The sequence below is a fragment of the Pipra filicauda genome, unplaced genomic scaffold, assembly GCF_003945595.2.
Source record: "Pipra filicauda isolate LSUMZ 115617 unplaced genomic scaffold, ASM394559v2 scaffold110_size2237424_pilon, whole genome shotgun sequence".
Lineage (NCBI taxonomy): Eukaryota > Metazoa > Chordata > Aves > Passeriformes > Pipridae > Pipra > Pipra filicauda.
The window spans coordinates 1,571,331-1,803,184 of NW_024103552.1; the positions used below are offsets into that span (position 1 = coordinate 1,571,331).

General features: G+C 40.5%; 6 protein-coding genes and 1 non-coding gene across 17 annotated transcripts; 3 read left to right on the forward strand and 4 right to left on the reverse strand.

The window, feature by feature from the left end:
• Positions 1-10,961: 10,961 nt before the first annotated feature.
• POP1 (POP1 homolog, ribonuclease P/MRP subunit) lies at positions 10,962-35,834 on the reverse strand. Of its 2 annotated transcripts, none has more exons than XM_027717524.2 (15): positions 35,599-35,834; positions 32,992-33,174; positions 31,976-32,151; positions 29,356-29,604; positions 28,709-28,796; positions 28,230-28,405; positions 27,362-27,612; positions 27,150-27,243; positions 26,265-26,376; positions 25,195-25,314; positions 18,587-18,696; positions 17,042-17,233; positions 16,016-16,170; positions 14,844-15,185; positions 10,962-14,070 (listed from the first exon to the last, which is right to left on the reverse strand). In XM_027717524.2, exons 1-15 carry the CDS (start codon positions 35,717-35,719, stop codon positions 13,410-13,412), a joined length of 3,030 nt encoding a protein of 1,009 aa, XP_027573325.1. In that variant the 5' UTR covers positions 35,720-35,834; the 3' UTR covers positions 10,962-13,409. The 2 variants fall into 2 exon arrangements, with proteins under 2 accessions (XP_027573325.1, XP_027573327.1); XM_027717526.2 differs by lacking the exon at positions 35,599-35,834 and adding an exon at positions 32,661-32,843 and having other exon boundaries at positions 32,992-33,083.
• Positions 35,835-36,001: 167 nt separating this feature from the next.
• Positions 36,002-54,884, forward strand: RIDA (reactive intermediate imine deaminase A homolog). Of its 2 annotated transcripts, XM_027717527.2 has the most exons (6): positions 36,002-36,105; positions 39,935-40,040; positions 40,623-40,677; positions 41,423-41,491; positions 43,002-43,057; positions 43,471-45,825. In XM_027717527.2, the coding sequence occupies exons 1-6, from the start codon at positions 36,044-36,046 to the stop codon at positions 43,531-43,533; spliced, it is 411 nt and encodes a 136-aa protein (XP_027573328.2). In that variant the 5' UTR covers positions 36,002-36,043; the 3' UTR covers positions 43,534-45,825. The 2 variants fall into 2 exon arrangements, with proteins under 2 accessions (XP_027573328.2, XP_039238341.1); XM_039382407.1 differs by lacking the exons at positions 43,002-43,057; positions 43,471-45,825 and adding an exon at positions 53,623-54,884.
• LOC113986132 lies at positions 53,249-60,047 on the reverse strand. The gene is made up of 2 exons (XM_039382400.1): positions 59,938-60,047; positions 53,249-56,048 (listed from the first exon to the last, which is right to left on the reverse strand). Exons 1-2 carry the CDS (start codon positions 59,993-59,995, stop codon positions 55,441-55,443), a joined length of 666 nt encoding a protein of 221 aa, XP_039238334.1. The 5' UTR covers positions 59,996-60,047; the 3' UTR covers positions 53,249-55,440.
• Positions 60,048-75,140: 15,093 nt separating this feature from the next.
• RPL30 (ribosomal protein L30) lies at positions 75,141-79,064 on the forward strand. Its single transcript, XM_027717523.2, has 5 exons — positions 75,141-75,268; positions 75,354-75,404; positions 76,251-76,396; positions 77,531-77,661; positions 78,898-79,064. The coding sequence occupies exons 2-5, from the start codon at positions 75,384-75,386 to the stop codon at positions 78,945-78,947; spliced, it is 348 nt and encodes a 115-aa protein (XP_027573324.1). The 5' UTR covers positions 75,141-75,268; positions 75,354-75,383; the 3' UTR covers positions 78,948-79,064.
• Positions 78,381-148,667, reverse strand: MATN2 (matrilin 2). Of its 9 annotated transcripts, XM_039382429.1 has the most exons (27): positions 148,054-148,251; positions 139,410-139,571; positions 125,783-126,352; positions 121,918-122,040; positions 117,783-117,905; positions 111,299-111,421; positions 105,986-106,108; positions 101,986-102,108; positions 99,616-99,738; positions 98,617-98,739; positions 98,327-98,449; positions 97,848-97,970; positions 97,635-97,757; positions 97,299-97,421; positions 94,225-94,347; positions 94,017-94,139; positions 93,804-93,926; positions 93,518-93,640; positions 93,191-93,313; positions 92,930-93,052; positions 92,641-92,763; positions 90,470-90,883; positions 87,897-88,049; positions 83,802-83,873; positions 83,162-83,266; positions 82,823-82,918; positions 78,381-80,030 (listed from the first exon to the last, which is right to left on the reverse strand). In XM_039382429.1, exons 2-27 carry the CDS (start codon positions 139,555-139,557, stop codon positions 79,978-79,980), a joined length of 3,825 nt encoding a protein of 1,274 aa, XP_039238363.1. In that variant the 5' UTR covers positions 139,558-139,571; positions 148,054-148,251; the 3' UTR covers positions 78,381-79,977. The 9 variants fall into 9 exon arrangements, with proteins under 9 accessions (XP_039238363.1, XP_039238346.1, XP_027573317.1 ...); XM_039382412.1 differs by lacking the exons at positions 93,191-93,313; positions 148,054-148,251 and adding an exon at positions 148,646-148,667; XM_027717516.2 differs by lacking the exons at positions 93,191-93,313; positions 148,054-148,251 and adding an exon at positions 148,474-148,507.
• On the forward strand, positions 78,518-78,652 carry LOC113986176. The gene has a single exon (XR_003540094.1). It is a non-coding gene; the product is annotated as a small nucleolar RNA SNORA72 (small nucleolar RNA).
• A 13,228-nt stretch (positions 148,668-161,895) lies between the features above and the next one.
• On the reverse strand, positions 161,896-221,409 carry LAPTM4B (lysosomal protein transmembrane 4 beta). The gene is made up of 7 exons (XM_027717561.2): positions 221,002-221,409; positions 204,758-204,869; positions 197,961-198,034; positions 197,248-197,370; positions 189,221-189,319; positions 182,167-182,262; positions 161,896-163,936 (listed from the first exon to the last, which is right to left on the reverse strand). The coding sequence occupies exons 1-7, from the start codon at positions 221,095-221,097 to the stop codon at positions 163,862-163,864; spliced, it is 675 nt and encodes a 224-aa protein (XP_027573362.1). The 5' UTR covers positions 221,098-221,409; the 3' UTR covers positions 161,896-163,861.
• Positions 221,410-231,854: the final 10,445 nt, after the last annotated feature.

The window sequence follows — 231,854 nt, forward strand, 5'->3', positions numbered from 1 at the left end:
ATAAATGTAGCTCCAAGGCAATTTCTTTTTGACCGCAGGCATCATCGAATCTTCCCCTTAAGGTGGGACACCACAGCAGCATGAACAAAAGAATAAATAAGCTTACATGTACCATAAAAATGTGTCTGGAGTTACAAAGTCTCCAGCAAGCTCTTGTAAAAGTAAGCAATGGAACAAGGTTCCAAAAAGCTTTACAGTAGAAACAGTGGGAGCAAGAAACCTAACTAGTCTTAGGGTGGAGTCTGCAAAACGTATGATGTGTTTGTTTGCAACAGCACAGGAGCCTCTGCTGTGAAGGTCACTCCCTGTCCTATGCTCCACAATCTGATATAGCTGTTAAATTCAGTCTTGGCTTCCTGCAACAATAAAGTTGCAATGCTGTGAGGAAGGGAAAAGACCTGCATTTGAATGGAGGCTATGCAGAAGCTGAGATATTCCAGGAGCGATATTTATACTGGAAAGGTCAACCTGGCCTACTGCAACAGTGATAGTAAGGGCTTCGGCAGTATCTGTGGTGGTGTCCAGTAGGCAAAAGGAGTGCAACAAAGTAATATTAACCTGCTGGTTTTATTGTTAGCACTGTTGCACGTAGTATGCTTCATTTGTGAGTATTAAGCACCTGATGGAAGACGGAAGCCTGATGCGGCAATCTGTCATTGACTCTAAAGAGTACAGAGAAGGCATGAAGACTTTGTGTCTTCACAAATAAATGAAATAGTGGACACACTTCTCCAAAGCAGTGGTTCTCCATGCTCCCTAATCCAAAGTTCCACCAATTTTTTTGGAGGATTAAGCTGCAGACTGCTTGATCAGTCTTAATGCAGCAGTCTTCATGAAAATCAACTGAAAATTAGGCTGCCCTTTGAAAGTTGAGGCAGCATGTGTGTGAGGGTTTGAGCAGTTTTGGGGTGAGGGAGACAGTGGGAAGAGTTCCTTTCTTTTAGAATAATCTCAGATACCATTCTCTGAAGTCCTGCAGACAAAGAGTGGCCCCCAGAGCACGGGTTGAGAAATACTCTCCCAGGGACACAATAACATCTGAGCACAGAACTGCATTGTTCCCTAAAGCTGCCAAGTTTGCCAAGGATGGCTTGGAGAGCAGGGGGTGGTTAGACCTCTCCACTGTTATTCACAGCTTTAACTTACAGCAGAACAGAAAATAGCACTAATTGTTGTCATAGTGAAGGAAATGTTTAAACTCAATGCAAATGTAATCCATGCTGTTCTGCTGCAAGCAGGTGTGGAAAGTTGACGATGGAAGATCTGGGTATTCTCATGAAGTAGAGCATGATATCAGAGCTGATACATTCAGCACCTTGTACCTTCTGACTGATGTCTGTGATGATCAGAACACGCAAGAACTGAGAGGGAGTATAGATCTAAAGGAAAGTTGCATCAGCAGCCACAAATGAAGCAACATCCCAAGAAAAAAAGGTGAGTGGGCTCTAGAATACATGGACAGGAAATGTGTGGACCCCTGAAAAGAGGCAGGTTTCCAATGGGTTTCTTTAACTTTCCAGAGTGAGGAGTAGCCTTTTCAGAGCCTGGAAACATTTTCTCAGTGCATAAGAGATGTCTCAGAAACTAGACATAAAAGGATAGTCAGACTAAAAGCAGAACTCCTTTCTCATCAAATTTCCTTTCAAATACTAATAAAATGCAAATATTGAAGTCTTCTCTACTTACAGTGGTCTTGATTTTCTGTTCTTTTTGAGGAGCACTGAAGAAAGGTATCTCCTTTCCCTTATTCTGTAGGAAAACAATAAAGTTACAGTAATCTGAAAAAATACTGGCATTAACTCTGAAAAAGGATAATGCAGAATTATATCAAAGAAAAAAATAAATTTTTGTTACAGTATAAGATATTTGAATTCCTCCAAATGAGTAGCACATTTATTATGAATGTCAGAATTTCCAAAGGTAACCTTCATTAAGTCGCTTAAAAAGTCAACCATCAACACTCATGTGGTTCAGAGTCTGTAGAGCAAAACCAATAATTAAACCAGGAGGCCGTTCCTTTCTCTCCCCATTGCTTTCTTTCTTTAAACAAGAGTACACGTGCATGTGTGTGGGTCTGCGTGTGTGTAAAACAACAGAAATCTAGCAAAGAGCAGGACTTGCTCGTCTCTGCATTTGCTGACTCCAAAATATATAATTCTGAAAAGTTAAAAAGTCTTGCTTTTCCCATATTATCCCCCTACAGGAAGAACGTTTTTCCTGCCTAAATCATCACTTAAAACCTTTTAAGATTAAAACATGACTAAATCTAAACCTTTTCATTTGGAACAAGAATTTTCCAGCAGGTTTGATCATTTCGCTGTGATCATTTCGCTTCTATGAAGTTATTTGCAAAGGAAAAAATAAAGATTGTTATAAGTGATTTCAGTTTTTTTCAAAGATTACTTTCTTGATAATGTTATACAATAAGCCCCTAAAAGCTGCTTTATAGGCCAGCTCCACAAGACAAACAGTGAACAAATTGGTCTGGGCAAGGAAAGCTTTCCTAAGATAATTAAAACAACTTGTGCCGGCACTGTGAGAAAGAAGACAGCTTTCAAAATATTTATTTTCAAGCTAAAATACAAGTCCCAAGCCTGAGTTTGAAAAGCAATTGAAAGATCATTGGCCCTGGCAAGGAGCTGATGCGCAGTGGGAGGTAGGTGGGCCAGGCTGTGAGCATCACGCAGGTGGGACTGGGGCCAGCGGGTCAGCTGAGAGGGTCCTGGGAGGAGGTGGGCAGGGACTTCTTTTCTTTGGCATGTTCCCCCGGTCTCAGAGGTGCATCCTCTGCCAGCTATCTCACAGTCCCTGCTCACACGAAGCTTCCTGTTAACCCGCCACAGCACCTTTAGTCTCTCAGTTTGTTTCTCTCTTTTGGTTCCTCCATCCTGTGGATGATCATGCTGCACAGCTCCTCTGCTTCTCCTGCGTCTTCTGTGGACAACTCCACTGTTGACATATCTGAAATACTCCTTTTTTTTGCCAACGTATCCTTCTCCTGTTGCTTCTCTTCATGTTGGCTTCATGTAAGTTATTTAGGCAATGATTTATATGCAAACCCAGGGTGAGAACAGAGGCCAACGTATTGAAAAGGCTTTGGTCGTAACCTCACTTTCAATCCCTAACTTTAAGATAGTGTTGCCTCCTGGTTCCAGATTTCCCGGTGTTGCAGCTGCCGCAACTCAGTGGTTTTGTTTATTCTTCAACATTTCCTTCACAAGAAGAAAGAAAAGTTCAGCCATTACTGCATGAGTGGGAAGTGAAGAAATAAACCCCTCTCCTCATTAAAACAATATACTCAGACCTTTTCCCTGCCTTCCCCCACCATCCAAGTAGGACTTCAAGCAGAGCGCAATAACAGGCAGTGATTATTTGCTGTGGAAGTATGTTCATGGAGTGCAACACAAGGCTACATCCCAGAAGAAATTTTTGTTGTTGATTGGATAGTTACAAGGATTTGGAAATCACCTAAGGAGCATGGGAAGGAGGGTGTTACTGTCTCACTCACTCATTAAAACTGCACCTGGTGCATTTCTATGCAGCAAACCACCACATGCAGGACTGCATCTCCAGAAGTAAACAGTCTGAGGAAGCCAAGGATCTGGAGAGAAGGACAAACCTCATGCCCAGGGTGAGCTCTTGCAATCACAAAATTGAACAGTAGTGGTGTCCCCTATAAGCCTCAGCCTGGGACATTTGGCTGTCTTCTCATTGCACTTCACCAAAGTTGTGGGTTGTCTCCTGCTCACTGTGTAAGTTCTGCCTGTGTCACCTGCACGGGCTGTTGGGCTACAAAGAATGCAGTGTGCTCCGAAAATGCAAACAAGTTGGACATCTAACTAGAGAACATGGCAAAGTGGACTTAAGGTTTGAAGATCCATTTCTCTGAGAACTAGGGAATAATAGAGCCCAATAAACAACATAAGGGTACAGTAATTACTGGCCATCTCTTCAGAGAAACCTGCAGAGAAAGTGACATCTTTAGACAGAGATTATCTCTTATTTGTGTCTCTTGCTTTCTTTTGGCTAAGAGTGGCATTTTTACTTAGCAGATACCTGATTTGTCCTCAGTGCATTTTGTGCTACTAAATGGCATTATTGCAACCGGAGACAGCACAGAGTAGTTTACCCGAATTGTAAGGGTAAACACGAGGGCAACATATCCATGGTTGCTACTGCTGACAAGTTAATGTTCCATTAAAACCAGATTTAAGCCCTGAACACACTGGACACATGAGTAACCTGTACAGTTCTGAAGTTAAGAGGCTCCCTTGTTTGTTGCATAGTTAACAGCTAAGGCTTAGGCAGAGTTGTTACATCTACAGCTTCTCTGCAGCCCTTGTGGACAGAGCAAAACACAAATATAAAGTATGTTAGAGGTCTGGAGTAATATGGGAAAGGGCCAAAATGGATGGTGGCAAATAGTGGGAGAAAGGTCATGAGAAAAAAAATGAGGTAAGTAAATTTTATTAGCAGAAAAACAGGGCATGACCCTATCATTTGGCAAAGTTACAGAAATGTTAACCTTTGGAAATGCTATTAGTTCACTGCTGTTGGAAAGTTGGCTAGAAAGGCAACATTCAGGACTGACTCAGTTCTAGGGTTTCTGCTGTGCTAAGCACAGTAACACATGAACACACCTCCCTCCCCTCTCGGAGGCGTGCTTGTAAGGAACAGCCACTAAATTGTGTGTTATTCCCAATATTTTGCTACCCTAGGCAACCAACCATCAACTCCAGTCAGCATGACACAGCCTGCAAGAACTAGATAGTCTAGAATCAATTTGCTACTCCAGTTGAGTTTGATTTTATGATCTTAACACTTGTCATTTTGGGAAGGAACAAAACATTCACTGTTCCCAGGGTATGTAATGCTACTGGGAAGCCATAAATTTTAATTCACTGCTTTATTTCCCTCATGAAGAGATGTTGTTCATATGTGCTGTCACAGTTGGGGGTTCCTCTTTTTTCCTTGTCCCTTCATTAAGTTGGAACACACTCAGAAACACGACAGCTTTTGTTTCTGTCAATGATGGAAATTATAGTGAGCGTTTTGGTCTGGTTTCCTTGGACTAGGAATTATTTCGCATGAAATTTTCTGCTGGATGAGCTGGCACTCCTGGCTCCCTCTCCAAGCTCTGCCAATCACTATTTTTTTCCTTTCAGCATTTGCCTTGAATTTGAAGTTGCAGGATATAGAGATTGATGGTTTTATTCTTTAGAGGAAAGGAATCAATTCAGAGTGCATGCTGGTGCCCAAAAGAGTCTTAGGGAAGAGAAATGCTCTGTCAGTTTATCCAAGTGTATTTCAGGGCTTGAAAGTGGAAACAGAAAACTTACTAAAAATATTTGTATTTTTTCTTTAAATTAATATTTTAATTGGAAAACCCATGATAGAGTTTCCTGTAGGATATATTTCTTCATATTTGGGAAAAAATACCCAGATGTCTAAAAGCTCAGAAAAATACTTGGTTTTCATTCTTTCCTCTTGTATTTTCCACTTGAAAAAATTTTACCATGATAAAAAATGAAGGTACATAGAGAAGAAGACCCAGTTAATAGAAGACTGCCTACTGCAGTCCGAAAAAAGATAGGTGTTATACAAAGGGAAAGAAATTTAAATGATAGCAATCAAAGTTCAAAGGAGAATCTTTTAAGGGTTTTCTACTATTTTATTTTATGGGATAAAAGTATATCCTGTCTGTGAGGTCAGAAACCCTATTTAGCGCCTGTTTGAGAAGGAGACTCAGACTTCAGTCAGGAGATTGGCTGAAGCTTTAATATTTTTTAATACTCAGTGGTCTTAGCATTTTGAGGACTGAAAAGGAGGAGACAGATACTGCAACTTGTATGTTTTTTTCCAAGCTAGGTCCCCACAGATTAATTTATGTCCTTGAAAATATGCAAATTAATTTTACAAATGGATCTGGATGAGAATCAATTTTTAGTGGTCATCAGTTTAATGACCTTGCAGATAGGTGACCTCTCTTACTGCTTAATAGACTTTGAAATCCAGCTGACATGTGGAGTTCACTGTTTTCAGTGGTGAAAGGGAAGTTATTATTTTTGGTTAGATTTTCTGTTCTGATCCCTGAAGACCACATGAAACCTGGCTACTGTCCTGGGACTTGTAGTTCAAGTTATTGTCTTTGTAGTCCCTGGAGTTAACCTAATAGCCTGGGATCTTACTGTAGAAAACATTTGGAGAAAAATGAATTTATGTTGTATTTCCTGCATATTTTTGATAGCTGCTTGGCCAGACTAACAACATCCCTCCTTGTACTGTGGGACAGTAATCTTTCAGCTTTTGATGGTCTTTTACAGAAGGAAATCTGGATAAAAAATGCAGTGTTTCAAAATGAAGGCCAAAGTTTACTCAGAATAGGATCAAAGTGGAATTTAAAACACACATACAGCATAGATGTAGCCTTTTCCTCTTCTGTGGTCTTTACTACACTTCTACAGGAAAGTTGTCAAAAACTAAACTGTTCCACACCAAATGGGAGGATACTGAATACGAACTAGTGGGGGGAACCAGGTGTTCCAATCCACTTAGGTGGGGAGAGACGAAGTTTGTCTCGATCCACAAACGTGGAAAAGTATTAGGTTCTAATCCACCCAAAAGCGAGATTAATGCACAAATGAGGCCAGATGTTGGATTCCAAAATGATAATTCAACTTTATTTTCTAAAACAAAAAGAGAGGAGGGAAAGTAGGAAAACAGAAAAGTAGGAAAAGCCAAGAGAAATTACTAGAAGCACAGAAAAGTGGTTACCACCACCATGGGCTCAGCACTGGCTTGTAGATTCAGTCCTCCTGAGTGGAGGAGATCTCCACTGGGCTCTGATCTCTGGTCTTTTGTCTTCTATCCCCAATCTCCTCTCTGTCTTCTGCTGTCTCTCATCCTTGTCGATCTTCTTCTATAGTCTTCTCTTGTGATCTCTTGTCCTGTGCTCTCTCTCTGCAACCTGTTGGGCACTTATATGCCTTTGAAGCAACTGCAGGTCTCACAAGAAGTTAATTTCGATAGAAACACACCACAGTAGGGTCTGGGTGCTCATTGGCTGATTCATTGATATCCAAGAAAAATTCGCCTGGTATACCTTATTTGGTAGAGTATATTTAGTTGAAGTCCTTACCATGTAATAGTTTTTTAATTAAAGAGATGGTTTTTTAATTAAAGCAACTTGCCTTTTACAGTTTTTCAATTAAATCTTTTTGTTTCATGTCTCAGGCAATGGCAAAGCATATATTGTTTTTTACACCAGGTTGGATGGGGCCTTGAGCAGCCTGATCTAGTGGAAGGTGTACTTTCCCATGGAATGGGGGTTGGAACTAGATGATCTTTAAGGACCCTTCCAACACAAATCATTTCATGTTTCTATGATTTTAAAGCTGTATCAAGCCCCTTCCGCTCCTCAGGCAATCAAAGAAAATTATTTACTCCAAGGGAAGTAGAGATTTAAATGTATGTTCCTTAGAAAGCCTCTTACCCTGTGTGCCACGTTTGCCCATGTGCAAACACTTGCACAGCCACATCTTTTAACATCGGTGAGCTCTTGCTTTACACCAGTGAGTTGTACAACAAAAAGAGGTTGATTGCATATGATGTGAGAAACAAGCCTTCAGGCAGGGAATTGCTATTTTGGGATATTTCTGGCTTTGGTGGATAATCCAAAAACGGAGTAAAACTAGTCTTCTACACATCTACTAACCTAAAAAAGGAAAGTTTTTTACCAAAGGACTCCAGAGCTTCACCATCAGCACAGGAAGGACTGGCTTCCACAGCTTTTGACAGAGGGTGTTGTCACATTGCTCCAGGAGCACATTCTACTGAGGTTGTTTTCTCAGGCTCCAGTGCCTGTGTCAGCTGGCTGCTGCCGGACACGTGCAGTATCCTGGAAGCCTCCTCTCTCCCAGTATCAGGTTTGGGGAAACTTCAGGGGACACAGAAATCTGTAGTTTTGGGGTTGCCATTTTAGAAGTTGTGCCACTGTGTGCTACCTATAGGCATAAAAGTAAGTTCTTAAAGATACTAACAGAAACAACACCTAATTTTTTATAAAAATAATTTATTGTAATGAATGCAAGTAATTAACTCCTCAAAATACAGTAGCTCAGTGAAAGTCTTAAAAGACTAATGTAAACTACAATTAATTCTCTTTTAAGACTTTCCTTGGACTACTATGCACTAATGTTTTATTTTCATCTGCTTCTCTTTGAAAAAACCAAAACCAACTGGTTACAGTTCTCAGCCAATTTCATACATTTTTGTGCCTTCATTTGGAACCCGCTTCATATATTTGCCAACTAATTTAAAAGAATTATTGCATTGCAAAAATATTCAGAAAACCTGGATGCAATTGATTTCTGTAAGACATTTTGTTCTACAGGAAAAAAAATTATCCATTGTTAACCCTTTAATCCCTGTTGGTCTGTATCACAATTACTTCCACATGCATCTTTAAAAAAAATTAAAACCCACTGCATTAAGCAACTATCCATCTGCAAAGTCTATTTTTAATTGGAGATTTACAATTTGTTATTCTGTGCATGTACTCTGGATTTTTGGAACCCCAAGGAACAGTAACAGACTTTGATGTGTGTGATCCCTCTTTCTCACCCAACCCAACTCATTCTGAGCAACTGGCCTTGCCCATGGGCAAAGCTGCCTTGGATGACACCTGGTACAACCCAGGTAAGATTTTTCAGAAGTATATGTGTGGTATTTATAAACAATTACAACTGTAGACACAGGATTCATCATTAGAGCCACAGTTAAAACAACTGGAGTGTCTCAAGTGGGGAAGAGGAGGGGGCTTATTCCTGAAGTGGCACTGTAAGTGATAAAACTCTAAATAACTGAGGTTTTGCCTGTCCAAGTTTGCTTTCATTTCATCATTTTGTTAAAGGACAAAAAGAAAGAAAAAAACCACAAACCAAAAAGCCTTTAGTATTGCTCAATGTGAAAAAAACACAAACACAGAAATTAAGAGAAGTGATGTGTGAGAGTGAGCCCTGACAGGTAAATGGGTTTCCAGATGCTTGAGCTCTCCCATTCATCACAACCATTTTATTCTTTAAAAAGCAGCCCCTCCCCCCCCCAAAAAAAAGGAAAAAAAACCAAAAACCAAAACAAACAAACAAACAAAAAAACCCAAACCAATAAACATTTTCTGGGCTAAGAAACAGGATGCTGAGAACAGGATGAGCTGAAAGAGCTTTCTCATCCTGGCTATTTATTTGATCTTGAGATGAAATGAAATATTGAATTGCATCATCCTTTCTAGAAATTACAGCAAATCCTAACATATTTGGATCAAGAAATTTGAGTCACTCTTCCTTTAGACTGCTTTTTCATTCTCTGCTTTACTCTTGCTGTGTCCTGGATGTCTTTTTGGTTCTATTTCTTAAGAATTGGGCTTAGCTGTGCAAGGCTGTCAGAACAGCAGCACTGCCGTAAGCCCATGATGAAAAGACAGTTAAAATGTGTCAAGCAAGCTGATGATGGCAGATGTTAGGCACATCTTGAAGTGTCTAAAAAAGTTTAAAAATAATAAAATCATTCTGTGCAGGCATATTTCCTACTATAGAATAAACTGTATTTCTTTAAGAGACCCAATGCAATAAATGAAAGCTGTATTTTGTCTTTTGTCACTCCACCTACTTTGCAAACTACCTTGAACTCATTAATTTTATTTTGTCCAGCGTTAACCTGGCTCTGACTTTCAAAGCCGAAACAAAATGGTTTCAGCCTATATCCTCTATCCTTTCTGATTTCTCATTATTCACTACAAGTTTACTTGCTCTTGCAGGGATTTGATGAGACTAGTGTTCGCAAAGAACTTTAGTATAGCTGAGCTGAATTTGCAAGAGGTAAACTGTGGGTGCTGTTTATGTTGCTGACCTCTGGGAAGAGCATTTAGAAACATGGGATTTTGGGTGGAAGAGTTCTCTGCATGTTATATCCTTGGAAAATAGAACAATGCTATTGCTGTTCTGCTTTTCTCAGTCTTAGAGTGCTTCAGAAACATGCCTTTTGTAGTTTACTCCTGCAAGCTCTGTTCCTACCACCTACTTCACACGGACATGTGAATGGATCAGGTTTGACATATCTGGCTCTTCCAGATTTAGAGCACTGAAAGAAAACCGTCATGCTGCATTTGACAACTCTTTGGCTGTGTATTCCATGATCCCCTGAGGCTTCTACCTCCATTGAGCAGTCTGTCACCCTGTCAATTATTTTCCCAGATTTGTTTCAACAACCCCAACTGTCCTTCTGCCAGGTAACTTCTTCCATTACCTAGAGGTTGCTAAATAGAGCGTCCTGAACATCTGTAACAAACACACAATCTGGACACAGTCACACCTCACCTCATCCCACAGAGTAATCACCACCCTTCTCTGCAACCTTATTTTCTGGATTTGCAATGGTAAAGAACATGTATCTTGGAGACCCTCATCTTGGTAGGTCCATCAGTCACTGTGCTGTCAACATGGCAGGCAACTACCATGCAAGTCATAGTTCAGGCCAGGAAAAGACCCTGCCCCAGGTGAGTCTGATACAGCCACTCTGAGGGAGCCGTAGAAAGAGCTACAGGAGCAGTGTGTTACCATTCAAGCTCTTCCCAGTGCTACAGAGAATGCCAAAATTGCCTTCTGTACTTCATTTTAGCTTCCAAAATCTCTTGCCAAGCACAGAACGAGAGCTAAGGATTTGTGCTGGCATCTATTTTGAGAAAGTTATCTGGAGGACAGCATGGGAGTCAGAGAGCTTGTGAGAACTGCTTTCACTAGGCAAGAGCTTCCTAGGTTCCCAAAAATGCTCATGTATCACAGCCCACAGGAGCTAGTCCAGATGCTCTGGGGTAGTTAACCAACGTGTAGCAACTGTAGTAAGAGCAGATGTGTGTTGTAAACTACACCTGATTCAACATGATGAGCACAGACGCACAGTACAGCTGATACACAGATAACACAGGTTTAATTATCCACAGTTTGATTATCCGGTGTTGACATGGTTTTTATGACTAAGTTACCCTCGAGACGCTCAGAATCTGGAAATTGCAACCACAGATAAAAATTTCCTTGCAGCTACATAAAGTCATAGTACTTTTCTGACAAATTTTGGCTGGGAGTTTTGAGCATTTTTAACTTATCGAGTTTGCATTGCTTTTTACAAGGAGTGAAGTCTTAAGGCATAAATCATTGACTTAAAGGAAAACAACTGTGTAACAATATTACAAGATATACAGAACAGGATGCGCTTGGATTCCAGTTTCTGTTCACTGGCTCACAAGAGACAAGGATCATAAATCAAAAATAAAGAATGGAAATCAAAGAAAAGTAACAGGAAGTGTCAAAATGAAAACCTGGCAGAAATTACCAATAGGAGGAAAAGAAAAAAGACTCCAGATGTTTTTTTAAAAAAATAAAAACTTGGGAAAGATTCAGAGAACAAAAGATCTACAAGCAGAAAAGAAAAAATGATAGCTTGGGTGGGGGGGCTTCTCCTCTTTCTTTCTCACATACAAGCCAGGTCTACAGTGAGGTAAGAAAATATGTATCTACTAAGATGAGGGAGGCAACGAGGGAAAAAAACATACAGACATCACCTCCCCTCCTTTCTTCCCATGAAGCACAGCTCTGGAAACGTGATCCTACAAATATTTTAATGGGGCTTACAATTCAAAAGGTTCATTAAATTCAGGATTATTACCACAAGAGAACTTGATCAGAGCAGCCAGGCTGTAATGTTTAAGAGGCTCCTTATTCACACATACCTACAGGCTGCAGCACTCACACGGCCAGAAGCATGTGAATCCCAGCCCTGCCAGAACCAAGCTTTTTCCTTTGGGGCCATCTGCTGGCTCTCCTGCAGATGCTTCTCAGGACCTTTCTGGGAGGGTGATTGGTTTATCAGGTGCATCAAAGGTGCGTGGTGCTGGAGCCATTTGGTATGATTTCTCATGGAGCTGTGGTCCAAGCTGTGCTGGAGGTTCCATCTCTCTGTCCCATATGCCACTCTAATTCCCACGGATGGTGCACATTCTACAATCCATATTCTGAAGACTTAAAAAAAACCAAATCCAGCCCCACTTCCAATACTTCCCTTGTGACAGAGATGGTTTCGCCCCTTCCCCATGTATGTGCTATATTTAATCAAAAAATGGTCCTAAATTTTAATAATTTTGAGGGTAAAGCATGCTAAATCCTTTCTCCAACAACTCCAGCCAACATTAATCTATTCGCCTAAGACTTTCAAACAGAACTGTGAGAGAATTAATTTGCAGACTGATACTTAGAAAGAGAAGGTTGTTACTTATCCATGTTTAATTTTTCTAAGAATCAAGCTTAGTCAATAGACTCCCAACTCAAGAATAGATTACATTTTTATTTGTACATGATAATTTCAGAGTAATTTTACCAACTGGCATATATTTGTATCATGCTGCTACTAACTACAGCGTACTGTTGTAAATTCCTTTTCAAGCTGCTTAATTCAAGAATGGCTAAATGCTTAAGGCTATCATAAAACAACCCAACAGAACACCAAAACCCAATAACCTACACACACTGCCCCAGTGAATTCAAACACCTTTCTCCCTTCATCCCCCAGCATGCTTTACAAATTTTGACTGTTTGAACAACATTCATGAACCATACTGTAACATGAAGAAACTTTCAATCCTAGCACATTCCATACAAAAATAATCTCATGTTATAAGGAAGAAAAATATCCCCTATTATTAACAGAAAATGTATGCTGACCCACTACCAGCAATTTGCATCTGAAAAGCTTATTACCTTTCAGACTAGAGAGAGAGACTGATATGCTTTCCATTTTAAAAACTCCAGTTCCTATAATTCAAAATTATATAGCTGGGCTACATATTATTTGCATTTCATTTAAGCATTAAACTTTGTTCAAAGTTTCTCTACTCGGCTCCTTTGCACTGCAGCCACATCTATTCAAGTACGAGGAATTAGGAAAGCCACTTGCTATATATACTGGATCAGATTGCATGCAGTTACATGTGAAAGTGCACTGTGAAGCTACAGTCCATCTGACCAAAGGTTTCTAAAATGAAAATGATGAGTTTCTGTATATTGTTACAGCATCCACTGCTTTGAGGAGAAAAATGAAGAATATGCTTCTTTAGAGATAAAGAAGATCGTGATAATGACCCGTTAGAAATCCTTAGCAATGCAGACATCAAAAGTAATACTAGGTCTGTTTATGCATTAGTTATTTTCTTGAATAATGCTAAAAAGCCTTTTAATTATTTTAGAATCTTAGAGATGTTGGGGCTCAGAATAACCTCAAATTTGAGACAAATTAGAAAGGCCACAGAGTACAAAACAGGCATTCTTTGGTATTTTTGGCATTCTACTGCGTTGCCATTATACTTAAACCTCAATGGTAAGTCTTGCAAATCTGTACTGTAAAGATGCTGGAGTCCTTAACAAAACGAGCCCTTTCTTATCTGCTGGCTGGTTGTATAACATATAAATTAACCCTGTCAAGCTAACAAAACCCAGAGCTTCTCCACACCCTGCAGCCAATGAAAAATCCCCTCGAGTGACATATCCCAAGACAGTCCTGGAGCAGTGGGAAGTAACATCTGGGAGAGCATCTGACCAAAGACCAAGAATGAGGTCTTCGTGGTCTTCAGTTGTGTCTTTATCTGGAACGCTCAGAGGGTCACCTTCTAAAGCCTTCGTGCCACCCTTTTTCTTCTTCTTCTTCTCTTCTTTTTGTCTCTGTACCTTGTCCTTGAATATGTCACGATGTTTGGGTTCTTGAGGACCACAGAAGAGTTTGTCTTTGCTTAGATGCAGCAAGTCGTCTTCTGTTGGGATGCAAATCATGGCATGTAATTCAGGGTTCCCCTTTCTCAAGAGTGACAAGTTGACCCAGACAAGAGCCCTTGGATAGCTCATCAGGATTGGCAAAAAAACATCTTCAGTCATTTCTTTCTGTCGCAGTCGAGAAATAAGACGGATTCGCCGATCTTTTCCAGCAGTGGGATAGCACCAGGCTGATAACTGCATTAGTAGTTTCTCACTCCTATTAAAAATTTTCAAAAATAAATATCATGGATAGTTATTAACAAGCAGTACGACAGAAATCCAGCACCCCACATATTTGCAAGAGAATGATTAATAAAAACCCTGGGGTTTTCAGATCACTCTGAGCACAAAAAGAACATGGGAAATGGAATTCATGTGTCTTCTTCAGAAGAAAGGTGACACTACTTGTTAAAACCCTCAAAACCTGTTGAATCACAAATACTCTGAAACCTTCAGTGACATAATGCAGTCTAGAACTTCCAATGTTTTCTTCTCTGGTAACTACACAAAACTACACTAAGTCTTGCATTCAGGCACTTTCCAAACACTGTTGCTGCCCTCATGTGTTGCACTGGAATGCAGGGGATTCTCTATTTTCTTTGGAGTGCAAGAACCACCTGTGATGATGTATTACAGAAGAGAATGCAAGATGATTTTCACAGCAACAGTTTTAAAATCAAAAACATGAACCTCTAAAAGCTCCATCCACCTGGAAGCAGCCAGAATACGCCAACTCTAAGAACACAGTAAACTCCAGAGTGTTATATGTAAAATAATTTCAGGAACTTACTTCATCTAGTCACTAAGTTTGCTGGGGAAAAGCAAAGGACTTCCACTCAATGGGAAATTCTGATCCATGCAAAACTATTTAATCTCACTGTATTTGGATCAAATAATTCCCTTATCTTAATATTCAAGGCTGGGTTCTTCTTTTCCTCAATTCAATAATTCCCAATAAAGAAATAACATGTGTGTATCATTTTGACATACCTGAGAACAATAAAGTCACTTGTCTTAGTTTCATCTCTCTCACCAAGGTCATGGGTGCTTGTAACATCCTCTGGTTTTAGGGCACCTTCAGAACTTGTTATTTCCATGGTCTCCTCTACCTCACCAGTTTCAGGGGAAGTTTCTCTGACCACTTCTGCTTTGGGGTCACAGTAATTATGCCCTTCAGTTGTGCAGCACTCAGGGTGTGGGGAAGAAGGACGTACAAATCCTCCTGAAGCTTTCATTCTTCCTTCCCAGTTCTTTGTCAGCTGCCCCCAAGGACAGATGAAAGGAGACAGAGTGCCCAGCTTGACATAATTTGCCCTTTTTGCAGGTGGACGTCTAAATGATAAACCAAGTAAGTAGGTAAGAATATTTGTTTCCTGGGCCTTTACTCAGTGCTTAGCACTTCAAAAGGCTGTCTACTTTTTCCTGCTAGTCTAATAATGTTTTCTGTTTTCAAAATCAAGTATTTAGAGCAGAAAGCTAACTGTGCATTCCCTTTGTTATCTCATTGAACAAGAATTTTAAAGTTACAATCTAGAAAACACTGCTGTATGTTTGACGACCATATCCTTTCAGCCAGCTGGAAATGTCTATGTGCTGTGATTGACACCACCACCTTTTCCTCTGACCTTCTCCTACGTTCCCCTCCTGGCTTGAAGGGGAACCAACACCAGTTGGTGCAGAGGACACTTCCAGCTACTCCACACTCATGGTTAAGAGTTTTGTGTTTGTTGCAGTGAAAATGAAGGAAAACTTCAGAATACCTGATATTTTAAAAGTACACATTGAGATGTACTTCTTAATTCACTTTATTCTTTAACACTTGGTACGCACTTTGGTATTCTGCCTCTGCATTCTCTTACCTCCTCCCTCATTTTCTGCCTAGGGAACTTGGAATAGCTTTGTTTATTTTATTGTTTTGCAGCCTTGTTACTGTCCTATAACTGAGCATGTCTCTGGGAACAGAATGTTTTAATTCGTATGCCCTGTTTAGCAGAGTTAAATATATTTAGGATTCTTTTTTAAAATATAAGATTTAAAGCATTAGTGAAAGATGTCAATATTAAGTTCAAGTTTAAATGAACACAATGACAGATAATTAAGGGAATATTTTAAGCAGTATTCCTTTTTGTCATTCTTGTAATTAATTTTTAAGTTAATATTACCGTTTGAATTGTTCAAGAAGACTGGTTTCCAGTTCTTTGGCAAACTGCCTTCCTGCCTGGCAGTCTGGGAAATCATTTGGAATGTGAGGTGTTCTTTGATATTCAGAATGCTTTAATGCTTCTTGCAAGCCACCGACACGTACACCTTGATATATCTGTTATAAAAACCAAACACCCAAAAAGCAATGTTTGTACTGATTCCAGCTTCCTAACTGAAACAAAAACATTAATGCTCCAGAAGGTACTGCCTTAGAAAATTGAAAGTCTAACACTTTAGCTTTCAAAAAATAAACTTAAGTATGGTTTCTACAGTTCTACATGCCTATTTCAACAAAAATGTTAGCAATGCTTTTAAATTTAATTCTGAAAAACTATCAATGAAATTGAAAAGAATTTCACAGGTTCTAATCCTGTACATTGCCGGGAATGTTGTAATACTTCAACAGTCACTGCCCAATCTATACCACACAACAGGTATCACTGCAATTAATGCCCCTGCACATTCAAAAGCATAAATTTAACTGCAGAAAGATATTAAAACTGCCACCTAAACATTCAAAGCAGGATGCTCCAAACAGCATCAGAGAAGTATTCAAGGTTAACTCAAATTTTGTGTTTCAAGATCTCTCCCAAATCAGAGGCAACCAGTTTGTTGACAGAGGTGGAGATAGCCAAGCTGAAAATAGATTAGCAGCAGGCACTAAATGATTTCTCTTTAGAGACATATCCCTGCAGAAACACAAAACCAGAGTGCTATAGCTTCAGCTTCCCCTCCTGACTCCCCACTGACTGGCTGCTTTTAGATGCTGCTATGTGGACATAGTTATACCCAACAGAAGATATTGTTTAAAGTTTCAAGGTCAAGCTTCAGTCATCAAATCGGTTCATACGCGCTCTTTTCAAGTGGGATTTTGATCCTGTAATTGTGAATTGGTTATACAATGTGAAGTATACTCTCTAAAATTGATTAATTTAAACCAAATTATTTGTCATATTTACTTGCAATTTGGCATCAAAGTCACTTACAAAAGGAATCCAGAAAGCCATGCCCCAGCCCTTTGGGAGATAGATATCCCAGCCACTCCCCCATCCTGGTCGATCTTCTCCAGCCATTTTCCCTGGCTGCTGCACCAACAGTATGGGAATCTTAGATTCACAAGGACCCAAATCAAGGTGTGATCCAGGTACCAGTAACTGAGCTCTCATATGGTTTAAATCCTGAGAAGGAGGAGACATTTCCCAGAAGTTAGTAACCATTCTTCTTCCCTCTTCCAGATACCCTTCCAAGATACAAAGAAGAACTGAGCTTACAGTTAGAAAAAATATTCTAGGAATATACTATATATTTTAACAGAATTTTATCAGGGTATGAAAAATTATTTTAGAAGAGTATCAAGCACCCTCTTATCATTCTTCTTACTTCTGTAGTCCTTGATGGAGAGCAGGTACTGAAACTCAGGGAAAAAAAATGTACAACACAAATGAAGGAGGAAAAACAAACATTGCAACATCGTATTATAGATTTGTGCACAAGACTAGACTGAACAGGTGCTTTCAGACAGTTTGTCAATACATAGAGCAAATCTGAACTACATCCAAGGAGATGGGAAGAACATTTGGTCATGAAACAGTTTCACATAAAGCATGCTGGCACCAAGGCTTTGTCAATCACCAGTTGTTATATTCCATTGTACCACATTAAGAATACATTTATAAAAAAATAGACCATCAGACTCCCTCTGTTTTATAAGGTAAACATTAAATTTCATGATAGCATGAAAAACACTGTCATCTACAAAAAGATTGTGCTGACAACTGTCATGTGCTAGCGCAATATTTTCCAAGTACTCTCCTTTTTTAACACTCTGTCAGTCAGTTTGAAAGAGCACAAAACTAATTTTCATAAAGAGAATATTTATAAAGATCTTTCTGCCATGCAAGTGTTTACTCTTTCTGATTACAATGGTGCTGAAAGTTTATCACCTGTTTTGACTAAACCACCACATAAAGCACAATTCACCCACGAACCCTATGGGCTGCTCCTCCATTGTGAATGAAAATGTCAAGATAGATTTCAAACCTGCAACAGCAAATTTAAAGTTCTCTACAAATCACAAGTTATTGCCCAGAATGCCCACAGCATAGTGTGCTGCAGTTCAGAACCAGAGGATTTATTTCCTTCCAACTTCCGCGGTTCTTTTATCAGGAGAATAATCCTGGCTATGAGTGAAAGGCCAGAGCCTCTCTCTGCCACTTATCCCTCTTATCTGCTGCACTTGAGTCAAGGTGATGTAGGAAAATCTAATTCCAAACTCTTCTGATAAATAAACCTACAACTATTTAGTTCTGTAGACAATGCAATAAAGCTTTCTTTTAACTGAGTCATGAAAAATGGTTGTGCGAGAACATTATACAAAGGCTACAAAAAATCACTTCAAGTCAGCAACTGGATACTATGACATTAGGAAACTACTGATCGACCTTGGATTTATAGAAGTCTCAAGAGCCTCTTTCTATGGACTCTAAGGACCACTAGCCATTTTCTCTGTGGCAATCCACCTACTTAGTTACCTGCTCTGAGATTTTATTTTCAGTGACGTTCTTACAGATGTCCTGGTCCCAGATAAAGCTGTGAGCACAGTCTAGGGGTACACCCTCCAGGTACAGCTGCCTAACTTTATCTAGAAAAGAAAAGAACCTTTAAACAAAATTCAAACAAATTTGTGGTTTAAATATCAAATTTCCAAAATCACTCCACTATCATAAGTACTATGGGTAGACAACCAAGGAAAGACTATTAAAAGCTTAACAAGCATCACTGCTTCTGGAGTAGGTTCCTATCATGTTTTTCCAAATACCAAATACGAAACAAACTGTTAGAAGAACTAACCTGGCATTTTTTTACCAGCATTTCTTATTAGAAATGACAACACCTTTGGCAACCTAAATTAGATCTTTACATGCCAACTTTAATGTTCTGGAATTTGACCTTTCAGGCAGAGTGTGAAATTCAACAGGTTTGCAGAAAATCAGGAAGAGTAACATTACAAATCCTGAAATAAGTCTGCCTAAGTAAACTTGTAAGAAAAGTATTACCTTTAAGAAATGTACATACAGGAAATATTTGTATGGAAATGACTAGCACGCAACTACTTATTTAGCACTAGCTTTCCATTCTGGATCTTTTCAGAGTCTGCACTTCAAGGAAGGGACTATTCTTCCTTATGTCTGCACAAATCAACAGCTGTGTATGTTACTGACGATAAATAACACTTCTAGCTTTAAAACTTATGTTGAAGTATTAAATACCCTCTCTCTTCTGTTTTGCGATCTAAGCAAAACAAAGAAAGTATATACCTACCTTTAGTGATCTGTGGATTAAAAGCCTTCAGTGTACAGTATGTAATGTATGCTGATCCATATTTTAAGTAAAATAATTCTTATCCATAAATAATTCAATGAACCTATTAATAGTTCTGTGATTAAAACTTAGAGTGACTGCTCCTCATTTTGTCATCTACAAGGTCTTACACATTAAAGGAACAGAACATGTCAGGGTTTGTTTTGTTTTTTAAAATTACTTAAGTCTTTTAAAAATGATTCCACTAATTTTTCCAGATAATGTTGACAAAGACTTGAAGCACAGAAGACAGGGACTATTCAGTAGTAATAACAATACAATAGGTACTGTCAAACATAACTGCAGTAACTGTTTATTTAAAATCCATACTCTTTAAGATGTCCCCATTACTAAAATTTGCAAAATCCTTTGCAAAAAATATTACCTATGGCACCGTTTGTGACAGTTTCATAGTGTTATCAAGTTGATACTTGCTATGCATTTGTGCTAATGAGTTAGATTTATGTGAGAATAAATGCTAAAGAAGTTATCAGATTAGGGTGACATTTCTCCAAATTAAGAACAATACAACTAAAAAGAAATTCTTGCCAATTAAGCCAGAAGAATTCCTTCTCAGACCAAAAATTAAGGACAGGAACTTGATTAAGAACCTAAGAGAGCTCAACACTCCTAGAGACAAAGCACATTTTATCTGAAGATACAGCAAATATCAATGCCCCAAAGGAAGGAGAAAAGACAGCAATAAAACTATAGGTAGTGCTGGTGGGGAATTCCTTTCTGACTCTTATTATGTGACTTAGGGCACATAATTACAAGCAAACATAAGGTAAGGAATGAACCTTTTCTATCTTCTGTACAGAAAGCATTTGCGAACACCAGAATCTCTTTATGTTAAATCATTTAAACGTGTTCTAGTTCCTTCACTGTAAATTATTCACTGTAACTTTTTGCGGTTTTTTTTAACATTTCTTTTTATTACCACAGTTCAGGCAGTCTATCCTTGTCATATTCTTGGAGTTCTTTACAATTCCTGTATACTATAATGGCATGAATGTTTTTTCCCACTACAGAAAGCCCTTTTAAGTCATTCTCTTTCCATCACCACCATGCATCCAATATCTTCCTCACTACCTTAAAATACTCTTCTCTAATTTGGTGCTTTCTTTTCTTTGATCCCCACTACCTTGGAGAATTTATTCTTTCTACTAAGCATACTGTAATTCAAACCATAATCCCAAACTCTCACACCAGTTCTTATTTCTTACCTCTCTCCCATTTTCTTCAGTCCACATTTTAAGATTGCTGGGGAAATAACCCTACTGATGAATAAGTTGCTGATGACAGTGAAAGATGTTAGGGCTAGTACAGGAAACAAGAAGTTGCATTACTAAGCACAGAAAGCTCAGTGACAGGCTACTTCTGCTGGTGTCAATAGTTGGTGCTTAGACAACACAAACAGATAGAGGGAGGTTTTGTTCCATTTCAAGCTGTTGATCTGATTTGCATAGCTGATTATCTGAACAGTCTTAGAAGACAGGCCTAAGAGTTGAAAATTCTCTTTCCTCCCTTTTGCAAAAAAAAAAAAAAGCCAAAAAAAAAAGCCAAAAAAAAAGCAGTTTCAGAGTCCTATGTACATAGGGGTTTGTGTATCAGGACAACTGAGGACAGATACCTGAAATTCTGCAAGAGACGTGTTTACACGCAAGGACCCAGGCTCTGTGTCTGCAGAAGGAACTTCAGCTCATATATCTTTCATGGTGTATTTTCCTTCTATGCATCTCATTCATCCATCTATATGCATCATTTAAAAGCTTCACCATACTCCACACTGACTGGGTTTTAAGGTCGTGGAATGTGCTTTCTCCCACAGAAGACAGTAAATACATATCAAAATGTCAGAAGTGTACTTTAAACTGGAGAAAAGAACAGCACTAATGTGCAGTCATGTGAGAACTGACTGCTTACGGGGAAGCCTTGACTTCCAGAAGGCATAAAGCTGCTGAGAAGGCAGTGAAAAATGATTTATCCTCCAGCCTGAAGAAATGAGGACAGTTTTTTGATTAAATCCCATCAGCACGTGTCCATAACACAGCTTTCACACATGCATATGCATTCAAGAGTGTGAGTAACTGGGAAAGACTGGAATTACACTTGATTTGTTAGCATGTCACTCACAGGGAAAAACTACTCAGGCATACCTTAGAACAGCATTTCGGAAAAAAAATCAATCTGGAGAGATGTGTATCAATTTCACAGAGTGCATGTATGACAATCCACAAGCAAAGATGATGGCTGTAACTTACCTAAACTATTCACTCATTTGACAAACAAATGCAAATTAGTAAAGATTGTCTAAGAAAATCAGTTAGCTTTTATATGACACTGAAGAAAAAGAAAGGCTAAAGTACATATAGAATCTGCTACCATAAGCAGTGGCATTTCAATCTTACTAATACCAATCCTAATAGCATTTGAGTGTCTGGGAAGAAAAATGGGGGAAAAGTGTGGAATACAGAAATGATTCCTTTTTATTGCTTAACCAACATGATGTCATTAAGGTAAATGAATGACTATTAATATTTTTTAAATTGAGATCAGCTGAAAATACTACCACATCTGAGTAAGGCTACAACACAAACAAGGTTCAGAAAGTTTATGTAGTTCTAAGGCTTATAAAAAGATTTTTTTTTTTTCTTACAGAAGGGGAAAACTAATACCATTGAAATGGAATTACAGATCTTAGAGAAGTCTAACTTTTTTTGGGTGGGTGTTACTGTGGAAGTGTTGATAATGCTACTGCTGTAGTGATGTATGCTATGTGCCATGATTAAATTCCTTCCTTTTCTGGTTGAACAAATTGCCCTTCAAAAAAAAGTGAAGAGGAGGGCAGTCTCCATTCCCGGGAGACTCCATTCCATTACTCCTGGCAAAAGAACCAGTAGAATGAGGGGATAGAACTGATTGGAAAAATACTAGTGAAAATGCTAAGTCAAACTAGAATAATCTTTAGGAATACATTGCTTTTGATGAAATTCTTGCTGGATGTTTCACTCATCTGATTCCAAGTCTGGCCAATAATAGGGTCCTAGGGAAGAGTACAACACTAGAATCAGTACATTGTGTTGCATTTCTTCACTCTGCCAGTTCCTTGCCTCTTGTGGCTTACAAACTTCTTCAGTTAGAGGTGATTCTTTTGCACTGAGTAGCTTGCAATAGGTTCTTCTTCATATATTTAACTGATTTTAACTTCTGCAAACCTGTCAGGCAACCAAGGAGGCTTACAGGAAAAAAGAATAAATCAAAGTGATAGACTTAGCAATGCTGGGTTAATGGTTGGACTTCATCTTAGAGGTCTTTTCCAACCTAAATGATTCTATGATTCTAACTGATGTATAAAGGCAGTGAAATAGGCAGCAAGACCCCGTGCTCTGAAGAGATTATAAACTAGTCTGAATTCAGAATGACCTTATAATGGGTCCTGAAACAGTGAATTACGGCAACAAAGTGTAATGATTGCACAGAGAACAGATTAGACATAAAATGGATTCTGCACAGTTATGTCTAGGTTTCCTTTTATTAATACATATGCAATTTTACTTTTTCTTTCAAAACCAACAAGAACCAAATGCACTGGAATGCTTTCTCCTGATTAGAAAATTATCTAAGTATCTGAGTTAAATATTTAACGTAGATTAATTTTCTAGAAGGATTTAAAAAGAAAATGTAAGTTCTCTGCTTTTAACTACTTTAACGAGGAGGCTCATTAAGGCAGAAATAAATCACAGGTAGTAGCTGACACAAAGTCAACTACAAAATTAGGTTAAGAACAAAAGTCTTTAGAGAGTAACAATAGCCTCTCTTTCCAACTAATGTGGAAGAATATTCTGAGGGAAACAGGAAAGTGGCAGTTAGACCCCAGTCTTGAGATGTGAACTACAGCACCATAGGATTCCCCCACTGCACGTGTAATACGCATGCAGGAGCTTGTGAATGATTTTTCCCACGCAGCATGAGGAAGTCAAACTTAGGTGGGAAATGTAGAAAACAGCTGCCACTTTCCCTGCTAAACCATCAGTTCCTCCTATTCTCTCCCTAATTACAGGAACGTAGGAGGGCTGTCCTCTCCTCTTCTCCTCTCTTACCGTGACATCCTTTTGATTTGCTACTGGAAGACAGCTGTATTGTCTGTCTTCTTTCATTTTTCTGCCTCCTCAACTTTTTTAGTCATGTGTAACAATAAGTCATTTAGCAGAATCTAAATTGGAAGGTATTAGGCAGTTTACTTTCTCTTGCTAGCTGAACAAGGACCTTCTCCCTCTCCTGAATAAAAGTCAGAGAGGACAGACGCAGCTTTGACTTCATGATGAAACAAAAAAAAAGACTCAGAAAGAAACCAGAAAGCAACACCAAGTTTTCTGAGTACTTGTGGTTTGGAAGATTTTTTGTAAGGATAACCCCAAGTAGAAAGATCTTGAAGATGGACATTTCTAGCTAGCCACAGGAAAAACACAAAGGTCCTCTTGACTTCCTATCTTACATCATTACCTCTTTACCATGACCATACTTCCTGAGGGACAAACAGCTCTGTCAGTGAGAGAGAAACTACTTTTAGACATTTCCAATACCTAGATGCCTTCTCTTGATCTTGCCTTCCTGAACACATCTTCAGACATGGCAAGCAGAATGAAGGGAGCCAAATTACTTTTTGCAGTTGCTAACTCCTCTATCAGCTCAAACCAGTATCCTTAAACAAGTGCTACATTGCTCACCTTACTTCTCAACAGGAAGGAACCAAAGTAGAGGTCATGTATGCTGCAGCATTTCCAACAGGAACACTAATGATGAGAAACTTAGCTGAGCAGAAATCATTAACAGAAAGGCTGTTCTAGGATGTAGAAGCAGAGGATGTAAGAAAATAAAAATAACAGAATTGTGCAGAGAGCTAAAAGATACTAACTGAAGTAGGTATTCAACCTGATTTAAGTGAAAGGTAAGACTATATTATTCTAGTGTCTTTCACTAGACGCATCTTCAAGGAAATTAAGTATTTTTAAGTCTCTGGAACTTTCAACTTATCCTATGTGCTACTGCTTGCTAGCTGGCAAGGATGTTTTGTATATTAAGTCAGTCAACCTGTGTCCATTCAACCTAATTGGGAATGCCTACACAGCACTGTGCACAAACCCCACGGTATAAACTCTTGCACATTTTTCAAGAACGTTCACAACCAGTTGAATTTGAATTTTGCACTGAAATCCTGTGTAAGTCAGCACTGAAATGAAAATTTCAGAAGTCATGCTTCCATCTTTCATTTTTTAGCATAACCACATCCTGGCCATCTGAAATACTAATCCTGCAATGTTATTATTTTTTCCCAATGAAATTGGAACTTTCATCACTGTAAGACTATAAATCAGAAATAGCAGATATCTTCTTGTAGAGATAGACAGCATCAGGAAGACTAAACAGCAAACAAAAACTTACTAAGCAGCTTTTAGCACCTGGTTGGCCTTGCCAGGATTCGAACCTGGATCATCTGTATGGTCAGACAGAGGCTTCCACTGAGCACAAGACCAGCTTTGGTGCATGTCCCTCCCTCACAACTGCTGTTCTAAAACCTATGCAACTTTCAAGCTGTTTCTGTTTGGCCAGGGGCTGTGGAAAGGGGAAGGAAGCATTCTGAAAATCAAAAGCTAAAGGAAAACAGCAAGAGACAACCCATAGGAGATGACAGTAAATGAAAAGAAGTGTAGAGAGAAACTGAAACTCCTCCCTTTGTCAGTTCCACAAGAAGCATAATATAAGCCAGGCATTTTACCTTGGTATTTTTCAAAGTCAGGCATGGCTTTTGTCTTCTTTTTTGGCAAATTGATTCGAGGATCTCCAACAGTTAGGCCAAGAATTGTACCTGGTGGCATTTCTGATGGTGAACTCATCCCTTTAAAAACACACAGATGAACAATGCCATGAAAGCACCAATTAAGTTGTGATCTTTTTCTGGACTGGTATTTTATGCATTTTTTGCCTGCAGGGATGTGACACCACCTAAGCCAGCAAAGCAATCCAGAATACTCTATTTAATGCTCTGAAAACTCTCCAATGCTTGTTAAATGTCCAAGACCAAGGAAGTCAACAACAGCAAGGCAAGACTTGGTTTGCATTTAATTTTAAGCATAAAAGTGAGGCCATGCTCAATTCATCCTTTGCATTTGGCAATTATCAAAGAACCAACAACCTTTGTTTTATACTTGTCTTCCAGAGAAAGGAAATTTAGAAATGTTTTGTAAAAGATTTACCTCATCTCTGCTTAACTGCCTCACATTGGATAGACAGCTTGAGTACAGTGTGAGATCTACCAAAGCCAGTTCCTTACCTGCTTCAGTGCTAGAAAGTGAGGAGATGTTGTTAACTTTATGATACTTTAAAATTCAGCCAAATATACAACTGTTAATTAGAAGCAAACATTTATAAAGCAAGTTATAATACTTTCACTTTGGGTAGAAGACTACCATTTTATCTGGGGAGGTATTGTACAACTTATTGTCTTAATTTGAGTGTATGAGGGGAGGGAGTAAGAGCATACATCAGACTATGTATCCCATCAGCAATCTCAAATCTAAGTTTACAAAGATAAACAAGATTCAGTTTATCTATTAACAGTTTGGACTACACAGATGATTTAAATTCCCTTAAAAACTCTGATGTAACATTTCTTAATTCTTTGCCATGCCATGGTAATTACCTAAGCACATTCTCAAAGGCATCACTTTCTGGATCATGCAAAAAATAAGCATGTCCACACTGAAGTCAACTCAATAACATGCCAATTCTGACCACTAGATTTTAAGAGTTTCCCCTTCCTCCCATAGCACCCACATGCCCAAATACCTTCTAGTAGCTCAAAGATAGCACTTTGACATTGATGAAGAGATACTTTTTCAGAGTCCTTGCAGTTTTCTACCCACCAGTTATTCAGTTCCGTCTCTGAGTCTGCCATCTCCTGGAAAACAACACATCTAATTAAACTCAAATGGTTATTTATTACTTTCTATCAGTGTGAATTCACTCTTAGTTTGCCTCAACCACTATAGTCATTTTCTCTCCCTTCATGTTTTAAACCAAAATAATTTTTTCATGATTCAATGTAGTCCTATACTTTACAGTAATCCCTAATAAACTGTTCAATTTAGCCCATGTTCCAAAAATAAAAAAGCAATGCACAATACTTCCTAATTCTGTCATTATTTCTTACAGAAAGCCAGAAATTTCATGTCCCCCATCATGTTTGCTGCAAGAGACAAAAAAAACTCCCCACCATTAAAACCACAGTGATACCATGTGCCAAGAGGCACACAAAACCCCCACATCCTGGAGGAACTGAATATTTGATTGAAAACACAAAAGTTTGCCCTTTAGTTCTAGTGCTCTAGCTCATTGCTTGAGAAAACGGTCTAGGGTTTGTCAAATAGAACACAAATTATTCTGGACCTCTCAGCAGAAAACATCACTACAGCAGAAACTACACAGCCTGCTCAACAGCACCATTATTTTTATTTTCTTCCTACTGCCACTTAAAATCCAGATAGGAGTTCTTCCTGAGATCAGCATTGATCAAGAGACCCAATACAGAGAAGATAACAAGAGTAATACACAGGTTAGCCTTTATAATAAGTAAGGCTAGATAATTTATGGTTATTTCTAGCCAAAACAAGCTTGCACATGCTAGGAACATTACTGAAATTACACTAACATCCAAACTGCCAATTTCCTTACTGTTTGGACAGAAGCAGCTTTCAGGGTCTCTGTAAGGACTGAATGTGATAACGGGCCAATCAGCCGGTATCTGAGGATCTCCATGCTTCTGTCACTGAAAGAGAAAAATTTCAAGTGAATGTACAACATACATTTTTTTTCCCCAGTACACTATTAAACCAGCTATGTTATGTAGTTATAGGCCACAGTTTCTGACTCTACTATGAACAAACCTGATTCCAATACCAGTAGTCTGTGAGATCCAAGAGTAGGACTGAAATGGATCTCTAGTGCCGTCACCAATTATTTTTTTAACTGGCACAACTTTTTCTCCTTCTTTATCCTCCTTCTTTCTTTTCTTGCCAGGGCTCATAACAACCTCCATTTGTTTTTCCTCTTGAATTGATGTTGTAACAGGCTCAGTAATACAGATTTCTTCAGGCTCCGAACACTGAAAAATTGCTTTTAACTCCCTCAGTATGTCCTTAAGAAAAACAAAGTTTGTATTAGGACGATATGCAGTGCCCTGCAAAACTTAAGTACACTTCGAAAAAATTACACTATATTATTTAATTTTCCTATTTGGATTTAAAGGAATAAACTTAATTCTGCTGAATTTAAGGGCTTGCTAACAAAAGCTGAAAGTAATATTGAACGTTACTAAGAATTTGTTCTCATGTAAATTAATATAAGAAAAATTGTTTGCGCACATTTTACTTTTTAATTTTTTTTTAAAGCTGATAGCTAAGTATCGGATTATGATTACCTGTGATGATATTAAACTTAGCCTGTTGGGGGTGCCAATGGAAAGGATGTGAATCAAGTAACATCATACTGCACATGTATCCTGAAGCAAGTGACACTACAAAACTTTTAACAAGCAAAAACAGTAAATGCCTCAGCAGCATCCACCTTCTGTACCACCTTTATAAAAACAAGCTGCAGAACATGAATATTGCTACAGCAGAAACAGTTTTCCAACTTTTAATTCCTAAAGTCATGTATTATATCCAACTCTTCCATACTTTTCAGATGACATCTTCAGCATTAATATGTACAATGCATAAAAAGATAAGAGTTCAACTATATAAAAAAACCCACCTGCTTTAGAGCTGGATGAACCCATATCCACAACTGTCTGTGTTCAGACCCATCCCTGGGTCTCCAAATAAATGTAACAGGACCAAGCATCTCCTCAGGATAGCAATCTGCTCGGTAGAGATTCAGGGAACCCTCGAATCTTCCAGACAGACAACAAGCTTCTTGAAATGTTAATCCTAAAAGAGACCACACTTACTGAAAAACAAAATAATCTCTTGTTTAATAAACAAAATAAAATTGAAATTCAGTCTGGCTGATGGGTTGCTAATGTTGTACCATAAAAAGCTTATTAATAAGCAACTTAATAAGAAAATAAGAATGTCTAGTCCTAGTATGACACATTTTAATTATGTTTTCCACCCAAAAACACAACTCAGTATCAACTTTGTTACTGAGACTGGTACATTATTAAAAAAGGAAAATGATGGATCATCCTTTAGTCTACTCAGAATCTTTCTTTTGAACTACATAAATTTTACCTGTGTCAATGCTACATATTCGACCAAGTTGCTTCAGAAGTTCATTCTCTTTACCAGTCAATTCCAGGCAACAATAATATGATAAGTCCTGAAACAACAGGATAGTGGTAAAGTAAGAATAACTCTTGAAAGTGAGCCTGCTAAGAAAGGACCAGACAAGGCTTCACAATTTACACTGAAGTATTACTTTTTCATTCTCTAAAATTTGTCAAAGAGGAAGGAAAAATTACTTTTCTTTTCTAACTCAAAACTGTTAGTTATAGGAAGGTTGACAAGTATTTCTCATTTGAGGGCCAACTTCCTCTCAAACCAACAGACCAAAAAGGACATGGAACAAAGTGTCTCTTTTCAATAGCATTCTGCTTAAGAAGATGATACAGGGTTTTGCTTAATCTCTTGGCTCTTGAGAAGACTGAAAATGTAGTATTTCAGTCATAGTTACCATAAGTCTTTTAAAGATTCATCTTGTTCTCTCTGATACTCGCCACCTTTAATTACAATTATAAAATCTTTTATTTCATACTTAGCAGGTTTTTTAACAGCTGACACAACAATACTTCAAAGAGACAGAAATATTCATTATAACTGAAGAGTTGATTACTTCGCCTTGGCAAAATAACAAAGAAAACAGATGTAAAACGCGGTACCTGAAGAAGGCAGTGTTTTGTCATGGCTCGGTAACAAGCCCTGTAGCTCTTCTCTGTAGGGTTGTTTCCTAAACAGTATCCCCATTTCTTTACCATGTGAAATCTCTTTGCATGCCAAATATGCGTTTCCAGCCAAATATTCTTTCTTTGCCTACGATTAAACTCTGCTACCAAGTTTATGTGGCGCCTTCTGGCTTTGCGGCATTTAGTCTTTGACTGTTCTTTTTTCTGATGTACAGCTTTCTCTGCCTGTTTTTTAAAAGAGAGGATATGGAAGTAAATCTCGAGAACAAACTTCTGAAAAGAAAAAGGCTGAAACATAATGATACAGGAAGCACTAACATTGAGTTATACTTTATTCTGACGTTGGATAATTCGTGAGGGTAACTAACACTTTGAACCATTCTACACGAGCGACATCCATGGAAGCGCGTCAAGGTTTGGGTGAAACCCACACATAAAACAAAATCCCCACACATTCAGAAACTTAACAGTGAACAGTAAGATCTGCTACTTCCTGTCTGAGTTTTTGCCACACATCAGTATATTCACATGAACAAATCCATGTGACATTAAAAACACCAGTTGATTTGAGCTCCTACAGAAGCAGTACAGACTCTCAGATTGCCAGGTAGGGCCCTAAGGGTTCTACAATATGTAAAAGCGGGTAAGAGAGGACTATGGTGATATCTTGACCAAATTTTTGATAACCAGACCCAGTCAAGGTCTGAATTATTATGGGTGAATGCATGGCTGGAGAGGAAGGCTTGATTCAATCAACATTTGATTTGTCTTTTTGTGAAGAGAAGTGGTAGAAAGAAATAGGGACTATAAGATACAAAAAAATTCTTAGGATATCCTTTGCAAGCTCACCAATAAACAGTTGACAACAGACCACTGGTTATAAGAACAGCAAAGGAAAGACAATCCTAGAAGATTGGTGCCAAGAACACAGAAAACACTGAAGTAACCCATGAAAATTGAAAAACAAAGAAGATATCTTCCCATCAGACCCACAATTCCACCTCAGAGGAGGCAATACAAGCCACTGGATCAATGGTAGGGGACTGGCTTAGAAAGGCAATTAGAGAAAAAGGGATGTGGTATTGTAGGTGAAAAATATACATATTTAAGCTTTCTGAAGAGATAAGAGATGGTTTGGGTAAATGTTTTGATGAAAATGGTCATGATAAAGGATTTTAGACAAATGAAGAAAATGCAGCAGAAGTGAAACAGGTAACTTTGAAGATGCAGACCTCAAACACTGCAAAGTAATAGACAGAAGCTTTACAAAAGCAAATAATGGAGATATGACAAGCTGTAGGAAAGCATGAAACAAAAGAGACTGTGCAAACACACAGACTACACCAAAAGACCTGAAGACAAAAAATACAGAAGAAGAAATACAGCTGTACCAGGGCCAGTTAAGTAATGTCAAATATCCAGGAGTCGTACATGGATGTGAGAGTGTGAGCATGTACACAGAAGTCAGACAAGCTGTCACATGGAAGGAGTTAAAAAAGCAGGACACAAAAGAACATAGACACTAAAGAAATCTAGATTTAACAAGGATAGAGTAAATAATTAACTATGCAAAACAGCCCACACCTTCTTCCTTCAGTTCTCAGAAAACAGGCCAAACTGCATCTCTTGTCATGACTGACAAAGCAAAAAGAATGCTAACCAACATAGTAAAATAAGAGTTATGGGTTATGAAGATCCAATAACATGTAGTTATTGGATCCTAAGAAACATGTAGTTGGTGTGCAGCAAGGAAGTACCCAAAGCAATTTCTGAACTACTAACAATTATCTTCAGGAACTGAGGATGGAGGCAGTAAAGTCTCAAAGAACTTAAGAAAGACAATGCAATGGAAAAAAAGAATGCAATAAATACATTTATCAGTCAACCTTAATACATAGAAAATTTACCAAGCAAACTCAGTCACTTTAAGGAGTCTCTAAAGATGATAAAGTGATCAGTGCCAAACATCAGAAAGATAATTTCCAATACAATCCTGCCAAAACAATTTTTTAATTTTTTTTTAAACACACATGAAAGCCACAGGGGGTAAGGAGCAAGTGCATAGGCATATTCTGACTAAATGCTGAAATACTGACACAAAATCAGTTTCATAAGCTACTAGGAATAGTCAATAAGTAAGTCTTAAGCTGCATGCAGTCTGCCAATAACCCCAGTGTACCTGCCACATTAGAGCTATAACATGTGAACTGTCCATCAGCCATGCTGGTTTGAGCCAGCAGGGTCACACCCTAAAACTGTGGTGGTGCAAGGCAGATAGGTCTTACTGTGGACTCTTGGACCACCTGAGACCAGTGCACGACCTGAACAAACCCTCCTGCAGTGGACCCTTTTAACACTACTCTAATAACTTTTCAAGATGTCCAGCAATCGCAAAGCCAAGTGGTTAATGAGACCTACTTGAGCAAACACCTAAAACTGAGGTGTTCCTGCACTTTGCATCCAAATGTCTCTCAAACTTTAGGGTACCCAGGGAAGTTTTGCAGACAATTTCAGGTCTTAATATTAATAAATGTGCAGCTGAACACTGTGCATTAGCTATGCCCAGTATATCAAAGGCTGTAAAATGCACTTATACCTCTTTCCTGGCCATCTCTTGGAGCCGCCTGGGTAGGCGTTTAATATTGTGACTCATTGCTCGCCGTCGCATGTGTCTGGGTAGAGTCTGGAAAACCAGAGAGTTTGAAGACTTCTGCGAAACCGCTTTCAACATGGCACTGATTTCAGCAGCACGAGCTTGAGCAAAGGTGGACACTGGAATGAAAAGGACTGCATCAGAGCATGACAAATACCAAAAAACAAAGAGGATACTGTACGTAAATTATGGAATTACTCCTAGTATATCAGTTCAATACTTTCTTGACATAAAAGTAAGTACTGCACACTATTACTGAGGAAATTTCAATTCTTCAGATATCCTGAAGCTTACAGATATGTTCAAGCAAATATTTATATGTGAATGAATCTGAAAGCCGTGGTATAACCAACAAGTCCTATTTGCATTAAACAGTTCTTTGTTAAATTAAAACAGCAATCTTTTCAGATGATATTCAGAGAGATGAAAAGAATTTCAGCATGGAGAAAAAAAGGAAGCAGTAATCACATTATAGACTGTTTTAAAATGATCAAATAAAAATCCAGAACTTGGTCTTGTTTTATGCTTATGGAGGTCTATCCACTATCAGAGCACTGCCACATTTTGCAAAGCTAATCTGCTCTCCTAAATAAACGTTCTGTTAGATAAAAAGCTTTCTTTAACTTACATCATGGGTAAAATCAGTTTCACTGGCTACATTAAAAGCAGATGACTGTCGGTACTCATTTTGCTGGCAAACAGAAACCAAAATGCATATCCCTCACTACAAGCAGGTGCAAATTTTCAACTCAGAAGTCCGAAAGGACCCATTGAACGAGAGTTGGTCATTCATTCCAGTTCACAACTACTTCTGTGTTTTGGAGAAAATCAGGAAAAACAGAAGAACATAGCATCAGTTCTAATTTTTGCTCTTGCACAAAAACAAAGACAGACAGCAAACTTAATCGCCAGCAAAATTGTCCTGAACATGAAATTATGACCTTTTCATAGATACGAACCCGTTATGTATTTTGGCATTTCCTCAGAAACACTCTGGCATCCTCCTTGCCATCCTCCTCTTCCTCTGGCTCTCTCTCCTCTACTTTGCCCTTTTGGAAAATATTGGTCTTTCCTGTAAGAAGGCCCAGCTGACTGATTTGAAAATTTCTGCTGCTGATGCTGCTGCTCAGAACGAACATCTCCTGGAAGGTTTAGAGATGAAAAGAGGTTAGAGAAATGCAAAGCAGTCTGAGTAACTAATAACTCTACAGTCTTTCCTCATGAAACTGCATTGCAGATTCCTCCTATTATACTTAATATATGTAACTGAAAAAGCCATAAGAAATCAGAAGAATTAAGTTCTTTCTTACAGGAATAAATAAGAATTTTACACTGTCCTGCAGCAAGCCTACAGTAGATTAAGTAACTTCTGCACATTCTGAAAATGGTACCCAATCCAGACTTTGTCTCCAAGAGCCTGACTGAAATCAGTCCATGCAACATCAGTAGTGATTTTTATTATTGTCTAGTCAGGATTTACTATCAAACCAGCAGTTATTTTTTCCTCTTCCCCCTTTTTTTCCTATAAGCAAATGTATTCTTGTCGGGCACTATAGAACAAGACCACTTAGCAGTACTTAAAGTTGAAGAGGGTCATGAAGTCCATATTCAATGATTATTGTATATTCACCCTAACTAACATTATATATTACTTTAGATTACTTTATATTCAGTTAAGTCTTGGTTAGGATTTCTAGTATAGCTTGAGATATGGTTCTCAGGCTGTTCAAGCTGGAAACCCAACTAAAAAGGGCCCAGAGAGCCATTCCCACCACCCCACCCACTTCATCAAGATGAGTGCTTGAGAGAACATGGGGCCATACAGTTCAGGGACTTCTCTAGTGAAAAATCAATCTGTATGTGCAGAGAAATGGGGTGAGACAAGCCTGTCCTTTCATCTCAAAAATGCTACCACTGGCACGAAGAACAGCCAGGAGCAGATTCACCTCCAGCAGCATCAGTTTATGTGAACTAAAAATGGTAAAGAACCTTTTTTTTCCATTTCAAATAAGCAAGAAGTTGAAGTTTTATGTTCAGTAGCAATGCTGTTACAGCCTGCTGCAACCACACATCATGCAGAACCGCAGTACTACAGCTAAAAAAGTAATTTGGTGTGGAAAACAGAAATCAGCTTTTAAGTAGAACAAGTCCTTGACTTGGGTTTTCCATGTGGCTGAGAGCAGCACTGTCCAGGCACTGAGGTGAAGGTGAGAAGGAAATAGTTGGGAAAGAGGAATGGAAGCTGCCTCAGTCAGCAAATCTGTGTAGCCTTACAGCCCAAAATTAACTAATATCACAAGCACACCCTCTCAATGGAGGAACTAAAAATTTTATCAGAAGATGGAAGAGTGTTTCAAAAAGCAGTGAATGACTTAACACCTAAAAAAAATTTAAATTATTCCAGCTTCTACGGATATCCATAGTTTTATAACTCCTATCAGAATTTTTCTTTCCTGTTTCTACAAAATAGCCCTGTAAAACTGAGATACTAACACTATAGAAGAATGTTACATGGATGAAAATCCACTCTATTTAATAGAACAGAAAAGCATAACCATGTAATCTTAGAAGTTCCCTGCTACAAATAAAGTTAGAAAAATGTGTTTAATCTGGCAGTACTGCTGTAACGATATTCCAAAATCTTCAGACATGACTGAGCATAATTTGCTATGTCATTCTGTCTGCTTAGGAACTCTTCAGTCACCTAAATACACTGTGACACTTTAGCATTTTTTTCTCCAACCACAAAGACGCAATTTGTCATCTTTTGAAGGCCTCACAGTAACAAGCCCTTTCATGTGTGGTGTTTTTAGGTAACAATATATCTAAATGGGAGGGTGTGTGAGGTCCAACTGAAGCAGTCAACAGACAGGATGCAGGTCAACAGACAGATGAAAAAAGCATGTGGCATACAAGCTGGCAGGATCCTTCAGTCTTCAGCTGCAAAGGTTACCTGTGTACAGAATTTTCCAGCAATGACCCAGTGACACTGCCATTTTAGGGACACGTCCCTCTGCCTCCTGCCAATACCCTTGCATAGATAAAGGAGCCACAAGCCCCAAGAGGCAAACTGGTCGGGCGTGCTGATCTGAGGGAAAATCAGTGCATTTATTCACAGCGCCAGAAGGCTAAACCAGCCCCTCCTGCAGCTCCGAGGTCTGACAGAAAAAGAGGGGGGCCGCTGGATGAAATATAACATCCAAATTCATTTCAAGACTAGGAACCACAGGGATTTGTTGTGTAATCGAATGGATGATACAAAGAAGCGCATATTCCCAGAATTGTCAGGGTCGGAAGGGACCTCTGGAGATCATCCGATCCAACCTCCCACCTCTGTCAAGGCAGGATCACCTAGAGCAGGATACACAGGAACGCGCCCAAGTGGATTTGGAATTACTCCGGAGATGGAGACTCCACGATTCTCCCATATTAACGAGAATCCTGTACTAACGGGATTTATGGCAGCACCAGGACTAAAGGAGTCTACAGCAGGGGACGAAGCCTTGGGTACTCCCATGGCGGGCACACCGGGGGCTGAGGGGACGGGGACACCCGGCCGGCCGTACCTGGGGGCGGGCAGGCTCTGCTCCCGCCGCCGGCGAAGGGCCCCGGTTCTGCCGGAAGCGTCACGCTGGCCGGCTGGTTCCTCATCTTCTTGGCCCGTTTCTTCTCCCGCGCCCCAGACATCTCCGGCGGGGGCTGCCGAGCCTCTGGGTAGCGGGGGGAGGCGGGAGGGGCTGGCGGGCGGTGCAGCCGCGGGCGGAGCGGGCACAGGCACCGCCACAGACCCAGCGCTCGCTCGCGGAGCGACCTCCACCAGCACACGCGGCTGCTTGCGCCCCGTGCGGCGCATGCGCACCATGCCCACCCACCCAGCTCCGGGGACTACACTTCCCATGAACCCCTGCGGGCGGCGGCGGGCGGGTAGTGCGCCGGCGGGATCCTGAGGGAGGCGGGGAGGGGCGGGCACTGACGGCAGCACGGGCACCGACGGCAGCACCGGCGCCAGCTATGGCTTCGCTCGTGAAGAAAATAATCAGCACTACCAAGGCCCCTGCACTGGGTCCCTACAGGTAATGCCTTAGCTGAGAACGACCTGGGAGTCTTGGTGGATGACAGGTTGACCATGAGCTGGCAATGTCCCTGCGGCCAGGAGGGTCCATGGTATCCTGGGGTGCATGGGAAGAGTGCGGCCAGCAGGTTGAGGGAGGTGATCCTGCCCCTCTGCTTGGCCCCAGTGAGGCCACATCTGGAGTACTTTGTCTAGTTCTGGGCTCCTCAGTTCAAGAAAGACAAGGAGCTACTGGAAAGGGTCCAGCAGAGGACTACAAAGATGATGAAGGGTCTGGAGCATCTCTCTTGTGAGGAGAGACTGCAGGAGCTGGACCTGTTTAGTCTAGAGAAGAGAAGACAGAGGGGGTCTCATCAGTACATATAAGTATCTCAAAGGCAGGTGCCAAGAGGATGGTGCCAGACTCTTTTTGGTGATGCCCAGCAACAGGACAAGAAACAATGGCCATAAACTAAAACACAAGAAGTTTCACTTCAACATGAGGAAGAAATTCTTTACATTGAGGGCGGCAGAGCACTAAACAGGCTGCCCAGGGAGGTCATGGAGTCTCCCTCTCTAGAGACATTCAGAACGCACCCGGACATGTTCCTGTGTATCCTGCTCTAGGTGACCCAGCCTTAGCAAGGGGTTGGACTGGATGATCTCCAGAGGTCCCTTCCAACCCTAACAATTCTGTGATTCTGTGAGGGAGAGGTCTCTTGGGAGAAGCAGAAGCATGTTTTGCTGGTGGAGTTTCGGCAGATCCGGGTAGGGTCTGTCAGGCAGCCCAGGGGCTGAGGTGAGGGCAGGACCCCTGAACAGGGGCTGGTCCCCTCCCTGGTAACCCCTGGAACACCTGGAGTCCTGCAGTAGGAGCAGTGCTGCAGTGCCATGCAGGGGGATGTCTCCTAATCGTTTTAAAATGCCCCTCCAGAAGTCAGTTTGGGAAAATAATTCTGAAATTAGTGGCAAGAAGTGAATGAAAAATAAACTGCAAGAGGAAGAATGATTCTTCTCCAGGAAAATGTGTTTGCCTAGAGACGAGCGTGTTGTGCAGGGAAGTTACAGAGAATGCTGACTATGGATGCTGAGCCTGATCCAGGGTGAGCTTGGGCAGATGGAGAGTTCAGTGCCTCAGAATTGCGGATCCTTCCTTATTTTGAATGTTTGTAAATGCTTTTCAGTCTAAAAACTAACTGCTGTAAAAATATGTAAGATGTTGTTCAATGTTTTCACAAGTTTGTTGTTGCAGCAGATCTGCATGCAATTTAAAAAAAAGAAAAATCCCACTTTTATTTGCAGAAGGGTTTCTCTTTAGTATAGGGACAAGAAAAAAAAGTTCAATCAGTATAGCATACTCTTATAGCTAAGGTACGGAGGGCTTTTTACTAGGGCATTTTATACGAAATTTTAATTCTGCATTCAGTCTTTGTATTCCCAATAGTACCTTATTGCCTTCCAGGTGCATTTTTGTCTCCATTACTTTGTGTCCTGAGTTTTCTGAGCTTCAAACTGTGTGTTCCTTATAGACATTTTAAAGATGGAAAAATACAAAGTTTGGAAGCCGAGAGACATGACGTGAAGGTTAACTTCTGTAAACAATAAACTGTTATTGTACTGCAGCCAGGGGCTCGGCACTGCTTGGCGTTAGGAGAACATCTAAGACATGGAAAGGTGATGATTCTTCTGCTGCATACGCACACACCACACTGGCCTGGTCTTTAATATAGTTCTCCACTTCTGTTTTGGATTAACTGCACTCCAACATTTTGTGCTTATTGATAGTGCTTGATGAAATACTTCTTATTATGCTACCTGTTAATTGTACAACAGGTCTAACTAACATCAGTAAGTTTATCACTAACTTAGTTTATCAGATTTCGCTAAACTTGTCAAAGTCCAGTGAGCAGAAAAGTTGCACAAGAAATAACTGCCACTGGGGTTTGTGTGGTTGAAGTTTCTCTGAGCTTCACTCGTGCATTTGACTGCAGTAGAACTGTACCCCTTGGCTGGTAAATTGTTACTAGTCTCAGGAAATGGAGGAGTCCATCAGTAAGCATACCAAGAGAAGGAAGCTGAGGAGGAGCAGAGAAGGAGACTCAATAAGGCTGTTGCAGATGTTGGTCTGGCAGTGGTATCAGAAGGCTTCAGCTTGTTTTTTGTGATTTAGGATTTTCCTAAGGCCTCTGTTGAGATAAACATCTTGTCATGTCATTTATTTTATAATAAGCAGTACAAGACAATGTCTTTTTTTCTAGAGGGCTCATACCTTCCTGTTGCATGGTTCTCTGTGCTTCAAACAGAACAGAAGTTTATGCGTTGAGGGCCTGTGCCTCAAACAAAGCAGGACATGGTAGGAAAGAAAATTAAAGAAGCGTGTGTGTACAGGCACATATTTTCTATGAAAAAGACTGTCAGCTGGAAAACTATTTTATTCACTAGTTTCTCATCTTTAAATGGTGTTGTTCCATGATTTACTCCAGTTTTGTTAGTTGATGACAGAAAAAATAGTTGTAACATAAGATATTTTACCTCATCCAATAAGTTACTGACTGTTTTTTCCCCTTATGAAATTACAGGAGAATGTAGGACAGGGATAAAAGGAAAGATGGGAATGATGGCCCTGTTTGAACTGCCTGACCCTAATCATTTTACTGAGTCCCTAAGTCAGGTGTGTCACCTGTGAGGTTGGATTGAGACAATCCAACTGAGTCAATCTCAATTGAGAGAAGAGATGTCATAAAAATGTACTCTGAAAGTGTCCATTTCTATTTCTACTGACATTTAAGGGAAGCTAAACTCCTTCAGATACTTAAGGGAGGTGCTCGAGTAGTTTATGTAGCTTGAGAGACTTGTTGAATGGTTAAAACAATGCATTTTCTTGTGGAATGGAAGAGGTAAGAAAAACGGTATTGACACGCCACAAACACTTTCAAAAAATCTTTCTCTAGTTCCTTTGCAAAATATTTTTAATTACTAGCTGAAGAGAATTAAATTATGTTTCTTGCATAATGTTTGCTAGGTAGTTTAAATCTTTGTTTTAATCTTTTAATCTCTTTGTGATAACTAAAGACGTTAATAATTGCTAATTCTACTTCAGCAAAAACACACCTGACATTTATATAAAAATGTTTTGCAACTAGCTTTAATTCTGCATTCCTCTGAATTAACCCAGCCAACAGGTCACTCAGGTTATTTGGTGAGAGGAGAGTGATTGTTCTGGGGATGGAGCGATCAAGGTGTTTTGCTGACTGCCCAAATTCATGACTAGGGAGGAATACTGCCAAAAAACTAGTGGGCAGGGTGTCACCTCACAGCTGTGACTCGTTACCGTGGTGCCTGTTTGAGAGGAAAACTCTTAAATTTTCTAATGATCCCTCTTTTGATTTTTCTTTCTTCTGTGTTTTTTTTTCCCTTCATTCCGCTCATCGCTCTGCAGCTGAGATGTAGATAAAAGGTATTGTCTGCTTCCCAAACTAGGATGGAATATTTATCTAGACGTGTGCAAAAAATGTCTATTTACTCTGCCTTGCATCTGTGCTATCTGCAGCGTGGAATCTATAGGTCACTTTAGTGTTGTGTTGCTGCATTCATACTCTGAACCTTTGCAAGAAAGGGAGTTTATTTCCTCAAAAACAGGTCTATGCAATTCCATAGATGGCCTAACCTTGGCACTTCCAAAAGCATACACCTGTTGAGTGTATGACCGTGTGTACAAACTTGTGTGTGCATAACCTCGGTCTCCTTTCTGAGATATTGTAAACTGCTGTAGAAAATTTGACATATGCTTTCAGACACTTGGATGTTTTCATGGGGAAACATTAAACCTACAATGTGACTTGTGTTTTCAGCCAAGCTGTGCTGGTGGACCGGACAATGTACATTGCGGGACAGATAGGCTTAGAACCTTCCACCGGGCAGCTTGTCTCTGGAGGGGCAAAGGAGGAAGCTAAGCAGGTAAGAAGTCTTCTAGCAATGAACTTGTACTGGGATTGGCATGTGTTTAGTTAAATGTGGACTTGTGAGAAATTGAGAAGACTAGAAAGTGCATTTTGCATCCTCCAGATGAGGAAAAAGCAAGAAAAAGTCATTCCATCCTAACCCTGTCTTTTTTCTGCTTGGACAACTTGGAGGTCAGGGGAGGAATCTATGTTTTTATACCATAAAAACATAGATTTGGGAAGTGTTTTTATATAGGAAAGTAAGAAAGAATCAATGTTTGTAACAAAGGTTCACACCCCAGTAAAAACCCTGACTTGAGTTGGGGAAAGATTTATTCCCCCAAAAGCAAAGAGGTGGAATAGGATGAGATGGAGCTGCATCATAAATTTACATCTAATGAATAGATGATTTAATATTTATGGTTTATTAGAGGCTCGCTTTTATTAGTTTTTATTTTGGTCAGTTTTGACAGTTGAGGTTTTGCTGGGTGAACTTACAATATAACATGGATGCAGCCAAGTTACAAGTCGTATTTGCATACTTACATAGATATAACCCAGCTGATAGTTAACAGATTTTTGTTTCATTTTTCATTAGGCTCTAAAAAACATGGGAGAAATCCTGAAAGCTGCAGGCTGTGACTATGGCAATGGTAAGTGGTGCTATGATGGTGGCAAACAAGTAGTTGTTTTCACCTGAATTAAAATACAAAAAAAATCAAGTGACCTCTAAAGTGATCTTTGCAGTGGGTATCAATGGAACACTACTCTTCACTGAAAGTTTCTGCCAGTGGTACTAATACTTTAACTCCAGCTGGGAAAGCTTAGGTATAGACAGAGCTGCGCCTGACTACAGGCATTTTAAGCATCCTAGGCTTTGCTCCAGGTAAAAGAAGGCTTGTGTCTATGGCGTTAATATTCTAGACACTTTCAGTACTTTTTTTGGGGGGACTCTAATAGTCAGCCAGAGCAGGATTAATGCTGCCTTAGACAGTCATGGGCAAAAAATTCTAGCGTAGACTGTATTTTCAGGCATTTTTATGGATTTTTTTTTCACAACAGATATTATATATAAGTTATTGCCAACAGTTGGTTTACAACAGCTTTTTTAATTGACTTGCTTGTCAGTTCTGTGCCTCTTGGAAGATTTTGGCTTTTTCAGAGCTGGTCAGGAATACCTCAAGTCCTTAAAGTTTTCTTACATACGAGGTACTCAGATTTTTTGGGTGGTTCTTTAGGTTGTAGCTCTAATGGTCAATATCTGTTTGGAAAACTTATCAAAATGTATTAGACTACTCAAGAGAACTTTATGAAATAAAAGCAAGAAATGCATTAAAGTTTTTCAACTTTTATATGCAAGGCCAAGGTCTAAAATAACTGCAGTTATATAATTTCCAGTTGTGAAGACTACGGTTTTGATGGCAGACATGAAGGACTACAATGATATTAATGATGTTTATAAGCAATGTAAGTAGATGTTTTGTTTCTGTTTTACCAGTATGGCTTGTGTAACAAATTATATTCATGGTATTCAAAGTGTTTGAATGACTCAGATGATGCAGTTCCATGTTGTTTGAAATTCCAGTAGAAATTTTACAAAAATTCATTTGCAAGCATCAGATCAAGGACAGCCTAATTTCTTGTAAATTTGTGACCTATCATCTCACTCACTCACTGTCCTGTGAAGATGAACTCCTGCTACCCCTCCAGGTTGATCTTCCATGCCTCTATCTCTATAGATGCTCAGTTGTCCCTAATATAATTCTACTGTAGGCAGCCTTCAAATGCTTAATTTTAGATTTTGTATCTCCATTTCTTTAAAGTCTATTTATATCTTTGAACAATTTGTGGGTTATTGGTATGGGACAGGGCTCATTTTTTATACAAAGATGCTCCACTTGAGGACAAAAAACAAACAATGCTTGGTTAACAAAACTGAATGTCAACTGAAATAGGTGATGCCAATGACCCATATTGTGCAGAAGAATTTGAGAGAATATGCACAGGAGTTCCTTATGTTCCTTTGGCTTTAATTGGGTAGCAGCATCTGATCTTGAATGAAGTCTTTCATTGATGAGCAATCGACACAGTCTTCTGCATGTCAAAATGGAATGGTGTGTGTGTTTAAGCAGGGTAAAAACAGGCCAACTAGACACTTAGTTATGTGTTGCCTCCTACCTGTAGTTCAAGAAAGCAGTTGCTGTTCTTTCATTGTGAGTTATTATCTCAGTGATTAACAGCTTTCAGTAAAGTTTCGTTTAATTACACAAACTCCTTGGAAACGATTGAAGTCAGGTTGGACGGGGCTTTGAGCAACCTGATCTGATGAAAGATGTCCTTGGCCATGGCAGGGAGGTGGATATGACTATGTGAGCATTAAATGTTCCCTCCAACCTAATTCTATGATTCTACAAATTCAGCTCTTATATCTTTACCAGTACCCTTCCCTCTGCTTCACCCCCTGTTCTAACACCTGTGACCGCCAGGTCTAAGCGGGCACAGAGGAATAGGCCAAGGGCCTATTTTTTTCTCTGCTTTCCTTTGAGATGAGTAAGTTTGGACTGCTGTTGACTTTGCATAAATCTGGGGTCTTTGCTCATGACTCTTCTGGCAGGGTCCTGTTTCTCTCTCTTGCTCTTTCTATGAAAGAGCCATCTCCTACTCCTTGGTGTAGGATCACCATTCTGATTTAATCTTTCAGCCGAGCTGGTGTTAAGACCCTGCAGTATCAGCAGAGTGCAAGTATCACTGGTCACTGCGTCACAACTGCATCTGGCTTCTTAGTGATGAATGATGGCTTGCTGAGATGTGAGAGCAGTCAGTGACCAAAACAAACCAAAAAGGGAAAAATGATAGCTGGCACAGGAGACTTGTAGCCTTGAACTGTTCAAATTGACTGCATTTTATACGATTACTTTGAACTGTGTTTTATCAAGCAGAGTTCAGTGATTAGTGGATATTTCTGTTTAAATTGCAGTTTTCAAGGCAAACTTTCCAGCCAGGGCAGCCTATCAAGTTGCTGCTTTGCCCAAAGTAAGTGTCACTTTTCTGCCTACAAAAAAACCCCCTTCTGAAATACCTTACTTCTGAAGCATTCTGACAGCTTTTCTTATTCTGAAATAGCTTCGATCGCAATTATTTTAATGGAGACTCCTAATAAGCTTTTTTCTAAGTATACCAGTCTTATTCCCACACATTATCAGAGATCTGAATATGAGATATAAATTTCTTTATTGTGGAAGATAGCTACAACACTAGAAGTAAGGGCTTATGATACTTGAGTAAGTGTAAAGTGAATTGTCAATATTACTTAACCTTGCTAAATCTGTCAGAAGTGTAATCTCTCTCAAATATCACTGTTCTTTCAAGGTTGTGTTGTACATCCACTTGCTTCATAAAACAGGTACATTAAATTCCTAATATGTTCCTTCATTGTTTTGTCACAGGGTGCCCGAGTTGAGATTGAAGCTATTGCCATTCAGGGACCCCTCCAAGATGCTTCAGCCTGACTATAAATAGAGACTGGATATCCTACAGCAGCAGTTTTGGATTTGATTAATACATCCCTTACATCCCATTCCTAGAGTTGACTAACAGCAGTTACATGCAGTTGAAAGTAGTAAATTTACCAAGGAAAGGTGCCCTCTTCTGGATTGGGGCCTTGGATTCTCTAAAATATGAGCTTACAGTGAGTTCTCTGCCGGCAAACCCTGAAACCTGTGGGAGTCCTGCTAAAATCAGCTGATCTTGATTGCAGGACAGGGCCCACTTTGTGATGGTCACTGGATATTCAGGTATTAAGGTACATATTTGGGTGAACTTATAACAGTTATACTGTCATAAGTTATACTATGTGTGATCTGGACATAGAAAACTATAATGATTTGTAAGTAACAATTTTAAATAAGAAAAAATGACAGAAATGAGAAAACAGAACACTTGAATTGCGTAGGACATATTTTCACTTTGGGGGAATTTTACTCCATTTGTTTCTGAATTGTCTTAACCTCTTTCTTTACATAATAGATTACTGTTGGGAGTCACTTTTTTTCACATGTAAGCAACTGTTTAAGAAAGTTAATATTAATTTCAGAAATAAGAAAATTATGGTTCTCTGAAGTGAAGTGCTAACTTTATAAATCAACTGTAAATTAATATCTACCTGAACTTTTTTCATAATTTTTTCATAGCAATTCAACTTTGACTGTGTTTTGATTTTAAAAAAAACAAGCAAAATCCACAAAAAAAAAGTTTAATGAGAATAAAATATAATTGCAACTGCAAAAACGTGCTTGTCTATTCTGGGGACAAAATTCTTTTCCTGATTGTGCTTTGATTATCCATTACAAAAAAAAAATCCGCATTTTGCTTACTCAATAAGAAATAATTTGAACCAGAAGAATAGGCTTATTACGTCTCTCCTAATAGCTAAGGATGAAATTCTCCAAGACAGGACGATTTCAGCAATTGTGGCATTACAGTTCTTGGCTCTTTTTTTGCTGCCATTAAGGTCAGAAGCATCAGTTTGATGGGGTGATTAAGCCATATTGAGAAGTCTGACTGGTGTTGCTAGTAAGTTATCCCATCCCTACTGATCTTCTAACCAAGTAGCAATAGATATTGTGTTTTTAAGTATCTGTTTGAAAGTCAGCTGCCTCATGGCAGAGTTGATTCCATCTTCCCCACAGCCACATGACTAAGCACAGTTGGTTTATTCGGGGGAAATGAGCAGAAATTCTTTCCTGCTATAGTCTGTCCACCTCAACATCTTTTTTTTGCTCTCTTCTGTGAAGATGGCCATCGGATTGCGTATGGATGCTGCTGTCACTGTGTCTTCACTGTCTTTGTGTAGAAAGTAAAAATAGCTATAAACAGCGTCTTGGAGAAAGTACTGTTTTAATGGTGGAGATGTGTACCTGCTTTATCCAATGTACTGCAAGAGGGAATCTCGTAGGCTGCTCCTTCCAGAGGCAGTCGTTTGTATGCCAGAGTGCCGTGACTGAGCGTATCAGAAGCTATTTCTAGTCCCATCTTGTGTTATCACACTCACTTAATATTGGTAAGCACAAAAGCAGTAATATAGTGAGGAGAAGGCATAACGGTGGTTTGCCACATGGCGAGTCCCAATACTGTCTGTTCAGCTCTCCGACCCCAAACTTCAGTTCTGTGTGTGCGTTTCTGTGCATAACGCCTGCTGATGCTCCTCTTGCATACTTTTACCTGGCTAATGGTTTTCATATGGTAAGCACACAAGAAGAGTCCAATCTGGCAGCACCATGTTGCTGTCAATCTTGCCATGGCACATGCAGATGTTGCCTTGTGTGAATCATCTTCCATCCCTGGATAAACTGTAGGTGTCCCACTCGTGGTTTCTTACCTTCCTGCTCACCAGCTATGCTTTCCAGATCTTGTTACTTCAGTTGCAGTAAGAATATTTTGTATTTTTCATGCATTCCTGGTATCACTTTAGCATACACCAGATGGGCTGTTGGAAAATTGTGAGGAAGTCAGCCCTATTTAACCCTCCTGGATGTGATGGGAAGTGGCCGTTTCTGCTTTTCACTGAGGTTATAAATTGTATCTTTATAGAAAAAACATTCATAATGAGGTTGTCACAGTAAGCATATACTTGTGATGTGTGATATTTTACAGTATTATCTTGCTTTCCCTTGAAAAAATGGGAGATACTTATTTTTATTAGAAGCGAAACAATGCTTTCAGTATTTCAACAGCGAACTTCCAAACAACTTTTTAAAAGTACCTAACTTTTCTGCAAATAAACTTCCTACACATAAACTTTATTAGTTTTGGCTTCTGCTTTTGTTCTGTCTCCTTGGCTATACTATTAATGTCTTTATGCTCTACAACTCTGACTCAATAAGCAATCCCTCCTAAGAAAACACATGGTCAGACTTGTTAGGAAGGAGTTAGTATACTAATACGGATATGACTTTCTAGGAAACAAAGAGCAGATATTGCTTCACTTTATCAATTAATAAGAATAATATAATTGAATGAAGTTACATTTGAACTCCATTTAAATGGAGTTTAATTTCTAATTTATATTTGGGGTTCTCTGTAACAGCTTTGTTCACATATAATTGTGTTGTTTGAATTTATTTCACTTATTTGTACAAATAGTTCAAGTTCCCGTAAATCAGCTGATTTCAATAGTCTTGAACATCAGCTAAGTTCAGCCTTGTATAATCGCTGTGGTTATCCCTTCTTACCTCTCTGCCTTACCTGTGCCGTGCTGCCTCTTTGCCAACCTTGAACATAACACTAGATGGCAGCTTTGATATTTTTTTGGAGTGCTGACGTGTGCTTTGGCTGATGTAAGCCCTTTATAGAACTCCTTTGGGAGACTTCCCTGGTAGGAATAATGTTAATACACCATTGCTTTACATAGTAAGGGTCAGTCTGAGACTGAAATGTAAGTGAAACACCTGGAAAAAAATGCATTCTGGGTGCAGCTAACAAGGCAGAACACATTGATTCCATTAAAAACATTATTATCAGTGCAAAAAGTCAGGAACTAAAATTCACTTTTAGCTTTACGATTTTTTAGGTGGAGACCAGTTGTAGTTTTTAGACTACATATTTAGATCAGAGCCTTTTCTTGAATGGCTCTGATCTAAATATGTATTCTTCTGGTACAGGAAGTCTAGAATAACTGAAAAAACCTCTTATTTACAGCTATAACAGTTCTCAACATAAACAATCAGCCTTCCATAGAGGTGTATAAAACATTTATTTTTTTAAGCAGACTTTTATTATTTGATTCTATTCTTTAAAACAAAAAGGCTAAGCTCTGTAATTCTCTAATACAAGAAGCAAGTATCGTGACTGTCTCTTAGGTCTTAGCATACAAACTACTTAGTACATGGATATTTAATAAAACCTGGTTTAGGTAGAGGCAAGTTAAACATAGCTTTTTTTGTTTGCTAGACTGAGCCGCTAGCATGCCAAAATATGAAGTTGCAATTCAGCTGGTGGAATCCCATTTTCACCATTTAGAATTTGTTTCCATCACATGTAACTGAAAAACCACAACAGAATAGGTCCTCTCTTTCTGTGAAAGTAAAGAAATACCAAAACATGCATGTTCTACCAGGTGTTTCTTTTAGTAGAACTTTTTCTTCTTCAAATGATTATATACTCTACAGATTAAACAATGCAAAAATAAACTTCAGTGCCAAGTTTAACTTTGCTCTCTTAAAGCACTTAACCTGCCCTAATTTGCTACAAGCACTTGCATTTGCTGCAGTGTTTACCTGAAAGCAGCTCCTCACTGAGTGAAAGAGCCAATCCCAGCCAGTCAGATGGCCAAGTATCTTCTGAGATCTTACAGGGTGCATATGTGCCTGCACGGAGCTGACACAGGGTGCAAATTTAACCTCTTCTAGGACTGTGTTTATTGGTAATTAAAAAAAAAAATTCTATCAGAACTTCCTTGTTTGCTTGGAAATCCAGTTTGTTCCATCAAGTGTCCTGCCCAGCTCTCCCTGCAGCATGAAGTAATTAATTCTACCTTGGATGAAGCTGAGGGATGAAGATTGTCCAGCTTTTGATAAAATACAAAGCAATTTTCAAAAATGCTTGCCTGTGTTAAAAAACATAGACATTGGAGCATATCCTTTTCCCAGCCTTTAACATGAAAAAGCTCTTCGATACACAGACCAGTTTCTATCCTTGGGAACCTCTGTGATGTCCCAGGTTTGCAGAGGCAAATAACTGCATTTTGGTCCTTTATCCATAGTACATGCTTTGGTAGCTTACAGATCATGAATAGTAGACCCCAATGAAATTTTCAAGGTAGGAATGTTTTATTTCTCAAGGCAGAGATGTTCAGCATCTATCTAGCAGCTGCATTGTAAGAATTTAGGTGATTTAAATTTTCACGTTTAACAAAGTATCAAGCATATTTCATCTTTTAGAAAGGAAAAATAGGTTTCATCGGTTGTAGTTATAGAATATGTAAGGATGAAGATGATTGACAAAGGTTGATACTGTTGAGTCATTGACTGGTTTATATTCATCTTTTTTCTATTGCATTGCTTAATGACCTGAAAAAGTTGAACAGTGAGGTAGGAACATATATTGTCACCCATCTTCCTTGTTACAACAGTGGTAGAAAAGAGTGACTGAGGTGAGCAGGTCATTTTGACTCCTGTGTATCTTCACATTTTGCTTCCAAGTGCAGCCTCCTCTATTGCTGTGAATACTACTGATCTCTGTCAGAACTCTTCTTGGTTTATGCTTTAAAATTGTTTAATATAGCTGGTCAAACTGCAACTCGTGGTCTTACAAGTAGTCAGCGTGGCTCCTCCACCAATTTAATCTCCTGTGTTTGGGAGTGAGGTTATGCTGGCACAGGTGCTGGTGGCTGACCTGAATTCCCAGCTCACAGGAGGAAATCAGCCCTGAGATGCAGCTGAAGGGGAGTCCTGGACCCTGGATGTACACCCAGCCTAGTCCTGTATCACCCAGGGCTGTCCTCATCCTGCTCAGTACCTGCTCCCCCCCTCCTCAGCTCTCCAAAGTGCATAGTATGCTTCTCATGGATTTTTGTCATGTTTTGACTACCTCTCTTTGGATTTTTAACTCTCACTTTTTTAATAGATCTCGCAAATTTTTAATAGAATTAGCTGCTCATTTTAGCTTCTCTATTATAGAAAGCTAGTAAAAATAAAATAAAAGCAACTTCCACCTAGCAAAAAATCCCTAAAAAAATAGTAAATATGCATTTGGGTTCTAAAAGCGTATGGTGTTGCCTATATGATGCTGACATTAAATGAAGCTGACAAGTTCAAAAGAGTGCTGCAAAGCAGAAAACCTTAGATTTAGTGATACAGCCAAGTTATATCAGCTTACACAAAAGGCTGATAGCCCAAGGATATCAACTAGGTTATTTGATACAAACCAGAGTCAGCTGGAGTCAGATGTGCGCATGCAGCACAAAATTTTGTTAAGTCCTTTTGTACAATAAAGCTAATAAAACAGACGTGCTTGCTCTTTTTAAGTAATTGACTTTTTTTCCGTGTTCTACTTCCTTATGCTAGAGCATCCTGTTAACACAGTCCTCAACAATATACAATATATAGTCCCTTTGCAACATTCACTATCAGAACATATTTCTACTTTCTGTCTGATCCATAACACTAATCATATTTAGGACCCATTTTCACAGGAAATTTGTTTGAAAGCTTTGCTATTCAGCTTCAGCTCCAAAATGATTATTTAGCATTTTGGAAAATAACCCATACAGTCCCTGATGGTGTACTTCTCCGGGAGGACAGCTCTACAGGGAAATATAATAGATGCCATCTCCTTTGAGAACAGGCTTACAGTTGTCTCTTGTTAGAAATCTATTTTGGAAGCCACAAATGCATATGAAGAGACCTACACAGCTAAAGACAGGTTGTTAATCACCATGAATGCTAATAGCTGTGAAATTATCTTCTAGGATTTATATTACTAAAACATCCTACCCAGTTAAATATGCCCTCTTCTCCCTGTTTTTGCAGAAGTCATCACATATACTATTCATCACATACTACTATTCTTTCAATAAATTTATGTTTAAAAATGGGGAGTGAGCAGCACGTACTACTTGGGTCCTGGACAATGCACCCTGTTATCTTCTATCTTCTGGAAAACTAACCTCTGCATTTAGTTACAGCCTGGTAAATAGGCACTTTCATCTCCCAGTCCTCTGAGTCCTCTAAGCTATACACTTGAGCAGCTCCGTACACTGGTAGTCCAGGCACTCAGAGAAATTGCCTGCATACAGTCACTTAAAAAAAACAAAACACTGCACTGTATTCTTTATCCTATATAAGGCTGATTGAAGGTATAAACGGCTTGAAGTTAGTTATCTGAACCTGGAAAAAAATCCTAATTGAAAACTGAATGGTTATACCGCTGTTAGAAAATTATCCCACTGTGTACAGAAGGCACTCTGTGGCAGGGTGGTGAAAGTTTAGGTATTTCAAACACTTGAGATCTTGGCAGCTTGAACTAAAGAATATTTACATTATGTAAAACTTTTTCTGATGCCTTTTATTCATGTGTCTGTAGCTAGTGGTTCAATCCATAAAAGCTTTTCTATCTTCCCAACCCAGTAAAATTTTAAAATGTTCATGTGGACAGAAGAGCAGGCCCAAGAAGAGGATGTTCATAGAGACATAACTTCTATTCCTTGTTATTAGCTGTCTCTGAAACACATGGAAAAATTAATTTAGCGATTAATTGAAGGTACAACTTGATATTCACAACATCTCACAGAATTCAAAGTGAAAGTTCCCTGGAAGCATCACAGGATGAAGGGGGTATCTGTTCTTCTCCCAGATCTGTAAGAATGTTCTGTGTCGACCTGAAATGACCACAAGCAGCCACTGGCTCTGCTTCCTCTTGCCCCATCATGTTCATACAGTCTTCCTCTCACAGACATTAACATCACCTCTGTATTATGCTGCAACAGTCTCGTGCTCCTCCCCACCCTGCTGCCTTTTCTCTCAACAACTTTTGAAATCACTAGATCCTTTCAGTCATATCTGACATAGAGGCAGGCATCTCATGGACATTAAATCTTAAATAAGGACAAGAGACATAGGGCATAAATTCAAGTAACTGAGTATTAAATATAAGAAAATATTTTCTTTTTTTTTCTCTAAGGACAACTGACTGATGAGAATTTACTGCCCACAATTTATGGAATCTCCATCCTTGGGGATTCAAAACCCAACAGGACAACCTGTTCCAGCTGACCCTGCTTTGAGCAGGACTAGACAAGCTTCAGAGGCACCTTTCTACCTTAGCCATTCCGTGACAAAGTATGGTTGGGGAACCAGCCCCTGAAACTACTGATGTTAACCATCAGCAGCTGAGAAGTTCTGAGGCTCACTGGCTTCCTTGATAGCTAAAAAAAAAGTGGCCAAGGGGATGATTGGCTGAAATCACAGTGTCAGACCACCCAAGCTCAAAGTACTTCTTTCCCAGCCAGAAGATGCTGCAAGGATAGATTGGGAACATGAGAACATGGCACTTCCTCATAGTGAATAATGGTGTTCCATGAGGGTGGGAAGGTGGGAAATTTGCATGGGAATCAAGTTGAGTGACAGACATCCAACTGCAGTGACTGACTGTGACAAAGACAGTTAATTAGCATGAAGATGGCTAATGTAGCATGAAAAATAACCAACTACCTTTAATGGTTTTGAATTTTTTTAATTCAACACACTTAGCATATCACTGAGCATTCGTTCAGAGATGGATTGCGGCTACCTTTAGAGCAATATTTTTTTTGCACTAGGAAAAGCTCATATCCTCTTAGTTGTACCCTCTCAGAGGCAAGGCTCTGAATGGTTTTGATGTCTCTCAAAGTAAGAATTTTTTCATTCCCTTAAGCCATTCTGTTTCCCTGCCCAGAATCTTGTTTTAGTTCTTCAATATCCTTTCAAGATGAAAGAATTGCTCCCTTACACAACAGCATCCCAGGTTTAAATGGTTGCTATTCCATTCTTAACATAGTTTTCTCCTCTTGCCCGAAGCCATTCTCTGAGCTGTGTGCATCAATGCATTCCTATCATCTGAAATGCATTACAGACACAGAAGCAGGGCTGCTTTTTCTGCTTCCCTACAAAACTGTTGAGGAGAATATTGTCAAAGCGGGAAAATGCAGAAAGTATTTCAATAAAGCTGTAATTATCACATGATGAAATTTCTGGATTCTGGAAGTATTCAAGGCCAGGTTGGAAGGTGCCCTGAGCAAGCTGATCTAATGGCAGGAGGGCTGGAACTAGATGATCTTTAAGGTCCCTTCCAATACAAGCCTTTCTATGATTCTCTTACTCTTCAGGAGCAGGAAGCTGTTCTTTAAACTGTTCTTTGATTCTCCCAGAATCAAGTGCTTTGCTGAACTCAGCACAGAGAGATAATTCTTTGCAAAAGCATATGGGCAAGACATTAAAAACAAGTTGATTGAATAGAATTGTTTTGACTTCATAAACAAAGCTATATGGCATAAATCTAAAAATTCTGCAAAAGCACACTTGTCAGTGGCCAACATCTGCTTGTCCTCACAGGCTAGCTTAATAAGTAGCAGTATAAAGGGGAGCAACTGCCAAACATGAAAATTAAAGGGAGGTGAGTAATTTTTTTTGTTTTATCGCTGTTGATCTAATTTTACTTGAGTAATCACAAAGTCATAAAGGCACTTATGCCTTGACCAAACTGCTGGACCATCACCCTACTGGTTTTCCAGGCTGCAGTGCTTGTGCTGAAAAACATTTTCCTTAGTCTTGTAGCACAAGCTGGCTTGCTGCTGGGAGCTCAAAGCTGACATATACTAGCATATACTGGTGTATGCTAGCATTGGGAAGGAACCAAAAATTTCTCATCCCAGGTGCAAGAGGTTCATTTGGAAGTCATGAAAGGCACTGGTGTAAGGTATCTACTACTCTTTCTGCTAAAGCTGTCCTCAATTACAGAAATACTCACTATCCTGGAGAGATTTTGAGCACAGCTACAAATGGTGGTTAGGAGAGAGGGGAGAGGGGAAAGATGGTTTCATCATGCAATAAGTTCAACAGGGGAAGAGAGGAGGTGCCTGTGTTGCCTGCTCATCCCTTTTCACATTTCAGCAATACCACAGGGTAATCTGTGGTGGTGGAATCACCATGCCTGAAAGTGTTTAAAAAACATGTGGATGTAGAACTTAAGGACGTGGTTTACTGGTGGACCTGGCAGTGATGGGTCAACAGTTGGACTCAATGATCTTAGAAGTATTTTCCAACTTAAATAATTCTATTATTCTAATTCTGTCTTCTGGGGCATGTAATCACCTTATGTGATGGACTTGAGTGTGGGATTCTTAGTGAACGTGGAGGAAGAAAAAGAAATAACTTTTGCAGAAAGACTGTGTTGACAGAATTGTGACCATAATTTCAAAGTCTGCCAGAGGGATAATCCCATCTCCTCGAATTTTTCTCTTCACTGGTGTGATGAATTTTCAAAGGCACTTTATTTGGCCTCTGACTTTTTCTTCCCACCATTTGACTACATTTGTTGTGCAATGTGCTTTCACCGCAGCACCACACTGCTGATTCCAACTGATATGAAGAACGAGGGGATCTAAAATGACTGACATAGAATGGAAATCATAAAGCAGCTTTAAGGCTTAGCTCACAAAAAGAAGCCTGCAAATAATAATGAGCAGAGTCATGATTTTAACACAGGTTTTTATTTTCCAAGACTGCATGTCACAGTCTAGCATACTCTCCAAAGCTGGATAATTTATCTCTGGTAAGGCTCATGTATTGTATAAAGACGACCCATGTAAAAAGCATGACTTCCAATTGATTGCTTTCAAAAATATCTCTTAAAGTAAACAAAAGTATTTATGATGCTCTCGTGTTAAAATGCGGAAAGCAGCTGCCTGCCGGTAGGGGAATGACAAGAAGTGCTCATTAAGGACAGCACAGTATTTTCTGTCTCCTAAACAATAACCCATGTGGTCCTTCCCTCCTCTGTCAACGTACCCATCTCTGTCGCTGCTGCACTATCCACAGCTTCTCCTGTTTCTTCTTTTGTTTCAGGCCCTCCACTTACTGTCTCACTGAGCAGCTCAGTTTCCACCTGTTCTCCCGTCTCACCTGGGAATGGTAACCATGGAGATCAAATTAGCATCCACTGAGAAAAGCACCAAGCACCCCAGCTCCCTTCTGTAAACCTAATTTTGCTTTGTCAGTTCTCCAATGCCCCTTACAAAGGTACCCCCTGAATGAATCCATAGACAACAAACAGGATGACCCCATCCAGCTATATGCATGCCTCATGCCCATGAAGTTCTCCTTATGCTTTCACAAAATCCCCTTGATGCTATATCCAAAAGACATCATGAGTACTATTTCTGTTCAAATTATTTTTCCTGGATTTTATTTTATATATGTGCAGTTTTATTTGCAATTGGAACAAAACGGAAATAGAAAACATGGTAATGTGCCAGTCTGGCTGAATTTGTGCTTTCCCTGACAAGTTGCTCCCTGATTCATTTCCTCACAAAGCTATGGAAGCATAAAGGAAAGTGAAACAAATGCTAAGTATCCTATGCACCGTAGCATAAAAATGTAAAGACTCATGGAAAGAGAATGCACACAAGTTAAGATATTTACATCTAGCTTGGAAGTAATAGGAGAAAAATCTTTTTCCTAAAGTCTTCACACATCATTTGGTGCTCAAAGCCCCACGACTCATCTTCAGCCAGTCAACTGTAAATGCGTTTGCACAGACATGAGGTGGCAGAGCAATGTTCAGTGTGTGCTGCTCTGCCTTCAGCATTCTGCCCTGAGGCTTAGAAATGGTGATTAATGAGTTTGCAACTGGGCAAGACTGTGTGTTTAACAGGTGAGCATCCTGTCATTTACTCATTACATAAAATGAGGCTGTATGCCTAAGGATAGATGCCCATGTTATGTAGAGGAAACTTCAAAATTCTTTTGTGGAGAGACACAGGAGAGGACAAAGTTAGTCAACCACCCTGCTCAGCTACCGGAATGCAAAGAGTGAGATTTATACAGCCAGTTCAGAGACATGCAGAGCAAAGCCACAGGATTAGTGGTAGCATGTGTAAGCGGTTCTGGACTTCACACAGACCAGTCCTTCTGCATCTTGCATTTCTTCAAGGCAAATGTGGAGTGAGGAAGGCTGCTGATACCATGTTTCCCTGCAGAGAAATATTCCTCTTTGTGCTTCGCTTGCTTGTTCCCTGAAAAAAAGCTCCCCCAGGATGTATCTGATTCCTTACCAAGCTACTTTGTACAATTCAAGAGAAATTCGACTCCTCCTGTGAAGTGTTCACCTTTTGCATGTGCAGTCCATTTGTGCATTTGTGCATTTGTGCATTTGTGCATTTGGGCACCAACCCAAAGACGAGCATAGCCTACAATTTTCAGGAACAAGCACATCTCCCACTAAAGGTCCCTATCACTGCACATGGAAATATCTGCCATCTCAGACACCACTGCCTCCTCATGCAGCCTTCCTCCACCGCTAGTCATCTCCAGACATTTTTTGAAAGCCCAGTCCAATGTCCCTCTGCTACTACTTCTATTTAGCTTGTCTAGTAGCCAAGGCTCTAGGACAGACTGGATATGCCAGGCATACATCAGAGATGCTTTTTCTTACACATCCAGGCAGCCTCCAACTTTATGTGCCCAGGGAGAGTTGCTTTATAATTAATACATGTGACTAAGTAATGGAGCCTTTGGGCTCTGCAAATATTAAGGAATGTGTCTGAGCTATACAAAGACACAATGTTTTAAATGAGGGTACGGTGGGGCATTTTACCTGCTAAGAACAAAAAGGACATGAAATGAAGTAGCAGAAATAATGACTGGAAATGCTGATTAAATTTATTACAGCTTGGACTTGTAAATCTGAGGCTTCCTCACCCACATTCTTCTACGCTCCACATAGTACAGGCTTCCAGGACCAAATTCTGACTCCAGAAGCTCTTGTGAGGCTCTTAGTAAAGTCAAAAGTACCCACACAGATGTCTCTGGAGGCAAAATTCGGTCTCCTGAATTTATGAAAGTACAAATATTACCCTCAATGAGGTGGTCCTCTTCAGTAATATGTACTTTATCCATGACTTCCACTACAGAGCTGTCACTGCCCTCTACCAGCCCACTGTCCTCAGCTGGTCCTGGTGATGGTGCCCCAACATCTTCTGGTGCTGCAGGTGAAGGCCCACTGCCCTCCTCTCTCCATACAGAAGGCAGCTCAGAGCTTTCCTCTGTTCCTGCAGGCAGGGGCTCGGTGCCCTCCGGCTCCTCCCTTTTACTGACTGAATCGGTCTTCTCCTCAGCATCCAGAATCATGGCTGCAGCCTCCTCTCCTGGCAGATGCTCTCCTAGGTTTGTCTCCTCAGAGGCAAGGCTCACATCCTCTTCTGGGTCCAACTGTGTTTGGTCAGCTATGGTTTCATGATTGTCTGCAGTCAAGGTGTTTGCACCTGGTGATGCTTTTAGTTGCAGAAGGGCAAAGAAAGAAAAAAGAGAATTGGTGAGTAGTAAGCTCAATGAAAATTAAACCCACAGTGAACCGCATAAGCACTACCTGTCAAAGAGCTCCCTCCTGGCTAGGAACATACCCTCTCACAGATGTGCTGCACATATCCACAAATATCCCATAGAAGATGGTGCTGCTCTTACACTAAAAGGAAGTTTTCATTTGAAGCATATCATATATTTTTATATGAAGAGAGCCAACCTGTTTACAGGTCACTGTCCTATTACATTTTGCCTTATGTATCTGAAGTGTGCAGGTGGTTTGCAGGTGATGGGACACTATGCAAGGAAGCACCTTATCCTGCCCCAAACCAAGCACAGGATCAATGTGATGAGTGTGAGGGAGCTGCTGGTCTGGGCTGCACGTGGGAAAATTCTAGTGGTGCCTCCAGGTGGGCTCAATGAAAAACCCTGAGAATGTTCTCATTCTGAAGGACAAGCAGTGCCCACTTCTTAAAACAAAAACTGATTTGTCTGTCTTTTTCAATACCAAACTACCATTCATAGTATGCTCTGTCTAATAAAAAAATCAATAACAGGAAGCCTAAACAAATTAACTTCCACTTCTTTCATCTTTCATCAACTTATTGGCTAGTAAAGCAATGGGTTTTGGCAGAAAAAATTATGAATAAAGAACTGACAAAATTACTCTGACAGGTATTTAAGTATGAAGGTTGAAGACTCAAAATGAGTTATACCTACCTATCAGACTGATTTAATAATCTTCTGATTAAATTCAATTTGACAAGAGCTTGCAGTTAACCTTCTTCAAAGGAATGCCAGGATGAAAACCCTAGTAATTCATGTATGAAATGTTTATATAATAGTTACACAACTGGAAAAATGTTATTTTCTGAGAAAATTATGATTGTGTTGTCAAAGCCAGTAAGCAGAATCATATGACACTGTTCACAGATGAACACATCTATGCGTGATCATACAGACATAGATGAACAGCAAAAAAATGTAATACCTCCTGCTCTTAAAACAGCTGCTTGAATACTGCTGCTTTAAAGTAACTTCACAGTTCTTTTGAGGCATTCAAGCAAAACACCTTGCCAGCAAGCGTCACCTAGTCAGCATGTGCCTAGAGAAACAGGGAAGGATAGCTAAGCAGGAAGAAGAGCAAGAACTGGGAATCTGGACTGTCAAGATGGACAGAAAGCAACTTTGACTACAACATAGATAAAATCTCATTTGTCCCAAGATCTGTAAACCCATCCAAGTTCCAACCATGCCCTCCAAATCCACATAGACATGGCTATTTATAACACAACTCGAACAACAGGAGATAAGTTCAGCTACGCATGTTAGACCACAGAGCCCTCAAAGGGCAGCACCAGCCTCTGACAGCTGGTGGACAGGGAAAGGACAGATGGTCCCAACCCACGGGGCTGAGCTTCAGTCCATCAGTGGACATTCCTCTGTCAACCTGCCCAAGCCCCTTTTCAATCCATTTACTCTCAGCCTCCCCCATGACCAGTGGCAATGAGAGCTGCAGCCCACTTATACCCCCTGCAAAACACATTCTGGTTGGTTTTAAGCCTGATGCAAGTCATTTCATTGAGTGACGGTTCTTGTGTTACAAGAAACAGCAAATATATTTCCCCTGATTACCTTCTCTTGATCTCTATCACACCTCGTCTTCCAGGCACTCATTTTCCTAACATGAAGCTCAAGGTGAAACAGATACCCAATTGGAATAACAGCAAGTAAATCTTAACCTAAAGCTACTCTAAGCAGTGATTAAAAAAAAGCAATGTATGCTCACAGACCAGAGACTTAATCTTTTCACATTCTTATTTTTCATCTCTTTGGACACTTCTAAATGCCTTCACCTTGCTTGGTGTCAGGAGCATTTAAAACTTATGGACAGAAATAAATGAGCCATTCAAATCAGAATGTTTTCAATTGTTGTTAGCAGTAAAAAAAACAAACCTCAGACCTATTATTACTGGGAATCTCCTGCAGCTTCTATAAATATCAGCCTTGTAACTTCCAGCTAGCCTTCTCTTCATCAAGATGTTTTATATAAATTGGATTTATAAAATACTGCCATGCAACATGAGATCTGCACTGTTGGAAACCCTGGAAGCATTCCTCTGCTCTCATCTGAAATGCAAAGAATTCCCTAATATGGAGAAAAAAAATCCTCACAGTAATCTATTCAATACCTTTATCCCCCAGAAGAATGAACATCATGTGGCAATCAACATTCCTAGGATTCTGGCTAGTTTTGTTTTATTTTTAAATTTATAATTTTTATTTTCCCTGCTGTAGATAATTTCGGCTGGAAAAACAATGACAAACACAGTGAATTTAAGTGGGCCATGGCAACAGTATTTTTCCCTTTGCCTTCTTTCTTTCCTTTTGGAAAAGCCTCAGATTTTTGTTTTTATTAAATACATTTAATAAAATTAATTTTATTTTAAATACATTTATGCATTAAATGTACATTTCCCCACATTAACACCTTTGGATAAGTTGTTTTTTCAAATTGTCCTTTCTTATTAAACTAGATTTAAAATTATTAATATATCTGGCTGGTAACTGCCCAATTAATGGAGATCTTTCATCTGTAACTACAAACTGCACTTCATCCTTACCATGACATTAATTTACATATTTATTACATTTCATAACCTATCCTGACATGAACAGGTGCCTAGACAGAATTCTTAAAATACTCATAATAAATTAGTTCAGTTATTTCCCTGAGCCCTTCAGTGTTCCTGTGCAAACATCTTTCAGTGGAGGACGGAAAGGCAGAGGAATTGGTACATTGACCAGGTGAACAAGACAGCAGGCACAGGATAAAGAGATTTCTGCCGGGTACTTTCAGCTGGGCTCCTCAGTTTGCAAATGTATGTTGGCTCTGTAGTGGCACCGAGAACACTCACCCCATACAACCTGCTATTGTCTCTGCAGTAACAAGCCACAGCATTGCCAGACAACACATGGAAAATAAACCCATATAGAAAACATGGATGCTGCAGCCAAAATAACAGCAAGTACTTATAACGCGAGAATATAAGAAAGAAATGCAGCAAAATTAAGTGCAAACAACATTTATGTATATGCCTTCAGAAGTGTGTTTCTCGAGAAGCCAATATCTGTAACTGTAGCATGCAGGTTCATATGAAAGTGTTTTCAAACCATCCTTGGAGCAAATAGCTAAGTGTGATGAATATGGAAATAAAGTTTTATTTTATTTCCACTGAATAGCAAGGATATTCTTATGCAACATTCTACAAATACACCTTGCACACAAAATTAGTCTGCTGTGACTTGAGCCAGTCAAAACCACAGGAGTATTGCCGGTGCTGCAAACGGTGTCAGGGGTGGATTTTGTCAAAAAACAGGAAGGATAGTGGGGTCAGGTATTGCTAGTTCGCTATTCTTTTAAAGGGGGGGGGGGGGGAAGGCACTGGGTTGAATAGGTACTACACGAAACGGCCAACAGCAGGACCTGTCTGGAAATTAAAAAACAAACAAACAAACAAGCTGGCGGAAAGGAGCGGAAGGGGACTTAGGCATTCATTCACAAGAAACAGCAGTTTCGAAGCATCGCTCACGGAGCGCAGTTCCATCCACAGCTCAGGCAGAATTGAAAGCCGGGAGAAGCCCGACGGGCTCCTGCCCCACGAGGTTTCTGCGGGTCGCGCACCCGCGGCTGGACGGGACGGGACGGGACGGGACCACCCCGCGGCTGAGAGCACCGTGGCCTCCCACCCTCAGCACCCGCCTGCACCCCCCGGCCCGGCTCTCCCCGGCCCGGCTCTCCCCGGCCCGGCTCTCCCCGGCCCGGCTCACCCCGGCCCGGCTCTCCCCGGCCCGGCTCACCCCGCGGCGGCGGCGGCGGCTCCTGGGGGCGGCTGCGGGCGCTGCTGGAGCAGCCCATGGCGGGGCGGGCGGCGCTGCAGCCGCTCCCGACGGGACCGGGGCGAGTGAGGAGCGGCTGGAGGGGAGTCGGGCATCATCGACCGACGGAGCCGGGGGGCGGCCCCGGCGACGGAGCCTTAAAACACACCCCCGCGGTTCAGCCCGGGCCACCGCCGCGGTCGTCCCTGCCCCGGGGGCGGATTTCAGCGCTGTGTGCGGGTGCCCCAAGGTGTGAGTGGCAGCAGCCGAGGAGGGGGGACTGCAGGTCCGTGTGCCCCGTGAGTTTAACCCTGGGGCTGTGTACGTAAACCTCACGAGCAAGCTTCGACCCAGGTTGGTATCGAGGAGACCCATAATTCCGGGTAAGAGGGTCCAGGTCTGGAGGGGGATATCAGACGGATTTGAAGGCCATGCTGATGTTTGGGGGGCCATGACTGTGGCCGAGCTTATGAACCTGACACAGAGGGTGTGGGGTTTCTGTAGGGAACCCCAATCCGGACCAGCAGAGAGGAGCAGCAGGACTGGGTTATCTGCACTTAAGGTGTATGTGGTAGAGACGTGCCGGGGGTGTGTGCTCGTACACACACAGGGACCTCAGCGTCCCCACCGGCCCTCCCTACAAACGGGAACAGAAGTGGATGCATTCGTGGTACGGGAGAGGGAGACCTCTGGGGTCTCGGCAACTGGAAGGCAAGAAAGAACCCCTGGGCTGGAGATTCCTCTAGATTCAGCAGCTACCTGCAACATCCTTACCATGAGCCTTAAAGATAAAATAAAGAAAACATGATTTTTATACTTGCATGTAGGCAAATCAGCAGATGTCCAGGAAAGTCCAGGTGGCCTGAAAAGTTTCCAGAGAGTAAGAATGAAGAATGTTTGCCACACATTTTCTTGCATAAGCAATTATTGCACCCAAGACATGTTTCATTATGTCCTTCAAATTTAGAGTAATCACCCATTCTTCTAAATGAACATTTTTTATCCATCCAGAAACTTGTCCAGACAAACCATATTGTCTTTGGACATTTGTCCAGAGTGTGCAATGTCCCACAGCCAAGATGGAGCAGTAGCAATTACTCCAATAACTTCTGCAGTAACTTCTACTTCCTCTGTTTAAGTTAATTTTTAGGACCCTTTTTAAAAATAACAGAAAGAACCCTGTAGGCTATATGGATTTCTTCATGGCTATACATAAGATTTTAATCAGACACTTGGTGGTGAAATGCTGGTAACTTTAGCATCAGCAAAGTATTTAAGGGCATTTAAGGGCAAAAGCAGAAGTGCAACAAAGGGCTTAGCAACTTAAAAATTAGTTTCAGAAATATTTAATATTCATGCTGCTGGTGTAAAATCCTGAGTGTGCTTTGGTGGGAATGAGTTCCCTATACAGCACATGTGGGTTCCCTGCACAGCACAAATGAAGACACCCAGGCACCCCACTGCTCTGCTACCACAGGTAGGAAAGTAGAAGTGTCTGTGACTTGAAGGAGTACTGACAGCTGAGGAAGCTGCCTGGAGACAGCACATACGAAAGGGAGGGATGGCAAACATATCTGATTTCCCACTTTTCTTCTATGATCTTTCAGAGAATAAAGCAAGGAGGATGGGCCACCCGGACAGACTCATTGAGCACTGGAGACTGAGGGAAATAAAAAGGGAAAGCTACATTCAATTCCTACTCTTGCTTGAGGAGCTTTGTACCTGCTTCCCTCCGTGTCCTAGCCAAAGGGTAAGCTGTGCAGAGTGCACCTACTATCCATCTAACTTAAATAGCGGAGAAAGGCATCCAAGATTTACGAGGCCAGAGGGAACACGTGTGGGCATGTATTGGCAGCCACAGGCTCACCGAGGGGACCAGGGTGGGTCTGTACTTCACGTTCCTTAAACAGGCCTTGGACGAGATACAGAAATAGGAATGAAAACCCAAGGACCATTTGGGAGGTGACTCCCAGAATCACTAAATAACGATGCCATGGTCTTCTTTCCTCCTCCCATGAGTGAAGGAAAAGTTGCACGTTTTCAGCAGGAAGAGTCCAACAGAGCCAGTGCTGGAGCTGATATAGGTGGGGCTGTGGCAGGACAAGGCTACACCTCAGTGTATCAGCTGTTTTGCTACATACCAGGACAGGCTTGGACAATGTGTGCCCTCTGCAGAGTATTCATCACAAACACATTCCTGCAGGATAACTACATGCTGCTCTGCAGCTGCCTCTGTGCCACTGTCCTACCTTTTGGGAGCACAAGATTGTACAGAGCTTGTACAGAGTCCCAAAGAAACTACTGCAAGTGATCCAGTGGCTGCAGTATGATGTTGGGAGATGAAAATCCTTGGGAGCCTTCCCATCTATTTTCCTGAGCAAGGCACCTCTCCACAGACTCCCTGCCTTCTCTAATCTGAACCACCCTGGTACTGCCCCAAATGAAGACAGTACAAAAGTAGCTAAAAAAAACCCCATTTAACAGCAAATAAACTAAACAATCATCTCAAATTAGTTATTTTTTTACAAAGGAAAACTATTTTAGTCAGGAATATAAATTGGGAAATTAAAATTAAATGTAAACTGTGAGTGTTCAGGGATAGCTGTTTCTCCAGCAGTAAAGCATCGAATACCTATGACCTCTTATATACAAGCAGCAGTACACTTCTAAAAGCAAATTTCCAAGGCCCTGGCAATTTTCAAGTTCCCCAGACCAGTACTCCATGATCAAACTTGTTGCACTCATTGCAGGCTCACTAGCTATTAAAAATTTCGAGTACTATTCCTGCTGCAGCTATTAAATTTATTATCTATTTTCTGGTAGTCCCAAATCCTGGGACTTCCCAAATCACAGTGATTTTTCATAACATTATCTTAATCATGAGTTTTCTTCTTTGTGATTTCTTTTCTCAGCTCTCTGGCTATTCTGTACAGAAAGACCAGCACCTAACCAGGCAATAAAGTATTCTAAAATGTTTATCGTGTCAGATAATTCAGGCCAAATGTTCCACTGATCCAAATTTGTGTAGCTCCATTGAAGGCTTTTCTGTGATGCTAAGAACTGCCCTCTGAAATGGCTGTTTTGTTTCGCATGGGATGCAATGACCTTGAAACTTACTTCCTAGGACACACCTTGTAACTTCCTGGAAAGGAGGCAAACTGAAGATTTTCTTATCAAACTAGTTGCTATGTTTAGATATCCACACCTATGAATTTCTGCACAATATGGCTCTTAGAAAATGCAGTATCTTGTTGTACAGGCACTGTATTTAAGCTGGCTACACATCTAGGTATCCAAATGTATGTGTTTATATATGTATATGTTTATGTATGTGCATACACACACTTCTAAGCATGCTTTCACTGGCTGAAAATCTACCCAAGTTGTGCAGATATCCAGGTATTCACAACAGACTGTATTTAACCTCAAGATTTTCCCTGTTCCCTAATGAGATAGCCTTTCAGCACTTGACCCATTTTCCTACTTAACTCCTTTCTTTCCTTCCTTCCTTTCTCATGTTAAAGGTGATGCAAGGGTGGCCAAGGAGAGGTTTGCATACAGATGCGGTGGACCTGTGCCTTACTGGGATTTCAAATTCCCAGCAGTCTGAAATAAGCTGCATTTGTCTGCCTGACAATACAGGGGATAGTTCGGTGCATGACCGTGTGAAAACCGGATGAACATGTTTGCATTCACTGTAAATGTGATGATTATCAGAGAACACAGTCTGTCACCTTTAATAGCCCTGATGTGCAAAAGTAAAAAATAATGGCTGCAGGTGTTCACACAACGTGGTTGCATAATGTGCAGAGACTTGACCAGACTATAAATCTAAGAAAAAGCAGGATTGTGTTTTTGCATATTTAATCCTATCAAAATAGTATGTTCTATTCATTTTGGTAAAATAAAGATGTAGGCCTAGCTTTTCAAAAGATCGGTCTTCTTTTTTGAATTGAACCTCATCTTTCAGGGTTAGCATGTGACTTCTGGCACCTGAAGGGCAGCTGTAGATCTGTTGTCCCCCTTTCAGCAGCTTTAGCAGATCAAAAGCCCCCCCCTCCACTGTCACATCACACAACATTTCCTTGAACTTTGCTGGCAATGGGTCAGTACCTCTTACTGCTTCAGGGACCTGGCAGCTCTGTCAAGGAGCTCTACCCGTTGTCTGCTGATGCTCAGGGAAGGGGGATAAGCAGGGGTACAGCTTCAGATGTTCCTCTACATCTCTGGCTGTCAGAGTGATCCCCATTTTCTCACAAGGTCAGCAGTGCTGCCACTTCAGCTTTATGAAGATCTCAGAAGTTCAGAGAATTTAACAGAATGATCCATCCCAGCCTGTGCCATAGGGTGCCTGTGTACTGCTCATTTTTCAGACTTCAGAATGATTTTTTCTCATTCTCCTTTTCTCTTTTTCCTTTCCAGCCTTTTCTCTCAGTTAACTATACACCACTGCTCTCCAGATTGAATTAAGTTATCTCCCTCTCCACTGGAAACCCTGTTCCTGCTCTCTTACTAGGTAAGCACAGACTAAGGCCAGGGTGGGAGAAGCAGTAGGGGAGGAGGAGTGGCTTCACTTTCCCTAAGTACTCTCCATTCCCTGCATGCTCATCTTCACTGACAAACTGAGCACCAGCCTGCAGAGCCCCTCGGCCGGAGTAATACCTGACTCCACCAGAGAAAATCTCCCTGGCTGAGCATGGTGGGACAGGCAGGAGGGCTGGATGAGACCACAGTGTCTGCTCTTAGTGCTGGGAGAAGTAACGCTGGTTTTCCTGAGGTTTCCAGCTGCTCCCTGGATCTTTCCATCGTGAGACTTTGTGCTGGTTTAAGAGTTAACCAGCAGGGGAAATGAACTCAACTCAAAGGAGAGATTATAAATCAGAATAACAATTTACTAAAATAATACAGTAAGTACAATCATACAAACAAACAATTGGTCTTAACCCACAAAACCCAAATGTATAACCCAGTACCCTGGGGCATGAACAACGTGGTGTTCCTTGGGCCCCGCTTGAGTCCAAAGTAAAGGGAGAGGGGAAGAACCTGCTGGTGGGAGAGCTGTTGCAGTCTAGTCAAAAGTGGTGATTGCAGTGAGATGCTGGGGGGAGAGCTGTTGCAGTCTGGTCAAAGTGGTGATTGGAGTCCAGTATAGGGTGGTGGTCCACGTCTGTTTGAGAGCGATGAGCCGCAGTCCTTCTCTGGATCCCACAGAGTGGTTAAAAATGTTCCAAGACTCCAAGATTATATATCCTGCAGTTCAGGCAGAAATGCTCAGTGCTTCCCTCAGGGCGGGGAGTTCCACAAAGGGTGTGAGGACAGGAGCATCCTCCTATCTCACAGGCCTCTTAACACCTAGTTTATAGCCTGAGGAGTCAGGCTCTATGGGCAGATGGTGTAAATGGTTCATTGATAACAGTTTCTGGGAAATGGCATGGAAGGCTATAGAATACACAGTTTTGGGTTACACCCATACCCTGATGAACTGGTCTCAGTTGTCCTAACTAGGACATTATCCACCCCTTATTCTATGCCATCCATGTCATGCCCAAATTAACCCCCTTTAAAAAACTATATCCCTTTAAAACTATATACATATATATATATATATATATATACAATGAAACATTACAGACCATTCTCACTCAAAATTAGGTCCCCTTGTGGTACACAACGTGTCTCCCCATCTTTTTGCATTACCCACCAGGTGGAACCAGGTCCTTGAGCAAAAACAATCCCTCGGATGGGTTTGCCTTTGCTTGAGGTGGGACTAATCCATACAGTCTTCCCTAACATTCCTCTCATATGTACCACGGGGACTTTATCTCCATCTACAGTATGCAAAAGTTCTGATTGGGCAGGGCCAGCTCGATTGATGGAGCCTCGGGTGTTGACCAACCAGGTGGCCTTTGCTAAATGCAGCTCCCAGTGTTTGAGAGTCTCCCCACACAGTGCCTTCAGGGTGGTTTTCAGCAGTCCGTTGCACCGCTCAACTTTTCCAGCAGCTGGTGCATGGTAGGGGATATGATACACCCACTCAATGCCGTGCTCTTTGGCCCAGGTGTCTACGAGGCCATTCTTGAAATGGGTCCCATTATCAGACTCAATTCTCTCTGGGGTGCCGTGTCGCCACAGGACTTGTTTTTCAAGGCCCAGGATGGTATTCCGGGCAGTGGCATGAGGCACGGGGTATGTCTCCAACCATCCAGTACTTCCTTCTACCATGGTCAGTACGTAGTGCTTGCCTTGGCGGGTTTTGGGGAGCGTGATGTAGTCAACTTGCCAGGCTTCCCCATACCTGTACTTTGACCACCGTCCACCATACCATAGAGGCTTCACCCGCTTGGCCTGCTTGATGGCAGCACACGTCTCGCAGTCATGGATGACCTGTGAGACAATGTCCTTGGTTAAGTCCACCCCTCGGTCACGAGCCCATCTGTATGTTGCATCTCTCCCCTGGTGACCAGAGGCGTCATGGGCCCATCGAGCCAGAAATAATTCTCCTTTGTGCTGCCAATCCAGATCTACCTGAGAGACTTTAATCCTGGCAGCTCGGTCCGCCTGCTCGTTGTTACGATGCTCCTCATTAGCCCGTTTCTTGCCTACATGAGCGTCTACGTGACGGACCTTCACACTCAGCTTCTCTACCCGGCCAGCGATGTCCTGCCACATCTCCGCCGCCCAGATGGGTTTCCCTTGGCGCTGCCAGTTGGCCTTTTTCCATCGCTCCAGCCATCCCCACAGAGCATTGGCCACCATCCATGAGTCGGTGTAGAGATAGAGTCTTGGCCACTTCTCTCGTTCAGCTATATCCAAAGCCAACTGAACGGCTTTAAGCTCTGCAAACTGACTTGACCCACCTTGTCCTTCGGTCGCTTCTGCAACTCGCCGTGTGGGACTCCATACAGCTGCCTTCCATTTTCGGTTTGTCCCTACAATGCGGCAGGAGCCATCCGTGAAGAGCACATATCGCCTTTCATCTGCTGGTAGCTTGTCATATGGTGGGGCCTCCTCAGCCCGTGTCACCTTCTCCTCCTCTTCTTCAGAGGATAGTCCGAAACTCTCACCTTCGGGCCAATTGGTGATAATTTCCAGAATCCCAGGGCGATTAGGGTTCCCTATCCGGGTTCGCTGCGTGATCAGAGCGATCCACTTACTCCACGTGGCATCGGTGGCGTGATGTGTGGAAGGAACTCTTCCCTTGAACATCCAGCCCAGCACTGGTAGTCGGGGTGCCAGGAGGAGCTGCGCTTCGGTGCCGATTACTTCTGAGGCAGCTCGAACTCCTTCATAGGCAGCCAGGATCTCTTTCTCAGTTGGTGTATAGCTGGCTTCAGATCCTTTGTATCCCCGACTCCAGAATCCCAGCGGTCGTCCTCGGGTCTCCCCAGGCACTTTCTGCCAGAGGCTCCAAGAAGGGCCATTCTCCCCGGCTGCGGTGTAGAGCACGTTCTTCACGTCCTGTCCTGTCCTTACTGGCCCAAGGGCTACCGCATGGGCAATCTCCTGTTTAATTTGTTCAAAGGCTTGTTGTTGTTCGGGGCCCCACTGGAAATCATTTTTCTTCCGTGTCACAAGGTAGAGAGGGCTTACAATCTGACTATACTCGGGGATATGCATCCTCCAAAAGCCCACAGCGCCTAGGAAAGCCTGTGTTTCCTTCTTGCTGGTTGGTGGGGACATGGCTGCTATTTTGTTAATCACCTCCATGGGAATTAGGCGGCGTCCATCTTGCCACTTCACTCCTAGGAACTGAATTTCCTGAGCAGGTCCCTTGACCTTACTCCGTTTAATGGCAAAACCGGCTCTTAGGAGAATCTGGATTATCTTCTCTCCTTTCTCGAAGACTTCGCCCGCCGTGTTCCCCCATACAATGATGTCGTCAATGTACTGTAGGTGCTCTGGAGCCTCACCCTTTTCCAGTGCAGTCTGGATCAGTCCATGGCAAATGCTGGGACTGTGTTTCCACCCCTGAGGCAGTCGATTCCAGGTGTACTGCACACCTCTCCAAGTGAAAGCAAATTGTGGCCTGCACTCCGCTGCCAAAGGAATGGAGAAAAAGGCATTGGCAATGTCAATGGTGGCATACCACTTGGCTTCCTTGGACTCCAGCTCATACTGGAGCTCCAGCATGTCCGGCACAGCAGCACTCAGGGGTGGTGTGACTTCATTGAGTCCACGGTAATCCACCGTCAGCCTCCACTCTCCGCTGGACTTACGCACTGGCCATATAGGGCTATTAAAGGGTGAGCGAGTCTTGCTGACCACCCCCTGGGTCTCCAGTTCACGGATCATCTTATGTATAGGGGTCACAGAGTCTCGGTCGGTGCGGTATTGCCGACGGTGCACTGTTGCTGTGGCTATCGGTACCAATTGTTCTTCAACCTTCAGCAGTCCCACAGCAGAGGGGTCCTCTGAGAGACCAGGCAAGGTGTTCAACTGTCTAATTTCCTCCGTCTCCACAGCAGCTATGCCAAAAGCCCAACGAAGTCCTTTTGGGTCTTTGAAATACCCACTCCTCAGGTAATCTATGCCAAGGATGCACGGGGCCTCTGGGCCAGTCACGATGGGGTGTCTGTGCCATTCCTTCCCAGTCAGGCTCACTTCAGCTTCCAGTACAGTCAGCTGTTGGGATCCCCCTGTCACCCCAGAAATGGAGATGGATTCTGCCCCTACGTATCTTGATGGCATTAAAGTGCATTGTGCGCCGGTGTCCACTAAGGCCTTATACCTTTGTGGCTCTGATGTGCCAGGCCACCGAATCCACACTGTCCAATAGACTCGATTGTCCCTCTCCTCTACCTGGCTAGAGGCAGGGCACCCCTAGTCCTGGTCATGGTACTCATTGTGCTCTTCTTGTGGGTATGACCTGGAGGTCCCTTCAAGAGGATCAGACGTATCATCATTCCTGTACCGTCTGGAGTCTTGCCCACGAGAGACTGGAGCAACGTTTACCCTTGAAGAGTTCCTTGTGGTACTTGTTCCTCTTTTCAGTTCATGTACCCGGGCTGCTAAGGAAGGGGTGGGTTTCCCATCCCACTTCCTCATATCTTCTCCGTGCTCACGGAGGTAAAACCATAGATCGCCACGTGGAGTGTACCTTCTCTCCTTAGCTGGGGGACGCTGGCTCCTAATAGCAGAGACTCTTGTTTGTCCTGGTGAGATATGGAAGATCCCTTCCTTAATTTCCTCTCTTAGCTTCTGGTGTCCCTCTTCAATTTTCTCTTCCAGGCTTCTGACGTGTTCAGCCAGTTTGGTTTCCACAGATGAGACGTGGGCTCGTAATGGGGCGGTGACAGTGTCTTCATACATCCTGAGTTTACTAACCAATGCTCCCACCTTGTCCTCTCCCTCCCTCCATTGCAGCGTTGCTAAGTAGCGGGAATACATTTCTGGCCCGAGTCGTGCAAACTTTAACCACATCTGGGAGGTGCACTGTACGCCATCTGGACTTTTAGGGAATCTTTCATCGTCTGAAAAGATTATCTCCAGTACAGCTAACTCCCTTAAGCACCGGATACCTTGTTCCATCGTGTTCCACTGTCCTTGCTGTACGTGGAGGTCCTCCTTGCAAAGGTATCTCTCCCTCACACTGCACAACAGTCGCCGCCAGAGGCTGAGAGTTTCCTGCCTCCTTCCAATCCCCTGATCAATGACTACATCTCGAGACAGGGACCCCAGCTGTCTGGCTTCACTCCCATCTAGGATTGTATCGTTAGCTGCGGCATCCCAGATTCGGAGCAGCCAGGTCAGAATGGACTCGTTCGCCTGTCGTGTGAACTCTCTCCGGAGCTCGCGTAGCTCACCCAGGGATAGGGACCGAGTGATTATTTCTGGCTCTGTCTCCTCCAGTGGATGTGAAGGTCCTGCCTCTTCGTCATCATTTGCTATACGGACTGATTTAGTCTTTGATTTCCTTTTCTGGACAGGGGCGACTGCTATTGGTTTTGGTTGTTCTTCTGGCTCCTCGATGGTTTGTGTGGACACGGAGATGGTTGGTTTATTTCTTTCTCCCTCTGACTCAGCTGTGGTTTGGGTGGACGTGGTGCCTGCGGATTTGGTCCTTCTCTCCTCCCCCTGACAGTGCTGTACCATGTCAAGTAGTGTCCGGTAGGCAGTGGCCAGGGCCCAGCAGGTTGCTGTGAGCTGGCCATCTCTGGAGCTGCCAGAGCATTTTTCCTTCACCAGTCTTATCATGCTAACAGGATCCTGCAGTTGTTCAGGGGTGAATTTCCAGATCATTGGAGGAGAAAACTTCTCCAAATACTGGCTGATGTCCTCCCACTTCCCGTGCCACTCAGCATTATCTGCTCCCAGGGCAGGTGTCCAGACAACCTCCCTAGAAGGCCCTGTTCTGACCCTAAACATGGTGTACACAGTACAGAGCAGACAGAGCAACACTAACAATAACATTATACTGTCCTTAACATCAAAAGGGAACTCAATATTTTCAAAAACTGTTGTAGCAGGTCTGAAGGGGAAGAAGGAGGTGAGAGGCTGGAAACAACCATCCCCCCCTGTTCCCCCAAAGGGCTGGGTACGATTTTTAATGAAGCCCCAGAGGTAGCAACCCAAACCAGGACAGGCAAACAGGACTGAATACACATTTACAATGAAACTCATTGCTTCTGATGTTAGAATGACATAAACATAATATACTAATAAAGCAATTTGGATCCCTCTCCCTGGTCTTAAAGAGAGCATCAAAACAGGCAAATAGTTCCCCATCTGTGGAAATATGAACAGGCTCAAATACAACATCCATGTGACTGCATCAAACAACATGGTGATCAGGGAGTTTCTATATCCAAATAGACAAATGCTTAAAGTGAAATTGTGATTCTGACTTCTCTCTCTCTGCCCCACGTTGGGCGGCCAAAAATGTGCTGGTTTAAGAGTTAACCAGCAGGGGAAATGAACTCAACTCAAAGGAGAGATTATAAGTCAGAATAACAATTTACTAAAATAATACAGTAAGTACAATCATACAAACAAACAATTGGTCTTAACCCACAAAACCCAAATGTATAACCCAGTACCCTGGGGCATGAACAACGTGGTGTTCCTTGGGCCCCGCTTGAGTCCAAAGTAAAGGGAGAGGGGAAGAACCTGCTGGTGGGAGAGCTGTTGCAGTCTAGTCAAAAGTGGTGATTGCAGTGAGATGCTGGGGGAAGAGCTGTTGCAGTCTGGTCAAAGTGGTGATTGGAGTCCAGTATAGGGTGGTGGTCCAAGTCTGTTTGAGAGCGATGAGCCGCAGTCCTTCTCTGGATCCCACAGAGTGGTTAAAAATGTTCCAAGACTCCAAGATTATATATCCTGCAGTTCAGGCAGGAATGCTCAGCACTTCCCTCAGGGCGGGGAGTTCCACAAAGGGTGTGAGGACAGGAGCATCCTCCTATCTCACAGGCCTCTTAACACCTAGTTTATAGCCTGAGGAGTCAGGCTCTATGGGCAGATGGTGTAAATGGTTCATTGATAACAGTTTCTGGGAAATGGCATGGAAGGCTATAGAATACACAGTTTTGGGTTACACCCATACCCTGATGAACTGGTCTCAGTTGTCCTAACTAGGACAGACTTGTTTGTTGTAGATAGAGACATTGTCTACTTCTTCCCTCCCTTTCTTCTATTTCTGATGTATCACGGCCTCATTGTAGAGGGGAGCTCTGCATTCCTTGCTGAGGGTGCCTGGGTACCAAACGCTGCCTGACGTGCTTTCCCCCTTTTTTGCTTCTCAAATAGCTGCACTGTCAATGCCCATCTGCTCCCAGCTGTTGATTTTTAACAAAAAAGTGTCAGTATAATACTGTTTTAAGGAATTTTGGTGGAGCCAAAGCCTTTTTTTTCTTCTAGTGTTGTTTTCATCTGACTTGGACTTGCCCTTTGCCTTTATAAAGGACATTTTATGGACCACAGACCCCCAGGAAAGGCCTTCACAGCCACAGAAGGGAGATTTTGAGGATGAGAGACAATAGTGCCCATCCCTGCGTGTATTCTCACCCCCTCTGCCAATCCTTTTTTCACCCAGATTTAGGGACAGAATTTGGGGTCCAGTGACCAAAGTGTCTGTTAGAAATTTCTTTTGGAAATGCAGAGTTTTTTAAAAAGCACATCACTGGAAAGAACTAGTTATATAAAGTGCTAAGGAAAGTACTGCCTTCTCTCTTAATCTGAGCAAAGGTTGCAAGGGTACCCTGGGAAACAGCTCCCTCTCCCGGAGCCCTGCATGACTCCCACATCTTGCAAGGTATCATAAAACATGGAATAGTCGAAAGGAATGGCACCGAGGACTTCATGAAGCCCACAGAACTTAATATTCCCTTGCCAGTAATTTCAACAGGCAAAAAAAGGTTAATGTTTCACCAGACCACAACCAACCGGGTAAAAGTATAAAGAATTAAAAGCAAAGTCACAGTTTGACAGTGGGAATAACAGCAATGCAGCTGAGTGCTGGAGCACAGGGATGAAGAGGAACAGAAAAGAAAGAGCCATAGAAAGGAGTTTTCAGCTGCCAAAGAAAAGTTTGAAGCATACTTCAAAATTTATTTAATTATGCTCTCTAAAGGGATGGAAATTATTTTGTTTCAGTAAGAGAAATTAGACTGTAGAGACACATCAAAACGTAACATTATTACAGTACTATTTATATACTACATATATCATTTATGTGCTTAATATAGAAATTATTCCCAGAGAACTTTATCATTAGAGATGGACCAATGTCTGAGTTTTACCTGGGGTATTTAAGCGCCACCGAAGTTTGGTGACATTTTTTCCAACCTAGCTTTATCTCATCTTTATCTCAGCATAAATAGCTTAGATATTAATCTAGGTGCTTAAACTGATCTGTCAAAACCTAAATGGTTGGGATGAGGGTTTGCATTTTGACCAAAGGCTGCCTGTCAGTGAGGTTATCCTGTTGGAAATATTTTGGTAAGGTGTGTGCTCATAGACCAGAAAAAAGTTAGCATGGAGGTAAGCATGAAGTAGAAAAGCACAACAGTATATTGCAATGAATGATTTGCCTTATTTGAAATAAGGTCTATTAATATAAGCATATTAGAGTGACTGAATATAACGTTTGGGCTTGGCTTTTTAGTTTTTTGTTACATATCCTGTATCAGCAAAGGCATCAAACTTGCTAAAGCCAACAAGCACAGCACTCTCCCGTGCTTGTGCTAACCCAGGCGAGTCTAGAAAAGCTCTTCTGCTATGTAATTTCATGAGAAAATGTATACGCCGGGGTGCCTTTCTGGTGTGGTGTGTCTTCAGAGCACGAAGTCACATCAGCAGCAGGCTTGCTGTCCTGTGGGTGGATCCCCAGGCCTCCTTTTGGGGATATCACAGGAAATCCCCGAAACTCTCACCCTGAAGACCCACACTGCTCATCCCTGCAATGACATTTGAGCTCGTGCTCTCTGTGCCTCTCTGTCCAGCCAGGCTGGACAGCACTGTGGGATCGACTACAATTGTCCTCAGATCAAAAAGGGGAACCTCATGTAACGGCCATGTTCACAGCCAGCATGTCTGTGCTCAACCAGACAGTTTTCAAGCTGGTGGTTTCCAGAGGGCACAGGGGCAAGAGGAGGTTTCCCTGCACTGTGACTCCAGCACAGCCAAGGACTGAGCTGCTCAGTGTGGGAAAAGAACACCGCACAGTTGGTGGGAGAGCAGACCCATCGGCCTGGCAAACCCCGGAGGTACACTGAGGGTGCCCAGTGCTGAACCCGAGCTTAGTGGCTTGCCATGCTTGAAACCCACGTGACTGTGCAGCCCAGGGGTGTATCCCATCGGGACAGGCTGCTGATTACTGCAGAACTAGAGGCAGGCAGGGGCTGCCAGGCCTGGCAGAAGGCAGGCAGTGGTGCTTTACCAAGGCAATGCTCAGTGCTTACAGCAGGGACATGGAGTCAGACCACCACGTGTGTCCCCTGAGCCTTGTGATAACCAAGAGATTTATTTTCTCCTTCCCATAAGTTTCCACATCAACTCTCTATCAGAAGTGACAGTCCCCAAGGGGACTGTCTACTCTGTTCCCATGAGACTCCACCTGGAGTACTGCATCCAGCACAGGATGGACAGTGACATTTTGGAGCAAGTCCAGAGGAGGCCACCAAGGTGATTAGAGGAATTGAGCACCTCTCCTATGAGAATTGGGATTGTTCAGCCTGGAGAAGAGAAGGCCTAGGGGTGACCTAATTATGGCCTTCCAGTGCCTGAAGGGAGCCCACAAGAGAGATGGAGAGGGACTTTTTACAAGTGGCAGAACGAGGGTGAATGGCTTCAAACAGAAGGAGAATAGGATTAAACCAGATATTGGGAGGAAGCTCTTTACTGTGAGGGTGGTGAGGCACTGGAACAGGTTGTGTTCCTGTTCTGACTTTTTCATTTTCAGACTTGTGTAGTCTTTAGAGAAATCTTTGCTCCACAACTTGCCTCGATTTCCTGTTAAAATATTGTACTGTAGGATGTGCTAATTATCTGTTTCTACAGGCTAGTTGAAAGTTAGTTATCGTACTCAAATGGCAAGATACTACTGAAAATATTTTCAAGAGTTTGCACAGGCTAGGCTGGCAGGATGCAGCTCTGTGATGCCTGACTGTGCGCTCTGTAGGCCAACATCCAGGTGAGCTAACAAGCTGCATAACACTGCACACAGTTCTGAAGGAGTGTGCCTTTAAATATATTCCCTGAAAGGGCCAAACAAGCACCTTTTTGAATAGGAACCTTTCGAATAGGTGCATCCAGAGCAGCTGTGGATGTTCCATTCCTGGAAGTGCTCAAGCCCAGGCTGGGTGGAGCTCTGAACAACTTTGTCTAGTACAAGGTGTCCCTGCCCATGGCAGAGGAGTTGGAACGAGATGATCTTTGAGGTCCCCTCCAACCCAGGCCATTCTATGACTCCGTGATTCTATGATGGAAAGCTCGGGCCCCTGAGACTCTCCCTGCGAGGGGCTTCCCTCATCAGCGTCCGAAGCTCCCACGAGGCTGTGACTGTAAAGGGGCCCTTGGAGCCGCTCTGTGGAACGGGAGGGGGCGCGGATGGGGAAGGGAAGGGGCCGGACCCAGACCCGCGCGCGCCCACAGGAGCCGGCCCCGCCCCCAGACAGGCCCCGCCCCACCCGCCCCTCATGGCCCCGCCCTTTCCACCAGGCCCTGCCCATTCCCGCCCGCCGGGGTTGGGGCGCGTTGGCGGCCGAAGGGCGGGGCGGGGAGCGTGCGCGCGGCTCTCGCGAGAGCTGCCGCGGGTATTCGCGCGGTGCGCGGCGGGACCGGCCCTTTCTGCCGGCCCAGCCATCTTGGTGGCGCGTCTGCGGTGAGCGGGGCCGGGCGGGGGGCGCGGGGCGCGGCCGGGGCGCTGCCAGGTGCTGACCGCTCCCCTCCATCCCACTGTGTTCCAGGTACCGCCGGACCCCGCGCCAGGCAGCACCATGGTGGCCGCGAAGAAGACGGTGAGTGGGAGCGAGACCGCGCCGGGTGCACGTGGCGGCGGCCCGACGGAACGGGCCGCGCCCCGGTGAGGGGGAACGGAGCCCGGCACGTCTGGGTTGGGGACCGGGGGTGCCGGGGTGGAGGGGCCTCAGAGCTCGGGCCGTGCCATCCTGACGCAGGCCGCGCTCCCCGGCCCCCTCCCGCCGGGTCCCGTGTCCGTGTTCCCTCCCGGGCAGCTCACAAGGCCCTGAGCTGAATGGAGGAATGGGAAACTGGTGCGCAGTTCTTAGTGCGGGTGGAGCTCAGTTTCTGCGTTTCCTGCCATGTTCTGGCCTTTCTCTTAATGTGGCTCTAACAAGTCTGTGTTTTGTGTTAAAAGGGGCCGTGCTCGTCTTTGCAAATGCCTTTCCTTACCTGTGGGAGCTTCAGCACGGGATTGCTTTTTTCTGCTGCCCAGTATCACGCTGCCACTGTGCACCCTAGGGAGAGACAGACTCCAAACTTGACTTAGATTTGCAAGTATTTACTTGCAAGACTTCGTATTTACTTGGGAGTTGAGTAGCTGAGCTTGATGAGGACCTGTCAGGTACACACAGATGTCATTGACTTGCATAGGCAGCAGCAGTGCTTTGAGATGTATTTTCTTATTGTAAGATACCTAGGTAAGAGAAAACTTTCTGAAACTGGGAAGACAGTGTCAGCAACCTCTTATCAACAAACTTTCTTACACTCAGAGGGTTGTGTGGCCTTTCTTATTCTGTATTTCAGTTCTGCTTGTATTTGAAATGTCTTTGTTTTCTTATGTTCTCCATGATTTTGAAAAATGCAAAGTAACACACAGTAATGCTATTCTACATCTTGTCCAGAAAAAGTCCCTGGAGTCCATAAACTCAAGGCTTCAGCTGGTTATGAAAAGTGGCAAATACGTTCTTGGGTACAAACAGACTCTGAAGATGATCCGGCAGGGCAAAGCCAAGTTGGTCATCCTCGCCAACAACTGTCCTGCTTTGAGGTGAGCAGACATTTGGAAAAACAGTTCTCTCTGAGACAAGTTCTTCGTACAAATGCAGTGTGTGCTAATTGCTGCAGTGAGGTAATGCAGAGGACTTCATGGGCATGTTCCAGAGTGATGTGAAATAAAAGTAATGGGTGGTTTGGTATGTAATGATTTCAGGTCTGGATATGTTGAAATGCTTCCCAGTGGGTTGTTGTTTTTTTTTTTGTTTCTCTTCCAAGGAGTTCATACTAGAGAAGCTAGTACAGGAAGCTTTTCACACTGTTAGCATTCACTGAGAGTGTACTGGGGCTGAATTACTCTGCTTTTTCAAAGTAGTGTATTGGAAAATAATTTTACAGCTAGGAAAACTGGTAATTGATTTAAAATATTTGAAGCATACAAAATCTGCTGTCCAAGTTAGTTATAAATTAGGGTTCCTGGTGAGAGAGTTGCTTTTTTGAGAATGAAATCTTCACTAACTTCCTGACACTTTCCTTGTGGAATATCCCTTGTGGAATATCCCTTTTTATTGTCAAGGGATATTAACAGACTCAAGAAAATGCAGATGTGAAAATGAGAAATTAGACTCTTGAGAAATGGCAGGACTGTTCCAGTAGGCAGCAATCCCCAGTGTTAGTGGGGATTCCAAAAGTGCTTGAAAAACAATATTGACCGCTAGACTCTCCTGGTGGAAGCCAGAAGAGAGTGGAATATAAGTGGACTTCTTGTTTTAAATTACAATACACAGTTTCTTTCTCAGCTAGCAGCAGCTGTATCTCTGTTCAGTGTCTGACCACTGCATATCAACATTAATATTGATCTTCGTTTATGCATTTTGGCACAGCTACAGCTTTTCAGAGGTCTGCAAGACCTAAAACGTGTTTCTACTGTGTAGAAATAAGGAGGTATAGGAGCAACCTGAGGGGTTATAACAAGGTATGTTATTACATACCTTCAGCATAAGTCTGGGTAAGGGTACCTGAGCCGCAACACAGGGCTGATTTTGTCTGGCAAGGAACAGCTGTGTTTCTTTGGGTGCTAAGGAAAACTGTGTAAGGTTTAAGTGTGATATGAGTTAAAGCTGCTCTCTGTATTGCAGTCAGTCAGAATTGTTTGTTCGTACTGTAACACCCAGTTTTTGGATTTCAGAAAATCGGAGATTGAGTACTATGCTATGCTTGCCAAGACTGGCGTCCACCATTACAGTGGCAACAACATTGAATTGGGCACAGCATGTGGAAAATACTACAGAGTGTGCACACTGGCCATCATCGACCCAGGTAATTCCCTCCTACAGCAGAGGGACCAAATGAGCATGTATTCATGGTTCCTCCTTTCTCCTGTGAGCAGCAGCACTGAGCAAGTAAAGAGAAGGAGTGATGACACACTTTGCCTTTTTCCATCAGGTTTAACTCTTAATTTGCTTTGACCAATATCCTGTTCTTTTGTGAGTCCTAGGTTCTTAGAACCTGGAAGGACTGCTGATTCTGTTTGTACATAGCTCCTTTTACTGCTGAACCTTGTGAGCATTTTCTCTATCTATTGGTCCATAGGGAGGTTTCAGTACCTAGGAAGCAACTTTATGGGACCTGTTTCTGAACCCATTAACTCAGATACGAGCTCATGCAACGTGCTGTTTACATCAGCCCTGTTTGACTGTTCTTAATCGAAACCAAAGGATTGTGACTTGTTTTGCTTCCCAGAATGATATATCCAAAAATAACTTATATGCAGATGGGTGCTAATCAAGGATTGAAAATTATAGTAAAAGTCTTTGTGTATTTCTGTGGTTTGGTGGCACTCTTTGTCCCACAAAGTTGCTCAAGTTCCTTATATAGACTGCTTATTAGGTGACTTGCCAGCCTCTTTCCAGAATGTTCTAAGAGAAGAATCACTCTCTTGTTCTGTTTGTTGCCCAGAATACATACACATGCGTTTAATGATTTCTGTAATAACTTTCACCAAATGTTCCCCAAATGACATCAGTTTGAATTCACTGTTACTTCAGAAAACTTTATTTAGCTTGCTTGTATTCAAATAGTAGCTGTAAACCTAATGTTCAAAATGTCACTTTTAGGTTTGCTTTCGGGTGGGGTGGGAGCTGCAAGTAAATCCTGCTGCTGTGTAACAAACGAAATGCGAATATTCTCGCTGTCCTGATATTGCTGTGATCAGGGGAGGCTAGACATTCGCTAGAGTAAAACTATGCATTGTGTCCTCCAGCACTAGACTGCTGCTCTAGTACTGGCTTTGTAAATGCTAGTAACAGCTACATAATTACTGGAAAAATACTGTATTTGGATTAGAAAAATACAGTTACAAGTATTTTTTTTTATCAAATCCGTAAAAATTACTTGCTTTTTTCCTAAACAGGCTCTCTGTACTGCTTTTAAGTTGTTTTCTTTTTCTAGAATCATCGTGGTGTTTTTATGGGTGGGGTATTTTCCTGCTTTTTGGCTTATTCCTGGAAGCACCTTCTGTGGGTCCTTTTGTAACAATATATTTTTATTTTACAGGTGACTCTGACATCATTAGAAGCATGCCAGAACAAACCAGTGAGAAGTAAATGCTGTAAAGGTGTTATTTCTACAATAAAACTGGTTACAGATATCTTTTAAGAAAAATTTCTATTATACCTTTCTTGGTTTTGGGAACAAACTATATAAATGAAGATTCATTACCACTGCTGTGTTTCATGTTGTGTTAGAAATAACCTTAATGGGACAAAGCTTGGCTGTTTCTTTCTGTAGAAGATGTGGATCTTGAGAGGTAAGTGGAGGAAGGCTTGATAATGGCAAGAATGGTGCCAAATCCCAGCTGGCTAGGGCTTCCTTAGTGTTTGGTTTTGGAGTGCTAGCTGTATTGACCAAATAATGTTTTCATAATTAAAATATTAGTTGCATTCAGGAAAGTTAGAAAATCCGAATACTGACCAAGGGACAGCAGGGAGAGGGTGGATGGTCTGGACGCGCTAAGAGAAAAAGTACTGGAAACTTCAGACTGTGATGCCCTGATAATCCAGCAGACTTGCCCCTCTGTGCATTTACTTTGATCACAGTTTAAACACAAAGGTGTAAATTTGTATTTTTTACTTCCAGCTGATTTCAGTAGTCTGCTCATTTGAAGAATCCAAGTAAAACCTAATGGCTGTGAGTGCTGTCCCACTGGTTCTGTTTATCTCTGTATGTATACCTAGTACTATATATATTCACACAGATTGGGTGCATAAAATGTTAGCAGAGTGGAGGAGGGAAATACAGAAAAGCCATAAATAAATTCATACCCTAAAAGTACGTCAAAACATGGAGGTTTCACTTCAAAAAATAACAGCATTTTATTATTTTGCATAGCTTATTTCAGTTAAGTTCTGCTTAATTAGGATTTTTGCTAGTTACTAAATTGTTTATAAAATTTTCAACATTTCTTATCTGCAATCAATGCAAGACAACACATGGCATATAGATGCAGGGATCCAAAATACTCTTTTCAACTTCAGACAAAAGGATTAGTTATTTTACTTTGAACCAGTTTAAGAAAATAGCTCTGACACATTTGTATGTATAAATATACAGTGTAGCATACACTTTAAATTCTCGTCAGTATCTTAGCCTGTTTTCCAAATCTTCCATTCTCTTCGTCATTTCTTCGAGTACATAAATGTTAAGGAAAGAGAGGTAGTGCTAAGATGCATTAATAGAAAAGTCATCTCTCTGCCTAATTGTTTTGGTCCATAAACTTTCTCTTGTTTCTCCTATTTAATGCTGTTTAAAAAATGTTCCAATTAATCACATGGAAAACTGCATGTAACTAACAAATTATAAAACTGTATGGAGCTCTGAGACTGCAGTAGGAATGTCTGCTGCTGATCTGTTCTGCCCCATGGTTATGTAGTGCCAGGTACGGTTTTTACAAAGCCAGTGGTTTCCAGACAGATGTGGAATAGAGCACAACAAGCCCCATGAGACCTAGGGGTGGCTCCACTTAAACTAAGAAGCTGTAGCAATACAGAGCAGCGTACAGCATCATATTCCTGATAAGCACTTCTAGTTGGCAGGAATTTTATGTCTGCTGCAGCAGGAGGTTGGACCAGTACTGTTTACCTGAGCATCTCTCTCTGAGTGCCATGGTAAGGCTGCAGCGCGGGGAAGCTGAGAGGAAGAGGATGCCTAGCATCAGGAGGGAACTGAAGGCACTGAGGCCTACCTCAAAGGGATGAAGTTGCTGCATTCCACTCTGCTTGTTAATCTAGTGTCTTGATTTCAACATTTTAAGGTCTTCCACAAGGGAAGAGGGAGAACGGGGTATATAAATTGGGATCTTTGACAAGTGGCACAGTGGTATGGGTAGACAGGCAAATTGAATTCAGCCTCTGAGTTTGGCCAGAAGAGCCATGTGCTCTGTGTCCCCTCCCTCCCCACCTTGACAGCAGGAGAATATATCCTCTGGGTAGTAAGGAGCAATAGTGTGGGTCCTGCTGTTGCTGTGGGCACTAGCCTGCCTGGACATCGGGTTTGTTTGGTAATTCCTCAGCTGTCTGTCTTGCTGAAGGGATTACTCTGCATATTGGCATCACGTGAGCTGCTTTCTTTGCAACATCCATGTTTCTCAAGTGTTCACAGAGGCAAAATTCAAGCAATGGAAACTGCATTCAACTACTGATAGAAAAAGTTAAATGTAGCTGGATACAAATCCTCAAGAGTTTGGACTGGTCCCTCTATATATTCTATAACGAGCTAGTTTTGTAGCCAGTTCTCCCATTCCCCCCCAGATCTCTGGATGAGGACTGGCCAGCCGTCTTCTGCAGCTATCAAAAACTGGTGCATCATCCTGTATCTGAGCTGCTCTTGAGATAAGGCAGAGAAACAAGATTTGTAATGGAGAGGAAACTGGATGGTTCTTACTTTGTTCAAAGCAGCGTTTGCACAGTGCTCTGAGGAAGTGCTTAGCACTTCCTATCGTAATCCATAGGTCTCTGGCTCAGTGTCAACAGCTTTTCTATCACCTTGAGTCCTTGGAATAAAACTCAAAGGGTTGCCTGTTCAAATTGTAAAGCAAAAAGGCACATGTTGCTAAGCTCTGTTCTTTGATTCTGAAGAAGCTTCTTGTAGCCTGGCTGTAGGAGATGACAGTAAAAAGGCTGAGGCTTCTCCTGAAGGGGTGAGGAGCGGTCTCCTTTCTTGTCAGCATCTAAGTTGGAAGTCCATGTGCCTAAATAACTTAAGGATGTGGGAAATGACCTAGAAATTTTTCTCCAAAGTAATTTGGAGAAGTCCCTTCAGAGAAGGGCATTTGAAATGAGCATTTGAAACACCTAGCAATAACCTTTTACAATGGCCTTCTCCCCCTTTATGAAATAATTCTACTTTGCATTGAATAATTTAATCAAGAGATCAGAACATGATTCCTTGAAGTGTCTACCAGAGGATTCACTTGGGAAGGTGAGAGTGAAGCTGGCTGCTGCAGGTACATAAAATAGCTAGAAGTAAGGTCTGAACTGGTAGGCAATGTTTTGCATCAGGTTAACAGAGCCTGCTGGTCCTGCCTGCTGTTACAGCCCCTGAGGGCTCTGTTAGCCTTGCTCTGGACAGCCTTCACAGGTTCCTCAGTCTGAATCTGTTCTTGTCTAGGAAGCACACAGTTAGGAGTGTTAGTGTCACTGCACTCTTTCGTGCAGAAAATAAGTGCTTACTGATCTTGCACTCAGTTGTAGAACTTAAACAGAAGATGTAATGTGTTCTCACTATATATTTGATCAGACAGACGCAGCTTTCATGAAGAAAACAGGAATTTGCTGCATAAATAGTGCATAAATACTGCATGATGTATTGTATTGCCAATTTGCTGCTCTTGTCTGCTGAGACATCGTAGATGTTATGGATAGTACAGCAGCCTTTACACTAACATTTCCCTTGGAAAAAACAGACTAAGGAGGAGGGGGAAGGGACAGAAGCTACTGATCTGCACTTTGCTTATTTTTATCTGCATTTCTTTTGATGCAAAATTAATCAAACCTCAGTCCTCTGAATTCCTCTTCATCTGGAGTATGATTTTAAATGACTCACTGCATCTGGTGCCTCACCACGCAGTTCAAAAGGGAAACATCTCCTGTAGCCAGTAAATGCTATTTCAATACCATCTGAAGAAGCAACGAGTGTTAGTCTTGAATTTGACTAGTCATTTCTCTGCTGTCCCTGAAGGTGTTTACTGTTAAGGGTTATTAAAACTTAAGATCTTTATTAATATCTTGGTCCCTTCTATGAAGGAGAGACAGATTACAAGTCTTGAAGGCCTTGCTTCTTGGAAATTATTATGTAGTTTAGATTTTCATGACAGCAAATTGATTTGAGCTATGGATGCAGTTTGGACTTGATGCATTAAAGTTATAGTTTCTATTAACCTGCCCTTCCTCTCTTAAATGTAAAAATTATTCTGAAAGGATATATCGCTCGATGAGTTTTCTTACTTCATTAGTTGCATAGTTCTGGAATGTCACAAGGTTTTCACATTTGCACTGGTCGTTATCTTTTGAAGCTTTTGCTGAAAAACAGAAACCATCAGGCAAAGGCTAAACGCTTAATAAATCGAATGGGATGAGGGAGGAAATTATAAGGATTTATAAATTCAGAGTAAGTTTAATACAGCTTCCTGTTCTCAAAACAGGTCAGCATCCAAAGGAATGCTGGGGGCAGATTTTGTAAATACTGGAAAACAGTAAACAGTATGTAGGCCTGTATAGTGAAAGAGCAGTCTGGTTATTCTAAACAAAGGTAACCTGATTACCTGTTGTTGAGTGACTGTGACTGTCTTCAAAAAGATACTTGTGGTGTATTGCAAGGTGTGGACAATCAATGACATCTGTGATGGCTATTGTGGTTGATTCAGGTCCTGCAGGAAACCCCCCAAAAGTCTAAAAATCAAACCCACTTAATTATACAGTATTTTTTTTCTGCTCACATGCACTGAATTCTCCTTAATTAGTGAGTAATCTCACTGATTGCAGTGAGGATCATTCATGGAGAGGACATGGGACACAAAGATATGAAGGAACCAAGCTGTTAGGCTGTATTTACTGTATACATGATTGTAAGATGTGGGTTGCAGAACTGAAAGGAAGCTGTGAAGGTTCCTGTGAGAAACAAGTGACTGAAAGCTGAACATGCTTGAAGTACAGTGTTGAAATACAAGTTTCCCCATGAAGTAATTTGTTTGGATGGTGTAGGAAGCATGCAACCATGCTTTTGTTACAGTGAATCTCAATTTTTCACATTGCAGAAAGGAGGGTGGCTTGGAGGAGGGGGAGGCAGGGGAACGCAATGAACAACTTCAGGTGAATTGTGAGGGTGCTCTACAGAAGGTGATGTGAAGAGGCAACTTAGCAATGACCGGGGAGACAGCAGGACACTGAGTGAAAACAGCCAACCTGAAGGCTGTGGACCCATCTTATGAAGTCTGCCAGACGATGGATGCTGCTGGTGAGGTGACTTGCTCAAGGCTGGTAGATAGAAATTGTCAAAGGAAACAGTATCACAAAAGGAGCAATAAAAATGTTCACATTCCCTAGAAATGGAGCTGTTTATTGCCAGTAACTTGGTGTTTGTCTCTCATTACACATGGAGAATGCCTCATACCTGTGCAGTTTAGAAGAGGTCCAGTGTTGATGGAAACTCCAGGACTTGCCCTTCAACTCAGACTATCAGAGGAAGTCTTCCAAAACCAGAAGTGCTTTATGAATAGATTAATAGTAGTGAAGCAATCTGAAATGACAGCAATCTACTTTGTGTCCTTTAGTGAAAATTCTTGCATGTTTCATTATCATCCATCAGTCCTTTGGGGTGAACTGAGTAAGAATAAAAACTGCTTGGAGAAAGAAAAAGGTTCTTACTCTCCTTCAGTTTTCTTCTTTATAACAGGAAACATTGATCAGGGAGTTGGGAGTGTATAGGTGAGAAGCGTGGAGTCTATTTGATGCACTGCAGTTATAAGCAAAAACACACGTTTCTAATTGATGAAAAACAGCCTCTAAAGTGTAGGGATTTATTTCAAACTCTGCACACTCATCTTTTTAGTCAAAAGGTGTTTGGAGAGAAATGGAAACCCGTTCTAACCGTAGGGGTAACCACCTCGTGCTGTGCACTGCCCCTTTCTTGCCGCCAGAGAGCAGTGTGGAGGCAGCTTTGCTTCCTTAAGAACGGGTCTTTTGTTAGAAAATAAACATTTCTCCCTTCGACTGACTTTGGAGCCCTTAATGGCTCAGATGAGCTAAAGAACGTATAGTTAACAACTGCACGACTTGATGGACCATGCCAAGGGAGTGGATGGAGCATCTGGGGCTCCCTCCCTCTGGAACCCAGAGTTCTTGCACTGAAAATAAATGCACGAGTGTAAAAGGTGACAGTGCAAACTCTTCTGATCTGCCATGAAGATGCAGTAGGGAGATGGAAGATGCATCTGGGCCGCCCAGGTCTATAGCTATTGGGATCCCTGCTGGTTCAGTCAGTTTTGATAGATGCACAGTAACATATACAGCTGTGCTAAGTTGCACTGGGAAGGAGATGAGATCCTCTTGGGTGGGGGCTGGAATGGCTGAGCATGAGGATCAGGGAATGAACAAAGATGAATGGTTGAATAAGAAGACCAGAGATCAGTGGGCAGAACAACAATATTTTTATATCTATATCTATATCTATCTATCTATCTCAAAAAGTCTGCATGGGAACCAGCTGCTGGAAGGAATACAGTTTTTTGAAGAAGAGTTCAGGGCAGAGAAGTGTGGGATGAAATCACAAGGAAGGAATGAAACAAACTTGGCAAGGACTAGCAAAAGAACGATGAACTGCAAAGATGGATGGTGAGATTTCCAGTGTAAGAGGGAAGGAACAGGTAAGATGAACCTCGAGTGTTTGATGTCGGGTAATGACGTGCTCTAGAAGTTGTTCAAGAACTGCAGGCTAATGAGGGGGTTGTTTAGGATGGGCAGAGGAACCGACCTGAAGTGCCTAAGCTTTGGACACTGAGCTGGTATGGACACCTAATTAGGGACAGAAAAAAGACAGATACATTGGTAGAGGTGTGACAGAGGTTCTCCAGTTTGGGATGGGAATTGGGCATTTCAGAAACTTCTCTTTAGGCTTCAGAAACTGGTTGGGGCTCCAAGATTTCTGATCTCATTGCCCCTGTAAAGCTGAATAAACAGATGAGTAGAGACAGAGGCTGCTCACCCTGAATCTCTTAGTGAAGTCAATGCAGTGAACGAAATTGTTGGGGAACAACTGAAGTTGGGGAGTTTGTTTTTACTGTTCTGTTTTGTAACAAAACATAAGTAGTTTATTAAGAGAAGCCTTCAAAAAAGTGTCAGTAAAAGCAGTGTCTATTTGCTGCACTTATAATGATCTGCAATTTAGAAGGAGAACAGAATGTTAACCAGCAGGCTGCTGAGTACTGTCATATGATCAGGGCTGGGGTCTGGTGACAAAAATAGTATATGACCATGTAATTAAAAGCTCTCATAATGCACATGCTCAGAAAGGGATGAAGCCACAATCATGTTGAGTGTGTGTTATGTATGACATTGCTGTAGCCTCGTTAGTGCTTCCAGTCAGATGAGAAATTAACATTAACCAAGGCAATGAATGGGAACCTTCCGACTGAGTTCCTCTTAATAAGAGACAAGAGAAAAAAAAACCCTCTCTTTTTTTTTTTTTTTGCCTTTACTAGTCATCAAGAATAATTAATAGTAATCAGAAGCTATTCTACAAGGCAGATGCTTTTGCAGAATAAAAGGAAAAAGCCTTACCCCAAAAAAAGATTTGGAGGGCTTCTGATTTAGTTGGAAACATGCAGCGCATCCACAGCTGGGACTGGGGATGAGAGGCTTTTTGTCAGTGGAGTCCATGAGGTTCACAGGATCTCCCACTGTCCTCACAAGTTGCAGCCTCAGAAGTCCTCAACTAAGGACCAAGGTTGGAGTAAAAATAAAGTTATTGCTGTTGCAAAGGAGGGGGGAAATTAGGCTGTAAAAACAGAAGGGGAAAAAACATCCCAAAACTTTTAGCTTAAGTAACAGATTTGGAGGCTGAATTCCTGGTGGAGTGAGTTGATGAGCAATAGCTAGTCCTGGAGTGTCCGGAAAAACAAGGCTGGGTGAGCCCTCAGCTCACAGGTGTGAGGCATTCATTGCCTGTTATGAGAGGAGGAGTAGGACAGAAGCTAAGGCAGTTACTAGAGATGCAGACTAGAAACTGCCACAAAGGGGCAGGATTTACTTATTTTTTTCATAAAGTAATAAAAGAAAAAAAAAATTGTGGTTGCTAACCACCGGTGTGGGTACCTGAAGAATGCATTTCCATCACTGAGCTCTGGGGCTTGTTGATGAATGAGAATTATTATACTGGGGTTTGCTAATGAGTGGGAATTATCATCCTGGTTGCCAGGTAGTTTTGGCTTTGGCATCTCCACAGTTTTTTAAGATGACATGCTGTCATCAGCAGATTATCTGCCTAATAGGAAGGTTAACTGAACTGACTTGATTTCATGTTATCATAGTATTTAGTATTTCAGAAAGATGGAACTAGGACTTAGGACTGAAAGCCAGAGAGCATACAAGCTAGGAAACATCCTCAAATTTTTTTTTACAGATTCTTCCTTGACATCTGTATAAGGAAGAAATGTGCTGCAGCCAATTTTACATGGTAATGTTAATGAAAAAGAAGGCAAAACCTCTTTGCATTTAGTTCCAAGAAAAACAACCAAGTAAAAGCTAGTAAAATTAAATTATCTTGCACAATTCTCCTATGACTAATACTATTCCTAGTGTTCTTTCTAGACTTTGCTTCAGGTACCAATTTGAATGTAGAAATACTAATGAGTCTTGGGAACGTGTGAGTGGGAGAGATAGGCTGTCCTCTCCCTGGCTGAACAGCTTTCACCCCAGCTCACATTCCCCTTCCTCTTCAGCTGGGAAAGGTAATACAGAAGCTGTTTGTGCCAGAGTGAAGAAGGGTGCTTTCTGGAACAAACAGTCCACATTTGTGGAGCAAAACTTGGAGCTCACACACAACTGAAATCCACTCTTTGTAGCTGTGAATGTATACTCAGTGAACTATTTTTAGTCTTCTATAAATAGGCACAACAGGTCTTGATGATTTATTTGCTGTGGTTTAGGTTTTTGCCACTGGTCTTAAGAATATTTTTTTTTATTCTCGTTAAGGTATTACGAATCCCTGATTATTTTCCTACATTCCTAATGAAGTAGGTCAGGCTTCTTTGGTGGGGTGGGGTTCATTGCATTACTGTAGAAATAGAAAAGGGAAGGAGCAATTGATTCTTCTGGGCATAGAAGTCTACATTTAATGCAACCTTTATGAAAATAAAGGAAAGATAATTTCTATATACCTTTACCCAGTGATAGATTAACGATATATATTCCTCACATATTAAAGGAAAGAAAAATCCAAAAAGGAAAACACCTGTATGCATTCGCTCCTTTGCTATCTCAAGGAAAGTAGAATTTTGTTACCTTCACAGATTTGGGCTCTTAGCTCTTCACTTATGTCCTCCAAAGCTGTGAAATCCTCAGCATAGAAGAGATGTTTATATGATGGCTCAGAAGCAATTTCCAGCAGTTCTTCCTCAATTGCTTTTCCTATTCCAATTGCATAGATGATTATACCTGGATTCAAAAGAAGTTGCACATAATTATTACTTCAGCAGTTCTAATTCTAAGTACTTTTTCCTCTGTGAAAGGAAGATATGAGAGAAAGGGAGAGCACAAGAAAGGTATATGCTGTGTAACTTCAACATCAGTGTTGAAGAGGCTTAATATGCTGAATATGCTTAATATGCTTTTAGTTACTGAAAGATTTGTAGAAACTCACTTGTTTGCTGTAATTTGACATATAGCTTTTAAGTTAAGGAGATGACAGTTGCCTGGCACTACTGATACTAAATAGCCCCAGAAAGAGTTATTGCAAAACCTCCAAGAGGATCACATAATTCACCCTCGCAATTGCACTGAAAGTCCCTGGTTTGTGTGTGTCTGTGTATGTAGGATATGTCCAATAAATCTAATTATTGGGTGGAAAGAAGACCTGTTACATACTAGAAAATGGGTCAGAATCCTGAAAGATGGCAGTATTTTTTTAAAAAATACTAAAGTGTTTCATGGAAATCCTCAGACCATATTCAGACTAGATTCTTGAACTCTAGAGGACATTAGCAGGCTGGGAGGCCCACTTAGGAGGGTAAGAATGGGAAAACAAATTATTTGTGGGGCTAGGAAAGAAAGAGCCTTACAACAGGGATGCTCAGGATAAGTATTTCCCCAGCAGAGATGCTATGGAGAAAGTAAATGAAGATTTGTAGTTTTCTTAACTCTGAAAGCAGGGATGGAGGAAGTGGACTCAGACAGATTTTAAACGAACAATGTGTACAAGATATAGTGATCTTCAATATCCTTTTTTTCAGCAGTTATTTTTCTATTCTCATGAATATATGATTTGATACAACATTTCCCTTTACATCAGTTCTAGCTTAGGAAGTGTGAACCACCACTACTGATTTGTGATTCACAGTACTGCTATGAGCTCCATAGCTCTTTTACATGATTCAAGAGCAGAAGCTGCCTTCTCAGCTGGTTGGTTTCAGATAAAACTTGGGATGAGGAGATTTGATAACTTTATTGTCATGGGGTAATAACTGCTGCACACTTATGGAATTGCAACTTTAACCTTTTTGCTGAAGAATCATGGGCCTGATAACATAATACAATATGATTTTCCAAGCTTTTTACATTTAATACAAGCATCTCCTTGCTTTTCTTCATGAATCTGCCTACCATTGCACTTTAGCCAGGAAAGTCAAATGTTCACCAGAAACGGATCCAATTCGATGAATGCAGCAGTCATGCTGAGATTTGGGGTTTTTTAAAGACTTGGAGGTATCAGTGATAAAGTATTCAAGGTCAGGTTCATATTCAGCATTACTACATTGCCTATGCTGCAATTACCCAGGGGATGAGTTTGGCTTGTAGCATTACAGTATCAGTGTAAGCAGCCCAGAGCTGACATTTCATTGAGCAAGTAAGAAGGTCAGCTTGTACTTCTTTCCTTCTTCTTTAAATCATCCATGCAGTGTCACACATCTCACCAGTTAGCCTATAAATATTGTTTTTTGAAAAAACTATTTTAAGTTTTGTTTATTTACCCATTGTAATGGGTAAATTGTGTCAATAAAACAAGAACCGAAAAAAAAAGATGTGCAGAATCTTTTAAAGTCTGTCTATTTTCTCTGAGCTACAGGCCATCAGCCATGGTTCTTAAAGCAGTTTCGCATTAAAAAAAAAAGTTTTGCAAAGAAGAAAGGGATTGTTTACTTTCTTAAAAACTTTTGAAAATTTTCAGTTGACTCTGCTAAACAGATTAAAAGTTTCTGATTTGTAGTACAGGTGTCCTAGAGGATGAATTTCTCCCCAGTCATATTAGAAATTAAAAATCACTGGTTTTCAGTCACATTTCAGCATATCACCTGATAAGGTACGTAGAAACAAAAAGATAGACAGCAGGACAGCTATATCCTTTTGAAAAGAGGACCCATCTTTCTTCCAGAACACCATCAGCATTACAAAATTGGTTCAAAATATAGAATATATTCTGTAAACAAAAATATAACATAGCCAATTATTACCATAGTATTTCTCGTGAAGATAGATTTCTGTATTTTGAAGACAGCTTGGGGCTTGGGGTTTTTTTTATTGTTTTCTTAGAATTTTTTATGAAGTTCTCAGTGTTCCCAGTGTATCAAATGTCCACCCTTAGTGGGTATGTTCAGGGCACTGCATGGCACTGCCTGGGCATGGCGCAGAACCCCAGTGGTGAGACACTTAGTGTGGGTCCCGCTCCAGGGATGAGACACGTGCCTGGCAGCAAAGGCTCTTGAGAACACCAAAGATTCAATGGTCACTGTACCAGCTACACTCCTATGGCAAATGCTCTCTTGATTAGCACATACTGTAGCACACCCAAACCATTACTACATCTTATTTCTTACATTATTTGCCTTTTAGAATTAAGTATCAAAAACATTTCCACTTACCATTTTGCTTTGCTCTAGTAGCCCACTCAGAGACTTCATCTTGGGCTCGTCCATCCGTAAACACAATGGAGATTCGAGGGACATTGGCTGAAAGTGGTCTTGCTCCTTCTGCTTCTGTGAAGCTTCTCTCAGACATTTGCCTCAGTGCCAGTCCTGTCATGGACCCTCGCCCCATGTACTTCATTTGTGATACAGCTTTCTTCATGTCCTTGGCTGAGCTGAACTGCCTTAATGTAAACTCTGTGCGAACCTCCGTGGAATACTGAAGCAGACCAACTCGAGCAGCCTTGGGTGAAATCTCAAGTGTATCCAAAATTCCTGAGACAAATTGTTTTACAATTTCAAAATTATCCTCTCCGAGACTTTTTGATCCATCAATCACAAACACCAGGTCAATTGGGCCTTCAGTGCATCCTGTGAAATGAGCAGGAGAGTGTTCAGATCACAAAAAAAATCCACAAAGCTGGGAAAGGGATCTAGATACCCAGGGACTGCATGAACTCAAGAGATCATCTAAAGTACCCTGTTCTGGCTTGTCCAATTTTGCCAGTCTGTCTGAAGATGTGTTTTAAGAATGACTATTAAGTGGAGAGAACTGAAGAACGTAACTAGGATATAGAGACAGAGTTGCCACAATTTTCTTCCAGGGATAAGCCATATGCTAACTTTGCATTTGTGTAGACGAACAGCACTGAGAGACGTGGAAGAGAATTACTGAAGTTGAATTTGTACTGCAGAAGTTAAAAAATAGTTAAAAAACTATAGGTGAGAGAATTGGTTAGATAAGGGGTTTTTTGCTTGTAACTGCCTAACAGTCTTGTAATTAGAAGGCTAATGTATTGTTGCAATTAACCTTTTCGGTTTATCCATTCAAGCTGGGAGTTTGTCAGAAGACTGACAAATTTGGAGTTCTTGTACTTTTTGGCAAGTGCACATGCAAAAATCAAAGTAGTTTCAGCAGGCATAGACTACTGTGCTTTGTGCAAGGGCTAGCTGCAGAGATGCTTAGCTCCTATTTGATCAATCCACTGCGCAGGCTCGAAGGGTTAATGACCTTTCCCAAATCTTCGCTCACGAAGACTGGCCATACATTTGATCAATGGAGCTTCCAAGTAGAATTTTCCATACTGAGGAATGTAAGATTTGCTTCTTGGTCTGGATCAAATAAACTTTGACCTCAACTCATTTCAGAGCTTTGTATAGGAAGAACGCTGAAAGCACCATACAAAAGAGTATTGTGCAGCAGAAATTACTCTGACTGCCGAAATTACTGGAGATGTCTGTTACCAAGTCAATGAAGGAATAAGGAATTTTCAGCTTTAAAGCTTGGACTTTACTTTCTAGAAAATATCTATTTTAAAACAGCCCAAGCATTCATTTCTGCAGTCATCTGAGAAAAAGATGCCTTACACATACTAAGGTGATGCAAATGCAACTTATATGAATATCAGAACCACCTCAATATCATTGTGTAAGTCAAGATAGGTCAGCAGTTCATGGTGCATGGTTTTAGTTAGGAGCAAGAACAGCCATGGACAGGATACCATTATTTTGGTAATTGTAGTCTCCTCGACTAAGGCATCCATTTTTAGCAGAATAAATATTTTTACTGTATTCCAGTAAAGAATTTCTCCTCCAAGTATTAAGAGATGAGATAAATGCATATCATGTTGGAAGACAAGCAAATAGAATTAATGGTATTTTAAAATACAGTATATAAAGATAAAAGATACACTATATGGATCTGATTAAAGTTCACATTCCTTGTTAATAAGATTCTATTTTGGCTTTTTTGCTGATGTTTTGAAATAATTATAATTGTACTTGATGCTATACCAAAACAACTGTTCCAATGTGATAGCGTTTCGCTTATGAGAGCATCAAGTTAATTGTTTGCAACACTTCCCACCACACATATATGCTTTGGGCTTTCAAATCTTATTTCATGTTTGAAGTGAGTTGTGGCAGTGTACAAGGCCAGGCTGGATGGGGCTTGGAGGAGCCTGGTCTAGTGGAAGGTGCCCCTGCCCATGGCAGGGGGATTGGAACTATGTGATCTTAAAGGTTCCTTCCAACTCAGGTCATTCCATGATTCTATGATTTTTTTGAAGTGAGGACAGTCAATTTTAGAAATCTAATAAGCAAATGCTTTCTAAATAAAATGTACTTACTTCTGCATGTTTTCTGATCGTCTTTTAGTACATATCCCTCCTGGCATTTGCAGATATATGAATCATCATTATTAACACAGGTATGTTCACAACCATGGTCAACTGATTTGCAGACATCTTTATCTAGGAAAAATTGAAATATTTATCTGTATTCTATTTAACACATTTATAAATTCAGAGACTCCATACATAATATCTGAAGAACATATGACAAAGGAATATAACATCTTAGTTTGTTTACGTAGCAATGCCAGGGAAGAGTGATTGACGGACACGATTAGTTACTTACCTCGACATGTTTTCCCATCTTGTCGCAGGACAAAACCCTCATGGCACTGACAGCTGTATGAATTGTTATTATTAATGCACACATGTTCACAGCCATGGTCAATGGATTTACACACATCTTTATCTGAGAATTGTTAAGAGAATTTCCTTATTAGACCACTTTTTAAATGCAAAACTGGCATGAACAAGCTTTGAGTGAAATTAAGTCTGTTATTTCTTTTATGGCTAGAAAACATTTCCCATAAAAGTTTCAGCTACTCACTCCTGCACGTTTTTCTGTCTTGCCTCAATATAAATCCCTTGTGACACTGACACATGTATGAATCGTCAGTTGGAACACAGACATGTTCACAACCATGGTTGACTGTTTTGCAGACATTTTTAGCTTGGAATAATGAAAATTGTATTTAGCACAGTTAGCTAAGTAAATAACTTTCACAAAATATAAGAATTATGGCAATAATTTTCTATGAAGAAGCTCACTTCCATGAAGTTGATTCTATATTAAAGACACAAATAAGACACTACTGTTGCATAGTGTGTTTCAGTAACAGATCAAAAAGTACAAACCACAGATTAAATAACTTACTCCTGCAGGTTTTTCCATCTTCCCTCAGTATGAATTCATCATGACACTTGCAGACATAGGAATCACCAGTATTAACACAAATTTGTTCACAGCCATGGTCAACTGAGTTGCAAACATCTTTATCTGAGAAGAGTGGATGGGGTTTGTGAGGTGAGGTTCATTAAGGCTGGGTTTTTTAACCAGCCCAAATAGTTGGAAATCACAAACATACACGTGTGCAAACACTCAGAGCCACAACACTTGAAAGCCTCAAATAAAAACATACTTTTATGCTCAGCCTACTCACATCTACATGTCTTTCCATCCTCCTTCAGTATGAATTTTTCACGACACTGGCAGATGTAGGAATCTTCAGTATTCACACAAACTTGTTCACAGCCATGGTCAACCGAGCTGCAAACATCCCTGTCTGCAAACAGGAGAGTTGGTAGTCAGCATACATCAGCAGAGGCCTTGATTATATGTGTAATTCCTCAAACTACATTCTCATGCTACTTACTTCTGCAGGTTTTCCCGTCATGTCTGAGTAGGAACCCGTCGTGGCATTTGCAGATATACGAATCACCCGAATTAACACAATCATGTTCACATCCATGGTTGACTGATTTGCAAAGATCTTTATCTGAAAGCAGATGACAGCTTTTGCTGCTTAATGTATTTCTACACAAGCATGAGCCACAGATGCTGGTAAGTATCAGACTACTTACTTTCGCAAGTTTTTCCATCTTCTCTTAGCAGGAATCCCTCCTGACACTTACAAACGAACGAATCACCGGCATTAACACACTCATGTTCACAGCCATGGTTGACTGATTTGCAAATATCCTTGCCTGGGAATAGTTAGATAATATTTAATGTGGTTTGCTAGTTAAACTTTTTTTTATAAATACAAATACTGTGGAGGTAATCCCTTGAGCAAATGGAAGCAAGTCTCCACACTGAAAGCAAATCTCTGGTTAGTTAAATGACGGATAGCTTAGCTTACATCAAGCATGAGTTCTTTACCATCTGAGCAAAAAGAACTGCATGGTTTGGATGGCCTTCAACTAACAGTAAATCATTTTAGGATTAATCTGACTAGATTAAGGAGAAGGACTTTACATTAAGAGCAGTAAGAGTGAAAGGAGGGAATAATTTAGTACAGTCATTTAGCACAAATTCATATTGGGATAACAAAATTAGGAAAAACACCACAGGACGATTTAACAATAATTCTTTAACATCCTTACATCAGTGCCAAGAGTCTGCATAAAAAAACACCATAAAGAATAGGAATTACTTATTTGAGACAATAAATAAAATCTAACTGGTATTGCTGAGAATTGATAGGAGGACTCATATGACTTCAATGTTAAACCAGTGGGTTAAAACCTCTTCAAGAAGGATAGAGGGGGGAAAAGTATAGAAGAAAGTGGAGCCATCTATTAGCATTCTCTGTTTCTTTTTCACTGCGACACAGAAGAAAATATTCTCAATTTCTAATGGAGAACTACCCTTTCATAAAAAGTGGAACAATACTGACAGTCAAGTTCAAATTGACTCTTCAGGTTTAATACATAGTGAAGAAAACCTTATGTTCCAAAAACTACTACATAAGACAACCTTCTAACTCAACACAAATTACATTTAAGACATGGCAATCTAAACTAGATTCCATCATAGCGAATAAAAAGAAATTATAATGTAAATAAAAATTAGCATCTGCTTATACATAGCTGTGTGCAACTTAGACCCATTTCTTGTTTATAAACAGAAACAAAAACAAACCAGCAACAGATATGGCTATTACTTTAAAAGGATGAATTTTATATAGCTGAAAGCAAATATGAGCCAGACTATTTTGGGATCTGAGGGGGCAGGGGGTGGGTGAGAAATAATAATAATAGTAGTAAAAAAAGTCAATGATTGCAATGATTTTACTAGACACTCCCTAAAAATACAGTCTCACAATTGGAAAAGAATGCCAGAGTAGTTAAAAAATTTAGAAATTGAAGTTGAAGACAGCTGTAAGATTTGAATAATGACTGGAGGAAAGAACATTCACAGTATTTACTGAACGTGAAAATATTAGGAATTTGAAAACACTGAAATAAAAAGGACAAGGGGGTGCATGGCCAACCAAATAAAGGGTAGTATGTGTATGTTATTTAAATATTATTAGGAACAAAAAGCATTCTAACAATGTATTTTTAATTAATAGACAGAAATGGTAGAATTGCCAATCAATGCAGAAATGTTAAAAATTTTATGTATTCAGATCTGAACTTATGAAATAGACTACTGATGGTATTGCTGGAGTGAAGTTTCATCAGCTCAGATTTAGGTCACACAGCACATAGTGAACACACACACACATTTTTGAACCAGTAACTACAGGTAATTTGCAGCAAATAGGTGTAAAAGAGCTGCCTGAAGAACGCCTTGTATGCACACTGAAAAAAATACTATCGTTCCAGTGTTTAAAAGGATGAGTAGTTCATTGTAAGCCTGTCAGCTTGACATTGATCTTCATTAAAATAATGGAATAGATAATGTGGAACTTGATTCAGAGTAAAACCAAAAGAAAGGGCATTAATATCAATCAACTTGGTGTTATGGAAAAACAGATCCTGGAAAACTAAATAAATATCTTTCTTAATTGATGATGAAGCTGTTTCATAAAGCTCATGCTGTTCATACAATGAAACAGTCAGAAAGGCAGAAGTCTTGGTATTTATTTTGATTAAGGAAACAGACTATAGAATCAACATTATTTGGACTAATGCTGCCTTAGAAAGGCCTTCAGAATCAATTGTAATTGGGAGACCATCAAGTGGCTTTTTTTCTAAGAATTTGCCCTACTCTGCTTCTACTTAACACTTTTATGGACAGCCCAGAAGAAATTACAAAATAATCACTGACAAATTTTGTAGTTACTCCAGTTTTGAGAGAATGGCAAAAAAAAAAAAATAGAGCAGCTGCTGATATTAGAAGACATGATTATTTTTGGAATCTGGATAACAGAAAAACATATGTATTTTCAAATAGCCAGAACTAAGCTTATGCATTTAGAAACAAAGGCATGGGACACCTGTATAACTGAGAATCTTAAAACAATTTATGATCTTGGTAGATAACTAACTGAACACAAATATTAGCAGAATATTTTGTTCAGAGACTAACATTATCTTTTGTCATAAAAAAAGATAGATTAAAAAAAGACAAAAGATAAAAAAAGATAGGTAGATTCAAACAGGAATTAGGTGGGTTATTGTTCCTCTACCCTGGCCCCTGCTCTGTCTCCTATTAGAAGAACTTGTTTCACCGGGGTGCCCTTACAAGGATGCTGATACGTAGCAGAGGCTTTAAGGGAGCAAGAAAAGAGTTATAAAAAGATTAGAAAACATATAAAAAGTCTGAAGGAGTTTCGTTTGCTTATCATTTACAAAAGAATATTCTAAGAGGTTAACATAAGGAATGGGTTAAGTCATGATCCGCATGAATATACTCAGAGCAACCCAGTGGCAATTAGAACTTCAACTCACTAAAGTGCAGCAACATCCTATGCTCAAGATTAAAAGTCAACATACTTAATCTGGAAACAAAGCTCACATTTCTAAAACTACATTCAAATCTTAAAATTGGCCGATTTTCTGATGTATCTTTTGTTTAAGCAATACTTACTTCATAGAAGTCTGATGAAAAATAGAGAAAAAGATTCCATTCTGGCCACTATCAATCAGTGAATAATATCACAATAAAAGGAAAACAAAATTTCTTGTTTTATTCATAAACTACTTACTTCGGCATGTTTTCCCATCTTGCCTTAGTACAAATCCATCATGGCATTGGCAAGTGTATGAATCGTCATTGTTAATACAAAGATGTTCACAGCCATGACTGATTGATTTGCAGATGTCTTTATCTAGGAATAATTTAGATTTTATTTACTACAGTTTCATGAATAGGAACATTTTCAAAACTTTAAAGACTAACAGTAATAATCTCCTAGTAAATAAAGAGGTTATTCTCCTCTTTTGTTAGGCAAAATCTCCTATAAGAAGACCTGCCTCTAAATAATATGTTTCTTCAGTAGACCTCTGAGTATAAAAAAATATAGTAACATAAAATGACTTACTTTTACATGTTTTCTTATCATCCCTCAATACAAAACCCTCATAGCACTGGCAAATATATGAACTATCACTATTCACGCAAATATGCTCACAACCATGGTCAACAGAATTGCAAACATCTTTATCTGTCAAAAAAATAAGGTTGCCATATTTAAAACATATCTACAAATGCACAGATTATAAAGGAAATCTTCTTTAAAGATAAGGATACTTACTTCTACATGTTTTTCCATCTTCCCTTAGTGCAAATCCCTCATAACACTGGCAGATGTACGACTCATCAGCATTAACACAGACGTGTTCACAGCCATGGTGAACGGAACTGCAGATGTCTTTATCTGAGAACATTGATGATATTAGGTTAGAGCACATCCATAGCGAATATATCATGCAGGGAGAAGTAACAGCTCTTACCAGGTCTACTGAGATCACTGGAACAAACGGACAAAAATTTAGGGAGCAAACACTTTTAACTCTTGATACCTGAAAAATTTTGAGTATTTTCTGTTTCTAGTCTATCAGTTCAGCTATTAAAATACGTTATTTTTATCCACAGAGTCTCTTCAAGCTTCTGGCAGGTATAACAATACTACTCCTATATTCTAACAGTAACCTGTTGCTGTATTTGTTCAAAGCCTTCTACAGATCTACATACGGTAGATCAAAGTCTATGAGTAATTATGAGAATACTTACTTCTGCATGTTTTCCCATCTTCTCTCAGCAGAAAACCTTCATGACACTTGCAAACATACGAGTCATCTTCACTGACACAAATATGCTCACAGCCATGGCTGACTGATTTGCAGATGTCCCGTCCTGGGAATGATTGATATAAATGTAGGTTTCAAACAAAAATATGTTAAAGAAATGTAGATATCAAAAAGTAAGTTTTGTTTTTTTTCTTTCCAGTAAGAAGTGAAAACCCCCTTTCTTTCCTTGCCTGATGCACACGCAAAAATGTTCAGTAGATATCAGTCACTCACTTCTGCACGTCTTGCCATCTTCTCTCAACACAAATCCCTCACGACACTTGCAGATGTAGGAATTGTCAGCACTAACACAAATATGCTCACAGCCATGGTTGACTGATTTGCAGACATTTTTACCTGGGAATAATTTAATATATAAAAAATTGAGTTTGTCAAAGGCAAACAAATTGTGTTTGTTCAAAGTCTTACAATTGTGATCTACTGAATGTTCTTATCCTTTCTAGTACACCAAACTCAATTCTTGAAATCGTTTATAGCACCTGTTGTCTTTTTTTGTTGTAACAAAAAATACATCTTTGTCCTGCTAATTTTACAAACTTACTATTAAGGAAAAGTGCATTGTTCCAATTCTGGAGTTTGTGAAATTTCACATATCCCTAGTCTGCAGATTAGTGAGACACTGCAATTTCCAAAGGAACATAAATCCCATATCCACATTGTAAGTAAACTTTCTGGTGAGAAACTGATTTTTCTATCATCATCTATTTATCTTCAGCAATGCTGAAACAGTTAGTCTTCATTTTCTTTGTGCTTAAGCTTGGAAGGTGTTTGTAATTTTTTCTGTAAAGCAGGATGACAAAAGTTTGGTGTATATAGCATTTTAGGTAGTGAGAAAGATGAATTTATGATCCTGCTGTGAAGTTCTGGAAAATCGTCAGCTATAATTGAGCAAGCAGATGTTCAAAATTTAAACACAATTAGTATCTCAAAATAAAATCCACAACTGTCCAATTTCAGGACTACTTTTTTAAATGGCACAGACACTTCGGGTATGATTCAGGTGCCTAAAATTATACATTCAGTACCACTTCAGATACCTTAGCATTTCCAAGATATAGACAAATATGATATGACACCAAAAGTGAAATTAGGACCTCTTCAAATCCTTGAACACTTAAAATTACATTGGACTGCAATGTTTAGGCAATCAAACCTACCTTACAGATTTCTTCTGTGTGTAATATTAAACTGAGTTGCTGAATAATAACTTACGTTTACATGTTTTCCCATCGTTACGAAGCCTGTATCCTTCAAAACACTGACAAGTATAAGATCTGTCACCATTTACACACAAATGTTCACAGCCATGATCACTCAGAGCACAATAGTCAACTCCTGTAGGAGCAATTGAAATTATTAAAAAATTTAACCAATAATGAATTAATTATTTTTCATCTCTAGTATTTGCATTCCATATAAGCAAGTAAATATAAATACATTGATCTGCTTAAACAATAATTCAGTTTCTCATCTGCTTATATATATATATCTTCAATAAAATATAAGAGGGCCTAGTGATGTACTTTTCATTGTTTGCTTTAAGCAGAGTTGAGAAATTATACTTTTCTATGCTTAAAATAGCTAAACAGAGTGCATGTCTCAGTAATTAGAAAGTGAATTAAACCAAAACAAAACACTTTGGCAATGATTTTATACAAGACATTTGCAAAGACGTAAAAGCTATCTTGTTAGCATTCTTTAAATAGTCTCTAAATGGCCTGATGTGAAGGTGGCAGACCCCAGAACTCACTTGTGGACCTGACCCAGGTCCTGTGGCAGCAAGCAGAAAACCTCTCAGACATCAGTGGGATTTGGTTTGGACTATTCAAGCTTTTGTAAAGAATTGCAAACGACAAGTACTGTCAAATACGGTCCACTTTACATCTCAGATTTCCCAAGTGTTTCTTCTCTGTAATATAAAGACATAGGGCTCCTGGGACCTTGCAGGCAGCACTTGATACTATCTATTGGCTACACACACTCATGTTTTTTTGTAATTAGTTGTCAGACTATAGATTTGTTTACCGTTCAGGTGTTCCCACAGCTCTCTCAAGATACTAGTGTCGGTGTATATGACACTAGAAGGTCCCCTGTTTTCCCACTAGGAGTGGTATATATTAAATGCTAATCTCTTCCATTCAACTGCTCATTCAGGAAATTGCAAAGTGCCAAAACTCTCTTCCTGGTAGCCTAAAAATGTTCAGGAGGTTTCAACAACTCATTTAGAACTCAGGAACAGGACAAATCTCTTTCCTAAATATATATGAGGAGAGAGTTATGCTGGCAATAAGAGGAGCTGTTCAAGAGGGCTCAGTTTCATTGCACAAGAGAGATTCCAGAAGTCACAGCACCATTTTCATAGAATATCCTGAGTTGGAAGGGACCCACTAGGACCATCAAAGTCCAACTCCTGGCCCTGCACAGGACAGCCCCAAGAGTCACACCATGTGCCTGAAAATGTTGTCCAAATGCTTCTTGAACTCTGCTACTGATAGGTCTCCAAGTACAAACTGGAGGAAATTAACTCAGGAATGAAAAATCACCTCTTTTTACTATAAAGGAAAAGGGATTTTCCATTTGGAAGTTGATAAAACTCTATAGTTTGTCTGTTTCACAATTTTCAGTGGTTCTACAGATAAATGTCTAGGTAAATTGTTTCAACTGTAGACCCTATGGCTGTTACAGGTACACTAATTCTGCTTTTATATTACTGTCTGCCCCTTTCTAGAGAGCTGCAGTGGCAGATAGAAGCAAAATCCAGCAAGGTATTGGATGGGGATAAAAGCGTTGGTATGGAGGCAAAGATAATGTTGAATACAAAGGCAAACTGCTTTTGCTGATTCATGTCACTTCTCTCTATATAATTTTTGTGACTGAGGACATGCAGTTTAACTTATCTTAAAACTGTGTTGCCTGACTGCAAGAAAAAGGGCAAACTCTGGAGCTGCTCCAACACTCAACAAGCTTGAAAAATAATGTACCTCCAAAATCTGTGGAAAAAGTGGCCAAAACTCTCTCATCAAAGAGAGAGTCCAAGAAAAGTCAACAGGTAAAATGCATTTACATTTCTCTTTTCCTGGTCCTTTTTATATATTATTTTTCCAGTGAAGGAGGCAATTCAACTATTTGTGAAATTGCAACAATTCTCAATGTTAAATTTATAAATCTAATGACAGCAGAGAGCTGTCAGGATAACTTTTGTTTATTTATTCGGGATTCCCATACAGAATGTAAAGCTCAGTGTGGGACACTCAGTTCTCCTCCTGCCCCAGGTAAGGTGATACAGTTTGCCTGGGGGACATTGATGTCCAGGCAACCTGTCAGTCAGACACATTTGTCACGTGATTGAAAAACTGTCCTTAACACCTGGGGATGAACAGGTCTTCCAAAACTTTTCTGACTATGGGAGGACTAACAGTTATTCTTTCCTAAATACTTTTTTGTTTCTGCTTTCAAATAATTATTAAAGTATTACTGAAATGCAGACTGTAAGAAAAAATTGAAAGTGTGTCCTCTTCCCTGTATGAAAACAGAAACCCTTCCCAGGTGAGCTGAGATAAGGGGCATTCTCACAAGACTTACGTGTGCAGGTTTTTAGGTCCTCATTGATGACAAACCCTTCAGAGCACTGACAGACGTAGGAGTCATCAGTATTTAGGCACAGTTGCTCACATCCATGATTGCTTTCAGCACAGTGGTCCACTCCTATTGATGTGTTAATGATTGAACATCTTAGACATTGGCATCTTAGATACATAAACTACTGTAGTTAGTACACAATGCCTTTGCAGAGCAAGGGAAAAAGATCAGTACAGCTTTTTACGTATGCAAGTATTCCCACCTATTTGAGTAACCTGAGTTAATTAACAACACTTAAGTGAAATTAATACAACAACCCCACCTGGCAGGTAACAGACTTGGTGAAGTACAGATCTTCCTTGCCAAAAATCTCAGTGTGATTGAACTAACACCAAGTGGAGTGAAGGGAGAACCCTGAAGCCCATTCTGGTCTTACTCACAGAATCATGCTTTCTTTCTTCAAAAAGCAAGACTCTTTTGTTCACCATAAAATTTTCTCAGCAAGTATGAATATTAGTAACTTTTGAAATAGAAATTATGTCTTTCAGATTATTTAATAAACATTAAATTCTTTTTTCAAAGGATGAGAAATCACCAATTTAAAACTTTAACCTGCCAAAAGGTTCAAGCAGTTAAAGCCTAGTGGGGAACAGATACAAATTAGGAGCGTGAGAGTGTCTTAACAAGTTCCATTTCTTTGATTTTCCTATTCCAAGTAAGATAAAATGTAATATTTCTTTTAAGTCTTGTATGCAACTGGTTGTGTGAAAGCTGAAAGGTGGGGTAAGGGAGAGAGAGGTGTGAGTTTTGTTTAAAAAATATATTGTCTCATATAGTGGACAGCGAAGCAGTAGGGTGAGATACGTGTACTTGCAGATGTACTATGTAATTTGCTGAATCTGTGAGTATAGAAAAGGAGATTTTAGGAAAAAAACTTTGAACTTGCTCATAATATTTTATTACTGGTTTGTTAATGGCTATTTTTAGTTACATAGGCTCAAACCACTTTATCTTAACTTGACCAAAAGTAGTGAAGTTCCCTCAAACACAGTCTCACATGTCTCCATTTACAAATCATTTACAGATGTGAGCAGGCATGTTTGTAGCAATTTGTTTACATAAAAAAAAAAATCTGCACTTAATGTAAAATCACTTAATTCTAAATATTTCTGTTTATTAGTTTGTTTAACTAAGCAACGAGTTTGAGTAGTTGGTCCAGATTTACCATCCTACATAGAGAGACAATGTAGGCTTGAACAGATGAAGCTGAGGTGTCAGCTTTTACTAGCTAAAGCAAGTTCCAGCTGGAACATTCTCCTTTTTCCAAGAGTTCACATCATAATGAAGAGGCTTGTGTAACTTCACAGAGTACACAAAAAATGTGGAAAAAAAAATAAAATCCTCATATTATCTGTGAAAAATTGCATCTGTTTGGCACTGTCTTTTACAAACACCCACACTAACCGAATTTTTAACTTTTAAATACCTGGGGTTCTCATGCACAATATTGTAACACATGCCTTCAAAGAGTGCAGTAATCACGAAGGTGGTAATTACCAGGTTTTAGAAATCATTATAACTGTAAATTTGGTCATCACCTGTGCTTTATTACATGCGTAAAAAAAAAAATATAAGAAGGGGAAGGGACCGGGAAAGGCCCATTGTTTTTAAAAACAACAAGTGTCTTGGAATATATTAATTTTTAGATATTCAACTTGAGATAGTCTAAAACTATAATTGCCAAAAAGTTCTGAGGTCTTGCAAGACATTCAGGTTACCTTATATATGGCTTTATCACAAACAGTTTATTTAAAAATAATTATTCCCTGTCCTATCAACTTTTTTTTTTTTTTAAATTTCAGTGACTGGGTATCCCTTTGGAAAAGTATGTCATACATGCATCAGGAAAAAATGCTGCTGATATTTAGATGATATGCAAAATGGCTCTCTGCAATAAAACTATCTTCTAAAAACTGGGTGATGTCATGTAGGCAATGCTGTTGGGTTTTTGGGGGGCAACACTGATCCTTCATTTAGCAACATTCTTACGAACAGAGGACATTTTACTGAACAGATCACCAAAGGTGCAAACATAGAGAAGAGGTAGGTCTCTGCATATCTCCACGTCAGCATATAGCAGTACCAGGTGTGCTGCAGCTTACACAGCCCATAACAATGATACAGATGTTCAACAGCAAGCACTGCCTTTGTGTTAGACACATTGGCTGAACACATTTTCCCAGTTAGTTGGTTTGGAGAAAATGATGCTGTTGGATCAAGGATCTCACTATAGCATTACGTCACCAGGCCTGGCTCGTGGTGGACTTTGCAGTAACATAGGTTTGCATGACTCAGAAATATCTCAAGAGGGACCCAGAAGCATTTTCTCATTCTGTTCACACCTTGCCCTTGCACTAAACTAGTCACTGTAGCTCATGAGAACAACTCATTGCTGCACGTATTGCCATGGTGTTGTGGGGTGTATCCAGGATGACATGATACAAATTACCCTTCCATGTTAACACATTCATGTTCACAGTCATGCTGATCTAGAGCATAGAAGTTTACTTCTGTGAAGAGAAAAACAGTGAAGAATTGAAGCCAGCCATAAGGGTTTCTGAAGTAAAGTGGCTTAGAAAAAACCCACTTTTCTTAAACAATACTGGATTCTGTGCTTTGGATACCTGCTAAAGCTGATAGTGAGCGGAGGATCTGAGAGCAGATTGCAAATAGTTGGCTATGTAAGGTTTCACTTTGACTCCCACAGATCTCCTGTAGTCATCAGAAGTCACACATCATGGTGAAGGAGGAATGCCTGGTGCTAGTCACCACTGATCTGTTCTCCCTGATTTATGAAGAGGGCATATATGCAAATGTGCTGCTTTATTTTACAAGCTCAGCTAACATGATCCTTGTTATAACAAGATTTGGAATAGGAGCTTAATCCTGGAAGCATCACCAGATTTACAGCCAAATCCAATCCCCCTGAGGAAAAATACCCCAAATGGGAATTACAATTTGCCTTTAATTTGCAATTACATCCTTGCAATAAATATTCTACACAATGCTGTTGTTTTGCTCGCCAAGGCTATTCAATCTATAAAAACCTGAATATATTAAAATACCACATAGATAATAAAAAAAACAGAATAGCATGTATTGCTGTAAAAACAGTACTGTGCAGACGAAAATGCTTCATGAGAATGCATCTTTAAGAATGAAAGAAAATAATTTCAAACCCAGATACATTTTATGAGTGTCTAGAAATATCATTAGATTGCTCCAAGCAAGCTTATTATTCATAAAATACCAGCAGTACAATTTCCTCCCCCAAACCCGAGTCACCAGATCAAGCTATTTCATTTTGCTGAATATATTCTCCCTGAACTTCAATACATTACATTAAAAAATTGCTGTGATTCCAGGCCCCCACTCAAGAAAATCTGTAACACTGAAGTCTTTTTAAAGGAAATAGTATGTGTGTTTGGTTTAGAATCTTGACATTGCTCAGGCTGTTTTTACAATTTTTTTAGGAAGCTGTGGGGGTTTGCGTATGACTTTTAGTTGATTTTGATAGATATGTTACTTATCCAATATGTTTCCAAGCTAATGAAATATATCTGTCCTTGGCTAAACCAACTGGGCAAATCAAGGGGATTTTTTTTTTAATTTAAAAGCTGTTTGTGTCACTACAAGCCAAGGTCTGAAAGTTTCAAATAAGTAATGAGCTTATTTTTTTTTAGGCACTTTGATTCCTATATTAATCTTCAGGTTTGCATAAAACTCTTCAGAAAATGTCTAATATACAAAGCAGTCTACAAAACAGCAAAAATGTGTATTTACCCCAGCATGACTGCCTCAGTTAAAATTCAAGTTTATAAAGAAACATTTGTTTCAACCTTAATTACAGAGAAAACTTCCATCCTTTCAGAAGCGAAACAATTCACAGCAGGTTTAAGAAATAAAAGCAGATAAACTTTATTATGTCCAAACGATTACTCACTTTTGCATGTTTTCTTATCTGGATTAAGTCTAAACCCTTCTTGGCATTGACAAAAATAGGAATCATCTGTATTAACACATTCCTGTTCACAACCATGGTCCTGAAGAGCACAATAGTCTGGTACTAAATGGAAAAAAATTTGTGTCAGTGAGGAATATAAGAAATAAACTAGGTAAATAAAATTAGAAAAAAACTAGGTAAAAATTATTTTCTTTTCCTTAGCCTTTTTTTTCCTTAAGCATCACTTTTTACCATATTGTTTCAAACAATGAAAACAAAATGTTCTTTTTTTCCAAATATCTGCTATACTGAGGTACCCCTGACATGTACACTTCAAAGAATTATTCAAGAACACAAGTACTTCATGCAGTAGAGAAGTCAGAATCTTAAATATTTCTTAACATTTTGCAACTACGCCTTATACATTGCCTTATCAAAACTGCCTCTCTATTTCACCCAGAGCAAGCTAGATATGATCTGTAACAAACACACAAACATGCTGTTCATTAGATCAAAGCAGGACAACCAGGCCATCAGGAGCATTGATGTTTTTCACAGCTCTGAGTGCTTGCTTCATAATTCTTCCATTTGAAATGCTCATGGAAGACAAGACAAGAAGTCTAGAAACAGCCAGCATGTGTATAAAGTACCTTAGAAAGGAAAGCAATTGTGCACTGAGCACTGAGGTATTTGCCACATAGTGTTTATCACTACTGATGAAGTTAAAGAACCTGACATTCACTTAGATCCAGTGTCTGCCCATCATTTATATCAGTAGAGTTAATTTATACCAGTGAAAAATGGTTTCAACCCCTCAGCACTGCCAAAAATAAATAAGCCACAAATTAAGTAAATTACACTTTAAAAAACACCCAGGCACTTTCAAACACCTCGTTACACAACCTGAAAACTGAGAGGGTTTTATTATTACCAACAGTTAATGAATTAGTATTCCCGTAGGTAACTGGTTTTCTGAGGCAGGAACTGTGTTTTCCTTGTATTTGTGGCAGGTAAATGCAAATGAACCTTTATATATGATGAAAGTCCTTAGCAGTAATAAACCACTCACATTCTCAGGAAAAACAAGGCAGAATGTTTTCTAAGAAAACTCAGGAAGACTACTTTATAATTTATGAACATTACTTCATATATTAATAGAACATTTCCTTTACCAAAGCTTTTTCTGACAGCGTATGCACATACACATATACATAACATGCAGATCTCTCTTTACTAAAAAAATAATTAGAAAATATAGTTTGTTCAAGAGTACACTGAAGGGACAGAAATCATAAAGCCATGTGTGTGTACCAGAGGAATATAGCTGTATGCCTTCTGGACCTACTCAGTGCTGTGATTCATTTACCTGCTAAAATCCTGACTCACTCAAGTGTGCAGGACAGACTTTTCCTGGATAACCGAAGATGACCACAAGAATTGAAAAGTATGTGTTACCTTTTTTGGAACCTTGAGGCTAGCATGTTGGGAACGCTAAAAACACACTTCACAGGGCTTTATTAACACAACCTAGATTAAGGATGGTAACAGAAAGCCTCTACCAGCCACAAATAGTGTGAACCCACCCAGAACTCAAATAGAAACCTTCCCTAAAGAGCAAAAGGCTCAGGCTCGGCTCCTAAATACAAGCAGAAGCTGCCATCTGTCCTCTTGAGGGGAGCAGCAAGAGTGGCAAAGGTCCCCTTAATAGTTACTAGCTCTAATGACCTCCACCTGCCTCATTGCTCAACCAAATTTGCTGCTCTCTTCCAGCCATAGAGCACTCTGCAGGTGTCAGCAGGGTTGTCTTCCTGAGCCTTATTCCTTTTGTTTCATTCTGAGAAGTTTGGAATAATTTCAAGAGAAAACATTTGTCAGACATCCATGACCATACTGATAACGTTTACATTTCCAAGCTTTTCTTTGTAGCCATGAGCATAAAGGCTTACTTTCTATTTTTGAAAGGAAAGCCAGGATTCTGAGACAATCACGAGATCTTTGGAGCCAGCACCCCAGGCCTAGGCCTGCTTGCTGATGCAGAGAACTAGTCTGGCATGGGTGTAAGTCATGGCTAGCTGGCCATCATCCCTGAGATTTAGTACATAAGCAAAACATGCAGAAATTTATGTTAGAAGTTTTAAAGTCATAAACATTTTAAATCCAGTGATATGTAATTTGTTTCTTTGTGTTTTTTATGCTGACTTAAAGGCAGAATGATTCATAACACCTGGAGTCTAGGGGACACTTTTGCTCTGAAGAGCTCTCATGCCATCTTGACTTTTGCAGCATTAAGAGCTGCACAGTTCTTTCATTCATGCTTTAATTTATTAGCAAGGCTCAGAAAATAGCAAGTTTAAGGTAAAGTGGCTTGTAAGTTTTATTTATGCTTAGGCTCAGGACACACATCTTGAGTGATTTGATACAGTGGGTAAGACGTTGTGCATGCAACACGGGAGGATTATGCACAGACTTGGTGACAACTTCCTAATGTGAATTCTCGAGGGGTGGTGTTCCTTTTTGACTTGGTCCTGTGACCATGAGATGACAGAGTTCACAATCCAGAAGGCTGGGAGGTAAAACAGCAAAATTCTGACTCCATATTTTACAAGCTCAGATTTCAGCTTATTCAGGGAATTGGTTGGAAGAGTCCCCTGGGAAAGAGCCAACAAGAGAAAAGATGACCAGGAGAGTTAGATTTTTAAAGAAAACTTACTAAGACCTCAGGCACAAAGCATCCCATTGTCCTGGAAAATCTGTTCAGAAGAGCAAAAGCTTCTCAGTGAACTAAAACCACAAAGAGGAATATAAAAGCATTCGTTACATATTTCGGGACAAAAACAAAGCTTTGCTGAACCTTTTATTACTGAGGTACACTGAAGGAAATAAGAAGGGAGCCTACAAATACACTGGTAGCAAAAAGAAAGTCATAGAAAACACTGGTGTTTTGACTTAGGGAACAACCTAATGATAAATAATACAGAAACTGCTGAAAAAAAATGCCCTTTTTAATTCCTAATTCTTACAGACAAAGTCTCTTCCCAGGTTTCCACATGTACCAGTAGTCTGAGAAGGAGAGGGGCTAGCAACATCAGTTAGAGACCACTTAGAGAAACTGGATATACACAGATCCATAGGATTCACCACTTAGAGAAACTGGATATACACAGATCCATAGGATTCACCTCTGGGTGCAGAAAGAGCTAAGTGATGTGACACTACTGTCTATCATGTATCAAAATTCACAGGGACCAAGAGAGGCCCCTGACAACTTAAAAATGCTAACATTACACTTATCTTTTAAAAAAGGCAAGAAGAAAGACTCCGGGAACTGTAGACCAATCTGCATTATTTCAGTCCCAGGACCATGAGGCACATTCTCTCAGAATCCATTTCCAAATATATAAAGGACAAGAAGATTCTTGGAAATAATCAGCACAGACTGACCAAGGGTAAACCACTCCTGGCCAACCTGTTCACCTTCAGTGATGAAATGACTGCACCTGTGAATAAGGGAATATTGGTGGATGCAATACACCTTGGCACTAGTGAAACTCCTGATGCTGCCTTCCACAGCATTCTCATTTGGAAGCTGAGGGAGTATAGGCTGGAAGAAAGAACTGTTAGGTGGAGTCTAAATTTGCCAGGCTACCAGACTCAAAGGATAGTGGTCAATGGCTTCATGTCTGGCTGGTTGCTGATAATGGCCAAAGTACCACAGGGGCAGTACTGGGGGCCACATTCCTGAACATCTTCATGAGTGGCATAGATGATGATACAAAGTGCACCTCAGGTAACCTGTGGGTGTCATAGGTTAGAGACAGTCATACAGGGAAACTGAACAGCAGAACTTAAATACAGAGGAGCCTTATAAACTTGATGATTAGACCAGAAGATGTTGTATGAAGTTCAGCAAGAAGAACTGGAAAGTCCTGCATCTGGGTTGGAAAGACCTTATAGCTTGTACAGACGGGGAAGTGACCTGCTGTCAGGGAGGAGCATGGGCCAGCTGTTCCCCAAGGGAAGGAGACCCCTGAGGGGCCAAGGGTGATAATGCAGGCAGCAGGCTAGGGACCTTCCTAGACAGGTAGTGCCCTGCAGAACCCAAGCAGGTTGAGCAGGGCAGGCCTGGAAATGGCAGCCAGGTTTAACAAGAAGTGCAGATGAGCAGACAAGTACATGCTGCTGGGGCAGGTCTGAGGTCAAGCCAGAAAGTCAGCCTGTGTGTCAGCATGAGGCAGGGTCACTCCTGGTGAGGGCAGGAGTGTCCCTCAGGAGTGACACAGCCCAGGGATTGCTGGGCAGGTCTGTAGTGTGAGGGAAGGCCATGGTCAAGCTGGGAAGTCAGTCTGCAGGTCAGCTTCTGGACCAACAAGGGCTATTGCCAGGCCAAATTGCTGGAGACAGCACCTGACATATTTTGTCCAGTGCTGGAATAATCCCTTCCCTTCTACCCGCAGTTAAAAGGATTAAGATGGAGAGGGCTCAACAAAGACCTACTGCTGTGACATAGTGCACTTTACTTGTGTGGAGAACTTGAGGAATGTGGTCTTTCTGAGTTTGGTGAAAAAGAAGGTATTTAACTGTGGCCTACAATTACTTCTTGTGGGTCATCAGAAAGGTGCTAAACCCTTCTTGTTAGTGCCAGATGATGTAACAAGGAACACTGGTCACCATCTGTGGTTTGGGTGATTCATGATGGACATGTGCCAATCCTAGCTTGTCGACTTTTGAGCTTGTTAGCCTGGTATCTATCAAATTTGACAAACAACTAACAAACAAAGCCAGGAAGCTACCATAATCTGGTGGAAACACATAAACTTCGTAGAAGATACCGATGTTGCCAGAGCTTTGTCACACTATCAAAGAACTCACTCTGGAGAAAAATCCACAGGAAAATAGACTGCAGTGTTTCCTCTGATTGTGGAATTACTCATAATTTTATCTGATCATAAATTGTCTTGTACAGACTTCTTTGTTCACCCAGCTAGGGAGATGATATTCTAACTGAAAAACCAAAATAATCAAAGAGACAATGCAAGACAAAGCTCTGGTCTTTAACTGTCAAAAAGAAGCCTGGTTTCATGCTAAAAGCTTCCTGTTCATAGGAGGGACCCCTAACCTTAGCCCCTCCCCTCAAAAGCCAAACTATCCCCCAAAACAACTTGCATTGCTTTCAGGACCTTTGGCTTCCAGGGCACTCCAACATTTTCTATAGCTGACTCATTACTCAGTGTTTCCAGGACCAGTGGGACAACTGGACAACTGAACAACAGAAGAAGTACAACCTGTTCATGATTAAACCTTATCACAACTTACTTCTGCAAGTTCTTTTGTCTGGATTTAAAATGAACCCTGGGTGGCATTTACAGTAATAGGAGTCCTCAGTGTTAACACATTCGTGTTGGCAATCTTGGTTATCCAAAGCACAGTAGTCTACAACTGAAAAAGAACAAGACCAAAATGTGCAATTAGAAAAACAAAATAAGAACTATTATGCATAAATACTATGGTACTAGTTACACACAGTAGACTTAAAAAAAAGGAAAAGCTGACATAATTTGTGTCCTGAAAAGTCTTTCTGCAAAAAGTAGCACACTTTCAACACCAGCTAGTAAACCAGATTTGATAGGAATCATTTCTCAACTTTGAACATTTATTAGATTGTCAGGAATCTTCTCAACATGTTTTCTGAGATCTGGAAACCATGCCTCAGTCAGTTAGTCTGTCCAGATGTTCACACTGTAGTCCAGGGCGTAGCAAAGTTTGTTTGATTTAGTTCTGTCTTCTGTCTCTCAAATCCCAGTCCTGGAATTGCTCTATTTTTCCTTAGTTCTCTCCCAGTTGTACTAGTTCTCAAGAGTTGTTCCTGTAGCCTGAGCATATAGGAGAACCTTGGCAATATCTTCTGCATGGAGGACTGTCACAGTACATTCATTCCCTCTAGCGTGCTCCAGATTCATTCTGTACAAAGCAGCTGCAACTACAAAGCCTGAGAGCTTCAGGCTGGTATTCACTACTGACATTTTGCTTATATAATGCCTTTTGTAAAAAAAAAAATCACATGCAGTCACTTATAAGTCTGGTAATTTATTACATAAATCCATATTTACAAGTTAGATTGCCAAAGAGTAATATGGTAATACTTCAGAGTTACTCTGTAAAGCCCATTCAAAAGCGCTAAACAAGTTAAAGGACTATTTTTTTAAAATTTCTTTGCAGGTTAAGTTGTATCTCCACAACAAAAGTCTTAGAAGAAATTAAAGATAAGTCCCAAAGCTGGTTCTCTGCCCCCAAAGAGCTGCCAGGCCTACATTAGGAAAGTATACCTGATTCTTTCTGCAGAAGACAATAATGTGTTAAGCTTCATACAGACATTTACTGAGACAGGTTCCTCTTTGCAAACTGAGTAATTTTTTCACTACTTTATACTGCTGAGCCTCACAAATTTCTTCAAGAGGCAGTAATTTGTTTCAATGAACTCAGTTCTTTCTTCAATTGCCCTGCTTTTGTAAATCATGCACACGCAGGTGTGCTACAATACTTAGTCAAGGTCATCTAGTCAGGAACGCAGATAACCCATTTAGTTACTTTGAAAGAGTTTCTTTTAACCCTTCAGAATATTTGTGTTGAGTCAAGTCAACTACTTACTGGCTACTATGTGAGACCATTTTCCTGGCATGCACCTTCCTGTTTCCAGACTGAATAGATTCATATAAAAATCTATTTACTGAATATGTATTTTAGGGATATAATGTGTCATACAATTAGTCAGCTTTCCTTTTAAATTAATTCTAATCTCATGTACATTTTCAAGTGTTTTAAAAGACACATTAAGAAATAGGTAAGCTAAAGAATATGTATTTTTTTTCTATTTATCATCATACCTGGGAAACAGCCCATATGGACTACTCTGCAAAGTCACCTGCTCTTCTGCCTTTAAACCTTAACAAAATTAATTACTACTAATCCAACTCCTCTAGGAAGCCTGTTCCAGTGTTGGACCACCCTCTTGATAAAGAAATGCTTCCTAATGTCCAGTCTAAAACTCCTGTGGCAGAGCTTTGAACCATTCCCATATGTCCTATCCCCGGATAACAGGGAGAAGATCTCAACACAGAGCTCCCTCTTCATGTCCCCTCCTCATTAAGCTGTAGAGAGATGAGGTTGTCCCTCAGCCTCTTCTCCAAACTAGACAAACCCATAGTCCTCCGCTGCTCTTCACAGGACATTCCTTCCAGCACTTTCACCAGCTTTGTTGCTTTAAAGACAACTAAACAGGTCTTAAAATGTTTTATTATCAACGTCTGAGCAACTATGACCCTAAGCACTTTCAAATTACAATCTCTGGAGGGAAGAACTGTGCTTTCCTGTGGCTATGCAGTTGCTAATGTACCTTGGACAGAAAGGAAAAAACCCCAACAAAATAAATAACTAATTTTTTCAGGCTTACTTTTTAGTATTTATAGCCTTCTGAGGATCTCTTACTGACAGAATTAGGTCTGCTGACCTATAAGAACAATGAGCACATTAATTTAAAAGATACCCTTCCACTAACACAGTTAAGAAGTAAGAACATTTGCTTGACAGTTGCTTTTGGAGATAAGTATTATTCCTTTTTTTCAATAATTTTGTATATAAATTGCACTAATTACAGGCAGGCTTAGCCTTGCAGATTGACACTAGTAACTGACCTATAAAGTCATTTCAGTTTTAGCTTCATGTTTCGTTTTGGTGGTATTTGTTTAGAAGGGAAACTTGTCAACAGCATTCCAGTCAGCAAGTAGGTAAGGTGTCTATGGAGTTGAATTTTCCTGAAAAGACTGAGAAAAATTGTAAATTTCTATTTCTTATACTGAAGTACTGTAATCCTTTAGTTGGTATGCAGAAAATAAACACAGTTGCTATAAGAGCAAAGCAGAATAATATTTTCCTAATTTGTAGAAGTGTCATTGTTTTCATATTGCTATACTGAGTCATGAGATATACGTTAGAAAGTGAACACTTAGAGATCTTACTGATTTTACTGTTATGTCATGCCTATTTCAATGATAAGGTTTTCTAAATGCTGAACTAATGTCCTTTTTAGTGAGCAAACTATTAATTCAGTTGTCATCTCCCCATGTTTGTTCTGCCCTGTTTTTGTTGCTCAGAATTAGTTAGTAAGTGACAAGTGCCATCTTTTACTTCCAGTTACCAGTTCTGCAATCTGGATGCTTACATTGCCCTCTCTGAACTCTGGGCAGTGTGGCTTATCTTTCTCTTGTATAGTTGTTTTACTCCTATGATGTTTATACAGGTTACTCAGGCTCAGGAGAACAAAGTTAAGGAGAAGGGTAGAAGAAAAGAGTAGGAAGAAAAGGTGACAGAGTAACTAAAGGCATAAGGAGGATGAAAAAGAATGAGGGGGAAGAGTAGAGCAGACTCATGGAAGACTCATAAGAACCTAAAAAGCAGCCAAAAAAATCTAGCAGTGCCAGGAATGCAGGGATGTGCCAGCAGCCAAACCACTGCCAGGTAAACGGGACCCAAGCCCAACAGCTGCAGCAATATGGAGAGAGTCTAGCACTAGTGCCAGGAAAGAGAGGGCAGTGTGTCCAGCAACACCAAGAAGGTGGAGAGACTGAGTGTCCAGCAGCATGATGGGGAAAGAATGGCTCATAATCAGCAAACTTCAGCTGACAGGACTTCGTTCATGTGAAAAGGTGTTCAAAAAGGCAAAGTGATAGTGTTCTGCCAGCCAGAGCAGATAGTTTCAAATATTGTTTAGTCTGAAAATTTGTTCATAAATTGGGTGTTGCAAACACTGTTTGGTTGGCTGTTCAGTGGTCATTTTGAATTGATACATTGTGAATTCTGGCTGCAAGATTTTATTTCATTATTGCCATTCAGATAACTGGCTGACATGTATCAGTAAAGCAGTTAGTATTGCCTTTGATCCTTAATTTAGCCCATCAGAAAGATCTTAATAAACATGCCTGTGAAATGAGTTTTCTGCACTTTCTCATTTGCTTTTGCTGGACTTAAAACTTTAGAAGTATTAGATATCTCAGAGGGAAACCTCTGTCTCTTTGAGAGAACCACAATGGGTATTTTCCACTGAAATTCTCTCTTCATTCTCTGCATGAGGAGAGAGTAACCTTAATGAAGTCACTGCTTTTTGCAAAATTGTTATTGCACTCAGTGGTCTCTAGTATATGTGTACATCAAGATCTTTTTTCTGATCCGGCTCATTTGATAATAAATACTTCACAGAAAGGAAGGGTTAAATAGCTTAAGAGTAAGGAAAACTGAGAGTTGTCACTACTGATTCAATGCTACACATAGTCTCCTTTATATGATTTTCCAGCAAGGGTGATTATTCACTGGTCATCACATCTGGGGAAGCTGTACATTCTTAGTAGTAGTATATTCCTCAAAAATGTCAAATTGTTCAAACCTGAAAAATCAAATTCTGGAGGCTGACAGCCAATAGGATTTGCAGAAAAATTACCATTAAAATCACAACTTACCCAGACAAGCTTTTCCTGTTCAGGAAAGGTAGAGAAACTAAGTTCTGCATGGGTCAAACATATTTAATATACATTGAACCATTCTTGTATATCAGTACAAAATTAAAAATTAAATGGACAAATACACAAATGCAAAAGAAAATTGAAAAATAGAAGAGTTAATAGTGTGCTTTAAAATCACAATTAATACTGCTAATTATTGCAGTCATATGAATAGCATGAATTCATGGTTTTTTGCTAAAGTGATACAAACAAATAGAAATCAAGTGGAGGAGAAAAAGAGTTATAAATTGCAAGATAGTGAACCCATGCATGAACTACATTTTGAAAATAATTGAAAAGAGAATATTAAATCTTTAAATGTAGAGCTTATAATAGACCTGTATCTCTTCATGCTAAAGAAAGTCAGTGAGGAGATAGAAAAAAAAAGTCAAAGATGTATCCCACCTCCAAATACCATTCTCCAGACTTTGCAAATAAGTTATTACCAGGCAAAAAAACAAATGCCACTTCAAGAAATTTAATAAATGGAATAAAAATATTTTGAAGCTTTTAATAGCAAATATAGACTTTGTATTTATTACAGAGGATAATATTAGATTTGACACACAAAGAATTTCTCCAGAATGATGCTCTGGTAGCTACCTTCCCAGTAAGAATATCTTGGGTTGTCAAGGACCCTTCAATTTAATAGAGAGAAAATATTAACAACAGTTGATGACACTAACATGAATATTTTGGATTAGAATATATGGTAGGAAAGAACTGGGGATGAAAGAACCGACCAACAGAAGTTGCAGATTTTCTGTGTCAGGATATAGTCAAATAAATAGTAGAGAAGCATATCCTTTATCCTAACATAGGTAAAGGTCATGAGGATCAGCTAAGGGTATTGCAAGAACTTCAGTGGAATGTTAGACGTAGAAATTTGGGCCAGAACATCTAACTTGCCTAAATAACCATTATTATCTGCATTTTCAAAACAGTTTGGCTTCAAAAAGCAGGTTCTTAAAATGGTGTATTAGTGGCCAAATTATGGTGGGGAAAAATTACATTGAGAACTTCAAACACTCCAATCCCGAAATCCTAAGCTACAAGTAATGAAAATGTTTTGGAAGAGTGAGTAAGCACAGAGTGAATGTTCTTCAAAACTGTATGTTACCCTAGGCCTAAAAAACCTGAAAAACCTCATTTGCATTTCCAATATGAAAGTACGTGCAGAAAGTTCCATAAACTGCCACCTGTTTTGCATCTCAGAACAGGTTTATCCTACAAGGCAATAGCTCTGTGAAGGCAATAGAAGACAGATATATTATGTCAGAGTTTTTTAAAACAACAAGAAAGAAGGTGTTGGACAAAAGCATTGTGGTGGCCTGTGGCAGATTTGGCGGCAAGGATTCACTGGGATTCACTTCCATGGTTTTTCAATATGGATTTGAAATTAAGCATGCATTTAAGTGCTTACCTGAAGAGAATACCTAACAAATAATGCAATTTTTCATCAAGGTATCACTAAGGGGTTTTTTTGTGGTGGATATCAGAAGACAATATTTTCTCAGAATGTAGCATGGGATGAAAAATTTACAGGGCAAATAGGCAAAAAGATTATACTCCAAGTATTTACTGTGTATAACAGGAAAGAAGAGAAAGATACTTACATGGTAATAGAGAGGGAAGTATGTTTTGTTTTAAAAAATTATCGTACTGTATTTCTACACTCTTTCTTTTGGGCTGTAATTCTTAGATCTGATGTTTACTTCATTATTGCTCATAGCGAAAATTAAATGCAGATAGTGGATGGGTTCTTAAGGAGGCTAAACTTTCCTTAAGACCATCTTCCCAAAAAGGGTTTGAAATCTCCACTCACATGACCATAAAATCAAGTGAATTAAATATCAAGAAACTGTCCACTTTCAGGTTTTTCTGTGCATAAATTCTGTCTGAAGAGGAGCTACTGAGTTTCTCTGGCTTTGTTTTTTAATGGCCACATATATCATGCCAGTACACTGCCGGCCACCTACATGGATCTCGAATAAAACATCTCATGTTTTGTTTCAAAACAGCAATGTTATTTTCTGTGTGAAATTGCTTGGAACAATTTTCCCAAGACACCATTTACTGTCAGTAAAGGCCTACAAACATGCCAATTATGCGTTCTTCCTCATCTACCACTCATATAGGAGAAGAGAATTTCCCCTCATTGTCTATGGCTAAACTGGATACTCATTTACATTTAATTTCCCTTTGGTTTGTGTTAAGAGATAAATATGAAGTCATGAACTCATACTCACCGACACAATTCTTTCCATTTGCATCAAGCTCATACCCTTCATAACACTGACAGACGTAGGACCCAGGTGTGTTCACACAAATCTGCTCACAGGCATGTTTCTCCACAGCACAGAGGTCCTGAACTACAAAACATAATTGCATGAATATGAAATTCTTTGACTTTCTACAATGCACAGGCAGATTATAGATCAAAAGTAAATTTCAGGAAGCTGTGGGCAGCTCTTTAGAAATTCGCTCATTTTAACACAGATCACGTCAATGTTCTGTCAAACAGTAAAAGCCAGCAGGATCAGTCACTCAAAAGCTGAGGAACTCCTCCCTTCAGCTGAAGGCCATGACTATTGATGGGCCAATGGTGCCTAGCAGAGTTGCTTGATGTATGTTTCTCTAAAAAGTTCGAAGGGCATTCCTCAAGGTTTTTTTGGAAAAAAAAATTGTGTTTTTCAGTGGAGGGTTTTTTTGTTTGGTTTAGGGTGTTTTTTTGGTTTGGTTTGTTTTTTTGGCATAACCAGATAAATGATGATGAAGTTGGAAAGGAAAAGGAAAACACAACATCAGAAGACTTGGGGATATTTAATTTCTGAGTTTTAGACTTTTTCATTTTTGTGTGAAATACTGTAGCCAGTTACCCCTCCCAAGCAAAAGATCTCATAAATAAAATCACAATGACAAATGAGGTCAGTTCAGCACCTAGCCAAGTGAAGCACACTGGGCTTTCTTTTCAACAGACTAACGCTTTATGAGAACCTCAAGTTTCCCCAGCGAAAGATCTGGAAAGCAACGTACTTTTGTGTTACTCAAAGACTGCTCAACACATAATGGTCATTTACAGCTACAAAATGGGCTTTTGGAACATGTTTGAGGAAACTAGCCAAGCAAAAACGAATTTTCTTTTATAGCTGTCTGCTTCATATCAAGCGGCACGATGAGAAGCATAAACAGTCGTTTAACTCTTTTGTTCCAGTATAAACACTCACAAATAGATAATTTTCCAGCTTGTTTCAGCTACATTTCCTCTTTTGTATTATTTTGTGTATTAATGTAAGATTTGAGCATCTTAGAGAAGAAAGGAAGAGATTAGTTAAACAAACAAATACAATGTAATGAGTAAAGAATACTCATTATCTGACACAAAACCACTTTCCTCTAGAAAAGTTAGACCACAGTATGTGAAAGGAGTATCCTTTGAATGGATGCAAAACCATCATAATGAAACAAATGTAAGAATATTTCAAGTTAAACAAACAAAATTACTATTTTCTCCCTAGTTTTGTTCTTAAACACAGCTGAGTTGCCTTTTCCCCCAGCTCTCCCACATGGAAAGTAACAAATCACAAATATAGGAGGTGTTCTTCTTTTAATGCAAGGAAATATCTTTTTTAGAAATAATGTTACAATGAAATGCATCAAGGAAAAAAATCATCAACTATTTAAAACAGAAATGCACCATATTCCAGACTGAAGCAAAGCTGTCAGTTCATTGCTGATTGAAGCCATTTGGTTAAGGGTTTTTAAGAACTGAATCACTTCAGTGATTGTTCTGTGGTGTACTCCCACAACATTAAAAGAAAAGGGAACAGAAGAATGAAAACAGAGTCTAACTTTAGGTACAGGAGAATGAAAAGAGAATATAACTTTAGGTACGTATCTTTCATCTTTTCTGCACTGTTTAATTTAGAAAATGTTAAAATGTATATAAGGGAACTATTTGTTCGTGAAAAAGCTGCCAAATACATCCACAGCTTAGATAAATACATCTGGTTTATGTTCATTATGTATTGCACTTAACATAAACATGCTGAAGATTTATTCTTCTTAGAGGTCAGGTGAGGAACATGTTCTCTCTGTGAACTTGTGGGCAATTAACAGCCAACGAAGGCAACCAAAACACTCCCAGCCTGTGGGTTTTTCTATCCCCATGGTTTCCCCTACCTCCAGAACTAAGCTCTCCTAATTGTCTAGGCTTGGCTCCCTATCCTCATGAATTCTGTTACACCTCTGTGGGGATTTTAGACATAAAGGTTTGACCTTCTCTAGACTGCTACTGTATCCTCTCCCTCCTTCACCAATGATTAGCACCATCCTAGGACATTTAAGGCCAGTTTGAATGCCTCTTCATATTAGATTCCCAGTGCTAATTGCTCAAATTAGTTTATAGTTTGGTAATGTAAAAACAAGTCCTTTAGAAGTAGGCTACAAACACACTAATTTCCCTTTCATATTTATCAAACTTCAGTCTGTATCTTCTGATTGATGATCAAAGAAAGTACACAATCAAGGAAATTATGAGTGACAGGTAGGTGGGGAAAACTAATAGAAGCCATAGATGGAAAAAAAAGTAAAACAATGCAGTAAAGGGCTTCAAAAATGGTAGAAAGGGAACATATCGAGGGCTACTGTGCATGGGTCACCAGTAGGAAAATTACACACAATTCCAAAACTCTTGAAAATGAATCAGTAATTTGAAGCAAAATTACTGATTACTGGCTGACAAAAACAATGGAAACATAACACAGTAAAAATGAAGAAGAGACAATAAAAAAAGAATTTTTCATACTCGTAATTAAATTTTTTTAATAGACTGACAAAAGACAAGTTCAATTATCAAAACTGATGTTAGGGGTGGGGATAAGGACAATGTGTGAAGAACAATTAAAAAAAGAAGAGAAATTTTGAATTTCAATTAAATTTCAGAAAATTGAAAGAAAAAAATTCTTTGTTAAAAATTGTTTAAGAAATTTAATAGCATGTAGAGGGTTTAAAAGAAAGGTTTAAAGGATACAGAAGTTTTAAATGAGAAGCATTTAAGGGGGCACAGGGAATAGAATATGTTAGAGAATACTATTAAAATGTGATTACATAATTGGAGCCATCATTTTTCATGATGATTACACCATCTGAGCACCTTCTTTCTGCAGAGTTATAGCAAATATGCTGACGCAGAGAAAATAGGCTCTACGAAAAATTTTTCTGGTCACTATTGTTGTATTGGCTGAGTTGCTACCAAATAATAATTAGGAAATATTCCAGATTGCACTGATTTTTTTTTCATCTTCTTGAGGAAACAAAACCACAAATGAAGTGTTAGATTTGTTCAATTTAACACAAAATATTGCCTTGTAATTCACAGACAGGAATATGACAAATGTCTGCATTTGGTGAAGGATGCTGATGAGAAGGAATAGAAAACAAAGATTCTCCTCCCTCAACAGCTCAAAAGTGGTTTCCTGCTGTAGCCCAAAGGGTCTGAAGATGCTTCCATGGGAGTTAGAATGCCCTGATCAGTTCAGTGCTGACATTCTTCTGATCCCATACCATTTACCGAGCCTCTGACTGAAACCACACGTCCCACTGCACATGTAAGAATTCTAATGCCAAAGCTAGAGAGTCACTTTAGATACTGACATATCCTCACTGTTTCAGTGGTCACTATTTGATCTAAAATGCAACACTAAGCAAAAGAGACTAAGAATCCGCTAATCCCAAACTGCCTGATTGTTTTATTGGAACTCTCCTGAGATGCAGAACATCAAATACAAGGATAGGATCTGAGCCTGCATCCTCCACCTTAATTCTAAATTATCAGTTGTGAGGAGTAAATCCTATGCTCCCACGGTTTCTTGAGAAGACATTTTCCAAATTTTTCTTCTGGCCCAAATCAGTTTGGCAGATTTCATTTGAACCCATGTAATGTTGTGGGATAATAAACTGAATTTTAGACAAGTACATTTTCCACAAGTAATTAAAAAATAGTGTTACGTAATTTCATTAAAATAATGGTGGACACAGAAATAAATTTTGTGTATCCCCCTAATGTAATTTGCTGTTAATTACTAGGAAACAAGTTACAATGAACCAAAAAAAACACATTGATTACAAAGATCACAATTAAAGTGAAATAAAGTTTGTTACTATAAATTATACAGCAAATTAATGAAATTTCAGAAAGGTTAATACGAATTTCACTTACACAAAGCGAGAAAAAAATGTACAACTCCACCTTTCTAGACTCTTTCTGATGATTAACATTGAATATATACTGACCTCAGTTCTTTATGAGCCGATCAGAAAGGGTGTGTGATGTTAAGCACTTTTTGGGAGCAAGAAAGAGAAAAATTAAGTGAGATAACATACTGCTGCAAGTCTTCTGGTCAGCATTCAGAATATATCCTTGTTTACATCTGCACAGGTAAGAGCCAGGAGTGTTTATGCAGAAGTGATCACAGTGATGCTCAACTGTACTGCACATATGAGGCACTGAAAAAAAAGGGAAAACCATTATTAACTGCTGGCCTTAATTACTTGTGGTCACAAAAAATGGTGTAGAAAATTTTACTGAAATAATTTAGAAATTTCAAATTAATGTTGCTAGTAAAGACAAAAATGGGAGCTTAAGAAAATAAAAATACACAAGCGAGTATCTGAAAACACTAATTATTTGGTGGTCCCAAGAAAACAACAAAACAAACCTACCATATTCAAATTTAGAAAATAAGTGGAATTCAAATACAAACTGCTTTAGAGGACATTCGATTTCTTGAATGAAGAAAATCACCACACAGCACAATACTAAAGATGATGAATTACTAGAAAACAACTTAATGAAGAGAATGTTTTGCTTGCTTAGTTATTAATGCTGAGGAACATGCAAGTAATACATGATGACACTGAGAACATGCTTCCTTGAAGATTCATTAAGCAGTTGCTGAGATGAGCTATGCTCCAGACTGTAAGTCTTTCTGGGTCTATTTTTAATCTGTTTGTATTTTATGTCTCTAATAGCAAGTAGCAAAAGGCAACAGGCAGAGACAGTAAAATAAAAAAGAATGGTAGGTCCGTTTTGTCAAGTTCATCATTGAACTATTTTCTCCAGAGCAGTATTTGGGAATTTGGAAATCTCCCTGATGTTTTCTTTCCACTGGAGTATTGCTTGTATGTAATTTCTTTAATAACTGATTTTGCTCAACAGCAATTAGGGATCGATGTGCTCCTTAATGTGCTAGGTCAACAAAGCTCAAAATTTATGGAATAGATACTAACAGTAATCTTCTAGAAACCACAACAGAAGCCTGCTAAATAACTTAACATGTGGTATGTGTGGTACTTGTGGAAAAAACCACATGTGGTTTTTAAGATATATACTATGCATCTCCTCTTTGAAATGGTTACAAGAATCAGGCATTTATTACTAATACACAAACCACCACAATTCCCAAATCTCCTAATCAGCTTCTTGGATCTCATAACTTGCTGCCATAATAAAACTTCTCAAGTACTTTGATTTATGGGAATATAGACCTGCTTTGACTTCTTGTCTTTTCATCTTTCTGTCATTCTGAAAATGAAAGCATTCAATGACAAGCATCCCAATAACTCAGTCCTTTCTAAGAATATATTGTTACCGTCTGTTACCAACCTTCCCATACATTACCACATAGTTTTTTTTCCAAAGTGTCTCTGTTGCACTCATTTCAAAGCACCAGTGATACTCTGGTCATCAGTCTAATTTCTATGATGAAGGAGCCTGCTCTCTGAATGATTTCTGCAATGTCACCTGTTGCAGGAGGTGTTTGGCAGTCACAGACAGGGACTGAAGTAATGGAAAGGGTGATCTCATAGTTAAGGAATTTGAGCATGAGCCTTGTTGTGAATTATATTTTGTCCCTATGTCACAGGGTCCTTATTTGATTTTGGGCAAGCCAATAATAACAGTATCTTCAAGGAAGCATCAACATTCACACTGTTTAGATAGGGACATCTGAATCTGGATTTGCAAGAATGCAAGTGATGGCTGCAGAGCTGTGAATTATATGTTGCATTAGTCCAAAAATGCTAAATGCCCCAGAAGATCACACCAGGAATTGCACTGAGTAAAATATTTAAAGTTAGTGGGTGATCTTGACAGACTTAAACCTATTTCTGTGCCTCCATTTCTCCAACGTAAAATGGGGATGACACCACTATCTACTTTACAGGAACATAATACAGACTTTATTCTCCCCTGACTGCTCCATCCCAAGTTCTGTCTTTCTCACACTTCTTCTAATCTCCATATCCTTTCCTGGATTCTGTCCCCATTTCTGTTTACATTCTTCTTAGTTTTCAATTCTTGTCTACTCCTCTGATTTCCCAGGATACTCTTTGCTTCTGTTTTACCCTGCTGACTAGTAATAAAAAAGGAGGCCTTTGGGATCCCCTGGTTTCAACTGCTGTTTTTGATATCCTCAGATCTTTAGCAGCCAGAGGCAGCATCTGTAGGGAAACTCCAACTTAGCAGGAGGCTGGACATGACAGGAGACTTGACCAGAGGGATGCCTTCAATTGCTTTAACAAAGAAACAAGGTGTCCAGATGTTCAACTCAGCTAGAAGGATATTGCCTCTGGGTCCACACATGGGAGGACTTAAAAAAACCAACCGCATTTCCCAGGAGGAATGTAGGTGCTCAGGAAGCAAAGCTTAGATGCTCTCTTGAGATTCAGCAAGAGATGAATGCTGCTTCACAGTCAAGAGCCAATAAAATATTAAGGATCCTATCTGCAATTTAGTACCTTAAGCTGAAATCCATATGAATCTAACAGCTTAAATTATCTGTTGCATCTGGCTATGAGTTTTTAAGTACATCTTAGGATCTCACTTTCGATTCCCAGCACAGCAGATATCGTGGAGGCATTCCCTGAGAACAGGAGGCAACTGCAACCCTTGTCACCTCCATACTCCTCTACCTGCAGGGGGGGTGGTTTTATTGAGGAATCCATGTATTTGATTAAAAGTGAGCTATAAAACTCTAATAAATTTATTGGACACTGCCTAGTCAGAAAAAATCAAGTAAACAGTATTTGTGCTGGATTTGTTTCTAAAACACAATTAAAGAAATTCAATAAGATGGCATTTTGAAGCATTTGCTGTTCATTCCATTTAAACTCTGAATCTGTGATTAGTTTACTTTTTCTTGGTCTTTAAATATATCTTACTATGTCAACTAATAATGCAGCAAGGAAGAAACAGGAAAAAAATCTATTGTCTGATGAATGTCTGTGTTGGTGTTTTGTGCTGATGCAGTTCAGCTGCTCTGTGAAACAATTTTGGAAAAGACCAAGTAAGGAAAAATCTCCAGACTACCCTTACAATAAGCCTCAGTTCTTTTCTGGCAAAAGCATCCCTAGAGATGAGTGAGCATTTAATCTCACCATGCATTCTTTTTCTGGACTCTGCTGAAAATGCCTTAGCTTAATGCCAAATCTGTATGAAGCACTTTCATTTTTATCTCGTGAAAAAATAAAAAAGAGAATTATACTTACTATACAGATTGGCATAAAATTAATTATGTATCCCTTGATATTTGTAAAGTGTAATTTCTTGTAAAGGGAATTACAGATGGAAGTGATATCTCTGTTGTAAATTAATACCTATTAAAATATTATTTACTTTATTGTATGAATGAATAATATCACTGTAATGGATTTTCCTAATTTTCTGTATTTCAAATAGATGGAATACAAACATTGCCATGCCTGTGTCTCACTTCCAGTCACAGGCACAGAAATGATTGTTTGCACAGAATTAATACGTAAGCTTTGGAAGAGGAATACATGAACTTCCCAGAATATTTAAATAACTGAAAGACTGTTTATCAGTTTGAAGTTTCACTACTAAGGGAGATCACATTTAAAATGAATAGATGAAACAATTTATCTAATATTAAAACAGCAGAGGGTTGTAAATGTATTGCTATTACTCAATAAATAGGAAAATCATGATATGTGTGTTTGCCTCACTGCTTATGACCACTAAGAATTAGACCACATTTTATGGCACCTAACAGTAGCATTAGGTTTAACCCAGATGTATGACTGTAGTTCTGAATGTTGTCTGGCTAGTTCCCTTCAAAACATATATTCTAAAAGATAAGGTTTAATGTAAAAAAAAGTTTAATTATATTACATTTTTTCTGTGCTTTACTTTCATCTGTGCATTCAAATCTATAGATAAAAATCTTACCACAAAGTTTAGTCTGGAAGGCAGAGGTCAGTGTTTCAATCTGACTGAAATTAGCAACCAGAAAAACATGCTCTTCATGCGGTTCACTCCCAATGGACTTCAGAGTGTTCATATCTACTCTTCCCACGCCAATGGCAAAAATTAGGATTCCTGAGTTACGTGCTTTAGCAGCAATCTCTGCCACTGGATCCTGAGGTCTCCCATCTGTCACTATCATGATAATCCGGGGCACATTCTGCTTCAGAGGCCGAGCTCCTTCTGACTCTGAAAATGCAATGTTCACTGCGTACTGCAGAGCCAGCCCAGTCATGGTGCCAGTGGCCAGGTGCATCATCCTCTTCACTGCTCTTTCGATATCCTGCTTCCGCCTGAAGGTCTTCAGCGAGAACTCCTGTTTGACTGTGCTGCCATACTGAATTAGACCTACCCGGGTGGCATCAGGACTGATGTCCAGGAACTGCAAGATGGTTAAAATGAACTCCTTCACTTTTTCAAAGTCATAATGTTGTACACTGCGAGAGCTGTCAATGATGAAGACAAGGTCCAGACGTTTGTTGTTGCAAGTATTTTCTAAAAGGCAAAATGCAAACAAAAATACTTTACAAGAATTTCAAAATGCAAATAGGTTTGGGTTGATTGTCTAAACAAACACCCTGGAAAGTCCTGGGAAAATTAATGAAAAATAGGAGATATCACAACTAAGGCTACTTGGGCAATATAAATTTGTTCACCAGTAAATGAAAAAGTCACCTGTTACATGATCATTATATGTATTTGTGTGTATGTGTGTGTGTGTGTGTGTGTGTTTGAGATCAGTGCCCAGAATGGTTAATGGCAGTGGAATATGTAGATAGAATCGCAGAATTGTAGAATGGTTTGTGTTGGAAGGGACCTCAAAGATCATGTAGTTCAACCCCCCTGCCCTGAGGAGACACACCTTCCTCTAGACCAGGTTGCTCAAAGTCCCATCCAACCTGTCCTTAATCACTGCTGGGGGGGGGCATCTACAACTTCTCTGGGTAACCTGTTCCAGGGTCTCACAGTGAAGAATTTCTTCCCTATATCTAAACAGGCAATAGCACTGTTTTGTCCTTAAACTATTTCACATGTACCTACTGTTGATCTCTGTCAGAGAGAGAACATAGGGTTAGACAGACCTATGGTTTCAATCAGTGTGTCTGCTCATCTTTTTAAATTCCTGTGGCTATGAATAAATCTGTGAGGTTGTCTGTTTGTCTGCATGGCTTGCAAGATTAAAGATGTCAAGAATGATCATCAAACTGCAGTGGTATCCTCATTTTACTAAGCTGAGATACCCCTAATCAGTAATTTCCCTTATTGCCCAATTCAATTCCCAGTGCACTCTCATCCATCTTGTGCAGCGAATGAGGCAAATGCTTGATGGAAAAGTAGTGTTTGACTGTATAATTAAAGGTCATGTCATACTGCACAAGTACAAGTGGCCCAATCAATTGGAAAAACCTCTGTCTGTAGAGACAAGCCTTCAAACAAGTTCACTTGTGACTGCTGACGAACACTCATCAGGCACTTCTGCCAAGGCAGGGGGTGAGAAAGATGCTTGTTTTCACTAGTTAGCTCAGAGGCCTCTTTCATAGATTACCAAGAACATTCATCGGCATAGAACAAAAATGCTCTTTAATGACAATAAAAATGACTGCCTGGATTTATTCATGTGCAGTCTACAGTATGTCTTTATTCATAAGTGCAGAAATATGCTCGGGTTGCTTATTCTTTCAAAATCAGAGCAGGTTGAATGTAAGCCAAGTGGAGCAGAAACAAAATTCCAGTTCTAATGGAATACAGATATTCTGACATGACAATTTTCCATCTTATTATCTTAATTATAGTTATCCTTATATATAATTATTAATTATATTTACTAAATATAATATGAACTACAAAGATAACACTAAGTTATGATTTGTGGGAGCAGAGCAAGAAGAAAGGAGGATAATTACAGAAAAAGGGCTAAGAATATGTGTGTGTATATAAGGGGAAGGACAGGCAAGAGAAAAGAGTAAAATGACTGCTATTTTATTTCCATTAAAACATTTCAGCATAGGCAAAATCAGGAGGCATGGATTGGATGAGTGGACAGTGAGGTAGATTGAGAACTGGCTGAAGAGCAGATCCCAGAGGGTCCTAATTAGTGGCACAGTTGTAGGCCTGTCACTAGTGGTGTCTACCAAGGTTCAGTACTAGGCCCAGTATTAAGTTATTCATCAATGACTTGGATGAAGGGGCAAATGCCCCCTCACAAGTTCACTGACAACACAAAGTTGGGAGGAGTGGCCAATACCCCAGAGAGCTGTGCAGCCCTTCAGAAGGACCCTGACACGTTGGACAGTTGGGCAGAGAAGAACCACCTGAAATCCGACAGGGGCAAATGCAGGATCCTGCAAGTGGGGAGGAATAACTCCCTTTACTCGTACAAGCTGGAGGTTGACAAAGTACAGGCTGGAAAGCAGCTCTGCAAAGAAGGACCTGGGGGTCCTGGTGGACAACAAGCTGTTCATGAGCCAGCACAGTGTCCTTGCGGCCAAAGGTATCCTCGGGTGCATGAGAAAAAGCATTGCCAGAAAGTTGAGGGAGGTGATCCTGCCCCTCTACTCAGCCCTACTGAGGCCACATTTGGAGTGTTGTGTCCAGTTCTGTGCTCCTCAGTACATGGAGAGACATGGAGCTCCTGAAGCAAGTCCAGTAAGGGAGTTATGGAGATGATTAAGGGACTGGAGCATCTCTCTTACAAGGAAAGGCTAACAGAGTTGGGCCTATTCAGCCTCAAGAAGAGAAGACAGAGAGGCCTTCATCAATGTCTATAGGGATCTAAAGGAGGGTGCCAAGAAGGTAGAGCCAGGCTCTTCTTGGTGGTGCCAAGCCATAGGACAAGAGGCAACAGGCAGACACTGAGGTACAGGAGCTTCCACCTGAACATGAGGAAGAACTTCTTTCCTGTGCGGGTGACTGTGCACTGGAACAGATTACCCAGAGAAGTTGTGGAGTCTCCCTCACTGGAGATATTCACGAGCATCTGAATGCAATCCTCTGCCATGTCCTCTAGGATGACCCAGCAGAGAGGCTGGACCAGATGACCCACTGTAGTCCCTTCCAACCTTATCCATTCTATGATTCTGTGAAAACAAGTCAAAACTAGAGCCATGGTGTTGAATCCTTTTAATTTGAATATAAAGATTTGGATCCCAGTCTGAAGAGACTCATTTGTCTATTTAGAAGTCTGGAATGAATCTTGGTGGGAAAAAGCCTGGACAGCGTTGGTGGATAGTACTACCAGAAACACACCCCATTGTGCTAAATTACTTAAGAAAAATCTGCTAGTCTGAATGAAATACAGTGTATTTCAAAACTACTTTGACAAGCAAAGTTCTACCTATATAAATACCACATATTTTCAAATTAAATTGTGTTTAAAATTTGTGTCTTCTGAATTGGAGGGAACGTTTAAGAACCCTGTAATTATTAAAGTTGATTTAACTGAGATGGGCTCTATGAAAAATAAAATATAACTCTTTTACAGATGGAAAATCCAGTTTGGTGGTATTTTGAGGAGTGGCAATCAGTAACGACTAACAGATCTAAACACTCATCCCCTCAGATAAATGTTCAGTGAGAGCTTTTTAGCAGTTACATGCTTTTGCATTTGTCCTGTAAACTATAATCTCTTCCTCTGACCAGCTCTCATTTTAAACAGGGAACTTTCTCACAATTTTGGCAAACATCTTCGTACCCAAAAGTAACTCCCTTCCACTCTTCTTATGAAAAGTGACATACTCATTAAAAAGAGCTACTCATCCGTAAGCCTGCTTCTAAGTCAGTGGAGGTTTTGTAATGCCAACACAAAAGTTAAAAAACCCTCAGTGTGAGTTGTCTTATCCAAAGGGGAGGCCAGGAGGGGCAAGACAAAGACAGAAGGAAAGATCAAGTCAGTAGTAAACATGTTCTCCTCCTCCGCTCAGTATTCATTTTGTAAATGACAAATACAATGATACCACCTTTTCAAAACTAACAATGCAAGGAAATTTCAGTTCTACTTGGAAGAATCCAACTGGGGTTCAATTACTGAGAGATACATGAAACAAAGCTTAAAAGAATATTTCACATTGAGCATCTTAATTTCCTCTAAAGCTGAAAAGTCTGTTAAATTATTCTCTCTGATCCCTGCAGGTTTCCTTCTATTCCTTTCTCAAAGCAAATTATGCTCAGGTCTGAATCCCTATTTTGGCTTTGACAAAGCTCAAATTGCCGTGTCTGAGTGTGTTTCTATCTTCTCAGCTTATTTCTAACTAATGCTACATTCCCTTATTATAACTAAACAGTACCAAGGAGTTTTCCTGGTAGTTGGAATTGACTCTTCTTGGCTGTTAAATCATTAGAACAATTCCTGATACTGTTGTATCTCTTGGTGAGCTCAGGGTGTTCTGTAGCACAGCAGCAGGCTGCTTTGTACCTCTGGTCTCAGTGCCAGAGAGCAATCTAAAGTACCAGCTAAGCTCAGAGGCCAGCTGGCCTGCATCCCCAGTGTTAAATTCACCTTCCCAGTAAAACAGAGTGGCTGTATGCAAGATGCCTACTGGGAATAATCCCCTGCAGGGATTATTCTCTGTAGTCTCTGAACCATGCATGGGGATTGCTTGGGGTTGATAGTCACTGTAGGCCAGAGACACTTAGCAGCAAGAAGGATGGTGGAGTTCCAATGTTCAAGAAGTTCCCAGCACTGTTTAATTTCCTCAAACATTTCCATTTGGGGATACTCAAACAACACATTCAAAGGACCCGAACATTAAACGGTGATTTTTCACAAGATTTTGCAAGCTCGCTCTACTGAAAACACTGCTTGTCTAAAAATGAGTTAGTTATTTTCTGTTATTGTCCTACATCTTTATGACTCCTAAATACATTTTTTTTTTTAATCTGGATATTACTTATTTGGTTATGTAGGTTTTTATCCTAATAGATGAGAACGGATAAACGTTAAAGGCTATTGTTGTATGCAAAGCAAGAGGAGATTAGTTCAATTTGGTAAACACTACAGCAAAGTTAAAACATTGAAAAAGTGATTTATAACAAGTTAATATTATCTCCAGGAAGATGTTTGCCATAGAGCAAGACAATTTAAGTAAAAAGAAAGGATTACATCAGTTAAGAAAAAAACAAGATCATAGAAAAATTATTGCCTGAGCAGGTTTTAATGGCAATTTTAAGATTTTGTGTTTCTTAGCTCACTCCACAGTAATGTATATACAAAAAATTACATGTCCTCTGACACTGCCAGTAGTAATACCAGGTTTATTTTTAGATTTTATCTTTGACTAACAGAGCAAGTCTTCACTCAAAATTAAATAGAGGATAAAACTATTCTATTAGCAAACTACACAACGTTTTCCTAAATTTATCTTCTTTCTTTGTAATTTTATTATTTCATTTTCCCTCTAGCCTTCAACCTTACTTGCCTATTTTCTCTTTACAACTTCTTTCTTTATAAATCTCTGTATAACTCCTACCAAATCTGTTTCAAAATATATGAACTTGCTGGGTGTCATATATTTTTTCTTGAAGTCCGCAATTCTGATTTTCCCTAGCTAAATATCCAGCCAGAAAGATTGTGTTTGACAGGTTCTCGCATATTTCCAAATGATTTATTAGTTCATCAAGAAGGTTTAATCTTTATCATACAATCATACAAATAAAGAATACTCAAATTTCCAATTAATTCATAAATATAGCAAGTACAAAACACTTTGGAAAACACATTTTGTGATTGTTGCAAAGCATAAATGAAGAAGAGCAATAATTCCAAGCACTTCTTGTCTCTACTGAGACATTTTGAGCAAGTTAGCTTCCACTCTTTTCATTTTCTTCTCATTTTAATTCAAAGAAGGACAAAGTATGATATGGTGCATTTCAGATATGATCAATACCTAGTTCCTGAAGAGAACATTAGAAACTGCTCAGTACCCCTGTCCTAGCACACATATGGGCTGCACTTGGTTCTGCAGGTGACTCCACCTCTTGCCAGCTCCGAGACAAGCCTTGGATCCAAGACCTGCCCCTCTAGTCCCTGGCCCCATCCTTTCTCTGAGCCTTTCCCCAAATACACAGGCCTATGGCCCTAACCCAAACATTCATTATGAGTTTGGCAGCTCACTCATTCTTCCTTACAAATTTCTTCATCTGGGAACAATCTCTAAATGGAACACAGCCTCCAGACATTTCTTTATTGCCTTTGACAAAATCTCTTCTGAACTTCCAACATTTCTGGGAGAACTGTACAGCAGGAGGCTCTTGTCCAGAGATTTCCATTTCCTTCTACATGCAAATGCTTCATTATTAGTCACTGCAGGAGGGTCCACTACTTTGTTCTCATTTCACCTCACTATTTCTATTCCTTCCATGTCATGCTTTTCAAAATAACAAGCTCATTATTAACATTAAGTCTCTCTAATTCCAGAGTCCCAAAACTGACTCCTAGTACTTTTCCATTTCTTTACCAACGCTGGTGCTGTCTCTGGCATGAAGCCAAAGCATGGTGTAGGGATATTCTCAAGCTGCTTAGCTCTTTTTGCATATTTCAGCTGTTCTGAGATGGAAACTGCTGGGTTTCCTAACAGGAACCAAACCTGCTTTCCTGGTCATGAGGACCAGGGAACAGGTTGTTTTCCTTGCAGGCAGGGGAACACCTGGACAGAGGGAAAAGGAATACTGATATCCCCATGCACTGGCAGCATCAACATCTACCCACTGCTTCCTGACAGAAACAAATGTTATGCGCTCTGAGCTAAGGATAGCTTACACCCATGAGAGAGGAGGAATTCATTTTCTGAGCCATGATGGAGAAACCTCGTGGCACACACAGTTAATGCTACTTTGCATCCAGTTCCCACCATCAAATCACAACCAACACAAAAAAGGTGATTATATGGGAGGTGGTGATCTTTGTATCTTCCACCTTGAAGATCTTAAACTCTTATCTTGCCTGAGCTACTTGGGGCATTGTTGGAAGGACACAGAAATTATTAGAGAAGGAACAGATACAGAAAGTAAACAACTGTTAGTAACAGCATGGAAAATCTAGAGAAAAAATGTGACCTTATTGAGTTAGTGCTGTCCTGCTTTCCGGATATTAGCTTAACGTTTTAAAAATTCCTATCCATACTTTTTTTTAAAGTCGCCCATGCCTTTGTTTACGGGGAAAGCTGTTAGCAACCTCAACATTACTCACCGATCAGCTGACCTGCAACCACATATTTCTATCCATTGGTAACGGTCTAAGTATTAGACTCTTTTCCAGGACAAACTCAGAAACACCACAATGGGATACTGCTGTATACCATTTCCCACTGTCCCCCAAAACATGGGACATTAGGTCCACTGGCAAAGCAGTAGTTCTACCACTTCAGCAGCACTTCAATAAATAGATGGTGTCTTCAAGCTTCCAAAGCAATTTAAATGTTGTCTTCATTCACAATAACGTCTGATTACCCACTCATACCTACAAAATGAGATGTTCCTTAAGTTATGCAAATGCTGTTTCCAGGATTTTCAAGTTAATTTTGCACATATGTGCTTTTTTTAATTAAGAAGCTAAAGTGCTCACAATGAAGTCAAAAACTTCTGAAGATCAGTGTTCTTTCTTTTGGCCTGATATTTTTTCAAGACAAAATACACAAAGGAAGCTTTGAGCTCCTTGAGAACATACACATAACAACAGTTTGTAATTTTACTAACTGAATTATCATCAAGGCAAACTCTTTTTCAAACAGAAATGGCATTTCACAGTAATTTGTGGGGGTTGTAACAAACAAATTCAGAAATACAAAGATCATTTGCTGTTTAGTTCATGACTCAGTTTTTTTCTGTAGCAGTAGATATTCTTTCTTCCTGTGGAAAAATTACAAATCACTTTCTAAAAAAAAAAGGAAAAGGAAAAAAGGGAAAAAGGGGGGAAAAGGTAAAAGAATAAGAAAACAAAACAAAGGAGAGAGAAAGGAGGAAAGAGGGAAAAGACTATTACTGAAATACCCTTCAGGTGGCTTAAAAGTGAATGTTGTCTTGATACATTACTTGGAAATTAATAATGAATACTAAATACAAGAGTTGGCAAGCATAATATTGTTCTGTGGTTAAAAATTGCTAAGACCAAAAATTGCACAGACCAAAATTCAAATGTTCTGATCTCCATGATAATTGGCTGCAGATGAGCATTAGGACACAAATCCCTGGGGTCTGCCATGGTCCCAGCTAGCCCTCATGGCTCATTAGTTGGGCCTCTTTAAGGAGTAACAGCTGCTGCAGGGAACAATTGGCTGAGCAGGGATATGATTGCTCAGATCTCGCCTTCTCAGACTCCAGGACCTCTGTTAGGGGCTGGGGGAGGCATAGCCTCAGCACAAACCAGGCTACCAAACCTCAAAGCCACAGAGACAGGATGTCCTACTGTGCATAAACCCCAGAAATCTGAAAGAGCAGCTACTGTGGGGGAGACTTCAACAGCTGAGAGATTAAGACGAAAGTTGAAGTTTCAAGAGTTGATATAAAGTCCCTGGGAATCCTTTCAGCTATTGAAACAAGCACTACTGGGAAGCCAAACACACCATTGTTAATATTGTCTTGAGGCATAAAGGTTGTAATACACACCTACACATCTCAGAAGGAAGAAACAAGCGATTTCACAGACTGTAAAATGCTTTGCTTGCTCTCTTTCCAAATAGAACAGGTTTCTATCTATATGGCAATTTTATGTTTAATCATAGAACTGATATATTGTATCCTTATAAAAGTTGGGTTAGGATTGTGCTTATACTTTTACAATTCAAAAAATGTAATTGACAACTTCTTCCTTCCTTTACCTACTGCCTTGAATAGTTTTCATCTCCCCCAGTATTACACCAGTATAGAATGTCAAACACATTATGTACTTATTGGGACACAATTCTGACTTTAATTGCAATACAGACTTCAGTTACAACAATTCTACTTAATATGTCTGAGGACAAAAAACTTGGCAGGGCTGCATTTATGCGAAGAAATAACACATACACACAAATGTTGAGGCTGTGAACGAGTTTCTTGCAGCAGTTATCAACCCATGTTGGGTCAACAGTCCACAGTAGCAGGATTTAGAGATCTCTGGCCAGCTCTTAGTACATAAATGTACAACAAATTCAACCAAAACTAAACAAGAATCTTATCTGCACTCCACAGAAGCATCAGGGGTTGGACTCACTTTTGTTATGTATTTTCCCCTCTGATTTGCTGCTAAAATAACTAAAAATGGTTAAACTGATGACGATACATACACTCAAGTTTAAGAACTGGGTTCGATATAAGAATGCTTGGAATAAATTTAAGTGACTGCAGCAAGTGATTTACAAATTTAGTGAGCACTCTATGCACTTCATTTTACTTCCCTTCATATTATTAGAGGAATAACATACATACAACCAAGAGATAAATCATTGTATATTTGCAAAATATAATTTAACACAGACAGGGATATTCGTGTTAAGCAGCAACTTCCACTGAACAAGAGCCAAGTACATATCTTTCTTGGCTTCTTCCCCCTCTGTTTTAATTTTGTGCAGTGTCAGTTAATCTCTTGTAGTTTCTTCTGGTATCATATAGTATCTAAAGAAATACCCCTCCAAATTAGCTTTTCTCCTCACATAAACAGCTATTTTCAAAAACAGGTTTTATATTGCTAAAGAATAGAAAGAATGTTATTGCTTAGAATAGTATTCTACTGCTTATTCAATTATTTCCATGCATCCATTACAAACCTCTCCAAAGAAACATGTCCCTGTGAAATGAAATTCATGTCAGTTTACAAGAACAGAGTTCATCAAGAAAAAACCCAAACTCAAAAACTTGTGTTTTTTTCCACAATGCTGAAATTTTACTTTGCTTGTTTTATAATTAATGATTAAGATGCAGTAAATCCCAAGTCCCAAATCTGCTTCAGCAAAAAAGCCCATGACATTAAACATCAAAAAGTGCTCCATCTTGCCAGCGCTGAATACACATTGCTTCCGAACATGGAATCTGCTGTGCTGTGGACTTCTGACTGTGGCTTTGAAAACACAGTATGGAAATTGCCACTGTGGACAACTGACTCAGCTCTTCCTCAGTCTGTTTAGGTGCAGAAGTCCATTTCATTGCATCTGAAGGCAATCAGCTAAGGTAGCTTACATGATTTTATCCTTTTAACAGTGTAGCAAGTATATTACTGCTTTTCTTTAGTATCCAAAAAGCAATGCTAAGCTGGCAAACTGTGTTTTCAGCCATCTCTGTGTATCTAACAAAGCAGCTGCGCTCAACAGGAACATTGATCTTGTCTGAGAACTAGGCAAAAACTCCTCAGAGCTCTCTCAAAGCCTTCAAAAGAGAAGATTCTAAAACAAAAAATTAATTTCCTTGAATGAATCAGGATAAGGTCAAAGATCCAAACTCGGGATAAAATTACTGATAAGGGGAAAGAGAAGGCAAAAGTTAGTACATATGTCATGTAAGGGTAGAGGTGACTGCCCTCTGCTACAGGAAAGACAAATGGACCATCCAATTTCTTTCTGTTGTTCCACAAGATCTTACACAACTATGGAAATAATCCTTTAAAACATACATTACCATAAACCTACTTAAAACATTATCTTCCAGCAATCTAATACAAATTCTTTTACTACTTGAAATATGTTTATATTTTCTAATATGAATATCTAATATGCTGCAAGAAAGATTTAAGAAAATGTTAAAAAATCAATTAATTTGTCACAACTGACAAATTTGTAATACTTGGAAGTCTGATTCAATGTTTAAAGAAAGAAAAACCTGCAGAGCAGTTTGGTTTTCAAGGGCCACATAGAGAGACTTCCAGAAAAATGATGTTCAATCGATCTTTGTACAGAATATTTCAGATCTTTAATGGAAATTGTTAGCTATAGCAAAAATAGTTTTATACAACAACAAGCAAGGCAAAGATCTGCCAAATTAAAACAACACACGCTGAGATTTAGTTGCAAGACTGAGGATAAGAAAAAAATATGTATTTTCACACAGTTTTTCATTCTTTCTGAAGCATTTGTTAAAATGTATAGGCTATTAGCCCTAACTCAACAATTAAAAAATCTAAGAAGCATGGCTGATGAAAAATTAAATCCTTCTAAAGCTGGATTTTTCATCCATTCCATTTTGCTTATTTATCTCGTCGGCTTCCTGGAGCAAGGACTTTTACTTCTGCCCATGGACAGTACTGGTATTTTACCAGTAAATAGTTAGAACAGCAGTACACTTTTGTTTTAAAAATTGGTGAAATGAAGAAAAAAGGAATAAAATTATTTTAATACTACTATACTTACATAGCATAATCCTTCATTTTAGCTCTATAAACTTTTTAGACTGAAAAAAAGAGACATCTACCAAAAAACCCTCAACCCCCAAACTAAACTTTCATTACTTTTCCAGGTACCTGTTGGTTCTTTGCAGCTATATTGCTCCCTTTTGCCTGCCAACCAAGTCTTTTCACTACAGCAGCAATTGTCATCACCACTAGTACTTATAAAATGCATATTATATAGAATGAGACAACTTCTAATCCTGGCTAAATTGCTGGAATTCTGGAGTGATTTTATTAAGTCTACTGACTTGATGTCACTGAGATCATGGTTTGGCCCCATTTTTTTTCATGTCATTTAAGGAACACTACAGCTTTCCAGCAGAGTGGCATGCATTTTACATATTCTGTTCTTCACAGAGAAGAACATTTTTACCATGCCCCTGTTTCTACACATGGCTAAATCTGAAGTAGGTGACCTAATTTATTGAAACAGAATCCAAGGCCCAAGGGTCTGACTCCAAACTGCCACGTACTTTTATGGGCTGGATCAGAGAATGTCCAAAGTTTCTTGCATCACTTAATGTCTTGAAAAGGTTCTTTTAGCCACAGCTGCCAGAACTGTTTGCATCCTTCACATGCCAAACTGAGTAGGGATCCAGAAGTTTCCAAATGCAGGGACCAGGAATGTCTTGACTTTTGAAAGGAGAAATAAATAATTTAATCTATACATTTTGATTTATATTGAGTGCTAATCCTTTTCATATATTTTCCACTATTTAAAATATGAAAAAGAGGCTATAAAATCAATTTAAAAATCACAGGGAAAAAAGGTAAGCTGAGAAATGGGACACTTTCACTTTCTTCACATAACATCTTCCCTTTGCACTCATTTTATAGAGAGGTGGGCAGTTTATTTCTTGAAGTAATAAGCTCAGGGTATTTGCTGGGAACCATCAAATATTCAGGAAGAGATGCTATATAATCACATTTAGAAAGTTCTAGATTCTTACTAAGTAAGGTGAGTGTGGGTATTTATCTTTGCTGTTCTATATCCACATTTTTTGGTCAGCTGAATCTCCAGACCTGTGGCTTCCAGCCAGCAGTTGCAGAACCCCAAGTGTTTCAAGACTGCATTTATTAGTTTTGAGAAAGATGAATAAGAAATGGAAATCTGTTGTCATTTGTTTTAAATTTGTGCTATAGGAATTGAAAACCAATATTTTAAAGTTAACAAATTATGAATGGTACTTTGTGGAATTTTACATGATTTAAAGGACTACATTTTGTCTGAAGAAGAGTTTCACTGATAAAACTTGGTGCTCCCAAGCTCTGTCACCCATTCTCCCAAGTTCTGGCTTGCTTTCCTCTTCTTTCTTCCCCGTATTATCTTCTGCAGAACATTTCACATTCCTCATGTTCACCTAGGTTAGGTCACCTTTATGGAGAGGCATCTCCCAGTGGCTGGAGAGAGGTATCTGATTAGATCTACTGTTGATGTGAATCATTAATCCCTAATGATAGGCTGTGTTCAGACCTCATCCATGCTGTGTTTTCATAATCTGACGATTATTTTAAACAAAGAACAAAAGAAAGTTATTCTAAGTCGCAAACTGTTAGGAGATGAAAAAGCTGACCAGCAGACTGCTTGATAACATACAGGTGATGATCAACAAGAGAGAGATGAATCTTATATTTTAAAATATGGCAGCCACAAGCTAAAACTGATAGATTCTGTCTTCAGATTTTTGGCAAAAGACGAAAAATGTGCTCCTCATTACAAATAAAATAAATCTGACAAAATGAAGGTATGAGCAAGTAATTAGCAATGTAACGACAAGCCTAATTTCAATAGCCACAGATTTCCATTCAATCATCTTTACACACATCACATACATATAGAGAGCTAAAACTTTCTGGCATGGTAAAAGGCACATTTGACAGAACCTTCATGAACCAACATGTATTTTCTCTAAACACTGAAAATACGTTTTTGGTTTTTTTTAATAGGCCAACAGTCCTGTAGCAAATATTTATTTCATACCGCTTACATAAAGTAAATCTAGTACCCCAAAAGTAAACACCTTCTTTCAACAGCTGCTAACTGGTCAACAAATTTTATCATATTCCTGCTGGCAAATGAAAATCTCCTTTTTATTATAAACTAATTCAGTCAAGGTTTGGCCAACTGCTTATGCCTTTTATCATTTGTATTTGAGATAGCTTTTGGTAACGGAGTTTGGGGGTTTTTTGTGTGTAACTTACCTAGTAGAGATTGTGTGTTAACATCCCTTCTCCGAGTGAAACGTCTTCCAGGGAGATCTTTTGCCATGACAGTGGAAAGCAGAGTGTGCACAAATAGCAGAAAGAAGCATGCAATCATTTTCTTCATCTTCAAGAAACAGAGGGACATTCAAGGATGTGAAACTGCAACAGAGGAGAGAAGGGGATAAGCTCTTCAATTACATAAAAAGATATACTTAGCCTTGTCAACCACCCAGCAGCATTGCTTTGCTTCCATCATATACAAATATGCAGAATAGTCATGGAATAATACCTATAACCTCAAGAAATAAGATCTACATACTAAAGCAGTTGGCAGTCCCTGCACAGCGTTTATAAGTATTGTTAGTTGAAGTTCATAGTCAACATCTACAACCATTCATAGTAATCAAGTATTTTTAAAGCAAGAAAAGGAACTTTGTTTCAGTCAGCCTGCCATCATAAATGGGTTTGAATGGGACACAAATATATTTTTGTTATTCCATTCAGCACTCTGTTGCTTTTTTTTCAGAAGTTTAATGATTCTTGTAGTCTGAGGCATTCTTGCTTCAGAAAATCTTGGAGAATTAAAATAGAGGGAAGAAAATATATTTCAGAAACAGCAACTATAAATGTGAACTGGTGAGAGCTCATGCTTCCTTTTCAGAAGAAAGTCCATGGTTGCTAACATGGATGAATGAATCTTGTTTACTGGACTAGACTCCTAAGGATTGGCAAGGAGCTTGCCATAGGTTCTGGAAAAGTTTTGTCATACAGAAGAACAAATTGACAGGCAAAATTCCCACACTAAGAGATTATTCCTGATCAGGATCTTGTTAATCCACCATAAAAAGCCATGGCTGAGTCTGTCCACAACAGAAAGCAAAAACTGACATGCTAGAGGCTCATTTTCTGGCTATGTTCCCTGTTGATGGCTTCCTCAGAAGGAGATTCCTTCTACCTTCACCCAAAACTTTATTGTTGCATTTGTGAAGACAGCATCCCACATGAGCTAGATTCAGCCTTGGAACTGCTGATGCGATGAAGCTTAGTCAAGAGCTCCCCTAGGTGTGCAAAAGATGGATAAAACTACCCACTTTCAAAACACAGAACTGTTCTAGCTGAAACTTAGTGTAACTTTTTAAGCAGTGCAAATTTTAACAGTAATTCTTGGTGAAGTAAATAAGATGTTGAAAACAATTTCAACAGGGTCCTAAACCTGACAAGCAGATATGTAACAGAAGGCAACTAAGTGCTCCACTTCAGAAAACTAATTTCTTTTCTTTCCCACTATGAGGTATTCACTGGCAGAAAAGAAAATACTGATTAAATATTTTCTCTCTAATAAAGGTATTTTGTATATCATTCTTCACTCTGTCCCACACAACCATTACATATTAATGTATTTTTATGACTATCAATCTATTTTTCCTTTTGTGTATCCTACTCAGCCACATATGCAAACACAATGTTCTGGTGTATATGCCAGAGAATAAAATGAGTCTTTGAACTCAAAATGCCCAGCCTTGCTTCAATGTTTAATATTGTCCAGTAACACCCAATATATGATCTAAGGACATTCAGACTAGGAAAGAGATGTAAATATCTGGTGCTTATAAAAATGGCCACAAAAAAATTTAAATATTTGGAGCCCTAGGAGCATGGACACCAGGATGGTATAATTAGTAGAGTTTTTACAGTGCTCTAGTCAGAAACAGATGGGCACCGGAAACAGCACACACCACTGAATTTTGCTGGAGGCAACAGCTGTTACTGATGGAGATTATCAACAAAATCTTCTTTCAGGTCATCTCCTCACTTCTCAGAACATCAACACACACGGGGCTGTGCAAGAGGGTCTCCTCTCACTCCGGCCTGTCCTTCAGCACATGAGGCAAATGGACCTCAAGGATACACGCCAGTTCTAGCACCAGTGTTTTAGAAACACCAAAACCATGCTCAGAGAGCTAAGGAGCATAGAGAAATATGCTCCTTTCAAGGCTGTCACAGGAACCCAACATGAACAGATTGTTTAAGTGGGCTATCTGGCTACTACCTAGTTATCAGTGGCCTAACTCATCCCTCCTTTCAGACCATCCTAAACAGCTGTGAAGATGGCACTAAACTCTAAGTAAAGCCATTTGGCCTGTTCCTGGTGGCACATTAATGGAGAGCCAATGATAACGTGGCAGGAGAGCCTTCATAACATGCTGCTGAACCAGTAACAGTATGTCAAAAGAAATGGTGATAAAGAAGTGTCTCAGGACAGTCTCACACCAAACTAAACCCTCTTACATTCTGTCACTTAACATACTTTATACCTTTGTAGCAATTTTTTATATTGGGTCACAGTTTCAAATTCACTAGGCTCACAACTGTCCACAAGCAACTTCAGAAATAAAAGAAAAGGTGTTTGTTTGCTGTGATTTGAAGTGCTTGAATTCTGTTAGGAAAATGTTTATATAGCATGCAAATATCATATTAGCTGACCATATAAATCAAAATGCCTACATAATCATTCATTAACTGTTGTGGAATTCTGAAATACATTAAAGCAGTAAATTTTCAGTTTTGTGTGATTTTTACCAGTCCCTTTAAAAAGTAAGGCTGGGTATACTAAAGAAACAGAACCACTGAATAACATACTGTTCAATAGTATTTAATTCTGATTCAGAAATGTTAGATCCTTAGATCTCTTTATCTTTACCAGTCTGATAATCAGAAAATAAATCTACTAACAGTTCCACCAAAAAAGATCCAATTCTTGCTAAAAAATATCCATTATGAACACACTCCTACCCTCACAGTGTTCTAAAATACTGTGATTAGAGAAAGCGATGCTTAACAGAGAAGAACTTCAGTTGCCTCATCTTAAAAAAATTATATATAATCTAAAATAAAAATTAAAATTAAATTGCATCCATTTTCCATAAGAAGAAAAAAAACCCAAACAAGCCCAAGTTTCCAAAGCCAAAGGCTGTATGTGATAAAATACACTGATATCACTGATCCAAACCTCTCACCCTTTCATCCACACTGAAATCTTCTGTGCTGCTTTCCTGAGGTGATGACAGCCTGAACCTGTGTGCTTTGTTCCAGTTCCAGGTACATATTTGTGTCCAGTGCTGCTCACATTTTTACATGACCAGTTCGTATTGTGGTTGCATGGCTGCTCTGCACACAGTCCTCCCATGGTTCTCTGTTTATCTTCTGGGTCTTCTGTGAGATTCCTTGTCTTCACTTGAGAATATGATGGTGGTTGCTGCACCACATTTGGTATTTAACACCTCATTTCCCAGCAGGCTAAGCCAGGCTGCTGGCACAGCCCTCTGTATCTTCACATTGCTGGCTAACCCTTACTCTACCAGCTGAGAACACCTTCCCAAAGTACCAAACTTACAAGTCGTATTTTTGTGGCTACCTGAGGAATATCTTTGAAGCACTTTGATTCCAGCTGTCACACCAGGAATATTCAGCATTATACCATCGGGAACCAACTCCCCTGGGGAGACCCAAGACCAAGTCACTGTAAGACAAACATTCTGAACGCCTCTAAATAAAAAAGACTGCAAGAGGAGGTGTGGCAATCTGTGGGGCCTTAACAGGTTGAGCACAGATGCACCATCTTCCACTGCTCCACTCTTCTACCCATGGTGACAGGAAGAAGAGGGTCCCATGCAGGGCTTTCACAGCAACTTTGGAGTAGCTGCTGTGCTGGACATGTGAAGAAGCTTCTAACACAGAACAGACAACTGCTGCTCACAGAGATACAATCTGCTTGCAATATCTGCAGCTGTCTTCTTGAAGAAGTTTGGAATAAAGGAGGAGATTCTCCTAGAAGATGGCAAGTAAATAGACAGGCTCTCTGTTCTTTTCAGGCTTCCCTTGCTCCCTAACTGGCTGCTAGTCAAGAGCTGAATATTGCCATGGTGTTTTCTTATCAATTTTACCTGTGCTTGCTTATCCATATACCCTTGCATCAGGGTAATTTTTCTGATGTGCTGTTATGGATTTTCAACTTTCATGAACTACAGTGTAAGAAGACTGAAAAATAAAATTGGGACTTCATCTTTAAAATACCTATTTCCTTTGTTGGACAGTAGTGAAACAACACAAGCCCATTTCTACGCTTTCAAGTATCTTCCTGTGGAATTCTCCTCCTAAGGGGTTGATAGCTGTTTTGGACAGAGACACTACCGAATATTCCGTGTGGTGATAAAACAATGACCTTCTCCACTGCATGGTGCAGGTTATTAATATTTGTCTTCTTCAATGTGATAACTCTTACATAATATCAAGGGAGAAGAGATGATTTGTGGCTCATGCTGAAGGCAGTGTCCTTCCATCTCTTACACCATTTCAGGAAAACTCCTTTTACAGAAAATCAGGAAACCCTCCCAGTGGCCTGAAAGACCGCCTTTTTTCACTCAGGTACCTTAAAATTGTACCTGTGTTTGCTGAGCAGAAAGAAATTGGAAAACTAGGGTAGTAATATGTTTCAGCTCATGCTTCCTGCTCCTCTGAGTGGTCTCCCTCCCCGTCTTGCAGTACAAGTTCCCTTCCAAGGCTAAATCATGACATGAACTCCCCAAACCCCTACCTCTCCACTTTCCTAGCTGCCACCAAAACTGGCATAATGTACAGAAGCGGAAGTTCTCAGCAGTTACATGGAATATCAACACCTTTAGTATCTGCAAATAGTATCCCCTCTCTTGAATCCTACACAAATTATCCTCATAGGTGGAAGTGAAAGGGAAGTCAAAAAAAGCATCAGAGACAGAAGGTATTACCACTACAGAAGCTGCCTTCAGCTTTTCTTGTTTCATAGTTAAGAGACAGCCATTTACTTTCATTAAGGTGCCAGCAGATCTAACTTCAGCGGTTTTAAGTTATAAAGAACACAAGTGCATAGAAGAGAAACCATTTTGAAGTTCTTTCAGCACTCTTTATTATCTACCCATTTCTAAGATAACAGGAAACTGGTCAAATACGAAGCTTTTACTGAAGTTAGAGGAACTACAAGCGATCCATATAAGTCAATAAAATCACTGTCTGTGTCCCCAAGTTAGCAAGCACAGCGAGCTACTTGGAAAAACAAACAAGCTCTTATTACATCAAAGCCACAAAATACTTCATTCTCAATCCCATCATCTCAGAAATTAAGGGCTGCAGGCACTGTAAAGCCCTGTTAACTATCAGTTACAACATGTTCCAAGATACTTCACTATCCACAAGCCAGCATGTGCATTACTAGTTCAATACTTATTAAAATCACTCTGTGTGGCACAGGCATCAGGACATAGAGTATTAATAATTTCCTCTGTCTTTCTAGACCAGTTGCTGACACAGGTATTTTCTAGTTCTGAATAATAGCTACAGAGCCCAATAGAGTCCAACATCATATGACATCTGTCCCTAGCCATGCAGGTTTTTGTGGGAGCAGGTGGCCACAATCAGAAGAAACCGGTTTGCAGGTGCTCTAAGCTTTTAAATTCCTCACCTGCTGCTCAACCCTGATGGCAGACACTCTGTACACATGAGACCATGAACCTACCCACCACTGCACCACGTCCTGCAAAACAGCAGAGCAGTATTCACATGTTAACACATTCTTTACCTCTTTTTAGGGGGTTAACTTTGGCCATTCATGCCGTCAGCAGTATCAGATGAACCTGGGAAACTCATTATCTAAAAGTCAATTAGTAATTCTGGTATATTCTGAGACAGCCAACCCAAATGCAAACAGCTTTCATAGCAGCACAGCAAGCCACTACAACAATAAAAATAACTGTTGACTTGGCAACATCAGTGTTCAGACAGTACAAATAACCTGAATCTGCAGTGGATTTAGGATCATAAGTTGTGTACTCCAGTGCAAGAACACTGGGACAAATTCTTCGCATGGGTCCAGGAAGCTTCATGGCCACACATTGTTTTGTATCTGCAGAAGGGCACAATCCTAGTATGTGATAGCAATTTGTCCGTTCCAGACATGTCTGCATAGTGATGGGGACACTAACCTTTGTTTCCTATGCTTCCATATGGTCCTCCTCATCCAGCACGTATTCCTCCCTTGGCAACTAAAAGGATATTCCAGTGCTTTTTGTATTGAGAGATTCCCCCGCCTTGCATAGCAAGGGCTGCAGCTGAAACTCCATAAGTACCTAATCATTCCAGCTGTGGCTACAAAAGCCCACAAATGAGTTGTATCCTGGACTAATAAAATCAAATGTGACAGTGGACTAAACTAACTTAGATTTTGAAACATCAAAGGGAAGACTTAAAATATATTACAGAGCAGTTCCTAGAAGGGGAGGTGAATGACATTTGGAAGTCAGACAAATATTCCCACAAACCCAGCACTGTACATGATACCCATATGCAGAGCATAGCTGAAGGTGCTACAGGATACAGGAGGACAATCACATTCTGGAAGCTGTCAGAAGAGTGTTAGGGATTGGGCAAGACCAGCTTGCCTATCCAAGCACAGAGGTAGGATAAGCACACACGTAGTGATGAGCACACACACAAAAACATACAGCATATCAGAAAGAAGAAGAGATCAGCATTACATTTTATTGTGAGGTGTAAACATCATGGTAGAACTTTTATGCAATGGACCATTATCTAAAGGACTTAGAGTGTATGTAGTACATGTATACGTAGTACATGCATAATATAATTTTCTACATCTCTAAGGAAATGAAGAACATTGAGGGATCTATTACTTAATTTTAAGCCATTCATCTAAATGACACATATACTTCCTGATATCAGCGTTGTAAAATGAATAACTACTAAATTATTTAGGTCAGAGAGGACCTCTGTAAGCCATCAGGTCCAGATGAGCTGAAGTTGATGACTATTTCAGTAATTTCAGAAACTCACCACATAAAAGTTAATGGTGGTGCTATTGAACAGTACACCCATAGTATGATTTACTCTGCATATTTTCCAGTGGTCAGACAGCAAGCTCTAGAAGTGAGAATTCTTATTTTATGACAGCATCAATCTCCATGTTATGATTTTCTTCAGTTGCCACTTGGACAACAGACCTTTTCATTACCTTGTTCTTTTGAGGAAGACTCACTTGCACTTTGTGGTACTGAATCTGATCTAGACATCAGAGTTTCCACTAAGTTCCCAGAAGAGTAGCATGGGAAAACTGAGAAACTTCACTTTTACCATGAAGAGTAGATACTTAAATTAAAGCATATATTATGTGACATATGATATATATGTGGGCTGCTTACGTTTGTCTCTGTGAACTACAGTCACAAACCATAATACACTGTTAACTGCAAGAAGAAAGATTTTTAAAAAAAGAAAAAAAGGATACAATAGTTCTGAAACTTATTTGCAAAGTCACACTGACTAGCACCAGTGTAAACCAATAATCTGAGGACTAAAACCACTCCATTCCAAATACTCTTTGCTCATAACGAAAACACTAACAATGTACACTGTATAAAATGAGTTTGTTAGTTATATCCACATTATAATTAAATATTGCTTAGTTGTTTTACCCTCCTAGGGAGATGGTTTATAAGGCAAAGGAGAGTATTTAGATCTGATTAGCTTTTCCCTAGTTTGCCTGGACTGACTAAAACATCTTTTACCATCACAGCTGGGTCCTTGGGACATAAGCACTAGAATGTGCATCGCTTGTTCATGAGAAATCCCAGTGAAGTCAATGGAAAGACTCACATAAAGTAATTAGGTGTGAATACTGAGTGCAAGATGGAGGATCTTACCCGCAGCTTTGTGTAACAAAGTGTTGCATTTTCTGAAGACATAAAATAAATCAAATTTAATTTGATGAATATAGTTAAAATCACAGCGATATACAGTACATGAAGAAAAGTTTAGAAAATCTGCTGCTTGAAGCTGACACATCAATATGAAAAGTGTAATACTCCAAAATTATTTTGTAAATTTTGTAGGATTTAATGGAAAAGCTATATGTGTATTTTATTAAGCTTTTGATTTAAGGAGAATTTTGGATGGAATACAGTTTAATAATTTCTTCTGAGGTAGTCAGCTGTTAACATGTGACATGGCACGTCACCTTTTTAGATCTCAGTCAGGATCATTCACCCTTTGAATGATGGTCCCAAAAGCAAACCCAAGCATTAAGGAAGTATTACATAAATCAATAGGTTGCATTCTTCCATCTCAGTCAACACTCAACTACTGTTTAGCAGTGATAGAGGCCAGTCTGACACAGAAAGAACTGTTTTCCGAAACAGAAATATGTGGTCATTAAAGATGCCATGATAATTTTTATCAGATTAATGAGCACCATCTAGGTTGGGGTTCCAGGGTAAGTATATTACACGAAACTGCTCCCCATTCCTCTCATCTCCAGCACACGCGGTGCTCTCAGGAAGCCTGGGCAACTCCAGCTCTGCGTGTCAGAGGTGACAACTCCAGCAGAGAGCTGCCTGCGGGGTACCTGGCACGGGGATAAGCTGCATCCTGTCCTGCTGCGAGCTGGTAAAGACACCTGCAGGCTATTTACTCACTAACATGTTTCGGTAAAGTTCGGCTCTGATTCTGCACTGACTTTAAAATAGAGTGAGATTTTATCCGATAGACTGCGGCATGCAGGGGGAAGAGGGTAGATGGGGAGTTTGCTCAGACTCACGCAGTTCAAAAAAAGGGAAGCCTTCCTCCTGCGGCTGCAGCACGAGCAGCAAACCCACTCCAGCGGAACCCATCAAGTGAACATCCCACCGAGACGCAGACGCCGCCGCGGCCCCTCGTCTCGGCCTCCTGTTCCCCACGGGGCCCCCGCCGCCCGCGGGGCCCTCCCCGGCCGCCCCCCACCCGGAGGAGCCCCCGGGGCAGGGCCGCTCCTCCGCCGAGCCGGGGCCCCGGGGCGGGGGTGGCCGCGGGCTGTGCCGCGACCCGGCGGTGTCAGCGGTGCCGAGCCCGCCGGGCGGCGCGGGGGGCGGCGGGGGTGCGGTGCCCGCGGATCGCGGTGCCCGCGGGCGCCGGGGACCCGCCTGGCGGGCGGGAGAGGCGAGGCGAGGCGGGGCAGGGCGGGCGGCAGAGCCGCGCTTACCTGCGGGGCTGGCGGGGCCGGCGGGGCCGCTCCGCTCGGCGCGGGCAGCGGCGGCGGCCGGGAGCGAGCGCGGAGCCTCCTCCCCCCGGCGCGGCCCCGGACGGCGCTCCCCCGCCCGCCCCCCGGGAGCAGCAGCCTCCCGCCAGCCCCGTCCCGGGTGGCACTGTCGTACTGGGGAGAGGGAAAATGAGGAGTCCCACTTGGGAGACACCGACCGCCCTGCGCAGTTTCAGAGCCGGTGCGGCCCCGGCAGGAGCCGCGGGTGGCCGGGCTGCTCTCTCCGCAGCCGCCTCCGGCGTCAGGGACGCGGTCCCGCTCCCTCCCGCCTGCCGTGAGAGAAGAGACGGGATCGACGGCCCTGGTGGGACAGGGGCCGTCGGCCCCACGCCTTCCCTCCTGATGCCGAGGGACGCGAGACCTGCTCCCTCTCTCCAGCCCCGGCAGGGACAGGGGCTGGCGGCCCCTCGGGGCTCCCGTCCCCGCACACCTCGGCCCCGCTGCCGGTTCCTCCCTGCTCTGTGCCGCGTGGCGAGGGGCTCCTGCAGCCCTGAGGAGCACTGCCTGCCGCCGCCGAGGAGGCTTTCCCGCAGCGGGGCCGTGGGGTCCCTGCTAGAGGAAAGCGGTGCGATTTTGGCCAGCGCATCCTTCCCTGGCCAGCGCCGTGCTCCCAAGGCCGGGCCCGCGCTACCTTCCAGGGAAGCCGACCAAGGGAAACGCCGGGGAATGGAAATCCCATTCCCCGCGCAGAGGACCCGCGGGCCAAGGCAAACAGTCCCTGGTGAATCATACGGTGTCTGCCACCGCGGCGAGCCGGTGGGAGCCTCCGTCGAGGAAAACGCTGAGAGAGGTGTGAAATAAATGGGCCGAATAGCAGGGGCCATCAGCTGTCACAGCAGCGGCACAGTCAGTAGTCCAGGAAAAAGCTGAGTGTGGGGTTTATATAAACACTTAAGGTACTATTATATATGAAAAAGAAAAAATAAATTTCCTGCTTTGTTCCCAAGCAATTGTTTCCTGGAAAAAAAACAACAGTGAAAGCCATGCAAACGGCAGAGGTGAGCCGGACTCACTGTCACTGTCCAACAGGAAAGGGATAAATCACCAAGCCATGACAATTGCAGTGCATCCCATACCAGATGGATTCAAGAGAGGAGATTTGTCCCCCTCAGAGTTGCTGGGATAGTGAGCAATTCTGGCTATCAACAGAGCAAATTTGTGTAAGTTTTGTAAGGCACAATTAATTGTCTGTGAGGTGGGTGTACAAAATCTAATCCCTAAAAATATGTAGATAACAAGAAAATCTCAAGCTGAAAGGGGACAGATTCACGTCATCTTTAATTCTGAGCACTGGCTCCTGAACCTTTTCTTGAGAAAAGGGAAAAATTAAAAATACAGATGAGCATTGATAGACATTGTAGCAGACCCAGCAGAGCCAAGTGCAGAACAATTCACCCATTCTGCTTCATCCTTGTAATGTAGCATAGAATGAGGCCCCAAACACGGTCCTAATTAATGCTCTGTCATCTTAAAATACAGAATCTGTACTTTCATTTCACTGTGCTGTGGCTTGAGGCATCAGCTGAGTTGCCAGAGGAAGACAAAAGACAGGAGAAGAAAGTAATGTGGTAAGAAGATCATGTGAGTGCCCAGAGGCATTCTAGTGGCTTCAGCTCCAACTTACACATAAGAGATCCCAAAACTAGCTCTTCCCAGAGGCCATGCAGTCTGCAGCTCTTGGCAGGTTGAAAACATGGAAGGTATCCCAGCTGGAGATCAAAAGAAGAGGTATGATAGCAGTGAGTCAGCACAAGGCATCGATTTTTTTTTTTTTCATAAGAGACAGCATAGAAGATGGAGGGAATTTTATTTGACTTTAATAATCAGCTTTGGTATTTATTTAATACCATACCAAAGGACTATGTATTCCCCACCTTACAGAGTCTCAGTCTCTTTGCCACTTGTCCTTTCTCAAATGACGAGCCTCTTCCTCCACTCCCACAGTGTGACTTCTTTTCGATTCAGGAGAGACATTGTTCAGTCTGTCAACATTTAGGAGGATGGATAGAGGAAGGTTAGAAGATGTATAGTAAGAAAAACCCAGAGGCTTCTATCAAACTGTGCTTTGCAGGCAATTATTAAGCTTGAAGATTGCTAACTGGATACCTCAGGCTTTGAGTCCTCTCTTTCTTTTCTTGGCTTCTCTTAGTGCCTGGAAGGATTGCTCTCAGTCTGGAAGAAACTCCCAGTGATGTAGGCTGCTTTCAAGTTATCACAGGCAACCACATAATGTAAAAATCATATTTGAGAAACTACGTTTCATCTTATAAGCAGGTGTTTTAGTAAAGCAGTGAATTGATTTTCCTTCTGCTGTTAAAGGACTGTTTTCAGACCTCCCCGGTAGTTAGACACTTCTTACTAATTTCCAGTCTAAATGTATTTATGGCCATTTTATACTTGTTTCCTAGTACCAACATTGTCTCTCAACCTAAACAACTTATTTTGTACTCCCAGGCTTGCCTCCCCAGTGTATTTAGTAACAATAATTTTCTCTTTCAGCTTTCACTCTTGTTTTACTCAACAAGCAAGTTCTTGCTGTGTATGTGCTGAGCTGGTTCCTTTGGGTGTGTGTGGCAGAACTGAACTCAATATGCCATACAAGCTCTCTCCAGATCATTTCTATTTATTGAAAGTACTTCTGATGTGGTCAAGGATGTCATTATCATTTTCGGCAGTCACTGTACCGTTGATGGTCGATGGGCATCTTTGTGTTCAGTTTATATCTGCAGCTTCACCTGTTTGCCAGTGGATAAATCCTTTCTAATATATGATCTTGAGGGTCTCTTCCAACGTTGATGATTCTGTGATTTTATAATATGGTATTTCATCTCTTGTAGTTCTTCCATTTTTTCAGTTTCTAACTAGCATTCTTAATTATACTTATCATAGATAATAAAGAAGATAATTGATTTTTCTTTCTTTTAGCTTTCCTTTGGGTTGGATTCAGTAACAGTATTAGAAGTATCCTTTCACTACCTAACCATGTTTAATTCAGCTACAAACCATACCAAGGTTACGGCAGATCTCTTTGGCATCTCATACTTTTTCTTTTACTGCAGTTTTGCTTTGATGCCTTTTTCTGTGAAATAACATCTTACATTTGGATGGAGGACTCTCTTTTTCACATTAATAGGTACATATTAAATTATTTTTAATATCTAGTAGTATTTTCAAGAAGCCTTTCATCTTTTGTCCTTTCACTACAACTTATTTTTCAAAATTTTCTTCCTCTTCAGTCTTTAAAAGCACAGTGATCTGGTGAAGAGCCAAAACACTGGCAAGTACCGCCACCACAAGTGATGGTAAGCATGTTTTGGAGAGTTTCCAAATTAAGTTTTTTTTTACTTCAGGTATAACAGAAGATTCATCATATGAGACTATGATGCTGAACCTAGAGATGCTGAACACCATCAGTGGGGATTTTTTTTAGGTCACTTCCCACCTAAATTTTTCCATAATACTGTCATTCAGTGCATTACTCACAAAACTGATAATAGAACACAGGTCTGCTTGGGGAAACAGATTTTGTCAAAATATTCTTTTTTCTTTCTTTTAAATGGGCTATGAAGTAGATCAATATGGCGTCAAGTGTAAACATTATACACTTGGACATTTCTCAGGCACTGATATAATACAATATTTTGACTAGGGAACTATAATGGTATAGCAACAGCATTGCACATATGAAATAGATTGTGAAACACATGATACATCTCAGCTGTATGTAAGCAAAGAATACTCAGTAAGTGAGTGTGTTTCAAGAGAAATTCTGCAAGGATAAGTTTTTTTACTCCATAGTGCTCTAAATTCTTCATCCACTACATTAAAGAAAGCATATTCTTTTTGGGTACACCTTAAAGCTGTGAATAATTCAAGCAGAATATTTAGAAAAGCTTGGAGTGGGATAGCAAAGAGCTGAAAGACCCATTAGAGAACTGGAAAATATGCCATCAAGTGAAAAACTCAAGAAATGCCTTTAATAACTCAGATTAAGGAGGTGACTTAAGGGCACCATAAGTATATATATGAGGCACAAAACCTCAGTAAAAGATGTCTTCAATGCAGCCAACTGAAGTGTAACAGCACTTAATGATAGAAAGCTGCAGACAGAAAAATCAGATGAGAAACAGGCTAGTTTTTCTACATCTCCATCCTTTATATTTGATAACATTTTGTGAGGGATTTTTTTTCTCCTTGGCAATTTTTTTGAGTAATAAAAGACTGTTGTAAGGCAATCCACAAATTACTTCAGAAATTAATCAATGTGGCGTTATTCTTTATCTTTTGTTATGTAGAAGGCTCAAAAAAGAACTTGTGCCTAATTCCAAAACCGATGCCTAGACAGCATGTTCAATAGTCGCCCGATCTTCAGCTTGCTCAGTTTCACTGCCCTCTTGGTGCCTACACTTCTGCATTGCGGAACAAGTTTTCTCCCATATGTGGAGCTTGGCATTCACTTCCTGCCTGGGCCCCAGAGGGATCTGATATGGAGAAAGGCACCACCAGTTTGGACAGGGCTGAGCAGGCTGGTGCCCACCTCATGCCCAAGCGCCCTGCAGCCGTTCAGCCTCCTGAGTTCCTCTGTGTGTTCTTACAACACACCCAACACAAACTGGCAGAAATCTGCTCCTCACAAAAGGCAGAAGTGGCAGTCCCAGTGCCAGGACAGTCTGAGGTGCAGGCATGGCTTGGCTCTTGCTACCTGCTGTTTGCACAGAGGCTTGGAGCATCTGTCCTTGAAGTGTGCCTGAAAGCAAGAACAGGGTGACCAGCACAAGGATGTGCAGAGAGCCAGACAGATCGCCACCCTTTATTGGCTCCCACGGTCCTCTGCACAGCCCTGGCAGCAAGAACTAGACTTTTTGTCTTCTAGGTGTTGCAACAAAGGGAATTAACATCTATATTCCTTATGCACCAAGTTTTACTGGGGCAATTGCTACAAACCTAGGTACTGCAGGGTCAAACTTTCAGGAGTCAAATATTTTTTAAGTCTATGATTTTTTTAAGAAACTACCAAAACCTCTAAACATGCATTTAGTTTGAAGGCCATGAGTAATCTCCTTTAAATCTAAATTCAGTGCAGTGTTTGGTGCCTCCAACTATCTCCTCAAGATGGTTCATCAGTCAGACTTAACTGGAGGGCAGCATCATAGCTGTACCACAGTCAAAAGAAAAGATGTATGCAACATTTAATGAACATCAAAGGTTTTTGTATATATACATATATATGTATAAATATATTCTGTATATTAATATTATATATATAATATAATGCATATTAAAACATTATCATAATAGCCTTTTAATGGAACATATTTCATCTGGGATTTCCAGAGCCAGGCAAGTTTCATTAATTATACTTTTTGTATTAACTTTTTCTTTTAAATACAGACCAGCTCATGTATTTAGGTACTGCATTCTTGTTGATACCTGCTACAAGACAATCTGCTTCTTTTTAAAGTAGCAATCATCACCTAATTTCATTAAAGAGGAAATGTCAGGAGCCACAGCAGTGACAGATCAGGCAGGTATTTGTGCTGCAAATGATATCACAAAAGCACCCAGGGATCTGACTGGAGTGGCTACCATTTGGTTGCTTGGCATCTGAAACACTAAATTTTAAATGTTGATGTAATTTTATTTTTTTTTTAATCTTTGATCTACACAGTTTTGTATGAACACCATTGGGTCAAGAGCCAGATTGCCTAAATTCTGCTAAAGTTGTAGTTCAGATGATATTTGGGTGCCTATTTTGAGCACAACACAGATATTACATAAGATTAATGAAGACCCTTGCTATTTCACTTAAGATACAGACATGTGAAAATTCAAACACATTACTACGTTTAGAATATTTTTCCTTGAGCGAGGTCTGATTTAGAGCAAGCATTTTGTATGCTTTCTGGATCATATTGTAAGATCTGAGTTGGGCTCCTTGTGTACTTGAACTCAATTTTGTCCCAAGACCTGAGTAAGAAAATATTGTCTTGGATTCTGAAGGAGAGAGAGTTGAATTTAAGCATGGTATGGCTTAAGTCACCAAGGGAAAAGCTGAAAATGCAGTTCTACTGATCATATGTTCAAAGTTACAGCAAAAGTAAAGCCTGTGAATCTACTTGGCAGAGTGGCAAACCCAGGAAAATTTTTCAGCTAGTTAAAGTAGATGAGTGCTGTCTGCAGATGAATTCAGTATGTATTTTATCAACAGCATATAACTTCATTGAGTCCTGCCCCTGATGATATCATATATTACATTTTTTTCACTAGTAAACATTACCCAGTCTAGATGGTAATCATAAGTTGCCACACAGTTCTGAGGAAAATGAAGAAAAGATGTAACCTATATATAAGGCAAATGCTTGCTTTTCAGGTACCCACTGTGAGAGTTCTCCTTTTCTTCTTCTGAAACATTTTAAAGAGTCAAATGGGGTTTCCAAGAGAATTTCGGTAGGAAGAACTTTGTTAATTGCAGTATCTGGGCCTCAACAATCAAAATGTTTGCATTCTGCCCATTTCTCTGAGCCACTGAGGATGACTTCAGCTGCTATCCATGGCAATCAGAAAGATGGAACTCTGCAGTGGTACAGAGACAACAGGGCAAAAAGGGCTGATCTGAGCCTGTATGTCCAGCCATGCACACCACTGAGTTATTTGCCTTTTTCACATGCCTTGAGAATATGAAGTGATTCTTAGAATTAGGTACAAAACCAGTCAAGACTAATCCTCAAAAATCTGGAAATGAAACACAGCAAAATCAACAGGGAAGTGTGGGGAAAAAAGTGCAAGCTCTTTACAAAGTCCTTCAAACCCTTCATTCTGTTTCAGTTCCCCTGGTTTTATATGTATATAATGAAGTTCACAAATAGTTCTGTGAACAGAACCATGCAACTCATGTATCGTCAGTCCATCACTAACACTGAGGATGGCCCTTTTTACCACCAGTGAGAAATAAACACTTTGTCATTACATCTTTGTTTGAGTCTTTACTGAATTTGCTTTTAACCAGCAACATATTCCTGGAATTATGGAAAGTGGCAGCTGAATACAAAGGATTCATGTAAGAAAACAGTATGTGTTTTCAAAATATCTGTCTCTTAATTTCTTTTTCGAGGCTATATAATGTACCATGTACAAATTAGGATCACGTAAGTGTCAAGCAGGTGGCTAGCTACAGGAAGAGAAACTCAAAACAGCAAAGAAAAAAGAGCACATCTTAAGTAGAATGTGCTTGTGGAGTAACAAAAGGATAATGTTTTTAGGGGCATGATGAGATAGAGCATATTATCTGTTGACTTCTTCAGGAAAAAAGATTAGATTTAGCCTTGAACCCTATATCCTTATCTTTTATTTAAGTGATTTTATGTGATAAAAATGGAGAATCATAAGGTAATTGACAACTACTGACCAACTGTAAGATACCTGCTTTACATGACATGACAGTAGTTTGAACCACAACAGACATCTTAGTAAAAAAAAAAAAAAAAAAAGTGTCCTGTCTTTTTTTGCAAAAAAAAGTAGAGAAAGAAAAGATTGATATAGCTTTACTTTCAAGCTACTGTAGGAAATCTGAAAAACCCACTGTAACTATAAGGAACCTGCATTCTACTTTTTTTAAGATACCAAGTACCTGCTGATCCAGCACTCCAGGAGTCAATGGACACTTTCATTTCAGTGAGCACTGGGCCCAGGAAGGGCGTCTCTTCTAATTATATAGTTAAGACTGGTGCTTCAACTGATAAGACTCCAATTTGCATATGCATTGCAAACTCTGCGTGATTAATTACAGTACAGTGTGGTTTATAAAACCTATAGGTTAGTATTGGATTAGTATTATGTATGCATTCCACAGTTCCAATCACAAGGCTGTCAGATACAAACTTTTAAAGTGATTTAAAAATTATGGCTTGATTTCTCTGCAGACTAATAAAGACACTTAGTAGTACAACAACATTATGGTCTTGTTTATAAGCACTTCAAACCTTGCATGTCAATAAATCTAAAGCTGAATTCCTCCACTGATAAAAACCATAAAATTTTTATTGCTCTAACAACCATTTTAATGTACTTATTTCAAATTTTTTTTTTAATTAGATCTCAATTTTTCTCGTTTGCAACAGAAACTAACAAAATGTCTGTCTAGGCCTTTGAGAAACCTGTCTTGCTTCTGCTTGTCTAACCAGTGCTAAAATTTTTTCTATCTATAAATATTTTATTACAGTCAATACAGACAAAGGCAGGATAATAAGCAAGAGCTGCAAGAACTACAGTCAAGGGAGACATGAACCTCAAAACACATTCCCATCAAGGGGAGAAGACAATTTCCATCCCAGCACAGGTATCATACCAAATTGAAAAGTAATAAATACCTTAGACCATCATGATTTGTACAAATTCCACCTCAGCTTCTATTCTGATCCAAGTAGTAGTAAAGACTTCAGAACAAACATTGAAACAAAAAATAATTAAAGATGTTGCAAAACATGAACAGGTGATAAATGTTGGGTTAGTTTCTCAGCATGAAGTTATGCTCATCTAACCTGGGTTTGTTTTGGGGTTTTTTCTGTTTAGGAAAAGGAAATGCAGTAGATCTAATTTGTCTGCATTTCAGAAAAGCATTGCCACAAAGGAAATTTATAATTGAAAAAGGAACTAGCAGAAGGAATGTGAGCTACCTAGGGACCTAGCTCATGGCCAAAAAAGATATCATATGTTAGGTGTATGTAGACATCTCAAACACAATCAGGGATCACATCTTGAAACTTTCACAGCTTGTGACCCTATCTGGTCTCAGAACCCCTGAGACAAAGCTGTATTTCCTCAAACATTTACCTCCCTCCTTTTCTCAGACATCTCTTTTTGTAGCTCATCCTCTGGCTGCTCATGTAAAATGAACTGGTCCTGGCTCCACTGGGACTATGCTGCTGGTTCAGCCTCTTGTAAAGGGCCGCAGATAAGGCAGCTCACGTCTAAATGTTGCTGCTCTACAGCTGCACAGTGGCAATTGTGGAACCATATGTCTTCTATTGCTTGGTGCTAACAAGAGTGCAACAGTTACGGAGGAGTTTTTCTGAGCTTCTCTTTTTCACAGGGGGTCTACTTTTCAAGGCCCCTGGAGTGTTTACAGTGTCTGTTCAGGGTAATGACACATTACCTTTATTTGAATCTTATTTGTTCAAACTACTGTGTCGGAACTTTTTAACCAGGCTGAAAAACTGAATTGCAAAGAGAGGTTAAAGCAACCAAAGATAGTGATGTATTATGTTGTGCTTTGGGCTTTTTTCCCCCTGACAATTCAGATGATAAATCATCATGGCTAGGCTTCGCGAACGAAGATTTGGGAGATGATAAAAAACCACAAAGAAAATATATATTTGAAACAGAAACCAGCAAGATCCGGAGATGAACATGTGGCCACATACATCTTGAGTAAATATTTGTATTTAAAAGGAAAACATAAACATTAAAAATAAGTAAACTTCAGTATTTTTTGATAAATAAATCCCCAAAACTACTGTATCAAATAGTCTGGTTCTTTAAAAGCATTTTGAACTTCTATAGTTGCTTTTTCCTTATGAGAAGCAAAGCAGCAGGATCTCACAATAGCAGGAAATTTAAGCTGGCCTGTACAACTGATATAGCTAATTTCATCCTTGTCTCTAATGCAATGAGGGACATAAAACTCATTCAATTTTTCTAATGATTTGATGGGAAAAAGACTTTATAAACTCACATAAGTATTTGTAACTAACTGCCAGCTTTTGCCTTTGTTCCTTTACTTTCACTTCCTTTGCTGGCCCAAGTGAGTGCATCTCATACTGCCAAGAATGATCACATTCATATAAATAGTATCCATCTCCCAGAGTGTCCCACTAATTTATTGTTTATCTATTGGTCTTAATCTGGTGTACTGGTCACACACAAAACATAAGTGTAAAGGTAGTTGTCTGTCCAGTAACTTTTTCTCCATAAGAGACAGAGTACCTGTCTGTGTACTCTTATTAGAATGGTATCTGTATTTTGAAGAACACCTTGCCCATCCTGGCACTGAATGTTCTCAGAAGATTTGATGCTATAAGTCTACCCATGTCAGACCTAATTGCATGCTTGCCCCTGCTCTCATGAAGGGACCTCAATGGGGAGCGTTGGAGAAGGAAACAGTTTCAATATTACATGGAAAAGATGGAATCTGAAAAAAATAAATATAAACCCCTTCAAAAACCAGAAATATTTAGATACCTGGGCAAAATTTATATTAAAACAGAAGCCTGTTAAAATTATTAGCAGGATGCACTTAAGTATTGTAATGGAACCCAGGTTCTGGGCTAAAAAACTGTGTGTGGCTCATCTCTGCCGTTGCTGGTCATGTTGACCTCAAAGAGCAAACAGAAGTACTCTGAAATGCCTGCAGAGAATCTGCTGTGCTGCAGCTCCCTCTCTCTGAGTAGCTTCACAGCTTCTCTGTTTCTGCTGGCTAGCAAGCTTCTCATGTAAGCCAGGTAGCCAGCCCTGCTGCAGCCCTGATTCATCTCCTTGATGCTTATTCAGTTTTCTGAGTGACCCTGTGTCCTCCGCTCAAACCAATTAGTTAAGTCCAGCTCTGGCTACAAAGTACAAACATTTAATTACTTTCCAAAAACTCTACTGCCTGAAAGGTTTGAATAATCTGCAAGAAAGAAAAAAAACTAATTTACTGCATTGAATTTCACAGAAGTGCTTCATTAAAATAAACTACTGTTGTAATTCATTGTCTAGAGTGTAGTTGTAGAACTGCTTTTTTGCTTTGAAATAACTTCGTATTTACTGGCTGGGTGACAATGAGGCTTTCACTCCCATTGCTAGAGTATCCTCTTCTGCTGTAGGTAGATGCAGGCTGCAGGCAGAAGGTCACAGATCTGTCTTCCACACCCTGCTGAGCTATTTAGTTGAAAAACTGGCGACGTTGCAGAACCATTCTGGGTCAAACCCATGGGTGTGGAGACATCATCTACAAATACCAGAGTCTTTCTCTGAAAGAATGCTAATCCTGACTTATCAGAGCCAAGCCTCCCTTTAGATAGCTATGGCTGCTGTTCTGGATTTCTCAGAGCTGGGAACTGAGATAGTGCTGGAACATCTCTGAAGCAACAGGTACTGAAATTTTGCAAGAAATGCTTTTTTGTGGTATCTGACTGCAGTTTCTGCAGCTAATAGAGGCAGATGAATGGGAAGGATATAACCTGGCTCCAGAGAAGCAGCATCTAAAGAGAGCAGCCTCTATGGAGAGAACATCTATGAAGAGCAGTCTTTAAAGATGTAACAGCCCCAGAGGAGCAGCTTGGAGTCTTCTATCTAACTAGTTTGGCAGGAATTTAACCAATACTTCTTTTGGTTTAGAAATACAAATCTGTAGATATCTTTGCCTTACAGCAAGTAAGAACAAGGCATCATCCACTCCAGTGATAAATTGTGAAACAGAGCTGGTCTAACAGCTAATATAACAGGTTACAGGCACAATTATATTTCCTCCAGACCACAGCAGAGGAAAATGAAAGAGCACATAAGCCAACCAATATTGTAGCAGTGAACCCGTCAATGCAATGGCATCTCTGTGCTGCTTAAAGGACGTACACGAACGTTGCCCTCCTATGTTCTGTTCCTGTTGCTGCTCCTCTTTCCATTCTGTCCTTAGCAGTAGCCGTATCTTCCATCTTGCACATTCCAAGCATCAGTGTGCAGCCTTGCTGATACTAGCAAAAATCTGTCAAAATTGTCCATGGTGTCCCTAGCTGCTACACTTTGGCCAACAGAGTAGCAGTGAGGAATGCCCTATTATGAAAGCACAGTATTTGGAATCTGTTTGGAATTTGTTGACCAGTTATCATTTCCTCTGCTTCCTTGCCAAGCTTTTCTCTGGCTGTAAATTGATCTGACATGGCCTTTGCTAACATATCAAGTCTGGATTGTTTTTACCAACCAGATGTTTTCCCAAAGTACAGACAGTATAACACCTAAAATAATGGTTGTTAATAATTGTTTTAGAAAATTTAATGTACTTACAAGCATGAGTGTCACACTGTTGGGTCACCACTACAAATTTCTCTTCGCTTTCTCCAATACGATGTATAGATGAGTGTACAATGAAGGGAAACCACATTGTTTAATCAGGAATAAAAGAATCAGGCACAGATGAGTGAAATGGCCTTTGTGCCTTAGCATGTGTAGGATTTGTGAAGCCTGCAATGTCTTGTAACAGATTTTTTTTTTTTTAAAGAGGTTTCCACAAAAGACCTACTTATATTTCTGATACTATCAAAGTTTAGATTCCTGCTTGCTGGTTTTGGCCCCATATTTACGATGTTCCAACATTCCCTGAAAATATTTTCTTTCCAATCCTAAATTACTAAAAATTATTAATAAAACCGCTATATTAGAGTTTCAGATTTGAAAACAGGAGAGAACTCCAGTAAGCACGTGCTCCTAATATCTGGGAGAAAGGAAAAAATGCAAGGAATATTGGAAAAAGCACAGTTAGGAGCAAGCAGTTCCCAAAGCACAGAAACTTAAGAAGCCAAGTTTTTAATGGGTTTCTGTGTCACAGATGACTATTAAAAATGAATTATAGAAAAGCTGTGGTGTGAGTTCCTCAGGATTAGACATGGAAGTGGAGAATGAATTCAACATCTGAGGATAAAAAACCTTCAGCTGGAGTTCGTGTCTCTTCACGTAACCCACAGAATCTCTTTTTTCTTTGGGAATGGGGGAATTCATCTCTCAAGGGAATCCTCTGATACATCACCAGAACTGAACTTATATTACATTATCTGTTACCTCCTACCCAGTTATTTACTGTGTCTGCAAGAATGCCATGGTTTTGATACCATAACCGTCCTGCCTTCTTTAACTCATATTGGACCAAATCCAAGAGGAGTCCTGGCAGGACACATTGTACTTGCACTTATGCACGTATGGGGTGTGTGAAGAAGTCTTGATGTTTTATTAAGACAAGCTGAAGTCTAAAGCAAATTCATGTGAATTAGCACAACATTATCCTTATTATGATGTGGAGAAAAAGAAGTCTCAGCTTTCGATGTAGCTCAGTTTAGCCCTGTTCTGTATCACACACAGATCTAGAAAACTGCCTGCAGTTCTGGACAATGAACTAACACCTTGAATTATCTCTTGGTCTTACTGTGCAATAAATTATAGAATTTACTGTCCTTTTCTCCATTTATACAATATGGAGGGAAAGCTGGTGAATGGACTGGTGAGTGGAGTGAAAAACTGTTGCTTAGGTCCTCTACAGAGAAAATCCTGCCATGACAGATTGATTGGACAGGATTTTGTGTATGTTTGTGTTTGGAAGACCATCAAAAATTATTTCCATAGTCTTGAGGAAACACCCTTTTATTGTAGAGAAGTTTGTATACACAGATGCGATGTATTTACAACCAGCTTTTCTCAAACAAATGACTGTTTGAAATCCTTCACAAATCTGTAAAGAATGAAAGAAGATGAAGCTCAGAAGCCCAGCCAGCCAGCCCAACCCCCAAATTCAGATTAATTCCCAAAGATATCTGTAAAGAGAGTACATGGAGTTATTCAGAAGGAAAAAATAGGACTGTGATAAAGATCAGTGGATGGACTTCAGGACTGGTTCATTCAAATGCATTGCTTAGTTTGATCTCAGAGTAGATGAACCCTGAACTAAAATTCCAAGAAGGAGATGGGGACCTGCCTTTTCCCAGGGATGGGAAGAGACAGGCAGAAAAAGTCTGTCCTTTCCTTCCCTGGCTTCTGCAAAAACAGGTCATAGCTGCAACCTCTGTAAAAAGAAGTTGTCGGTCCTGTGTTCTCCTGGAAAATTCTTTTCCAGAAAAAGGCAGGAAAAGTTCTATATTTCTTCAGTTTGCAGAATGAAGTCAATGCACTGAGGGTTAAAATGGGTGTCCTCCTCAGGAAGGGTGTAGACTCATGTGCCAGCCCAGCCACAGGAGAGATGGTACCTCAGTGTCTTCTGGTGCCCCTCCAAATTGTGGCTCAGCTCTGCACTGCCCTTTACCTGGCGCGTTGTGCAATGGCATCATTTTAGCTTCAGCCTGTTCAATCACCCCAAATGCAGAGGAGACAACACAGCGGGAAACAATGAGAGGTAGAGACACACATTATACTCCCTTTTCCTTTTCAATTAAAAGTAGAACCTTCATCAGCAACAAAAAGTTACATGTGCAGGAGGCACTTCTCTGGAGAAGAAATAAATACCTCACAAAAGCACTCATGGATGGATGAGTCCCATGACAAAGATTCTCAGCACAAACCAGTTCAGTCATAAAAGAAATCTAAAATCCCCACACTGATGTATATGATAAACATGTAAAACGTATCTGCTAATGCTCCAGGAAGTTACATGCATAAGTTCCCCACACATTAGGAACATTTATCTTAGAATCTGCATAATTTAATTTACACTCAGCAGAACATTGCAATATTTACAGGCACATTCCAATGGGGAAAAATTTGCATATTGAGTGCAAAAGTCACAGCTTTGTCACCTAACCATGTGATTGTAAAGGCAGGGATTTTGTGACCTCAAAGTGCTCTTTGTGAAGTTAGTGGAGAGGAAAAAGCTGAGTAGGCAGGAAAAGAAAGTTATCAGAATTTGCTAAGAACTCTTTTTTTCTGAAAATCAGAATGGTTACAGGCTGGTACAAAGTGAGTCCATGTAGACCACAGGTTGTGGCTTGTTACACACCACAGAGCACTTTCTCTACCTCCATTTCCCATACTTATCCTTCCCAATTAAATTTGTTTCCCATTAGCCAGGTTGATGAGAATAATGATTAAGACTCATCCTTCTTGCAATCATCATCCTTCACAGCATAGTAACTTCATAAATTCTTGTAAAACAGGAATGAACTGGAATGTTGCTTTTTGGACTTGGTCTGTATTCTGAAGGTGAAAGTGGGCATCTGAGAAACACATTTGTAATGCTTTGGAAGTTTTTAAAATAAAAAAAATAAAGTTACACTCTGAATCTGATTGAGAATGCAAAGTTCTATGTTCTCTAGCACTGCATGTCAGACATGGTGGAAAAAGCTATTCAGTGACTACTGTAACCTTAGCGCTACCCAGAATTGTTCTGAAACCAGTTCACTAGTTTCTGAAACACTACTGTAGTTGCAGTAAGTTATTAAAACTATCTACAGAATAATAATCATACAATTTAGGTTTCAATATGTCAGCAAAACAGCAATGTATAACCCACAGAGGTTATATCCTGGAAGTGAAATTATCAAACTATTGCTCCAATGTCTGAGAAGTAAAGCTATACTCCCTAGGGACACAGCACTCTCACTTATGCTGACACATAAGGTGGTGGTGGATCTTTAGCAGCTCCATTCACAGGATCATCATATGGTGGCAACAGGACCTGCAGGAAAGGAAAAAAAGTTTATATTTTTAAAACAGAAGTCAGATGACAAAATTTACAGAAAAGAAAACCCTTATGGCCTTGTTCCTACCCCTGCCGCCAAACAAGCAAACACCCCAAAAGAGTAAAATATTAAGTAGGAGCAGAATAGTTAAGAAATGAAACAATATTAGCTTGAAGTTCATCCTTTTCAATTTGTATGCTTGTTTTTAATCATGAAAACAGGATTTCTTCTCATTTCTTATTAACCCCAGTGACAGCTTGATTTCAGCCATTCACTGCTGGTACCTGAATTTGTTCAATCTGGCAGTGATAGTAGCTGCTTGTGCTGCAGCTCTCCTCTGTCAAGAGCGCTAAACCTTGTATCCTGGAGGAGTGCTCAAACTGCTTAGCCAGAGAGAGAAAAGACCCAAAAACCTCTCTTTCTGAGCCCTCTCTGGAATAGCTAATAATTATTTTGGAGTGGGGAGAAAGAAAGTAAATGGAGAACAAATTACCCAATGTCTAGATAAATCTCCAGTTTTGTGCTTCTGGAGTACTCAGCTACGAGAAGGAAGATCTACACTCCCAAAAGTATTTCAGGGAATACTTAAACATCTGATAGCAATTAGGACAGCTTTAATCATAGATCATCCCCATTCACTGGAGTCCAGGCTGCTTCCTAGGACATGGGAGTTGCAAGTTCAGGGCAGAGAATAGATTTGAAACAAGATTTATACTTGCTTAGGCAAGCATGTTTAGTTACTGTGCAATTTTTAATGGCACCGACACTGGCATTAATTAGCTTGCATGTGAAAAGGAAAGGAGCACTTGGTCTGTGAATCCCAGCAAGGACTGTAGATAAAGTAGATGTCTGAAAGAAGAATGAGTGTACATTCCCTAAAATATCTCAATACTGTACAAGAATATCACTGAAGTGCACTGTCAGAGATACTTTATGCAGCTGCAGATCAATTATTCATGATGGAATTTCCAAATTTATCAGCATCGCTTCTTGGTCATTAAAGAGCACGTAAAGCTGATTGTCTAAACACACACAGGGAAAATCCTGATCTCAGTAAAGCCAATGGAAGTTTTGCCATGACAGGATTTCACCAGTTCTTACAGACGTTGATAACCTGCCTTCTGCAAAGAAACATTCATAGTCATCCCTTTTAGACTTCAACCACAACATACAAAATCAGTAGGAATCTTTCTATAGATTTAAATAGACTTTGGATCAGGCTTTTATGGAATAGTTCCAAGGATGATTCAGATTCTACTCATATGAGTTTACTCAAGTGTTCAAGTACATCTGTGCACGTTTGTTAGATTACAGAATGGCTGCCTTGGCATCTTCAGCCTTTAATCAAAAAAGTTTCATTATTTAGAAAAAGAAATTGTAAGAGCCATCATTCCTCATTAATACCATATGTTTAAGCTTGTAAATGCAATATTTTATGCACTACATAATCTAAAAAGCCTTGTATTTGTAAAGCGTTTAATAAATTATGTCACCTTTAAGGGGTGTAAGCAGCTTACAGCAGACTACTTATCTAGTGAAATTAGGACAGCACAAAGAATTTCAAATAAATATTGTGATAAAAATCATAAATGTATTTTGCAACCAACCTCAGTAAATCACAGTGCTAAAGCATATAAACTGTAAAAAGCACTACAACTGAAATCCTCTCCCTAGTACTGATCATTAGTTTAATAATAGGGTTTCTAATAAAATCCGCATGTTACTAAAAAAAGCACTATTTTCTCAAAAATACTGAAACGTCCATTAGTTTGTTACAACACAATATAATTAGTAATTAAATATTATCTACAGATTACTCTGAAAATGAATCAAGTTCACTTTGTGAAGATTTAGCTGTTTCACTGCACTCTTTTGATGCTAAGCCCCAACCTGTGGTCCATTCCTTTTAGGTTCAGAGTCTATTTCATCAGGTGTGATAAGAAATGACAGCAGATGCAATCCAAAGAGCTGTCCATCTTTCAGCTGATAAAGATGGGCTGACAAATAAAGGACAACACCTCTCTCCATGCTCTGATCCTCTTTTAGATCAATGTGTCCTAAGACTGCTGTGGTTGCATCACTATTATTACTTGATCATTGAGCTTAATGCCATTTGCAGTAGGTCTCCTGGCCCAGAGGATTATTGATATGAGTGATCTTCTCCATTCCTTTCACTCCTTATGAAACAAAATTTGTCCAAGAGAACAGACTCCTGGTGAGGCTTTTACCTCTTGGGAGATGAGCACTATTCTTCACTCTACAGACCCAAAACTCATACATGGCCCCAAGGACTCTCAGAAGACAATTTCTCACTTATCAACAGTTCAAAAAGACATGATGGAAGATAGGAATACCTGTAGAAGTCTGGACAGTAAGGAGTTAATGCACTGCTGTGCCTCAAACACTGATGACCAGTCAAGCGGGCAAATTCTAACGGGACTTGCCGGGAAAGGGGGGCTGTGTGAAAGTAGGGCAGCACCTTTCTGGAGACAATTTTTCTGTTCAGGTCCATGATGACCACACTACATACAGCGTAAGCACGAAAGCAGGGTCAAACAGTGGTCATATCCCTAGGGGGGGCACTGGACCACCAAGGATCCCAAAGCATCCCCCAAGTCTTTGGGAACTCTCATGAGAAAACTGCGTGTGCTCCTCAGTGTTGCATTAGACACGAAGAATCCCCTCCCCAGTGAGCGATTTAGGCATTCCCAGGCTAACTTGAATGTATGTAGTCTGAAGAACTTTTTGTTTTCCAGGCCCCCACCCCCAACAGATCAAGACTGTGACCATTACTCCAACCACAGACATACAAAGCACAACATTTAAGTCTCATTCCTGGATTCATGGATGGTTATATCTTTCCTTGCCACTATCTGCTCTTATCCTTTCCCTCTCTTTCTTTCTTTTCCTTATATATTTTCTTCGTGGTATTTTCATACTTTCATAGAGAAGAAGAACCAAAAGGGACACATACCTCCTTTCTGCTGCAATTAAATTGTTTAAAAATAAATCTGCCTCACATTTACACTGGTCATTGAGTATCATCCCACTCTAATTCACCCCAAGGGATTTATCAAAAGGAACCTCAGCTACCCCTCATCAGGGACCAGTCGTAACAATACCTACAGGAGTCCTTTTGGAGAAATCACTGGCTAAATCCTAAGGCACATGGATTTCTATAAAAATATTCAAAGAATGTGGGGTATGAACTGGGGATACTGCTAAAAGGGTTCAGAAGTTTCACAAGAAAATATCTACACTAGAAGGGTAAAAAGTATTTGCCAAATGTTTGTAAAGTTTGGGGTCACTTACTGCTGGCAAAAGTTATTTGTCTGAACAGTTCTGTCAGCAACAACTTTACAAGGCTTACTCCCTACACATTTTTGTGCTTCAATATTTAAATATCATTCCCTAACATGAACAGAACAATGATAAAAAATAATCAGTGTATAATGAGCAGAATTCAAAATTACTACCTTTGCCCAGCAGTATTTGAGCTAAACAAAGAAAATATGGACAGAATGTTAAACATAGCTTAAGATGAATAAATGTGACAGACAAGAAGTGGAAGAAAACACTTGGAGTCTGTGGAATACACGGCACCAGCTTGGACATCAAATATCTCACGTCATCAGTATAGTAAAAGCCCTTCAAACTAATTTAACTGCTTTACTTTCAGCCGATGTGGTTTTGTTACTGTTATTTAATCATCTGTCAACTCTAAGTCTAAATAATCAACTTTCAGTTTCCATGACAGACTGAATAACTCTTCAAGCACTCTGTAATTATAAATCCCACAACTCTGCCTCTGTAAGACTACCTTTTAATTATTTTTAAAAAAACCCCAGAGTTTCAGGCCCTTACTTTCCCTTGATAATTTTTCCATCTTTTCTCAATTAAATCTATTTTGGCAAAAGAGAGGAATATAATAAAACCTGCATTATCTCAGCTTTTATCTGTTTACTGTTAAAATGCCCAACAGTTTACAAAAATCTCGAAGAAAAGATAATTTCATTAGAATTTTAATCACTGAATTTATACCAAAGTAGCTGAGATGAAAATCTGGATCAGTATAGTTTACCCTTCTCTTTTGTTAATTTTAAATTTCAGCATGGCTAATCAAAGCAGATAGGTGCCTTGGAAATAAAATAGCATAGTTATTCAGGCAGTACATTATGCTCTCCAGACACATAAAATGGAAGCCAGTCACTGAGCCAAAGAGTGAATTCAGAAATTAGAAAAATAGGCAGAAACTCACTATTCAGTCTTATCTACAAATCTCATTAGAATGCATGCAGTCTAAACTAATTCACAAAGTACAAAAAATATGTGCATATTTTAGGTACATGGTATCCTCAAGGCAGAATATCCACTAGGACAACTGACACATTTTGCTTCCTAGGTATAACTTTTGAGCATTTCCTTGTTTCTTTGTTGTGAATTGAGAAAAATGTATGTTAGTTCTCTGAATTCTCTGGGATTAATGTTTGCAGAGTGTTTGAGATTGTCACCCACAAGTTACTACAAAAAGTAAGTATGAAGGACCCACATATTTTTGGAACTCAGTGATCACTATGTGAAGACATTCTGGCTTTTTATCAGTAGACCAGCAAGCAAGTCTGCAAGATTAGATAGTTGCAGGCTTCAGTCCTATAGGATGCCTAAAATCCAAAGGACAGAAGCTCCTGACTTCTTTCGCAAGCCCTATAATTGCATTAATTGTGTTTAAGAACCATGTACCATTTTAACAACATCCTTTAATATGACATTATGCACTCTATTTGTACAGTTGTCTGGTGACAAAAGCATTGCACAGAGACTGTGACCAGAGCTCTAGGGGATCCCAAACCAAGAGGGGTGAAACCCACAGCTCCAATCTGCCATGTGAATGCTCCAGACATAAAGTTTTAATTAGTTTCCAGGGACAATTTTTTATCCTCCTGCTGCACAGTAAAGCCAAGTATACAAGAATCTGCAGGAAAGAAAGAAAATAGGAGAAACTGTGGCTATGTAGCCCCATGCTCAAGTGGAACAGGGAGTCCTGGGTGCTGGGTTTCGTTCCCAATACCATTTAAACATTTTGTGATGAGCAATCTTGTATAATATGCAGAAATAATCCATAATTGACCCATAAGAAATCCTGTTCCTGACTTAGCTAGTGTCATCTGAGTGGTTTGGATAATTGTATTACATAAACATCTCTCTATTACAAAGCACATGATACAGGATGACCTTCTCTGAATAAAATAATCACCAAACAAGTTTGCCAATGGCTGTAACATATTCACGTAACATAAGCATATGTCATTTCATATTTTTTACATCCTGGTTAATCTGGTTTTGGAGAATAAGTTTTTAAAGACACTGTTTAGAAATATCTCTAAAAAGAAACATAGGCAAATATTTGTATATTAAACACTTGGTAATTAAATCTTGTTTTAAACATGTTCTCTTGTTTGTTTTTTGGGGGAGGTATATTGCATAATTTCAATAATCACTTTGCTGATTTCACATTTACTTGAACTTACAGGAAAAAAAATTCTTCTGCATATGTACAAGATTTCTCATATTGCTGCAGTGATTCTTGTTTGAACTCAAGCTCTTAGATGATCTCTTTCTAGAGGAGAAAATGTGCTTGGTTCTGTATGAGTAAATTTAAATATTCCATTACTTGATTATTTCTGCATTTGTAAGGGTCTCACCCAAAACTCAGAGAAATGAACTCAACAGAAATCTTTCTGTGTCTTCAGAAAGGTTTGGATCACTTTTCCCCATATTCATTTACATTCTTCACTGGGTGGAACGGTAGAGTTGCCACAAAATGGCTTTGAGTTTGAACATTTTGTTTGTTTGAGCATTTTGTTTGTCTGCTGTATGAAACATCTGTGAGTTCCCATTACAAAAAACCTTGCTGATGTCTTATGAGAAACAAACATTGTCAGACACAGCTCTAACATACTTTTCTCCAACACCTTCTAGAGCTGAGATGCACCTGATAATGCCAAAAAGCTACAGATCAAAAATGTCTATGGAGAGAACTGATAGTTGTAGGAAGCATTCAGGATATTTTCTCAAAATGCAGCTTTTCAGTAAAAACTTTATGCTGAAGGACTCCACATTACATCACAGAGCTGACAGGGACAGGTGACAATAAGCAGTTGTGTGGAATTGGGGTCATTACTACTTCAGTTTAATCCTGGTCCTGTTGCTGCCCTTTGGAGTTCTGACAAATCATTTGACTTTGCCTTAGAAGGATCTCCCATTTGTAAAACAGGCCTATTATTTGAAGCATCTTAAAAGAGACTGGAAAACTTAAGACAGAGTTAAAACTCTCTTTGATAACACTTGCATATGACTGTACGAGATGGGTGCTTAATAGTGGAAATACTTACAAAACAAATATATATTTACAGAAATTTCAGCCTATGCCTGGAAGTGTTTACCCCAAGCTCTTCACCGCAGCCTGTATGGACTGCACATCATTCTGGAGAAGTGACCTTTACATTTTAGACACCCAAATCGTTAGGGAAGGCCCATGCGGATATGCGGGGAGGAAAAGAGGAGAGGGCAAAAGAAGCCTTTTCTTCCACACAGCTCACATACAAAGAGTCGGTGGGCTCAGGCCTTACTCTTTGTTTACTTAAAACAGGAGGGAGAGTAACTACAAGGTGAACAGTGGTAGGCAGATGGGGAGTGTATGCTGGAGCCAGTGCTGAGCCATTTAAAATGCCTGAACCACAAGTATTTCCTTTTCTGGCAGCCTCTGTCCAATGTGTGGCCCCTGGCTTGGTGATGGGACAAACACTGACACAGCTGCAGGCTGAAATACAGTCACCCCATGCCTTTCCTAATTCAGGATAAGTTTTCTCCTCTATGCAGAACAAGACCAATTCATCAGGTTCAGAGACAACTGAACTGAAAGATGAGGTTATAAGCTGCACATGCTTGGTTCCACCAGTTGTCTGCTCTGGGTTCATTTCATCTCTGTGATTCCAGCCATGACCAACCATCGACTTGTACCAATCTGATACCACTGTGCAGTTTGGAGAGGGTTAAACAGGGTATACAATCACATTGATTAATTTCGTGTTTAAGTCCCTGCTGTCCTGTCATTCACCCAGCCAAGAGGAGTGGAATTTCCTCCCACAGCTGCGGTGCTTTGAGGAGCCAGTAACCACAACCTAAACCATGTTCAGCTGCAGTGAAGGAAGCAGCCAGCCTACAAACAGCTCTGGAGGGAAGGCTGCCCACGACCACCTGTCTGGTTCACGACAGTCCCAACTGCTCTGGACCACGCAAATGTTATGAGGATCACCTGGGGAAAACAGAAGATGTCTGTGTGCACACACAGCTATAGCCAGCTGATTGCTTCACTCTGTATGCAGGGAAGGCTGAGAATAATTCCCTCTTGGCAATGTTTTCTTGTCAAATTTGGCAATGTGGTTTCCTTCTGAGAAGTCTGAGATTACAAAGGAAAATGTAAAAATTAGGGTGTATTTTTTGCTTAAAAATTTCTGAACTACAGATCTTCTCAATTCAAGTTCCATTTTGGAGATTTGAGGCACCAAGTGGCAGCTATTTCCTTTAGTAATTTGTAGGACAGTTAGCTCTGGACTATATGTAAATATCACTGATTATATAAGCAATTTTGTATTTTATTTGAAAGGTCATTTCAAATAAATTTCAAATAAAATTTAAAAAAATTTAAGTATTTAGTCAAAATAAGCCTATTAATGTAGCACTTGTTTTATTTCCTGTACAAAATTTATTGGAAGTTACTATATATACTGATTTTATTGAGGTAGATCTTCAAAAGTTTCTAATATTTCTCTATGTAGGGAGAGAAGAAGTAGCATTTATGAAGAAGAAATTTCTTCAGCATTTATGTCTGAAGAAATGTGTTTTTTCTATAATGGGGTCTCAAGAGTTCATAAAATATAGAATATACTGAGTTGGAAGGAACCCACCCATCAAAGCCCAACTCCTGGCCTTGCACAGGACAGCCCCAAGAGTCACACCATGTGCCTGAGAGTGTTGTCCAAACTCTTCCTGAACTCTGGCAGCCTTGGTGCTATGACCACTTCCCTGGGGAGCCTGTTCCAGTGCCCAACCACCCTTTGGGTGAAGAACCTTTTCTTAATATCCAGCCTAAACCTTCCCTGACACAATTTCAGGCCATTCCCTCGGGTCCTGTCACTGGTCACCACAGAGAAGTCCCTCCTCTTCCCCTCACAAGGAAGTTGTAACTGCAATGAGGTCTCCTCTCAGTCTCCTTTTCTACAGGCTGAACAGACCAAGTGACTTCAGCTTCTCCTTATACAGCTTTCCCTCTAGGCCCTTCACCATCTTCACAGCCCCACTTTGGATGCTCTCTGATAGCTTTATATCTCTTTTATATTGTGGTGCCCAAAACTGCACAGAGAACTCGAGGTGAGGCTGCACCAGTGGGAGAAATGGGAAGTATTAAAACTAAATCCACGCAGACTTCAGTTTTCTCTTTAACCACTCAACATGATTCGGCACTTTATACTGACTGTATGGAAAGACTGACAGGAGAACCGGGAGCTTTTTTCCGGCAGTGAGGAATAATAATAATTCTGTGGTAAGACGCAGTCAGATGTTACATACAAGACAAGCACTGGAGACAGAAGTAGGGATTAGCTTTCATCATGTTGCAGTTTAGCACCTGCATGTAGGGACAGCTCTCCTGGATCAGATAAAAGTTCCATCCAGATCACAGTAATTAGTGATGGATGATAAACAAACACAAGTGCAAGACAGAAGGACAGAAGACATTAAGAAAGAGCAGTGCAAGCACATATAGTTACAACTTGCCCAGAATATTCTCTAGACTGTTGCAAATTTGAACGTCAAGGACTTGCTGAATTACTGTTCATTATAGGAATTTTTCTTCCACTGATTTTTCTAGCTTGTTTTTGAACCCATGCTGACTTCTAGCACCACAGTGTCCTGTGGCAAGCAGTTCTACAGCTCATCTAGATGTTAAATGAAGAAATACCTTCCTCGGTTTGCTATGAAACCTTCCACTAGATATTTCATTGAATATCCCCTAGTTCTTTTGTTAAGTCAGTGAGCAGTTGTTCCTCCTTTACATCCTCTGCCACTCATGACTTTATAAAGACTTCTATCATGTTCTCTCTTGTTCTGCCCTCCTTCATCCCACTAAGGATCCTTGCTCCCCTGAAGTGCAGTTCACTTCCTACCAAGAAACTCACTTGACAGTTTCCAGTGCAGGCTGAAGAGAGAGCTCCAAGATCAGGCATGTGGAGAAGCATTTCAGTCAGAAGGATGCTGGAGAAGGAGCTGACCTACATTTGCATGAATCTTCCTTCATGCTCAGGGGAGCAACAGGCACTTTCACCCACCTGACCTGGGTTAGACGCTCCTCCAGATGAGATCAACTGCCCTTTAGAAGCAATTCTTATAAATAACTGCTTACAAATATCTGCTTCAGAGGTGGCTGTTTACAATGTAAACGGATGCTCTGCTCAAATGAGTCCAGTCAAAGCAACTGTTTCTGATGAAGTCAGAATAAAGTTCTCATCTTTCTTTCTTTTTCTCCTTCCCTTGTCCCAGATAAAAAAAGCCCCGGGTACAGGCCCAAAGCCAAAGCTTCATATCTGAGCCCAAAACATTTAATTTGAAATGAAAAATGTTTGACTTTGCTTTATGCACAGATGCTGTTCTGGTTTCATTTGCATGTTTTTGCTTGAAAAATCTGTCCAAAGTGTGCTAGTTAATTACTATTTAAGGATTTCATTATATGTTGTCTGTCAAATAAATCCCAAGAAATCTTCGTCTCAACATGTACAGGAAGTATTTTCATGTTTATATGTATGCATTTCCTTTAGAAACCACACTAGAACGATTACAGATGGAGTAACTGTAAGCAGAATAGATCAGAGATAATTTATAACTCCATTCAGCAAAGAAGTAGGGCTCAATGCTGCAAAATCATCTGTGCAGTTAGAGCTGGCTTGTTTTTATTTGACAAAACTACTTGTTTATTCCAAGCCACCAGCTCTCCAAGACACTATTTAAGAAACTTTACACGAGTTTATGAATTTCTGTAATGAAGCAGCACAATGTTTTCAGCACTCCAGATAGAAGAATAAATCTATATATAACTAGGACACAGCAACATTTAGGAACAGATTGTGATTACCCTTTCATGGGAAGAAAATTGGATTCAGGAAGCTATTGTCTTTTTCCATCATATACAACCTCATAATAGTCATCTAGAATAACGATGTAATTACTCTCTCCACTCAAAGGCATGGAGGGACAGTCCACCTCAGGCCACAGAAGTATTTCCTACATCTTGGTCAGCCTTGTACTGCTGCATCTCTAGTTGCACCTCATGATTTTGTATAGGCAAAACATATTTATTTTTTCAATTGTTCCTCAATTTTTTTAAAAATAAGCATTTTCTGGATGAGCACATGCTTTCTAGGGTATACTTGTCTGCAGGTCACCAGCACTGAAGACATTGAAGTATACTTTTATTCTGTGTAACAAATGGTTGGTGTGGTGTCTTGAGTGCAGAAACTGTGACAGAGCACTCCTCTTTTGATGGACTTTTTAATTGCTAAACTGCATCTCTTTCTAACCTTATCTCCTCTTATGATTACACTGTGTATCCCACTCAAGAATTAACAAGACAGAAACCTGGGAATAGGTCACATGAAACAGCTAAATTGTTTAACAGGACTTGTCATCTCCTAAAAGCGTGGTTATCACAGCCATGCTTGCATTACAGACATTGCTGGAAAGGCTTTTGTCTGTATTTATTAGAAAAGCTATTAATGTGAATAGATCACATCTGTAAAGCACCTGTCATCCAGAAACTCCCACAAACTTTTGCCTATCTCCTAAATTTGGTAGATGAATACCCACTCAACCTTGTTCTTTCTAAAGAAGAGTGTCTGTCACAGAGTTAATTTAAAGCAGACCTCACTTTCTCCACTGCTATTAAGACAGAGGACCAAAACCACAAGTGCTGTGCAGTTTGGAACAGACCACAGTGGACAGTCCTGCGTCCATAAAGAGTCCCGAGGGATTCTTGGGAAGAGCGTAACTGCTCTGTGGGAGCCATTAAAGTGAATTGAAATCAGACTGAAAGTCCACAGGTCACCAAGAGCCATTAATAACTACAGAAAGATGGACCTCTCAATTATTGTCACACCCTCAGCCAAACGGGGGCAGCTGGGTGCTCCTCTGAGAGAACACAGCCACCCGCTGAGCCACCAGCTGCTGCTGCTCCTGCCTGCCCAGCTGATGGCTGATGGTCCTTTGGCATCTGCACGGTTTTGGGGCTGGGAAAGCTTCAGCAGAGAGGCTTGGGGTGGGAGGGACTCGGATGTGTGAGGAATTGCTCCTCCGCTCGGCAAAGGCCAGGGCTGTGCTGTGCAAGAGGATGCGATGAGGAGACAGCAGATGAGGTAGTGCCGGAGCTGCAGCAGGACCACCCTTGGGGGAGCAGCTCTGCAGCAGGGCAGGGCTTCCAGCGCAGGCCAACTCTGCGGCTATAAAGCCACGACACAGCTAACTGCTGCTGGGACTCTGCCTCTCACACCCTGCTGCCTTTCACTGTTTGAGCAACACCTGCCTGAGCAAATTCTCACCTCCCCCATCTGTTGTTGCACAGTGTAACTATGACTTGAGCTTGACCTGGAAAATTCACACACAGCTCAGCTTAACACCCATATATTCTTGGCAACTGGGATTTAAGTTGTCATTGACTTTTACCGCACTGATATGTATCCTTGGAATTACACTGAAGACTTTGACTTATGTTTTGATGCCTGAAAAACATCAGCTGTCAGATGGTAATGGATCAACCCTGTTAGGAAAAAAAGCACTAAAGAAAGAAATAGTGTTAATTTATAACCACTGTTTTCTCCTACATTGCAACACACACAATTAGTGAATCCAAAAATATCTAGAAGATTTAAAGTACATATCCCCATTTCATGTCTTCTTTTTAATCTAATTATGAACACTGAGAACAGATTTGCCTATTTCTATTGCAAATCTCTAACGAATTGTCATGTATTAGAAAAGTTCCAGTATGTGGGCTGCAAACAAATACAATTCTTGTATTTAAAATAAAAATGTAGTGGGGAAAATAGATAACCATGTATATTTTGATTTTGTGATTTAACTCGCAAGTAAATTTAATTACTGTAATGACATGTGAAAATGTCTTGGAAATCTTATTTTTAAACTTCAGAAGATATTTGATCGAAATTGACCCTGTTAATAGCCTGTTCCAAACAGTAGAGCTGGCTTCTGACTAGCAGCTACCTAGTAATAGGTGAGACCTATAGCAAGAAATGTAATTAGCCAATAGCAATAAGGAACAGAGCAAACAGGCAGCATGAAGCAATTCAGACCACAGGGTAGGTTGAACTTAAAAAAAAAAAAAAAAAAAAATCTTCCACAGACAAGGAAACAGTGGAAGAAAGAGCTGAGTATAGATGATAAGATGGAAAGTTAAAAAAAGAAAAAGAAGAAATAAGAAGGAACAATCTCGTTGCTAAGATTAAAGGCCAGCTGACTAGGGATGTAACTTCTCTGCAAGTAGAATATGAAATGCTAGCTGAATAGCTGAATAGCTGTTTGTTGGCAGACACAGACTGCCATAATACTTTTTTGCAATTCAGAATCAAACAAATGAGGAAGAAGTGCACATGTTGCACATGCACACTATCAAGATGTGAATGGTGGCCTCTACATGGAGCTTGAGCCCTTTGAAGATTCACTCACTGAAGTCATTGCTCCAGGAATGTTTACAAGTGCAATTTTCCAGAAAAACAGATCCAGCATTTAAACCACAGTCCTGGGTCTCACGTAGACTATTGCATGTGGTTACTAACTAATCACCCCCTTTATTTAAAGCACTGCATAGTTCTACTTGCATCCCTTTTTTTTCTTGCCCCTGATTCTTCTTCCTCTTCTCTGTCTCCTGTTTTACATGCTTTTCCTCTTCTGGGCTTTATCAGACAGTTTTCCACTAGGGAAGGTCAGAGGTCCTCTGCTTGGACTCACCTGGAGGCCCTGAGAAGGACTTGGAGGGTGAGCCAGGAGGGCTATTCATTTGCGGTGGTGGTTGATTTTAAAGTATCTTCATGGTTACTATTCACTGCAAAAAGATGTTTGTGATCTAGTGGCCCAGTAACAATGTTATGCACACAAACTGCCACACAAAACCTGCCGCCTGGTGAACACTGACAAGTCTGTAGGATTTTTGTGGAAAATATCTTTAAAGCAAGATTTTCCTCCAAGTTGTCTTCTACTCCGACATGTATCCCCAAACTGGCTCTGTAGTTCGAAATCACAGGTCCCAAAGCACCTATGAAAAATAAGAGCTCCTGTGTATGGTTTGTTGGTCTCTGGGCTCCATCTCATGCTTCAGTCTGTTTAACTGGCATGAGTCTAAGGGTCCTTCCCTCCGTCCATAGCCAAATAAATTACCTTCCACACATGTAGAATAACACAAAGAATGGCTCTTCCAACCTTATCAAAGAATATTCTTCCTCTGCTCAAAGGAATCATCCATCAAAAATGAAAGATCTAACTCTGCACTTCTCAAATAAGTCTCCAATTGCTTTGAGAAAGGGAAAGCAAACAAAACTGTTGACTGTTTAATTACAGGCTGCTTAGTTGAGGTCATGTCCACAGAGGGAATATATCTGCATTTTTTAAAAAAGCAACTTATTAACCATTGTGGATAAATGTATGTTAGGTAAGATCTTTTGAAACGATTTTATAAAGCACATAAAGATCTAAATCCCACTTTGAAGAAAGATTTACGGCTTTACGTTTTATCCCCACTGGCAGCATGACTGGAGATGAAACTTCCATTGATTGGCTTCAGTGAGAGTTAAAAATAAACAGAATGAAATCCCCTGGCTGTCTAAGAGCACAACAGAACTGCTACTGCTCTGGAGAACAAATGTCTTACTTTGGGTTATCTTTTGCACCTGTACACTGGCAATTTTTCCAAATTGGATGAACATTTTCATGGCACTGCTGTGACAGTTTAAATTGGTGTGGAAAATTAATCTTCATCCATGGTGCATTTGAGTAGCTAGCAGGAAAAAGCAACCCCAGGTTGGGAAAGTGGAAAAACAATCCTCAGGTTACTATGGTTCACTGCAGGGGAGCCACATTACTGCCATGCCAAAATCTCCTACAGATACCTCCATAAACTAGGGGAGAGAAGTATTGGGAAAACACTTAGAGCAGGGAGATCCATATTCCTAAGAGACTCTGCTGTGACTAAGGTATGCAGCTGGATCCGCAGGTCCTGGAGCATATGTCGGTCATGTCTTCCCACCATCTGGGGTCAGGTCATTCCCCTGCCCAGCCCCAGCTGGTTCCCCCATGCCATAACAATCTGTCCATGGAGCCAAGCCACGTACATTCATGTGGTGTCAAACTTTGATCAAAGGTCACAGAAGGAGGACCTCTCACCTAACAGGGGCAGCAGGAAAATCCTGTTCACAGTCCGCAATGGAAGGACGTCTGTAAGTTCCAGATGGCACAATTGCAAAAATGATGGCTTAAACCACTTACACTGAGTGACAAAAATCAGATTATCTCAGAGCCAATAACAGGTTAGTTACAGTTCAGATCTATGAGCATTATATTTATAAGAATCAGTTTGACTGGGGAGAACTAACTGGAAATTTTTGTGCTGGGAACACCAGAGCAAACACATAGCACAAAGCAATTCAGACTATTATGTGTGTATGTGTGTATATATATACATATATATATATGTATATATGGAATGATGAATTTTAAGACAAATTCCTTCTATAAACAAAGAAGCATCCAGCACTGGGGCTTCCAACATATGAAGAACATGGATCTGTTGAAGCAAGTCTAGATAAGTGCCGCAAAGATGACCAGAGGGCTGGAACACCTCTGCTGTGTCAACTTGGAGAAGCAAAGGCTCCAGGGAGACTTGATAGCACTGTCCAGTATCTAAATAGGGTCTACAAGAAAGCTGGAGAGGGACTTTCGCAAGAGCATCTAGTGACAGGACGAAGGGGAATGGCTTTAAATTGAAGGAGGGCAGGTTTAGATTAGAGACATCAGAAAGAAATTCTTTACTGTGAGAGTGGTGAGGCGCTGGCACAGGCTGCCTAGAGAACCTGTCGACACTCCATCCCTAGAAGTGTTCAAGGCCAGGTTGAATGAGGCTTGGAGCAACCTGGTCTACTGGAAGGTGTCCCTGCCCATGGTGGGGGGGTTGGAACTAAATGATCTTGAAGCCCCTTCCAATCCAAACCATTCTGTGATTCTATGACATTTAAAACTTTTACTTTAGGTTGCAGCAATTATGCCCAGTCTCATATTTAAGCTTAGATTTTCACTTGCATTTGTACAAATTCTTTTAGCTAATGTTGTTGATAAATATATATAAAAAATATCCCTGAAGATGAGAGCATACCCTGCAGATATGACCTGTTGGAATTCAGTTAGCAGGTTTGATTCTACAAATAACATATTTATTTCAAAGAAGAGGGCAGAGATTGACTCACATTTTTAAAGAAACCTGTAGTTTATGATTTAAAGGCATGTTGGCATGAAGAAGCCCTGCTGAAAGAAGTTTCCCAGAATTCATAAAAATTAAAAAAACATCATTTTAATGCAGAAGTAGACTTCAGTGTTGGTGGAATATTATACATTTCAACAGACAGCAGTGACCTATCACAGCATTTCAAATTTTCATAAGGTTTCCTCATGAGTCCTAAACTCTCAAAGGTTCTTGGCACTCAACTTTCAGTCTTATTCTTCCAGTCCTCATTTTGAAACCATTTTTTATCCAATTGTATTGAGCTTACTTTTTTACAGTCACATGAAGAGAGGTTTTTGTTGCTGTTTCTCAATGTAGACAAAAAAATTAATCTTGTTGAGTCTGTGATTTTGGGGGGTGAAGGAAGGGAAGAAAATCTTCTGATTCACAGTGGAGAAGGATGAGGATTATCCCTACATACTGTTGTTCCTCGCTGAAGCTCAGCAAAGAGCAGAAGAAAGAAAGAGGCTGCTCAGGAGCACATCAGCTCCTCCAATCACGTCACTAATTGCACTGTGCTGGTGCATGTCCATGGAGCTTGTCAGGGAAGGATGTGCAAGAGATGGACACAGACTCTGTCACCTAGGGATGAAGGAGCTCATCCTGACTAGAAAGAAGCAGTCAGACATGCATTTGAATAAAGCTTGTCTCCACCCTCAATAAATAATTCAAAACCCAGGCTGTTCATGACTCTCCTCCCACCTCCCTGGCTGGACCTGGGGAACTCTTCCCAGCAGCATTGCTCCTGAGTCTTTCTGTACTCACAAACGAGAGTTTTTGGGTGATATTCTTGGTTAGCTGATAAATTCCCAAACAGCTCTTTCTACAGGACCTGATCTAATATCATCTGATTGAACTGAGAAAGATGCATCATACCTGAAAGCAACGGATTCCGACCTTTTTCAAATCAAGGAGATGTAAATATTGGGGAAGGAAGAGGAGTCCAATGGTCAAGGCACTAAATAGGAATGCACAGCCTTTCTCAGAACCTTCTTCTGTATAGCTGTCTTGTAAGATCCAGGTAAGCAAAATTAAATTAAACACTCAGTGCGACAATATGTCATCTGTGAAAAGGATAAAAGGGCTTCCTTTCCTCACAGAAACACTCACAAGTGCTTTAAAGATGAGGAGGCAGCTCAGAGCACTTTGGTAATTACTAAATACAAAAGTAATGAGAAGAGTCTTGGTAACCAGGCATGTCTAAAAACCAGTCTTTTGCTTTATAAAGGAAGCAGTGAAGCAGATGGTTTTAATGTAACTTTTAAAAAGTAAGTGTAGTTTCCCAGATAATCCAGCAGGCACTCTCCCACTATCGAGCCTGCCAGTTCCGTGGGTTGTAGAGTGAACAATGTTTGAAGCTGAGTTACAACTACCCACAGGCTGAAATAAAGAGCTATCAAAATTATTGCACATAAAACTCCTCGTTTTACTCAAAGTAGATTCCAGTAAAGAAAGTAATAATACATCTTAGCTTTCAATAAACTGTATTTTTATACTTAAATGTCCTGGTTGCCAGCTCTGATCATGGTCTGTAAAACTTCTTACGTTTTTCTTAAAGCTTCAGGTATTGAAGACAAATAACTATGCAGGAGTTACAACTTTCATGTAAAAGCAGTGATAGTTTTCTAAGTCCTTGTGGCTGCACAGGAATCACTCATTCCAATGGTTTACAGTTGATGGCCTAATATTAGTTTGTGGAGACCACCCACAAACAGAAAAACCTGAGGAAGGCAATCCTGAGATTTTACCCAGATGATCCAAAGGATCAAGTTCATGCTGCTCTCATTCTGTTATGTAAGTGATGTAAAGACCCTTTTTCCATGAGCCAGTGGAGTCACCCTGGGGACTGATCTGGCACAGTGCCGTCAGAGTGTAGCTTGGGTGGAACTGAGTGGCTCCATGGTGATACCACTGCAAACAGAACTGGCTCTTTTCTAGAGACCTTTCTTCCTGTATTCCCTCAGTGCCTTCTGCAAAAAGCAAGACATTGCTTACCAGTCATGTCCTGCACATAGGAATGTCAGCACTAAACTACTGTAAAGTGAACTGATACCTTCCATTCTTTGAGATTAAAATCTGTTTATTAATTTCTCTCCCATCAATCTTTGTTTCGTTCTGTCTCCTCACCAAACAAACCCCCATCATGTGCTGGGAAATAAATCACTGAACTTTTGTTGCCTTTTAGCTCCTCTCTGTGAGTTTGTAAAGCACTACACCAGCTGTTGAGCATCCTAAATCACAGTTTCTACAAATAAATCCAAGTTTCACAGCAGGTGCAGATCTTGAATCCTAATCATTCCCCCCACTGTCCAGATCATCACATAGCTGGAGAGATCAGACCTGAGGGTAGTTCCTGGGGCCATAAGATAAACTGTAGTTTATGATTAACGCAGATTCTTTAACAGATTATGTGCATAAAATAAACTTGGTATTTTAACAATAGATGTGATTTGCAACCATTTCACACCAGTCTGTTGAATCTCAAGTCCAAACATCACCAATAGACGAGGACTCTTAAAGGAATTAAGGTGCTTAACGAAAGAGTCAGAAATTAATAAAAAATAAAGCCATTAAATGCATAACATTAGACAGATGTTTGCAATGTAACATCCTTACCGCAGTGTCGTTGGTGGTAATGTACACCAACACATCTGAGTTGTTTCTGCCATTAATGTATCGGTAGCAGTTCCACACACAGCTTATCAAGTAACCCTGCAAAGAAAAGGGATTTATTATTCTGTGCAGAAAATAAACCATAGACTTCTTCTCTTAAAGCATTTCCATTCTTTATAAATATAAATATCAGCTTGGTAGAAGCATGGGACAGTCACTTTTCTGGTTGCAGTGACAATGAGAATGTGGAGGGGCTCTGTGAGTAATTCAACACCGCTCCTTATACTGATAGAATCGGACTTCTTTGGTCTTGAGAAGAGAAGACACTGGGGAGACCTTACTGTGGCCTTTCAATATATAAAGGGAGCTTATAAGAAAGATGAGGAAAGTCATTTTACCAAGGCCTATAGTGACAGGACAAGAGGCGATGGTTTAAAACTGAAAGAGGATAGATTTAGATAGGACATAAGGAAGAAAGTTTTTACAGTGAGACTGGTGAGACACTGGAACAGCTTGCCCAGAGAAACTGTGGATGCTCCATCCCTGGAACTGTTCAAGGTCAGGTTGGATGAGGCGGTCTCTGTTCATGACAAGGGGGAGTTGGACTAGAAAAACTAAAAGTTCCCTTCCAATCCAAACCATTCTGTGATTATATGATTCTGTGATTGTGGATACTACAAGCATGCTGGGGACTGAAGAATCATGAAATTACAGGAAAGCTTCCTTGTCCTGTGAGTGGCAAGCCTGGACATTGACTGTGTGAATATACTATATATCACCTGCATTATTTCAATACTCTGTTTCGCTTAATCTGACATCAAATCTACGTATTCCATGTGACTGGAATGGTCTGGAGTCTTGCTATTCTTGCCTGACTGGAGAAAATTGCCCATGTAAAAGTTTTCATTGACATCTGAAATGATTTCTGACATTTTAAACATTATTATAAATATTTTTTTAGTGCAAAGCAAAAAAACCTGTGTTTGCAGCAATAAACCTACTGCAAGATCACACAACTTCACTGCTTTTGTTCTTGGAGCTCGCTATGCTCTGGGTAGGGCTGCTGTTGTCTCCACCTTTTTTTTTTAACTGGTTGGGCAAAGTGTTCACATCCATCATCTCCTTCACCAGCATGAAATGGTCCAGTTTGGGCAGCAGAGATGAGCAAAGTGACTGGAAGGAAGACAGAAGGCAGAAAGGCGTGCAGGAGCAGGAGTCAGATCTGCAGCATGCTAGTAACAAGGTTGGTGGGACTAAGCAGTCTCCTCTGGAGCTTTGTGCTTCCCATGTGATTACACATGACAGTGATAAGGAGAACTATGTGTTTTGATAGTGCCCAACTTGTATTTTCACTTAGTAGGTTCTGCACAGCAATTCTTTCACTAAACTAGCACGTTCAAATTAAACTGCCCGTGTTGACTCCATTTGCATGTGTCTCTCACTGAGTGAGTCATAATTTTGTGACTCAACTTGCGCTGATGACCTTCCAAAAGCCTCTTATCCCTTTGAGCCCTGTACTTCCTCCATATCCACAACTGACACACATGAGCTGTGTTTTTCAGGATGCCACATGACTCACTGATGGCATGCTTGCAGATCAGGAAGAGTTTTTTCCACCAGGGTGGAGCTGGCTAAAATCTGGTAAATGTGCTACCTCTTTTTTTACAGCATCTTACAGACCCTGGATGACTTAGAGGCGTTGCAGACTTTGACAATACTTTTGACCACCAAACTGGGGGAGCAAAAGGCTTCTGGAGTGAGCTAAGTCCCAAGGGAATATTAGACAGGCTCTACAGCCCGAGCTGTGGGCTATGCAAACCTGCCCCAAACTACTGAAACAAGTAAAGGCACGTACATGAAGAACTGGATCTTTTCCAGATTTAAGTAAAATGTCATTGTTAATTATAAGTGGTAATAAATAGTTCAGTAGCTTTCAATGCTCAGATACTATAGGCTGAGAACGGTATAAGAGCCAATACAGAACAGAGTCTGAATATAGTACACTTCTGTGGGGACACAACCTCTCTTTATAAGAAACCCTTTATATTAAGCCTACCTATTTGCAAACCTATTTCTATCCTCCTGGCAAAATCCAAATTGAGGGAAGCCCTGTTTCAGATAATACAATCCTATCTGGGAGAAGCTAGTGGGAGATTCATTTTCGAATGCTCCCATTCTATTATGTGCGGTGAATAAAACACATTTAACCCCACAATTAACCTCTACAGCTCTCCCAGCTCCAAACCCTAGCTCTAATCAGCCCTGCTCCTATGTGCATGGGCTGTTTTTCAGTGGTGAGGTTTGTTTCAGCCTTTGAATTAAAGAGGTCATCAGCCAGCATACACCAAGTAATTGGCCACGAGACACTGACCCACATATGGTTGAGAGTGGCAGCAGTTCAGAGCATGTCCTTGTCCAAGTGCTTTGGACATGTGCTGCTGGCCTGTGAATCGTGAGTCATGGAAACCTGTTTTCTTCAACCTGTAACCTTATTTAAACTTGTTCCTAATAATTGTTTTCTACCAATGCTGCTGCACTGTTAAATGGGATTCCTGATTCAGTTACCAATTTTCTCTCCTGAAAAACCTGGCTAAGGTTTCAAATACTGCTTTAAATGTGTGGCTGACCACTCAGTATATAAATATGTCGACTTTTACCTCAGGAGACCAATGTTCACATTTGAAATTGGCCCTGCATAAAAGGCCTTAAATCCCTCAGCCTAATCCACCCTTAGTGGTACTCCAGCACAGGCTGCTGACAGACACCTTTTGGGGAGACAGCCCCAAGTAGCCACCACGTGAAAGGATAGGTGCACAAGAAGGGCTGAATGTGGGAAGAGGCACTGCACCTACTCCTACCAGCTTTCAGTCTTCCCCTTTGCATGGCAGAAAATTACTTGAGCCCCTATGGAACTGAAACCCACAAAACTTTGTAATCCTTCCTCTTGCTGTTGCAATTGCACACACACTTAAGCAGCACAACAACAGTAATGTACTGCAGGCTTCTGCTCATCAGACACATGATGGACTGGCTGACTGACCATCATCTCTGTGGAAATTAAGAGGTTGCTATATTGTGCTGTTTCTTGTAACACAGCAAGGAAAAGTCTGTGCTGATCTGGGTCACAGAAGCCCTCTGGGCAGCCCCCTCACTGGCAGCAAGTGCAGGGTGAATGCCACAGACCCGACACAGGCCCCTCGGGTTAGGAGACGCCTGCACTGCATCCCATTTTATTCCACAGCTGCTTTGAATTTTCTATTTACAGAGCTGGGATGGGCTTCAGTAACTGGTGAAAATGAGATAAAGATTTATACACAAAATGAAATTTATATGAAGATTTCAGAGGGATGCTAATGGCAGACTAGTTGATCACATGTATTTCCCATGTTGGTACTAGAGAAGGAGAAACAATGGGTTGATGTGCTGATGAAATTGGAATTAAATTCATCTTCTCAGCACACTAGAATGTGTATCTTGTGAGTATAAAAAACCTGTGCAAGAACCACTGCTTAGAACAGCAAAGAAGTGCTGTAATTGGAAAGAATTAATGATACCAAAACAAACCATTGGCCTGCAACACTTGAAATGGCACCTTATAGGGGCTAGTACATCACCTGTCCCCTAACAGTCACACATACTGGGTTTATGCAATTTAAAGCAAATGACCCCTACTTTAGAAATGCTTCTCCCAAAACTACCTTGCCACCAGCAGTCCCAGTGCTGGGACCAGTCCTAGGCTTTTTTGGAACAGATGGCAACCTCATGGCTCCTTGTTGGCTGTTCCCGGGAGTGTGGGGCTGTGTTCAGGGTCCCATGATCACAGGAAGGTAGCAGACACCGGGGTGATGTGTTGCGGGTCAGGGTTCCCCCTGCCAGAAGGCATCCCCCTGGGCTGAGATACCAGATCTCTCAGGGAGAGCACAGAACTTCATTCCATATACCCTTTCCTGTCTGCTGGGGACACCAGGACATGCAGAGTGGTCTCATCTCCAGGCTCAACACCTTGTATGTGTATCTTATAGGCATATTATGGAGACCAGGGTTAATACTGAGTTTGCTGAAGACCAGCCTGTCTCACTGAACTAGAATACCTTTTGGCTGCCCCACTGGCAATTACCTCTTCCTATCTACTTTTCAGAAAGAGAAAGGCCAGAGAACAAAAGAAAAGGCCATACTCTGAAGCTGCAGAGTGCTCAAGGAAGCCTGGGGGAAAGGTTTATTTGGTTGTGTCTGTGCTCACCTCAGCTCATTTGGGCCTGGGAGGCTTCCCCATGGTGGGGAGATTGAAACCTCAACCATTCTGTCTCAGCAGCTGGGGCTGGCCAGAGGAAACCGAGGCCATGCTCTCCAAACCAGCTGCAGAGGAGGGCGTGATTCAAAAGCCACTGTGTTGGCTATGTGCCATTTGAAGTCCTGCATACATACATAAAATACATTTGTGCTGTTGGATGTCCTTCCCTGGCCAAATAGGAAACACCTATGTTTTGTGGCATGCAACTCTGGTTCAGTTTCTAGACAAAGACAGTGAATGGAATAACACATTTTGGTCTACTCTGAAAAGGATTCCATGTGAAACTGCCTGAAATATCCATTAACTGCTTCAGATCCAAGTAAATCCTAACCACTAAAAAGATAAATGCTTGTATGTGGTTAGCTGGCTCACTTTCTTACCACCGTCTCTCGTCCCCTTCCCTTTTCACAATCTCATGACTGCAAAACACAAACCTAACATCTAACACTGCATAATCTTGCCTTCTGCTCAGTAAAGTTTTCCTGTGCATGTAGCTTCATCGAAAACAAAAGAGTCATAATGCCAAATGTTTCTGAGGAATTATGTGATTCTGGTTCATATTTCCCACTAGCTGAATGCAGCTTTCTCTACTGTAGCTTTTCCTAGGTCACAATGTTTTGGTTCCTCTCCCTGTTTCTAGTTGAACTCCAGAGGGAGAGGGAGCTCAGGCATATTTTTTATGCACCTTTTCAGTACATAAACGTGGTACCATCTGCTAAGTCTATCAGTGATAAACTGTGAAGCATCTGCGTGTGTCCAGCTTTCTTTTCATGGAGCAGATTCCATAAATCTGCATAACAGCTCTTCTGGAAACATAAAAAATTCAAATGAAAATGCTAACTGGAATTTAGCATGTGTTTCTGTGTGAGTCATGTTTTTTGTGACTAATTTATATGATAATATGTTGCTAGAATGAGCATTATATGAGCCACATATACTCTTGGAAAAAACACGTGTTAGCCACTATAAAACCAAATGAGACTTTTGCACAATTAATTTCTTACATGTCTTTTCTCTTTAGTAAATATTTTTGCCATGCCAATTTTAGTTGCCTATTTTTTATAAGCTTAATGTAATAAACTTTTAATTACATATTTCTTAAATGTGCAAATAAAATCAATGTATGGTTGTGAACATATAAGGCCAGAAGACTAAATTGTATTGTTAAATCACAGAAGAAAAGTGAGTATCACTTCCAAGAGCACCTTAATATACCCTATCTGTTGGTTTTTTCCCCCAGTTTTGAAGTAGCTTCAATAACCTTATCTATCTCTTTTGCCACAATAACTTCCCCTGCTCATGTTGTCAAATGTGTTGTCTGGAACCAACATCTCTGGTGTCATTGTGACTTTTTGGAATTTCTCTAATTTAATACTTAATTGCTCTGCAGAGAAAGAGCAAGACTATTCTGAAATAAAATCCCATAAGAGAAATACAAGAATGGCAGCACTGTGCCGTGAGAAACTTGCAGAAGGGTGCAAGAAGAGGCAAACACACAGGCATGCTTTACAAGAGGTCCAAGGCTCAGGGCACTAACGGAGCCACAGGTGGTTGCTTTTTCTACATTGATTTGTCTGATCTTATTCTGAGCTCCTTTGGGACTTCTGACCCACACAGCCAGAGGGGGCCGACCGTGCTGGACCATGAGCCCGGGCGTGGTGGTTTCACATGGGCCCTTTCCAGCTCCGCTGAGTGATGCTACATCTCCCCTTCTCCTGGTACCTGCCACCTCCAGCCCTCTCACCCAAGGTTTGCTAACAGCAAATAAATCCTCACTCCCTGTGCCCTTCTGCTGCCTGGTCTGACAGTTCTTTACGTTGTTCCTCCCAGGAGGGATTCCTTGGAACTATTTACCTGCTCTACAAAATATTTTCTGAGATAGGGCACCAGAAGGGAATGCTTGCTTCCAGAGACGGTAGGCATCAAAACTGGCAAAGAAATTAAACAATTTATATTTTTGGGTTTTCTATTCCTTTCTTAATACTCTTAGCATTTGATTTACTTGTTTGACCAGAAATAAGCAGTAAGCTAATACTTTCACAGGTCTATCTATTACTGCTACAAGACCCCTTTTTCAGGTGGTCATGCTTACTTCAGACTCTACTGCAGTGTCTGTGAAACAAGAGTGTGCTTCCTCTGTGCCCACTACCTAGAATTTGACACCACTGAGTTTCTCTACCATTTCATTATGTAGTCACTCCATGCCATGAGATCCTTCTGCAAAGATTTCCTGGGTGATTGTTTTCTCTATTTTGAATGACATTGCAAAAACAATGTTATTGTTAGATTTCCTTCCCCTTCCCAGATCTTTAATGAATGTACCAAGTGGCATGGGTCTCAATATTGGAAAGACTGATAATTTATCCTTATTCTCTATTTTCTAGCTACAGTCTGAGATGACCTTTCCTCTTCTCCCTCCATATCTAAGGGTGTTTTTTAAAACCTTTGATGAGAGATTCTGCCAAACACCTTTTGAAAAACCAAGAAGCCTCTATCAACAAGTTCTCCCTTGTCCACTGGATGACCCACTCCTTCAAAGGATTCACAAGTCGTGAGTTCCTCCTACAAGCATCACACTTCCCTATTGTGGCCTGCATGTTCTTGTATAAGATTTTCTGCTTTTCTTCCATGATGTCTATCACTGGTTTGTATACCTGTCAGGCTGCCTGGGCTGTAGGTCCCTGGATGTTTCTAAAGACAGACCTCCCAGCAAGGGACATTCTACCCATGACCAGAATTAGACTTTGTACACAGTAATGCACTTACCTTAAAAGCCAGAATGATACTTATGAAAAGGAGGATAATCACAACCAGACACGTAGGGTTCACAGACATAATCTCTTCCTTGTAGGGAAAATTGTTGGGCTGCATAAGCAAAAATAAGCAAAACACTGTGAGTTAATCTCACGAGTCATTTAAGAGCCATTCAATTAGTGTACTCTATAATTAACAACTTACAAAGCTTTCTATGATCTACTAAATCGGGAGCTCTGCACCAACAACCAGTTTCAATAAGTTTGGCTGGAACAGGCATTGTGAAGACTCAGCTGTCAAAGGTTCCCTGGAGGTCTGAGGGATTTGCTTTTTGCTTTGGATGTGGTGTGGGCTCTCTTTTCCTCAGTGCTCACTGGGTTTGCATCTGACACAAACAAGCAAAGGACTGGGAGCTTTGCAGCAGGAAAGTGCCATCTTGGGAAACAGCAGGCAAGTCCTGTACTTACTGAGTAACCATTATAATGGCACTGGTTGCCAAAGACCAATGGCAGCTCCTTCCACAAAGTCAAAGTAGGAAAAACTGGACAGAATAATCCTTTCACCTAAATATTTGAAGACGTTTCAAAACACATTGAGTCTATTCTTTTCCATTTTATTTTGGCTAAATTTGGACTACTTCTCCAGGAGTACTTGTTAATACTGCTATCTGAGTGCATGTCCCATGGAGACCCGGGTCCTCCAGGGGAGCCACATCATGATTTCGAATTGAAATGTGCTCCAGGTCCTTCTGCTACCTTATACATGAAATGGAGGTGACAAAATTAATCTTCTTGTTTAGCACATGCTCTACTGATTTACAGTTGTGAAACACTTTAGGATCACTGGCTGAAAAACAGCCTATAAAAAACGTTTTACTGTATTTATTGCTTAAAGAAAACGCACCCTTTAAAATTAATGTTCCAAATAGTTTTGAAATACTGCAAGGCACAAGTTCCCGTTTCAGTTAGAATAAACCATTGTTCACAGACAGAGTTTCTCCACAATAGATAGCTCCACTGCAACAGTAGCTCATTATAACTGAATGCAATAGTTCCTTCCACACACGACCCCCTTTTCCCTTACAGGTCTAATTACTTAACCAGGCCAGCTCTGCATCCTTGTCAGGACAATTAACTAGACCAAGCTATAACTGTATTCTTGGCAATGATGGTGTAAATCCAGAGTAACCCCTTAATAACCCTTATGCCAGCACTCAGCCCAGTGCATCAGGAAATTATCTTTTTTTTTTGGACAGCTGCTACTGAGAATAGCTCTTTATTTAGCGCTTCCATGAACTGTTCAGAGTGGTTAACATCAACAGCAGCTGTAACAGTTTGCAGATAAACGTTACATAAGCACATTTTCCGCTTCTTGACAGCAATGTTTCTGTTCCTGTACTGAATTTCATGGCTGAAGTTTTTATCACATTATCTTCTTTGTTGAGGACACTAGCTTTTGTAGGACACTAGCTTGCTATAATTCAGTAAGTTGCTGCTTCTTTTTTCCCATAGAAAGTTATCCTAAATATAGTGAAGGTAGTCACTCAGAAACCAAGAAAGCAAGAGTATATGCCAAAAAACAGTGCCCCAACCTCCCCTCCTGCTTGCAAGAGGGAGGCCACGAAAGAAAGTTAGAAAGTCCAGTCAGTCAAGGACAGTTACAGTAAAACTACCCCCAAATGATTTTTTCAGTACTGACCTACCATTAAAAAACTAGTCAAACTAGTTTGTGAATATAATAAAAAATTCCCAGTAAGACTTTGGTCTTCCTACACAATGATTTTTGGGAAACAGTCACCACCTGAAGACTGGATGACTGCATTCTGGTGTCTTGGCCATAATCTATTGGCCTGTTTCCAGACATCAACTCAAATGAGATTTGCATGGGGGCAAGAGGAGGGCAGAAAAACGACGAAGAAAGTATCCACTACATTGAAAAGCAGGAACATCTGCTAGAGCCATGAACCCTGGTCAAGTCTGGGAGAAGGACATGCTGCTGAGCAATGCCTGGCACTCCCTTATATCAGTGTCATTGTTTCAGATGAAAAAACCCAGTAATTCAGCAAAGCCAGGACAGCACATGAGGAACAAATTCTGCAGTTTGTCCCCTTCAGGCTTAGCTTTCTGGGTCTCTATCCAAAGAGATGCGAGGTGTAAGCAAGCCCCAGCGAGGTGGTGGGTGCTGTGCCCATGTGGTAGTCACCCCTACCCATCTCCCCACCTGGGAGATCCTGGTGCAGGGTGTGAAAACTGAAGCTGGTCCCTCCTGGAGCTTCCAGGCTTTCCATTTGGGAGACAAGGCTTTCAGGGCTTCGACGAATAGCCCAGGGGTCAGAATGGAAGAAACCCCCTTTTGTCTTTATTTGCTAACTGGGATGGGCCAGTCTATGAGCAGTCTGATCTTAACTCACAACTACAAACCCCTTCAGTGCTGAAGGAAAATAGATTTATAAAACCTGTAGCTTTTGGCAAAGAAGCAGGAAAGGTGGTAGGAAGCATCTTGATTGGCTCCAGGCTCACCTGGTTCAGGGATCACCCTAGAAGTGGTGCCATAAGGCAGCCCTTGAGGTCCTCCCAGAGCATCAGCCATTCCCAAAATCTCATTAACATGGAAAACTTGTACCAACAGTGGTTCAGATAAATCAAAGACCCATTGCACTCCACTGCAGTGATAAGCTTAAACGCTGATATGGGTGCATGAGGGGGGACAAGAAATTCTGCTCCTGTGCTGGGGGTTTGCTCTCCTGGGGGGAGACCAGTAGTTGAAATCCTGCTGCTAGAAAGGTTTCAGATACTGGGCTCAGTGCTGCAACTTCTAGGAAAAGATCAGTGTCAAATGTTGTGCAAGGTTTGATGAAACTGAGACTGAAATATGTCTGGGTGGGAAAAATCAAGTCTGTCACTGGAAATACAGGAGTGATTTTGCAGCACAACATGATGAAATTTGCTATACAAACAAAATGTACTTACAGTACTGTTGAACCGGCCTGCTAAAGTCATAACTAAATTGTCATTTATAACCTTGTTGCGGACATGGAGAGGGCTGCGTGCATAATAATATACTTGGTACACTTTTAATTTTAAAAAATTACTGCTTATATATATCAAAGCTCTATTACACACTTAAAAAGAATCTAAAACTTGCATAGAAAGTACAATTCTACTGCATTGATATTGTACAAATGTGCAAGAAGAATAAAATGAAAAAGGCTAAAGCCATTTTTCATTCCCTCAGCCTCCTTGCATAACCTTTCACGTCTTCCTTCCTCCTGGACCATAAAAAATCCACTTTAAAATATGGTGTGGATTCTCGTCCCAAGTTGCAATCCTCCAAGTATCAGGATCTTACAAAATTGAAAGAAAACAGTAATATGTCAGGAGAATTTTTAAAGCTCTGCTATGAAGTTAGTACTACTTCCTTGGAATTATAAAATGGCATTAAAAATGTCAGAAAGGATATTTCTTTTTTAAGCTTTAGTTTATAGGAAAAATTTCTTTAGGTTTAATCTCTTTCATGTTCTCTAGATGTTTCCCCTAGGATTTAAAAGCATGACTGATACCACACGAATTGTTAGGCAGCAGCATTGCAGGCAGTCCCACAGTAAAGCTATTTAATATAATTTGAAATTTTGTTTAGATGAACTGTCATAGTCCTGTACTTTAATAAAAAAAAAGTTTTCATAACACAGTTGCAGGCTAGCCTGTTCTGCACCTCTGCTTCAATCCATTTCATATACTGTTATAAGATGACAGAAGATGAAGTGTTTCATTTGAAGGCTTTAAAAAGCCCATATATCAAAGATTTAGCGGGGTTAAAGGAAAGAAATGTGCTTTAGGTCAAACTGCTTTAGACCTCTACTGCTCCAAGAACCAAAATGATTTTTTTTTGCATATGTTGGATTCGCTGTATGTGAAAGGTTTTGGTTTTCAAGTGACAATGATAATGACCAAGATGTCCAACATAATTCTTCATAACTTTTATCACACAATCATCATAAAGCACATAAAATGCAAGATTTGTAACATTTACTTATTTTACATGACCCTTTATGCTGAGATGCTCTTGCTATCTATGGAAATTCAGTGGCACACCTGTGTGCAAATGGGTACCAAAAGGCAACAAAAAGTTTCCAAAGACACTTGTTCCTCTGAAAGAAGAAGTCATCGTAGGCTGATGTTACCAAACACCCTGTGAACACAATTGCAACATTTTCAGCTAGGGTTCTGCCCAGCTTATTGATTATGTGCTAATCATCTTGCTAAAAGTACATGGAGGGTTTCACAGTAGCTTGTAACTCATCACTGACAGACTGCAATCTCGCAGATGTGAACCACAGTAAACAGATAATGACCCCATATACTAGTGAAGGGAAGTAGAAATGGTTAAAGACACAGAGGTTTCACTTTTAGAGCAAGAAAAAATGTTCCTCTGAGACTGCCAAATGTATTCCATTACCTAATGCACACCTTCATCCAAATATTCAATAATGGATTTGAAGAACAATTGGGATTTTTCATTTCCCTTATGGAGTTGTGCCCCCTAAAATATCATTCCCCAAATACAAAGCAGTTTTAGAGCAACAGAAACTGTAAGAATGCCAGGAAGAAATACAACCCTTGCTTCCTGCCTATCCTGGCAGACCACTGCAAAGGGGGCAAGGGGCAAGACGACTCTAGGGTTTATTTATAAATCATCAGGAAGGATTACACCCAACTGGATGACTCAGGTCTCACCTACAAGGTCAAGGGTATTAACCACAGGTCTTGCTCTAAACACAGTGTTTGAGACGACAAACCTATCCACCATGAGTATTATTCAAAGGTAGGGAAACAAGTTCTGTATTTCAGCACTAGCACTGCATTGATGGCATTATTACTGAAAATTTGACAAGCTTGCATTTAGTTCCATCGTGTGTCTGAGTATCTGGTAACAGTGGATGGGATCTTCACCTCTCCCCTTTGTTTTTGCCCACTCAGACTGAGTGTATTTACTCTGAACCAAATGTAACAACCTTTGCCAACCAATGTAGCCCTTCCAAGGAAGGGTACAAGGGGCTCCTGTTGAGTCATTTGTGCTCAGGATCACAGCTAAGACATAGGAGATGTAATCAGCTTCAAAGCAGATGCATAACAGCTTCAAAACTTTGTTGAACGGGTGACATTAACTGCATAAAAATTCATCACAGGTCTTTGGTAGTTTTTCCACATCACTAATCTCCAATATGAATGATAAAATACAAACTAATCCCTCTTTCCAAATGAATTTAACTTGGACTAGCTTTTAGTTGCTAGCTGCTCATTATGCCTCACATCTAATTTAAACAGCCTTTTAATACCTCGTTATTTTGGATATAAAAACTCCAATGGCACTACCTCTTGGTCTCCTTTCTCAGTAAATGAAGCAGGAAAAGCTGATTGTCTCATGATACTAAAATATCTCCAGATTTTATATAGTTTTTTTGAGGAACTTTCCTGCATGTTCTCTGACTTTTAAGCATTGTTTTTCACAACCGGACTCCATTAATAGACAGAAAATCTATGTCACCAGATGAGAAGGGAAGTCTCCTCTCCATTACTATTAATTGCTCTTTTTTTCCTGTTCACAAACCCCAACAGCAACTTTTGCAAACAGCAAAACAACTTGAAGACTGTAGTTTTGGCACTTAGTTCCCTGGGCTGCTTACAGGGTCACTGCATCCCAGGCACAGTTGTCATACTGTATGCTCATCTATATTCTTCATGCTTTTACATTTCTTTGCATTTCTCTATGTGGCACACATTAATGGCTGAAGTCAGGCTCTCAGTCAGTCTAGCTCACTGTGTCAGCCATGCATTTTATTAGAAGTGTTTATTAGAAGAATATGCTGGGAAAAGCCACACGTACTGCCACTGGGAAATGCAGAGATGAGCCCACTCTGGGCAATGCAGGGTAGGGTCTTTCAGAGGATGACACAGAATAGCCAGATTAGACTCCTGCTCACAACCTCCCACCAAAGAACTTGATCCCTCTAGACAATGAGCCTGCAGAAGCTCTCAAGGCTGACATTAGGCTTTATGAAGGGCCTTTTGGGTACTAACATTATTAATGGAAGTTGGGATGAGCATGAAATCTACTGCTGATTCCTGGAGACCTTCCTCTACCCAAAATAGAAACTCACTGGCAGATGGCTGGCTTGACCACGACCCCTTGCAGTCTGCCAGCTAACCTCTCCTAATCCATGTGATACATCCGTTATTGATCTAGTGCTTCACTGTTGCTCTGAGCATCATGCTGCAAAGTCAAACATCTCATGAAAGTCCATTATGTCCCTGCCTATCTTTATTGATGAAGTCAGTAATCTTGTCAGCGAAGGAAAATGAGTTTGCCTGCAGGACTGATTTTCCATGAAACTGTGCTGGCAGTCATTAATCATTTTCCTCTGGTCTAATTCTTTATCAATTGACTCTTCTCTCAGCCCCAGCCCTTCTGTCATTATTCTGCTTGGTAGCAATGTCAGGCTAATCAGCCTATAATTATCCTGGAAATCCCCCTTGCCCTTTTGAGCACTGACAGTTTAGCGGTCCTGAAGTCCTGCAGCATTTCATTATCAGTACAGAAAATGATTTACAACAGCAAGACAAAGATGTGTGCAACCAGAGATTTTAACACTCCAGACCAGCAATACAGATCACAGAGTGCTCTGCTGCACCATACCCAATCCCTTCCAAGGCCTGCTCCTTCTATTTCTGATACAGAAAGGCCTGTTATTTTTTTATCGGCAGGAAATACAGTGGTGTTTTAGCAGACACTTTCAGAGAATCAGCTGCTCTTTGCCCTTGTATAGTGAGCCAGCTCCAGATGCAGCACCAGATTTTCAGCAGAAGAGCAGAGGCTTTTAAGTGCACAGCTCCCAGCCTGCTCCTGCCCTCCTCACGGTCTTGCACAGTGACCGAGTGAAACCTGGTTATGACTCATGCTCTGGGAAGTGGGGGAGAGTTCCTGCAGCCACACAGATGTTTGTGCTGCCACAAGGGCAGGGCTGGCCCTGATGCAGCAGTGAGGGAATAGGTAAAGGATGGGCAGGAGGGCTCCAGCAGTGGCAATGCCAGCTTAATCACTCACTAAACTATGACCGCAATCTGCTCTTTTCCATTTGTACTTCTGAGAACCCTTTGATTTATTCCTCAGCTTCTCTTTAAGTGTACCATCAGCTGTGAATGCAGGTAGGTGTTAAATAAGAAGAAGGATAACAGACACGTTGACTCTTCCTGAAGATTTGTGTGGCTACTTATCTGCCTGCTGTTTCTCATTACCTGTTATTTATACTGGCCGAGCTAGCTTTCCATCCACACAACAAAGTTCACAGCCAAGCTAATCTGTATTTGGGTTCTCAAGGCAGATTTTCAGAGACAGTTGCAGCACTGGCTTCTCCAGAGCTCTGCAACTCCACATGAACCCTGCTGGACATAGCACGTGGTTCTGTGACGAGACAGAGGCTGGTGGTCTCCTCTTTACTTCAGGGTGTTTCAATCATATCTCGTACACTTATGCAATACTGGCTATGGATGTTTGGTCAAAGCAGACCATGGCAAGAAGGGAGCCTAAGACAGAATCCAAAATATTTTCTAGCAAAAGCAAATATACACTCAACCAAACTCTTGCCTAATGAAATGTGTTAAAGCTACCAAATAAATTAAAAGGAGCAACAAAACATTCTTGAAATAGCACCAAAAATAAGGCACTGGATAGGAACACAATAACTCTGAATGCAAAACCAATTACCTGTAATCTATATCTTGTAACATGAGTCTCATTCTATATGAAATGATGCTGAGAGCTTCCATGACATTACAAAACTCTAGAACTTTGCTCAAATATTACAATAAGTAATTGTAGTAAGCTAGCAATGTAACCTTGCAAAGATGTCGAATTCAGACTGGCAAGGACTGAGAGAATTTCTCGAGGACTGCATGGGAAGTTAACAGGCCAGAAATACAGAACAAACAGACAGGTTTTTTTCCCCCAAAACCCCAGAGGCTTGTGAACATCAAGTGATTTACCAGCTGATGGAGGTAGTCCTGAATTGTGCTGGGATAGATGAGTACACTGATGGCAACCAACGTGTTGAGAGCAAAGTCAAAGATCTGATAACAGAAGAAAGGGATGATCCAAGCTGCATGTTGCTAAAAAGGAAATAAATTAGAAACTCATCAGCCACAAGTTAAAATAGAAGTATATATGTTTTTCTACACTAAAATCTAAGGAATATTTGACATTATGCAGTATTAAATCAGCTAAAAGAAATATGACATTCAGCCTAAAGGGCTGGCCAAGGTAGTTTGGCTGCTGAACTGCAGTGCAACTCCCACAACTCATTATACTAGGATATTTAGAAACCACATGATACTTTTCCCTCCTAATTAATAGGATTAATGTTGGGACAAACCACAGGCTTGGAAGGTGAATGGGAAAAAATTCCCTTAACTTTGATAGGTACAAGATTCAGTTCTCTGAATTCACCATTTGCCCACAGCTTATTTGAAACTGCAGACAGTCAACACAACTGGGCAGTTCTGCTGCCTGCAGCAGGGGGCCCTGGGGTACCACTGATCTAAGCAATCAGTTCTGCTGTCTCTTGTACTTCTCCTTTTTTCCCCCTCTCACTTTTCAGCTAAACAACTAAAGAAGCAATTGTTAGAAAGCATTTTTATTAATTTTGTTTCTATGGGGTTGTGTAGTTCACTTGATTCATGTCTTCAGCAAATATAATTACCTTATATGCGCCATATGTAGCCATTGCACAGATGAGAATCATAAGAAGAGAAATTGCAGTGGCAATGCACATATCTGGAAAAGAGACATCAAAAATCATTGCAGGTAATTTCAGAGCTTGGTTCAGTTATTTTGTCATTTACCTTTTGCAGAGCATCTCAAAGGGCAGGGTGAGAAATGGGTGGAGATGGGGTCAGGTGCATCATTCAGCCATTGCTGGAGGAAATCTCTAGCTTTCAAGGGGAACCTCCTAAACAGGAGAAGCACAGACAGCGCTTCTGCAAGCCTGCAGCCTTATACTGTGCAAGCCACTGCAGCCTCTGTGAGGCTGTGGATATGAATGGTCTAATTTTTCTGAGGATTTTCAAAACTCAGGAGCAGTCTTGACAAGAAGACTATTTGCTGGTCATGATGACATCTGTAGTCAGAGAGTCTCTGCTTTTCTGCACTACAGATTGTTTCTGCACCAACAGCTGCTGTATACCACTGCTCAAATATCTATCTTCTGGAAAAGGAGAAAAACTGGCAGGTAAAGGCATCTTAGAGCAGAAATTACATCTTGAAAATTTTCATTTCAACCAAGAATACTACAGAGATGTATTTATTAACGAAGATGTGTAACTGTAAGGGAAGGTGAAGCAGTAAAGGATGGAAAATACTCTTTAAGATTTTGGTTGGAGTAATTACATGACTCCTATCTTTTTCTTTCATTGCTGTCCAGCTTTCAATTAACTTTTCCTTAGATTTAAGAAGTTCCTAAGCCATGGACAGCTAGAAGGAGATCCCAGGGGAAAAAATTACATATGCTTGGTCTTTTCATATGCACTTCCCTCGATATCATTACAGGTCATTGTCAGGTTATCAGAAGTGAATTTCTGAACCCGACTTTATAATGAGTTTGGGAGTGCAATGGTACATTGTGCCTACCTTTCCAAGGCTAAGCCAGTGCACAAAGAGGAGATAGGACATAAAGTACAAAGGACATGACTTAAGAGATTCTGTCTCTGTTGGTATCTCTGAGGTACCTCCTGTTCACATTGCTGTCACCAGGTACATTTAAACTACCTGCCTTGATGAGGCACTTGGTGGACCTGAGACACACAAATACATGACAGCGTTCAGGCTGTTCACTACCCTGACTTTGGATGCATTCAAAGTGTAAAGATTACTTCACTTCAGCACAGAGTTGCCACAACATCTAACTCCACCACAATGATAAGGAGCATCCCATAGTATGGGCCAGTTCCCTCCAACTCCCTGCAACTGCATCAAAATCAGGTTCTGGAGAGGTGCCTTGGAGCCTTCATCAAAGTACCTGAAAGGTCCTGACCTGGTAGCTGTGGACAGGTCTCACCTACCACCACCAAGGTAGCAGCACAGGTTCACCCGGGTCACGGCTGAAGAGGAAGGACAGACCCTAAATCTTATTGTCATTATTTCCAGCCTACCAGTATGATCATCCATGTAGAAGACAAAGGACCCAATCCTTGATCCTCCCATGCCTAAGGGAAAACAAACCTTGCCCTAGTGCAGAGCTCTGACGACACTGATCCAGATTTATGCTGGCCCTTGACGCAGAGAGGAACCTGAGACTCGTGAAGCTGGTGGAAAAATGAGCAAGAAGAGACTGTTGCTGGCTGGTGAGGGCATCTCCAGATGGTGCTTATATTCTCTGGGCTACAGGATCCTTGGGCACTGTACCTACCAATGGCAGGATTAAGGATTTCAGAACCCAGGCCTCTTCTTTTCCAGGACACTGCATATGTCATGGGTTTCAGGAGTCTTGTTCTCTCCTCTTGCCCCCAAATTTTGTCCTTGTGATTGCATAGAGATTCAAATGCCACAGAAGTCCTATTGCAGAGTACTTCCTAATTTAATGGATTAAATTTAGTGGATAAAGTGTCCTTTCCTGACACTTGAAGAAGCACTGTAGTCTCAAGTCTGATGAGGCCCTGGAGTGTAGATGTCCTTACTCACAGAGCAAATGCTTGAATCTTTGTCTTATTGTCCAAATAAGCAGGTCTCACCCAGGAGAGGGGCAAGTACTCAGCACTGAGTTTACCTGCACCCTGGTGCTCACTGCTTCCTTCACAGTGGCTTTCTGCAGCTCAGCTTGTGGGTGCTATGAAAGGCTGTTGGGAGGCAGCTGGGCCCTCTGCTCGTAATTCAGGAGGGAATGACATCTCAGTGCATCCCAAATTGCTCTTCAGATGCACCTCCTTCTCCTCTTAGATTGTGTGGAGAATCCAGACATCCAGTGCAGGTGTCTGAGCTGCACTGCTTTGACCAGTCTCTAGCCTTTTAGGAGCTGTAAAGGCTGTGATGTGCCTGTTAGAGGTGATCTGAATTCTGGCCTCAAGAGCAAGATGCAAAATAAACCTCTACTAATAAAAGGTACTGCAGCTTCTTCAGACACTTCCAGCTGTGTGGCCATTTACTCTGGCTGCCCACATACATCCTGTGAAATCAATTTTTTTTTTAATAGACCAGGTACAATTGAGGTAATGAAAGAAAAGGAGAGAAGTGGAAATGGCTGCCTGTAGCCCCTAACCTCTTGTAAAAGAGTCTCTTGGACTCAACACTTTTATTCTGACCATCAGTTTGGAGGCACTGCTTATGTATTTATTCTGTCTGCTCTTAATCCCAACCACCTGTATCCAAGGGGAAGCTGCTGTCATTGTCACTTGCAGCAGATGCAGCAGTCACAGGCTCCACTTTGCTGGTGACCACGGCAGAACCGGTTCAGAGCCAGAGCCTAGCAAACTGTGATGAACTTGACATTGAAGCTTGTCTGACACACTCATGCTCCCTGTCTGCAGTGTCTCCCTAGCTGTGCTCCACCATGCCAAGTCCTAGTTGGCTCAAGCTAGTTCTTTCTCATTTAAGGCTTCATTGGTTTTTTTGAGCTGTGTCAGCTTCAATTAATCAGAATGAAACTAGATATGTAGCACATTAAATGAGAAACTAACAAGGGTGTGTGATTTTTTTCCCCAGCCATGCTGTGCTTTCCATGACAATCATGGCTAGAAGGGCTGTACTTGGACCACTGAAGGGGTTATACAGCCTATTGCCTGAGATGGCTTTTTGAGTTTTCTCCTTGAGTTTAAAGAAATCAGTTGATTTTTATTTTTTTTCTTATACAGTGCAGTGAGATTCTACCTTCCCGTCGCTTTGGGGAGAAGATGCTGCGGGGGCTAGGCAGAGCTTCTGTCATGGGGTGCTCATGTGCATGGCAAGCTGCATCTGGAGCTCCCTCAAATCCATCTCAAAATTATATCCTTGCCTTCCCCTCTCCTCTTGCAAAGGAGGCTGATGGCGGGTGCTGCAGGGACAGGGAGGACAGCCAGTGAGGCCAGTTCCTGAGCCAGGACTTGTGTGGTGTGTTAAAGACCTCAAATACTTCAGCTCATCACCTGCCCCAGCCCTGAAGTTAATCACTGGCTCACAGCTCTGACAGCAGGGGCCAGAAAGCTGCTGACCAGCAGCCTGTGATCCTCAGGCAGTTTCACCCACTCTCCCAGCCTTATTTATCCAACAGCCTCCTTGCTGCCAGCTAAGGATTACTGCCTTGCTCTCTCCTCCAGGCTGCTTGTGCAAGCTGGGTGCCACTGCTGCCAGCTGCTGTGCAGCCTCCTGGGGCACAACCCACGCAGCAGTGGCATTTTCTCTCTGGTAACGGAAGAAGGCCAATGAGAAGGAAAGAGTTTTCTGCACCTTTGAGCCCAGCACATTTTCCTCCAGAGGATATGTCTGGGGGGAAGATACTGCTCCAAATATGCCAAGCTGGGAGGGAATCTAGTTTTTTTCCCCCCTTCCCTGTAACGTGGGGCTCATACTACATGGGTGATGTTGATGGACTGGGGTAGGAACGTACCTACTCTACTACTTCCATTTATCTCCCCAGCAGAAGTCCAAGGCTGTTGTCTGTAGGTTTATTAAAATTTTTCTATTTGAATTAATCTTTTTAAGTCCTGGGTGCATGTCATATTAGGCAGAGAGATCATCATATTATCCTGTCCTGCCCTGAGATCTCTGCTTGTCTCATCTGCCTGCCCAAGGGCAGGGACACAGGTAGATTTTGGCCTGAGTTGCTGACACTTGTATCAAAGTTCCTCTCAGTTTCTGTAGGGCACACAGAGGATTTCAGTCCTTGTTGTCATATGGCTTATGAAGTATCACACACATCTTTGACACCATGAAGGCAGTAAGTAAAACCAAGCAACACCCACTGCTGGCTTGGGCTGTTGACATTTCAGGATGATGGTCTGTGTGTCTGAAGAAGCTGAGAAGAAGGCTCAGGTGAATCCTCCTGGGAAGTCAAAATTAATTATAGGGCTTTTCCATCTCCTGCTCAGAGATTATTAGTCTTTTAACAGCAGCAGTATTACACTGAGCAGCTCACATGTTTCTAATTTTTTCTAGTCCAGCTTCTAGTTCATAGACTCCCTCAGGCCCAAGGAAATAATAAGAAGAAAGATGAGTCTAAATGGGCCCAGCTGAATATCCAGTACACAAGGAAGCCCAGCATTTTGCCCAGCTCCCAGATGTACGTCTTGGAGAGCCAGCCAAACCACATACACTGGTGTTTTCCAGTACCTCCATCTGTCACATGGTAAGTCTTGGCAGACTTTCTCTTTTGTTTCCTTTTCTAGAATAGAAGGGAAAAGCAATAGCCTAGAGCTTTTTCTAAGTGTTCAGGTAAATCCTTTCTCTGTCTAATCAAACAGGCATTTTGGAGCCTCTGGTAATGCCCTGGGAACCACACTTTATCCTGAAATCAAGGCTGAGCAGTCCTTTGCAGAACTGATGATGCACTGGCATTTTCAAGCAGTTTGCAGAAGGCTGGCTGTGGCTTTGCAGGTGGCAGGAATTTTTCCCATTGCTGGCACAGAAAATTGAAAATTCTCCATAAACCAGACACAGACAGAAATACTTGTCAACAGAAATACATATAGATAACAACTTTGGGACCTTCTTTGGGATAAAAAATTATGCATCTTTTTGTATTTCATACACATGGTTTCAGCGCATGCAGCTAACCTGACAAACATTTCTTCAAAAAAAGACAAATAAAAGTAGGAAAAGAGAAGTACATGGAAGTTTGTCTAATGATTTATCTCATAATAAAACATTTCTTCAGATTTGAACAAATATAGTCATACTTAAAGAAAAGAAGAAAGAAATTATCTCCTGCCAGCTATTTCCAGTAACTATAAAAGCCAGTAGCTTGATTCAGCTGCCTTTACTCAGTAAGGCATTAAACTGGAGGGAGTCAAAGAATAAAAGGAGACATTAATTCAAATGTTCATTCGTAATTTAACTGCCTGTGAAATGTTCCTTTTACCAAATGGAAATGAGGTCGCTTGGCCCACAAGCCATCCTTTTACAGACTTGCTGTGTTCACTTCAGAAGCCTTGATAAAAATATACAGAAAATACAATTTTCAAGTGTAGATGGAAATCCCCAATGTACTTGATCTGACAGCTACTGCATTACAAAACAGAATTACAATTTTAAAGCCTTGGGCACTGGCAGGCCTCTGATGTCAGCTATATAAAACCACACTGACAGACAGTCATTACCAAGGTTAATCTCTGAGAATTAGGACAAGGCAGTCAGTTTTAATATGTCAGAATCAGCTAGGAGCCCATCTGTATCTACTGTGGTCCTTACTTTCTTAAATCCAGTTATATAAAAAGATTTTTAGTCAGAAGTTGTAGGTGGTTTTTCATTGAAGACACAATAAAGGAGCAATCACCCCTTATCATTAATTTAATGTAGACCCTCAGGGTATATTTGCATTAAAGACCTTGTGGAAATAAGCATTCCTTAAATGATACCCAGCAGCTCTGACACACCATAGGGCAATATTTTTCTTACATGTGGGGCTATTGCTTCTCCTACTGGCATTTTTATTAGGAATGAGGAAAGGACTTAGAGCCTTTTGCTGTGGATGAGTGGGATTCTGAGCACAAAGACACCAGTATGACTAGCAATAGACCTTGTTCCAGATTACCAGGAGAAATGTTGAATGTAATCATCTTGTTAGCAGAAACAAAAATAAACAGACATTTTTATCAAAATCACTTTGAGGGAAAACTTTTCTAGATATAAATTAAACAGTTAAATCAACAAACATTACCAAATAATTTGAAACAGTCATGGAAGAAAGAAACATTTGCAAAGGACAGGAGGTTTTGCAGGAGGCAAATGGCCTGTCTCACCCTTTCCTGAAAGTGTATTGGAGATTTTCTGTGATGCCTTTCGGTGAGAGAATGAAGTGCCCTGTGTTATTGCTAATATGGCTATGACTATACAGTTGGCATTTATGCTTGTATCTATTAGAACAGGTTTGTGCAAGTCATGCCATGTGCCTACGGGGGGGTGCATATATACATACAACATGAATGAACAGTTCTATAAACAGCAGTATGGGTTCTGATGCACGTCAGGCACAATGGGACACGGTGCTGGGAGGTGCAGAGACTCCGTATCTCCTCATGTCTTTTAAAATCCCCCTTGGGCTTTCAGCATCATGCTCAGGGATACATTTCCATGCCAAGAGCTGGCTCTGCCCCTGCCAAGCCAGGACACAGCAGAGCAGACGGATCGATTACTAACAGGTGGCAGATAAAGTTACAACTAGGAAACCAGTTTGAACTGTGCCATGAACACACCCTTCACAATAAAACTGCATCTGTAAGATACCAAGGTGAAGCAATAATTACAATGACAGTAATTATTGAAACAATAGGACAATTATATAAGTGCTGGAGTATTCAGGCAGTTTGTACTTACTGGCATCATCCATAAATTCAAATTCACCCCCTAATTCAGCACTGGTTAGGTGGTACTGGTCAGGATCAGTCAGGGCACTCAGCAGAATCAACAAGACCACCGAATTGATAATCTACAGAGAGGAAAAACAGAAAAGGGTCAGGCTGTGAAAGTAATCCATGAAAAACCTCTGGTCAGCACTTATCCACCATAGTCCATGCCAACTATGACAGAGAATGTTTTCCAACTGTACAATTGTAGTATTTAATTAACACCACAATTAGTTTCTCTAGATTGGTGTAAGCAGGACCTATTTCCTCCCCAAGTGGCAGCACGAAAATGAAACAAAATGTGCATTACCTCTTTTCATTCCAACTCTATCCCATCAGAAAAGTTTCTGCTGTTCTCTCAGACTATAAAACATGTTAGCACCACCATTTTGTTCTCCTGCAAAAACTAAAATCAGTTGAAACCAGTCATTTTGAGAATATTACAAATGGGTGCTGTAGTCAAGGAGTATTAGCATGGCAGAGCTGGAATCGGGGACAGGCCCTGTTAAATTGTTAGATGATCAAAGAGGAACTGAATTGCTGGAAAAGACTATTTTAAGAGCCCATGAGTGATGAGCTGATTTATGTGAGCCTGGGGGGACAGGAGGACGTGGCAATGGGAGCCCAGTGTCTGATGTTCATATTCCTGTGCCATATGGCACAGAGAGATATTCACATCCACCAAGGCCTTGGCTATGACATGAAATTAGTGAATTAAATGCCAAGAATATAGTACCAAGTGATTCAGTAGAAGCGGATTGTCAAGTATCAGTTATGAGCAGATCGGAGAGGTAGCCAAGAGCTGTATTTTAAAACAAATCTGAACAAAATGCTCATATCACTTCGAAGTAAAGATGGCTAATTGCAGAAAAGAAGATTGTTCAGCATGACATAATACAGTCAGGCTAAAAGCTTATACTACAGAACTAGGAAGATAACTGGTGAACAAGAAAATGGAGAGAAGAAAGCTCATAATGAAATATGCTGGAAAAGATGGATTTTTGTTGCTTTGGTTCTCACTTTGAAGTCATCCCTACCTGATCACAGGTTATTAACAGCAACAAAAAGGTGTAGGAACAGAGGCTATTGTAAGACATAACAGGCTAGAGAATTTCTTGGGTAAGATAAAAGCTTTTTGATAGGGAAATTCCATCAAGTTTAGCTGATACTGGATCTGTTAGCAGTCTTCGAAAAACTGTTGAGAATAGACTGAGTTCACAAGACAAGGAAAGAGCAAGCACAGTTTATGCCTTTTCAAAGCAGGAAGGCTACATAATGAATTTCTAGCTAGATTGTGAGACTTAAAAACAAAATAAACCCAAGAACAGACAATCAGTCTCCCCATTAGCACTTAAAATTTGTACAGTCATAAGCAACAATCACAGTGGGCTTGTCAAGGACAAACTGTAAGTAATTAATCTTATTTTCCTTCTCTGACAGCCTAAGAGGGCCTCATGGACAGGGCAAAAGTAGTAGGATATCATCTCTTTGCATCTCAGCACACCTTTTGACGTTATGAGATTCTCATAAAGGAGAACGGAAAACCTGGTTTGGTTGCACACGCAGGAAGATGAGTGCACAGCCAGTTGGACAGCTGTACTGAAAGAACAGTTGTCAAGGAGGCATAGCCAGCACAGAAGATATATTGATTAGGGTTTTCCAGTATCATCGAAAAACTTGGTATTTCAAGTCACTTGTGACTTGTACTTTTCTTTAATTTGCAGACAATGCCAAACTGTAAGCACTTCAGGAGATAAGATTAAAACGATTTTGACCAACTAGAGCAGAATTCAGACAACAGAGCCCAATTCCGTACCAACAAGCACAGAGCATCATATTTGTCACTGAAAATAATCGAGTAGGTGACAGTTCCTCAGAAAGGAGTCTGGGTATGACAGTGAATGAACCGAGCGTGACTCAGTGGCATCCCACAAGCTCATCTTGTGGTTACATGGTGGTGGGCAGTACTGCAGAAACCTGAGTAGTAGATGCACAAGCCACCTCCAACTCGCCCTCCTGCAGAAAGGGTCCAATTCAAAGCCCTTTAAAACACACAAAGAAAAACCCTGGGGAGGATCCTGCAACAGAACAGAGGGCAATCAGACATCTGGAAAGTCAGACTGACAGGGAAAAAACTTGGGTTGCTTAGCAAGGAAAAGGTAGAGACAGATGCTCTCAGTCTTTTATATGTGCAGAAAGGTGGAGAAAAGAAGGAGGCAATAGACATTCCTCCAGATCCAGTGGGAGATAAGTAAAGTAACCGACTTAAATGACAGCAAATGGGAATTTCAGTTAGGAAATTAAGTTCAGCATCTTGCTGAACAACAAGAACAATCAGACAGCAGAAGAGGGTGTCTGAAGGGGGTTTGAGATCTTCATTTCTGCATTTTTACATAGAACAGCTTAATAGTTTTGTGTTGGGAATGCTGTAGCCATGGACGGTCTTGGCTTGGCTTTGAAGACATCAGATGGCTATCAACATCCAAAGTTACATTCTATAAATCCTACTAGTTTTTAACATTACGTATAACTCTACATTGCAATCCAGTTCTTGCTTTATACTCCTTTGTGAAAGCCTAGAGGATGTAGGCCGGTAACAAAAATACTACCTAAGAAGAGTACTCAACCAAGCAATCAAGACTATAAAATGTATAGAATGTTGCTATATTAAAGGCATATAGGTTTTTTCGTAGAGATATAGTCAGGAATAGTCATAAAATACTGACCTAGGCACTCTACTTTCTCCTTATGCATATGTCCAGATTCAGATTATGTGTTTGTCAGCACTGCCTTTAAATCCCTGTATAAGACACAGATTGTGTTTGCCTGATCTGAAGTCTGCTGCAGTCAGTAGGAATCTCTCTAATGCTCTTTAGTGCATCACTTTTCTGTTCTATCAGGTTGTTCTCCTGAGATCCTCATAATGGTCTCTGAGCATCATCCAGCTGTGCTGTCAGCAGTGCAAGCGAAATACACCATGTGTTTGTTTGTTCACCCTCTTTCTCCCAGAAATGTGTGCACAGTTGGGTGTATTGTGTTCATTAGGGTTTTCCTTTTGTTTTGAAAGTGATGTGACCGTTGAATTTTGAAAAATGCTTTAGTGCATAAATTCAGCGTGCCTAAAAACTTACTGATGTAACATTTTCCAAGGACACATAATCAAGGACAAGAGCATAAAGAATGATTCCCTGTTGATAAATGCAGTTGGTATGCAAGCTGAAATCTCCATTCCAGGAAAAGCAAAGAAGATTTTTCTGCTCTCTCTGTGGGGCCAAGATTTCCTTCAAGATGTTTTACATTCCTTCAGCAACAAACAGTGTAACAATCAATTAGTAATGCCTAGAAAGCATTTTCATTATGCAAATTTTCAGTAAGGAGCTAAGCCCTATACCTTCTCAAAGAGCCACATTGACCTCCTTTTATGGATGGAGAAACAGAAACACATCCATGAACATGCAAGAGGGTGGTGTTCAGTGCTAAGAATGAAATGCAAGACTTTGCACTGTCAAGTCAGAACTGTGACCACTATGTTCTGTGGCTGGTTGTGGCCATAGTGCTACCCAGGGTTACAGAAGAGGAGCCCCAGGGGCACTAACAGGCCTTACTGGCCCTGCACAGCCCTACTTTGGGCCTCCTCACACCCCTGCTGATGACCCAAAGCCCCATCCAGCTCAGCCTTGGGTCATCAGTCCCTGTCCCAGTGACACCACAGGAGTGCCAGTCTCCAGCCACACTTCCTGGACGGACCCTGTAAATGCATATTGCAGCTTGTCTCCAGTTGTGTTCCTGGTCTCAGCCCCTTTTGCTCCTGGTTGGCCTCCCTGGTTCATCGCCTTCCCTATTGGGGCTGTTGGTGGACCCCTTGATCAGCCTCAGCCCCCAGTTCTGCTCCTGGGCTCTGTCCCTACAGGATGGTGCTCAGACTGCCGTAACAAGACTGGACAGAGATCCCATGGAACGTCCTAGAAATACCCAAGAAATACTCTTATCCTGATATAGAAATAAAATAATAATTAAAAAAAATCCCAAGATCCTACTTCTCTGACAGTCAGAAATACATCCACCTTCTCATTGATGAAGAGGAAGAAAACAACTCTGCTTTGTAGAGATCCCAAAATGTGTAACATAAACGGGGAAAGAGGAAATATTAAGTAGGAGATAGGTAGTCCAAATATTGGAACATTAATTGGATTTCCTGCTCTGGGCTTACAAAACATAATTTCAGATTTGAGCAGAAGATATTTTAGACAGCACCAATTGTGTGAGAAACGGTGCATTCAGACATGAGGGAGAAAGGCAGCACATGCAGAGGCTGGGACCAGCACTGCCAGCCACTGCTGCTGCTTCCATCTGCACTGTGATAAAGAACCAGCAGCTTACGCACGACGTGAGGCAGTTCTGCTGGAAAGAATGTGCAGTGTTTAAGATGCAAGCAAGCAACCTCATGTCTTCCACAGACAGCATCCAGCATTCAGAAACTATATAATGCACTACAATTTCAGACCTCTACCACCAACGAGTGAGAGGCCTTCTTCTCCATGCAATTTGTTCCAGAGACAGCAGTGAATTGTGGGGACCTGGAAGGTGTCAGGAACCACTGCATCAAAAAGCGATGAGAAAATGAGTACCACTATAGTTTTAGAACCTTCACAGAAGTGCAGCTGCATGGTATCTATCCCAGCTTATGTGAAATGAAATTAGTTCCAGCAGCTTCTAAGAGCATGCCATTGACATAGAACTACTCGATTCCTAACTCAAGCAGACAGAGAAGTGCAACGTACGTGGATGCCTGTAATCACCAAAAGAATTGCCTGGAGTTACAACAGCTTAATTTCTCCCTGTCTTTCTCCAGCTTACAGTCAAGAGTGGAAATAAAATTGCTCTGGTAAAGGAGTTTAGAAGAGGAAATATTAAGCTGCATTAAAAATACAGCCATGTTTCTATTCAAGTTCACAGAGTCCCCTCTACAAATATTCTACTACAGTTGTCCTAAGACTTCCTAATGCAATGAAGAGAGACCCCATATTTACGGGAAAAAGGAAGGAAAATCCTCTAGCTTTACTTCTGTGAGGGTTCAATTTATAACTGAATCCACGCATGTAGCAGTCTGAATGTTCTCTATGTGGTGCAAGACGTAAATACTGTTGTAATTCTGTGTCTGTTTTCAGCTTCACTGAACTCAAGAGAGATCCACTTAAGCACATCTCTTAAATCTCTGTACTGGTGGAGAACTAACTCCCTGCCTGCACCCCTCTATGGTTCCAGAGAGCTGGTTTACAGACAGTGAGCACCCTAGTAATATGTAGGTATAAAAAATATTATACTTTTAGATAAGGGGAGAAAAATAGAAAACTGCAAAGATAAACTTTTATGATAAGATAAATTTTTATGATCTAGAAATACTAAAAAAATAGATTTAATGAAAAAATTCTGGGCTATCCTTCAACTTCCTGTAACCTGTATTAGTGAATTGTAATAGTGTGATTGATAGGGGCAGCTAGTTACAGAAAACATCACTGTAGTTTCCTCTGTAGACCCATGCCTGACACAATATGAGCTACCAGATGAAAGAGGAGATGATGTTTCTGACAAAAATGGTTGTGACTGAGCAGCAAATAACAGTAGCTTTCTCCAATGTCTTTGAACAGTGAGCCACCTCTGGATGTCACTGACCAAGGTTCCTAAACCTTGGCCAGGTTTTGAATTGGTACACACAATTCTAGCATATTTTTAATACCCACAAAACTGGCAGGGTTTACTTTGTTGTCCTCTACAGAGATACTATTGAAGCAAATCACCAAGGACACTAATTTTACTAGTAAGAAATCCCAATTGTTTTTAATAAAACTGAAGAAAATCTCAAGCAGAACTCCCATACCCTCTATCTTTCTTCAAAAAACTGAAGGTAATTTTATGATTCTAGGTACTTGTTTTCTATAGAACCTATAGAAACAAAACCCCAGTCTTAAACTATTTTTGCTCTTTGAAACTTAACAGAAGAATATTTTCTAGTATTTGGATATTTGAAGTCAGTATTACTATTAGAAAAAGTAAGAATGTATGTAAAATGTCTATTTAAGTACCTCAACATCTTTATTTCTCCCCATGTACCTTTTCCTTCTCACATGGCATGTTCTTTGCATTGTTCTTGGTTTTTTTTTCTTTTAGCATAAAAGATACTAATAAAAGTAAGAACACTTTTGTTCATCAAGAGCACACAAGAACTCTACAAAGGTTAAAAAAAAAATCAAGGTTAGGGTTTAACTCCATACCTCAAGGTAGATTTGCACTGTCTGGGGTGCCTTTCCCAAACTTCTGTTAGCAATGATGATGATGAGTTAAGGTTTATGAACCATTGCCCTGTATAGGCAGATTTTGCTATGTGATTTCTCTCTCTGCTCATTAAGCAAACTTTTGTGTTTGTTGGGTTTTTTGTTGGTTTTGTTTTTTTTTTTTCTGAATTCTGACTAAAGAAGAAACAAGGAGGAAATTTTAGCAATAAAGGTTTTAGAGCTGACCACTGTGGAGAGCAGGCAAACAATGAACAAAGGAATGAGGTCCCCCCCATATGCACAAGTTTCTTTACAAGTGTCATGGCACTCAATCACTTTCCCCCTCAGGGCACAGGAGCTACATCAGAGCACACCTCAGTCACTAGCCTGAACTCCAGGAATGGAGCAGCAGGAGAACCCTGGCTGTCAGAGTAGACACCTCTCTCTTTTTTGTGCTGTGTAAACCTTCTGTCTCATGCTAATGAAAATGTTTCAACTTCCCAGTGCTGGTATCTTAGCAATGCAAAAGTTAATATGTGGTCCAAGGTAGGAAACTCAACCACAGTCATCTAATGAAACAAAACAGCCTGAAGAGAAATCGAAAGATGGCTACTTAAACTTGGGTTAAAAGGGGATCCTTGACCCCTTTAACCAGTGAAATTCATTATCAGACATTATTACTGAAGGCAAAAGGTTGCAGGAATACAGAAAAAGATGAGCTATTTATTCAGGAAATGCAAGTGCTTACAAAACATTTTAAAACCAAAATACAAACCTTTCTGCTTCAGGTCATTGCCCAACCTTAAAATAATAGGAGAATAAAAGAAAATGTTGTCCCTGCACAAGTTGTTCTTTCTCCCTTCCCAACTGCACTGCAATAGGGAGAGCATTAGTCAGGTCAGAAGTAGTGATAAGGTTTTTATGTTGTTTAGTCTGGAGAAGACAGGGTAGAGTCTGCAATTCTTGTTGCTGTTTTTCTATATTACGCATGAGAAATCAAAGAATCATCCATGCAGGCTCAGACTAGCATATTACAAAGTGCATATTATAGAGAGCATATAATAGAGAGCTGCATAAAATATTTCAATCAGACTTTATTCATAATTTCTACTTCGATTGCTTGGACACTAAACATTGAACTTTAAAGGCTATGTTGATTTAATTGATATAGGAAGTCCAGCATAACTTACCAGCACTCTTCCATACAAAGAACTCAAGTATTGCCTACTGCCAGCCTTTCAACAGTCTTAAATCCCAAAGCACAAGCTGCCTGTTATTGATGAAATATGGCAATGACTAAATTTATTTAAAAAAAAATAGATGGACAGATTGTGCAGGACGGACACTATTCGTTTCTGCCTTCCTAGAGATAGAGTTTAATTTGTTATGTATTTAATCTTAGTCCTTTCTCGGTTTAAGGAAATAGGATATTTTTATGCAAATTAATTAGTGGATTCAGTGTTACTTTTACATTGTATTTAAAGAAAGTTGAACCTCTATCTCAGCAAAGTCCTGAAAATTATTGCTGAGGTCTTCTGCCCAGCAAGACCTCCAGGGAAATATTTATGGGGAAATATAATCATATACCCATGTTCAAATTATATCATTGCCAGACCAACTCACCATTTCTCCTAAAGGTCACTTGGTTCAGGAGAGCTAGCAAAGAGGTGGTATGCAATAATACCTTGCTAGAAAAAAGGTTGTTCAACTGGCCAGTTGGGATTTGTTTGGTTTCTACATTTGTACTTGACTTCCAAAAACGCATGTTTGAGTCTTGCAGGTGACTGTGAAAGGTTGAGGGCAGATCTGCTAAAGTGTGACTGTGATGTGAGCTGTGGCAGCTCCCACACACTTAGACCTTTGTGTGAACTTGTGACAGAGGACAGGCCAGTACACACAGCTCAAGGCACCTGGCCCTGGCCAGTGGCTGGTGTGTCTCACCCACACCAGCCCACAACACTGTGCTCAGACTCACAACACTGTGCTCACAACAGTCTGTGCTCAGACCAACCTCTAGCCTCTTTGGACATGTGTCACTGCACTGGTGAGAGGACTGTGCCTCAGCTTCTGACAGCAAGTCGCACATGCCCAATTAATTAAAAAAACCCCAACAAAACACCAAAACACAATGAATCTTCAATCAATCATTCCTATGTAGCCACCACAGGCAATATCTACAAAAGCCATGCAAGTGACTGACTGCATCCTTGAATCACTCTGTAACCCAAGGCAGGGATTTAGTTATGCAAGGAAGAATTTGAAGGATGATACAGTACAGATAATTATTGCAATAGTAAAGAACAAGATCACATGCATCCAGTCTGTCTGGGCACAGCTGTTTCACTGTTGAGAAATGCACCTCTGCAAGGTGAAAATCTCCCACAAGCCTGTGTTTCTGCCAAAAGCATTTGTTTTAAGTAGCTTAATATATCTCCAGATAGAACAAGATCTTGCTCAGCACATGCCAACAATGAAAAGAAAAACAGTCACTGCACTCTAAAAAGCTCTTCCAAGGCTAGGTACTAGGATGACAGTAGTCAGAGCTGATTGCAGACATCTGAAAGAGAGCTGACCCACAGGAGGTCCAGGAACAGTGCACTAGGCTCAAATCCATATTATTCCTTCAATAATGCCTCCCTGGCAGAATCACCTCAGATTGACCAGGAGCATTCTCATATACCTTGAGCAACAAGTGTGGGTTTTAGAATCTTATTCTGCCGTGTGGAAATTTGGAGCTTTAAACCTCCAGCCCTGCTGGAGAACAGGACAGAAACTCCCCTGCACGTTTTCAAGTCTTGACCACTTCAAACTTCCAGTCAAAGCATAAACCTCACAATAATACCAGATAAAAAGAAAGCAGCCAAGGAAATTAGTTCCTGGCTATTTTGCAAAATCCGTTCCGTACGTCCAGAAATATATAAGACTAATTGCATTTTCACTGACGTCAGTCTAATCAACGATCAGTTTATGAAGCTTAATGTGTTCTCCTCTGGCTCACTAGGAGATACATATTAACCTTCAACAGAACTTCTAAACACATTTTACTTGATTAACCTAAAAACTCCTCTCCTTTCTATAAATATATTCATGATTTTTGTATAAAAGCCCAAATGTAATTATAGCATGCTGGACTCCTAATAGGATTCTTTCCTTCAATAAGCATTTATGTAAACTTTGCTCCTCTTACAACCAGCCATCTGTTTTCTCACTGGAGGGAGACAACTGTTACTTGTAATCCCAGTGAATTTATTATCCAGTTGAAGGCCTTAATAAGAAAAAAGAGGTATTTTACAAGGGCTTGCAATTTCTGAATTGATAACTGTATTGATTAGATGAGACAATTGTGTCATCTTGTGACAACTGATGCAGATTATCAGCCATCATTGCAATGATCCACATACTCTGTGAAATATCCTACTGTGGTATTTGGGGATATAAGAAAAACTACCAGTGTTAGGGGATCAGAGTTTAAAGACGTTTTCATAAATCCTTGTGTTGTGTTACAGACTAATGTTCAGTAAATGCATGGACTGCCCAAAAGACGCTTCCAAGAAATTTTACCCCTCCAGTGACTTAAAAAGTTTTTACCACAAAACCACTAATAAACATACTGATGTATGACAGAGTCTGGGGAGGACTAATAAAATGCTGCTTCTACTCCTCTCTGCGACACAGCAAACACATAAACCTGGCTATTTTCACTCAGAACAGAAAACACAGGTAACTTGGGATATAATGTACCAATTAATCCATCCTTTTTTCAGATAATCTTTCTGGCCTGTTCATGGATGGGTTCTGTCACTCAGAGACAAGTGATTAGGCTGTTCGCAAGCTATCTTATTGATTGTGCAATTTAAATTCCTCCCATATGTTCTTTTATTGTAATTCATCTGAAGAGGGCCTGAAGCAGGATTTGGAGAAAGGTCCTGCACCAGAGAAACCAAGGTGGGTTTGTGCATAGCAGGGAGTTCTTTAAGGATGCCATTCCTGAAGCTATTAACTGTTACATTATTTAATACTGCCTCTCCAGAAAAGTTACAATTAGAACGTGGTTATTGAGAAGGCCTTTCAGATAAGATCATTTTGTTCATGCTAATGAGCAGTATTGGTCTTTATTCTTTGCTCTAACACACCTTAAATGCATACATGTGGTTTCTGTTTCTTAAGAAAATACCATACAAGGCCTGACAGATATTTGTGTGCAGAATCAGTCATTTATTTCCCACTGGTCTTGAAGAAGAAAATGAAATGGATGCAATCCGGTCCAAGAGCATATACCCTGAATCTCCTCTGCCTCCAGTCTCAGTTGAATATTCAACATATACATCAATCATCAGGGAAGCTTTTGAAAGTAACATTCATATTTTTCTTTATTCATAATGAATTCCAAGTTCCCACTCTCCTCAAGAGCAAGCATGTGCACAGGAAGACTCTAATGAGTTACTTGGGAATGTTATTATTTTTTTCATTATTTCAGCTTTCATCTTATGAAGGGAAGTACAGACAACAGAAAAACTAATGATCATTTTATAGACATGGTACTTGGGGCACAAATATTTAGTCACTTAAATTGTTTCTACTAGAAGAATTGGGAATCTCATGTCATTTCAGATTATATCATGACCCCTTCACCCGCCAGTGGAGAAATCTCACATGCTGCTGATACTACATCTCCTACCAAGGGTTGAGAATTAGCCATGTCACTGGTACCATCCAGCTCTTCCCTCTGAATATACAACCCAGGACTGGGCCATGGAGGGGCAATTACCTGGTGAACCCACAACAGGCCCTATTCTGCTAGGCTTCTTTCCCAGTGTCACCAGTACTGGACTGTTCCTGGAAGCAGTAAAGGCAGTGCTGCCTGCAGGATAATCTGACCCAACACTCCAGCTATATCACACTGGGACAAGGGAAGCGACATCCCTGGTTGACATGAAGGAACTGAGCCTTCAGTGAGCTGGCTACTGTGACCTTTCATATAGAGATAAAGCTGGAAATCCTTTATTTTTAGCCCATTTCCTTCCATATAAAAACAAAGCAAGTTAATTTTCTAAGTAAAACACAAGGCCTCTTACTTGTATTCATGAAACTTCCCACAACCTGGTATTGGGATAACATATCAGGCTTTCTAATGGTGCAATTTTGCCCTTTTTACAACTTCAGTTCTTTTTTCAGTTCTTACAATCCCCTGATTCTCATAGGTTTGAAAATAATTAAGAACTTCATCTTTTCGTAGAATTCCTTTATTTTGCTTAGAAGGGCCTTTACACTCTGTTCAAGGGACCCTTACTTAAAACTCCTTGCTGAGTGAGTAGTCTCCTACAGTGTAAAGGTTACAGGAGTGCAGACAAAGCAGCTTGCAAGGATCCCAGTGTAGGTATATTTTGTTTACATGAGCAGCCACTGCTGATCTCTACCCCCTGCCAAGTAAGCCAAGATTACTGAAATCTTCTAACTGGTATTTAAGCATGCTGCCATACATGCTGTTTTCATGAGGCTTTAAAAGGGCCAGGAAATAAATGTGGCCCAGTCACAAAATATATACCTTCATTCTCCTTTTGACATCAGATCAAGTGCACACTACTGATCTTGGCAGGATGTTCAACCTGTAGATCAATGAGACCATAGCAAGCTGTGCTCTTTTGCTTTACAATATAAGGAAGCCACTACCAGTACATTTTTTCATCCATTAGAATTCAATCCTTTTATTAAAAAATGACGGGGATACAGACAGAAATTACACACGCTTTCAACTGTATATTCAGAAAAATACAGAACTGAAATGTCACAACCAGCAATTCATGCTGAGCTTTCCACAAATAGCAGCTCAAATATTGAAGCCACCCTGGCTAAAAACTTCAGCTCACTCTATTTGTGTTCTTAGTGCACATCCTTCAGTGAGAGACACACAGCTCGATAACTTGTGGTTATAAAAGGTTCTCAGGCTTCCGCCAGCTTTTATTTTTAGCCTCTCACTGTCAGGGCCTCAGGGAGTGCAGAGGGAGGGCTCAGCTCCCCAGGCGTGGCAATGGCACCTGGGGTTCCCGAGGGGACTGTGGGACCACCGGGAGGAGCAGCCTGTGTCCGGGGCACTGCTGCAGAGAGGCAGGTAGCAGGAGGCACTGGGTACACTGAGCTCAAAAATGAAAGCTCCTTCTTTTAAGTGTTTATTTTCTTGGACTGATACCTTACAATTTCATCTTCTCCCCACCCAAGTCAATCAGAAATAATTCCTGTTATCCCAGATGATGTTGGTGGATCCTGGGGGTTTGCAGAAACCCCACTGCCAGGAGAGTGGGAAATCCTTCCATGAGACTGTTGGCACATCTGACGTTGCTCCTTCTTTGTGTTTTAGATAAGGAAAGTGGAATCCATTTCCTCAGGAAGAAGACATGCAGTGTTTATAAATGCTGTCACCGAATGGGGTGTTACTCTGAGTCACCAGCACTTACTGGGCCACTTGGAACAGACTGAAATGCCAGATTTCCCCTGGATTCCAGGGGAGATCAGAACTCATTTCAGCACTGTCACTGCCCTGATCAGCACAGTTGATACAGCTGCCTGGGACAAAAGTAAGCTGCTGGAAGCAACTTTCTCATTTCCTTTTTTTTTTTTTTAAATATGACAGTTTTAAGACTTCTGTACCCCAAAACATTTCTGTGTTATTATTGTGACCTCTGGTTTTATGTTACGATGCAGAGAAGTGTAAAGTCCATTACAGTGGGATGAAACCCCAAAGATTAATAAACAGCTGAACCAAACCGGTCCTCAGGTTTAAAATAAATATCAGCCCCCAGCCAGTCATATTACTGCCATTTAAATCTTCATCATAACATTTGTATTTAACATTGCAGCACCCCCTGTTAAGCTTTTCTCCCCAAGGCACCACACTAGTTCCTGAAGCGCAGTTTTTTCTGCAACGCAATTAGATATTCTTTTCAGGAAATTTTCCCTGGCTGCTCCAAACTTTACAAGTTACTTTTTACACTGAAGTATCTCAGTGCTCTGTGACAGACTGTATATTGCATTCTGTATGCTATACTGCAATACCACGCAATGCTGTGTTATATTGCTCTAGATGCAGTACTGATGGCGCTACCAGGAAGACACTACTGAAACACAATAGCTATAGAAACATTAGCATTCTGAGATCTATTATGTTCTAAATAGAGCAAAGTTAAATATTTATTTCCCAGCTATTGATACTTTATGAGACCACTGTAAGTGTCCATGGCTGCTCTGCCTGTGTTGGAAAAGCAGTGTTCCCACCTATGTGGAAAGAGCTCTCAACAGTAGCACTGATGACTCCACCTGCACTCAGCTCCCACTCTCTCCCCTATTTGTAGGATCCGAAGCATTCAATTAAAACATCAAAACTAAAGACCTAAAGCATCATCTTAGAGAAATTCACTATTTTTTCAACATTTTTCAGGTATGACATTCTGCTTTCTGAAATTATTCTAACAAAACCAGCTCAATATGTGAAAATGCTATTTTAAAAGCCTGCCAAAACTTTTAAGCTACTGTTTTTTCCTCTTTCAGGTGCCTCTACTACTGAATCATTGCATCCATGGTCATAGAACTAATGAAACTTACACTTCACAGGTAGTGAGATTTCGAAAAGCAACAAGAAAATTATTCCATCTCTAGAGGAATGTTTTCTCCTAAAGTAATTTTCTGTAAAGCATAATGGCAAACCATATACAGAATACAGGCTGATGTGGCAAAAAATCAGAAGTATTTTTGTTTGAACTTAAGTTGAGGTAATGCTCATAGCTCATGTGTGGTTTGAAGTAATGCAACCATCCAAAATGCATGCAGAGAAAAAAATGCCACCAGGACATCTATTTTTGTGTAAACCCTCAATAGCACATAGTGCCAAATCATAATTGTTCTTCTGAGACAAAACAATTTTTTTGAGTATGACTTTATCAACCAGACCTTTCAACCGGGTCCATTTATTCAAGGAGCTACCCCTTCCTTATTGTTTCCTAACTTTGTAAGCTATCAAAAAGTTTAGTATTTATTATAAACATGCATCTAAATCTCTATTCTTAATGGTTACATTTAGAAATCTAAATATTTGCAGTAGGGGAGAAAGCACAGAAATGTGCACCTTGACACATTATCATTTTGAAGTAATTCAGAAATCTGCCCTGAAAAATTTATGAAAGCAAAAGAAGCAAAGCAAGAAAACGTGTGAATCAGGAAGTGCTACCCACTAGAAAAAAAAACTTAAAACCAATATTTTACTGCAAAATCTATGTGAAGTTGGGGCCCTACTATTTAAAAGTTAATAATACATTAGGTAACAGAGTCTAAATGGCTGTCAGATTTTTCTTTGTATCAGAGCCCAGGTGATGCACTTCCCTCTTCCTCAAATATCTTTAGGTCTGAACAGCTAAAATACCTATATCCCTGTCTTTGTGGAGCCAACATGAAAAGGCTTCATTCAGCTGAAGGCAGAAAGAAATAACAAGCCACTTCAAAGAAACGTTCAGAAGCTTTCAGGTCATACTAAAACTTACTGAAACTTCACTGCAGCCAGTCAAAGAGAGGCATCTTTTATAATACTGTCAGTATTGCAGATACTACAGGCTGTGGACATTGCAATTAATTATATTTTATTAAACCAGGAACGAGGAATATTCAACTAATGCATCATTTTCTCAGTGGTGAAATATGTATTTTACAGGACACAGACCATTTTATATGATTTCTAGGACATAAATGTCAACCCAGCTTTTTTATTACACTGAATTTATGTAATGAGCTGTCCTACAAGGGAGGCCAGCCCTGCGTTTTTCATTTGCTTCTGCAGGGAATTTCTATAGTGAGCAAATAAGCCTGGGTCTAATCTGCTTCTGTCTGCAATCATTTGAAAAATGATGCTTGGCAAACAGCTCTGCACAGCCTTGCCATCTGACGGAGACCAGTTCCTCACACCAAGAGACTGAGCAGGCTGAGAAGTGCATCTACGTTATCTACAGTGACGAGCCAGCTCTTTTTATTCTGCAAATCCTGTAACTATGGCAGGGCCAGCTCTGGGAAAGCTGCTTTTCCTGCACTGCTACCCAAGGGATGGAGAAACAACTGTCAAACACAGGGGAGGAGGAATTGAGGGCTTAATTTGCCTCCAACCCACTGAGTCTTTTCCCCGACTGAGCAACGGGGTGTCAAACAGCCTCTGGTTACTGATGGTAACCCTGGAGCCTCCAGGGTCAATTCCTCACTCATGTCCTATAACCCTGGCAGAGGAAAGATGTCTTTCTAGTACCTGAGAACAGCTGCCTGGAAGGTTTCAGGTCTCTGCCAGGCAGACCAAAACCACCACTGGTAAATGATTACCTGCAAACAAGGGACAGCACTGACGAGAACACCTGACTGCCTCACGAAGCAGCGACCAGAGATGAAAACACAGGATTTTCTGTGAGGTGCGGTCCGTGCAGCCCTGCTGGAGCTCACGCACCGGCTGGGCCTCTGTGCTGCAGCCTGCCCCGGCATGAGACACACCGCCCCGAAGTTTGGGGAGCACCCCTCCCTCCAGAGGTCTTCAGTCACCACATTTTCATCCCCTAAACAGCTTTTTGCTTGAGATCCAGTCGAGCCTGCCCGTGCACTGTATCTCCTGCCCCCGCTCCGCTGACCCTTAAACACGCACATGCTTCATGTCCCAGTTTAGGCGGAGCCGAGATCCCAGGCTGTGCCCCGCGGAAGGACGAGCCGGGGCTCAGCGGCGGGAAGCGCCGGAGCTGCCTGCGCATTTCGCTGCTGTAACAACATGACTCCCTCCAAAAACCGCCTGGGCTGCCGGGGGCAGCCTGAGCTGCTGCGATGGGCATCGCCCTTCACGGAGTACCCGCTCAGACCGCCCCTGCAGCCGGTGCCGAGCGCCCGGAGTGGGGGCCACCCCTGCGGGACGGGGAGAGCCGGGGGCGCTTACCAGGTACCAGACGCCGAGGATGATGGTGCCGGTGCGGACATGGCAGCAGAGGCAGCAGCTGTTGGAGTAGAAGCGCGCCCAGGGCGAGCTCAGCATCTCCGCAGCTCCTCGGGGCTCCGCGCCGCTCCGCGCCTCTGGCCGCGCCGCTCCGCGGAGGCGGGGCCGGGCCGAGCCGGGGCCGCCCCTCCCGGCGGGCGGGACCAGAACACGGGCACGGCCCCGGCAGGGCCGCGGTGGAGGGTGCAGGGACCCGGTGGGGACCTGGACCAGGCCCCCGCTGGAAAATCCCCGTCTTCCCGCTGGAGAATCCGAAGCACGGGGGGCTTTCAGAACACGAAGTCCAGGGAATTCCGCGAGCTGGCAGCCTGGCCGCGGCCTGCGCCGGGTGTTGGGCAGGTGCCACCCTCCTGGGGGCCCTCCCGCCGCTCCTCTCCCCTCCCCGGCGCACCTCCTTTGGAATGAGCCCGGTGAGGGCGAACTCGCGTCACCGCTTCCTTGGCAAAGGCTCGTCTCGGTCCTTTAGCTCGTCTCGCAATTCTTGACTGGCACAGCTGCAGAAATAAACTCCATTTCACTTTAAAGAAAGGCCATATCGGAGGAGATCATGGAATGCTTTGAATTTTCCCCAAATTTGGGAGCAATGAACATTCAGCTTCTTCACAGCGCGCTCCTAATCCACTCCCAAAGTTGCTATTAAGAAGGCTGGAATTGCCTCGTTTAACTGACACACGAGGTAACATAACCTCATTGCCGCTACCTCTAGTTAATGCCCTGACGGGGCGTGGGGAAAGCAGCACTGGAAGGACCCACTGCTGTGTATTTGAGGACTGATGCAGGTTTGAGCTAAACTTCCTACCAAGCAGCTGACTTTTTCATGTTTTATTATTTGAGACTTGTATCATCCTGTGGAGGAAATAACAAAGAATATCCTACCAGGAGGTCTGTATGTCTACCCTGACCCTCAGCATAATTTATTTACTGCCATCCAACTTGGCTTTCTACCAAATCCCACAATTTATCATCAAAATATAACATTGGAAAGTACTCCAATGCTTCTCTATATGGTTGCTTTGGGGCTTTTCATTATATCATACATACATCTGCACAGAACAGGAACTTCAAGATAAAAGCTAACTTGGCAAGGAGGAATGTTTCTAACTATGCCTTATCCCTACTTGTAAAGCCACTATAGTAAATTAAATTAAAAATGTTTTAAGTAGGAACTTTACACAGCCTCTGTTCTTGGTTTGTCCTTAGAAAACTTTCAGGAGTTTGGCAGGGATTTATTTTGCATGAAGAGAAAAGCTGCTTGACATTGAATTTATAATTTTGACTGGATTATATGTATAAACCAAATATTGTATTTGCAAGATTCATATTCAAAAATGAAACTGAAATTGTAGTAAAATGAATCATTTATATTGACAAAACAGAGGGACCAAAGGAAAATCCTAAACAATGAAGTCTGGACTGTGTCTCTGGTAACCTTGAGAGACCTTGGCCTTTAATACCAGAAAGTAGGCAAGTTAGAGACGAAACCCTTGTATGTATGCCTTTTAAGTGTGCATGGAAGGTAAGAGCGTCTGCTTTATGAAAGTTATCTGACCGAGGACCTGACCTTTTCAAAACAAAGGGGGCAATAAATAAAGAGGGACGTGATAAACAAGGACCCACAGTTGCAAACCTGGTGGACAAGGGACAAGGGAGACAATGCCAAAACCCAAAAGTCTCAGGTTACTGATTGATGGGCCATTGAAGAGCTCCATAAGAAACTTTGGACGGGGTCACCTGGAGTTTGTAACTGATAAGGGTCAGACAAGTAGACAAAACTTTGAAAGGAATAATTAGAGGAAGGGGATCAGGAAGGAGGAAGATCAGACAGAAAGACATATAACGGAGTTCAGTCATGTGTAAAGTCTGACAGAGCCCTCTGCTTGCTCACCGTGTCTTCTTATGGAAGCTTTAAGTGTCTCTCTGTGTAGTCTCCACTCTCCACACAGCATGTGTGGGGCCTGTAAGGAGCAAGTGCCAGCTTCTGGAGGGGTCAGGTGAATGAGGGGCTCAGTGCCAGCAGCTGGAGCGGACCATGGGTCACAGCCTGATGCCCGGGGCTGGCTGCTGGGGAGGTGGGTTATTCGCTTGTAAGCACCAAGCTCTACCAGCTGGTCTGTACTTGGGTCTTCTGCGAGTCCTACATGTAGGAGGCACGGATGAAGGCAGCACCTCGTCTCTGGCCATCTGTGCAACTGTTCCTGTTGAGGTCCTGTGCCTGCAAAAGGGAAAGCAGCAGCTGCATCCCTCAGACTGGGACGGGCACAACAATCTGGCCTTTAGCAGACAGGCAGGAGAAACTCCAGGCCCTGGAGACAGTCACTGGTTGTAACATCTCGCAGCACAATGCTCATCTCTGTAAGGAGAAATGAACTTCATGTCTGCTTTTGCTCATGGTTTCCCATCAGTGGCTTTGATCTCCATATTCTCAGAAGAAAAAGGAAGGAAGAATGAGCAGATGAACACTAATCACTTCAGAGCAGTTTCCTGTATAATTATTAATTTCCATTCAAAAAGCCTGATGAGAAAAATCAGGAAACATTAGGCTTCACATCACACTCTTGATTTATAATCAACTGCACTTGGTTTACTTGGTGAGGTTTTGGTTGCGGGGAGGCTTCAGAGGCTGAGTATTGCCACACTTACTGACCCATAACCACAGTCTCCATAGGTAAAGCCACCATGCCATTCACTTTGCCTTATAAAACGAGAAATGACAAACACTTCTTACAGAGATGGCTGTGAGTCCAGCATACCTGATCTTACACCCAGATGGTGAAAGATCATTTAAGATGCAATGGGGACTTCTGAACTGGATGACACCTGAGTTTTGTCAAGGTTCCTAGAGGTACAAGAGACACTCCAGATTGTCAACTTTATACATCAAAACTTGAACAGGACCAGTATCATTGCCTTGCTTGGAAAAATGATATAAAATCAAGTGCATCAACAGCCTACTTACAAGCACTTGTTTTAATTGTGCTAAAAGTGGAATCTTTTAGCTAAAAACTAAATCTTTCCAGTGGAATCCATGGTATGGTAAGAAATTTTTCCAAGGGAACATTCAACTCTGAAATTAAACACTGCACATACCCTTGCTTAGCCACTGATCAGCGTGAAGGCTGTAGGATGTATCCAGAAGAGAAATGCAGACTCATGGCTCCCACCTGCCCCTCCTTACCACAGCAGAGCTGTAATCACTAAACTCATTTCAGACAGCCACTGGTTCCCCATAGCACACACTGAGATGTACACTAGCTAACTGGGGCGGGACCCAACCCAACTCTTCTTCATTGCCATTCTTCATTTTCTTCATTCTCTGTACTTCGAGCTGTTAAAAATATTCTGTATATGTCCAGCATATGCCCTGTTTCTGCTCTGTACTCCTCCATGTGTTCCCTGTAACCTTCTCACTCCAGGGACAACTTCTTCCTCCTGCCAGAGGATGCTCTGATACATTTGGCAGTTTCTTGTGCTTTCTAGTGCTCACTAAAATTGGTTACTGGTTCTTCCCAACTTTTTTAATACTTATCTGAACAAGATTGCTGGAAGAGATCAGTTGGCTTAGAATTTGCCTCTCGTTCCCACCTTCTGTCTGTACTCACAGTCCACAGAAATGGTGCAGGATAGTTCAACTGGCCTTGAATAATTCAATTACACTGTTGCCCAGCATTGCCTACAGCACATAAACAAAAAGGCAGCTCAAGGGAATCCCATCTTCTGCTTGTGGGATTAGCCACGTGCTCCAGAGGGAGCAGAGACATTGTTAATCGTTTTGTATTTGGCCAGGATAAGACAAGATAAGAAAAGGGTTAAACATTGTCCAGAAAACAAGGTCTGGGTATTGTCCTTGGGCACAGGGAGGTGACAGCACTGGGAAACTGACTGTGATTGTAGTAAGGAGTCATTTTAAAAGTCTAAGCTTTTGTTCAGCTTGCTCCAGAGCTTGTGTTTCATGATGGCTGCAAATGACTCAGGTATGAAATCTTTCATACGACTAAGTTTAAAAAACACCTGTGCTTTCTAAAAAACATAAGCCTCCAAATAAAAGTCTGACACTATCTCTCTGCCACAAAGACTGGCCAACATACAATCAAATAGGACTGCTAGCACAATTCAGTTTGGGTTCAAGAGGCCATTCATTCTACTGGTTTGTGTAAAAAAGATCAGAGTGAGAATAGTATTTTCTCTCCAGCATGTTACAACTCAGAATACGTTTTAGAAGCCTGTAAGAAAGCCATCACAATGACAGAGTTTGGTGGGCAACCGCTTGCACAGAGCTAGTCAAATTCTCATGTTTCAATACCAAACAATGGACAACAAAGTTAGTTGGTTGTTGGTTTTGTTTCGTCTTTCTTTTATATTTTTGCTTCTAAAAATTGTTGAGAGAAATGCCTGGATCTTTTAGCTCACTACTGGGATATTTTGTCACAATTTGCCTCATAGAAGATAGTGATTCTAATATCTTAGAAAACTGATATACTTACACATTTTCTTTCCTGATGGTAAAGTGTGTTTGCAACTCTAGCTTCCTTGGGGCACAGCTTCTTAATTCTGTTTTAAAGTTGCAGGTTATAAAAACCCTATCATTAAAATATTATGATATGTTGCCCTGCCAAGAGCTTAAATGTTCTCCAAGGAAAACCTTGCTTTAGTGCATCCTTCCTTTCCCCTTTTCTGACTTGAAAGCCTCTCAATTTTGCTGTGAAGTTATAGGACTCAAGAAGCCTGGTGAGTTCTGCAGTACACTGAGATCCAGCTCTTTTTTCTCCTGGCCTTCTCATTCATGCCAGCCTCACAGATTAATTTTAACGTTTTGGGTGAGAAGAAATGATCTGTGCTACATTAATTAGAAACCTCAAAAATAGGTTAGGCAATTATCTAATTATTTGCTTGGCAGTAGATTTGCAGTTTGGTAATATGTACTGGAAGCCCATCTTGAGATCCAGTGTGCTTTCCACAGGCTGCAGTCTCCTCAGAGGCATATCTTCTGCAGCACAGAATGCCTGCTTCCAAAAGTATCTGGGTCTTCTGTGTACACTGCCTTTCTCCTCTCCCTTGCCCATGCTGTTGTTTCTTAGGCACTTTGGCACAGGGTTGCCAGAGGCTCAGGTGTTGCCTTGCAGAACATATGTAACACTGTAGGTAGAGCCTTGCTGTGCCAGTACCCCAGCAATAAGGAACATCAATTTTCTCTCCTTTTGCCTTGAGAAGTCTGCGAATTTCTGTAATCACTTTAGTTCTCTCAGCTAAACCTTGTACCCCAATTTACACCAAGGGGGATGGAAGAACTCTGGCTTCCTGCACCCTGCTGGCTCAGCATGCTCAGCGTGCCTGAAGATACTAAGAAGTGGAGACACCACCACTGATTGAAACTGTTATCAACCAAACTGATAAGTGCAGGTGTCCTGTATCCAAGTAAAATTCATCATCTCTTCCTCCATCAGGCTAATGAGCCCTTTAGCACCTCATATCCTAGTAATTTCTACTCCACACAAACTCTTCTCCAAGTCTTTTTGATAAATTAATTCTCTGCTCAACTGACACTGCTTCCAGTCCTTTAAGTATGTTTACTGTTTCTCTCACTAATGTAGGGATCTAGACAGTTTTGTAAAAGCCTTTAAAACTGCAGGCATAACAGCATTTATTCAGTCAAGGGACACAGTATTGGGATTGTACCCCCCATTCCTCTTCACTATGCAAATTAAAACATCCTGAGATTTACACTTGACCTTTTACTACGCCGACCCAGTGGAAGGTCATGCTTGAAGTTTTTTTTGTCTTTTGGCCTGAATGCTTATGCTGGATACAGTATTAAACTGACTGGGACATTTTATCCATAATCTGTAGCCAATTATAGAACATAAATTACAGCATATGAGGATGAGACAGGGTTGTTGGATAAATTGGTTGTTATGTTGCCAGCAGTCTCTCTGCTTGCCAGATTGCTTGAGCAAAGGAAATTTCAGTAACAGGTTTTAGTATTCTGTTGAGTTTGCGGTCAGAGAGGTCACAGGTCTTTGATTGATAGGAAAGGCAAACCTTCTAAGAAAAGCTAATATACATCAAATAACATTTATTTCCTTTTAGTTCCATTAGTTAGATTAGTTAATGTTTAATTTATGGATTCAATTGACTATGGCTCAACACTGGGAAAGTTGCCAGATTTTATTCCCTTTTTCACTATGCGATTATGGGTTTTTTCCCCTTCTTTTAAAAGCTTACTGTTTTTTCTTTTGGTAAAGGAGAATGTAGATAGTTTTGATCATCAAGCATGTTCTGTTTACAAATTTGTTTGGATTATTTTTTTGCTTATACCTAGTAGAAGTCATGATCGTTTTGTTGATGCCTTAAGGTCCATCTAGTTTTTTGATTTTCCTAATTTTTATAAGCTTTAGAAGTAGTTATATAGTAGAAGTAGATTTAGAAGCAGCAGCCTTTATTCCCTTACCCTTAGCATAGTAACTATACACATTCCCCAACCCTATTACCCCATTCCATGCTCCCCATATCAATTATCCCCTGAATTCCCTTAGAAAATGTTTAGTCTCTTGTCTCTATTTTGTTTAGAGAACACTTGTACCTTGGCCTAAACCGCAGTGTACAGTCAAACTGTGGGTGACCGTATACCCTTTGTGCTCTGAAGAAGATGATGGTTGATGAAGAGAGCATCCCGAAAAACCCCCAGCCCCAATTCCCAGGGGGTGGGATGTGGTGTGGATCAGGGCAAAAGCCACAGGGTGGGAAAACCTCGGATTGGACAGGCAGTATTATAAATTGTAACCTCTGAGACACAGGGGGCGCGTGCACGTCTTGTAATCTTATGCCTAGGCACAAATTAAAAACCCTTTCCTTATCTCACCTTCAAAACTAACTTGCCTTGGAGTTTTTTCTCCCTGAATTTTCTTTTAGGCATCGTTGTCTTCTATCGACAATCTCAGTCCAGTGATAAATCATCTTCTTCTGTTCTATAGAGAACCCATACTATTTTAAGTAAATAAGAATTAAAACAACACATCTTCCATAACTAATTTATTATTGTCCGTAACTTACACAAGAAACACTTCCCAGTTTTGTATTTATAGATGCCAGTCAGGTTTCAAGCAGTAACTCACTTTACCTGTGGGCCTGCTTAGACTTTCCCCCAGCTGCACTTTAAGCCAAATGCACCAAAAAACTGAGCACTGAACTGTCACCACCTTTAAAGCAACTGAATAGTATCATCCTCATTGCTTTGAATATCTGTGGAGTTATCCCTCTTTTCCTGCTCTCTTCCAAGTCTGCTGCACTCTTTAGCAAACTCCAGGGCATGCCATCCAGTTCTTCTCACCAGTGTTCACCACAGGCAGAGGCTTGCCATGGAACTTTACAGAAACTTCCAGTCTCACATGTATTTTTTTTCTACGCTAAAAAAAGCACTTAACTTTCTCATAATGTCACATCCTCTGCTCATTTATCTGTCTACTACTTATTATGGAGTTCCCAATGGAGATCACTTGCTGCTAGCCAAGCCTGCAGAATGTGCCATAGGAGATGGAGGCTTTATACTGTGAAAATGTCAACTGTTTGTCCCCTTCAGCTGTCTGTCCTGAATTCCCTTGATGATTGATTTGCTGAGCACACAATAGCAATTCAAACACAGTTTGAACATAGCCAATACCTGCCTTTTTCTGCAGCCCACGCAGAGGCAAAATGCAAGTACTGTGCATGCAATATAACACCTTTTATATACACTATATGTAATTACAGGTCCGTGGTGTGTCCTTCATGAAGTGCAGAGATACAGCACATATTGGTTTTTTGCTACTTCAAGAGCAAGGGAAACACTTCTGTACAGTGCTGATGGTGCAGAAAGTTTAATTGGATTGTTCATTCCAGTTTATAAATCTTCTGTATGTATTAGGAAACGTAGCTAGGAAATTTAGATTTAAAGCTACATAAGATGTAGCCACCAGTGCCAGGTGTATGTGCAGGGTGGTGAGACTGAAGCTTTCTAATACTGCATATTTTATATTGTCTCTTCTAAAGAGAAAAAGATCAAGGCTGCTAATAGTCTTCTCATTGTAGAAACCAACGATATGCTCAGCTTCTCTTCATCACAGTCTTCTCCAAAATGTCCTCCTAAGATCCCTCATGCCAGAAGTAACATTGATAATTTAAGTCATATATCTAATTTTTCATCCTCTGCTTTGTATAGCAAATCACATAATAAATACCAGTATAATTCCACTGAAATAGCATTATTTGACAGCTGATCCCCAAGTGCAATATATACATCACTTCAAAAGCATGTCCCACAATCACACTGCTTTCTGCTGTGTGTCCCCATATAGGTTATCAATGTATATTGCTGTAAAGCATTTTACAGGCATGCACATCTGAACATGTTTGATTATAGCCTGAAGCAACTTTAGGAAATCCTGACTGAGCCAACATTGCAGAGATGTCCCAGCTCACACTGGTATTCATCAATGGACTAGTAAAAGCACAGAAAAAACTATGATTGCAATACGACACAATTCTAACTCCTCATCTCCGTTGCAACTCATTTAGTGTCAAACACTTATTTACAAACCTTTGGAATACAAGTGGCTTAGTCTTAGCATTTGGAAACCCCATCTCTGCAGACCAGAATGACACAAATTTGTCACTTTGGAGAGCAGTACCTTCTATCTTCTTCTAACTCAGCATCTCATTCAGTCAATGTTTAAAGTGATTCTGACAGTGCTCTGAAATTAAGTCAAACTCAGTGGGGCAAGCTGGTAGGTGTGTAACAGTTCAATGCCATTACTGTGCATCCTGCAGCTTCCTTGTTGCACATTCCTGTAGTGAAGTACCTATCACTGTTTGCTCGGCTTCTCAGTATCCAACTTCCTTTTCATTTTTAACATAAAAATCACCAACATGACATTCTCCAAACCCAAACATACTTTGAAAATGCAAATCTGCATATTTTTCCCCTTCCCCTTTGCTATTTGCTATATATGAGCCTTTAAACCACTTAACTGCCACTGGGGATAGCTTCATATTCGTAAGATAGCACCCCTCACTGAGAGTTTTACCGTGCTGATGGAGACATCCTTAAAGCCCTGACAGAATACCCTGATGATAGCTCACTTCATTTGGAGCGGGGCTGAGCCACTGATTTACAATTAAAAAAAAAGAACAAAATTTGCAGTCAGGAATTCTTCCCTCAGTTAAACTTGTCAAAATACCTCCTGTGAGGTGGACTGCTCAAGAAATATTTGGAATGATTAAGTCTAAAGAGTTTAAAGCCTCAAACTATTATGTCCTCCATGCAGCAGCAACACAAAGCAGAAGTAAAACACTGTGAAAGATGTGTGGTGCACCACTGTGTGGTGCTCTCAAGAGACATTAACACTACATTAAATCTTCACGTAAGAAAATGTGTTCCAGCATGATCACAGAATCAACCAGGCTGGGAAAGTGAAGGACTTGTGATCCTGCTTCCACATGTTGACCTTTTGCTGTACAACACGTTCTGCCTCAAAGTGAACAGGCAAAAGTTATTTTCTGATGTGAAACACATGACTTCTGACCAAGTTTGACCATAGTCTAGTATTTGCATGATGTGATTGCAGAAATCCAAAACACATGGCAGTCTTTGGGTATGTAAAACCTGCCCCTCTCAGTCACCAGGCTTTGGAACCTTCAATCATGCATCTCTACAAAGTATTTTTTATATTCAAGGCAGTACAAGTTAAAGTGTTTTAATAATCACAAAAACAATCACTAAACCTGCTGTTCTGCATGCCTACTAAGGACTCACAGAAAAAGAAACGTTCCTAAAACATCACAAAGGAGTTCCACGGTTAACAGCATGACTTGGATGACTTTGAACTGCATCTCTGTAGCATATGAATATAAAATAGCACAGTATTGATTTGCCCGCTCAATTCTATCAAGTGCTGAGCGCACTCCAGAAAAGCACTTAAATACTTTTTAGTACTAGTATTACTGTTCAAAAGTGTTCAATACCCAGGTCAAATATGAGTAACATCACTTTTGTTTATTAAAAAGACAGGTTTCTCTTTTTTTTTTTTAAATTAAATAATTACGTGTTCAGACAGCTATTTGAACCTCTGTCCCTGAAAACTGCAGAAAAGAAGTTCAGCAAAATGAAAGAAAATATTTAAAATTTCCACTATGATTAAGATTTTTAAATGTTTTAAAAATAATCAGCTAGGCGTGATGGTGACAGGTGGTAACCATGAAGGTGGACCCTCACCTGTTAAAGACAACTGTGAGAGTCTCATACTTAATGTAACACCAATATTAACCCTACTCTACACAGGCCATAGACTTTCCCACTTATGGAGAGACAGATAGCAGTCATGTAGAATTTTACAGTGGTCTGTTTCTGTTCACAATTTTTCTGCACTCAGACAATATGGAAGCACAACTGGCCAGCTTCATGTTATTTGGTGATTCCATTTTTTTTTTTCTTAAAAACAAAATCCCACCTCATTCAAATGCAAACCCAGTTTTTTATGCTTAGTCTGAGAGATCTAGAGATTTCACAGTCCCTCAGTTAATGCACAACATACAGTTCCAAACTCACTGGGCACAGAGGAGGACCCATCACTAGGTTACCTGGTAAAACAGGTGTGTCTATATGAGGAACACATACAATCTTCCGGCTTGTCTGGATGAGAGTTCCACAAAGTTACCTAAGATTGAATAAAGATCTGGAAGGGAAGCTCCAAGGAAAGCCTTCTGGCTGCAAAAACAGTTTTGCCAATTACAATCTCATGTTGGGATACTTCAAGCTTACAGTCAGG

Excerpts from the sequence above, each read along its gene's own strand:
- LOC113986132 (XM_039382400.1), bottom strand. The coding sequence starts at position 59,995 with ATGGGCTGCTCCAGCAGCGCCCGCAGCCGCCCCCAGGAGCCGCCGCCG. Across the intron at positions 56,049-59,937 it reads GCCGCCGCCGCCGCCGCGGG|CATCACCAGGTGCAAACACC; the intron begins GTGAGCCGGGCC and ends TGCAACTAAAAG.
- LAPTM4B (XM_027717561.2), bottom strand. The coding sequence starts at position 221,097 with ATGCTGAGCTCGCCCTGGGCGCGCTTCTACTCCAACAGCTGCTGCCTC. Across the intron at positions 204,870-221,001 it reads TCCTCGGCGTCTGGTACCTG|ATTATCAATTCGGTGGTCTT; the intron begins GTAAGCGCCCCC and ends TCCTCTCTGTAG. Across the intron at positions 198,035-204,757 it reads TGAATTTATGGATGATGCCA|ATATGTGCATTGCCACTGCA; the intron begins GTAAGTACAAAC and ends TCTCTTTTCCAG.
- RPL30 (XM_027717523.2), top strand. The coding sequence starts at position 75,384 with ATGGTGGCCGCGAAGAAGACG. Across the intron at positions 75,405-76,250 it reads TGGTGGCCGCGAAGAAGACG|AAAAAGTCCCTGGAGTCCAT; the intron begins GTGAGTGGGAGC and ends CATCTTGTCCAG. Across the intron at positions 77,662-78,897 it reads ACTGGCCATCATCGACCCAG|GTGACTCTGACATCATTAGA; the intron begins GTAATTCCCTCC and ends TTTATTTTACAG.
- RIDA (XM_027717527.2), top strand. The coding sequence starts at position 36,044 with ATGGCTTCGCTCGTGAAGAAAATAATCAGCACTACCAAGGCCCCTGCA. Across the intron at positions 40,041-40,622 it reads CAAAGGAGGAAGCTAAGCAG|GCTCTAAAAAACATGGGAGA; the intron begins GTAAGAAGTCTT and ends ATTTTTCATTAG. Across the intron at positions 40,678-41,422 it reads AGGCTGTGACTATGGCAATG|TTGTGAAGACTACGGTTTTG; the intron begins GTAAGTGGTGCT and ends TATAATTTCCAG.
- POP1 (XM_027717524.2), bottom strand. The coding sequence starts at position 35,719 with ATGTCTGGGGCGCGGGAGAAGAAACGGGCCAAGAAGATGAGGAACCAG. Across the intron at positions 27,613-28,229 it reads TTCATCCAGCTCTAAAGCAG|GACATACTGAGGGAGTTAAA; the intron begins GTGGGTTTTTTT and ends GTTTTTCTTAAG. Across the intron at positions 18,697-25,194 it reads TGACTTTGAAAAATACCAAG|ATAAAGTTAGGCAGCTGTAC; the intron begins GTAAAATGCCTG and ends TTTCTTTTCTAG.
- MATN2 (XM_039382429.1), bottom strand. The coding sequence starts at position 139,557 with ATGTCCCTCTGTTTCTTGAAGATGAAGAAAATGATTGCATGCTTCTTT. Across the intron at positions 94,348-97,298 it reads AGATGGGAAAACATGCCGAA|GCAAGGATATTTGCAAATCA; the intron begins GTAAGTAGTTTA and ends AACTATTCCCAG. Across the intron at positions 83,874-87,896 it reads AAGAGCCCAAATCTGTGAAG|CCTTGAGCAAGTCACCTCAC; the intron begins GTAACAAAATTC and ends TCTATCTACCAG.